The 265,374-nt window shown below is 37.7% G+C and overlaps 17 protein-coding genes, 1 long non-coding RNA gene, 3 other non-coding genes and 3 pseudogenes across 75 annotated transcripts; 11 read left to right on the forward strand and 13 right to left on the reverse strand.

Moving 5' to 3' along the window:
* Nucleotides 1–5,494: 5,494 nt before the first annotated feature.
* Nucleotides 5,495–6,286, reverse strand: LOC103710599 (CRIB domain-containing protein RIC4-like). Its single transcript, XM_008796406.6, has 2 exons — nucleotides 6,153–6,286; nucleotides 5,495–6,063 (listed from the first exon to the last, which is right to left on the reverse strand). Exons 1-2 carry the CDS (start codon nucleotides 6,280–6,282, stop codon nucleotides 5,708–5,710), a joined length of 486 nt encoding a protein of 161 aa, XP_008794628.4. The 5' UTR covers nucleotides 6,283–6,286; the 3' UTR covers nucleotides 5,495–5,707.
* Nucleotides 6,287–7,930: 1,644 nt separating this feature from the next.
* On the reverse strand, nucleotides 7,931–10,343 carry LOC120103701 (pentatricopeptide repeat-containing protein At5g04780, mitochondrial pseudogene; annotated as a pseudogene).
* Nucleotides 10,344–12,239: 1,896 nt separating this feature from the next.
* On the reverse strand, nucleotides 12,240–35,734 carry LOC103710598 (uncharacterized). 30 transcript variants are annotated; one of them, XM_088706452.2, is made up of 8 exons: nucleotides 35,250–35,734; nucleotides 34,528–34,731; nucleotides 20,003–20,074; nucleotides 19,634–19,906; nucleotides 19,288–19,525; nucleotides 17,353–17,726; nucleotides 17,169–17,246; nucleotides 12,240–14,698 (listed from the first exon to the last, which is right to left on the reverse strand). In XM_088706452.2, the coding sequence occupies exons 6-8, from the start codon at nucleotides 17,395–17,397 to the stop codon at nucleotides 13,121–13,123; spliced, it is 1,701 nt and encodes a 566-aa protein (XP_088562578.2). In that variant the 5' UTR covers nucleotides 17,398–17,726; nucleotides 19,288–19,525; nucleotides 19,634–19,906; nucleotides 20,003–20,074; nucleotides 34,528–34,731; nucleotides 35,250–35,734; the 3' UTR covers nucleotides 12,240–13,120. The 30 variants fall into 30 exon arrangements, 28 of the variants coding, with proteins under 28 accessions (XP_088562578.2, XP_026661833.4, XP_088562574.2 ...); XM_026806032.4 differs by having other exon boundaries at nucleotides 20,003–22,635; XM_088706448.2 differs by having other exon boundaries at nucleotides 20,003–22,650.
* Nucleotides 35,735–42,022: 6,288 nt separating this feature from the next.
* Nucleotides 42,023–48,628, reverse strand: LOC103710597 (inositol diphosphatase DSP3-like; annotated as a pseudogene). The gene is made up of 6 exons (XR_016397828.1): nucleotides 48,574–48,628; nucleotides 44,748–44,903; nucleotides 44,522–44,615; nucleotides 42,884–42,941; nucleotides 42,705–42,748; nucleotides 42,023–42,586 (listed from the first exon to the last, which is right to left on the reverse strand). The product of XR_016397828.1 is annotated as an inositol diphosphatase DSP3-like (transcript).
* Nucleotides 48,629–50,903: 2,275 nt separating this feature from the next.
* On the forward strand, nucleotides 50,904–52,776 carry LOC108511419 (uncharacterized). Its single transcript, XM_088706472.2, has one exon. The coding sequence runs from the start codon at nucleotides 51,589–51,591 to the stop codon at nucleotides 52,474–52,476; it is 888 nt and encodes a 295-aa protein (XP_088562598.2). The 5' UTR covers nucleotides 50,904–51,588; the 3' UTR covers nucleotides 52,477–52,776.
* A 19,472-nt stretch (nucleotides 52,777–72,248) lies between these two features.
* LOC103699123 (protein XRI1-like) lies at nucleotides 72,249–75,377 on the reverse strand. The gene is made up of 9 exons (XM_008781177.6): nucleotides 75,171–75,377; nucleotides 74,099–74,151; nucleotides 73,894–74,016; nucleotides 73,674–73,810; nucleotides 73,467–73,545; nucleotides 73,286–73,388; nucleotides 73,161–73,201; nucleotides 72,924–73,004; nucleotides 72,249–72,795 (listed from the first exon to the last, which is right to left on the reverse strand). Exons 1-9 carry the CDS (start codon nucleotides 75,191–75,193, stop codon nucleotides 72,515–72,517), a joined length of 921 nt encoding a protein of 306 aa, XP_008779399.3. The 5' UTR covers nucleotides 75,194–75,377; the 3' UTR covers nucleotides 72,249–72,514.
* A 3,408-nt stretch (nucleotides 75,378–78,785) lies between these two features.
* Nucleotides 78,786–83,506, reverse strand: LOC103710595 (small ubiquitin-related modifier 1-like). Its single transcript, XM_008796396.5, has 3 exons — nucleotides 83,275–83,506; nucleotides 79,184–79,333; nucleotides 78,786–79,078 (listed from the first exon to the last, which is right to left on the reverse strand). Exons 1-3 carry the CDS (start codon nucleotides 83,350–83,352, stop codon nucleotides 78,995–78,997), a joined length of 312 nt encoding a protein of 103 aa, XP_008794618.3. The 5' UTR covers nucleotides 83,353–83,506; the 3' UTR covers nucleotides 78,786–78,994.
* A 2,130-nt stretch (nucleotides 83,507–85,636) lies between these two features.
* Nucleotides 85,637–92,201, reverse strand: LOC103710629 (uncharacterized). Its single transcript, XM_026806028.4, has 9 exons — nucleotides 92,101–92,201; nucleotides 91,301–91,408; nucleotides 90,310–90,451; nucleotides 89,963–90,226; nucleotides 88,822–89,869; nucleotides 88,502–88,737; nucleotides 88,346–88,419; nucleotides 86,068–86,176; nucleotides 85,637–85,892 (listed from the first exon to the last, which is right to left on the reverse strand). The coding sequence occupies exons 2-9, from the start codon at nucleotides 91,345–91,347 to the stop codon at nucleotides 85,860–85,862; spliced, it is 1,953 nt and encodes a 650-aa protein (XP_026661829.4). The 5' UTR covers nucleotides 91,348–91,408; nucleotides 92,101–92,201; the 3' UTR covers nucleotides 85,637–85,859.
* A 4,613-nt stretch (nucleotides 92,202–96,814) lies between these two features.
* LOC103710594 (uncharacterized) lies at nucleotides 96,815–123,145 on the reverse strand. 9 transcript variants are annotated; one of them, XM_026806025.4, is made up of 11 exons: nucleotides 122,546–123,145; nucleotides 116,331–116,433; nucleotides 115,098–115,174; nucleotides 107,284–107,363; nucleotides 105,918–105,975; nucleotides 102,717–102,784; nucleotides 102,530–102,611; nucleotides 98,067–98,150; nucleotides 97,884–97,961; nucleotides 97,262–97,381; nucleotides 96,815–97,160 (listed from the first exon to the last, which is right to left on the reverse strand). In XM_026806025.4, exons 2-11 carry the CDS (start codon nucleotides 116,422–116,424, stop codon nucleotides 96,984–96,986), a joined length of 918 nt encoding a protein of 305 aa, XP_026661826.3. In that variant the 5' UTR covers nucleotides 116,425–116,433; nucleotides 122,546–123,145; the 3' UTR covers nucleotides 96,815–96,983. The 9 variants fall into 9 exon arrangements, with proteins under 9 accessions (XP_026661826.3, XP_026661825.3, XP_038984305.2 ...); XM_026806024.4 differs by having other exon boundaries at nucleotides 107,284–107,372; XM_039128377.3 differs by having other exon boundaries at nucleotides 107,284–107,372; nucleotides 116,331–116,426; nucleotides 122,546–123,142.
* A 2,175-nt stretch (nucleotides 123,146–125,320) lies between these two features.
* LOC103710593 (amino acid-ligase) lies at nucleotides 125,321–128,717 on the forward strand. 3 transcript variants are annotated; one of them, XM_088706478.2, is made up of 3 exons: nucleotides 125,321–125,766; nucleotides 127,998–128,228; nucleotides 128,311–128,717. In XM_088706478.2, exons 1-3 carry the CDS (start codon nucleotides 125,439–125,441, stop codon nucleotides 128,439–128,441), a joined length of 690 nt encoding a protein of 229 aa, XP_088562604.1. In that variant the 5' UTR covers nucleotides 125,321–125,438; the 3' UTR covers nucleotides 128,442–128,717. The 3 variants fall into 3 exon arrangements, with proteins under 3 accessions (XP_088562604.1, XP_088562606.1, XP_008794611.3); XM_088706480.2 differs by having other exon boundaries at nucleotides 125,322–125,766; nucleotides 128,353–128,717; XM_008796389.6 differs by having other exon boundaries at nucleotides 125,324–125,766; nucleotides 128,305–128,717.
* Nucleotides 128,718–132,136: 3,419 nt separating this feature from the next.
* On the forward strand, nucleotides 132,137–145,260 carry LOC103710592 (kinetochore protein). The gene is made up of 11 exons (XM_088706481.2): nucleotides 132,137–132,370; nucleotides 132,467–132,685; nucleotides 132,794–132,884; nucleotides 132,984–133,163; nucleotides 135,338–135,427; nucleotides 137,770–137,877; nucleotides 142,943–142,996; nucleotides 143,801–143,915; nucleotides 144,057–144,214; nucleotides 144,716–144,811; nucleotides 144,929–145,260. Exons 1-11 carry the CDS (start codon nucleotides 132,210–132,212, stop codon nucleotides 145,019–145,021), a joined length of 1,365 nt encoding a protein of 454 aa, XP_088562607.2. The 5' UTR covers nucleotides 132,137–132,209; the 3' UTR covers nucleotides 145,022–145,260.
* An 888-nt stretch (nucleotides 145,261–146,148) lies between these two features.
* LOC113462955 (U1 spliceosomal RNA) lies at nucleotides 146,149–146,309 on the forward strand. Its single transcript, XR_003386369.4, has one exon. It is a non-coding gene; the product is annotated as a U1 spliceosomal RNA (small nuclear RNA).
* A 2,748-nt stretch (nucleotides 146,310–149,057) lies between these two features.
* Nucleotides 149,058–149,217, forward strand: LOC113462956 (U1 spliceosomal RNA). The gene has a single exon (XR_003386370.3). It is a non-coding gene; the product is annotated as a U1 spliceosomal RNA (small nuclear RNA).
* A 2,269-nt stretch (nucleotides 149,218–151,486) lies between these two features.
* On the reverse strand, nucleotides 151,487–158,887 carry LOC103710591 (uncharacterized). 2 transcript variants are annotated; one of them, XM_008796383.6, is made up of 6 exons: nucleotides 158,612–158,887; nucleotides 155,357–155,424; nucleotides 154,979–155,232; nucleotides 152,975–153,049; nucleotides 152,831–152,893; nucleotides 151,487–151,766 (listed from the first exon to the last, which is right to left on the reverse strand). In XM_008796383.6, the coding sequence occupies exons 1-6, from the start codon at nucleotides 158,716–158,718 to the stop codon at nucleotides 151,722–151,724; spliced, it is 612 nt and encodes a 203-aa protein (XP_008794605.4). In that variant the 5' UTR covers nucleotides 158,719–158,887; the 3' UTR covers nucleotides 151,487–151,721. The 2 variants fall into 2 exon arrangements, with proteins under 2 accessions (XP_008794605.4, XP_008794603.4); XM_008796381.6 differs by having other exon boundaries at nucleotides 154,979–155,244.
* A 3,115-nt stretch (nucleotides 158,888–162,002) lies between these two features.
* LOC103710627 (uncharacterized) lies at nucleotides 162,003–170,030 on the forward strand. Of its 2 annotated transcripts, XM_026806016.4 has the most exons (9): nucleotides 162,003–162,439; nucleotides 162,537–162,629; nucleotides 162,966–163,070; nucleotides 163,292–163,444; nucleotides 164,003–164,101; nucleotides 164,179–164,307; nucleotides 165,253–165,432; nucleotides 169,410–169,526; nucleotides 169,724–170,030. In XM_026806016.4, exons 1-9 carry the CDS (start codon nucleotides 162,134–162,136, stop codon nucleotides 169,886–169,888), a joined length of 1,347 nt encoding a protein of 448 aa, XP_026661817.4. In that variant the 5' UTR covers nucleotides 162,003–162,133; the 3' UTR covers nucleotides 169,889–170,030. The 2 variants fall into 2 exon arrangements, with proteins under 2 accessions (XP_026661817.4, XP_017699158.4); XM_017843669.5 differs by lacking the exons at nucleotides 169,410–169,526; nucleotides 169,724–170,030 and adding an exon at nucleotides 168,558–168,793.
* Nucleotides 170,031–170,156: 126 nt separating this feature from the next.
* LOC113462952 (uncharacterized) lies at nucleotides 170,157–171,861 on the forward strand. Of its 3 annotated transcripts, none has more exons than XR_015971026.2 (4): nucleotides 170,157–170,294; nucleotides 171,051–171,123; nucleotides 171,364–171,399; nucleotides 171,503–171,861. It is a non-coding gene; the product is annotated as an uncharacterized LOC113462952 (long non-coding RNA). The 3 variants fall into 3 exon arrangements; XR_015971027.2 differs by lacking the exon at nucleotides 170,157–170,294 and adding an exon at nucleotides 170,720–170,854; XR_015971025.2 differs by lacking the exon at nucleotides 170,157–170,294 and adding an exon at nucleotides 170,730–170,854 and having other exon boundaries at nucleotides 171,042–171,123.
* Nucleotides 171,862–175,315: 3,454 nt separating this feature from the next.
* Nucleotides 175,316–175,388, reverse strand: TRNAA-AGC (transfer RNA alanine (anticodon AGC)). Its single transcript has one exon. It is a non-coding gene; the product is annotated as a tRNA-Ala (tRNA).
* A 41-nt stretch (nucleotides 175,389–175,429) lies between these two features.
* ARPC4 (binding protein) lies at nucleotides 175,430–191,657 on the forward strand. Of its 3 annotated transcripts, none has more exons than XM_008796377.6 (9): nucleotides 175,430–175,510; nucleotides 175,785–175,850; nucleotides 177,305–177,357; nucleotides 178,132–178,159; nucleotides 182,966–183,040; nucleotides 186,388–186,492; nucleotides 189,956–190,045; nucleotides 191,053–191,181; nucleotides 191,347–191,657. In XM_008796377.6, exons 1-8 carry the CDS (start codon nucleotides 175,508–175,510, stop codon nucleotides 191,140–191,142), a joined length of 510 nt encoding a protein of 169 aa, XP_008794599.1. In that variant the 5' UTR covers nucleotides 175,430–175,507; the 3' UTR covers nucleotides 191,143–191,181; nucleotides 191,347–191,657. The 3 variants fall into 3 exon arrangements, with proteins under 3 accessions (XP_008794599.1, XP_008794601.1, XP_008794600.1); XM_008796379.6 differs by lacking the exon at nucleotides 175,430–175,510 and adding an exon at nucleotides 175,518–175,644; XM_008796378.6 differs by lacking the exon at nucleotides 175,430–175,510 and adding an exon at nucleotides 175,563–175,701.
* Nucleotides 191,658–192,872: 1,215 nt separating this feature from the next.
* Nucleotides 192,873–201,496, reverse strand: LOC103710588 (putative sucrose-phosphate synthase 2). Its single transcript, XM_008796375.6, has 12 exons — nucleotides 200,559–201,496; nucleotides 199,154–199,386; nucleotides 197,652–197,715; nucleotides 196,866–197,564; nucleotides 196,260–196,391; nucleotides 196,041–196,172; nucleotides 195,423–195,599; nucleotides 195,282–195,335; nucleotides 195,134–195,196; nucleotides 194,006–195,004; nucleotides 193,773–193,900; nucleotides 192,873–193,327 (listed from the first exon to the last, which is right to left on the reverse strand). The coding sequence occupies exons 1-12, from the start codon at nucleotides 200,841–200,843 to the stop codon at nucleotides 193,039–193,041; spliced, it is 3,255 nt and encodes a 1,084-aa protein (XP_008794597.4). The 5' UTR covers nucleotides 200,844–201,496; the 3' UTR covers nucleotides 192,873–193,038.
* Nucleotides 201,497–205,775: 4,279 nt separating this feature from the next.
* LOC103710587 (uncharacterized) lies at nucleotides 205,776–216,419 on the reverse strand. The gene is made up of 2 exons (XM_008796374.6): nucleotides 215,287–216,419; nucleotides 205,776–207,000 (listed from the first exon to the last, which is right to left on the reverse strand). The coding sequence occupies exons 1-2, from the start codon at nucleotides 215,570–215,572 to the stop codon at nucleotides 206,630–206,632; spliced, it is 657 nt and encodes a 218-aa protein (XP_008794596.3). The 5' UTR covers nucleotides 215,573–216,419; the 3' UTR covers nucleotides 205,776–206,629.
* A 3,634-nt stretch (nucleotides 216,420–220,053) lies between these two features.
* LOC103710586 (putative calcium-binding protein CML41 pseudogene) lies at nucleotides 220,054–220,923 on the reverse strand (annotated as a pseudogene). The gene has a single exon (XR_015971029.2). The product of XR_015971029.2 is annotated as a putative calcium-binding protein CML41 pseudogene (transcript).
* Nucleotides 220,924–224,604: 3,681 nt separating this feature from the next.
* On the forward strand, nucleotides 224,605–226,528 carry LOC103710626 (putative calcium-binding protein CML41). The gene has a single exon (XM_008796442.5). The coding sequence runs from the start codon at nucleotides 224,982–224,984 to the stop codon at nucleotides 225,525–225,527; it is 546 nt and encodes a 181-aa protein (XP_008794664.2). The 5' UTR covers nucleotides 224,605–224,981; the 3' UTR covers nucleotides 225,528–226,528.
* Nucleotides 226,529–238,403: 11,875 nt separating this feature from the next.
* On the forward strand, nucleotides 238,404–246,772 carry LOC103710585 (RPM1-interacting protein 4). 8 transcript variants are annotated; one of them, XM_039128378.3, is made up of 6 exons: nucleotides 238,404–238,667; nucleotides 244,266–244,310; nucleotides 244,430–244,981; nucleotides 245,082–245,273; nucleotides 245,599–245,660; nucleotides 246,446–246,772. In XM_039128378.3, coding segments are annotated over exons 1-6 (858 nt in total). In that variant the 5' UTR covers nucleotides 238,404–238,661; the 3' UTR covers nucleotides 246,447–246,772. The 8 variants fall into 8 exon arrangements, with proteins under 8 accessions (XP_038984306.1, XP_038984308.1, XP_038984309.1 ...); XM_088706484.2 differs by lacking the exon at nucleotides 244,266–244,310 and adding an exon at nucleotides 240,627–240,688 and having other exon boundaries at nucleotides 238,664–238,749; XM_039128380.3 differs by lacking the exon at nucleotides 244,266–244,310 and having other exon boundaries at nucleotides 238,404–238,749.
* A 5,762-nt stretch (nucleotides 246,773–252,534) lies between these two features.
* On the forward strand, nucleotides 252,535–261,695 carry LOC103710584 (uncharacterized). The gene is made up of 5 exons (XM_008796367.6): nucleotides 252,535–252,844; nucleotides 253,325–253,674; nucleotides 254,071–254,149; nucleotides 256,807–256,937; nucleotides 261,287–261,695. The coding sequence occupies exons 2-5, from the start codon at nucleotides 253,363–253,365 to the stop codon at nucleotides 261,521–261,523; spliced, it is 759 nt and encodes a 252-aa protein (XP_008794589.4). The 5' UTR covers nucleotides 252,535–252,844; nucleotides 253,325–253,362; the 3' UTR covers nucleotides 261,524–261,695.
* Nucleotides 261,696–265,374: the final 3,679 nt, after the last annotated feature.

Here is a 265,374-nt window from a genome sequence, read left to right on the forward strand (position 1 = left end):
TATTTTTATAGAGCTACATATAATATTAAAGTGTAGTTGGGCCAATCTAATACAAGCTGGACTTACTTCATGCAAAAATATTTGATTAGCTTTTCAAATTTTAAATATTAAATATAAAAAATATTTTAAAATAGTTGAAATAAAGAACTCAAGTTTAATATTTAATTTGTTAATAAGATTATTGAAACAACCACTTCATACTCATCTGTTACATTGCAAGTAGAGTTGTGCTTTAATTAATATTTTCAGAAGGTTATATGCGGTGATGTGGACTAAAGTATGCTATTAAGGCACGCTTAGATTGATCTAATCTGAGCAAGCTTTCTTGATAAAAAAATATATGATTATTTTTTTATATTTTTAAATTATTAAATCTAAAACTTGGATTAAATAAGTAATTTTTATATAAATTTTGATTTATTAATAGCAGCAAAAATAATTATCCGTAAAATATGGCTGGAATAGCCATTTCATGCTCACCTATATTGCCACTCCGTTTGCATTAAAAATAGAGTTGTGCTGTAATTAATATTTTTAGATGGCTATATATATATATATAGTGGAGTGTAGTGTGCTATGTGGAAGTTGATGAGTAAAATATGGTTTTTCTTCAGTAGAGTCATATGGAATATCCATAAAATATAAATATAAACTTAAAATTAGATTAAAAAAATTATTAGCTTTTCATATTATAAATTATTAAATATAAACTATAAATAAGGAATCTATATAAAATATTTGATTTGTTAATTAAAAGCAGCAAAAATCATTAGTTACCAAAATGGCTATAGATATGATTATTTACAAAAGGTTGTCGAAACAGCTACTTCATGCCCACCTAATATCACTCTTTGTATCTATGTTTTTAGATGACTATATATTGTCAAATAGAGTGGAGCATGCCACGTGGAATTTGATGCATCAAGTATGGATTTTCTTTAATGATGTCATATAGAATATTCATAAAATATGAATTTGAACTTAGAATTAGATGCAAAGCCAAGGAAACTTATATCATTTTTTACTTTATTATTTCATATAAAGTAAATGTTGATGACATAAGCAATAAAGTTAGCATTAGTTACTAGAAGTTTTGAATTTAACTAAGATTTTCATAGAAAAAGAAAGCTGCAATTGTATATAGTACAAAAATTGAGATCATTAGACATATTTGAGAATTGAGTATATCTTGGTTGGTGATGGTAGGTGGGTAAACAAGAGGTCTGTATCCACTTTGATAAGAAAAGGTACAAGGTGAAAGGAGGAGAAGAGGGTTGCCATTGGATGGTGCAATCCCCATAATTGTGTCAAAAGAATGGTGAAAGGATTGGCCAAGTAAGAGTGCGCAAGTCTTCAAGGCACATGAAAGATTTACGATCCAATATGTATGAAGAGGAGTAACAATCTGAGTAGAAAAGAGATAAGGGAGAGTCCAAAGTCTTGTCCAAAATTCACCACTCAATATAGATCTCATTATTAGTTATTAGCTTATAGTTCTTATAAATTGCCAATAATTGTATAAAATAATAATTTAAAATTTTAATATCAAGATAAATTGCAAAAATAAATGGAAAGGAATGCGAGCTTCGAACGATGCTTGTAAAAATACTGCCCTAAAAACAAATTTCCTAAAATAAATGGTAGGCTCGAGTTCGAAATAAGCTGCTTTGATCAGTTAAAAGTGATCAAAATATTATGTAGATGAAGATAAACTCTACTTCAATTTCATATTATGTAGATGCATGCAAATGACTTGCAAAAAATAACTAAGTCTTGACCTAAAACCGTAGTGGAGGATTGGAATCAAACTTTTCGTCTTGCTTAAATATTTTATATATATATATATATATATATATATATATATATATATATTCTTTAAGACCATATATAACAAAGGAAGAAACATCATCATCAAAGTTTGGAGGAACTACCAACTTAGATTAAATAGGCTAGATACAAAGCTTTTCCCTACAAATGAGTAATTACAAGTTTATTGGATTCTAGTATAATTTTGTAAACCTCATATACAAGAAGAGATATACTAATTAGGTTTTTTTAAATATTGAGGACATACGACACTTCATGAAGGATTGAAATTTTTTAAATGTCATCTTCAAGTCCACTAAATCTTTTTCCAACACTTGTGTTGCTGAACTGTTTCTGAGCATTACACCTCGTCCACATAATTCATGAAAGGTGGAGAGCTAGGATATTTGCTCTAGAATCAAGCCACCAATCATGAGATGAAAAAATGAGGTTTATTAAGGGATTTGGAGCATCCGACCCAAAAAAAGTTCAGCACCATCTCCGAAAATGGTGACTTGAGGTTTAGTTGCACTTTTCTTTAGTGGCTTAGTCTTTTTATGATAGCAGTTCTTCACCTCATTGTTGGTTTGCGTGCATGCGAAGCAGAAAGATCTCTTTCTTTTTTGCCTTCTGACTCGGTCAAGTTTGGTAAGTTATTAGGAGATTTAGAGGAAGTTTTTGGAAGTTCTTCAATCTTTTTGAAGTTCTTCCCCTCGGGGTTTGATTTGGTTCTGATTGGATTCAATTAGGTTAATTTTGAGTTCAAAGACTGATTCGTGCTTAAGCTTAAGTCAATTCTCTTCTTCAATTCTAATAGAGTTACTAACCTCCATTAAGGTTAAGTAGCTTTTCTTATGACTTAGCTCTCATGAGGAGTTTGATCAAGATGGAGAAAGAGTGCCAGTCAAGGCTCGAACCTTATAATCTAAGAAAAAATACATATGGTTAATTCAACTTTTCGAAGGACATCTTGGAATTTATGGATCCAGATACTGATGGGTTTAGATTCCACCATGGCATAATTGTAAAACCTGGATATAGTAAACCGATCTAGACCAACATCAACCATTCCATACTCAGCTTCCAGGGAATCCCACAATTCTTTAGTTGTCTCAGTTGGAAGATGCACATCATGAAGGAAATTGAATAGAGCACTAAGGATCCTATGATGACAGTGAAAATTTATGGGTTGCATATAACTAGAAAGAGATAACCAAACTAGAATATAGTACTAGGTTTTACACTAATAAAATTTAACCCTTCCAATTGGACTCGAATTTCTTGTCCAACAAATAGGTGGTTTCACTATGTATACAATAGTGGATCTTCTGAAGGTGGGTTATAAAAGAAAAATGCAACCTAACTTGAAATGACAACACAACTATCTACTACTTCTACAATATGAAGCATCTGCTAGATTTTCTGTCGACTTAGTTCGTAGAGTTGATTTCGCATGACAAATTTAGGCAATAAACTACTTCCAGATTTGTTCACGGATTTCTGTAAGTCCTTCTGGACTTACATTTGTTTCAGCTAAACTGAAATGGTCCACTTAGCCACCTGAAAACTGAGACTTTATTGGGCCAAACAGCTGAGAAAGGACACCAATGCCATGCATGTTAGCCGGAGGCTAATGAGCTTTTAGTAGAACTCCTTGTGACAATAGCTTTCACAGGATGAACACCATATTGTGACAATTAGTTTTTAAATTTAGTTATGATCTCTATTTTATGTTTGATTAAATAGGTCAAGCATGTTATTATTGCGGTCATAATTGTTTTAAAATATGTTACATATTTTGATATTCTTGTAAATAAATTTTGAAAATTTGATCACTAAGTAGTTTGTGAAATTGTTTATATATATATATATATATATATTTCAGCACGGCTATGACCTGACCCTGCTATTGGAGATTATATATTGGTCCTGTCGACTTATAATATGAGAAACTAGTTTCGATACTGAACTACTACTGATTAGAATAGTGGTATTTGTTATGTGGCACTTTGTGCACTCTGTATCTATTGTCTGACCAATGCTATTGGCTATGCGGCCATAGTTTAGTGTTAGATCTACTATCAATTTATAAAAAATAAATTTTGAAAAAAAATACCTGTACTATTTGAGATTTAATTTCTTTTCAATCAATATAATGCTATTTGATTATTTATTTGTCTGGCATGCTTGGATCTCACTTTGATATATTATGTTGCTTACTTGGCTAGTGCAACTCATTATTTTTTCTTCTTCTACTTTCAAATTCTGAAACTTGAAGAAGTGCGCTAGATTGCTTGAAGATATTTGAGTCATCTGAACTTCTAGCTTCGTTTAATTTAGCTTAGTTCAAGTTCAATTTAATTTTGGACGTTTTATTTGATTTAAATGAGAATAATTGGTTGGAAGATTATAACTCTCGCTACTTTGAAATATTTGCTTGTAAGAATTCGAGTGGACCTTTATTAAATTGATTTTCAAGAATTGAAGGATTATTATTATTACTCTTTGATCAGTATCCTTATATACTTGTGTAGTCCACATTGCAGATATGCGGTATTTGTTATGCGCTAGAATCAGGGTGTGACAGTTCCTAGCAAATTTTCATCGAAAATTAAGAACTTAAGGTTCCTTTATTTTCCATAAAGATTTATCTAAATTTTCTGCTGATGCTGCATTAGCAGATGTTAGGTATATTTCTTATTTATAGTGAAACGTATGATGGGCTAGGCTTATTTTCCATAGCTTTAGCAAGAATTTGTTATCTTGTTTTTTCCCAAATCTGTGCTAGAAAAAAAAAAGATCCTTGAACTGCACAATAGTGCATAGCTCTCCATCAGAACAGGACCATGTCGGCCACTTAAGCTCAAGAAATAGACTTGACATGTTAAAAATTATTTACCATTAGAAATCTAGCTGAATCCACATCAGCCCTGCAAGCAAGAAGACATCTTTTCCCAAATGTATTTTTAAGCACTCAAGGGGAACAGCCATGATATGGATGAAGAGACGTCTTGACATTGGGAAAGCTATAAAAAAGAATGATGGTTTCCCAAAGACAACACCATGCAACAAAAGAACATCAACATTAAGCTGTCATGCAGCAAAGAATCATGCAAATGAGATTGGAAAGCACCTAATCAAAATAATTTAGCTCGAATATGGTGATTTTACGATCGGAACCTTTTAGCTATGGAAATCTTAAATTCTATTTGATGGGATCATAAACAAAGAGATTGAGTATTACTTCTAGCTTATAAGGAGAGCAATAAGAATTTTTGTACATACCATGGTAGCTAAGATACAAAACCGTTTACATCCATTACAGAACTTTGACACCTAGGCTGTACTACAGCAGAAATAATTCTCCTAATAAACTAGTGAGTTGTCCCATGACTTCATTTCCCTTGGCATCACAAGAGAGTGATGTAAGATGGTGCAAGGTTTGTCGAGGTTTGCCTGCCAAAAAATGTACACCAACAAGACTATTGGATTTCATTCTCTCAGGACAGGGGACAGAGATTTTAAATGTGCATAGAAACAAGGTTGGGTCCTCTCATTTTGTACTTATTTAGGCTAAAATCATTAACAATTGGAGAGGTTTTGGTGGGCTGTCAAATCACATGAACTTCAAAAAAGATGCTGCCCCTTCTAGGTGGCATGAAATATACCCCATTAGTCCAAGTGGTTATGACTTGTGGTCGCAAGACTTAATATTATTCTTATTGCACTCAGTGAACAAACCAAGCTCTCACATGTACACAAAAAGGACTAGGATATGCTAAAGATCCCCATATTAAAACAATCTATACAATTCACATGCACCTCTCATGACCATCACCGAAGGATAGCAAGCAACAGCAAGAACCAAAGAAAAGAACAGGGCAACTACACCTCACTGTGGTCAAGCCCCAAGAGGACCATGGGGTGGAGGGGCACCAGCCTGGACTGCCATGGCCAGCTCAAACTGCCTCAATGAGAGGGATGGCAGAGAGAGGAATTCTGGAGCTTTATCCCAGCTCTTCACGCTGCTGACATTGTCGAAACCATCCCATCCTACATGGGACACATGCTGCACGTCAGTTGGGAATCCAATCTCCATCTCCTCATCATCCTCTTTGTATATTTCAAACAGTTGAGACAAGCTCTTGAAGCTCTTGATCAGCTTCTGAAACCCCGCGGAGACGTTAGGGCGAGGAAGTGGGAGAAGCCCAGATGAGCCCTTCATCTTCCCATCGGATTGGCTTTCACCTTCTCCACCTTCCAGAAGAACAAACACATAAGGGAGCAGACCTGATAAAATACCTCTACTAGATATCTTAATAAGAACTAAGAAAGAAGAATGTTACTTGGTCTTGGCGGAGGTGGTTCTGATTGTGCTCTCTTCGGTTGGCTTATGCAAACTGCGATGCTCGATTGAGAAACGCAGCCCATGGAGAACGGAAGGACGACAAACCTCTCCATCCTTCGGTCTCTCATTGCCTCATGAATGGAACAGAGAAGATGGGCAAAGTGGGAGGTAGGAGGTAAAGAGAAAGAGAAGGGTGGTTATGGCATGAAAGAAATGAAGTGCAAGCAAATTTGTTATATTGGGTGGTGTTGACTTTGTTAGCAAGTCTGAATGATTTCAGGGACAGGAGTAACTCGAGTTTGGTGAGAGAAGGCAGAGGGGGAGGAGATATTATGGAGTGGGTGGGGTTAGTTGGTTTTGCTACCCACTTTTTGCTGATTGCAAGTCCAATTTGTAGGGCACTTTGAGGCCACCAACTACTTTTTGTGTGTTCTGAGAACCTTCTCCTATTACTCCCTCTTATCATCTGGGATCTTCTATTTCATCCCTCCCTTGAACACAAAGGCATCGTGTTGAGACCCATTTGTACTTTACTTTTCCCAGCTTACAACTACTAAATTAGGAACTTAAGATTGGTCTAAGAGTAAAGTGTAAGAAATTTAAGATATTAACACTAGACAGATCTCAATTAACAAGCACAGCAGGATTGCAGAGAGCTATAGAGCAGGAACCTAAAGATTTGTCAATTTCATACTGGGACAAATAGTGCTTTCTTGATAGACTAGATGGTGCTACTTTGAATAAAATCAAATATATTTTGCTCTTACAGTTTTATTGGCTTAAGATAAAACCATGCAGTCAAAAAGCTTCCAGAACAAGAATGGTTGGTTACATGACGAAATGATGGATGAGTAATAACACTTATACTGATGATAGCTATCTCACTAGAAAAACATATTGGCATCATGAAGAATTCTTCCTCACAAGTCTAGTGAAGGCATCTACGATTCCTGTTGCGGTCCTTTAAAGTACAGAACTGCTCCCAAGATCTTAGCTTGCTTCCATGGACTGCAATTCACCTTTACCACCACCTCACTACGTTTGACAAATTACTCCCATGGTTGACGGCAAGTGAAGCTTTTAAAATACGACTCTGAAGCACTAAGTTAAAGCCACTACTCAAGCCTTATAGGAATCTTAAACTTGAAGGAGAATGGGTGCCTGAATGAGCTTTGATTGAGACAGGAATAAGTAGAAGTGGAGGTTGTATAAAGACTTCAAATCATCACTGCTTCCCACTTACTTGGGCCATAGCCATAAACTGTATCTGATAATATGTCTCTAAATAGAGTGGGGTATTTGTCTCTGCTATGCTTCTGAATTCCTCCTAGGTCCAACTACTCTTTTATGACATTTTCCCTGAGGATATAATTTGTACAAAAAATATGTCTTACAGTACTATATAAAAGGTAACTATAATAACAATGTGGAAGAGTCAAGCAGAACATTGGAATGGGTAGTGCATCGAATTAGTATGACACTGTTTCAGACATACACACACTAGGTGAGATTTCCTTTTCTTCAAAGTGGGTAAAATGGGCTTTACTGTGACTCGGTTATTAAGCAAACTTTGATGGTGAAAGATTACTTGAAATCCAGAAAAAGATTTTGTGGAAAAAATAATAAACAAATTCCTCAGCAACTAGACAGAACAAAGAGAGACAGATGTCAAGAGCAATGCTGAAAAAGTTACTGAAAATATTTGCACTACCAAAATATAATCATAATTATTAAAGATAATACCAGCAATAAATTCGCAGCATTTTAGACAGTGACTCAAGGTGCAAAAACTGCATTCCCCAGAAACTTATACAATGAAAAGTTGAATTGCCCCACACAAATAATTTAGTATTTGCATTGGGTATTGCATGAAACTATGGTGGTTTTAAGAGCACATACCTTTCTTTTGGTCTAAAGAGGTCAGTCCACTACAAGATCAAAACTTCTAGTATCTTGATGGCAAGCTTTGCCAGGTATAACATAATCGAGCTCCATTCACCAGTAATCCCCACACGAGCATTTGCCATCCTTAAAATGATGAAATCGGTAAGTATCTCGAACAATGATCTCCCTGCCTGTGGCTTGACTAACATATTTGATAGCCTCATGACAGTCTACACAGATACGCAGATTCTTCATGACCCTTAAAGGCGATCCACCAGGAGTGCTAATGATCCCATAAGCAATAGCAAGCTTCTCACTATGGTAATTTAGAGCTGATTCTTTTTGTTCTTCTTCCACATCATGGAGAACCAAGTCTGTTCTACTTGAATACCCTAATTCCTTCAATCTCCCAATTAAGTACTCCAAGTAAGAATATATCTCATCTGTCTGGGGGTGTGACCTATCCCCCACAACAAATGTGTGAATCTTGTTCTTCAACTGAATCCAAGATTGACCTGGTTGTTTTCTGATCCCTCTCTCCTGCATCAAGTTCCTCAGTTTGAAAGCCTGTCCCCATTTCCTCTTCGCGGCATGGATATGTGATAGCAATATATAAGATCCAGGATCACATGGTTCAAATCGAACCTGTTGTTCAGAAGCCTGTATTGCCATTTCTATATTGTTGTGCACTCGACAAGCTGATAATAATGTCCTCCAGACAACAGTGTGATGGCTGATGTTGTTTTCATGAATGAAGTCTTTTGCCTTCTCAAGCAAACCAGCTCGACCAAGGAGATCAACCATACAAGTGTAGTGTTCGATATCTGGAACTATGCCATGATCTTCTTGCATCGATCTGAAATACTTATAGCCTTCTTCAACCAAACCAGCATGGCTACATGCTGACAAAACCCCCACAAAGGTTATCTCATTTGGCATTATCTTATCCTGCAGCATGCTTTCAAAAAGCTGAATGGCCTCCTTCCCCTGCCCATGCAAAGCATAAGAGCCTATTATAGAAGTCCACAGCACAACATTTTGACTATGAAAGCTGTTAAAAGTTTTACAGGCATCTTCCAAGCTACCACATTTAGCATACATGTCAGTGATAGCCGATGCCAGAAAGGTGTCAAATCCATGGCCTAGTTTTTCAACACAGGCATGCACCTGCCTGCCTTGCTCTAAGATTCCAGCATCAGAACAAGCTGCAGCGATGCTTGTGAGAGTGAATTGGTCCACCTTGACTCCTTCATGAAACATCCTACGGAAGAGCTCCAGTGCTTCTTCACCCCTACCATTTTGCACATACCCAGAAACCATAGAGCTCCATGCAATTGTTTTTGGCATTAGACCATCAATACACTGGGATGAACTATCGAAAATGATTGACGAAAATTCAATTTTGCCACACTTGCAGTACATATCTATGAGTGAATTCCTAACAAATGCATCATGCTCATACCCAAATCTTAGTATTTGGCCATGAAGCTGCCTTCCCAATTCCAGCAGAGCTAATTTACCAGCTAATACCAATGCCATAGAGACAGTGAACTGATTAAACTTAGGCCCAATCTCCACCATGTGGTAGAGAATTTGCAGGGCATTCATATCCAACCTGTTCTGCATTTGCCCGTTAATAATGGTGTTCCAACTCGAGACATCACAAAGGGGCGACATCTTAAAGATTTTCATCGATCCATCAATAGCTCCATTCTGTAAATGAGCACCAATCATAATATTCCATGAAATAGCGTCCCTCTCATTCATCATTTCAAAAACTCTCTCCGCATATTCAAAGGTACTACTTTTGGCATAGAAGTCAAGAATCGAATTCTGCAGCACGACATCCAGTCGAACCCCATTCCTTATAATCCATCCATGGATCGCCTTACCCATTTTAAGATTATTGGAGCCCCTGCAACACTTCAAAACACTAGCGAGAGTAAAGCGGTTAGGCAAAATCCCCTCAGTTAGCATGCGGATAAAAAGTCTCAACCCCGTTTCATACTCTTCATTCCTAGAGAATCCCGAGATCAGAATAGTCCATGCAAACACATCTCTTTCACGGATTTCCGCGAACAACTTGTGTGCAAGATCTAAACAGCTGCACTTGGCATAGAGATTGAGAAGACCGGGGCCCACCTGCCCATCTCGAGCTAAGCCTACCTTGATTGCTCTGGAATGGAGAAGTTCGACGTCGGAAAGGGTTGTTGTGGTTCCCGAGGAATCTTTTAGCAGACCGAGAAAAGCTCTCTGAGGGTTCTCCATGGGAGATGGAAGAGAGGGTAGAGGAGAATGGATGGGGTCGACAAGGGGAGGCGCATCTTGGTGGAGTGAGGTGAGGCTTTCGGTTGGAGAGCGAGAAATTGGCGTTGAAGAGAGGGCAGCGATTAAGGGGGAGCGCGGGAAATTCAAAATGTCGGTGACCGCTCGCTTCAACGGCGGCATACGGGGTTTCCCGGGCTAAATCAGCCCGTCCGGTCCACAGAGGGGGCTAAGCGTCAATATGGACTATATAACTCAAGGACAAGAAGTAGAATAAGAATAGAATACAGGGTTTCGTTAACAAATGATGTATTAAATGGAAGTTTTTTAATATTAAATAGAATAAGGGTGCCGGCCCTCGTTGTATTAGATGATGTGGAAACATTTTGTTGGTTTTAAAGAGAGTGAGCAATGGAAGTTTTTTTACAACAACTAATTTTTACTGATATAAATTAGCTTCAACTTTACTTTTTTTAATATTAATACTTATTCTAAGTTTGGATCAAGGTTGAACAAGCAAAATATATTTTAAATTTTTCGAGCCGGGCCCAAAAAAAATGACCTGGCTCAATCCAGCTTAGCTCGATAAAACTTGAATATGTTTATATTATATATCATATAATATAAACAATTTATTATTTAGAGTATATCATATATATTGATTATTGGATTAAAGGTTTAATTGGTAGCTTTCTATTTTTTCAATCAATTAAATGTGAATTCAAATATGGACCCAAGTTTTGAACCATGCGTCATTTTGTCAAGCTTCCATTCAAGTTTGAATCGAGCTTGATCCAAGATCTAATTAATTTCAACTTGATTTAAGATTATTAAGCCGATCAATTAGGCTTCTGTTTGGCTAGAATCGAAATTAAGCTCGAATTGAGCTTTAAATAGTGATAAATAAATTCAAGCTCGAAATTGATTTTATGCCAAGCTCGATAAGGCCCAAGCTTAATCAATCTCCACATAATTAACAAGCCCCTACTCTCTAGTCCTTGAAGGAATAAAAGACTTTTTGAAGTTTCTAATTTCAAACTTGTTGAAGTTCAACTCCTGCTGAAAACTCCATATTCAAATTAAATCTAAACTTGTTGAGGTAAAACTTGATGAATGTGTTCAAAATTCTAGGTTTTGAGCATACCAAGTAGCCTGTAGCAAGTCACAAAAAGATCTTCCACTTCTCAAATAATTATCTTTTATCTATAAAAGAAACCTCTTTAACAAGCCTAGCCTTCTGAAGAAGCCCTCTTTCTCTTAGATCCTTTCTCTTCTTGATACTTTCGTATATAATAATATATTTTGAACTTCTAAACACCTATTTTGCAAATAATAATTATTTCTACTTTCAGAGCAGACTTAGATAATATATGAACATTCGAGTTGTATTGAAAATGCAAGAGTCAGACCAAACTTAGAATTTAGATCATGTCCAATTTTTAGACCCGACTCGATCCACTTGTCTTCAAATACGAAATAGATCAGGACCAATTATATCACCCCCACTATTTTGAAAAATGTCGGTAGATATCAGCCAAAATATTTTTTTTACAATTATGACGCATCAATGTCTAAAATCTTTCTCTGTGCAATATTAGACATTTTGTCTATTGGGTGCCTGGCTTGCTAGTATCACTCCTACCAATGTTTTGGAAAACGAAAAATCTAAGGCACAATAAGAGATTAAAATGTTGACAAATAGAAAGAAAAAATAAAATATGAACTTAAACTCCGACCATATATTTATATATTTAATTATAGTCCAACCCCGAAGTTTGAATCTTATGTACATGTCAACCATCTCCTGAGATCTCCAAAACAATTAATAGCATTTAAGGAAACAATATCCGAAGTATTATAGTCCTTGTATAAAATATATACTTGCTCGCAAGAAAAGATATAATGTAAAAATAATGCAAAAAAGTTAGAAGCAGGCTGAAATGAAATATTTCTTCGCTAATATCTCTCATAGAAAAATTACATAAAATCCACAAAAGATAATCCTTTTATAGAAGCTAACCTATAGAAGGACATGGCTGAAAAAAACTGAATTACAAGACAATCTTAAAAGCCTGCTGCTGGGAGGGCTTAAATACAGAGATAGTTCATAATAGCTATGATAATTCAAGCTGTAGATCATCCCTAATAGATCTTATAAGACAAGATTTCATTGAAAGGATTCATTAGACCACTTAGATTTCAGGATATGCATTATCATCCACTGCAATGAAATATAAGTTGGGAAGTGAGACAACAAAAAACAATGGAGAGCACCACTTAAAGGCTCTCTCATAAAACTTCAGAAAAACCTTTGTAACTCTTTATAATAAATAACAACTTAAGGGGGACGTCCCAATCCTCCTTTTCTGTCAAAAAAAGAAAAAAAAACAATGGAGAGCACCATTTGTCATGTCAGAGAGAAATACAAATCCACAATTGTATTTTAATATTGAACCATATAAAAGAAAAGTCATAACCACCCCCCACTCCCCACAAAAAAAAAAAAAAACCATCAGAAGAAACTAAGAGACAAATTAGGAGTTTTACTGATTTGAACTTGGTTTTGTGAATTGAGCTCTACAACTCCATTATTGTCATTTTTTTGGCATCGAATGTCTTGACCATACATAGCAAGCTAACTGGATTTCTTTCCACCACTATATAATCTTTTAACTCATCTCAGTCCATTCTCTTCATTTTTTAGCTTTGTCCTAGATAGCTCTCCTCCATTCTGAACCTTATCCTGATCCCTCTTCAAGCTTAAATGAGAGGGTCAATCCCCAAAGAGAGAATCTTAACAAAAAATTACCTGTTCGGTTATACATTGCACACAAGCATGGAAGATAGTTGATGATCGGATGCTCCACTGATTGCAGCACCCATCCTTCTTATATCCAACAGATACTGTATAGCTTCCTCAGTTATAACTTCGCCAGGAACTAGTAGTGGAATACCAGGTGGGTATGGACAGACTAATTCTCCACATATCTGCCCAAGGCTTTCTCCAATATCGACCTTCCTCTTCTTCGCAAAAAATGCCTCCCGAGGACTCATTCTCATAGTTATACTAGAAAAAGGTTCACAGCCATCATCCTCCTTATTAAATTCTAACTCATTTTCCTTGGAGTATTTTGCTGATAAAAAGTTTATTCCCGATACAAGCCTTTGAACATCCTCCCTGCGAGTCCCCAAGTTGATGGCAAATGTTAATGACCGACTCCCTACCAGCTCAGGTATTACATGATGTCCTTCATATAATATCTCATCTGCCATATAGCCTGATATACCAAGCTGTGAAACACCAAGAGTGATGCGCAAAGGGTCGATAGAAGGAAAACCAGAAATAAAGTTTGTTAAATCCAACACCGCAACACCTGGAATTGCCCTGATCTGGTGGCGAGTTTCCAAGGACAAGTCCATGGCTTTGTTAAAAATAGTCTCTGAATTTTCACTTAGCTGAGCTCTTGCAGCATCCAATGATGCAAGAAGAAGATAGCTTGGGCTGGAGCTCTGTAGTGTTTGAAGACATCTACTTATCCTTTCCCTGTCTATAAGATTCCCTGACATGTGCAACATAGATGACTGGGTCAGAGAACACAGAACCTTGTGGGTAGATTGCACAGCTAGATCGACGCCTTGTTCAAGTGCAGTGCTTGGAAACTCGGCATGAAAGCCAAAATGAGCACCATGTGCTTCGTCAACTATAACAGGAATATTGCGAGCGTGACAGAGTTTTGTTATTTCACTCACATTGCTGCATATGCCATGGTAAGTTGGAGATGTGAGCAGAACTGCAGCTGCTGTTTTTCCATCTTCCTCCAACTCTTTCACCGCTCTATCGATCTGTGATAGTGTTATTCCACCAGCAATGTCCCAATGAGAATTATACCTTGGCATGATATACTTTGGTATCGCACCGGACAAAATCAAACCAGATGTTGCAGAAATATGAGAATTCCGAGGAAGAATAAGTATTTCTCCAGGGGAACAAGTAGCCATTATTGATGCTTGGATGCCACAGGTGGTGCCTCCAACAAGAAACCACGTCTCAGATGCCCCAAAAAGTTTTGCAGCTTGCATCTGGGCATCTAGAATTACACCCTTTGGAGAGAACAGATCATCAAGCTCAGGAAGCTCGGGTAGGTCATGTAAAAAAGTTTCCAGCCCAGTAACTTCCGACATCAAGGATGGGGCTGCTTTCCCTCTGTTATGTCCAGGGAAGTGAAAACATGCAACATCTTGTTTTGCAGTAGATTGTAGTGCTAGAACTAGAGGAGCAGTACTCCCTGGGGTCGCTGTTGGAGCATCGACAAGGAGATTACCAGCATTCGATGTTCTTTGGGCGCCCAATGAGGTTGCACATAGCTTGCTTGTTGAAGGCCTTGTGATGTTTTCCTGTGAGAAGTTTTGGAGCATGCACAGCATTACAGTTTTTTCCCCTCTTTATCTGAAGTTTTAGGTGAACGTCTGAAATATAGTGACATGCTTTCACTGAGAAAGCAAATATATGCATGCTGCATGAATAAATTGTGCTGAAAATTGAAATCTGAGATGTTGATTTTGGCACCCCTCCCCCCCAACAAAAAAAAAAGGAAGAAGAAAGAAGAAAAGGCACTGTAAGTTGTGTGATCATTAAGAATCATAAAACTGCCTTCATTAAGACCCAGAAGATAGATTTGCCTTCATTGTAATATTAGTGATAAAATAGGACATCCGTCTCTGCGATGCCTTGGCAGTTAATAAAAGCTTCTAGGCACTTCATGTGTACCACCAATTTTACAACGTTAACGTACACTTGCTGCTTCCAAAATAGTTTCTCATTAAATAATAGGCTACTAAGTTTAAAGACACAATGTAGATGTACAAAGATAGAAGCCATTCCAACTGAACTGCAATTCCTAGAACAACCACAACACCATGTTTATTCACATTTTAACTCGTGACCTCACACCTTCTTCAACACTATCCTAAGAACATGATTTACGCTGGAGACATACTGACCCTATTCACTCTAGCAAGATGATGTAGCTCTTTGACACTCTAGGCATTGAGATGGCTTACAGGCCTGGTGGTTATCTACGGCCCTGTTTAGGGAAGCTGTTAGTAGTAGAGCTTTTGGAAGTAGAGCTGTCTGAAGCAGAGCGTTTATAAAAAGCTGTTTGCTGTTTGGTAACTACATTTCTAAAATGTTGTGGCACTTTAACATGTGTTTGGTAAACAAACTGAGAAAGTACTTTTGTGTGACAAAATGACCCTAAAGAAAATTACCAGTATTATACAACAGAGCATAATAAAATATAATATGTATTAATACATAAATATATGATATAGTATAATATTAATGTAATGTAATATAATATTATTATAATATAGTACTATACATTATGTATTATAGAATAATAATTTAATATAATATTATATTATTTAACATAACATATCAATGTATTATGATATAATATAATATAATATTATATTTATAGTATAATACAATAATAAATATATAAAATATTATAATTATTAGTGTAAATTAATTTATTATCCTTCTAATAACCATTTATCTCTCTAATAAATTTTCTAGCTAGGTGATAAAATTGGTTAAATAATTACTAATATTATTTATTTATTTATTTATTTATTTAGATCAGATTATTTGCCACTCACTCATTATTTTTTTATTTATTTTATTTAGTTATTTATTTATTTATTATTTTATTTCATTGAAATATAGAGGGGTCGCCGGCCATGGGTGGTGGCCGGCATGGTGGCTGCCGCCATGGGCAACCACGAGCTCCCAAAACAAAAAAAAAAAGAAAAAAAAAGAAGAGGAAGAAGGAACAGTGACGGCGGCGTTAAGAGGAAGAAGAAGATAGAGAGGGAGAGTAAGGGGATGGGTGAGAGAGGAAGAGGTGGGATGAGGGTTTTGGGGAGAAAAAGTGAGATTTAAATGAGGTATTTTGGTCTAAAAAACAGCTTTCCGACAAAGCTGAAAACAGCGTTTTCGGAAAGCTCCAAATTGGAGCTTCTCCCCAAAAGCTGTTTTCAGCTTTCCGCAAAAGCTGAAACAGCTTTCCGAAAATTTTATCAAACACCATTTTTTATCTGAAAGTACTTTTGGAGGGCCAAAAAGTGATTTTTGGTACTCCAAAAGCTCCTCCAAATAGGGCCTAGTTTGTTGGTGGAAGTACATAACTATGTTGATATGTTCCACTTGCTCCATGGACATCTTAACTGCTTCTATTCTTGTTGAACTTCTTCTAAGAACCTGTGACTAGTTGACCCTATGTCATCACATTTGTCTCTTACCATATCCTGAACATATTGCCTATCATGTGCAGATGTTAAACAATTTCTTTCATTGGGGCGATATCTCACATGCTGCAGTCTTCTACTCTCCTTGTTCAAGCCGCCACCACTTTCACTCCCCATGCGCACCGATTAAAAATACTAATTAAGAGCAGAGCATCAAGGACCAACTGAAATGGAATGGACATGTAATGAAGTACAGAGAGATGCCCAAAACCATGTCCAAAGCTTAGGAAGAGCGGGGGAAAAGTCCTGAAAGAATGAAAGTTGTGAAATCTGGACATGATTGATTCGAGAACAAGGACAATTAGCTTACTTCCATTATGCTCTTTCTCGACCCACGTGCTATAAGAAACTCCTCCGATCAAACTTAATTATGTGTGTGTGTGTGTGTGTGCAGGCATTTCCACAAACACTTGATAGTGATTCGAGGGGGCTCGAGACATTTCACCGCAACAGGCACCAAAACACCCCAACAGCGGGAAACCATAACTTCCAACGATAAAAAGAGCGAAAATGAGAGAATACAAAGGAACGAAGAGATGAGGAGGAGGGGACTGACGAGGGAGATATGGGGCTTCCTCCTACGCGGCACCAAACGCTGTTCGCGACCAGGATTGCCGAAGGGAGGGCTCTGCAGCTGTGTAAAGGGGACAAGGCTTTCGCTTAGACTAAGGAAATACAAGAATATTACTTTCCGATCATAAGAGCAGAGAGAGAGAGAGAGAGAGAGAGAGAGAGCGTACCCAGGAAATGTCTTGTAGGAGGTGGGAAGAGGCTAAAGAAAGCATGGTTGATGGCTCGAAAAGACTGGGAACCAGAATAAGATGAAGGGGCGCGGAATGAGTTTATCAGTTATTTATCACGCAGCAATAAATGTACAGAGAACCAAACATGAAGAAGATAATGATTCACGTCCAACGTAGCCTTCATGCAAGCTTGTCAAGCCAAGGACATGCAGCCTTTGGCTGCTTATATGACATCAAACTAGCTCAAGCTCAGCTGAATCAGACTTCGACAATAAGCTAAACCTTGAGCTAGACAGAGCTTGAGCTCCACAATGGATTTGAGGAGATGAGGCATATAGTTCGATGAGCTATCTTCGAATTCTGCTTGATTGCTAAGAAAATTGAAAAAGGAGATCAGTTACATTTAATTTTTTTAATTTAATTTGTAGAAAAAGATTTGGATTTAGTGGAAGAAATTCCGGTTTGGAGATTTAAGGAGGAAAAAGATTCAAAATTAAGTGCAAATGAGTCCTGGACCTTTATTTTAAGACGAATTTATGCTCTGTCATTGCACAGGTCGGTAACGGTGCAGCATGGTGTCAGAACGGAGCTGAGTTTAGGTAGATTAAGTGTTACTTTGTAAACTATAATGAGCTAAGTTAAATCAGATCTTACAATAGGTGAGTCAAGGGTAATTACCCCAAAACTTTTGAAAGAAAATCTAGGATCAAAATATTCTCTAAGCATCCTAAAATTTTGATTCTCCAACAAAGAGCAATTTTGAAAAGTGAAAAAGAAAAATCTCTCATAGAAAAACTATATTTAAGAGATATGACAAACATTAAAAAAAAAAAAAAAGCTTTTTGAGTAACTTTCTATTGAAATTTTCTCCTTAATTTTTCTATTTTATATTTCTTTCAATTTCACAGCAACCATAGAGGGCTTAATACAAAAAAAGTTAGATTTATATTTAAGACCTGCTCAAATGTTCTCTCTCGTATATTCCTTGCGTGGTTGACAGTGGAAAGATGTCAACAACATGGTGAGAAGAATTATGCTAAATGAGAAAACTATGAACTATAAAAACTCAAAAAAAAACAGAATAAAGAAAATCACATTCCACAGGGAGTTGGTTATCCTATGTTTTCAAGATTGATATTCTAGAACTTCCTCTATTGCAATAATCTCTAATTTCTAGACCATTCTCAGCATCTATGATCCTTTGCGGTATTTATCCAAAGGATAATTTATTAGAGCAACCAATTGAACCTTAATTGATCAAAACTGATTAAAAATGTAAAGAACTAGTCAATCATGCCTCTTGTATATACAAGAGGCATCTCATCTTTATCATATCTAAACAACGAGCTTAATATGGTTAAATCGTCGACGATGCTAAATATCATGTCATTAACTTTTTTTTAAGAAAAAGCATTGTTTCTTTTTCCTCATTTACATGTAAAAGGTGTAAGATCCACACCTCTTTATGTCATTTTTCTTTTTTGCTAAGCTCTTTACGTCATATCTTTAACATGAATTCAATCACTTTGATCTTAGCCAAAATCTCAAGCTGTAATTAATTGCAGTGCTGTAAGACTTGGCAAAACTTAAAATACTTACCCAACCGATTTGCTCGAAACTTAAAAAAAAAAAAACACTTATAAATATTGACAAGAAAGAAAATAAAGGAAAAGGCACACATCAGGAGGTTGAGGGCATAAAACTGCAGCAAAATGTCTGGCACATGCGCTGCCTCTTCTTTATTGCCTTCCCCTTCTACATTGTTTGAAACTAAACTAAACCTGAGAGCTATTTCAAGGTTCAACACACCCCTAAAATAATTACTTCATGCAACAGTAATGTTTGATTTTAAAAAAATAATGAATAATGTTATCAGCTAGACATCATCACATCACTCATTTATCTCATAAAGAGTGAAGAACAGACAAATACCTCAAGACTCTTCAGTGTCAAAGGCAGACTTCTTATAATAGACTGAGCTCCCATGACCAACCAACACCGAGGAGCTCCTGTGGGCGCCATTACATGCCACAGTCACTTTCCAAGAAGAGCCCAACCCTCGTATATTAACGACATCCAAGCCATCCTGAGCCTAAGATTTGCAATTCTGATCCCAAGCTACCAGCTTAAGTGGTCTTCTACCAGTCTCCATATCTCTCCCAAAAAAAATCTGATATAATAGCATCAGTATGTCTGATTACCCACTCAAGGAGTAAGGAGGACAACAATAATGTGGAGGTGGTAGACAGCACTGGTTTTAGCAGAACAAAGAGCCCACCTGAGGATACAAACTGATGTTTTAACTTGCTAATAATCTGTCTCATTTAATCAACGGCTTCCAATCAGATCGCGTCAACTGCCAACCATGAAATGGAAACCCCAAGTTGTACTTCATCAAAGGGGAAGCCAAAGGACAGTTCCAATCAGATTGGTAACACCACCGGCGATGAGCTTCTCCCCCCGGCATCAGTTGAGCTTCATTTGCCTTGCTTAACATTCAGTGTAATATATCAACAGCTTCACCAACCTTGTGCCGAAGTTTCTCATGAACCTATTCACAGAGGGAAAAACAGGAAGGTTGCAGAAGCATGCTAGCATAAGATTGCACACGCACGCTCAGACAGACTAAAAGAAGAAAAAAAAGTACCCGATGTACTTGGTGCTTCCATAACATGCAGCATCCTAGTTCCTTGAGTTGTAGTAACTTGGCTTCTACAAACTAGAAATGTAAAAAATGTTCATCATGCATCATGTGTTACAAGAACCCTTGTACATCTCAACTCTAAACAACAAAATCATTTGCAAAACTGTTGTAGTAATAATATTTGGTTTGACATCAAAAAGTGGCACTGTTAAAAAGCAATCATGAATAATGCGCAGCAGTCCATAGGTAGCTGCTTTATCCTTATGGTCTTTCCTGATATCGTATCCATAAGGAAGAGACACCAATATATCAATAAAATGAATGCTGTGCTTTGTTCCAAAGATCATGGTTTCAAAAGTTTAAACAATTTATTAAACACTCTCAACTGTGGAGCACTCGACCAATTTATTCATTCAAATGAACCATTAAATGGTTAACTGAAAAAAATAAGTATACAAAATTTTAAAAGTAAGATGCTTTGCATTGACTAATGGTTACAAATAAAAAAAAATCTCTAGAACCCAATTAATTGACTAAGTTGGATTGTGTGTGTTTTTTACTGTGAAAACCATCATAAGTAGGAAGAGAACAAGATGAAGAGTAAGCAGCAGGAAAAGATGATTTAGAATAAAAGAATACAGGAAAAGTATAGAACAGAATGTAAGTTCAACTAACATTCAAGAATTAGAGAGAAAAAGATGAAGAAACCGATTTGAGCAGTTGGAAAGAGGAAGGAAGCCTTCTTTAACTGATAATAAAAACAAAGACAATAATTGCACCAAAGGTTAAAGGTCTTTCTTTCTTCTTTCAAAACTAGTGTACTTACATGCAGTATATTTTAGGTTGTGCATTGAGTTGAACAAAACAACATTAAACCCAAAGCAAATGAACACTGTAATTTACATGCAGCTATTTATAAAATTATGCGAGGTCTTGTAAATATTGCACATAAAATTTACATTTAATAAACATTGTTGCATTGCTTTGTAGGGGAAATAGTCTTTTTTCTATGGTTGAAAGCCTAACCCTTAACAAGGCTCTGAGCGCCACAAGTGGTGCTAGTGCTTGCCATACACTGGCACACAACCAATGGCACAGGCCAATGAGGCATTAACATGATATGTGCTAATCTGTGCAAATCAGCAAATCTGCACTATAATCCTCGTTATTAAAGAAATAAAGGATACATAGGCATGTATTCCAAACCATTAACTCCCTCTTACTCATTAATTTCCTTTTATCATATCTTTTTCCATCTTCTCTTTATGTTGTTCATTCAATCAATGACTCTTTAGATGTATATATGTATGTATCTATGTCTATGTGTGTCTTTAAATACATACATTATGCATCGATGTACATGAATGTATGTATATATACGTGTGTGTATAAGCATATGTATATATGTATATATAGCTTCCTATCTTGTCTTTTTTCCCACTTATCTCTATGTAAATAAAGTTTGTTTTTAGTTCCTTATGACTCAGTAGGTAGATGAAGACAAATCTGATATAATGAATAACATTTAAGTAAATGTCTATTTAGTTCAGACATTACATGTAAATAAGTAACTATGACTATTCAGTTCAATAAAAATAGTTAAAAATTCAACTTTCATCAAAATAAAGGTGCAATGTTTCAATTAAAGACCAAATTATAGATTTTTGGTGCTGGGTTAAAATGCAATTTTTTAAATGATAGAAAATGTTATTGAAAGCTTGAGGAGGGGGGGGGGGGATTGGTGGAAATGGAATGTTTGGTAGGAAGTAAAAAATCTTAAAAGAGGCCAAGACTCATTTACAATCAAAATATAAACTTAAGTATTTACTTGAATGTGAAAAACATGGAAAGAAGCCTCTTTTCTTGAGTAAGAATATGAAAGAAAGTTATCTTGAAACTAGTTTGATCAATCATTGACACCTAATACCCGATCGGTTCATTGTTAAACCCAAAATTTTTCAAAACCTACTCAACCCATGCAATCAAGCGATTCAACTATTTAAACCACTTGATCACACTATTCATGACTTGCACGGAACAATTAAATTAAATTAAATTAAAGGAAAAGATATCTCAAATCAATGAGTCTTGACTTCCAATCTTTCTTAATCAATCCCTCCCCTGCTCTCTTCTTTTCCTCTTATCTCGGTCATCAATGATGCCATCCAGCAAGAAGCCTCCACCTTAATGCTTTTGGTCACCAATACCATCCCAAGCCTTTGCCTTTTTCTCTTCTTGTTCTCCACCAACATTGTTATAAAGAACCAAATCGAGGGTAGGGGAGTAACACTATCAGCAATCGACCATTTCCTCCTCTTCCTCGCCTACTTTCTCACTCTGTTGAAGCTGTAGAGGCTACTTTCTCACTCTGTTGAAGCTGTAGAGGTTGGAGATGGGGGAAACCCTAAAATATGGAACCTTGAACCTTCAAACTATAGTAGCTTTATCTTAACAGCAATTTTCCAACAGTAAAGCTTAATTTGTTGTCGAAGCTCAAATTGAGTCGCTATGCTGACAATGGAAAAGCCACCTTGCTGAAGTGATGGAAGAAAGAGACCTAGGATTTGAGAAGAGGAATGGGCAGGTTGAGATAGAAAAGAAAATCTCTCAGATTGTCTCCTTCTCCAATCATTGACCTGCATGCAATCAAACTATGAACCAATGATTCAACTGTCAAAATGGGTTGGACTAGATAAGTGGTTCCGTAACACTAGTATTTATATCGCATGACGACAAGACCAATACAAGTCCCTCTTAAACAACATTTGAAAGAAGAAAACTATAATATGACAAGAATAACAATTTATATTTCATGATATTTCTCAGTGCATGCTAATCTTTTTAAAAGAGAGTTAGGAATAAGGCCACATAAGCACACAAAAGAAATAAGGCCACATAAGCACACAAAAGAGAGTTCATGCTTTTATTTTTCGAACAAGCTCGCCTTTACTTAAGTACAATAATTAGTTGTCATGGCTTCTTTATGTCGCATTGGTAAATATCATTATCGGTAAATAATTTTCTATTTTACTTTTTTTAATAAAAAAGATGATTAGAGGGCATTTCATTCTTGCTGGTCTCGTTGGTTATGAATTTTATCATGCTTCTGTTTTACATCAGGGTGTCTCTTGTATCTTACCCTAAAGAAATCTTGGTGTTACCAAGTTTTCCAACTTATATTAGATGAACATGAACTTATTGGTATGACATCATTGCCAGCCAACAAAAAAGAGGAGAACCTGAAATGCAGTAAGATGCTAAAATGAAATAAGTGTTTGACTATATTTCAGTTGGCAATTAAGGAAAGAACAGGAGGTTTAGGAGGCCTTTTGAGAAAAGGATTTACATCTATAGGTGACAAGAAGAAAGAGGAGTAGCAATAAAGATGAGAAAGGAAGGAAGGAGATTATGATATCTATAAAGTAACGACATGAAATATAATAATTTGTTAATCAAACATAAGTTAAAATAAATTCCAACAGAAAAAGCCTTTAACAATAAAAATGAGAGTCATTTGTGGTGGTGACAAGTCCAAGAGGGAGACCATGTAGTTCAGTGGCAAGACTTGAGTACTTTCTTCTATTTGGTCATAAAATAATAAAGATAGCTTACACAATACATTTCCTTATTTGATTTATGCCAATCTTTAATAAGGATATTGTTTACAATATAAAATTTAATTTCCTATTTGATGAGAAGTCATATAATTGGAGGTATGTAGAATTATGGAACAATAACAACAAAAGAACATGTATCAAATGACATGATGTCTAGTGGGTGGGTGTGCAGGAAGGGGCATGGTATTCCAAATTTTTGTAAGGGGCCAGAGCCAAATTGGTTGGTGTCATACACACATACATGTATATATGTATGTTATTATACATAAGAGACTATACTCATCTTGAAAGGAGAGGATAACCATTCCTCTCGATTCCAAAATCAACAATTGGGCATCTATATTGAAGATTCATTCCATTAATCATGACTTGTTACCACTAAACACCCATGTTAGAAACAAAAGAAAAAATACATGTTTTGTGCGAAAATAAACAGTTAAAAAGGTATGGGACCATGTTTCGCTATGATCACAGCATTAAGATCTATTGATTTGCAATCTACACATGTTTTAACATGATCAATATGCTTTCTTCTCAATCTAAATGCTTTATCTCACTAGTACAATGAAAGCTATCCATTTTTGCGTCAACATGATGCATAGATTAGAGACTATCAAAATATATGATTTTGGTTGTAAAATATTATTAATAATATAGATCATGATAAAATATTGTGAATCCTAAATTTGGGCACCCCATTATTGATTTAGAAATCGGGAGAAGTTGATATTATCTCCTATCGGGAGGAGCATAATCCATCTCTCTCTCTCTAATCTATTAATGTACTATAATGATTAGGGGGGAGGGGGGGCAAAGGTCCCTACCCCTAGATTCGCCTCTATGCAAAAGTCCACTTAGAAAACTTCCAGCATCTTAGACTTCAAAAGATTTTATATAATATGATACTATCAGCACAAATCTTAGGCTCAAAAGTTTTTATCCAATGGTTGTTGTCCATTATAATCAAGGACTCTCAATAAATTAATTTCAATGCATTGTTAAGATATCATATATCTCTAAAACACATTATACAATAGTCAACACACATATGTACCCAAATTTTCTATTATATGAAATCTATGAGGGTCTAAGATGTTGTTTTAACGCATAAAACCAAGGTTAACCAGCCCAAACCAGCCAGTACAAGGTATACTAGCTCATACTTGAGAGGAAGAGGGCTAGAACTGGATGTTAACATGGGTCTAGGCCCAAACATGTTCCAACTGATCCATATCTACTGCTACAAATCAGCACCCACCAACTCAACTAAATCGAAAGACTTTTTTTGTCACCAAATGTAGGCGCTGAGCATATAGGATTTAGGAGACAAGATGGAAAGTGCAACCGTTGGGGTGGTCTTTAGTGCATTAAACAACCACTTTTACCTCCTTGAATCTTGGGCTATCGGCCATGGAGGTAAAATCTCCTCACTCCCTTTTTTTGCCAAAAAGTGACTAGAAAATAAATGAAAATCATATTGTATTTGAATTTTACTATGATTTTCTGATATGTTGCAAACCAAACTATGGTCTGCACAAAGGCACAATTTTTTATTTTTCACTATTGTTTTCTAAAAAAAAAAGATTAAAATCATGCATTTTTTCTATTTTGCTTGATTTTATGATATGTTATAACCCTAACTATGATCCACGCAAGGGCATAATTTTTTTAATTTCACTATAGTTTTTTAGAATATAAATTTTGAGATTGAAAATCATACAATTTTTCTATCTTGCTTGATTTTAGGATATGTTGTAATCCTAACTATGATCTACACAAGGGCATATTTTTTTACTTTTCACTATAGTTCTTTAGAAATATAATTTTTTAGATAGAAGAATTAAAAAATGCGACAAAGAATATGTGCATGACATTCTCCTAGATTGACTACTTTTTTCACAGAGCCAATGGATGAAGATGTTGATCAATGTGTGCAGAACAAAAAACACCAACCTCGCAGGTTACCTGTGCCTAGCAATAGAAGATAGGCCAATCGAGGAGGCTAATGTTGTGGCTAGTTGAGCCACTCAGGGGAGCTAGAAGGACGGGCCAGTAAGGGTAAGACATCCTGTTAGACCATGAGCAAGAAGGGAAAGAAGGCTGTGAAGCCCTTAAAAAAAGTAGATTAAGGAACTTGTTTGATCAAGCAACAAGACTATTGATTCTTCTGGCAATGGCTTGCTTAGGTCATCTCATGATAATCATAGATTGGCAAGTGATGGGTTTGATGGCCAGGGTAAGGCTACAAGTGAATTTTACCAGTGAGCCCTTGTACGACCATGCCATGCAGGATGAGAACCATGAAAAGCACGAGGATGATATAGATGGAAGGAGGAAAAAATATCATATCGAAGGGACTTGAGAATTGTTCTAGAACAAGTGCTAAGCAAAGATCGTAGAAAATGCAAGGTAACACCATAGGAGAGCCAGGAGATCTCACCTATGAAATGCAGCTGGTGATACCAATGATGCACATGCCGAGTATGTCTCCTGGACATCTCAAGGTCTAATACATAGGCAGGACAATAGTTTCAGATCCATTGGTGCCTCCTACGGTCAAATATGCATTGTCTGAAATATACTGGCTAATATGATCCTCCACAATCATATGCTCCTACAATTATGCTGCCTCCTATTTTGTCAAGCTAGATTGATAGGCTAGTATCAAATAAAGTATCAGTACCATAGTTACTATCTAGGACACTAACAGCCAAATTATTAGCAATAGAGATAAGAACAATATCCATGTTGATACTAATCCAAGGGCCCCAATATGCACATGACCTGGATGTCTACAAGGCCCAAAGAAACTATACGAAACTGGCAATGAGTGAGTTCCATTTATTTGCTCTCCTAAGTGTTGTATTTCCAATTATTCTCCATATTTTTTTAATCATAGTTCATTTCATTTTTAATCTTCTTATTCTTCTACTTTTTTTGGAAAGAATATTCTTTTATTTTTCAATCTTATAACCTGTATCTCTAACCTGTAACCAAAAAAACTACCAAAAGTTAATCGATAAAAACTACCATAAGCCATGAAGGTATAGTGGAAAACTAAAAAAATTAAAATTATTTTAATATGGTATGTACCAGCCAACACAGTCCACCATATCATATGAAAGTACCCACCTGATACCAGACAAGGATACTCTTTAACTAAGGAAGAGTCAAGGATAAAAAACTTTTAATAAAGAAGAACTGAAAAACCCATGCCCGCACTAAAAAACGACTGCTATTGCCACTATGTTCATGCCCATTGAATCAAGTACATGGTATGTCAACACAGCATACAACAATTGTTATGTCAACCACACACCCTATATGTCAGTGGCACTTAAAACCTCATCATATGATTTAGGCCCTAGCTATCGGGACTCAAAATCTTATATCTACGATAATGTACCCTTTGGAATCTACAGCCACTTTCATGCACTTTCTTGCTAAAAGCATTTCTAAAATATCATTTCTTTGCATCCACTGCTGCACCTACTTCCGATTCTGACAACATAAATTTAGAGAAGATAATGGACACATTTTGAACCAGGACTTTCTTACAAAGATTTCAAAGCATATGCTACTGCCATTTTTTGTGGTAAGAGTTGCATATAAACAACTCTCATGTAAAAACAACCCTCTCTGTTTTTGATAAATTCAAAAAACCTCTTTTTCAGCCCTCGAATACCCCTCAATATGCATCGTCAAAGATTAGACCCTGAAAGGACTCCCCCATGATCGGCTGCTCGGTGAGCAACCTAACTGGCTGCCTTATTAGCCTCCCCATAAATATGTCAAACGTGAACATTTGGTCTAGCCAATGAAAGAAGCCATATGTCAAGTAGGCACACCAGAAAGGTCTGAACATTGACAAAGACATCCCTTCACTGTTGTTACGCCCCTCTTGAGCCATAATGGTGTCCCTGTAAGTGCTCAAAAGCATAGCTGATCCTCTCTTGGGCCACTTTAAGCTCTATAGCATGGACAATGGTGTTAGAAAGCCTAATTGCATAAGCCATGATTAGTTGGTCCTAGTGAACATGCAGGACCGATGCCACACGAAGTATTGGAAGAAACATTCGCCATCTGAGTACCAAACTTTAGACCGATATCATACCGGTACAGTATCGGTACACTCGATATAGGGTTCGATTTGGCATACTAAAATTGTCTTGGCTCGGTATTCGGTATAATATGCTGGATATAGAAGGATATGCCCAATACGGGCAAGACGCATCAATTCAATAAACCTTGATTGGAAGCTTTTTGGAAGCCAACAAAATCCAGCTTGGTCATATCTCAAGAAGAGTGAGCCCTAAGGAGTTTCGAGGCATGTGGACACAAGGAGTTATATGGAGATGAAAGTGGACCGGATAATATCCGCTCTGATCTATTTTTGTATTCGAATCTATGATATGGATAAAAATTTGAGAATTCAATTAATATCCGTATACGTATTCAAATCTGCTAAAGAAAAATAAATATAAATATGAATAGATAGCTATCTAATCTGTATCCGAATATCTGATTCTATTTGTAACCCTATTTAATTTTATATAGCACTTATGAACTTTTAAGAAAAATATATAACTACATTCACATGCTATTAACTTAATTTATCATCCATTTAGTAATAACTTTCAGTCTATGGTCATAAATGTTTAGTTATCCGACTTATATCCATATTTGTATCCATACTTCCAGTATCTGTATCCATTTAAAATAAATATAGATATAAATCTTTGCATTCGACTAATATCCATATCCTTATCAATATTCGTCAAATAAAACATGGATATGGATATACGGATATCCAATCTGAATTCGATTCAATTTCAGCCCTAGAGTTATAGGATCCTAGTGCCCTTGTGGGCTTGTTAAGGTGTACTTAGCTTCTAGCACAAAGCCATGTTGCTCCTAGACATGTAGCCACACCTTTATTGCCACCACCAAAGTAGGCCAGCATCTACTAAATACCTTGTCTTTCTAAGCCAACCTATAATGCAACCGATGTTGCTGAGCAGCGAAATGGTTAGCAATTCAATTAGCACATTTGACCCCACCATAAATAACCTCAAGAATATTCTTTTGTGAGGATAAGTAAAGATGGAATGTACATAGAGAATCTATCACTCAAAAGACCTATAACATGAATTAAAGAGTGCCTATAAAGTTGATCCAATGCAAAATCAAAGCATTAGTCAATATGCACCATACACTATGCTACATGTTATGCTTAAAGGTTACTAGCATGGCATAGATAACATATTGCTCAAAGTTTGCTTTGGCTCATATTGCTATGTTTGAGGGTTCCTTTTTTCTTGTTGGGTAGTGTGGTACACAATAGATTGTTCCTATGAGAAGATCCAATCAAGAATTTCATCACTATATTCCTTCCTTCTAAAATAGATTATTTCTATATGGCATCTCCTTGGGTAAATGGTATAGATACAATATAGAATAGAACTACATAAATCTAATGAAAGATTATAAGATATCAAAATGGCTGCATATTACGCTAAAAGGTTGCTAGCAAGATTTGTCATCTCGATATCGGACCTTGTACCAATACCACGCTGGTATAGTGTTAGTACGCCCAATACGGGTCGGTTCGGCGAACAAAGGCTCTCCCATACTGAGTCTCAATTTGGTACCGGCATGGTACGATACACCAGGTATAAGATAGTACATGCCAATATGGTGGACCATGGTTACTAGCATTGCATAGACAACATGTTGCTTAAAGTTTGTGTTGGCCCATACTGTGTATGAGAGTTGCTTTTTTCCATGTTGGGTAGTGTGGTTTTTCAATTTTTTATAGAGGGACATGGAAAGTCACTAAATTTGAAGAAACTATGCCATAAGACCAAGAAATCTTAGCACCCAGACTTATATTCCATTTATGTGGTGTATTATAAGAAATAGGCTTTTTTGGAACTTTTAACCACAAGGAGAAATGTTTCTAAAAAGGTATAAAATATCATAAAATAGCTCCTCCTCCCATCTGTCGAATATGGAGTCATCTCCATTGCTACAACCGCCTCTCACCCCCCACTCCCCCGCCACCCCCCTCAAAAAAAAAAAAAAAGCTCTTCCAAGAATTTCATCGATATTTGATCTCCACTCATTCCTGCCACCATATCTTCTTCACTCCCCTACCTCTACCCTCCACTCTTCTCTCTCCTAAACCACAATTTCCTCAACCTTTCACTACCTCTTTCTCCTTGTCCCACCTTTTGTGATACAAGAAAGGAAGGACTGATGTGTAGTAGGGGCTCTAAAGTCAACCTCATTTAAATGTAGGGGAAGAGGAAGAGAGAGAGGGGGGGAGATGTGAAAAGCTTGCTATCAGGGAAGAGAGAAGGTTGGAAGATATGTCTAAGATGTTCGGATTCTCCTTTATAAATTTTCCTATAAGTTTTATAATTAGTTAAACAATATCAATCAAAAGAGAAGATAAAATTTTTCGATTTGATTCTAATATTGCATCAAGTTGTTTCTTTGTTTTTTTAAATCCTTGGTGAGGCAACACATGACTGATGGAATCAAATTCAAGTTGATTCAAATAAACTGATGAAGATAAAAAAAAACAAGTCAAGTGGGCCTTTTAATGTTTCTCACATCGAATAAGTATGGTTATTATTTGCAGATTGTGCATACTTAGTTCATATATAGTTGGCATCCTATTTATCAGATAGTTGAATGAATCAACATCTAGAAATCAATATATATACATGGTTCATATGAGTCCAAAAACCTATATTAAACATATAGGTACGGGATATGCACAACCTACCCCCTCTCTATGTCTACCAATCATTTTGGTGGGACGTAACAATGATGTAGATAGAGAAGCTGAATACCATGAGAGGCAGCATATGACTTTCTCACAGTATCCACAAATACAGCGTGTGCTTTATCTGTAAGCATTTTTCACAGGACCACTTTAAGTTCAAGAAAGGATCAAATAAAGTAATATAAGACATCTTATGTATTGTTTTGTCTTACTGTATGCCAAAGTGCCAGCATACTAATGGCACAATATGAATACTGTTCCAGCTTGGCTGGCACAGGCATGACAAATGTGAGCCTTCTTTTGCGAAGCTTTTTAACGACTCTCTTATATAAAGATTATAATGTGCATAAATTTGATATTAAATTTTTCAACCATTTTTTCATTCCATTTATATGTAGTTTACATAGGTTATGTCAAATTTGTCATGTTGAAAATGACAAGGTGAAAAGGAGAAAATGTTGCACTGCGTGCTACGCCACCAAATTTGTCATGTTGAAAGTGACATGGTGAAAAGGAGAAAATTTTGGATAGCATTAAAGTAAAGGTCTAATCACACAGCATTGTGTGCTCCGCCACCCAAAAGAGAAGCACTCGTATGTGCTTACAGAATTTGGTGGGTAGATGCATTGCCAAACCTAAAAATCGTGAGCAATCCCATGTGTGCTAATAACCTTATCAAATTAAATGGTAGAATTATATGCAGTGGTCAATGAGCAAAAAGGCAACTTATATGGTGAAAGGTAAAAATCATTAACTTTTACACCAAGTGGATTTGAAGTGGACAAATAAGGGCATGATGATGCCATACGATGAATGGCTACAGAAAGTAGGCAGCCATAAAAGAGCTTCAGTATCATATTAATTAAAACCTTGAAGGAGAAACCAGATGCGGTGAAGATAAAATCTCTGTTGGGTTTTCAATTGAATTTAGGAATTGAATCTTTCAATTCAAGACAGAGACTATCATCGACTATCAAGTTCTTGTTTGGCCTTTGACCTGAATATGAAAAATCTTTGGGTTTCTATACTTACAAGCAATAAGATGTCTTTTCTACATTAGGCACACCCAAAATTCAACGGTTGTGTCCAGTTGGAAGTAGCATAAGCGAAATGGTCAAATGATCTGACCTCATTATTGCTAATTAATATGAGACTTCGAAAAGCAGATGAGACCAAACGAATAGCCGAGGTAGAAGACACAATAGGTGGAAAGGGATCGACAACAACAAAGAGTTAAAACAAAAACTACTCAACCATACAAATGGAACTTGCTAAAGCCTCCAAAGAAGCCATCATGAGCCCACCAAGTAAAAGAATGGATGACAATTTCAACTTCAAATAAGTCTCCTGTAATACTCTTCAGCTCATTAGTCATTGAATTATGCAATAAACCTATCTAGAGAAAATTATGCAATGTAAGGCATCGCACAAAGCCAGAAATTGAATTCTTCACCATGATCTCCTTTCTAATATGCTTACCAAGGTACTACATAGACCACTTCCAAATAGGTTCGATGAAAAGATTTGCCCTCATTTGCAAGCATGTAAATAAAGCTTAAAAAGATGTCAAGTCATAGACATAGGCAACACTTAAGCGATATCAAAGTAGAGGTTTGCTTAATTATGTCGACAAATTTGGCATCTCCTCCTATTCTCTTCCCCTTTCTTGTCCCTCCTCTTCCATTCTCTTCTATGCTATCGAAAAAATGCAACTTCCACTTTTCTAGAATGCATAACTAATTCCTATTTAAATAATCCTAGATGTTCTAGAGAGAGAATAATTGGATTGGATTATAATCCGTAGCTTTTAGGAAGGTGATATTTTGGTTCCTTTTATTCCTCATTGATCCAAAACTAGATTTATTCTAATCCCTCTTTTTAAGGATAATAGCATAGAAAAAAATGAGAGAGATCCCACTATTCTCTTCACAATTTCTTTATGATATAATTCAAAATTTTATATTTGTTTTTTAGAACATGCATTGCGTGGCCCTAGTTCCTAGTAACTCTACAAATAGCAGATATATAGTGATACCATCGTATGACATTTTATATTATTATTCCTTTGATTTACATAAAGTGATGCCCAAACAAATCTAGCACATTGTATATTGAGATATATCACACTAAACAATCTTACCAAATGCCTGTGCCTACTACAATCTATAATTCTAAGGGATATCTTTAATTACATTCACATAGATGCACCTATATAGTACATCTAATCAACTTCCTATGAAGACTATGTGGACTGCAACTATTTATAGTAAGGTTATCTGAATCATTACAGAGTGATAATAATTGGTATTTTCTATATAAGAGAGTATGTTTGGTTGAGAAAAATTGGGCTCTGGAATGGAAATGAGAATGAATGACTCTCACTCTAGCCGTTTGATTGGGAAGAGTCTTACTCTCATTTCCATACCATGAGAGAACACAAATGCCCTAATCCCCCAAAACCTAATCCCAACTTTTCCCCCAAAATTCAAATCCTATTCCTCCAGGTTTATTTTTAAAACATAATTTTCCAAAAATAGCCATTCTACTTAATTGATTTTTCAATAACTTACTTAAAAATATTCTAATTCCGACTTCGGCCGCGAACCAAATGCACCCGCAGATTCTCCTCTCATCAAAATTCACTAAAAGCATCTAGGAAGTGTTTGATGCTCAAATATTAGTCCAAGGAATACGATTGTGTTGTGTTGATCAAAGGATCTTGTTGTCCATAGTTGATCAGGTGTCAGTGCCTAATCAAGAAAATTAATGTTTATTGATCACTTTCACTTGTACAGATATTATAATCTGCTGATTTTGATCAACAATCTATATGATAGCTTTATGAATATCTATCATGAAGCCATCAGCACCATTATGGCTTGGTTCACTTTTTCTTTTTGCTTTTTTAATTTACCCACTTATGTAGATAAATTACACAGCAAAGCTGCTAAGGATCGTTATCTCCATTCCCCCCTTTAAATGTCAGCTTCGTCCACTTAAATCTCAAATATCTGATATCTCGTATCTAAGATTGTCCTCGTATCTAATCCATAAGAAGATATCATTATATCAATCGCATTACTGAAGGAATTAAAAATGAAATGTTGACAATAATCTGGATCAGCTAAAGTAATCGAGGGCTCAAGCCAAGACAGAAATATGAAATAAATCTTGGGCTGATTCCATTTGCAGTTTCAGGAAAAAAAATGTACCTTAAGCGACGCATAGCATCATTACAACAGAAGTATTAAAACATCATATCTGCAATATCATACACTTGGAGAAAATACGTAGAGGATAAGAAAAACATAGCAAGAAATGCACAGAAGGAGTACATTTATGAGATAAACTATCACATAGGCACCTGTCAATCTAATTGAAGCAGCACTAATAGCACATAACTATCAGAATCCCACAAGAGCATCATGCGATAAGTAAGCATCATTCATCAAAACAAAATGATAAACTGACAAATACCAAGAATAAAAATGGCATGCTGAAGTAAATACATACAGGAGATTGGCCCCTCAAGGGAAAAAAAAATATATATGGCACCTCCTAAAATGAGATCCACCATACAATAATAAGAGGAGGACCATAAGGCATTAGGAAGCATCGTTCATAGAAAACAAAATGATAAAATGACCCATACCAAGAATGAACATGTGGCATGCTCCAGCAAATATATTCGGGAACACATTCAGCAATTGGCCCCTCAATTAAAAAAAATGAAAGGACAACTCCTGAAATGAGATTCACCATACAATAATAAAAGCAGGACCGTAAGGCTGGGAAAGGGAGAAAAAAAACACAGGCGATCAGCACCCATTTTCTCCAGCAAATGCATACAAAATACTGTTCCACAATTTCAATGCTGATCAACCGATTCAGGATCTCCTACTATTTGATTGTTTCTTGAACAATTTCAGACACTTCTTTCAGTTTATGGGAACTAGAAAACATGACGCAATAATTCACCAGAATCAGAAAATTATCAAACAAGAATCAGTCACCCAGTAAAGCAACATCAGTTCAAATAAGGGGGAAACGTAGTAAGCACATAACACGGAGCATATATCCAGTTGTTGTGAGTTTCCAGCATAGAATGAGATGAATACCATCCAATAGACTGAAGCAACGTTGCCTGCTTAGCACCAACTATGAAGTCCAAGAACAAAAGGAAGCAGCTTTGCTGGGTGAAGCTGAGTGACAACGAGAAGGAGCACGCCAGTACACACTCATGGCCCCAAGCATGATTGCCGACCAGCGTGCTCTCTCTCGTTGTCAACCAAAGCCAGGCCGAAGCACAAATCCACCATCATCTGTCCCCACAAAACCAAAACCAAATCTATCATCCAACCAGAGAGCGACACCCTAACCAGTCGAATAATTAAGAAGCGCTTCAAATCCAACAACACCACCGACTGAAACATGAAAATATTAAAGAGTTGCCATAAATTCAGCAAAACCGAAGATCTCGCATCAAAACAAGAAATCTCACCCTCGAGGAAAGAGAAAAATGATTTAAAAAAAGGGAAAATCCGTTTAAGATGGAGAAAGACGGGTTAAAATCGGCAACGACTGAAACAACAGGTTCAAGAATCCATCATCAACGGAGATCTTGCAGCAAGAGCCGAACACTGCACCCATATCAAAGAAAATCAATTCATTCAATTCAAGAAAACCAACTAATTTCCAGAAAATTCCCCGCCAAACAAGAAAAGAAGCGAAGAAGGTCTAAAATCTTGATGCACCCCACCAGATCTCCAAATTACGAATATCAAACCCCACTCTCCGATCCAAGAACAAGCAAAAGATAGAAGAACAGCGAGATGGATACCTGGATCCCCGAGAGAGCGAGAGAGAGCGCCATACCGCGACCAACGAGAGCGCCGGCGAAGTTTCCAGAAGAAACTGGAAGGAGCCGAAGGGATAGAGACGGAGGGAGTCGCACCCATCCTCGTCCGCTTTAAAGAAGACGATGAGCGAAACGACGGCGAGGAGCGATTAATAACAAGAAATATATTCCGGATAATAATACGAGATTAGTTTTTATTTCTAAGGTTTATCTGGTGGAGGAAAAAGAGGAGGTAAAAAGAAAAAAAAAGGAAGGAAGGAAGGACTTGGGGTCAAGGGAGACGGGAACGTGTCAAGTTCGCCGGACGGCCGTGGTCCTCCAGGGCGCACCGGGCCGAAACGTGTCCCGTTTCGAAAGCGGAGGGAGAGCGGTCGATAGTACGGAATTGCCCATGGGAGGAAGGGAAATCACGGGTATGCCACATTTTGACGTGTGAACAGAAAAAAAGAATAGGATTGGCACCAGATAACGTGACGGTACGCTGTGCTCTTTGGTCATGTCATGAACTGCTTTATTTTATTTTATTTTTTTTATCTGATCGAGGGGGAAACAGGAGCAAAAGGATAAGATCAAATCTCGCTCTTGAAGGGCTGTTTTGTCTCTTACTTTTTTATTTTTTTATTTTTGTTACAATTTTTTAAAATCCGTTTAATTCATGAGAAGAATTTTTTTGATTGAAATATTTTTAAAGAAAATTGATATTAATAATTTTTACATATTTAGTTGATCATTAAATAAATGATATATTACGAAATGACTTAATTTTATTAAGAATCTATTTAAAAAAAATAAAATATTTGTTATTTTTCTAATAAAAAAAGATTTTATTTCATTCTATCTAAAAGTTTAAAGGTATTTTTGAAAAAAAAAATTATCACATAAATTTTTTCTATTAATTTTGAGCATCTATTTTGTTGTGCATATATATATATATATATATATATATATATATATATATATATATATATATTATTTTTATAAAAAAGCTATTTTTTTATTTTTTAAAGAAAATCAACCAAATATAAACTCTTTCTTTAATTATTCCAGTGAACCTGCTTTTTTGAAAACAAACGAGTTTTTAATCAATTCTTTATTCATCTATTTTAAAAAAAAAACTTGAAATTTATCTCTCTTTTTTTGGTAAAAAATAGGAGGGGAAGAGAAAACCTCACCCTCATAGCAGCCCCTACTAGGCCTCTTTTTCACTAGAGAATGTTCGATGCAGGCCGCAAGTTTCCGCATACCCTCTCCGATTCTTGGATTTCTCCACTGGCTCATTATCCATGTATGAGTACGTCACCCCAGCGCCATCTCGGTACCGGTAGACCAGATGGTGACTTCATCGAGCAAATCAGGCGGAGGACATCTGATCTCCATATTTAATCAATATTTGTGCGTTTCGAATCTGAATCACTCCGATGAAATTTTAGCTCTGTTCCAACTGTACTATCATTATCTCGAAGACTAAAAATAATCCTGTAATTCTCGGTGCCATAAAAACTGAATCCATCCATCGCTGAAGTTAAAGCCATATCCTTCTCTTTTTTGCTTCCGCTTCACTCCTGATAAAAAGGTATGATAGGCTCCACAATTGAGTCGGAGTCTTCTGACCGCATAGGGCTGTACAGTGCTAGTGGCTATCATATCAAACGAATTGGCACCCTAAAGAGATATTAATGAACCTCTTCTGTAGTACTACACTTAAATCTATGCATAGGGAAGGACCTTTTAAACTCACCATCACATCCTACCTCTAAAAGCAGTATTTACTGAAACTTTAGATGATTCCAATAATTAATAAGCTTAATGAAACAAATATCACAAATACATTATTGCTTTATTTAGATCATTAGATATATTCTAATTTGCTTGCATAAATTTGAGTAAGAGATAGCATCTTTCGCAACGATATTGTTCATTTACTATTATTTATATATATATATAATATATGAAAAAAAATTTTCAGTAAACTACATATCCGATTATGTGCTCTATAATTCAGAATTCTGATAGAGGTGAACTTGGGCCAGATCTAACCGCCACCGACAATTTTAATACAGAATAGTTATTCTATAATTGAAATCCACGTCATTCTATACCAAGTCTTTACCATTGCTCCAAGTAATGATCCTATATCAGTATTCTTTCAATGCAAGAAGAAACTAATTTGATTCGTATATAGTTTTAGTATCGAGTCAAATAGTAATCTATTAATACACATAATGTCAGAAAGGCAATATTACAAAAAGGTTTAAAATGCTAGACGATGAATCTCCTTTGAAAGTGATTCGGCTACAATTTTTGATTGGATTCAGCAAGATGTAGAGGAGGTGGGCAAGCACCACCTACTGCTCAAGAATATCCAGGTGCAAAGCATGTGTATTGTGAGGCCAACAAAGCAGCAGATTAGATAGTCTCGTATGTGCCTCAGCATTGTATAAAGATTTTCTGGCTAGATGAGAGAAAATTATTCGGTGCACTTCCGGACTTATTATCTTTTGATTTTTTTTGGATATATTCGTATCCGATTTGTACGAAACATTTATTACAGAAAAAAAAAAATCTTTGAATTTGCAAATGTGTATTATTATTATTATTATTATTATTTGGCTGGTTGTGGTTTAGACTAGATTTCTATGGAATAATAAGTCTTATCATTGCAATCATCAACCGACCAGAGACAAATTGCGGTGTTACAACTTAATGCCATCACGGGGGAAGGTACAGATGGCCAGCTAAGCTATACTTTATCCTCTGCACCGTTTAATTAGTGGCAGGCCACTTGATTCGGTAGCGTTTAAGAGATGTGCGGCTCTGATTTCATCCCAGTCGTTGTTTCCCGATTGCGCACGAATTTTGAGAATCGTACAAGATAATTGATTGACGTGCGATCAAATCAATGGGACGTTGGCGAAATTTCATCATGGCCGTCCCTTTCTTCGGCGTCCACGTGTATCGTTTATCAGGTCCCAAAACTGGGAGAGAAGTGGGCCAAAGGCGGTAGGCGAAAGCCACAGGGGTCTCGCCCAAGGATTTTTTTAGCGTGGCCGTGGTCTTTGGTCAGTCGCAGTAGGGGCCAGGATAATGAGAGAAATTATAGCCGCGCATGGTGATAACCACAGCCACTCATTTTAACCGTACACTGACGCATGATGAATGAAGCTCAGAAAATGAATGGCTGTGATTGATAGCATCTATGGCCATATGATGCATTGTAGATCAACTAATTAATTTAAAAATAATATAAAAAATAAATATAATAATAAAATAAATAATTTAACCATCGATCTGCTTAAAACAAGAAACTATGTGGAGTGTTATAAAAGGTACCATTGATCAAAGCAAAATCTAATAAACTTAGAGGGGAGCTGGACATGAGAGAAGGCAAATTCCTTCCATCTAGACATGGAGAAAGAGAGAGAGAGAGAGAGAGAGAGAGAGAGAGAAGTATATGTTTGGTAAACAACTGAAATCGGAATTGGAATTGAGATGGATTTAGAAAGAAAATCGAAATGATCATATTTCTTCACATGTTTGGTTTATAATTGAAATTGGAATCGGAATTAGGATGGAATTTGACAACTAAAAAAAAGTCAGGATAAGGTTCTAAGGGTTTGGGGTATTTCTGTTCTCCCTTGGAATCAGAATCTGAATCAGACTTTCTCAAACCAAAAGGTTGGAATGCGAGTTTTTTCATTTTAGAACCTAACTCCTTCAAACCAAATATGACCGCAATATAATTGGACTATGCATGGGTTTCTCATGGAGACAGGGTGTGGAATTAAAAAAAGGATAGTGGGTTCTTCCTTGCATAATCCAAGTAGAATTCGTTTACAACATCGACACCAATGCTAATGATTCAAGTATTGAATAGAAAGAAGGGAGAGTAGCCAGCAGCTACATTCTTGATAACTTTCTTTTATTATGTTGGTAGTTTTATCGTCCAGCTTCACCTTAAGCCTATTAGTAGCTGCCTAAAAAAGTTTTGGTGCTTTATCTATTTGCAAGTTGAAGCCCCCACACTTTCTTTAGACTTTAGGTTGCCTCAGCAAGACTTTAGGTGAATTTGTTGGCTTAGATTTTGGCATTCAAGTAAAACTTATCTTGAATATTTGGCATTCTTCTTCCATCATGGTCGCATTTACCATATTAATCAGAAAATACAAATATTATGTTTCGACTTTTTTTCTTAAGAGCACTAACGAGATAGCTTGGTCTTTTCTTCAATCAACCTTGTGGCATGATGAGTAAATTGTTTGAACCAAGACTGGTATTCTCAGAGGGAATGTAATTAATGGAGCTTTTCGAAGGTTTATCAACTTCCTATGGTAAAACTTTTATACACTCATTTCAATTGCAAAAGAGATCTCAACAAATTCTATCTGCAGTAATAATCCACAATATTTCTCCAATCATTACATAACCAAATAGATTCTCTCTTTTTTGGCATGAAAGAAACAAATTTTTTGGGCATCCAATATTAAATTACAAATTTTTTGGCATGAAAGAAGTTGTTAGTAGTTCTCAGATTTAAAAGCAAGAGAGCAACCACGAAACAACTCTCTCTATCTTCAACCATAATGATTAGTGAGCATCCTCTAGAAGAATCTATAACCCTTATCTCCTTCTTTGGCATGATGGTTGTAACTCTATTGTTCTTATTCTGAATTAGTGTAACTCTATTTCTATGTAGTAAAACCTTATGTAGTTTCTCTTCCTATAAGTTAATATTGATTATTGTTCTTAGTTTTCTTGTTACTCTTTTTCCTATAAAATTTTCTACTCAGTTGTTATTAGTTGTCAGATTTAAAAGCAAGAGAGCAACCACTAAACAACTCTCTCTATCTTCAATCTTCAACCATAATGATTAATCAACATCCTCTAGAAGAATCTATAACCCTTATCTCCTTCTCTTGCATGATGGTTGTAACCCTATTGTTTTTATTGTGAATGAGTGTAACTCTATTTCTATGTAGTCAAATCTTATGTAGCTTCTCTTCCTATAAGTTAATACTGATTATTGTTCTTAGTTTTTTTATTATTTTTTTCCTATGAAAAATTTTCTACTTAGTTGTTAGTAATTGTCACATTTAAAAGCAAAAGAACAACCATTAAACAGCTCTCTCTATCTTCAACCATAATGATTAATGAGCATCCTCTAGAAGAATCTATGACCCTTATCTCCTTCTCTGGCATGATGGTCGCAAGCCTATTGTTCTTAGGGTGAATCAGTGTAACTCTATTTCTGTGTAGTCAAATCTTATGTAGTTTCTCTTTTTATAAGTTAATATTGATTATTGTTCTTAGTTTTTTTGTTATTCGTTTTCCTATGAAAATTTTAAGTCCTCTTACTAAGAAAAGTTGAATCTTGTTCCCTAATCAACCAAATTCTATCCGCTCAATTTAGCACAACAATGACCTAATCAGCTACTAGTTTAGTTTCTCAGAAAATATTTTTGGCATGCTCAGTGGGACCTAGCCGGATACAATGCTAAAGAAAGGAACCTAAATAGTAAGCTATGATGAAACTTCCCTAGGGAATGGTTATACAGAATATGTTGACACCACAATCAATGACCTTGAAAATGAGAATCCTCTTGAGCAAAATGATCTCATTGTAGTTGATACTAATGGTGGGGAAGAAATTTCCAGTAATCAAAAGGAATTCCCATTGAATTCACAAGGCCAAGAAATGGTCGATCAGTCCCTACAAGATCAACATCATAAGTCAGCTAAAGGAATGGCACAAAAGAGATTGGCCAGATGATGGCTCCTGCTATGCAACTATTTCTCAAGGCTATTTTAGATAATGAGGAATTAAGCATCTAGGAGGGATATTCAGGCCAATGAAAATCAAGTAACTAGGGCAATTGAAAGAAGCATCAAAAGAATTGTCGGTGTATCAAAGCAACTCACACCTAAAATCAATAGAAATGATATTAAGAGGCCTGCTCAACCAGGACCTAGGAGGCAATGAGAAGAATATTTGAATTATGAGTTTCTTGAAGATGAATTCAATTTCCCAATATGACCAAAACTTGATCAAAAGAATGATGGACACTCTAATCTCATAAGAAATCAGCCAAGTATGGCTGCAAATCGAGGCTTCATAAATGATCCTCAGCTCGATAAGAAATGAGTAGGGATCGAGTTATTTAGTTATTAATTAAATTTATTGGCCAAACTCTTAAAAGATTTAATCGACCGATCTTTAATAAGTGGCCATGCTCTGATGAATATGACGAGATAAATGAATATCCTAAGAATTAAAAAATCATTGATTCCCCTAGATTTATTGGTGATGGAAAGCACTTAACTATCTAGCATGCTTGATTTCCCACAAAATGTGTACAAACCTTTTGTAGTCATGCCTTTGTTAAAGGCTCAACCTTTTGTTAAAGGCACGACCTGGAAAGGTGTTTACCCAGGAAACAGCAAGGCTATGGGCAGCTGGGATTAATCAAAAACATCCCAAAAACAAAAAGTAAATCATGTATATATATATATATATATATATATATATGCCCTAACAAACTCCTCTTTTGTACAAGAAATTATACCCTACACCGTGTGTACACCATGTCAATCACCTCATCTCCTCGTGAGACCCATTCATCGTACACTCATCTTGATGATTGGCCTACGGTTAGGGGACAAGCTTATTGGCGTGATGCACAGTGCGAAGAATAATTTGTCCTTCTCTCGAGGGCAAATGCTATTAAATAATGTAACATTTTTCTCAAACACAAAAGAAGTGAAAGAATTACTTTTCACAGCTTTGCAAACAACTAATATCTCACCAAGTCGACATGAATCAGTTTATCTAATCTTTACAACCAAAAATGACTCCTAACATATGCTGCATGCAGTATCGGAAATAGAAAAGACATGGCAGTACAATCTGAATACTTGCTTCTCCCTACCAAAACAAAATCTGGGAAGCAATTGAACAGAGATTTATGAGATGAACGGGCATCAGGTTTGATAGATGCCTCTGTCCTATAATATGTCCAGGTAACTATGGTGACCGGCTTGGGAACTACATCCATGGCGATGATGTATGATTGCCAAGCACAGATTGCTGTATGCTATGACATGTCTCGGTAACTAATGCGCCTGGCTTGGGAACCACAACCATGGTAACGATATATGATGCCAAGCACGCATTCCATCATGCATGAGACATCAAACATCTCGATGAACCTGAGATCCGACCCCCGAGCTTTTGCAGCAGCAAATCGCATATATTCCTCAAACACGTAGGACAAGCACCAATTCTGTAATTTTCTGAAACAGCCCACAAGGGAACCTGTCCGATGCTGTTTTCATGTATGTGAATGAAACACGAGTATTTTCAGAACATAGGAAGACAGAGAGTTAAAAAAAATGATATGCAGGTATTTAAAATAACAAGTTAATTTGACCAAAATTTCATACCTTTCCTCGTTTGCAGTGAATCAGAACTGGATGATTTCTTATATCTGAGACACCAGCAAATGGGAAAAAAAAAGGGAGTTAAGCAAATGGATTGCTCGGTGCCCAAAATCAAACTATAAAAGAATGGGAGAGAAAATTAATCTGAAACTTGAATTAAACGATGCCGCTTAATTAAGTACCAAGTAAGACTCTGAGAGCTTCCATGATGGTATCCTTATGTATGGTTACAAAAGGCTCCTGCAGATGTGGAGTTTCATAGCAAGAATCATAAAAAATGGCATTGAAGGCATATCCATGAGCATGGTAAATAAGCTCCTCAACTTCTCAAAATGCAGACATGAACACGGCATGAAATTGTACATACAAAGAAGATATAATATTAATAAGTTGACATGCCATTGTGAAATTTGGTTCTCAGTTGTGCTACGTATACCCATGCATGCTTCATGCAAATCACATATAAAAGTATCATATTGCCATGTAATACGAACAAATGAAACTCAAGTATTATAAATAATATTCACAAAATAACAGCAAACTTACCGCTATTAAACAGGATGTATATGTCATTGTAGGACTGAAATAAGATCCAGTATTCAAGTATATAACTAGGCCTGTGGCATTAATATAATACTAAAGATCTTGTTCGTAATTATCTTCTTGCATAATAAGTTTTGTGACATCGAATCCTTGATCAACAATCTTCAATCAGGAAGCATTGCGATCAGCTCTAAACGAGCAGCACCATGCAATCTCTCAACTCCCAAGTTTTGTGTCCTGTACTCAAAAACTCTATCTTGTACACCTTCAACACATCTTCATGCCTCTTCATAACCCTGTTTTCCCCCACTTTCTCCCAATCTTTATTTTCTTTCCATCTCTCAAAACTACTACAAGCACCATTTTACCTCTCTTTATCATCCTCATTGTTATCTTGTGCCCTGAATCTAGCGAATACATGTACCAGCTCATCCCAATCCCATATACCCCAGCAAATCACTCAATTGTTATATTATATGCTCACTCTCCTATTTCCCTTTGAAGGTCTTAAACAAACAACTAGTGGTACACTCAATGCATACCACCCTATGGCCTTGTCAAGCTTCCACCTCCCAACCTTCACAAGGCACATCTGAACCATGGCTCACATCATACTTCCATGTACCTCCCAACCTTTTAGACATCAGAGTAGCCTCATCAAGTCCCAATGCCATACAACCCAATTCCAACCACCTTATCCTCCCCTCCCAAAACCACAATTAATTATTGATTCTTTGTAAGCTAATAGAAGATGCCAAAACTATCAAGCTAGCTACATCACCTCTTCTAAGACTGAAAGAATCCAACTCCACTTTGCTCAGGCTCTCTTTATTACTACATGCCCATGAACTCTTGTCTGCCTCGCATCTTCATGTTGGCCTATGCCCAGAAATGACATTAACCTATAAAGGCGCCCCTTAATAAATATCATAAGACAACATGCTACAACAAAAGGATCCATGTCTATTCCTAATAATCTCTCTTTTTGATCTCATGCTATATCTCTTTCAAAAAAATATCAATGATGCATTCCATCTCTAACTGTGAAAAACAAGGATTCATCAAATGTCTCGTTGTCAGTGATCTTCTAAATTGTTGATGAGAAAAAAAAAAACACAAAAGGTATAAAAAAACAATCAAAATTAAGACAAGTGTCCTACAAGAACTTGACATAATCATCTCTACTCACATGAAAGGAAAATTTTCTCATTGCATGCACACGAAGATTAGTTGAAAAGAAGAGAAAATCTAAGAATAAACCAGGGAAAAGAGATTACCTTGCTCCCTTCTATCCCGAACTGGAAAAGCTGAATCCCCCGAGATTTTACAAACTCGGCATTAACCTCCGGATACGGCTCCGGGCACAGGTACCTGCCCAAAATTCCACAACCCAGCAATCAAAATCGCACCTTTCCCCAAAATCCCACCCACAAACCCCAATTCCGACTCAAGAACGCATCAAAAGGAAAAAAAGGAAAGAGACAAAAGGAAACGAATGCTCACACGATGGATCGCAGGTTCAAAGCATCCAAGAATCCAAGATTCTCCTGATTGGGGAATCCCGACCTGTAGATCCCCCGGTCCACCATCGAAAAATTCGTAGGCGGGAAAAGGAGGTCTCCGTCTCCTCCTCCTCCTCCTCCAATTCCCCCCAAACTCCTCGTTAGGGCACTTCCGATCATCGATTCCCCTCCCTCCTCCACCGATTCCAGGATCATCTCCTCGGTTTTCTCCAACGAATCAAGGGCTTTTAAATCTATCTCGATTTCTCCCTCTCGGCCGACTTCTTGGACGAAGAAATAGCTTTCTACGGTGTGGCCTTCGGTGCTGTTTCCGGCGGGGCCGGGAGAGGGCGGCTTGAATTCCGAATAAAGACGAGCGACGTTGAAGGACGGTGGTAACGAATTCGGGATCCAACGGGATTTTGTGACAGCTTCAGGATCCGTTGGATTCCTAACGCCCCTTTTAGATTTATACGTTCCTTAGATATCGTACGGAAAAAATATCTGAATATATTCTTAAAACAAATAAAAGTTGCTTAGATTGGTGATATTGATGGTATAATTTCAAAAATTCTAAAAAATTTAAACTGTATCTGTTGAAATTGGCGTGGCCGACGGTCACGTAATGAATAAATTACTTATATATCCCTAAATTCAATTTTTAGATTTTGTTTTTCTATAAGATTTATCTGATCCAAACTAAAATTATTTATGAATACTTAAGAAAATAGATCAGTTCTTGAGGTGGAATTTAGAACCGTCTGAGAGAATGTCTCCTATGCGAAGTAAGTTTTAGCCCCTTTTAGATTTCTACGTTCGTTGGTATCGTACGGAAAGATATCTGGATATATTTTTAAAACAAATAAAAGTTGCTTAGATTGATGATATAGATGGTATAAGTTCAAAAATTTTGGAGAATCCAAACTGTATCCGTTGGCATTGGCGTGGCCGACGGTCACGTGATGGGTAAATTACTTATATATCCCTAAATCCAATTTTTAGATTTCGTTTTTCTATAGGATTTAGTTGGTCCAAACTAAAATTATTCTAGAATACTTAAGAAAATAGATCAGTTTTGGAGGCGGAATTTAGGATTGTCTGATAGAGTATCTCCTATGCAAGATAAGTTCTAGCCCCTTTTAGATTTCTGCGTTCGTTGGTATCGTATGGAAAGATATCTGGATATATTTTTAAAACAAATAAAAGTTGCTTAGATTGATGATATAGATGGTATAAGTTCAAAAATCCTGGAAAATCCAAACTGTATCCGTTGGCATTGGCGTGGTCAATGGTCACATGATGGGTAAATTACTTATGTATCCCTAAATCCAATTTTTAGATTTCATTTTTCTATAGGATTTAGCTGGTCCAAACTAAAATTATTTCTGAATACTTAAGAAAATAGATCAGTTCTAGAGGCGGAATTTAGGGCTGTCTGAGAGAGTGTCTCCTATGCGACGTAAGTTCTAGAGGCTCGATGCATCACTTTGTAGAGAGACTCAGTAGAGGTGATTGGTGGATTCTACAAGAGGAGCTGGGGTGTTCGGCCATCTACTTCTAAAGGACGTCCAACGGCTGCTACAGGAGTGTAACGTCTTCCAGATTGTGCATATGTTTCGGAAGACGAACAGAGCTGCTAATTAGGTCGTTTCTTTTGTTATTTATCATTTTGAAGATATTTTCTGGATTCGCTTTATATCTGTTTCTCTATCTCTATGGAGTATTTTGTCCCTTAACTCAGTAGGCAGTACTCACGCGAGACTAGTGTCATCTTATGATTTTACTAATCCAATCTACGAATCTAATAGAATTTTTAGCCCAATTATCTAAAAAACTTTTAGAAGTACGTGCCAGTCGTGATGCATCTGATGTAAGATACAAAAGGATAGTTGTATTGGCATGTAATTAAAGTTTAATAAAAAGAAATTAACAGAAATGGAACATATGAAGGTATAGCATCAAAAAGTAAGGGGAGCCAATTGAAACATTACAAACCAGCAAGTCTGGGAGTTTCAAATTATTAATTATGTATAAAAGAATAGACAGCATTATAACACTAGTGTGTTATACGGTTCACTGTGAGTGGCTGAGGTGTCAGATATCTATAACCTATTGGCATAACTATAATTTAAGGACCTCAAATGGTACATAAGACTGTTGGAAAACTATTACCAAGAAATTATTATATTATTATTTTATAAAAAAATAACCTACTAAAATAAATTCAAAAGATTGAAAAAAAACTTACCCGAGGCATGTGATATACACGGTACAACAATCCGGCTTTAGCCCAATTCTCTTCTAACGGGCATGATTGCTGGGAAGCTTGACCCGACCAGCTCCTTCAAATATCCAGAAAAAAAAATTAAAAAAAAATTAAAGAGTAGAAGAATTCTTTCTATAGAAAAAACTCTTCGAGTACTAGTAAAAAAGAGAGGAAGATTGAATTGGATTAGGATTAATCTCGAATAAGCTCTATCCGAAGACCAAAGAGTCACAACTCTTCTGGACGTCTCAAAAAAATATTTTAAAATATTTAAAATAACTAAAGATTAGAAGATAAATATATATATATATATTTTAAAAATTAAAACTCTAACAAAGACACCATGCTCAATGGACAGCTTGAGATCCTGCATACTCAGGATCATTGCATGATGTTGGGGGAAAAACCCCAAGTCATGCCGCCATGGAGGCGCTCGACTAAAGTGCGCCGACCGGAAAGGCGCTCGGCCGAAGAGTGCCGACCAGCAGGGTGCTCGGCTAAAGAGCACCGACCAGAGAGAGCACCAAGAAGAGGCGCCCAACCGAAATGACCAAGTAGGGATGCTCGGACAGAGGCGCTCGACCGAAGAGTGCCGATCAGCAAGGTGCCCGGCTAGAGAACGCCGACCAGAGAAAGCGCTTGCCTAAAGAGCGCCGACCAGGAAACCAACTAAAGAGCGCAAAGACGCTCGCCCAAAGGGCGCCGAGCAGAAGTACTATGAAGCAACCCCGCCACAGGGCGCCCCATTGGGCGATCAGCTCGGCTCGGCACCCCTGCCGAGCCGATTGCCTTGGACCAAATGTTCGACTTCCGCCTAACCCTCTAAAGCCTGAGGGACCTGACAACTCCACTACAACCTGCCGCTATCTCCAAGCCATCAAGGCATAAGATCTCCGCAAGTATTCGGCACGACCTGCCATTAATGCATGAGACCCCCTCGAGTCTCCGATGCACTCAGTCATTTAATGAACATGGCTCAAGGCGATCTCCGGATCACTGAACCATCAAAGCGTATGGCTCTCCCTGACCGCCGGTTCATTCGGTAATAAATGCACTTACCATCCACGGACCCCAGGCCTACCACGGCCGGCGGTTCAACCACCCCAACAGGTCCGATCGACCGTGACAACTCCCTGGTTCCGGTCTGATTCGGCCTTATTTTCCACCACGCCATTAATGGGCCAAATCGTGCCCAATTATTACAAAACAGGACAAACCTCCTGTCACCTCCCAGGTAACAAAAATCCTCCTATAAAAGGAAACCTGGGGGGAAAAGGGAGGGAGGACCAAAAACAAGAGGAAAAACCCGGAGCTGGAGAGAACCCTCCTAGACCGGGTGGAAAGAAGTAAACAACACAGACAATTGAGGAAACTAATCCTCTTGATCTTATCCAAATATTCTCTCTGTCTTCTCCACATACTCTCTTCCCTGCTTTCTCCACACATCTGCCCCCTCTGACTTAAGCATCGGAGGGCCGGCGCCGGGGAGCCCGGCCACCGGTTTTCTTGCAGGACTTACGCCCCCCAGGAGGACGCCACCCGCCGGCACGCCATCAACCACCGCTCCTGCGGCGGAGCTCCACCCTACAGGAGGACGCCACCCGCCGGCACGCCATTGACCACCGCTCCTACGGCGGACTTGCGCCCCTCCAGGAGGACGCCACCAGCCGGCGCACGGTCATCCACTGTCCCTGCGGCGGAGCCCCTCCTTCCCCTGGCTTCGCGGCGGCCCCCGGGTCCAATTTCCAGTAACACATGATATATGGACAACCATGATTGGAAAGTTGAACCTCTAATTTTGATCTCAAATTGAGGGTCCATATGCCATTCTCAATAAGATTTCATCACAAAAATTCTTGTTGGTATTTGGAAAGACTTAGATCACATCATGAACGGCATGGTGAGTTGCAACAAAATCCAACTGCCCCCATGAATTATGTCCTCGTCGCTTTTTTTTCCTTTTAATAAATTAGATGATTTAAATTAAATAAAAAAAATATACTTGTAAAAATTAGAAAATAAAAATATTATAGAACTGAAAAAGAAGATCAGTCATAGATACCAGAAAGTAGATGTCGTACGATTCTCCCTATGTCCTTATCCTTTGAGTAATCCAATAGAACGGTATGGTTTGCCTTTGAATCCTGATCAGGATGCTTGTGGTGCCCATTGAATTACTTTAGTTGCATCAGCATAAGACCAATTAGACTAACAAAAACAATATTTTAGATACGTATTATTGACTCTGACTCCATGCAACCATGAAGGATGTCAGATGAACCAACCAAGCACCTTCCAAATGGATATTATATTGAGACACCGAAGACATATGAGAACTTGATGCAGACATCAACCTCAAGCTAGATTTTCCTGTATATCCAATACATGGTGTTTTTTTCCCGAGCTCTTTTCTGGATATCTAAAGTTGCCACTCTCTCTTTAGAGTCCCACTAGCATTTGAAGGTCAGTTAGGTGTCATAATCCCATAAAAAAAGGTGCTACATGGGTTTATTAGTCTGAACCAGTTCACCTCCCAATAATTTAAACTTTTGAGCTATGAGTCCCCGACAAATAGTATCAAAGCCAAGCCCATTGGGAGACAACTTCTATTAGTTATATGGGCCTCTCACTAGAAGATACCTAGATCATGGGGAAAATTGTTATAGTCCCATATTGACTGATGAAAGAGGTGCCACATAAGTTTATTAGCACGAACTGGTCTTTCCAATAGCTTAAGCTTGTGGGCTCTGAGGACATATTGCAGATCAAGGGTGAGGGCCAGTGACCTTTGTGATCTTTATAGGGCTAAGCCTATGTGGAGGATGAGCGGTGGCTAGATTTGGAAGCTTCGTGTTCACCTCGAGTTGCCTTATTCTTCTTGAAGATGGCATGGGGATGCCTACGAACCAAGAGCATACTGCATGGCAGAGGGCTGAGTCTTCCATATGCCTGCGACAGATGTCCGGAGGAGGAGACGGTTGCATTATTTTGCTGCCCCGAGGTCAAGCAGACCTAGATGCTGGTTGGAGGTGATTGGAGGTTCTGACAATCCACAACCTCCGTCACTACCTTTCTGAATTGCTTGGAAGGAACTATGAAGATTTCTGCTTTGGGACCATGGGGGCTGAGGGCTGCTTACCTTATCTACCATATTTGGCTGGACAAGAATGCTCGGATCTTCGAGAATAAGAGACAACACCGAGGCTGGTCGTCGATAGAGCCTTACTTCAGACAGCCGAGGTCTCTCAGTTGTCTTCCGTTGGAGATGCCATGATTGCAAAGGATATCTAGAACTCCCGTCCAGCTCTTGCAACGACCCAAACGATACTCATCGGATGGGAGCCCCAACCTTCGAGCTTTCTCAAGATTAATTTCGACGACAGCGTATCTGAGGACAGTAACAGAGTTGGAGTCAGATTTGTGATCAGAAGTTTGGACTCTAGATTGCTTGTGATTGGGGGTAGCTGCATTTTGAAGTCACTATTCCTAGTGCGGAGTTGAGGGTAGCCTAGGAGGGTCTTACCTATGCCAGACTCACCCTGAGAGCAGATCGAATTCAGATTGAAGGCGACTCCGCTATGGTAATTCAATAGATTCGAGGTCATTATAGGACGCTGTGTGGGCACCCACCGCTACAGGACATCCTCAAGCTGATAGGGATTGTAGTGCTTTTTAAGCTTTCCATGTCTACAGAAAAATGAATGGAGTGACGAACTAGATTGCCTCTTTCATTACTTGGCTTTCCGATGGCACTCTCTGGCACAGCTATAAAACCATACCTTCTCTTTTAAGTTCTCTTTTGCTTTCTGATCTTATAGGATGTTTTCATACTAGACATGCATAATCTCTCCGATTTATCAAAAAAAAAAAAAAAGAAGCTATTGTTGACCACATGAAAATAGAGAAATTATATTCTACACCACATGCACCACGTCGATCATCGTATGTTCTTCTTATAGGCTCCATTCATCATGGCTTGTTTCGATAATTAGCCCATAGAAAGAAGATACCATGATTGGTAGGATGCACACCACACCAAGTTGGTATACATGGTGTAGGGTATGATTTCTATGGGGAACGAAAGATGCACAACGTACACTTGGCCTCCACAAGAATAGGAAAATAAGCCAAGGAGGTTGAGTAATTTTAGAGTTCGACCGTTGGGCCGGGTGACTCAAATAGACGGCGAGGAGGGAGAGACGGAGTCGGACAACTCTCTCGCTCTCTCTCTTCTTCGCAGAAAAAGAAAAGAGGCGAAGGAGACGACGACAGAAGCGGAACGAATCGAACGCGAATTACCAAATCCCTCGAGATCCGATCCTTCTCTCGCAAGCTTTAATCCAATCACTTTTTTTCCTCCGGGCTTTTCTCGGGGAAAAAGGGCGAATTTTGGGCCTTTTCCTCGTCGCAGGTGGAAGGAATCCGATGTTGCCGTTAAAGACTCGATCGGCGCGGATGCGGGATTTCGAGTCCGAAGCTTATTCTTGATTTCGAATTCTTGGGTGGATTTTTGGCTTAGATTGCACCCCAAGAACGGTTGGGTTCTTGGGTTTTTCCAAGCGATATTTGAGCAGAAATGGAAGGAACGGAGCTCCGGCGGAGCATGACGCTCTCTGAGCAGCTTGCGGTCGAGGATTCGCCCAATCCTCCGACTGCGCCGACCGGCGTCGCCGAGAAGCGGGAGGCCTTCGCCGCCGAGAGCGGCCCGGGCAGCGTCAGCCACTGGAATTTGATGGACATCATCAAGGAGGAGCATGACGTCAACGGGGGCGCCGGTGCCGGCATCAACTGGAAGTCGTTGAAGGAGCGCCTCCGCCTCCACCGCACCGGCGCCGGCGCCGTCTGGCCCACCCCCTCCGGCCACCCCTGCCCCATCTCCGATCCCGAAGTCGTCGTCTCCGTCCGCCCCAACCCCGCGGCCGCCCTCGGCCGCTCCATCTCCCGCTCCGTCTCCATCCGGAACGCCGAGATCACCTTCCGGGGCTCTGCCTCCCGCCGCGGAGCCATTGTCTCCGATTACAATCCCCCCGCCGCCGCCGCCAGGGGGACTGCGGAGGAGTCGGACTCTCCGGCGAGTGGCGGAAGCAGAGGAGGTGAAGAAGAACTGGAGGGGTGCGAGGGATCCAACCGAAGCGGCGCCGGCGAGGCGGAGGCGGCGGCGGCGGAGCAACCGGTGACGATTTCTTTGATGGCGCTGCTGGAGCAAACGGACAGGTGGGGTGGGGAGGGGGAGGAGGCGTCGGCGGCAGAGGAGGAGGAGGTGGCGGAGGACGATGACGACGGGGAGGGGGATGTCGGCGGGATGTACTACGTGTGCTGCGTGTGCATGGTAAGGCACAAAGGCGCTGCCTTTATACCCTGCGGCCACACCTTCTGCCGGCTGTGCTCGCGGGAGCTGTGGGTGAGCCGCGGCAACTGCCCCCTCTGCAATGGCTTCATCTTTGAGATCCTCGACATCTTCTAGGCCTTTCTCCATTCCCCTTTGCCCCCTGCTACCATCCCAATTGGGTACTCTTCTTCTTCTTCATCATTCCCCATTGCCCCCTGCTATCATCCCAATTGGGTATCTTCTTATTTACTTAATTATTGAATTCAATCTTCTTTTCTCGTACAAGAAAATTATTTTGGGTGGTGGAGCTCTCTGTCTAATTTTATGGGTTCTTAAGGTTGGGCTTGGTGATATGATAGGATAATGGGCTGATGATAATAATGTAATTGTAATTTTATGATGTATAATCACTATAATGCATAAGAGTTTTTAGGATTTTTATTTTTTTTGGGTATTATGGTGCCTCACACAGCACGTGCACGAGTGCAGCCAACAAAATCAGAAAAAACATGGGTGGCCCGGAAAGATTAGGACATTGCTTGCTGAATGGGAAGACATTGTTGTTGCTGGTGAATTTGTGTGATTGATTTGAAGAAATTGTGGATGTGTATAGAGCTGTAGATAGTTTTAGTGATGATCCCTTGTATTATTATTTCTTATTCAAATAAGCTTATTTGGTGGTTTCAGAACCTAATTATTGTAGGATTACTTTTAGGATGCATATTATTTAATATAAGTTGAGAGCATATCTATGATATGCATTAGGATTTTATTGTTTGTCCCTGCCTGCTATTCCAGTTTAGGTTATCAACATGTGTATCTCTGACTTCTCTTTAACGAACCTCGTCAATTATTAGAATGTGCATAGGTTTTCCTCTTTTTATTAGCTTCTAAAATAAAGGATAGAGGTAATGCTGATTATAAAGTAATGGCTATGTTAATCAGGATTCATGAACTGAGTCCATGTCAGTTGGGACAAGGCTCAGTGGTTGTGGTTATAGCTATTATGTTGGAAGGTTATTATGTGGGTGTTGTTGGGAAAAAACCCAAGTCATGCCACCTCGGAGGCGCTCAACCGAAGAGCGCCAACCAAAGGGGCGCTCGACTAGAGAACACCGACCAGGGGGGTGCTCGACCAAAGAGCGCCGACCAGAGAGGCGCTCGACCAGAGAGCGCCAACCAGAGAGCGCCAACCAAGAGAGTGCCAACCAGAGACACTCAACCAAGAAGCGCCGACCAGGAAAACGCTCGACCCCACAACAGGATACTTCGCTAAACAACCGGCTCGGCTCGGCACCCGTGCCGAGCCCGTGCCTTAGCCAAATTTCCAGAATCTCCGCTTAATCCTCTAAAGGACCTGACAACTAAATACATGACTCCATCGCAATCTGTCGCCATTCCTAAGTCATCAAGGCACGTGATCTCCGCAGGCCTTCGGCACGCCCTATCATTAATGCGTGTGACCCCCTCAGGCCTCCGATGCACTCAATCATTAAATGAACACGGCTCAAGATGATCTCCGGATCACTGAACCATCAAAGCGTATGACTCTCCCTGACCACCGGTTCACTCAGCAATCAATGCACTTACCATCTACGAACCCCAGGCCCATCACGGCCGGCGGTTCAACCACCCCAACGGGTCCGATCAACCGTGACAGCTCCCTGACTCCGGTCTGATCCGGCTTTATTCTCCACGACGCCATTAATGAGCATGATCGTGCCCAATTATCACAAAAGGAGACAAATTCCCCTGTCACCTCCCAGGTAACATAATATCTTTCTATAAAAGGGAACCTGGGAGGAAAGGGAGGGAGAGACAAAAAAACGAATATAGAAACAAACATTCTCCTCCTTGACTCCTCCCACGTATTAGCCCCCTCTGACTTAAGCTTCGGAGGGCCGACGCCGGAAAGCCCGGCCACCGGCTTTCTTGCAGGATTCTCCAGGAGGACGCCACCAGTCGACGCGCCGCCACCCGCCGTCCCGACAGCGGAGCTCCTCCCCTCTCGTTTCGCGGCAGCCCCCGGGTCTAATTTTCAGCAACAGTTGGCGCTAGAGGAAGGGCCCGAGTTGCTGCCATGAAACTAAAAAGTAAAGGGGCTTCCAATGCCTCTCGACGTCCTCCACCTAGTCCTGGACACTCTGTCCAGAACTCGCCGCCTCCGGCCGAGTCAACTCCTCAAGTTCGGCCGGAGCAGTTTAATGCCCTGGTGCAACAAGTGCAGGCCTTGGCTACCGCTGTCCAAGGCTTGCAACCCAGGGGCATCCCGACGGTACCGCTCCCTCCGGCTCTAGTTCAACCGGAGCCTCCTACAAGCGGACTTCCCCTTCGAGGTCAGGACTCTCAAGTCCAGGCCTCCCTCTGGAGAGAACACCCAGTTAGAGGCCCTGGTGGCTGGCCACAACCCTCAGAGGCCGAGTCAGTTCCAGGGCAACTCGCACCGGAGCGGACCGCTGCAGCGATCCCCCAGAATGATGAACTCGACAAGAAGGTCGAGAAGCTGGAGCGCCAGATCCAGGCACTCCACGGAAGGAAACCGGGACGTGATGGTGACTTTGAGTTCACCACGAAGTCCCCCTTCTCCCAGCAGATTAATGACGAACCAGTCCCGCCGCGGTTCAAGATGCCCCAGGTGGAGCCTTACAACGGCAGGGCCGACCCCCTTGACCACCTGAAAAGTTATCGGGTCTTAATGGCCCTACAAGGAGCCTCGGAGGCCATAATGTGCAAAGCTTTTCCAGCAACGCTCCGAGGACCGGCCCGGCTTTGGTTTACCGGGCTGAAGCCGAGTACTGTTTCCTCCTTTGAGCAGCTCGGCAGGCAGTTTGCCAGTAATTTTGCCGCTAGCCAGCCCCAGCGGCGGACATCGGACTCCCTCCTTGACATCAAACAAAAGGAGGGAGAGTCCCTCAGGGAGTACTTGGATCGGTTTACCGCCGCAACATGGGAAGTCCGGGAGCTGGACCAGTCAATCGCCATGTCGGCACTGAAGACTGAAGCCCGGTCTTACAGGTTCCTCTTCTCTATCGAGAAGAATTTCCCTGCGGACCTCACTGAAATGCTTGTTCGGGCGCGGAAGTACGCCAAGGCTGAGGAAGCCGTGGCTGTTAGGCGGAGCGGGGCCGAGCAGACCCCCAAGAAACAGAAAAAACGCCGCGAGGAGCGTGGCCAGCCCAGAAGCCCGTCCCCGCGCCGAGCCAAAAATCCGCCCCGCCTGAAGAGTCCACCCCGACTACGGGGACTGCCTCAGCAGAGGTCATCACTCCGTCCGAGGTTTCCACCACGGGCCCATGCACCCGAAGGGAGGTATGAAAACTATACTCCCCTCACCGCTCCTCGGGCCGAAATCCTTATGGAGATTGAGGGTCAGGATTACATCCGGCTCCCACCTCCGAAACGAGATTCCGGAGCTCGGCGTGATCCTCGGAAGTACTGCCGTTTCCATCGGGATCACGGCCATGATACTGAGGACTGCTATCAGCTCCGGAACGAGATCGAAGTGCTCATCCGCCGAGGGGTGCTCGATCGATTCGTGCGAGGCCGGCGTGAAGAAAAGAAGCCAGCCGAGGGAGCCGCACAGCCTGAAGGTTCAAATGCCAACAGGCCCATCGCCGGCACCATCAACACCAGCCGAGGCGGGGCCTCGGTTGGAGAAGCTTCAGGGGAAGGAACCTCCTCGAAGCGCCTATGCGCCTCGGAAGCCATCTCCTTCTCAAATGATGATCTGGAGGGAGTCGAAACTCCCCACGATGATGCCGTTGTCATCTCCATGATTATAAATAGATTTGATGTAAAACGCATCTTAATCGATAATGGGAGCTCGGCGAATGTTTTGTATTTTGATGCCTACTGTAAAATGGGGATGACAGAGGAGCAACTACGGAGGATGAATACTCCGTTGGTCGGATTTACTGGGGATTCAGTCCCAGTAGAGGGCGAGGTCGACCTCCTGGTCACGGTCGGGCTCACCCCCCGTGAAAGTACCGTGAGGATGAGCTTCCTTGTGATACGCCTGCCCTCGGCCTACAATGCCATCCTCGGAAGACCAGGTCTCAACGCCCTCCGAGCAGTGGTCTCGACTCGCCACCTGCTCGTGCGATTCCCCACCAGCCAAGGAGTTGGCGAAGCTCGTGGGGACCAGACGGTAGCCAGACGATGCTACATGGCGACCCATGAGGCGAAGCGACCAGCTGAGGTGCCTATCCCAGCAACCAACCAGCCTTCAGCTAAAACTTTGGAGGCACGAGTCAGCCCTCAGAAGCGGGTAGAGCCTGGTGAGCTACTAATCCAAGTTTCTTTGCGCGAAAACTTTCCCGAGCTAACCGTGCAGGTCGGCTCTGGTCTCAATGAGTGCGAAAGGGATTGACTCGTCAACTTCTTGCGAGACAACATGGACGTCTTCGCATGGTCGCCCGCGGATATGCCGGGGATAGATCCAGAGATCATGGTCTACCGGCTCCAAGTAAAGCCAACCTGCAAGCCCGTGTGACAAAAGAAGCGAGGCGCCGCCCCTGAACGACAACGAGCAGCAGCCGAGGAGGTTGACAAACTCCTTGAGGCTGGCTTCATCCGGGAGATATCCTACCCGGAGTGGCTCGCCAACGTGGTCCTCGTCAAAAAAACCAGCGGGAAATGGCACATGTGCGTGGACTACACCGACTTGAATAAAGCCTGCCCAAAGGACAGCTTCCCACTCCCCAGCATCGACCAGCTCGTGGACTCCACCTCGGGGCACGAGCTGTTGGCGTTCATGGACGCCTTTTCCGGATACAACCAGATCCGCATGGCGCCAGAAGATGAAGAAAAGACGGCCTTCATCACCGACGGGGGTACCTACTGCTATAGAGTAATGCCATTCGGCTTAAAGAATGCCGGAGCAACTTATCAGAGGCTGGTCAGCCGGATCTTTAAAGACCAAATAGGCCGAAACATGGAGGTCTATGTTGATGACATGCTGGTGAAAAGCAAGGTGGCGCAAGACCATGTGACCGACCTTGATGAAGCATTCTCCACACTCCGAAGGTACCAAATGAAGCTCAATCCAGCTAAATGCGCGTTCGGAGTCACCTCGGGCAAATTCCTCGGCTTCATCATTACACAACGGGGAATCGAGGCCAACCCTGAAAAGATCCGAGCGCTCCAGAAAATGACGCCTCCGAGGACAGTCAAGGAGGTGCAACGGCTTACGGTCCGAGTTGCAGCTCTCGGGAGATTCATCTCCCGCTCAGCCGAGCGCTGCCTTCCATTCTTTGCGGCTCTTAAGAAGCCGAAAAATTTCCTATGGTCGGACGAGTGCCAGCAGTCTTTTGAAGAGCTCAAGCACCTTCTTGCTTCCCCTCCCCTGCTCACAAAGCCTCAACAGGGTGAACTCCTCTACCTGTATTTAGCTGTTTCCCCTGTAGCAGTAAGCTCGGTCCTGGTCCGAGAGGAGGGCAAACTCCAAAAACCAGTGTATTACACCAGCCGAGTCTTGAGGGATGCTGAGACCCGATACTCCAAGCTGGAGAAGACTGTTTATGCCTTGGTCATCTCAGCTCGAAGGCTCCGGCCTTATTTCCAAGCCCACACAATGGCCGTGCTGACCGACCAACCAGTAAAGCAGATCCTGCAGAGATCGGACCGCGCAGGCCGGATTACTAAATGGGCCATCGAGCTCGGAGAATTTGACCTCGAGTACCGACCCAGACCGGCGATGAAAGCGCAAGCACTCGCCGACTTCATAGTCGAGTGCACCATACCGGACGAGGTCGAGCCCGAACCCGAGCCTACGCCAACAGAGCAGACCCCGAGTTTGGCATGGACTTTACATGTCGATGGCTCTTCAAACTCGGGGGGTAGCGGAGCAGATCTCATCCTCACCAGCCCGGAGGGGGTGGTCGCTGAGCAAGCCCTACGCCTCGAGTTTCCTGCTTCCAACAACATGGCGGAATACGAAGCACTCGTCGCCGGGCTCAAACTAGCTAGAGAGCTAGGAGTGAAGGACCTGGAGGCCTTCAGTGATTCTCAGCTCGTCGTCAACCAAATCCTGGGTGACTTCGAAGCCAGAGACCTCACAATGCAGAAATATCTTCAGAAGGTACGGGATCTCGCCTCGACCTTGAATTCTTTCCACGTCCAACATGTTGCCAGGTCGGAGAATCTTAGGGCCGACCAGCTGTCAAAGCTGGCGTCCTCTCGCATGAGCGAGCTCCCCAAAACGACGGCACTGGAGTATCTCCAAAAACCCGGTACGGAGGAGCCCGAGCAGGCCCTTTGATTGAGTTCGAGCCAAGCTGGATGGACGAGCTCATCAGCTATCTGCAAGACGAAGTCCTCCCCAGTGATGAACGAGAGGCTCGCCGAATAAAGCGCTCCGCCACCTGGTACATATTGCATGAGGGAAAGCTTTATTGGAGATCTTTCACCTCTCCCCTCCTCAGATGTCTCTGCCCGACAGAGGCTGATTATGCAATGCGCGAAGTCCATGAAGGGATTTGCGGAAATCATCTGGGAGGACGAGCATTGGCCCATAAAATTTTGCGCCAAGGATACTATTGGCCGACACTCCAGAAGGATGCTGTGGACTTCGTTCGAAGATGCGACCGATGCCAGAGAAACGCCAATGTCCAACGCCGACCCTCGGCTCCCTTAACTTCTATCAGCTCCCTTTGGCCTTTTGCCCAGTGGGGAATTGACATTCTAGGGCCATTCCCTCTGGCTATCGGGCAAAGAAAATTCATGGTCGTCTCCATCGACTATTTTACAAAGTGGGTGGAAGCCGAGCCACTTGCCCGGATCACCGAGCAGAAGATGCGGGATTTTGTCTGGAAGTCAATAATTTGCAGATTCGGGCTCCCCCGCATCCTCATATCCGACAACGGCCGCCAGTTCGACAACCTCCATTTTAGAGAATTCTGCTCCGAGCTTGGCATCGACCACCGCTTCACCTCGGTCGCGCACCCTCAGACGAATGGAGAAACCGAGGTAACAAATCGTACTATTTTGCAGGGGTTCAAAGCCAGGCTCGACAAATCCAAAGGACAATGGGTCGAAGACCTATACAATGTCCTGTGGGCTTACCGGACTACATTCCGTGTCCCCACCGGCGAGACTCCCTTCAATCTAACGTACGGAACGGAAGCTGTCATCCCATTGGAGATCGGACTCCCTTCCCCAAGGGTAGAGCATCACGATGCCAGCTCCAACTCCTCACAGCTCATGAACAACCTTGACCTGATCGAGGAAACAAGAGAGGCCGCCCGAGTTCGCATGGCGAGGTACCAGCAAAAGACAGCTCAGTACTACAACGCCAGGGTCAAAGTCAAATCCTTCAAAGCAGGGGACCTTGTCCTCAGAAGAGCCGAGGCCTCCCGACCAACCGAGCAAGGGAAACTAGCTCCAAACTAGGAAGGACCTTACCGAGTCATGCGCATCCGTCGGCCCAGAACTTACAAGCTAGAGTCTCTAGATGGGACTCCCATTCCACGAAGCTGGAGTTCTGAAAATCTCCGCGTGTACTACCAATAGAACCCCGAGGGGTCTCCCACTATTTAACCATAAATTTCATTTTATGACGGCTTGTGCACTTGTTCGAACTCACCAATTCTCCTAAATTGTCTCATGGTGCCAGGCTCGTTCTCCTACCCTGACCACGGTCGGGATGCCCCGATATTTCGGGATGATGGAGTACCTACGTGGACTCCCTGAAAATGTTCGTGAATTCGTGATGCGTTCTCCATCGGCCAACGAGCTCGGCTCGTTCTCTATCGGCCAACGAGCTCGTCTCGTTCTCCATCGGCCAACGAGCTCGGCTCGTTCTCCTACCCCGACCACGGTCGGGATGCCCCGATATTTCGGGATGCGTTCTCCACCGACCAACGAGCTCGGCTCGTTCTCCATCGGCCAACGAGCTCGGCTCGTTCTCCTACCCCGACCACGGTCGGGATGCCCCGATATTTCGGAATGCGTTCTCCATCGGCCAACGAGCTCGGCTCGTTCTCCATCGGCCAACGAGCTCGGCTCGTTTTCCTACCTTGACCACGGTCGGGATGCCCCGATATTTCGGGATGATGGAGTACCTACGTGGACTCCCTGAAAATGTTCGTGAGTTCGTGATGCGGCCTCCACCGACCAACGAGCTCGGCTCGTTCTCCATCGGCCAACGAGTTCGGCTCGTTCTCCATCGGCCAACGAGCTCGGCTCGTTCTCCATCGGCCAGCGAGCTCGGCTCGTTCTCCTACCCTGACCACGGTCGGGATGCCTCGATATTTCGGGATGATGGAGTACCTACGTGAACTCCCTGAAGATGTTCGTGAGTTCGTGATGCGGCCTCTACCGACCAACGAGCTCGGCTCGTTCTCCATCGGCCAACGAGCTCGGCTCGTTCTCCATCGGCCAACGAGCTCGGCTCGTTTTCCATCGGCCAACGAGCTCGGCCCGTTCTCCTACCCCGACCACGGTCGGGATGCCCCGATATTTCGGGATGCGTTCTCCACCGACCAACGAGCTCGGCTCGTTCTCCATCGACCAAACGAGCTCGGCTCGCTCTCCATCGACTAACGAGCCCGCCTCGTTCTCCATCGATCACAGGGCTCGACTCAATCTCCTGTTCGTGATCAACGAAAAGTTCGTGATTGGCAGCAAACTGGATTCTTCCATCTTGCCGGCGTCCCCAAAGAACGGACTCCGAGCAGAAGAGCGTCTTCAGTCGCCAGGCGAAGTTCACTGCCTCGGCGTAAGAACGCTCACGGTACCAGGTACCCATTCAATTAATGTATTTGCATTATCTCATTTATTTTCATTCTTAGTTAATTAATTACCTGAATGAACCCCCGACCGGCGTCGAGGTACCTGGTCGGGCCAATCATCGCTCGGCCTCACCCCTCCTACATGCACTGTTCAATAGCAAGCTTAGTTTATATCGTCAGCTTGATGAATCCCCATCACGAGCTGACGGGCGTTCAACCCGTTTGTCGGAAAAAGTCCGATCATCCGCCTCGGCAACCCGAGGTCCGGGCTCAAAGTTCACTAAAAATTCCAAGTCTAGTGACCCAGTCCTAGGGCTCGGTCGAATTCTGAGCTAACCTCGAAAAGACCCCCCGAGCCCAAATGTATCCTAGACATAAGCGTCGCTATATTACTGGTCGAAGGACCGAGCAACGGCTGTGCCAAGCCTAAACGCAAGTCCAACTATGTGGCGGACGAAGTTGGGGCCGTAGAGCCCATGTCCTTGGAGCCTAAAGCGGATCCAAGCGGAGAAACCTAGGTCTACCCAAGATCAAAACAAGGCGGTCGCAAGATATAAACAAATATGTATATTCATTTCAAAAGGCCCGTAGGCTAAGTACAAAGCTCGGGCTCGGCCTTAACAAGAATGGAGGCCATCCCGATTTAAAAAAAAAAAAAACTAAAACTAAGGCTCAGGCTCGGCGACTTCAGGGATGGCCGGCTCCGCAATAAAGGCTTCTTCCTCGACAGCCTCGGTGGCACCATGAACAGCCTCGGAAGCCATCTCAGCGACCTCGGGGACAGCCTCGGGCGCCTCGGCCGGACCCTCCTGGTCGGCCCCCGGAGCTTCTGCCTTCGCCTCCGACCTTTCGACCCCTGCTCCTGGTTTGAGCAGGTTCAGGTCAAAATCCGAAAGGAGCCGCCGCAGTTGGTTGCGGAAGTCCTTGAAGCCTTGGAACAGCCCGTTCACGCCTTCCTCTTCCAGAAGGTCACGGAACTCATCCGACTCGCGGAAGAGTCTAACTGCGTCTTGGGCCTGCTCCCGAGCCTCCTGCTCCCGAGCCTCGTGGTACGCGGCCTTCCGCTCGAGGTTCTTTATTTCCTGCTCGAGCTCTAAGGTTCTGAGGCGGGCGTTCCCCACCTCCTGCTCGCGGGTGGCCAGCGCCAGCTCGGCCTCGGCCAGACGAGCCTCTGCGGCGCGCACTTCGGATCTGGCAAGCGTGTGCGCGCCCTTCTCCTCTTCGAGCTCGGCGTCAGAGCTCGAACCTCATCTTCGGCCGCTCCCCACCCTTGCTTGGAGCACCTGGCGCTCGGCCTCGGACGCCAGGCACCTTGCCTCGGCCTCCTCGTGCCCCCGCTGATACCTCCGGGCTCGCTCCCGGTAGTCCTGGACAATGTGCATCAGCGTCTCCGTCTCGCGCAGATGCTGTAAAAAAGAGGCGTAAGAAACGTAAGAAACTAAAAATAAAACTTGCACAAACTGCACAAATAAAAAGACCAACTTACCCGGACGGCAGAGCAAAGAGTAGAGTCCATGAAGGCGCCGTAGTTCATGAACCGAATTTTGGCCTGATCGGCCGGGAGCAGCGCGACCCGAAATACTTCGCGCGCTACTTGGGGATTATCAAGGGCCGAGTCGCCCTCGAAAACCGACCAGACGGGAGCGTAAGGCACCCGCTCCCGTGAGCCCGACGAGCCCGGAAGGTCGACCTCGGCTGGCCTCGGCGGAGCCGGCCCCCCTGCTCCCTGGCCGCTCCCCGGCTCGGAACCGGAGGACTAAGGTCGGACAGGCGGCCGATCTGACTGCCGCATAACCGAGGCGGGGCGCACAAGCGCCAGACCCGCCGAACTCCCTCCCTGATCGGCAGTTGGAGCTTCCTGCCGACCAGGGATCTGCGAAATTGGTGCCGGGCACGGGAGCGCTATCGTGGCTCCACCAGAGGCCGCGCCCGCCCTCCGACCAGCTTCGGAGTGTGTGGGGCGAGGAGCGCCCGTCTCGACCGCTGCGGTCGCCGAGACCTTCGCCTTTTTCTTCGGCTCGGTCGACTCCCCCGAGAGCTCGGCCGCCCTCTTTTGGAACCGGGCATACAAGACCTCGCTCTTAGTCACCATCTTCGCGATATCTGCAAGGACGAGCAGGATTAGAATTCAGAACAGTAACAAAATGAAAAATGACTCCTACTGTTACCCTTACCCTGAGGACGCGTCGAGCTCAGCCCAACATTCACTAGAGCGTCCTCACTTATGAGGCCGCTCAGTAGAATACCGTCCCCGAGGCTGCGGATGGTGTCGAGGATCCCCTGCTCGCGCGAAGAAAGCTTGGGGACCTTGTTGACGGACTTGAGTTGGGTCGGCCCCCACCTAGGGTCAAACCCCCATGTCCGTTCAGAGCCTAGAAAGAAGAACTTCTTCTTCCAGTCATGAATAGACGAAGGAGCGCCCTGGAAGAGTAGCCGACCCGTCCGAAGGGCAATGTAAAGCCACTCTCCGTCTTCCGGATTCGACTTTAATACAAAAAGTCGCCGGAAAACGTTGACAGAAGTCGGAATCCCGAACGCTAAACATAGCGACAGGAAACCGACCACTGTCCTCCAGCAAGCTGCGCCGGAACCAACTGGTATTCCGTCAGCAACTCGTTCACGAACCCGTGAAGAGGAAATCGTAGGCCGGCACAGAGTGCCTCCAAGTACACTCCGATCCGGCCTACCGGAGGATTGGTTACCCGATCCCCCCGCCTGGCGAGCTCCAAACGGAACCCTCGTCGAGGAAAAAACCATTCCTCGGCCATTTCGACCTCCAGTTCACCCATGGTGGACTCAACATCATTCGGACCAGGACCCATTAGGAAGAAAGAAGGTTTGAGAGGAAAAGGGACCTGTAAAGGATGCCGGAGATAAGAAACTTCGGACTGAAAAGTTGGACGAAGGAGACAATAAGAAAGTAACGGGAGGCCAGGTGAGGGTTTATATAGATCCCTCCAACGGCCCAGATCAGCGAGAAAAACGCTGCACCCCGTTCGGATCACGACGCGTGTCGGCCCAAAAGACGGAGCGACACATTTAATTCGGGCTGACGCTTCGAACACAGAAGCGCCCTGTCGGATCGTGCGGCCCCATCATGAGCCCACGACGCGAGGATGCTTCGAAAGAGGCGTCCCAGTAATGAGACATTTCGGAAAAGAAGAAACGCCGCCTATTAAAGGCACCTCGAAGCGCCCGATAATTCGAAACGCACGATAATTTAAAATTTCCATAATGACCCAACTAAAACTACTTCCCGCACTCAAGCTGGTAGCCAGCTGGAACTCGGAAGTCGGGGGGTAGTGTTGGGGAAAAACCCAAGTCATGCCATCTCGGAGGCGCTCAACCGAAGAGCGCCAACCAAATAGGCGCTCGACTAGAGAACACCGACCAGGGGGGTGCTCGGCCAAAGAGCGCCGACCAGAGAGGCGCTCGACCAGAGAGCGCCAACCAAGAGAGCGCCAACCAGAGACACTCAACCAAGAAGCGCCGACCAGGAAAACGCTCGACCCCACAACAGGATACTTCACTAAACAACCGGCTCGGCTCGGCACCCGTGCCGAGCCCGTGCCTTAGCCAAATTTCCAGAATCTCCGCTTAATCCTCTAAAGGACCTGACAACTAAATACATGACTCCACCGCAATCTGTCGCCATTCCTAAGTCATCAAGGCACGTGATCTCCGCAGGCCTTCGGCACGCCCTATCATTAATGCGTGTGACCCCCTCAGGCCTCCGATGCACTCAATCATTAAAGGAACACGGCTCAAGATAATCTTCGGATCACTGAACCATCAAAGCGTATGACTCTCCCTGACCACCGGTTCACTCAGCAATCAATGCACTTACCATCTACGAACCCCAGGCCCACCACGGCCGGCGGTTCAACCACCCCAACGGGTCCGATCAACCGTGACAGCTCCCTGACTCCGGTCTGATCCGGCTTTATTCTCCACGACGCCATTAATGAGCATGATCGTGCCCAATTATTACAAAAGGAGACAAATTCCCCTGTCACCTCCCAGGTAACATAATATCTTTCTATAAAAGGAAACCTGGGGGAAAAAGGAGGGAGAGACAAAAAAACGAATACAGAAACAAACATTCTCCTTCTTGACTCCTCCCACGTATTAGCCCCCTCTGACTTAAGCTTCGGAGGGCCGGCGCCGGGAAGCCCGTCCACCGGCTTTCTTGCAGGATTCTCCAGGAGGACGCCACCAGTCGACGCGCCGCCACCCGCCGTTCCGGCAGCGGAGCTCCTCCCCTCTCGTTTCGCGGCAGCCCCCGGGTCTAATTTTCAGCAACAGGTGTATTGGGCATTACTTCTTTAAGTGAATGGGTTAGGGTGGTTGATGCTGCTTAGAGAGGTGGCCAATTGTCTCAATCAACTGTTACAAGGCTAATTAAATTTTCCTAATGGCCATCCATAGATATATCCCTTGTTCTACTATATGGAGAAGGACAACTTACAGAACAGTTTGATAAGTTCTGTAAGTTACTATATATAAAATTAATTTTTAATATATATTAAAAAAAATTTTTACCTTGAACATCACCTGGTTATAATGATGTAACAACAATTTATAGTAGCAGGGGTTTGTACCAGCTTACAGATTTTCCATAAGAAATATAATTACTTATCAATTTTACAAGAACAATCAGATTCTTTTTCCTTGATGATTTTGTTCCCGAATCTATGTGCAAAATGGACGGTAATATTAATATTTTTTTATCAAATATTCAGATAGATGGATCAGGTATATATATGCATTAGACTTTTTTTAATTTATATATCACCCATCTCAGACCAAGAGACAAAATAATTCAGAAACCTCCAATGTGTAACATTTAAAAAAAAGAGAGAGAAAATCATTAAGTGGATAAAATAACTATCAACATTGGCGGAAACATCAATTTTTAGATTTATAAATGTGCATTGGAAGCTGGGACCTGTTTGCTGAAGCGAATTCAAGCATTTTCACTCAAAGAACTAATTCAAAATTATATCAGTGGCAAGACTTTAGGAGAGAAGATGAAAACTAAACCAATACCCCAGAATGAATGACAATTGCATCCATCAATCAGGAAATCAAATTTGGTAGATAAGCTCTTACCATGTCTAGTAACTACAATTTTTAGAGCCCAAACATGCTTTAGTTACCAATCAATCCAGAAAATTCTGCAAAAAAAAAAAAAAAGAACTCTCAAATGCTCCTAGATGCAATTAGTTCCAACCTCACTGTGTTTTTGCAAAGAAAAGAAACAAATTCCTACCCTAGCTGGAGGCAAATCACCACTGTACTGCAAATCTGATGGCTAACTCGAATTACCATTCCCAATCAAAGGCGCGTGACGTCAATTATTCAAAATGACCGATACAACAAAGTAGATTTAGAAATAGGACAAAATTAATAGAAGATTGGGTTAGGTATCCCCAACTATTTTACTCAAAAAAAGATGTAGAGAATTGGCAAATAAGTGGTTGACAAAGCCATGGAGGGCAAAATAAGATCTTGGCCATGTGACGAGTCACTCCATTGCCTTTGGCATGCTTTGACTATTCAGGCAATGGTAGAGTATGATTGGTGGTTAGATATTGCTAATGGCAAAGATTATGCAGCTCAAGCAAATGGGAAGAGGTTCCCCATGAAAAACCAAGAGTAAAATCAGACAACTATGAATTCCCAACAAAGAATTTAGGATTACAACATGAGCACATCAACCAGTAAGAATATCGCATCGATTCCATGTTTTCCTCGTAAAAAGCTAAAACAAAGAACAAATATAGAAGCCTTCAATGATGCATATACCTAGTTCTGATCACAAGTCATGTGCCTAATTGATAAAGGGTTCAAAGTTGTAGGAAGAATGGAAGTCCTGAAAGCAAGGACAGAAAAAGCTACAAGCCAGAAAATTAACAAAAATAAAAGAAGAGCTGAAAGGCCTGGAAGCAATGTATGCATGCATGCTGCACATGGATCAGTAAGAACATGAAAACAAGAAAGTGAAAACAGCCTGCAGAAACTATGAAGGAATGCAAGGACTTGCCACCTTTTTATCATTATCTCAACAGAAGAACCAAAATTTCAAATTACCTCAAAACCTTTAAACCAATTCAAATCATGTTGAAAAATGTTAAATGACATATATATTGTCACATAAGATCCATGATAATAAAAAGATTAAATCACTCAAGAAAACATGGCGAACCTGTACCAAAGCTCAGCCATCTTTAGTGATATCCTCTCATGATCAGCATCTGATGCCTGCAAATTTAAGTAGGCAGTTTCCTACTGCTCGAATACCGCAAAAACTTACATTTTTGCTCCTTAAAGACCAATTCCAGTCCACTTTCAGGAAGAAAATTAAAAACCAATTACAAAAATCTAATAGAAAAGTTAAAAAAAAAACATGGTTCTTGTGTTCATCATCACCTTCCAATTTCAAAATTGGATGTAAGCAAATTGTAGATCACGTGGGAGACCTATCATGCAGCACTGCCAAAGTTCCACAGTGGCAGGGGGGAAAGGGTTAGGAGACATGGACGCATGTTTTTCTTGGTAAGTGCATGAACTTTTGGCAGGACATGCATAAAGTATACGAAAAACTAAAGGGGCACGTCCTCAAACAGGAAAACCAAGGAAAAGAGTACACTGAGGATGCAAGGGCAATACATTGTGCAGTTGCAGCACATTGAGATCATAGCTTGCACATACCAAGCATATTATTCTCTTATCGAACAGAAGCAGGAGAAACGAACAATCAGGCATGACTGATGAGAATTAAGTTGAAAACAATATATTTACAAGAGATTGCCACCAGTGATCTAAAAGTTCTTGCTCCATATCTACATACATCCTATGCATCAAAAAACTCATTTTCACCGTCATTTTTGCTACTTTTAAGTGTTTGTGAACATATAGGTCATCCGAACATATTTTGTTGACTAAGAATAACAAAATTGGGGGAATGTAACATTAGGGGAAGGTGCACTGCAAACAGTTCACATAACAACACGACATGGTGGAGCACACAAGTAAGATTATCATTAAAATGTAACAATAGTATGATCATGCTTTTATCTCAAACTATGGTACACGAGGATGTGCACCACACTTTAATTTTACATGCAACTTAAAGAGAGAAGTCATGGAATCAAAATCAGGATATCTTCCATACTGCCTCATATTTGTATATCTACAACAAGTTTGTTGTTTCAAGCGCTCAACTACTACAAATGAAATAAGCCAGTAAGCTCTTTTCGGGAGCTTTTTTGCCGAGGTTATCGAAAGTGAAGTAGATAACTAAACAAAGGATGTGAAAGAGACCCCACCCAGTAAGATCAAGTGAGGTGCTATCCATGATACTGATGTTTAGTGTTTATGTTCGCGATGTTTGCGAGCGCGAACGCATACCGGAAAAAAATGGAAAATAGGGCCCTAGCCTCGTCGGCCCTCCAATTCTCAACCCCGACCTAAGTGTCTACCATAAGCCTGCAGTCAACAACTATACAATGTCCTCTGTCATTATTGACATAATATTCTAATAGATCACATTCATATGGTACTCGAAAGATAAAACCAATCAGATAATAGACGTTGTCAAAGAAATTTTGACAAACGATCGTACAGTTCAACTCATATATGTGTATCTTTCAAATGAGAAGGTATCAAGCTCCAATTGAAACAACATAGAAACAAAAAGGACCGGAGTTTAAGCATATGTGTTAATGAATAAATTGAATTAAATTGTGAGCATAAAACCAGAAGTACTGATTAGTAGACCAAAATCGCATGATTCACATCATCCGCAAAAGAAGCCAACTTGGTGTTCTTGTACAAGGAGTGGAGGTCACACGACATCCCAGGAACTTTTAAACAGATCAGAACTAATTATATAATTTAGACACCACTAGCAAGGGAAATTCTACTCACCAGCCATCACCAAGAACTGCACATGTAAAGTTCCTACCAAAGGCGTTGTTATTTTATTGAGGCATTTGTATATACTTGGTCTAGATTATCTAAGTGCTCTAACAATGATGGGCAGTTAGAAACCAAGAATAAACAAGCATAATAATTGGAAGAGGCATGGGGCAGCAATTGCACAGCATATATCAAAAACAAAGGAAGGGTAGCCATCACGATTGCAAGTACACCAAAAATAAAGCACACACGTATATTCAGCCTTCATAGGATAATGAGGTATACACACTAATACAAACATCATGTATTCGCCCTCTCTAGTAATATAACCCAAGTCCCTCTAGATAACCCAAACCTCAGTACTAGAACCACCCCCACCCACATAGCATGTTAGCTATCCTTATTGCCAAGACATTTAGCACCTATCCTAACCTAACCCAGAAACCTATAGCAATCTAACCTCACACAGAAATAAGCTAGGAAAAGTTGATCAAGCTGGGCAACCGATAAACATATTGGTGTCATAGTATCATAGCACACATAGCTGCTAATATCTCCTCACTCCCATAAAGTTGACAACACCACAGAACCCCATATCTCCAGCAAAATAGCAACTAGTATACTCAACTCAAATAAGCCTCAATCCTAAGCTAGTTGGGGTCGGCTAGATGAACCCTTTTCCTCCATTCCTTTCAGTTTAGGATCCTAATAACTAGTATAAAGCAAATAAAAGAGCCCACTTCCCTCTTCATATACATGCAGGCTCCAAATCACATCCTCCACTACTAATCACAAGATAGCTGCATGCAACCATTGATATTCTCATTTGAAAGCCTTCTGTAGATTTATCAGCTGATATTTCTAGTTAATATGCTAGCATTTAATACTAGCCTCAATGGAATTCTACTTGTATATTTTGTAATGCACAAGCAGCAGATCTTTGAGCTCACAAAGTAAAATCAGTCCCTTCTCATTTTACACATATTGTTCAAATGCCAAATATATATCAACACTCAGACACTTCACAGATTGCTTTAATCTCTCCATAACCACAAGCCTCAAAGCTAACACTTGAAATTCAAATCCAAAGGATTATTAAGGGGATATGTAATTGGAAATCATGAGTAAAAACTAAATCCAACTCTAAGCAATATCTGAGATCTCATCCTCATATATCTTTTCAACTACAAGGAAACCCCTTTGGCATCAACTCCAACCATACATCTTTCACGTCAACATGCGACATCAAAGCTCAAGATGAATAACACAAGAATTACAAGTAAGCAAGGTAGTCAAACAAGTTTCTTAAGAAAGTCAGTATACCAAATGATCAACTATTCAAGCATACAACTTTAACCCTCTGTTTGGTACAAAAGATAGGCTAGAGAAAGGATGAATGAGAGAGAGGATGGATAGGAACCCTCTTTTGTTTGACATAGAAGGAACAAAAGAGATGATGGATGATATTTGTATGATATTTTTACTAAACTATGGTACAAAAGTATTATCATTATCAATTTATAGGACTTATTTATACTAAAGAAGAAGAGAAATATACATAAACTTATAATCTTTATAAGTTATAATTATATAAAAAATAATATAAATATTTAATGAATAATTTTATAAATTAACTATATATGAATTAATTTATTTATATATCAATTATATAAATAACTAATTAATTTATAATTTAAGTTAAATAGTTGATTAATTTTATATAACAGCCAACTAAAAACTTGTGAGTATAAATAGAAATATAGAAGATAATCATAATTATTTACCTATAATTATGGAAATTATGTACTAAAATTAAAAGAATTAGTAATAAAATTTAATAGTATAGGATTAATAGTATAGGTAGAATAAAAATATCTATAAATAAAATGCATGAAAAAGTAAAGAAGTGTTAGGATTTTGTCAAAAAAAATAATGAGGGATAATTTTGTCAATGTAGAAATCCACTCCTCACATGCTCCATCCATCCTTCCTTACATCCTTCCAATTTGGGAGCATGCAAATTGGTGGGCCAGAATGGATGGGCAATCCCTCCTTTTCATCCATCCTTCCTAAATTTTTTAAACCAAACGGTGGATGGAAGCCATCCATCCTTCCAACCCCATCCCTCCACCCTTTCGTAACCCCAACCAAACACAAGGTAAGTAATTGTACATCAGAAACATGAATTTTCGCCACACGGAGGAGTTTTTCAGCTGCAATTGTTGTATAAGTTTTGTTCCTTTTATTAGAGAGCATAACATGAAAGTTATACTAAAGTTGATCAATTATTTGAGCTCAATTTGTTATTTTTGCAAAGTGCAGTTGTTTAAAGTACAACACGTCCATTTTCTTCATCTATCCCCAATGTAACAATCACAAACTTAATAAAGTTTAGTGTTTTCTTGGCATAGTGAAGAATGCTAGGGAAAATTAAGAGCGAACATAAATACAGCCATGGCATCAAATTGGACTAACAGACCTAATTCAGTAGGAAGACTTGATGCTACACTGAAATCACCATTTGAGTACCTCCCAGCCAGCCAATCAGCTGGGGTAATGACTTCTCTAAATGTATGCATCACCTAATACACTTTAGTTTTGACAATACATATCTACCTTGCATAGCGTGCCTTTAATTGTTTTCAATTTTCTTACTCCTCACTATCTCAGAACTTGTAAGTCTACCAGCTGAGTTTAGTTTCCCATTACATCTGAAGCACGGTTCACAACATTGGTACTGACACTGTACCGGTACATTACCGATTCGATACAATATAATAGGTACGGTATGGTATACACCAATACCGACATAGCTCCTGACTCCTTTTTCTCACTTTTCATGATGGTATCGTCTGAAACCAAGCGGTACGGCTAGGTATAGTACAATACACATCCCAATTTCGAGTCATACCAGACGGTATGGGGCAGTCTCACTCGGCTCAGACTAATACGGACCAATTCAACTTATATATCAAACCAAATCTTGATACCAATTGGTACCTTACCGGTACAATAGGGTATGGATGGTACAGATCAGTATGGCAGACTTTAATCTGAAGGATATTATGATAATAATAGTTCCAATTTCATACTTGTTTTACAACATAAATCAAATTATTATCCATTTATATAGTAAGCGACAGAAGTGCTGATACTGAAAGTCATAAAAGTCCTTCAATTCCCAATATATTAACTAGATGCGCTAGAGATCATCACTAGGGCAACAATAATGAAAAGTAAAAGAAAATTCAAGTGTTAACAAAATACAATTTTCTTCAACTAATGAAAGCATCACAAACCAAGAAATGCATATAACTAGAGTTCCTCTCAGCAATATGGAACTTAAGCCCAAAATAAATGGTTCAAGCAACAAGTCTGAGTGAATGATCCAGCACCAAACAAGGATCCAATAAAACATAGAAGTATTTAAACTACCTGGCCAAAACTTATCATGCAAGACCAACACAAAATTAAATGCGTGAGAGAGAGGCCCACAGAACACTTGGAGAAGGCTTATAAAGTCAACCTTTGGTTCTCATGATTGTAATGCTGCCTTTTCCCCCTTCAGTGCAAATTTTAGTTTTGACAACCACAGGCTTCCCAGAATAAGCTGAAGTAGGATAAGAAATGGTAGTTTCCTCATCCTTCTTATGCTTCAATCTTGATGGTGGTGGAGCTAGAATTCGCTGATTTATGTCATTCAAAGTTACATCACCTTGAACTCCACATGGTTTGATTAGGGAAAAAGGATAGGCAATTGAACTAGTTAACTTTGCCGGAGTTTTAATGTAAGATTTCCTACCTGATATAATGGAAGGGAAAAACACAAATTTATTAAGAGGGAAAATGAGGAAAATATTTAATTTGAGCAATAACCTACAGGTATAAAGTAGCACATGATGGAACAAATGGCTGTAATGCTAAACATACCCTTAAAAAGTACGGGAGGAGCGGGAGCTGGGGTCTCTTGCACCACATCATTTTCCATCTCAGGTAAAATGTTGTTAAACTCTAAACACATAAATCAGATGGTATAAGCATCAGCATCTAGTTCACAGTTTTCAAAGAAAACCACATTTTTACATTACAGGTTAATCTTTTTCAATTGATAGAGACAGAACAAAAGAGGAACTTAATAACAGGGAAACAAATAGAAGTTTTACTGACCAGAAACACTGACTTGGTCATTGGACGTCAAATAATTATTCCTACAAGAAACCATAGGTGGCATTAAGACTTATAAACTAGGTCAAAAGTTACCAGATAAAAGTAAAACTTTAAAAGGCACAGACTTTTCATCAGGGATACAGGGCATCTCGTTTTCATTCAAGCAATCTGCCAGCCACCCCTCTGATGATTGATCCAACCCTTCACAACTTATGGCACACATTTCCTCTGGCATAGACTTCAGAATCAGAATAACCATATAGATGATCTAGTTTGAGCCGCAAAGCATTATTGAGAGAGACCAACCTGAAAATCCCACAGCCCACTCCGAAGTCCACTTTAAACTTTCTGAAAGTCCATCTTCCGTTTCTGAGCACTCCATTACCTGAATAAATATAAGAACAAAGGCCATAAGAAAAAAGGGGGGGAAGGCATCTTAAACAAACAGATACTCACTTTTTCTCCACCTAATATCAAAATAGATAATTTACCTCATATCTATGGATAACCAACCTTAGATTTTAAGAAAGTAGCAGCACCTTCCTCATTGCCAATGTCAGCCTCATTAGTATCTGACGTGAACTGCAGCATGCGCCTCCTCTTGAGTTGCGAAGATTCCCCTGATTCCTCCAAACCTTTGTTGGTAATATCTGAATTCCACTCACCCAAGTTACACAGAGTTCAGTACAATCTCAATAACAACTAGCCAACATCTAAAAGAAGATAACTATACCTCCAATATCCGATACTTGGGAGCTAAAATCTGCACAATCCTTAATAGGAGTTTGTTGCTCCAGCATGTGCAAGAAAGCATCTTCATTTGGCTTTACTTCATCCCATAGAGAGTGAGAAAAATCTGCGGAATTTAGGATACTAGACAATAAGAACCAATGCTGCTAAAGGGCTTCTAAAGAAAAAAAACTTTAGAAGCAACATACTGTTTTGTGGATCTATTTGCAGACTATACTCTTCTCGCCATTCCCACATCTCACTGCAATCATTCCACATAGAAACAATAGCACCATAAATAACAAATACAATATTATAAACAACGGAAAACTACCAAACTAATGTGACCATAACTTTATACTTCAAGTACATACAATTCGGGCAGTTAAGAAAAGATGACCAATAAATTGATTCCTTTCGCACTTAAGATTGTAAGAAAATGAGAAAATATGCATAATCTAAAATGCAAGATAGTATTATGAAAGGAGTGAATTTTTACTTCAAGTGAATACAATGCAAGTTAATTGATAAAAATGTACAACAAAATGATTCCTTTCCACTCGGAAAGCCACGAAATCACAGGTTTGACAGAGTAGAATCTAACAATGTCCACAGAGAGAGATCGACAAGCAAAAAACAAAAGTTAGATCCGGAACAAAGAAAACTGGATATTTACCATGCTTTGCATTTGTAAAAAGTTAAGACTGTCCGCCGTATTTAATCATACATTAGGTAACTATTCGGCACTAAGATATATAAACGAGCAGGAAAGAACAGAACGCATCAGGTTCAAGTACGAAATTTCATAATACATATAAAAAAGAAGTTCCATTCATCAACATGGGCAGTAAATACTTGAACCCATTCCCCATCCCCATCGTGCAAAACTGTAGTATCCGGATCGAAACAAAGGGGGAAAAAAGAGAACAAAAATCCCAACTTTTTCCATGCATCAAAAACTCCAAAACCCACAATCGAAAACGAGAAAAAACTCAAAATTGAAAAACAAACAAGCAGACACACTCTACGGAACACAAACAAATGAAACTAAGATTTTTTATAAAAAAGGGGGGGAAAATTAGATATCTCAAAGGACTGCACCAAATGCATCAATAAAAACACGACCAAGACCAACGATAGAAACCCGATCAACATAATAACCATTCCGTTCCAAATCCAGTGCCAAAATTCCAACTCCCCTCGCGAAAAAACTCATCAAACACTAATTAAGATGAATAACGATATGAAAATACTTCAAAAATCAAACAAAAAGAAACCCACTTGTTGTTATCATCCACGTCCATTTCCTCCTCTTCGAATGGCTTCAAAAACCCAAAGACTTCAAACCGATTACCGAATAAAAGTTCAAAGAAAAAAAAAAAAAAAGGAAGGCAAGCAGGCTGGAGAGAGAGAGAGAGAGCTGGTAACTGCCTTTCTCTGCTCTCAGTCTTAACTCCCTTTCAAGTCGACAGCGACCGCAGAAAATATAAGGCGAGAGGAATTTATCAACGTTTGTATATAATTTAGAAAGAGGGAGACGCTAGCTATGACTAAGGCTGCAAATGGGTCGGGTCGACCCGTGACCCGACCCGACCCGACCCGCGTAGACCCGACCCGACCCGAATTTTAGGACCCGCGGGTCCGGGTCGGGTCCTAAAATTGGACCCGAATCATTTTCTGGGTCGGGTCTGGGTTTACCCAACGGACCCGACCCGACCCGAATGGACCCGAAAAGAGAGAGAGAGGAAAAGCAAAAGAAAGTCTTTTCTTTTTCTTTTTTTTTTTTTTTAGCGTGGGTTGTGGTACTGTTGGTCAGTGTGGGAGGATAGCAAGTTAGCAACAAGCATAGGTTCACAGAATCCAAAGGAACGTCGGCCCATCAGGATTCTCTCTCGATCTATTACACTGTTGAGACCTCTGGTGTCTCAGTAGCTGCCTTTTTTTTTTTCCTTCTGTTTTTTGGTTTTTGTTTCTTTTAACTTTTGAAGGGAGAAAGTGAGGGGACACTGCAACTGAATATGGGTCATGTGCTAGTTTTCTGTAATGGAATTGGATTTTGGAAGAAGGTCTGGGTTTTTTTTTGTCCTCGTGAGAGGGGAGCTGGGAGACACCGAGTTCCGTCCAATCAGTCATATAGATAAAAAATAGTGTGTCATGGGTCATCTGTTCTGACTAGAGCTCAATTGCAAAGTCTTTCAAGTCATGGGTCGCCCAGCACCTCATAATTATGATATGACCAAATTAGATTTGCCCAAATTTTTTCTCAAAAGCACAAAAAAATTGGACCCGATCGGACCCGGACCCGACCCGAATCAGACCCGGACCCGACCCGAACCCGACTCGGACCCGACCCGACCCAACCCGATCTTCAACCGGGTCGGGTCCGGGTCCAAAATTGGGACCCGAACAAAAAACCGGGTCGGATCGGGGTCACCTAGGACCCGACCCGACCCGACCCATTTGCACCCCTAGCTATGACAATACGGTGCCCACTAATCTACTAAATAAAGTTGCTGATTTATTAACTGCACCCAATTTGGCATCGACTTGGTAATAAGAAGTCTTGAGTTTCCATCAATTTACGTAATTGTCATCAGCTGCATCAGCATCCGTCGCTCCCTCTCGGACCTTAATTCAAATTCTGATCTTAGCGTTACGGATAATCAGACGGCTCAGACGTGACGACCAGCAGAAAATCTGACCCAGGCCCAGGGGACCACCACCGGGGGCTCCCATGTAAATTCGCACGAAAATTTGAACCAGGCCCTCCTTCTTTATGGTAGTCTTAATCTTATAGAAAAATGTCAATGAGTCTCGGATCGGACCTGGCCCCACTCTGCCTTAACATTTTTGCCGCTAAATTACTATTTAGGATTTTTTTTTTTTTTTTGCATGAAACCCCCCATCAATATCGAATTTTGTATTTACTTGATAAACCGCTAAATAGTGGTATTTTGTAAAGAACAATATTTTATGAGGATAGAAAAATAAATATAAACTTGAAGAAAATATACATGCAAATTTGAATATTTAAAAAAATATTCATTAAAATAAAAGTACTATTATTATTTTACTTGATATTTACTAAATTAGTTTCTTTATTATTTTAGACATCCGAAGCCGTAAATTCTCACGGGAAAATCCGACAATCTTGGCGTGAATCTAGATGCGTGGGATTACACTTCTCCTTTTCTGCTATAACTTGCAGCTGGAAGAATAATGTGAAGCTCCAGTTCCCAGCTCGAGTTTATCATCATCTTTCATCTCTGAGTTGACTGATAAGAACACTTCATCCAATCATTTCAGCTTCTGTAAACATATATTCCCTTTGATACACGCACTTCAGCAGTATTAGCATTTCACAGTGCTTTGATTGGCCTGGTGAATCAGTATCAGGAAATTTTGACAAATTGGATGCTTTGTTGTTTCTGGTATTATGTATGGATTTTAGCCAAGATGAGCATTTCTCAGGGAAAATAAATTCCATGAGCGTCCATGAGCCGGTGGGATGTATAACATTTCCCATGTAGCAAGGAGTATATTCCAATTGTTATCTGTAAATCATTTGAACCTGCAATTTTCCTAAGGTATAATTTACTATTACCTTTTTGTTTTATAAATGGTTTTGCTCCTATTATGTTTCTTAATGGAACCAGCGCAGCGTGGCTTTTTACATTTACTGCATGACCAATTCATGATTTTTGGATGCAAAGGTGTCACCTAAATTAGCATCGTAAGCATCTGGCTCTGCTCATAGAAGCTCTCTATAGACGACCTATGATTTGTATAAGATGGGCATTGATGTAAGTTGATGATTTGTGTTGAAAAGGTGCCAATTGTTTGGCACATCAATTTCGGAGGCAGAGTTCCGAGCTGCCTGAGCAGGTCTTTGACATGCACGGCAGGTGCTACAGGCCAGCTCGAACATTCTGGAGGACGATTCGGCCACGATTATCAGTTGGATTCAAAAAGAGCCGAGAGGTGAGAGCACGGACCACCCCACGAGTTGGTATTTTTTGACTTTATTGGATGTATTCGTATACGTATTATATGAAAAATCCGCTTAAGCAAAAACAAAAAAAAAAAGAAAAGAAGAAGAAGAAAGAAAGAAGGAAGAAAAAGGAACTCTCCTCATCAACACCAAGCAAACAACATTAATTACTGGAATCTAAGAATTATAACTGGAAGCCAGGATACAAAGATTATCACCTCAACAGATCACTACAGTGATGTTGCCCATCACTTCTAGATCAGCTCGGGTTAGAGGAAGTTGGCCATAATAGACAATAATTCTCGGTCAGCACCTAGAATTCTCATTTTATTTTCAACAATAATTCTTAATCAGCACGCCTTGAATTCTCATTTTATTTTCCTCAAGGTAGAGAAAAAGGAGGAACAATTTGTGGGAGGGCCTGTAGATGCTTCTCCAGGCTTGAGCTGCCTTCAAGTTACTAAACTACTTTAAAAGAGGGCCAAAAATCTGATATCAATTCATGCACCGTTTGACTTCCCACAACAAACCAAATGCATGTTGTTATGAGACTAATCAGCCCCAAGCAAACAGGGTAGAAAAATGACAAAATCAGACCCACCGCATTCAAGTAGAAGACATTCACATTACTAAACGGCCACAAAGTATATAAAACTTAATACATACAAGAAAGCCGGAACAAGTGATTGGAAATATCAGAACAACACATACAAACCTGAAGTTGGCCCCCCAACTCGGATGGTAGAATCATAGGATCAGTCCACAACTTATCCAGCTAATTCAACAGCATTAGTCTATCATATTATATAATTAAAGCATAATCTTTTTGGGATGGCTTGAGCTAATCAAATTCATCTCATATTAATGGAGGTTGAGTATTCCACCAGACATCTACACACCAAAAATGCTAATAGAAAGGATTATCTCTAGATATTCAACATCTCAACAAAGCAAATATATTCATGGACAACAGCAAGATAGTGCAATGGTTCAACATCTCAGGGCAAAAGTCTCCAAAAGATCTATTTCACATATTGAACTTGTTCATAGCTACTCCCACCTGAAGTCCGCTAGATGCTACTCTTTAAATATTTCAACTTAAGCAAAAACAGAACTAAAATGGTTTCCACACACTTAACAGACCACCCCCAGTTTGGTGCAGCATAGCATCAATCTCGTCCCCATCTTCCATCTCAAGCTGAGAAAGGAATCAAAGCAAAAGTTTTAGCAGACAAAGAAACTAATAGGATAACACAACTGAAAGAATTATCAGTATTCAGTATAAAGAAGATGGTTCAGTTACTTCTTCAGGGGTCTGCTCCCCACGAAGCCTCCGGCCATCAAACAGGAACGCAATAGAATTGAAATCAACTGACTGGCGGTCACAGTAGGCATTCATGAGCTTCCGCAGCTGAGTGCTGCGCTTGATCCTGAAAAACACCTCATTTCCATCCTATGGAACAAAGAGGTGGTAAGAAGAGAACCATAAGCAAATATTGGGCCACAAAATAAAATGCTTAAGGTTTGAAACCATTCAAACATAAGCTGAAAGCCTAAAATTCTTCGAAGTATGATGGATAATAGTCTGCATTTGATTTTAGCTTTACTGAGCAAGCCATGCTTTCATCGAAAATATTTGTCAATTCAGCTTTACAAAACTCATGTTCACCCTGATTACATGCTGTTTTCTCCTACATTCCACCATTCCAACAGTACGAGTTTTACAAACAAAACTCATGTTTTGCATGGGAAGGGTTTTGGTTCAGCTTTAGTGGTAAATTGCAACAATCAGATCTCATTATACAGTCGTCAGCCACCTATTGCCGTAATTAACAAATCTTGACCAAGACTTCAGTAAGGATGCTAAGCATGGACTTTTTACAATATTAAACTGAAACCACTTGCAACTGGCAAGTGAACCAGCACTCAGCATAATCTATAACCACATCCAATCTGAAACAGTGATTTTAAATACCTGACAACAATATGCAATACCAACTTTTAAAGAAAAACCATGAGTACCACTTAAAGACCTGAATGAAAAATAGGTGGAAGGTTGAGTTAAAAACAATACGGTGGAAAAAGGAGCTCAGACTGGAAAAAAAAATATACGGTCCAGTTTCTCTTAATGCTAGAGAACCCCCATTGGGAACAAGGCATACTCCAATTATTAATCCCAATCAATTTTAGCTAAACCTCATAGACCTTTGCCTTTTTAATTTTTTATGATATCAGAAAATCAAATCCCGAGCTTGTAAGTTGATCAATATGCTTCTTTCCAATCCTAAGTAGTTTCACTTCTTTGTTTGCTATCTCTTAAACAAGGTTCTAAAAGGCAACCATTGTATATAGGCGGTCAAGTATGCAATATGCAAGTGCCTATGTGGGTGCCCATGTGATTAGCATTTTAAGAATATTTTAAAAAATAAAGTTTGTAAAAACAAGTAATAAAAGTGAAAATCAGAAAAATAATCAAAATTAAGGGAAGAGAAAAGGAAAAATTGGGTACGACTTTCATACTTATTTGATAGCCTATTTTGATGGGGCATGATATGCAAACTTAGAATATATCAATATTTTCCTATGAATTGTGCTCAACATTCAGGATGCAAATGAAATGAACAAAATATGATTTATAAAATGAACAAGCAAAAAAAAAAAGCAACAAGAATATATGATTTATAACTAGGTTTACAGAATCTATTCAATGAAAAATATATATATTATTTAAGCTCATAGAGACACTCAAAAATCGAAAATGTTATTCAAGAAGTGACTTATCAAACAACAACCCATTGTCATCACATTACATATGCACCCAGAATGCATATGTGAGACACCTTGGCCTATGTAAATGCTTGATGGCTCAGTGTGTAGCCCATCCCTAATACGATGAGGTCACCAGGTTGCATCCACATATGCCAGCGCACATAAGGCCACCTCAAATGCATTTTAGACCACTCCTCACAAGCATGCTTTTGTTCCCTTTGAAAACAAGCCATGCATCTTACAAGACATCTACAACTAACAAATTTTATCGAGCCATTCCACCTCTTAGAGAACTTATTTCTCCACAACATTGACATGTTTAATCTTTGACCTCTAAATTTGCCTCTAAATTCCACAATAATTAAATTCCTTTGTAAAAAGATGAACTTTCCCCCTGGGTCTCGTTGCTCAATAAAGTAGCAACACCTATACAACTAAGGTACCTTTCACTCCAAAGTCACGAGAATGAACTTCTTTTTCAGAATTAGGACTCCACATTTACATAAAACGAATCAACCTATTTACAGTGGTTAGCTGGTTCTTAACATGACAATGAATGCTTCATCCTTTGCAAAAATTGCTAAAAAAATATGGTACAGAACTCATTCACAAAACATGCTCCAGTTATCAGTAATAACAAAATACAACACAAGCAATGTACAACTAAATGTTTCTTTACTCGACCTTGGAACATCAATCAATAGCAAGCAATCATTCACTGCTGTAAAACTCTGTTATAATTCTATAATCATTGCTTAACCTTGTCCTGATATTATCTCCTCTATATTGAGTTGCACACATATCCTAAAAATCCATTGTAAAATCCATTGCTCTCTCTTTTCCTCTCTTTCCTTCTCTTTTTCTTTTTTGGTAAAATCTTTCCTTCTCCTTCTCTTCCACCGACAACGGTATCTCAGTTTCGTTGCCAAAACCGTCCCGGTCTGCCGCTAGTACGGCTCGGGACGCCTCGAACCGAACAGTTCAGAACAGTTCCGCGGATCCTGGTTCACCACATGGTGCATACTGGACCATAACAAAACTACCATACTATACACGTACTGAATTGAGACTCCATATAAAGGGTGTACAGAGTCGTTGTACGCCGAACTGACCCGTACAAGGCATACCAACAATGTACCAGAATGATACCAATAGGGAATCCGGTACAAAGATGGTAAACTTTGTTCAACCCCTTCAATCATGTAACATGCCAAATAAAATGCTCGAACAACAAAATAACCTGCAGCAAATACCATACCTCTTCTGTTTTCCATTAATTCCTTCCAATCTTCTGAAATTTAGACCCCCCTCGCATTCACATCACCCACTGGAACTACAACTTAGCATTTCTAGATTAAAGTTTTAAAAAAGAAAATATATCCTAAAAATCGAAATTAATTCTACAGTTTAAACTATAAAAGAATGAAAGCAAAATAACAGCTGCAACAAAATAAAAATGCTACATACATTCATACATACGTACATACATGCATAAATTTTCATATATATACATACATAAAACTCTCAAAAAAGAAGGATAACTATTTTCGCCAAACACTTCCTTAACCGCACAGACAAGGAACTATCAGATCATCAAGCAAAAGAGAGACTGCAAAAGAGAGAGCTCTTGTTCCAGAAGCACCAATAAAGACCTCCACCAACTTGCATCTAGCATCAAAGGATTGCTCAAATTGGTGAACTAGCTGGATGTAGCTATATTACCTCCCTTTCTGGAAGGGGAAAATCAGGTGGAAGCCACTAACCGTAAAGATTCATGCTTTGCAGCTTCTCCTGAAAATTAACTTTGTTTGCAGGAAATACTATTACAACAAGGATCCTCTCGGACCAACAATATCTATATACCATGAGCTCCTCACTCCAAGCTATGTAAGATGCTCAATATCGGAGTTCTCAAAATGGGCACGCTGATCAAGCAGAAGGCGGCATAACCCAGAAAAGAGCAAAAGGAAAGGTGAAGTCTTGTGATTACTCACAATAATTTCCACCACAATAGTTTGAAAACTAGTTGGAGAAACGCAAATCGGGAAGGGTTAAAAGGTGCAGCATTAGCGACATGCAACAAGAATGAGCATGACAAGAAAAGCACAACAGTCCAGTTCCTAAAAACTCGATGAAAAACCTACCCTGATACCCTAATCCATTAAACTTTTCTAAAACTGAGCAGATCCATAAAAGATTAATCCATTCATATTTTATTACCGCTGAAATTGGCACCAAAATATGAATCAGTTCTCACAAACATTGGATAGCAAAATAGATTCTACATTAATTTTTAACTCCAAAATTGTCAATATCTAACTTTACAATCAAAAACCCCAAACTTCAGATCAACCACAAGCCATCTCACACCAATTTCTCACGAGAAGAAAAAACATCAAACAAAATAAAAAACTCCCATCAATCTCATAAAACATGCCCAACTCTGCAACCAAATTTTTAGATCTAGTTGCAAGCAATCACACCGACAGCAAGACAAAAAAATCCAATAAAAAATGTTGCACCAAATTAAGAATAAAATCCTAAACAATCCGATTACAAAGTCAAAAGATAATCCAAGAAAACCAAGTATTCGATTATCGCAGCAAGAGAAGCCGATTTCCGCACCTGGCCCTTGACCTTGAGATTGATGTGAGCAGCCTGATCCGCCGGCTTCTTGTCCTCTTCTTGACCAGCTCCCGACATTGGCTCCTCCTCTCGATCTCGACTGAAACACCCCCCGCTTCTCCTAAACTAGGGTTTCCAATGCTTCTCGCCCTTCAGAAGAAAAGAGAACAAAAAACAAACAAATCTCTAGCCGAGAGAGTGACCGGGGGAAGGAAGGGACGATTCGAACGAGAACTTTCGTCACTTACGGTCGCCATTTTAAAACGGTTCGTTTCAGAGTCAAATTTAATTGTTTTTACGAGTCCGCCGTCCGAATTCGGTAACTGAAAAAGATGGGCGGATTGGGAAATCGATGGGCGGCTAGAATTCGCTCGAATAAAGCGAGATTAGGAGGGCACCTGGAAGGGTCCGACCCTTTTCTTCGTGCGCATAAAATATCTTATGCGGGATCCGCATACGCCATTCTTCTCAAGACATCGGGCTGATGCCTAATAGGCGGTGCAAATGAATGGCTATTGTTAAGTTCGCATAGAGTGTTTGTACGGGCGTTTGTAAGCGGTACGGGATGGAGTACTTCTCATTTGATTTGAAGTACGCGGAAAAGGTAAATGGACCGTTTCGTTCGGGATCCCGAGATTCGTCCTTATCTCCGCGTCCTTAACGTGAACTTCACGTCAAATAGGCTCCCAAGATCACGTGTGATGGGGTGGGGGTTTCGGCTGGGTTTAGATTCGTTTTGGGTTTGAATCCAACCCGATCCCAAATGCGAGCCGGATCCAAATCAGATTGGATCCAAATTATCCATTTGGCTAAAAAGTATGCTCATCTGAATTTGACTGGAGTTTAATCTTTCAATTTTTCATACTGTAACTTCACATCTTTTTTGAGCAAATACTGTAGTTTTACATTAGTAACAATCTGACGATCAGAAATATATTTATGAGAAAAGCAAATTGATAACGCAACTGAAAATGACATTTCTATTTTCTAAGTTGTTTATAAACAAGTAATTAAGCTTGGGCTCGGTTTCAAGCTTGAGTTCGAGCTGGATCCAGGCTCTATTTCAGGCTCGTCCATACTTGGGCTTGAGCTGGACCTAGGTCGGGCCAACACTATACTCGAGCTCGGTCCGAAAAATATGTGAGATCTATATTCAAACCCAAATTTCGTCTAGAATCTTTTAGGCCTAGCTCGTAGCCCGACTCGAAGTCGTTCCGGCCTAATGGGCCTCGTGCCGGTCTAGGCTCAATTTTAGCCTTAGGTGGGCTTAAATGCACCCCAAAAAAAAAAAAAAAATATAGGAACACCTTCACAACTTTTTACCTATTTACACTGACACCCTCTCTATTTTAATTTTTTTAATTTGGTCCTTCGACTTGTCATGTTGACCCAATGTGATCATGCCGAGCTTAAATTTTTCAAGACTGAAATATCCTTGATGGGAGGTGCTAAGAAAACACCCCAAATCACATGAGTCAGGTGATTCTCTCAAAATAACTAGCTAGGTTTTCTTGTATCTAGAAAAAATCTCGAAGGGAGAGGAGGAAGAAGAGAATATTGCAATAGAAGGGGAGATTATCTTGGAAGGATATCACGAGCGGTAAATGGGGAGGGAGAGAGAGAGAGGTGGGGAGAGATGAAGAGAGAGTCACCATGAAAGCAACCCAAGCAAGCTCCGAATCCTATTTGTTCTACCATTATGGAAGAAGGGCGCTATTGAAAACATCCTGGACCAACGTAATACAAGATTAGGGCTTCCATAACCTAGAAAATTCCAATTAAGAAAAGTAAATCATACTAATTCTTGCTAAAATATATTTTCTTAAGTTCTTTTAATTGATTATATTAAGTTTCCCTCCTTTTTCCATTTCATTTACAAAATGAAATTTTGTTCTCCAAATTTTTTGCTAAAGGAAATGTAGCTACAAAATCTTGAGTACCTTAATATAGGCTTAAAAGAAAAGAGGTTGATGATTTGTTTAGGTGGCATAGAGATTTTTTTTAATGACCAACAAAGATTGCATATTAGTAAATGAAGTAAGTACATCTACTAAAGGTGGTATGTTATTAGTAACTACATTCCAAACGGTTAGATTTCATAAAAGAGTTTTCATTGTATATTTCATTTCGTATATTTATCTTTTATTAAATGCTTAGAAGTTTCCAATACAACCAAGTTAATGGAAAGACCAGCTTTGACTAGATCATTCAACTTAGGGCACATTATCATCCATATTATATGGCAAAGAATAACCCATGCATGGTTCCAATAAAATTTTTGATATTTTGAGAAATTAACTTAGTAACGTGGTTAAAAAAAATGAAGCATATTTCTTTTCTCCTAATGCATTGTATCTGCTTACCCTAACAAAATATCTACATTAGTATGCTTAGTGTGTATATCATTTAAACTACATTATAGTACAAGTAATTCAAGTGTGAACATTCATATCTAGTAGCTACTTATAAATGCACAAGCGTGCATACATTTTAAGCATTATACATGAAGCTGGTGTAGAAAATAGCCCAAGCTTCTACATATAATCCACAGCTGCCAAATTCAATGAGCCAATGCAGCAGATCATTCACTTGCAACGATCGCATTCTTGACAATCTTCCTGAAATTGAAGATAAACTTGTTTCAATCAGTCCAAACAATATATGACAAGTAGTTATATACTACAATTTATAAATGATAAAAAATTTTCATTCCAACTTAGATGTTAAAATTATAAATGTAGCAACTATGGCCTATTAATTTTAATTTGCATTTACATATTTATGAAAACTTACCTCATGTTGATGATCTCTTTGAAGTGTTTGTTGACATTGACATGTCTTAGGTGCCAAATGGGTATGACGAACTACATGTTGGATGAATGCTCGAAGGTGATTGTGTATGCTGGATTCCAAGAAAATAATCTCCAATGAAGAAAATAAACTTGGAGGTCGATAAATTTTCATAATCAATAATGATAAGTTTAATGTATTGAAAAAAAATTACTTTTTTATTATTTTGGGATTATGATGTAATAATGCATGAATTCTTGCAGGTTGGATCATCTGGCACTTGTGTTGGTTTAAGTAAATCTAGGATTTTCGGCCATATTTAGTTGTTAGAAATTGAAATCAGCAAAGGTTTTTTCTAATATATCCTATGATATCCATTCTTGATAATTGTTAGGAATGATTGATTTTGATTATTGTGTTTGAATAAGTTTATATATCCATGGCTGCAAATGATTTAGTTGACCCGTGATCCAACCTAATTTGACTAGCCCAATTTGTAATTGAAGACTGGTGGGTCGGGTAGGGGTCAAAACTAGACCAAATTTCAAAATCAGGTCAAGTATGGGTTTTGTATTTTCTAACCCCACTTGACTTAGCCCATCCATCATTCGAGTCTAATTTGGATCACTAAAAAAATAGACAGGACCCAACCTAGATCTAGTTCGGCCTGATATAGAAACCTAAACTATATAAAACCCCTTCTCCTTCATCCGAAATGTCTTTCCTAATTCAATGAATGAACCTTCACTTAAACTAATCCTTCTTTGTTTATCTCAACAATACCATTCCCTCACTTAATTTCACTTTATTATGTTTAAACAGTAATTATTTGTTTTGATGGATTCTTATTTATAATTTTCTCAAGTATGTCAATACATATTTTTAAAATTATAGTTTTTATACTTGTACTTTAAGAATGATCAGTTTCTTCCATGAAAGTAAACCCTTGTTGAATAAATATTTATGTTTAAGCTAGTTTTTCAATTTTATCTAAAATTTAGTAATTTTGTATTTAATTATTTTATTTGTAAAAGAATACTTAATTCTTGCCTTAGCTGCGGATCCGATTTGACCTAAACCTAGATATTTGGCTTGTATCTGGTTATACTTGACATAAACCTGACCCAAATGATCCACTAGATCTAAAATCTCTTCTCCGACCCCATCTCAACCTAACCCAATCAACCAATAAGTTGGATTGGGTCGAGTTAGGCTAGGGTCAAGCATAACTAGTTCAATCCAACCCATTTGTAGGCCAACAGGTAATCTTAAGGGTATGAAGCAAATCTTAGAATTTATAATATATTAATATCTGTTTTCCAATAAGATGTATATTAATATAATAATAATATTTCATACAATCAATATTATTAATAATATTATAATAACAATACAAATATTATAAATATAATTTCTATTAATAACATAATTATAATTTTAGATATCATATTAATATTATTATTATAGAAATAATCTAATATAATATAGGTAATATAGTATTGCACAACATAAAATAGTATAAATTGTATAGCTATAATTATAATGAGATACATAATAATTATCATAATATGTAATAGAATAATTAACTAATAAAATATATAATACAATATATTCATGTTATTAGTATATTAGTAATTATAGTATTATATATTATTAATAGTTTGAAGTAATACATAATTATTTTCAATAAAAAATGTCAATTACGATTTGTGTAATAATACAAATATATATAATATTATAGATAATATAGTAATATATTCTTAAAAACATATTTTTAATAATTAATATATATTTGTAAATATAATATGTAAGAATATTTTGTTATTACACAAGCAGCTATCCAGTGCTAAGAAAAATGATGCCCAAGCCCTCCCTCGTATAACAGTTTTATGCTTTCTTCTTGTAATTCATTACCCGTTAGAATTAATATTTACATGTCCAATTCTAAATGAGTTATCAAGTACGATAAATACACATTCCCAATTACCACTCCTCAGAACTAAAGAAGGTTTTCAAGCATACCAAGAACCATGGAATTAATTTTCTTTCCCAAACTATTATATATGGTCTTCCACTCTTACATTGATCCATAATGAGACTGGATCAATCTGACTTACATACTTGTTCAATCAATGATCGATTTTGATGATATGTGGTATTCACAAGCTTTGGTTTCAACTCATATATTGGGAACATTTGCTATATAATATGAATACAATTCTATGTTACATAAAATACCTTGAACAACAAGTCTATTTCAATGCAAATGAACTTATCATACCTTAGCCTGTGTCGGTTGCAAGCAATAAAGAATGTCGATAAACCTTTGATAATGCTACGAACAGCTCGAAAAACCTGTAAACAATGGCACCATCAATTTTCTGCATTGGAGAAAACCAAATTAAGCAATTGTAGTGCAAACGGTAGGTTAAAAAACCTGTGAGAAGAGATCATTCCAAAGACCCTCCAAAACTGAGACATCATACGACGCTTGATGTGTCTCCGACAAATATGTAAACTGAAAAATGCTACTAATGGTCTCCCAAACATCTTGAACTAAAGCATAACTATTGGATAGCAAAGAACCCATCAAGTTTGCCAACATAAGCGCACATTTTATCGGAGCAAGAACTAACTTCCAGATGGAACACACCAATGGATAAACTAATGTTGCTGAAATCATAAGAAAGAAAAGATAGTGACATCAAGATATTTAGATTGGTTATTATAACCACAATTGGGGCTTAAGAGAAGTACCTGTACTCCAAATATATGAATAGAAAAATTCGAATGGCCATAGCAAAACCTCAATGATGTCGATGACCAGACCGTACATGGATTCGATCATGAACCATATTCTTGAAGAAAATAGCTCTTTCATCTTGGCACATGCATTCCATAAAGATGAAAACGGTCCAATGAATGGTTGCGAGATCGTTGTGAATATTGCTTTGATTGCCCGCGACATCACCAACAACCATTTAAAACTCTTACGCAAGTTTTGGAGAAACAACATTGTTCCAAGATACTGTATCCTTGTAACCATATCCCACTCTTCTATCCAACTAAATAGTGGACCACAAAGGCGGGCTGCAGCTGCTTTCAAAAGTGGTACATTCTTATACAAATCATAGAAGCCAATCATGACTGTCACTAATGATATCAAGATGTAAAGAGTCCTTGCTAAGGGTCGCATCCATGGACGATAAAAATGGCAAAATAAAGGATATGATTGGAAGAATATAACCCAAGAAGGAAGTCCAGACTCGAGCAGAGTGAGAAGCCTAATGTCGGACATGATTATTTTCCTTAGTTTGAATGGCAAAAGACTGTCACTAGACTTAAATAAGATCAGTGTGTCTGCATATTGAGTGGGTGCAATAAATGGTTCCTCCTCCATTTCTATCCTCTTTAGTGATTTCTTTTCTTCCGACATGACTAGTGTATTAACAGAGTCATGATAAAAATCACATGTATCCTCATACTGGCTGTTTTCTTTATTGCAAGGTTGCATATTATTAACCGTGCCATTTGTCCCTGAGGGAGGTTCTTGTACATCTAGGAATTCATCTTCAAGGAGAACCTCTAAAGGAAATGCTTTTTGTTGCAACATATCTCTCGAAAAAGAGTGAGGATTCCAATGTTGAACATCTAAATCAGATAACTTCCTTAAATAAATCTTGAGTGATTGGGTTTCTGATATTCGACCTGAGAACCATAAAGATATACAGCTTGAGGCTTGTTCAGGACTAAAAAATTCCCATTTCGTCATGGATCTTACTTCTAGAGCTAGAGATGTATCAGCCTGAGAACAAGACAGAAGTCTTTTGAATAGAAAGGATCATTTAAGTAAAGAATGGAAAATATGGTACCACTCAAGATGTCATTCCATGGATACCTGAAGTTCATTTAGATAGTTGATGCCATGCACATCTTTCCATATCACTTCAAACACAAGAAACCCTTGAAGGGCTTTGCTTAAGTCCATCACTGGAAAAAGATACCTCTCTTGCCATTTTGCAGAATTGATGGAAGGAAGCCATCGATAGGACCTCTTGGATTTGTCATGGTTGGATTGATGACCACCATCCTTCACATATTTACTTCCCGTTTTTGAATCTTTCTGAAGTACCCTGGTGTTTGTAAAAGGAGAAATCCTATACTGCAAACAAAGGGACAACATGTCATTATTAGTTGAAGCACGAAGTTCGACATTTTAATAGAAGAAGGGTAAAAATCGTAGACCTTTGTCACCATTAGTTGCCATAGCTTTGTTGATCTGGACTGCTTGTTCATCAGCCATGGCCGGTTATCGACCAAAATTAGAAGTCTTTTACTTAAAGGAGCAAAATATAAGAAGGCCCGTGAAACATATGATTGTATATCCCTGGAAGTAAAATCCATGAAAAGGGAACAAGCATCTAGTGTGATGTACAAGGATGTTGATTAGACATAGATGCAAACCCGATAAAAGCTACACAAAGTAATTAGAGAAATACAAATGTTATAAAAATTATTACCAGGTAGACTTTTTTTATATGATTCCTAACTTGTGCAGGAGTATTTCAAAGTTGAAACATAAACATAAATGAATAGTTATAAAGAAAATGTCAGGCACTCAAAAAATACCACTATTCAGAGAATATAGCGATGCATAAGCAATAAAATATTCGCTATTAGATTTTCAAGAGTGCTTCCAAACTATAAACAATAACAATAACCTATTTAAATAAAGTGGCAGCCATGTAATGCAAGCTATTAGGACATCATGTCACATAAAACAATTATGTAAGCATAGAACATAATAAGCCTGCAGATATAAAGAAGCAATGGTTTCAAATTCTAATGGTCTTGAGATTTTACAAGCATATAAATAGAAGAGCATGAATCAAAATAAAATTACTATAACTTAACAAAAATGACTCTACTATGTTGGACTGATTTGTGATCAATTAATGAGAAACTTTAAGTAGCTAGAAGTGCGACAAAACACATAGGTGTTTTCTTATCAACAATATGTTGAGAATCTTCAAACATCAACAACATACATATCAAAGCTTCAGTTAAGAAACTTCTAGCATGAAGCAACTAAATAATTTACAATAGAAAATATAAAAAAAATTATTTCACTAAATTAAGATAATGAAACCTTCTATATACATAAAAAAGATAGAGGAAAGTGGATTGGGCCTCCCATATCTTTTATGAGAGAGAGAGAGAGAGAGAGAGAGCTCACCCAATTTGCAATCCTGTTAGAGCATAGATATCAGGCAGACTTTCCATTCACTTGTTAAAGGATTTACAAAACTTTACTCCCTTTCATGCTTGTTAATATCTTCTAGACCTTGAAAATGGTAAAACAAAATAAAAAAAATAAATGAAGGCAAAGATATTGTAGAACCTAGCAAAAGCACGTATTTAAGTTCTCATACACGCAAAAACACATTTGTTATATTATGTCCTTAATATAAACTAGATACCAGCTCCTAGTGTAAGAAGATATAAGAAGTTGCCACAATTAAAAAAAATAAAAATGAAAATGAAAATCTTGAAAACGAGGGTACATTAAAGGAATGTCATATAAAGATCAAAATGTTTCTTCTTTGAAAAAGAGCAAACGCATCCTTGAAAGTACAGATAGTATGAAAAGACTATGAAGATTCTTTAATAAAATTAATTTGGTGGACAAGCCAATATCTCTTATTTCAAACCAAAAGCATAGGGATATAAATAACCATAAACCATCAGAATAAACAAAGGAGAGATATGGTAAGCCCATATATGAAACGAAGGAAATGCCAAAAGGAACTTTTTAGTAATAAGAAAAGAAAAATCAGAAGAAAGTTGTGCCTTTGATCTCTTCCAATGGAATCCCAATGAAAGATGAAAAGGAGAGGGAGGAAGTCTTTGTTCGACTTGGATCAATTACCAAAAGAAATGGGGGCATTAAGGAGGTAAAGATGGCGACTTTGCTCAAGAGCAATATAAAGGAAGACAATCCATAAAGAGGTGGACGCAGAGAAATCTACGACAAACCTCTCTTTCCTTTCAACAGTGGAAGGTCAATGTTCCCCATTTTTCCCTTGCTCCATTTATGATCTGAACCGCCGATTTATCGGGGACTCTCCTTTTTCATGGAAAGTTGTTAGGCTTCTCCTGCGGAGAACTTGGATCTTTTTTTAGCAAGGATGCAACACTGCGAGGAAATGCATGGGTGGTCAAGATCATCCCTCTTGTTTTTCTCATTTATGTAAGGACTAAATTTAATCTATATGGACTTTTATTAGAAGAGAATATGTATGGCATCTCATAGGCAGAGGCATGACCAAAATACGCTGTATCGATCTGAATCGAGTAATATGAAACGTACCGTATCATATCAGTTCGGTATCGATACCTAATATGAGCGATATACCAACGCTCGATATGTTAAAAAAAATCTATATCGTACCGTATCAATACCTACTAGTGTGGTATCGGTATGAAGTCTGGTACCGAGACGGTAAACTTTGGGTGTGAAAACGTATGAACAAATCTCCAACAGTAATTGATTTTTTACAAAAAATAAAAAATGCTCAACATAGAGTACATAGGCTATGAAACTAACAAAGTGATAGTATTTCAGGATGAGTGATGATCCTTGGGAACTATGGATAAGGGCTCAAGTATTTCGTGCTATACCAATCGAGATAGAGATAACAAACTGAAAAATGATAGCCTTTATTTTCTTAGTTTAGACTTTGAATTATTTTGCTTAAATAAAAATAATGGCGGCTAATAAGATATAACAATCTAGAAGGTATTAGTAATAAAATAACGGTTTTCATTTGATAAAATCAATTTATATTAGGTATTGCTTTAACAAATATTAACTTTATATATTTATATGGATGGTGATGTAAAATTATAGTCCGTTCTGTCAATCAAAAAAGATCTAATTTAATATTATCAATTTTGAGTAAATTATAAATTTTTTTCTGAGATTAGGAATAAATTACACTGATGTCCAATAGCATGAAGAACCTACATTTATCATAGAGCACTGATCATGAGCCGGGCTTAGGCACAGAAAATATCAAATTTTAAATTAGCCCAACCCGAAGCCCGACTATAAATGAATAGTGTTTAGGCCCGAGACCTGGCTCATGTTCAGCTCTAATTTATTCTCTTGAGATTTATTTTTATCTATTACTTTAATCATAACTTAACTGAATATTAGTCAAACCATTAACTTTAAATAGGATCCAAATGCCACGTCGGAAAAATTTTTAAAATGACCAAAATAATTTTACATAACATAACAGCCATCCAAGAATATAAAAATATGTATGTATCCTCCTCCTCACTCAAGAAAAATTTTGACTTTTTATATATATGAGGTAAATGAATTTACTAACTGTTAGTTTAACCGGGTATAAGTATAGATTTTACAAACTATTTGGTGTAAGTTTAGTAAACGTAAACTTTGGGGAGGTTTTTGTAATTTAATCATTAATTTTCATATGATAACTTCTATAGTAGTATGATAGCTTGTTATGTACATGTATCACGAGGGTAGTGGGCTTTCCAAGCTATCCATAACCAACGCTAATCTGAACCATATTTTCATTCAGGTTTGGTGGCTTTGTCCTAGGTTGAGATTTGGTGTAAGAAATATATACTATAATTTTTTAATTGATTTTAATCAGGTCCAATATGGTTAGTTTTTGACTAAATGGGTTGGGTTAGCCTAGTTGGCATCCAGGTGATCATAAACTTAGACTAAGTTTTTGAATTTGAATTTGGGTAAGATCAAGTTGAATTTAAGACATTTCTTATGCTTATTAAATTTGGATCCACTTTACTCACTTGTTACCTTAATTTGCAATATTAACATTTATTATCCAAATTATGCATATCATTAATCGGTACAGTGCAAAATATTTATGCTAGATTATTTTTTGGGGATATATGATGGATGCTTCTAATTGTTAATATTGATGTTTATGTAATTAGGGATGTGGTGTCCTAAATTTGTCACTACTCATAATTGATGGTGATAAAGTGGGAGCTTTTCCACTTTGACTTTGATGCTATTTCAAAATACTGAGTTTTGGCACAAAATATGGGGACTTGTAGCTACAAAAGTTATTCTAATCCTTTGATTTATGCCACAAGATATAATTAAGATTTGATGTATGTTTCTTTTCGTATACCCTTTCATTAGGGTTTTTCAGTACCTTTTTTTTGTCTGGTTTTTGTGAGAGCTTTAATGAGGCTCTGTTACTGGCTCTTTATTTTCTTTGCATAATTTCTATTTATTTTTTAGTAGTCTTTCTTTTTGCAATTCCTCGCAACAAGATTTGGCTTTGTGTATTGATTTCATGTTTACGTTGTGGTCAAGATGATCGCATGTAATAATTAACTATAATGGATTAGGTACAAGTCTTATGCCCCATGCTTAGTAATCGAGTTGGATCAGTTATCCCTTTTACTTTGCCTGCTATTTTGACTAAAGGTTGGGAAAGATTGGTTGGTTCTGGCCACTATTAAAACAAAAATATATGGATCATTGGATCATATCCAACCCAATAATAGTAAAAGTATACATGCAAATATATGTCTAAAAGGGAAAATAAAATCAAAATGTATAATTAATCATTACTTTATTATAAATAACAAAATTACATTTGTAGATAATTTGAGAAATGAGTGTCTAAAGTTGTACTTCTGAAAATTAAAATGTTCAACACATAGTAGTTATATTGTATAAGGTTAAACCTACTCTTTTTGATTGTTAGATTAATGCTTATCGGACCGAGTGGTTGAAGTCGATTATAGTGTACGTGGAATCAACAAACTTAATTATTCAAATTACATTATTATCATAGTTAATCATAAGTTAATTGCAAAAATTCATCAAAATTATATTAGTATAACACTTGAGACATTCATGCTAGAATTATAATTAAATAAAAGTATCTAAGATATAACTATTACATTGCATAAGGTGAGGCCATTCTAATTTGAATCTTTGATTTTATATTAAATAATAAGAGTCTATTGCAGTTAAGAATGAACCAACAATCTTTCAGAAGGTAAAACTTTTGGTGGCAGTGTGAAATTCTAATAATCTCGGACTCATTAAAAATGTCCCTTAAAGTCTAAAAATGGGTGAAATTTAAAGTTGTAACTTAGTAATGATTTTCTTCCAATATTTATAATATTTGGGTCCTTTTTGAGACCAGTTTAGATGGATATGTTTTCTTTAATTATATTCAAAAGTTTTAATCTGTTCACATAATCTTTGTAAATCTCTGTGTGTGTGAGAGAGAGAGAAAGAGAGAGAGTTAAAGCCATGCGCTCTACCTGCTGAGCTAAGATGGCAAGTTGCCGTTCTCCTAATGCTAATTAACATGATTTCTTTGCCATGAAGAATTTAAAAGCACGTGTATAATATTAGGGGTGGCAAAATATGACCCGACCCGTGTTCGATCCGCCATAAACAGATTTGGGTTTGGCCTAAACAGGTTCGGGTCGTAAACAGGTCGACCCGTTTAACCTGTTTATTAATTGGGTCGGATACGGGTTTTAGATGTCTGACCCGTTTAAACCGTTTAACCCGTTTAACTGTTGGGCAGGTTAAACAGGTCTAAACATGTTAAACGGGTTAAACAGGTTAAACGGGTCTAAACAGGTCTAAACAGGTCGGGTTGGGCAGGTTAAACAGATTGGGTTGGACAGATTAAACAGGTCTAAACAGGTTAAATGGGTCAGGTTGGGCAAACAGGTTAAACAGGTCGGGTCGGATTGGGTAAACAGGTTACCTGTTTATTAAACAGATTAAACGGGTCGGGTCGGGTTACCTGCTTAATAAACAGGTCAGGTTCAGGTTTGTAATTCCTGACCCGTTTAATAAACAGGTCGGGTTCAGATTTATAGTTTTCTGACCCGACCTGTATTTGACCCGACCTGGTTATGCCTGACCCGACCCGATTGCCACCCCTATATAATATGCCTATGTAATATGGGCTCCCCTTCCCCCCTTTCAATTTGGTTTTAAATTAGAAGCAAAAGTAAGTAGAACTCTTTTATTTGACCTAGAAGAAGGCTTTCCATTAATTTAAAATTTTTATACAAATGCACAGAGGTTCATATTATTTTTGTATGTAATGTGTGTGTGAGCATGAGGATCTATTTTCCAAGTTTTCTAGAAACTAATCAATTCAAACTTCACGCCTTTTTTCCCTCATGGTTTATTTGAAGCAAGTGTAAAAGTATCATAATTAACACTTAAAACAACTACGGAAGAACCTTTTCAGACTAGCTGTAATGACAATATCTCAGGTAGAAATGTAGAAAATTAGCTAGTTGATTAAGTTTGCCTAAAAAATCTACTTAATTATTTATTTACAAGAAGAAGAATTGATTTACTTATTTCCATTTTGTTGAATGATAAATATTTAGAGGTTTCCGAATAATTTTGCCCCAGATCTAATGTCAGACATGTGGTAAATAAAGTTTGAGCTTGGCTCGAAATCAGCTAAGCTGATTCGAGCTTGATTCAATTACAAAAGAAGTTGATATTAACTTAGGCCTAGCTAACTGCAGCTCCACTCATTTCACACCCCTCACGAATTGTGGACTTGTTAGTCATTTTATTTCAAAGTTTCATTTTAAATTTTCATATCCCATTTTAGATTTTAAATATCCATAGTTTCAGATCCTATTTCCCATATCCTCAGAAACCCACTGAACAGGGTCAAAGACCTGCCACAAACTGTAGACATTAAAATCATAGCACTTTGTTCTCCTGAAATTATTTCTTCCTCAGCCAACAATCTGCCCACTCCTCATGCTAATGTTTCACAACTCACCAAGCTGAAACCATGTCTGATAAAAATGAGAAAACTATCAAAGTTATAGATGATGTGTTCCACTTAGAAAACACCAAAGAAGGGGTTGGTTATGGCAGAATTCAGCTCCAATCCAGCCGTCTTCAGGACTACCATGTCCACCTTGTCCCGAGGCAAATATAAGTACTCATCACCTTCAAGCTTCTCAAAACCGCATAGCTCAAGAAACTGAATGCCTCCTTTAAGGCTACCAACTCTATCCTGTTAAGAACAGATGGAAAAGAAACGTCAAGTTCATCTGATAACAAAAAGGAAAGAGCCAATTCGATGCCAACTGAACAGCTCATCATCTAGTCAATTACCTGAAAAGCTGGATTACCAAGACGGATCTTTCTGAATTTCTCTTCATCTGGATTTTTTGCAACATTTCCCACGTATATAAGAAGTGTTTGGAATGCTCTTTTCACTCTAGCATCCTCATCCTACCATATTAAATATAGTAGATGGTGAAAACTGTGACTCAGTTGCTGTGCTATTTGATAATAGCATATCTATAAACGAAATACTAGTGATATGCACAGTATACATAAAAGTCACTTATCTCATGCACTTTCTTTTGTTGTGAAAGGCCAACTCACCATTTCCACAAAAAAACATGTCCACATAGTAAATCATGCTACATTTGAAAGCAAGATGACCGAAAAAAATGGAACCGCCACTTTTTATTTCCAGTGGAAATCAATGTGGTATGCAAGTTTCAACAATAGTTGAATGAGAAGCCGGAATATAGTAATGCAGACAACAGTGTGAAAACAAGCTGAATGCTTCGAAATTGTAAATTAGATGCTAATTTAGAATAGCCCAATATAGACCTAATTACCTAAAGCAAGGTATGTCTATGGCATTTTGTGGTGTTTGGTACAACAAAATCAGCTATCGACTTCAACAATGCTGGTTCAAAATTCAGAAAACTGATAAGAGTACCTTGTGATTCTTCTTAAGAGATCGCAAACAATCTCTCATGCGCTGTGCCTTAGTAGCAGGCTTGACAGGTAGAGACCTCTGAATATTAAAAAATAAATTTGAAAATATTATTTGTATGTCTATACTATCATACTTCGCAAAGTATAACAGGCTTTAGTTTGTTCAGGACATATTAACGCATACATTCTTTTCCTGCAGAGGAGGTTTGGTAACTTTCACAGCTTTCGAGTCTACAGGTGGCAACCCAAGCATTCGCCTTCTTTCTGCCTGCATTTCAAATTATGGTGGTATTATGGGCAATCAAATTTTCATATTATTAAGTTCAAGAAGTATAAACAGTCCTTGAAATATACTTTTTAGTTGAAATAGCTCCACCATGTGAAAACCAAGGGATACAATCATCAAGCACACAACCTATGCCATCAAACACCTAAATCTAATTTCCGGTTGCATGTGAAACATTGGAAGAAGGTATCATGTTACCATAGTTTTTGTCCGATATGCTATTCCCTATTGACAATTCTGTTCTAATGTAAAGTTCTCTACAATTATATATTTGAAATCGTATTAACCATCAAACTTGCTGCTGTATAGAGGGTATTATATCAATGTATGATGCATGTGCATATATTATTTTAGTCATGTTTTTCATTCACATTTGCTTGAGAGGACAGTGGCTTACCGTAATTGGAAATATTGGACTACCACAACCCATTATATTGGACTATTGCACACTTACGACCTTCCAAGGCTTGTTTCTGATGTTACATAATATTAAAGCATCAAGATTATCCCCCCAGGCTTTGACATAATAGTTTCCGAGACTTTGATAGAAGATTATCTAATTAGTTGACTAACTCCACTATCAGGTGCAAATGTTGCATCAAGCTATATGTAGACTCATCCTATCAATATATTTCATAAGACCATCACATTAAGTTATCTTTGTTACAGTAATTTTTGGCCACCTTTCACAATTTCAAAATATGTTTACACACCTGAGACACAAATCTAAATTTCTAAAATTTTCAACAAAAAAATAGTTAAGATTTGTTTCGCTTAGTTTTTAGTTAAAAACTCCCTCAAAACATGAGATCTTGCTAAATATGATCTACAAGGTCTTGATTGGTTTAGGTCACCACAACTAGTAAATAGAAAATCATTGGGAAAAGAACTTTCTCTTGAATTTCTTCAAGACAAAAAAACCTAATACTTCGAAATATTCTCAAACTTACAGAAATTAGGTCTAGTTTTGAAGAGGTTTTTTTTCTGAGTCTGGATTCAGTTAATAAAATTTGGACCCATCTGTGAGCTCGAACAAAATTTTGATTACAGGATCTATTTGGGACCAGCTTGGCTGAACCAAAATGTTTTACTTCAGTCATCATGCCAAGTTGCCAACAACCTGATTGCCGATGGCTACAAGAAAAGTCATCGGCAACTGAGGTCATTGTGATGAAAGACAATCTCCATCTGATAAAATATGTGCAAACAATTGATGGGTTTGTAATCATGAATTAACTAAAGCAGGTCATAATCCTTTCTTTTGTATTGATTTAGAATGGAGGAACCATAGATCAGTCAAATGAACGTAAATTCTAACCCTATATAACATGCTAATGAAATAAAGAAAAGGATGATACCCTATGGAATATTCAAAAGAAGTGATGTTCATTTACAACTTTATACCAGTGGCATGATTTCATTGCTTGGAAATTCACACTGACCGCTCATAAAGATAATATTCTTCAAGATGAGTTGCTCAACATATGAAAACTACAAGGTTGTGTGCGAGGACTCAGATTAGCATGCACTAAAAGAATAGGAATAATTGCATTTTCACCCCCTCGAGTTGGAGCAATTCTCACACACAACCCCTCATCTATAAAAATTTTAAAAGGGGCCCTTGAAGTTTCCAAAGTTGTCCTCCGACTTGCCAACCATCCAATGTCATTAAACCGCCATTTCAAATGATCAAAATGCCCTCGCCCTCTTCAGACATCTTCCAAAGTCTTTTCCACTTCCCTCTCAATTTCGATCGTTCCGCTCCACTCCCGTCCTCACTTCCCGGTGATTACCCGAGGAAATGCTGCCTCTCCTCTGTCCTCTTCTTCTCTCTTCTGTCGTTTGTTTGTTAAGAGAGTAGAAGTAGATGAAGTGAGAGAAGAAAAAAAGAAAGAAGAGGAACAGAATAGTGAAGTAATCTGAGAGAAAGAAAAAAGAAAAAATTCAAGTACTTTTCTCATGGTAATGGTGGAATGATTTTGTTGGGCAAGCTCCCAAGATCCCCAACCTGAGAAAGCTGGGATTTTTCCAGTACTTGGTTCAATTTTCTTTCAAATTCTTGTGTAATGATTCCTCCTTTCCTTGTTTACTGTCTTCAATTTTCGCATTCATGTAGTGTCTTGAATGAGAGGTTGGGCTCCATTGGGAAGTAGAAAATGGGACCTTTATTGTGTTGCTCTGTATTTCACTGAATTGGAAATGATGTAGGAGAATTCTCGTTTAGAAAAGTTTCCTTTTTCCCTTATTTTGCCATAAAATGAGGTAGATAGGGCATGGCCAATGAAATCCATCTCTCTATGCCCCCTTTCCCTTATTTCTCCATTGCCCGTTTAGCTACTCCCCATCTCAATCAATTCAATCTATCAACTTTGCCCTATCTTTTATAACCTCATATATAGTCTCCTCACCACGCACGTGAACCTAGTTACGTGGCCTCTCATTCATCAATTTCTCCCACCCTTAAAACGATACAAATCCCACATCTCCGACAATGTCATGGCTCTCACCATTACTCTCCCAACCATACACCCCCTATACCCAATCCCTCACCCATATGGAGACTTGCAATAATATAAAACCTAAGAGCTAAGAGCTCTCTACTCCCACCTCTCTCCATCTCCTAGTCTATTCCTGTCATCATGTTAACTAAATAAAAAGCCAAGCTCTTGCTCACTATACTTCCCATCTTTACTCTCTTTCTACTACTACTAATACTTCCATCGAACAAGAACCCTCAGCCAATGGCTGCCACTAACACTATCTCCATGATCAATCCCACCTTCAAGTCACCACTCAGCATTACAATGACACGCTCTACCCCAACCTCTACATCTCGAGACTCACTAACACCCCCAATCACACATCGAAACCCCTCCCCGACGTAATCGTTGTCGTCGCCAACTAATTGGATATTGGAAAGCTGTCACTCAACAAAGCAAGGTTGGAGTTGGAATTCTGCCCATCAAAGTATGAGAACTATATCCCATGTTACCACAATATCTCATAGAGTTTGGATTTGGGAGATCAGGACACCCCTATAGATCATGAGCATCTAGGTGTTCAAGATTGCAAAGGAAGAGGCTCTTTGATTCTGCCCCCAAGGAATTATAAAATTTCTCTTAGGTGGCCAAGTGGGAAGATTTCATCCGAAAGGAGAATGTGAAGATCACTATGCAAGAATTCTCCCCCGCCCAAGTATGGCCTTCTCTCTCACTCCCTCTCTCCCCTTCTCTCCCTCTCCCACCTCTTATCTTTCTATAGATGCAGAGAAACCCTTGTTATTTAGCAAGGAATCACGTGACCTCATGTGATTCGTAGTATCCTTAGGTGGCCAAGTGGGAAGATTTCATCCGAAAGGAGAATGTGAAGATCACTATGCAAGAATTCTCCCCCGCCCAAGTATGGCCTTCTCTCTCACTCCCTCTCTCCCCTTCTCTCCCTCTCCCACCTCTTATCTTTCTATAGATGCAGAGAAACCCTTGTTATTTAGCAAGGAATCACGTGACCTCATGTGATTCGTAGTATCCTTGGCGCCATAACTCCACCCCAAAACAACTGATGTCAAGGGCCATTTCATCCCATAACAACTTTATGCTATCATGTGATAGTCATGTGGTACCGATCTATTAATGAAGATGAATGGCAGGACCACTTTGGAACACTTTGGAAACTTGAAGGGTTACTTTGAATATTTTTAAAGATGAGGGGACGTGAAGTAGTAAAACTGTAATTTTCTCACAAAAATAATAGTGAAGCTTTAATATGTTTATGATCATACTGATTGGATTATTTAGATGTCAAGACATTAAGAAAGAGCACTGCACAGCAGCATATTATCTTACTAACTCCAAACAGCATACTATTTTAAGGACCATGATATTGACATCTAGTGATATAAGCATTAAGAAAAAGCTCAAAATTGTCTAGAAACGGAAGTATCCAAGAGTGAAAATTTACACCAACATTATAATCTAAAGTTTCAAGTTCCGTCATAGAATTACTAAAACCTCCCTTCATTGGTAAAAATCACAATGATGCCTAATGATTTAGTAATCTTAGCATCAACCTGTTTGAGGCTTTTGAACTGAATGGATCATTACTGCTCATTGCTCACGCATCCAATTTACAGTTTTTATTTTTAATTTTCATTTAACTATAAATAGAAGTTTGCTTTAACTTGTATACTCTCATTTTTATTTATTTGCCTGGCACGTAAATACATATAGATTAAGTGATGGAATAGATTAAATTCAAATTCAATAGATCCTTGTCATCCAATCTTCTGCATGTGATATGACCCTACACTTTACCAAAGAACCAACAGCTGGAAGATTCTAACAAAAAGGAATGTCAACAAGTACCTTATCCTGCTCTAACCGCTGGCGAATTTTCTCTCTAGCCCTTTTCTCCTCCTCCTTTTCTGCATGACGCAATGCTAGCATTCTGCACACTTCTCAATCAAAGTAAAATATGAGGGCAGATAATAGCAACACTGGAAAGGTTAAAGCGGCTAAAATAAAAAAGAACAGTGATTAGATTGATATGAACCTTCTTCTTTCATTTTCCTGCAGAATTTGCTTTGCTTCCAGAAGCTCTTTACCCACTCGTATTCTTTCCTAAGAAGACAGGTCATATGATATACCTCATAGTGCATAATATGAACTGCTAGAATGCACCTCAGTTTGGAAATCAAATCAAAGGAGCATTGCAAAAGATGACCTTACCTATGAAAAAAACGTTCACCAGGTGAACAATATCTTGAATCCAACAACCACATAATTTCAAGGTGGAATGCATAAGTAAGATCAACTCTTTTCTTGAAGCCTAAGTCAATGGTGTATACTAAAAGAAGCCAAAGATTTCCCACTAAGGCATTAGTCTACATTAGAACTTTTTTTGGAATTATGATTTACATGTGTCTTTTAACTAAAATATTTAGAAGATCCAAATATTGAAAAATCTATTTAATCACATAACGATGTGTTTGCATGAATCTCTTAGAATTATACAACAATAAAGCTCATTATACAACTTATATACTTGGTTACTTTTGCTGAACTTCATTTAAACCCTCCATACACAATTTAAATAGATGCAGGGTGAGTATGATAACAGTCAAGCTCTAGGTCATATGATCCTCTTTGGATCATTGCATATGAACCTTGAATGCTTCTAATTTGTGCTGCTTGCATTTTGGTCTTTACCCACTATGAACATGTTCAATTAAAGAAAAGGAACACAAGTTAGGAAAACACAATTTCAACATGTTCCAACTTTTGAGTGCAGCTGTATCACATTCAACCCACTCCCCATCTATGAAGCAATACAAGTATAGGGAATTGATTTCTAAATTTAATTTGTGACAGTAAATCATTTTGAGAAGATAAGAAAATTTAATGCATGCAATAGAGTAGCAAGCCATTTTGTATTACCTGAAATAGTTGTGATCAAAGTCCTGTAGATGTTGTCCCAACTCCCAAGTTTAGGTAGACCATAGACTACCATATGATGATTCTATGCAAATTGATTTTAGCAATAAAATGTATGCAAATAAGTGGTTGATAGTTCTAATACCAGCAGACAATACGATACCATTCTGATAGCATAGCAGCACCAGAACAAACCACCGAACACCAAAACTGGCTTGGGCCAATCTATACTGGGTGTACTGATGCAAATTGGCTAGTGGAAGCCTATATCATGGATGGTTTGACCAGTACCTATATGGGTCAACTAGTCTGCTCCATTTCAAAAGAACAAGAGATAGAGCAGTCTCTTTTATTCTATCATGGCTGCTGCTGGTCCACTTTAGACCGAAAAAGAGAAGTGGGAGAGAGAAAGAGAAAATGAGAGGTTGGGAGAAGAGGAGAAGGGAAGGAGGCTAGATCCAGCCCTTCCACCTACTTCCCCACATTGACATCGGATTCCACTAAGATTTGGTGAGTTTTCATCCTCTCCTTTTTTTCGGCCACTAATTGGCAAAATAGAGAAAAATAGGAGAACTCATGCCTAATTTTTTTTCATTTACCATGAGATTCGAATATGTTATAGGGTAAGCATCGCCCACATCAACTGATCTTCATTTTTAACATATATTTTTATTTGTTACAAATTAAATTATATTTATAGTAAATTAATTATTAAAAATGGTATAAAATAATTTCAAGGAGAAATCTCCACTTCCTCAATTTTAATCTAGGGCTGAAAATGGATAGGATACTGCTATATCCATTTTTGTATCTATACTTTTCACCTAATAGGGATATAGTTATAGATATTTAATGGTTACCAGAATTAGGATCCATATTTGTTCTAAACAAATATGGATACGACTAAATATTAAGCATATCCATATTTTCTATTCTAATATAGATATAAGTCAAATATTACTTGGAGATAAATCAAATCTTTAGTGGAATTCAATGATGAAAACTAACATTAATTATATCATAAATGACAGGAATAGAATTTGCTATTCAAATCGAACATGACACATAGGTAACTATATCCATATTTGTATCAAGGGTCTAGCTCATGGTCCAACCGGATTTGTATTAAGATATTTAAAATTAAAAATTATTTAAAATAAAAATATAATATAAAAATATCAATATTTTTTGCATCAAATACCATTATTACTCTTTAATTATAGCATAAATAAAAATAACCATGGATTATCTATTCATAAAGAGCTTTAAGAAAAATTATATATGCATATAGGAGAGAATAGGAGTTATTAAAAATTTTAAATATTTTTTAACAATATACATTTGAAAACATCATAAATAAAAAATTAAGAATATTAAAAAAAAATTTAATCAAAGAGAAAGGGGTTTTTTCTTTTAATTTTAATAATGGTTAAAATATGAAATAACACAATATACATCACCTCATTATTTAATGACCTGAATACATGTGCATAAGTAAGATGAACTACTTATATAAAATAGGAAAACATGTTATAGCTGGGTGGTTGAGGGCTTGCCATTCAAACCAGAATTTCTATCCAAAACTGGTCCAATTGGGATACGAAAATGGATATGGTCGGATTTTATCCCACCCATCACCCTTTGTTTTTAGTCCGAATTTCATGCTTTTAGGCATGAATTCAAGGTTAATAGACCATTAATAATCTTCTCATTATATAATCCCTACCTAAATTTTCAAATTTCTCCAATATGCAATCTTCTTATTGCACTCCCTACCAATTCTTTTAAATTTCTCCTTTATGCAAAAAATAAAAAAGGGTGAGCCGAGCTCCCATTGTGTGATTCCTCATCTCCTCACCTCCACACAGTCCCTTTCCCTGGTTGTACCCATCTTCAAATTGTGGAGAACAAAAAAAAGAAATTTTTTTGAAAGGCCTGATTACTACCAGGTTTTGAAGATTGCATCAGGCCCAGTTCAGTATAATCTGGGTGATTTGGGACCCGTTCAGCCAAACAGGGGTGTATCAGCACTAGTAGCACTGGCTACCGGAGGTTAGGCTGAGATTGCAATCCCTTGCTTGTTATGTAAAATTTTCAATGATTATATATCAATAAGATTTCAACAATCCAGATTCGGACAAAGTTCCAAAAGAGAATTACTAGCAAACCTTGACATGGCAATTCCAGTTAATATTATCAGTTATTAATTCTAGAATGTAAATGATATGGCCTAACAAGAACCTATTTGAAAGTTCGAAACTGACACTGCAAGGAAAAAATAATTAAAAAGAAGAAAGGCATTGAGATAAGTTGATCAAACCTTCTCTCTTTCTCTTTCCAATCCTTTTTGTTTTCCATTCTTTCTACGAACACGTTCCCTACAAAAATAAAATCAACCATTAAATTCAAAATGAGTGCTCAAGGAAGTTATGCCAAGATAAGTACATGAAACCAAGGTCCGCTGTACCGGTACCGGTCAGCGTACCGGTGGCGGCCCGGCCCGGTATGAAACCGGTCCGAACCGGTGGCGTACCAGTCCGAACCGATGGCGTACCGGTCCGAACCGGTCCCGTACCGGTTCTTCAACAATAAACTACCGATACCGGATTCCACGCTGTTCCGGTACCGGTCCCAGGCCGGACCGGTACGTACCGGCCGGTATGAACCGGTACAGCAGACCATGCATAAAACAATGACAACTTGCAACAGAAGTGGCAAAACTAACTTAATGTCTTATCTAGGGACACACACAACTCATAAAAGTTTAATTTTCTGACCTAGACTACTTGAGAACAAGCAACAACTGACGTTTAAAGATGTTATTCCAAACCTAAAGAGAAGGTCTAAAGAGCTACCTTGCTTAGCCCATTAATCTTTATATTTATTTTTAGATAGATACTGAGTCATTCCTAAAAAGCCTAAAAAAAAGTTTGCACTTGGCATATTATCACTTGTAAATTTATTCGATATGTAAACCTTCATATCCTTCAACAAGCATCAACTTAGTCTAGATTGGTGTCCACCATCGCTAGGATGTCTATGGGTCATATAAGTGGAGAGGCAAGCACTGAGTTAACCAAAATAAAACATCAAACTAACCCAAATCAGAAACTGGTCAGTCTCAGGTAACACCACAACCAGATTTTGATTGCCTTGGGTATTTTTATAAGCAGTACAAAGGTGGTTACATATGGAAATGCCACAAGAGTGTTGAAATATTTGTTACCAAAGGTGAAGTATGAGTATAATAATTTCCACTTGACAAGATGAATTTATTATATAAGTAGGAATAGGAGATTACCAATGTAACATGCATTTTAAAATATATTTCAAAATTAATACATTAACTTTCCAGATAGAACAGACTGCTATTATAAGGGAATGGTATCCTAGGTTAAACCATCACATGAACTATGAATAGAAGGTTTATATAAAATGCTATATGTTTTTATTTATAAAAAGCATAGCCAGAGGAAGGCAATAAGAAATGAAGAAAACATAAGCAGTAATTAAATATTTTAACCAAATGAATTGATCGGTATGCCATTTGAATTTGACCGAGAACATGCTCATTCTCATTTGAAGTAAAGAAAAGATAAATATAAACATTTAGATATGATTGTGCTTTCTTAAACCATGGTGACATCAACTGATCTCATGACTTTACAAATATAGAAAGCACAAACCGCAGTTCTTGTGCTTTAATCTTCACTGTCTCTGGAGTTGGTGATGGTTTTCCACTTTCAACATTGATGTTCAGAGGCACCTGAAATTGCTTAAGAAAAGAAGATACTAAATATTTACAAATCATGAGAGGAAATTTTAGAGTGTATGTAGTTGTAGTATATAGTTACATTACCTGCAAAGTTTAATCAGATTCATCTTGATAAATTATAAGTTGCATTAATATGCAATAAAATGATCATTTAAAAGCACAAAGCATTCTAATCAAGGTCGGCGGAACCGTCCCAGACCAGGTGGATCTGGCCGTTCCAAGCCATACCGGTGGCTCACCGGTACGGTTCCGGCAATAGAAACGAAACCCGTTGCCGGAGCCAAAAAAGAGAAGGAAAGAGAGAACAAGCAGGGAAAAGAGGGAGAGGGAGAGGTCAGAATGCCGGTGGAGGCCGCGGTAGGCGAGGCCGCGGCCGGTTCTCCTGTTTCAAACGAAACAGAGGTCTAGCCGTGGCCTAAAAAATTTCGTAATTTGCCGACTTCACTTAAATTCGAAAAATTTTTTAAACAGCGGCCAAACCCTTGTTTCATTCGAAACAAGGGAACCGACTGTGGCCTCATCTGTCGCAGCCTCCGTTGGCTCTCCACCGGCCCTTTGCGGCCTCCGCCGGCCCTCCCTCCCTCTCTCCCCCTTCTCTTCTCTCTCTCTCTCTTTTTCTCTCTTCTACGGTACCGTGCCCTCTGTCAGTACAAGCATAGCACGGACCGTATCAACTCGTGCCGCCAAAAATCAGTACGGTGCCCGGTACCGGTTCCTCCGATCTGATTCTAATAACACTTAGAAGAAAGCATACGTCCTACAACATAAATTTAAAGCATTGCTAATTAATCTAAAGAACCATAATGATGTTATCCTTAATAAACTTCACTGTAGTGTTTCTTTCTCTCTCGAAAAAAAAGGCTCCACTGGCGTAGAAAATTTTAGAGGGACATTAAAGATTAAGGTAATATAGCCTGATAAGATTCAATTTGGTTTTGAAAAAAAATCATGGAAGAAATTAGATTAATTTTTTAAACTGGATAACTCAGTGAGTTTTTAAAAACAAGGTAAGACCTAATGATCAGCAAAATATTATAGTAACTATTCAATTGAATAGAGGATATGTACAATATTTCACAAATTATTATGGAACTACCCTATTTCTATCCCCTGTTTTCATGCTGATGCGAACCCTAGCCAAATTTGACAATCTTGGCTGTCAGAAATCCCTGCCAGACCAGCCTTGTTCCTTCTCTTTCTTCTCCCTAGAGATCCTCTCTCCCTTACACTCTTCCCATGCGGCAACCCCTCATTGTCCTCTATTTGAGCGCCGCCAGCACCTGGCCACCATCGACTACCCCTATTCTATCATAAGTCGCCCTCTCTCTCACGCACACATTCTCTCCTCTCAAGACCCTTGCTTTCCATCAATCATCCCCTTTCCCTTTCATCTTCTTCTCCTAATTCTCCAACTTTCTCCATCTAAATCCCTCCACCTTCTAAGGTAGCCTTCTATCCTTAGTCCCTAATTAGCACCCTCTGCTCCTCTGATTACTTTCATTATGTCTCTAATTTTGGTTGGCTTAATTTTGTATAATGAGACAACCATCCATACAACAAGGTCACCCTAGGGTGTTACACTCTAATTCCCTACTTGAGGTAAAACCCTAGCTACTCTCTCCATTAACTTTAGTACATAGCATGGATTAGCATTAGATTAGGGAAACCCAAGGGCTAGGGTTGATTTTGAACACTGAAAATTTTGAGATTAGAAAATTTGTGAAAATTAGTAAATGATTAATTAAATTAGTTATGCTTGCTAAGTGATTAATTGTATTTAATTTTTAGATGAGTGGTTGCAATTTCATGAGTAATTAATTTTTATAATTATGCTAAATATTAATATAATTGAATTGGATGCTCTATTTGATGGGGTTCCCCCTAATAAGATCTTTTCCCTTCGTCCCTATATGGTATATATGGGGGTCTCCACTTCATTTCTTCCAAATAGACGAGCATGATGAAGGTGAAATCATGAAAGAGAGGTCGATCCTCCCCATATATCCAGTTAGAGGTGGGCAACGGGCCGTGCCGGGCCGGCCCGGCCCAGGCCCCCCGGGCCCAAAAACTAAACGGGCCGTGCCTGGCACGGCCCGCTTCATAAGCCCGGCCCGGCCCCAGGCCCCTCTATTGGTGGGCCGGGCTGGGCACGGCACGCCACGGGCCGTGCCAGGCACGGCCCGTCTGGAGAGGGGGGAGGAAAATAGCCGTTTCCAACGGCTATTTTCATAAAAATGACCCTTTTACCCCTCCCAACAGTCCAATAACGGCTGAATTGAGGGGTATTTTGGGAAAAAAAATTTTGAGCTTCTATAAATAGCCCATTCCTCCCTCATTCTCACCACACCAAACCTCTCATTCTCTCCTTCTCTACTGCTATTATTTCTCTCTTCTAAAGTGCTCTTCTAGCAATTTAATTTTTAGTTTGTTCAAGTGCTACACAAGAGGAGGTTCCTGTTGAGAAGAGAAGGTCGCTTCTGTTGAGAGCACAAGAGGAAGCTCGGAATCTCGGCTCTGCCTCTGCCCTCCGACCCTCTACTCAATTCCTCCTTGCGGTTAGTTTTTATTTTTTGAATTAATCATAGATATGTCATCTTTTGAGGAAAGTCAGTTTGGCATTCCTGTTTCTGAGGGAGAAGAAACTAATCCCCAACCCCCTGTTCCTAGTTCCTCTAGAACTGGTGAACCGAGTGAAGGTCAAACCTCTTCTCGTAAGAGGACTAGTACTGTATGGAATGAATTTGATAGAGTTATGGTTGAGGGAGTCTGGAAAGCTAAATGTAAAAAATGTGCCAAACTTTATAATTGTAGTAGTAGTGGGGGAACAGGGCATTTAAAAAGACATCAAGAGAGTCATAGGATGCATGATTCTCATGCTCAAACTCAAAGTACCCTTAATATACAAGGGGGATTACTTGTAGGTAATTTTGCATATAATCATGAAAATCAAAGAAAAGCACTTGTAAAATGGATAGTTAAGGATGAATTACCTTTTAGTTTATGTGAATCTTTTAATTTTGAAGAATATGTTCAATTAAACCTACAACCTGCTTACAAAAGAACTAGTAGGCGTACATTTAGAAGAGTAGCTATGACCAATTTTTTAGCAATGAAACAAAATTTAATTGAAACACTTTCTACTTTAAATGTAAAAATTTCATTAACTTCTAATATTTGGTCAGCATCTGTAGGTAGTAATTGTTTTATTGCCATTACTGCTCATTATATTGATAATGATTGGCAATTAAATAAACGTATTCTTGCTTTTCGTGCTTTTGATTTTCCACATTCTGGGCAACAAATTTCAAATATAATTTATCAAACTGCATGTTCATATAATATTAATGATAAAATTATGTCTATTACTTTTGATAATGCATCTAATAATAATTCTGCTGCTGTATTATTAAAAGACTCATTGCATCCCATATTAGATGGAAATTTACTGCATATTAGATGTGCATGTCATATCTTAAATCTTTCTGTTCAAGCTGGCATGGGCATGATTCAAGATGTGATTTCAAAAATTAGAAATGCAGTTTCTTTTATTCATGCTTCTAGATCAAGACTTCAAGAATTTAAGAAATTATGCATAAATCATGGTAAACGTTTTAAAAAATTTAAACTTGATGTAATTACTCGTTGGAACTCCACATATAGCATGATACATGATGCATACCCATATAAAAATTTATTAAGTGCATATATTAATGATCGTGGATTAGGATTTACATTGACTGAAACTGATTGGAATAAAGGAAAAATTTTGGAAGATTTTTTGCTTAGTTTTTATAATGCTACCAATGTTCTTTCTGGTATTTATTACCCTACTTCATGTTCATTTTTACAACAAACATATATAATTAGTCAAAAATTTGCAGAACATAGATATGATGATGTTTTAATGCCTATTATTGACCTAATGGAATCTAAATGGAATGAGTATTGGGACAGGATATGTCCTATGCATAACTTAGCTGCTGTATTTGATCCTAGAGTTAAATTAAATGGCGTGCTAATTTTACTTGATGCATACTCTGAAAATATGAATCAAGATGCTGAATCTGCTAAAGATGAGGTAAAAAAACTTCTTTATGATATTTATGCTATATATGATGAAAAAATTTGTGGATCTCGAACACAAATACAAACCTCTATTTCTCCTTCTAGTAGTTCTCGTTCGTCATCTATTTTTTCATTCATTGCACAGAGAAGACACACACATGCTTCAAGTTCCTCTTCATCTTCTTCATCTTTAAGTAGTGAACTAGAATTTTATTTACGAAATGATCTTCATTCTGCATATGATGAAAATCAAATAGAGAATCTAGATGTATTATCTTGGTGGAAGAGTGTTAGAAATCAATATCCTGTTATGTCTGCAATTGCACGCGATATTTTAGCTGTGCCGATGTCCACGGTAGCATCGGAATCCGCTTTTAGTGCAGGTCGACGTGTTCTTGACGAAAAGAGAAGTAGGATGACGGGCGAAACGGTGGAGATGCTTCTCTGCTTCAAGGATTGGCTGGATGCTGAGGCAAGACTTCAAGATAAAGGTGGACATAATACAACATCCTCTGATGATGATGATACAAACACTACTGAAGACTGAAGAGTGAATACTGATTCACTGAATCACTGATGATTAGTAAGATTTCTTAATTTTTTATAATTGTACATTTTTATTGTATTCTGGAGGTCAGACCAAGGTCCAAACCTCGGCCCTTTCTTAGTTTCTTATTGTATTCTAGAGGTCAGACCAAGGTCCAAACCTCCCTTCATGTACCATTTTGATTTAAATTAATAAACTGGTAGGGGTCTATGCCAAACCCCCCACCATTAAGGTGGCTTTATATTCATAAATCATAAATTCTTAGTGTTCAATATTTATTAATTTATTAAAAAAATTTATGAAGCATTAATTTTTATCGGGCCGAGCCGGGCCCAGGCCCGGACCGTGCCAGGCCCGCGTGCCAGCCCGGCCCAGGCCCTTATGGGCCGTGCCGTGCTGGCCCGCGGGCCGTGCCGTGCTTGGCCCGCGGGCCTAGACCAGGCCGTGCCGGCCCAGGCCCGAAGCGGGCCGTGCCAGGCACGGCCCGCTGGCCAGGACCCTCTAGCCCAGCACGGCCCTCTCAAAGGGGCCGTGCCAGGCACGGCCCGCTTCGTGTCGTGCCGTGCCGGGCCGTGGGCGGCCCGGCCCAGTGCCCATCTCTATATCCAGTAGCCGGTATCGTACGCCATTAGAAGGGCGGTTGCATTTGAGATGGTCCAACCAATAGTCTCTTAGTCTCTCCTTCGTATCTTTTCCTTTATATTTTTAAAGTGATGGCATACGTACTACTCTGCTACGATCTAGGGTTACTGGAGAGGGACAGAACACTTAGAATGTACTGACACCTTTCTGAATTTTGGAATCGTTGTAGTTAGATTATATATGCTTATCAGTTAATGTTGGAATTTAGTTACTATATCTTTGGAATGATATCTACACTTCATACCTTCTCTAGTATCGTGAGATTTTGTACAAGTTTCAAGGCCTTGCATATTCCCTAGGGCCATGCCCTAGGGAATGTGTGGCCGTGTCATGTATCCAGCTCAAGTGGTGGGTCTAAGGTGTGACAATAGTGCTAGGAGAAGTGATGCTCAGGCATCAAGAAAGAAATGAATGCATCAGTGATACCTTGACATTATTAAGGGCATAGACAATGGAGCAACGACAAATGTCAAAAGTAGTTGTACCAAGACAAGTGAATTTCCCATCATCATGGGTTCCCACCAAAGTCTAAAATTATGCACACATCTTTCACATTAGTGATAAAAAAATTTACAACTAATACTTAGGTTGGGGCACCATGCAGTTTGTTATTTGCAAATATTATAGCTCGTATTGATGAGAAAAGGGCAGGGCTAAATGATATATTGAATTGTGGAATGTAACTTAGATGGAACTGGAATCAACAAAGATACATAAATTGAGCAGTTTTGTTATTTTGGATCTACTATACAAAAGAATGGAGAGATGTATGAATGATACATTTAATCAAAGGTGTTAATCCCAATAACGAGGGTTGTCCTGATTTGGGGCCAAGTTGGTATAGTAATAGAATGCCCCCCGTCCCAACGAGATTTCAATCCTTTGTTGATGTTATTGCCATGAATGGAAGCATCAAAATCAATGTTCTTAATCTACGCAGCCTTTTGGGCAGCTCTTCAAAACCCATGCTTGCACTCCTAGAATTATTAGTTGGATAGGAGAAATTCCAACCTAATAGTAGAAAACATCCACCAAGGGTAGTGTACCCACTTCAGAAACTCTTAGAAACTCAAAGCCGCATCCACTTCCTAAACTCTAATTCTACTACACATAGCTTCATATATCTCTTTATTATTTTGTTAATTAGATCCCAAATAATGAAATTGATCACTAAGTGGTATCTCTTGTACATTAATCATAATAGGGACCTCATCTTCATTTCTATTTTCACAGAGATTATATTCCATATAATATATCTTTGTTCTATTGATTCCTTAACCTCTAAAGCTTTCTTTTCTGAATTTATTTAGCACAGAATCTTTATTCTCACAAATCAACACTATTGTCTGCAAATATCACATATCATGGTACATCTTCCTGAATATTAGCAGGGAGTTCATCTACAGTTATTATAGAAAATAAATGATTGTGTTAAAGTTTGGTGCAATCCCATAATACTCAAACACATCTGTTGCACCAAAAATAATTCCTAAGACTTGCCGATGCTCCAGCATACATTCCTCAATGATTTCAATATGCTAATACTAAACATACATAATTAATTAAATGATATAGATATTTTTGAGCTATATCAGGCTGAATACAAGTGACCATAGCTTGCATTTGGCTTCTTTTTTCAAGCTTAAAATTGTGGCCTGTGTCATTAACTAATCAAGCAAGCCAACCAAACAAAATTAAAACTGAACATGAGCAGCTCCCAAACAGCTTGTTCGTTTGACAGCCCTACTGAGGCTGCATAATTGTATACCGTAAGTTCAATAACTAGAAAGCATTAAATTTTCTTCATTGGTTCTCCCCATTGATGCTATGATATTACAAGGGCAAGCAGGGGAAAGAAATTGGAGTCAGATGTCTCCATGTCTCATGGATATAGACCATAGGGAAGATTAGTTAGGAACCACAAGGCCAACATGTAGAGCCAGAGCAATGATCTTGTTCATCAGGTTACCCTTTTTACTTATATTCTCTTTCACTGTTATAGATCATTATGACCAGTTTTTCAACCTCGAAATTGCAACTAAATTAGAAATAATGCAAGAAGTGTAAACAAGAAGCAGATTATTCAAATTAACAATGCAATACAATATTTTCTTAGCATCTCATATACACCTATCTATAAATACATATATATATATATATATATATATATATATACAAACATTTGTCCCATGCATGCATGCACATGCATGTATGTATCAGCAGATAAAGCACAAAAATTTATGTGCTTTTAAAAAGGAATGATTTCAATGTAGTACCTTTAATTGAAAATTGAAACTTTTGCACTTAATTTCTATATTCCACTGCCACTACCAATCTAACATGGTGAACTCAATAGAATAAATTATTTTAGAATGCAAGAAGATGGATAGTGCAGATATGCAGCAGATAAAATAGTCCTGTCAAAAGATCAAGGAAATCTAAACATGATGCACTATGGTGAAGTACCATACCAGAGGCATCTGGTCAATATCTGTGTCATGTTCATGATTCACAACCCAGTCTATGGCTGCTTCAATACTACAATTACCTGAAAGAATAAAGCATTTGTTATGATGCATGAAAGTAATGGTGGATATGGTATTTTGAGTAACTCAAGAACTGACTCAAAGTATCATTTATGTAAATCGGTGTTGATAAGTGAGTGAGGGTAAACATAGTGAACAGTACTGGTCTTCTTCCTTCTGATTGTGTTTTTAAGGTACGAGATTAAGCATCTGCTCCTAGTTTTTCTCCACACATGACCCTTTTGGCTTCTATTTTTGCTTTGCCCATTTCATACAAATAAACTAGCACCTATGCCCTAAAAGGACTAATTAAAATATTTTGGCTCATCTCCAAAAGTCTACACTCTTTTGCCTCGACCTCTCTCACGGAACAATCCTTCATCCCTTTCCTGGTAAAATTCAACTCTCAGAATCCCTACGTCACTCAATCCTTAACCTCTCAGTTAAAATTAAATAAGTTCAGCCCCCTCCCCCAACCACCACCACTCACTATATCCCATCCACAACCAACCCTTAGAGATATCCACCATTCTCCTTAGCACCTAAAGATTTCTAGCAAAATAAAAGGAAAGTCAATGTTGAGTTTCTGAAAAACAGGAAGAGACAGTTGATGGATTAAAAGGTTTAAAAAAAGCTATTGATCCATGAACTACACTTGAAGTAAAACTCATACAAATTGAAGGTCCTTCAAATTTTATCTTACGATCATGTGAGGTAAGATAGAAAGAAGATAGTAAATCATATATGGGAATCTCAAATTTACCAAAAAAATATACATGGGAATCTCATATTCAATTTTTAGAGTCAAATTTCTCCCACATACATGAGGAGGCTAATGATAATTAATCCAATGTATAACAAATATAGGAAGGCTGACATTATGTATATGTATAGATATAATTCTTGAATCTGTTGCATAGAACAGATATATGGGGAAAAGATATGAAGCCTGTAGGACCAAATGTTTCAGCAGAAGAATGCATAACAATTATTAACACCTCATAATTTCATCTGCTCTTATTCTTCAACACAATTAAACTAGTGAAGAATTGGATGAAAATAGAACAAACCACGTAGTTAGTTATATCTTGTAAAAGAAGAGGGCAGATGTTCCCAATATCACATAAAAGACAAAATTAAATAGAAAGATCAGAGGGCAAATGTCATCAACAGTCAAACCAGAATAATGAAGTGCTCTTGTCGCACGTGCAGTTGGAAATCCCATTGATTCAAGTTCCCTAAGCATTTCTTGGTCAACTTCTGGGATTGCCATTCCTAAATACTGGGAAGAAAAGAAAATCAAAAAGAATGACCTCAATATATTGTGAAGACGTAGATAAACAACTACTCACAAGCAATGCATTACATCTCTCAAAAAAACCAAAATAGGCTTTCATTTTTGCAACTTAAAAATGATTTTAAAAAAAAAGATAATAACCTAAAAGACCTAGTAGTAAGATAAAAGACAGTAAAAGAACAGTAAAAGAAAACTTCACCTTAAAGTTTTTGAACGGCAGTCTAGTTGCACATGCTTATTGTCAATTTTCAGTTTGAAAGCCGCGCAATAATTTGTTTCAAATAAATATTCACAGTTTAATCTTGTCTAAAGTCAGCTGGCTCAGATTAAAAATGTTCCTTTAGCATGATACCCAACTAGTAGACAGAAAATACCTGAAGCCCTCAAAATGACTACTATAATAAACTCCCTGATGGAACCCCCTATTAATATTTTACAAACACCATCATTATCATTGTTCATTTGTATGCTTTTTCACATCATAACATGATCTACTTTGAATAGTTGAGAAGGCACAGGAAAAGGATTTAGCATATTGTTGCAACCAAATATCACCTAATAGCAGCCTATGAGGAATTGATGCCAAATATTTGTCAACAAAACTGAGGCAAGAAAAGGATCTAAAAATGAGGCGTAAGAACTAGGAAGAGCTTCCTTTTTTTCTTAATAAAGTTTAAACCTCGTGCAATTAAAAATTTCCTTCTCAGAAGTTCTAAAGAAAGAGAGAAGAAGAGTTTTGGAATACAAAACTGCATTCTCCTTAATAGCTCAAATCATAAGCCAAAGGCCAACATAAAACATTATCCCAATTCCCACCAGTATAATATAAACACAAAGATTAACCAAATAAAAAAAGAAGGGCAAGAGACTTCTTATTTTGATTCCTTTTGTCACAATTCCTTTTCAGATTGCCATAATGATATTAGTTTTTCCAATTCAAACTTTATAAAAAGCACTATGCAGTTGTAACCCCACCAATTCCCCTCCTAGAACGATTGTCTCTAATTTTCCTATCTTATTAACCACTCATGACTCCACCATATTTTTTTTTTCTATCTTCATCATCTAATTGAGGCCACTAAGTCCATCTAAGATTCATTTCAGTTAGATCATCTTCCTATTTTAACTACTTGGCAACCCTCAATATCCCTTGGTTATGTTGTAGCCATTCTCTCAAGCTATTCCATCTCATTGCTCTCATAGTCTTGCCCTCCCATTATGGATCTTCTACTCCTAGTTGGATCCCACTCACTTTGCCCCCAACCTCTTTCTCTTAGACTGTACTTGTTGCATACTTTCTTTTTTTCATTTGTTTTCCATCCATCTATTAACTAAACCCATCATTTAATCAAGTTGTAGTTCCTTGTTATGTCTAAAGGAAAAAATGAAAGAGATATGTTGTCTATATCTTAATGTGGAGCTTATTGTCATTTCTTCTCATGCAATAGCTTATAATTTATAAAAAAAAAGTTTTAACAAGAATTTCAAGGACCATCAACCAAGGTCTGCCGAACTAAAGGAAAAATGAAAGAGATATGTTGTCTATATCTTAATGTGGAGCTTATTGTTACTTCTTCTTATGCAATACCTTATAATTTATAAAAAAAAAGTTTTAACAAGAATTTCAAGTACCATCAACCAAGGTCCGCCGAACCGATATCGGGATCCGTACCGATCGGCGCCCAGTATAGTTTGGTACCGTACCGAACCGGTAGGGCGTGCTGGTTCACGGACCGGCACACCCTTTTTTTTTGAGTTCTCAAAAAAATTAATTGGTAATCACTCTTTCTGAACTTTTTCTATGAATTTAAGTCTAATTTGATATTTTTTTTGATGTTTTCTTGATGTCTTTTAATGTTTCTATGATTTCGGTTTAACCTAGATGATGCATCTTATTGCTTTAAAATGATATAAATCATAAAATGAACAATATAAAATATCTTCAAATCAAGTAGTGACGTAAAAATTAAAAAATAATACAATCAATTACATATATTTAAAATCCAACATACATGACGATATCTAAAATTTGGGTCGAGTGGCAATACCTTTCTTAGATATTCATATCTTATTCAGCATATCTAAAAAGGAGGAAAGAAGATAGGAGAGAGGAAGCATACCTTATTTAGTCTTGGATCTTTTTTTTGATAGCCTGAATCAGAAAAGCATTGGAGCCGCTTTCAAATTGCGTTGGAAAAGCCTTCTTAGGCCTTCCCAATGCCGCCTGATGCCTTTAAAAGGCATCAAGTGACAATGGCAATAATGCCATACCCAACCTGAATCGAAACTGGGTTGACACGGTGCGAATCGGCCGGTTTGCACCGAGTCAGCACCGAATCGACCAGTTCCGGCCAGAACCGAATAGGATTGCTGAACCGACCCAGTTTCACATTAGGTCGGCTCGATACTGCCTGAACCGGACAGTTCAGCCCGATTCAGCAGACCCTACCATCAACAATATATAGAATCATGGAGCCCATTTTTTTGTAAGCTTTCTTTGCTTCTCGAGATAACTTACCAGTTACCACTATAGACCTATGTGAAACATGGAGCTAAAAGAGCACATAGGACAACACAAATCCATCACATATGCATCATATGCAGGTGTCTACGATCATATCTTCAATTTTTCTTTGTAAATCCTTTGTATAGGTGTTGACTAAATTCCATTAACAAAATATATTTCTTCCTTCTAAGCCACTTGCAACCAATTTTTCTTTCATGGGTGCAATATTGAAAAGCTTCATAGTTATGAAAAAATGAAAGTATCTTATAAAAGTAAAAAATCCTTCAATGCTCAAGTTGAAATATTTATATTTTATATTATATTTCACATTGTCCATTCTTATTATTCTATTTTACTAAAGCAACATTTTGTGTACATGTATATATATAATGTTTATCTTATATTAATACACATATTAGTTCTTAAATAAGCTATTGAGCAAGATTTACATACTAGTTTCGGTACCCATACTAGTACCCAACCCGTACAATGTCTACATAGTTTATATAGTTCGGTTCTTTATATCAACACTCGGTATGGGGGTATATGGAGTATCAGTTCCGTACCGATACAAGTCAGTATTCCTAGTATGGTCCAGTATTGAAAAACCATGCTATTGATTAATTGATTGATTAACTATTCTATGAATCAAATTCATCTAAAGCAAAGTGTATAAATATGTAACTAATTTCCCTATGTTATGTTCATTGTATGTGCCCATTTATGAGTTTGTTTGGAAAAAATGAAGTTGCTGTAGTTGTAATTAAAGTCATTGTGGCTAATGAATGGTTAAAAAGGAATAGCAAATAGTTGCAAGTATAGAATAAACTCTAAATATAAGCAATAATCATACTATTGAAAAAGGTTATGACCCTCTTATATAGCATATGAATACATGCATGCATGGCCAACATAAAAAAATGAACGAATATCTCCAGTGACCCCTTTAAAACAATCCACATATCAATTAGTGAGAGCTTACTAGGATATAAGCGAAGCAAGCAGATGAAAGGGTTCTCATGAAAATGGATCTCAATATTTACTTCGCTTACAACATACTAGATTACCAAGAGAACAAATAGCATTCTTCACTTCTTTCTCTCATGTTGCCACTCCTTGCTGGTTCCATGCTCACCTTCCCTGGATCTTTCCAAATCTCCCCTTTATTGCCCTAAATCTTGTTAAATATCCTTAAGTTTTCCTTGGATGTCATTAAATCTCTTCTCCATCGTTTCCACTCTGCATCTCACTAAATCTCCTCCTCATTGATCCAAAACTCCTAGGATCTCTTCTTGATTATCTCCACTGCACTAAATATCATTTTCTTCCCACTACTCACTGAATTTCCTTGGAGCCTCACCAGATTTCCTCTCCATTGCTGAATTCCATACATCTTCTTTTCATCCTCTCCTTAACTCTATATCTTGATGGATCACCTCCCATCGCTGCTTACTAAACAGACCAACTTGGCCTCACCCAACCCAACTCAATTCAGCCTGGCATGACCTAGGTTTGGACCCAACTTCTAAGAATAGGTCTCTAGTTCAGATCTAGTCATCGGTCAGGCCTCAGTGGGTCTGCATAGGTTCAAGCCCGGCCTAAGTTTAGAATCAATATCTAAACCCTGGACCAGACCCAACCAATCTGAAGCCTAATATGCTCAATCCAATCTCGGCCTAGTCTTAAGTTCATGCCTGAAGCCGATCTGGCCAAAAATTGTCAAATTAGGGCATGGGATAGTCCTCGTCCATGCCCATTGTTCTTGAGAGAGGGAGAGAAGGGAGTGCGGTGCCAAAGGGGAGGAGGAGGAGGAGGTCGAGACAGCTTGTCTTTAATTAAAGCCGACTAGCCAAAATCGTTTGCCAAAACATGCACAAAATTGGGTTGGAAGTTAGGTTAGGTCAAGTTTCAGGCCATGGGTGCAATACCTTGAGTCGGGCCTAAACTGACCTCTAATTCAACCCAACCTACCCAAGTTGCACCCTTATATGGCACCTATGGTGGAAAGAAGAGAAGACAGATTTTTATCTTTGTGGCAATATGAAAAGTAGCATGACTTCAACTGCAACATTGGAGTAGGTAGACATCCAGCTTCTTACCCTTCTAAGAGTTGATAAAAGCCTCCAAAATGGGGCACAATATATTAGTAGAGTACCATTTGATATAACTGCCTTCCTATCAGCAAAAAGAAAGCTTTGAATCTCTATGTAAAGGAACAAAAGAAAGGTAGGCTGATGAAAAACTTGACAAGAAAGGTTATATAGTTAAAAGTAGGTAGTAGAATTGTCTGAAAAGGCAACAGTCCTTGGTGTACAAGAGGCTAACTATGGTACATATATAAGCAAATATAACAAGTTCTCTATCAATCAAGTCTAGGATGGTAGATTCTTTTTTTTATGTCCAAAGTTTTCATGAATTGCCCCCATAACCAACACACTTTAGGTTCAGCCTAACAAATTCTAGGATAAACTTCATCATGATATTATACAAAGTGATGTAAAATATGATCACCCAATATACAAAAACCTCAAAATTACAGTAGATGGAAATGATTGCTGGTTTTTTCTTATATGAGAAATAAAGTGGAAGTGTCATCAGGGTCCAAATCCTAAGCATCTCCACGTAGAGAGAGAGAGAGAGAGAGAGAGAGAGAGATGGCAACTAGTTGAGTGAAGGCTGGTTAGTAATTGTTGTTAATATTTCGCAACCATCTCTATAAAGGAAACTATTATTTATGAAATGTGACTCATCTACCCTAGATCTTTATGACTTAAGACTTTCCCAATTTATTCTAGAACATATCAGTTCTCAAAAAAAATATACATTTTGAAATAAATTTGAAAACTAGATAAGTCAGCAACAAAACTTGTTGGCTATTACCGGTCACTTTAGTGCATTCTAAATCAAAATCATAAGAAATTTACATAGTGCAATCTTTAGGTATATAAGAAATTAAGGGTTTTATGGTATCAGATAACTGGTCATATAAAGTTGAAAAAGCTGTACAGAAGTGAATAATTTAAGCTTTTGAATTTGGAGCTTCTTTACTTCCTCCATTAAGGGGCACAAGCCGGTGTCTGACGAATGAGCTTTACAACAATATACTTCTACTTTATGATCTGCCTTCCTAGTTACAGAGCTGTTTGTTTCATGTATCTGAAGGCAATTTACATGTCAAGTGCTTTCTGATTATATATTGTTGTTAATCAAACACATAGACACTGACAATGTTTTCTGATTATTCTTATTCCTTATGGTTATCATTCATACTTTCTCCCCAGATATTGGTAATTGCCATCTAGCTTAACATACCCATAAAAATACATTTATAAAACAATAGAAGAAGGGATAAAAAGACCGCGAGGAAGTATTTCTAGTACTAATGATGACCATCAAGATCAACAATTCATGCCAAAGTCACGAACAAAATATCTAAACCCTCAAATCATCAAAAAAAATAAGAACAAATAAATCGGAGTGAAGCCAAATCCATACATAACACAGCTAAGCCCGACACAGCTGACATCAAATCCCACCATTTAGAACCAACCAACTTGTTCCAAGTCACGAAAGAAGCATAGAATCGATCACCTTCAGACTGGCTACTAATCTTGGAGACGTCAGAAATGCTCTTACTACGACCAAACCGCAGCCTTTAGGGCATCTAATTAAATGAGCTTCACGGCCTCCAAAGCCTGATCGACAAAATTCGAATTCCGCAAACCTGTCTCTTTTGAAACCCAAGAAACAGCACAAATTTTACAAAACGTCCATAACTACATCAAAACATAAAACAGAGAATATAGGGGAGAAAAAAATGGGTTTTGGATCGATTTGCGTTCACTTTGATCGGCAGTGCTTGCTTTAGATGATGCAGATGATGTTGAGGACGGCGTTGGACTCGAGGAACTGACGTGGGAGGTGAGGTCTGCCCTCTCCCAGGCCTCAACCACGCTCCTTAAAAGGGCTCCAAAGTTCTCAAACCACGGCAAGAGCCCCGCCATTGAAGAAAAGGGGATCGAGAGAGAGGAGGGAAGGAGGGAAAGGGATCTACTCTTTTCTTCCCCCCTTTACCTTACCCTTCTATGCTCTCTTCGCTTGGAGCATTTATTCCTGCCGTTTGGCTTGGGTTTTTCTCGGATGGAGCCGGTGGCAGTTCAAAGTTCAAACAGAATTCTGGAGTTCCTTGGCAGGGTCAAAATTTGACGTTCGCCTTTTAACAAGCCCGGTGAAACAAAAAAAAAAAAAAAACCTGCAAATTATTTTCCCATCCCTCTAAAGACCCCACCTTAACAGAAGGTCCCGGTTAACCCAAAAAAAAAACTTCCGGTCCACCGCTTCATGGATCTTTAATTCTTGATCCCTAAGTTACTGTTTCCTTTAACTAGCTAGCATTCTGCTCAAGAATTTGGCTCAAAGATCAGCTTGCATAATTAAAAAAATGTTCTGAGTTAGGACTAGATTTAGCATTCTTGGATTCAGAAAAATATCTCAAAATATCAATATAAAAATTATTTATATATGATGCATAATATTTCTAATAATTATTTATAAATAATTATTATAAATTAATATAGATTATAAAGAATAGAGTATATTTCAACTATCGCATTAAAACATATATAGGAATAATGAAAGTCTTGAATGATCTTAGGCACTCACTAAATCTCTTAACTAAGTTGTTTGCAAGCAATTTGAGTTGAGCTCAAAATTAAATGGGCTAAATTGAGCTTTAATCTAGAAGGATCATCCATGTATTGTAGACTACCCTAGTCATGCCAGCCACTTTGAAAGATTCTGGATAGCATTTGGAGCAAAATCTAACACTCAATCATGAATTGTAAATTTGGAAGACTATAACTTTCTCATAAACTATCTATTTTAGCATGCTAGATGCTAAAACAAAGCTTTCGACAGGTACTACAAGGAGCAATGACTCCCAATGAATTTGTCATATGGAATGGATGTAGACTTCTGACAATATTTCGATCTTGAAATGGTCCACTCAAAGTGAAAACTTTCTTTTTAAATAAGACTTTGACTAGGTGGCTTTTCCAGTACTGAAGGAATTGGGTGACACAATAGAAAGTAAACTTAATGTGGAAGTTAGCATCTAGCTCTAGGAGAATGTTAGTTTTTCTCTATTTATTTTCAATAGTAACAGATATTTAGAACAAGTTGTAATATCTACTTAGTAGAAAAGGAATCAAATCTAAATTCTATGGATATGACCTTACTGATATAAATAAAGAATTTGTATAACATTTTTGTTCATCTTTAATAAAAATACAACACTCATAACACATTTTAAAAATTATTAATATTTACTATTATTCCACTCTAAAAGATATGAGTTGAATGGGCTGAAGATTTTTTTTTTTTCTTCTTGGTCAGGTTAAGCTCACTCAATTATAAAATGAAATATGCTAGATGCAGCCCATGTTCGGACGATTTCAACCGTGTACATTATTAGTATTATTATTTCCGAGTGTTACTTCTCTTAGTTACAACAAGATAAAATGAAAAAGAGTATGTGGTGGTCTTATAAACGTAAGATAGATGGCATAAATTAATTTTATTGTTGAAGTTTTTTGGCATGCATGGAGAACCAAGGACGAATTTTTCCTTTTACGCATGTTGATTAAAAAGTTGGTTCAAGATTCAGTCATGGTTGACCCAAGGTGGAAAGTCTACCATTACCATTTATGGGCTCGTTTGGTTCACAAAAAAAGAAGGGAAGTAAAGTGTGGTCAACAAAAAAGCAATTAGATGCCTCTTGTTTGGTTGGAATTTTCAAAAGAGGGCGATGAGAAAGTTATATTTCCATAGAAATATGATTCTCATATTTAATGAAAAAGTCTTTCCAATGAGAAACATGAAAAAAATTATTTTTCCATAAGTCGGAAATCACTCAAAAAATATTTTTTTCCAAAAAAGCGGTTCAGCATTAAAGAGGCATTAAGGATCTAATTTTTATTAAGGATATAATAAGAATTACCTATAACTTTTTCAGAAAAGTGGATAATCAACCAAACATAAGCATTCTAAAAATCTATCATTTTTTCATTGTCAATTAAATATGCCAAAAATACTTTTTCAAGCATTCTTTTTTTAGGAATGTGCTTTTCAAAAATTATATTTATATAAGAAAAAATGTTTTTCGCGAACCAAACGAGCCCTACCTATATAGTTTGCAACGGCAATACGCACGGGAGAATATTTTTAATTACTCGAGCATTGTTTTGTCAAATTAATGAATATCTAAAAATTTATTAAATCCACCAGCTTGTACCCAGACCGTCCACGTGGACCCCATGAGAGTAGGTCCCACAAATAGGACTATGGAGGACCCTCTTTCGAAACACGGTACGACTCCCGACACTTCCAGAACTCTTCGAGCTTCAGAAGGAGAACGAGAGAGCAGAAGACCCGGCCACGACGTTCTCTCTGTCTCTGGAAAGCTATACCTCTTCTCCGAATTCCGATGCCGCTCGGGAGCGGTGGCGCTGGAGAGAGACCCGCCAAGCTCTTCCTCTTCGCCGCCGCGAGCGGCGGCGGCGGCGTCGTTGGGAGGCTAGCGACGCTTTTCGTCTCCGCTGACCGAGGGGTGGACCTGGGAGCTGTTGGGCGGGCCCTGGGGCTGGACCCGTCGACGGTGAGGCTCAACGGCCACTTCCTCAGCCGCGGCCCCGACCTCGTCTCCTCCGTCACCTGGGGATCCCTACTCTCCTTCTTCGCCTCCCGTGGGTTCCCCTCCGGCCGCTCCGATCACGACGCCGTTGTCGTCCAAGGGAAGTCTGCTGCTACCCAAGGTCAGTTTTTTTCCATTTGGAGAGCCTAGGTTTTGTTTTTTTAAAATAATTTCGATTCATTGTTTTAATTGCTTTTTGTTAGTGAGAGCCAAGGATTTATTGCAAGGTGGTAACCTGTGAATTGCTAATGCATGATAGAGTCATAGAGCAGAGTTGGTATTGGTGTGAAGTAGTGGTCATTAAGAATTATCATCGACATCAAATAGATCGGGTACATAATAAGAGCAGTGGGATTTGTGGAATTGATAGTTAAATCTGGTCTGCTAATGGGACAAGATTTTGCTTTAAGGTTTTATTTTGTCTTAGTTGTTGAAGATAGGATCTTTAATGATGAAAATAATATTCATGAATTATTATTATGTGGATCAGGTGTAATCTAGAAGCATTGTAAGGGGACTTATCAGTGCGCAATTTGATGTGATTTCAATTTTGAACCTGGAGAAATTTAACTCTGTTTTGGTCTTTTTAAATTCTACCTTCCATCAGGTATACATGCAGCACCAATTTTGGAAGGTGGACAAGTTGATTCACAATGATTGTTTGTGTATGTCCTTTCCTATGTATTTTGGATAATCTGTGTCTCTTATTGTGACGATTGCATGTATTTAACTTCATATCAGATGTGTACTTAGGAATATCTTAGGTATTTATACAGGGTCAAAAAACCAAATAACACCTTCTGGATAGTTTTTTGGGTGAGGTTCCAGGTTGTCATAAATGGTGGCAGAGCGAACTCGGTCCATGGCTCGTGGGGACTTAGGGACACTGCAATACAAGCCCTTTTAGAGTTGACCATGAGATCGTGGTGCTAGTGATTGAACTTGATTGGTTTTATGACTGGTTTCAGACCTTTATGCTGGGGAGGATGTCGGGACTTAAATAGAGGGAGTATGCAAGAATCCATATTGGTGTGTGTTTAGTCTCATATCGGTTTCTGATTAATTCATGATAACGGTTTGATCTTTAGGTTTTCCCCAGCTCACTGAGATTTTAACAAACAAACTAAAGATAAGAAAAGGATGCAATAAACTATTAGATAATTGCATAAGAAAACTTTACACACCAAAAAGTACATGGAGGCATATCTATCTCAAAATTTGTACATCATTTACCTATGGTTTCTATAAGTTTTTGCTTGTAGAAATATTTAGGAGAGTAGGAAGGCTGGAGGTTTCTCATTGGAGATAGAGATAGAAGTGGGCCGATGACTTTTGGACTTCCTTTTCTTTGATTTTCTGATCTCAAGAAATAGATTTATTAGGACTCTTGATCTATTGGGACTTACTCATTTGTTTTTTTTCTTCTGTTCTCTTAATTGTGTTATGCTTCCATTGAAACTATTGTTAATTATACCCTTCAATTAGGAAAGTGCAGCTATAACGGGTGTCTAGTTTACAACCAAAAGTCCAGCCACAAAAGCTTCTCTCATTATGGGTAGCCATGTCTGTTGAAGTTTCACCTCTTTAAGGGAACTGAATTGAATTGGTACCTCATTTGGATTCCTTATGCAATTCTTATAAAGCTAGAAATTTGGTGACCAAGTGAAAAGATGTTGGTTTTGTAAAAGTAAATTGCAATATCAGTTCCTCTAATCAATCTTTTCAGCTTATTTATTGCTCAAGATGCTTTTCATTCGGTGAATAGACATGGCTACGAAACAAAAATATAATGGTGGAGTAGTGAGAGAGTAACAAGGACATCTCAATTTTGTGGGTTTCATAATGCCTTGTTTGTTAATGATGCTTGACACCTTATGTTACTTCTGCATGTTATCATAACATTAGAACATTATCTATGCCATATCAATTCTTGACACTTCTATATAGAATGCCAGTCAACTTAAGTTCATGTAAAGGTCTTCTGTACAATGGCAATTGACATCATTTTTTGTCTGTACTTTTGTCACTTCTAGCAAACTTTATCGAGCCTAATTTTTTTCAATTTTAGGACTACTTGTAATTATATAGTTTTCCAACAGGTTGCACAATTATTTATACACTGCATTCATTTAATCATAATCCAGAAAAGGTGCCAAATAAAGTATTTACATGACGCTTCATTAGGTATTATTAAGTCTAGCATGTCAAGTTCTTCTGGATACTGCTGTTATTTATCAATTTTACAACTAAGATTCTATAAGGTGACTCCATTATGCTGTTAGAAAGGTGCTGTGGTAGCGGGTGGAAAACATTCAGAATTGTACACATTCTTAAACATTCAAATTTTTGCAGGATTGCAAATTTCTGATTTGGAAGATGGGAATTACCTATCTTTCAAGAGGAAAGTCAGGTTAGAAAATGAATGCCCACTCAAAAAGACCAGGGTGACTGAAGGTAACTCATGTGTGCTAGAAGTTGGGGATGGGCAATTGAGCGATGATGATAGCCTTTGTATCAAGAGAAGATTAAAGTTGGAGGATAATAATTCATTCAAGAAGAGAAAGACCGCCGAATGCAACTCAGGTGACATATCTTTTAAGTAATGCTCGATTTCCAATAGACCTTTTTTTGCTCGCACTGATTGCCTTTTCATCTACAGTTTCAGTTAACGAGCAATCTAAACTCAAAACAGTTGTCCCAAAAACAGGATTCTTGTATGGCTGCATCAATGGACATGGAAAGCATTTGAGAGAAGAAGAAATGGTGCCTACAATTCCTTGTAAGAGACTATGCTGAGTGCAAGATCATGCTCCAGAAGCACTATTGTATATATTGTGCATGCACCGAATGTCAATGGATGACGCTTCACACAAGGTTGAGCAGAGCTGTGATGGTTGAGGGGCAGAAAGTTGTGTTTTCTTGTGTAGCATCTTCTTACGAACTGTGATATTAAATTTTCAGCTCATATATGTATCATTTGTTCTGAAGGTTATTCATGTTTGTAACCTTGCTTGTGAACTTGACCTCTTGTTGTTTGCATAATTTTGGGCTAGGTTTAGAATGTTGTTTTCAGAGCATTTCACTAAAATCTTAACATTTGGGACTCTGGGATGTCCACTCCATAACACAGTTTGGCAGACAGATCTCATAGGTCAAAACTATAAAACCACTTTGAGAGTTCAATGAGTTAATTTAGCTTTATCAGTATCGATGCAATGACTTACTTTGAAGCTGCTATTAGTCTGCTGTGAGATGGGCAACTTTTGGCAATGCTGTGGTTTCATTTTGTAGAACACAACTGGCTTGCTGAATCTCTAAACTTTTGGCAGTTGTTAATGGAAGATTGAGATCCATCTTTGCTTGGTCCTTTTATTTGAGGAAGTCTAAATCTTCTGTTAGCCTGTAAGTTGCTTCACCTGGTTGAATTAAAAAGATATAATAGCTTGCTTGTGCAATGTGATGTGTAATAGTTGGCTGTGAGCTTGTTTGATACTAATAAGATTGTAGCACACAAAGAGGCAATTTTGGGCACGCCTATTGGTGGTTGAGTTTCCAATAATCTGCTGCTGATGTTTACTTATTGCACCTGTTCAAGTAGGATCTTGTTTTCTTAGGTTTTCATTTTGGGACCTAATTAGTATATAGACTAAAAAATAAATGTATTTCCAGCTCTCTTGGAGTATGTCACCTACCAGTTCCTGCGACATTAGCGGCCGCAACCCTAAAAGCCAAATCAGCAAGAACAAGTTGATGTTTCACAAAATCATGTTCTGAAAATTCATGCATCATAGAAAGCATTTTGAGAATGTCAACACTATATACTCTTTGAAAATAAAAAGGATAAATCCTCAACAAAAGATATTAAGTAGTACACATCCTGTTAGCCTTTTATAAATTAGCACTCGGCGTGTGCAAATGTCCATGATTTTTTGGATTTAGCATATTAACAATTAAAACTACATCAGCAAATTACTATCTTGGTGGTTTAATAATTTTAGGGTTGAAAAATTCACTTTGTTCGTCAGATACATATTTTTAAGTATTTTCTCCTTTCAAGAAGAAAAACAAAAAGATTTGTCATACAAAATAAACAAATATGGTAGAGAAGAGCAAAGGGAGGCACCAAATAAATACTTGCTTTTTTCATAGCAAACTTGTTCATAAATATATATATAATTGAAAATCTTATGATCAATTTGTTCTTTTAGGCACAAAATAGAAAGAAAACAAGTAGTAACAAAGAACTTGCCAAGATATTAATCTCATTCTTTGTCCCATTCGGTAGTATTTTACCTAAGAGCATAAATTTATCCGTTCAAATGGTTGATTCGAAAGGCATCGCCATTCTTTCCTACACAAGACCCTTATACTGACTTTTTTAACCTCCTCCCTTCCAACGGTCAACATGAGCTATTACTATTATAATCATAATATGCTTATTTAATTATTATTATTATCATCATGATTCCTTTTATAATCTATATATGTAATTTTTATAACAATAATTCTAATTATATTATGATAAATATTATACAAATCTTATAAAAATCTCTAGTTATAATATTAATATTTTTAGAAGGGTGATTTTACCAAATCATTTATAGAGTTATCATCACGAATCAAATAATTATAATTATAATTACAATTTTTACAACAACCATTTAATTGTAGCATTTTCAATTATAACAAGTATTTTGGATTGCCCGCAAATACAAGCAAACTATTACAGGCAAACTAGCACAACTCTCTCTTGTTATTGATTTTTTTCCCACACAATTTGGTATATAATTTTATAATCTTGCTTTAAATTAAGTAGCATTAGATGCCCACAAGGTAGTAAGCCAGGAATAAAGAACGGATTTTTTTTTTTTTTTTTGCTATGGTAGGTGGATCATACCTGACGGATATGGATACACCCAATAAAATTAAAAAATAAAATATCTTGAAGTGCTAGGGGCAACTTCTCATCTCCAGCCTATAGAATACTACCGGAGTGAACATAACCGACTGGAGTTGAAGAAAGGATTTGCCATGAATTTATTTATTTATTTTGGCCTCCCCTTGCTAATGTTTTTTTTTTTTTTTTGGTCAAAACGGCAAATTATATAGCTCTAAAGTGAGGACATCCTGCTAGATCACGATAAAGTAAAGAGTACAGAGCTGAAGAAATATCTCCGATAGATGTCCAAAGGAACTCCCCGGAGTGTCGTGCGACGAAGGAGGCGACCTAGTCTGCTGCCCTGTTCGCCTCCCGAAATACGTGGGCTACCTAGAACCCACCGAACTCCTGAGCCAGTCTCTGAATCTCTCTAATGAGGGGATGGCCATCCTCATATCTGTCCACACCTCGGATCCAATCAACCACCACAGAGGAGTCCCCCTCAAGAAACACTCACTCGGCACCGAGGACTCTACTCGCAAAAGATAATCCCTCCCATGCAGCTGAAGCTCTGCCCCAACAACTGTAAGTCCCGTCGTGCGCTGATCCCCTGCTGCCACTATCCTGCCCCAGGAATCTCTGATCACAAATCCAACCCCTCCAAATACACCATCCACCAACATACTCCCGTCGAAATTCACTTTGAGATGACCAAGGGGTGGGGGCACCCAAGAAACAAGGGTGAACCTGGGCGCTGTGAAAGCGGGTGAAGTGCCCCAGATGTCCCTAGTCATCTCACCAGTAAATAACGTAGAGGCTGCAATGACCTCTCCAGACTGTGATATAGCTCTGTCAACCACCATCCTCGGTGACATCCTCCTACCCTCAAAAATGCCAGCATTCCTGTCCAACCAGATATGGTAAGCCAGATATGCTCTAAAAATACCTTCCTCCCAGAATCTGGGGCTCCGCATGGATGCTCTCAATAAACTCATCAAGGCCTGAGCCGACTCCACCGACTGGGGCAAGGGGACCGGAGATCTACTCCAAATCTCTCTCGCCCTCGGGCACTGCACAAGAACATGATCAATAGTCTCCTCTACTTCGTACACACCATGCAGCACTGCGTGACCCGCACTCCTCGCCGAACTAGTACACTTTTGGTAGGTAGGCATCCCCATGCCACCTTCCAGATGAACAGCGCCACACGAGGGTGGATCCGCATCCTCCAAATCCATCCGCCCTCTATCTGCCGTCTGGACTCCCTACTGAACAGGGGAAGAAGATTCCTAACTTGTACCCGCGTCCGTCCCGACGGCCTCCACACTAGCCTATCTGACTCCTCCCGAAAAGGAACCAGTAATTCCAGAATCAACTCTGCCAGCTGCTCTCCAAATGTCTTCCAAATCAACCCCTCCCTCCGCTGACCCCCAGCAGGGTCAAATAAATTATAGACTCTGTATTCATCCAATCTCGCCAAGTCCACCATGATCGGCAAATGACTGATCGGCTACTCAGTCATCCATCTGTCCACCAAAACATTGATCGACCGTCCATCCCCAATACGCCGTCCCCTTGCTAATGTTTGGTTGGGCACTAAAGCTGATATATAAATTTTCAGTTCTCGGCTTCTCGCTAGGCGGGAAAACAGAGAGAACTTCGCGTTCGCACGCAGCGAGACGGTGATGTCGACGTTCTCGTTCCCCGAGCGGCCGGCGGCGGAGATCGTCGCCGTCCTCGCCCAGACCGGTGTCGCCTCCCTCGAGCAGGAGGAACTCGCGAACCCCTCCGCCGACGTCGTCTGCGCCCTCTACTCCAACTTCCTCTCTTACGTAGATCCCATTGGGTCCGTAGCTCAAAACCTAACCCTAACGTAATTGCCCTCCTCCTCTGACCCATTCCCATGGTTTTCCTCTTCTTCTCCTCCTCTTCCTCCTCCCAGGTATGATCCCGACAACCAGATGGCCTTCAGCTCGCTGCAGTTACTGGAAAACCCGGAGCATCACGACGATGCCATCAAAATCTTCGATCTCTACCGCAAGGTCAAGGAAGTTCTCGTCTCCATCCGCTTCGGGAGCTTCAATCTCCGTGACCTCCTCAAGCCCGATCCCAGGCGGACCTCCCAGATCCTCAGCACCATCGTCAATTTCCTATACTACAGGCAAAATCCCCTCGAAATCCCATAAAAGAAGCATTCTTTGAATTCTAGGGTTTCTATCTTTGTTGAGGGTTCTCTAAAGTTTCGATTTTTCGTGTTGAACTGTCTCAGGGAAGACAAGCTGAGCATGCTGCGGCCAATTGCGGATCAGTTCCCAAGCTACGACGAAAAGCGAACAGAACTCGAGACTAGGATTGCTGAGGTTCTACCTTTTTCTTTTCCCCTTATTATTCTTGATCTCTCGGTTTCTTGTGTTGGTCGAGAGTCAAGGGGAGATGATTGAGTGGGAAGTATGTTGCAGCTGAACAAGGAGATTTTGGACCATGAGGCTGCATGCCAGATGGAGGAGCCCATGGTTCAGCAATTGGAAGTCGAGGTCAAAGAGTTGAGGCAGACCATACAGAACTATAACAAGCAGCAGATGTCGTTGAAGACACTGGCCAAAGGACTCAAGGAGAAGACTGATGCTATCAATGATAAGGTTTGATATGTCATTCTGGTGATATTAGCTAGCTTTGTTTTGCTAATTGGTTAAGCGGTCCCCATATCAGAGGGCTGATGGTTTTCAAAAATACGTACCTAAGATCTTATAGGTCGATGTTTTATTAAAATGTTATCTTGCATTGTTTGATTGAGTGGTTATGTAAAAAATTCTCTTGCATATACTTTGGTAACTGCAATCAGAGGATGGGCTTCATGTACATTTTTTATATCTTATGCAAAACCTACAACCACGAGCCATGATGCAAGCTTCTAAGCACATTTGTTTTAGCTTCTTCATTAGTCAATAGAATGACAATAAATCAAGCTGCCCTGCCTTTCATCCAACCATGGGCAAAATAGGTGCAAAGATCAAGCTATATCAGATGTAAGTGCATTATACATGGCCTTGGAAATCACTGAGTAGTCATAGTTTGAAAGTATTATTGCTGAATTTTTAGCTTTGCATGCACATCTGGAATTGTGCTAATACCAACAGAAAATGAACATCATGTGTTTTTGGAATTGAACCATAAAAGTAACAGGTTAAGATTGTGAACTCTATAATCATATTCAAGGAAATAAAAAAAAAGTAGAGAATCTGGCTATTTTCATCTTAATTTTACCATAAATTTAGCATCCTAACCATTTTTTTTTAACCTCTTCACAGAATAATTTACAATTCAAGATTTGGTTGTGTCAAAAGAGGGGCCCTGGCTTGCTAATGTTGGGGTGCTGGGGATCCAAGTGTGTATCCATGTTAACAAGGGTCTGGATGTTGCTCATGCATCTTTAAAGAAAGTATAAGTTTGCATGACTCAGGAGATAGACTGAACCCAGTGAAAAAAAGAGACTGTTGGACTTGCAAGGATATCTAAATGGCATTATTAAGATTATAGAAATTAGTGTACTACAAGGAATATTGACTTTAGAAATTTTAATCCAATTAATAATGATGAAATCGAAGAAAAGAAAGAAGTGAAAGGCTCTGGGCATGGATTAGTGGGCTTGCCATCAGTAGACTAATTGAGGACACCCGAAATGAATTAGGTCCAAAGTGATCACATCTTGACAAAATTTAAGCAGCTGACTAAAACAAAATGAGATACCTCCTAGGAATTGTCCAAAGGAGAGGGGCCATTTGGAGCAGATGCACTTGATCCCAGTGGTCATTTGAAAGAAGTACGAAAGAACAAAATCACAAACATAATATGGATGTCGAGAATAATATTTTCACATATGGAAGTTTTATTTATCTTTGTATGTTTAGGACTTAATAAGTTGTACTTGCCAGGAGAACTTCAAAATTCTTTGAAATTCACAACTTTCTACTGGCAACTAGCATTTGAATTACTGGATTTGTAATACAGATGTACAGTCCGGTTGGTGTTGCTGACGGGGACATGAAAATATTTCTTTTGTTGTGATGATTTAATCTGAAAATGGAATTGTCCTGTGATGATTTCTGTAACTCTATTATAGGTCTCTGAAACTTGTTGGGGCCTTATGTTGATGGTACCTGGGCTATGACAGCATGAAACTTGATAATTAGGTGTTGGACATGTACCAAATATATATCCTCAGTGGACACACCCACCCAATTAAGCATACAATCACCAAAAGGTTGCATGTTTATGCAGAATGCTAGCCTTATGAATACAAAAAAATGCACACTCATAAAAAGAAATATTGGATTACATCAACTACTACGACATAATAGACGTGTATTCTCTAATGTGTGAAAACCATATAGGCATACTTCGGTATATTTGTTCTGCTGCCTGTCAGAGTATACTGAAAAATTGCAGCTTCATTATACTCCATTTTTTTTTTTGCCAATTTTAGATGCCTAAACCTTCTAACAAGTTATTTATGTGCATTAATTATTTTTTACTTCATGGTGCAGACAACCTGGGAGTCAAGTTTTAGATGTCGTAGTTAATGTATCAACTTTTAGTTCATTCTATACATGAGTTTTCCCTCTTACCTCTTAGATCATTATGGCATATACTATATGGAGTGTGTTGACATCTCTTGCCAAATAGTTTTATGAGGTTTAATTGAAATATTTATGGCTCATAATTATGATATTCCAATGCAATTAACCGATGAGCTAATTACTTTTCCCTCATGAAATTATAGCATTAAGGTCTTACACAAATTAATTTCTTGCAGATCTCTCAAGCTGATTTTGAGTTAGTGAAAAATGTGCAAGAAAATTCCAAGCTGTTGTCTAAAATTGTTCAATCCCCAGACAAGCTACAGGTTCTATACTCTAGCACAATTACTTGGTCATATCATTGGCATGGATGCTATAAGGAGGGCTGAATTATATTCTTTGTGCATGAACTCTAGATGTAAAATTCCATTTATGAAGTTACATGATTAGATATAGTTTTAATGTATTATTTTGATGCCGTGGTAAGACAAACATGAAACTAAAATATAGTTTAGCAAGAAGTGACGTGAGCCTTCAAAGCTTTAATATTATTGATCACTTTTATGCATTTTCATCATGGTGAAACCTTATGTGCTGCTGAACTTATAACAGAACTCATAAATTATTATGGGATCTTCAGTGAAAACTTATATTGAGTTGCCAAAAATTTTTTTGTGAAAATCTAGCGAGTATACTTAAAAGGAGCTGATATCATGCATCTTGGTGTCAACAACAAAGCACAGGCCACAATTTTCTTATTTTAAGAAGTACTCAATCATCACATAACTCTTTCAAGTCTGCCTTTTACATCTGCTGCCATATTGCATGGTGTCTTCTGTTAACTTGGCTGACCGTTGGTAATAGGTAGCTCTAGATTCAATAGTTGGACAATATTCAATTCCATGAGCCAAAACCTTGCAATTTATGGCTCAATATTTGAACTATTGGCCTACTTAGTTTGCTTTCTATGTTGTTTGTATATTAGCTTATCTTACCATGACAAAAACTTTTCTGCTCCAAGAAATGGCGTTTTTTAGAAAATCCCATGTGAACTAAACAAGATAAAGGCTTTTATCTACAATTTTCTCTTTGATTTTCTTAGTGCAACCAAATGTAGAAATTGCCATGTTCCTTTTTCTTTTCTTTTGTCATTAGCGCTGTTTGGTTGTGCAGAAATCTCTGGAAAAGGAAAGGGACAAAGAAAAGGTTATCTGTTATCCTCAGGAAAGGAAAAGTCTATTTTTTCAGTCAACCCCATTTCCGCTCTTTAGTTTCAGACAATTTAATCCGCAAGAAGCTTCAGTTCTCCAAAAAACTTTAGTTTTCCAAGACCTTCTCCAAGCAACCATAGGGACTCTTAAAAGAAATCACTTTCTCAGCAACAAAATAGATCCTTTGTGATTTGTTTGCATTTTTGGTGAATTTGAATTTGTCCTTCTAGTCAAAAGAATCAATATGCCAAAATTGTGACTTTGTCTATAATGCTTGTATCTTTGCAGATTCTCCAATATGTAGTCGTGCTCTTATAGTACACACATAATTTAATTTTACAGAATTCAATGCCTTGCATCAAGGTGCTCTTTTCTGGTCTACATGTGGTCCCTGCATATGTTTCTTTTATGTAAAGTCTCCTGCCAAGCAAAGAAATTGTAACTCACTGTTCCATTCATAATACTGACAGTGGAGAAATCACTTCTTAAACTAATTACATAACTAATTAGACAAAATTCACTAATGTTCTTGATGCTATCCAGCTTAGGTCAAATTATCTACTCCCTTTTTATTCTTTACTTGACATCCGAACCATCGAGAGGGCCTCAAGAAGATCCATTTTAATCTCATGCCAACAGTCCATCCCTATCCTGTAGTGTTGCTAAATTTTTGGGTTAAACTATCAAACATGACTCTTGGAATTTAGATCTCCGAAGTCCTTTTCCCAATTATTTATGAATTAGAAACTTCCAACACTACCTCTTCTATATTTCCAGCATCATCTTCTGTCATCTTTAACATCTTGCCTTTTGTCCTCATCAGATGGTCTTTTTTCTTATCATCGAGCTACTTCTATCTTTCAAGATACAAATCTCTTTCTTGGATATGATCACGCTCACAGCTCATTGTTTTGACAAAGAAACTTCAATAACATTAGTCTCTTCAAAGTTCAAACATATCAAATTGACCAATCATTCCCTATCACATAGTCCTGCAAGTTACTCTTGCAAACTCAAGGATCTAACTCTAAATTCTGGCCCATATAATATTCTAATTCATACATCCATATTCAAGTAGTTTGTATGCAGATCTTCACATCATAAGCATGCTTTAAAAGATTTTGAAAGGCTTTAGGTTTTCTCAATGCATTTGTTTTTTGTGAAAAATGCTAATTATTTTTTTTTAAGACATTTAGTTTTCAGGAAGCAACTTCATAGAAGTTTTGGTGATACATTTTTTTTATTCTTTATGGCTGGTTGCGTCTGATTTCTTTCTTTCTTTTTTTGTTCCTCTGCTCTTTTTTGCATCTAACTCCATGTAAATCAGCTTTTAATTCCATTCACAATATTGATCAAACATGCAATATATGGATACTTGTTAGTAGCATCTGTGGTTAGTTTAGGTAGCAATGCAATCCACTAGTCCAGATAACTGTGGTTTTCTTTTTTATTTAAAGAGGGCTCTTGAAGAGAAAAAGGCAAATCGAGCTGAGGTGAAGAACTCTGAAAGGCTGGCAATGCAGAGTGTTCAAGAGAAAAATGTCACTTTGGAGGTGTATTCAAAGGTAGAGACTTGGTTTCCAATTTATATATTACTGCCTACTCTACAGGGTTGTGTTGATTATTTATTTCTCTAATCTATTTGTTACCAAATTTTGTGAATGGGGTTCATCTATCCCTGACATAGTAGCAATATCCACTTTTCTTGATGGCTAAAAGAGTAATATGATCATTTTCCCCTCTATGGATTGGTGCATGGACATAAATTTGGGAGCCAAACTTTAATGATTGTCATTCAGTCAGATTTTGTGCTTGGGAAATTTGTGATTTGACACACTGATATTGCCAAATATATTTAATGGATATCACTTTTTTTTTGGGACATAAACTATTGCCAAGACAGTGAAAGAATCAAACAAATTAAAGTACATTTGTGCACTTTGCATTTTGTAGGTGTTGATGTATTGCATTGACAATATAGCTTATAGAAACTCTATGCACAAGAAATTGGTTAAGCATCTACCTGCTAATGCCATATCATGTGTAATTTTAAAGAAATGTAAGCAGTAGTATGTCAAGTTTGAAGGCCGTTGATTTAATTCTTTGATTTATTTCACAACTTCCAAGAGTTGCATTTATGTTTGACTAATAAGATACATGAAAATGCCAAGGACCTTCCTTTTAATGGTAGCTTCTTTTCAGCGCAGTTACATTGTGCAGTTTCAGCAATTCAGCTTCATTGCATTTGTTTGGAAATAGCCAGCTATGTGCAGTTAGAATAATAGATAAAGCCAAATAACTTGACCAATATTTGAAGGGCTTTGGCAGCTTTAAGAAAAGGGGGATTAAGTTCAATGCTAGCTTGCTTTCCTAGGGGTTTCGTTTAGAGTGGAGAAAATAAACAGACACATGCACAAATCCATACACAAAAGCACAAAAATCGTATCCATACACATGTACAGGGCTTCACTCACCGCAATGGATATTGTGAGGAAGTATTAAAAGATCTTGCGCTGGCGTTGGATTTGGTCCTTGATATGAATGAATGACAGAAAATTTCTACGATCCACCCTATTGTTGGGGCTTGGCTTGTTTATCATTTTTATGTTTATAGCTTCACATGCTTCATGTTGAGAAGAATATGTTCATAGACATGGAAATGATGAAAATTAAATTGATAATGGAAAAAAAGGGGATTGGCTAGAGCTTGAGGTCCCCCAAGGATTTCACATATTTAGATTTAACTATTCTTCATTATTATATCTTGGCTAGCATGCTTATTAGCAAGTAAAAAATTTCCATATTAGACTAAGATCTAGCAACCAAGATACATCTTCTTCATATCAAATACATTAGTATGTAATAAGTAAATTTAAAAAATTCAAATATATGAGTAATAATTAAAATAATATATTACATATAGCCTACCTATTTAATTATAGTTTAAGCTTAACCAAACTGAACATGTGTGAGCTGGAGAAATCTCAAGCTTGGTCTGTTTGCTACTTGACCAAGTCTGTACCAAGCTGAATCACAGGTTGAACATTAGCCGTCCACAAGCTGCTTGCTTATTTGACAGCTTACTGTTGAGGGGAGTTGTTGGTTTTGCGCAAGCATTTTCTGTGGATATGTTTCTTGTATAAATATTACTCCAGGTTGGAAAAAATTTAAGCCAGTGGAACTTTGGTAAATACTGACATATTTTGCTTACCAACTCTTGTCACATTCTGATTTAAGGACTGGGGCGTAGAGCTTCTCTCGTTATTTGCCTCCAATAGCAGAGAATGGACATGATCCATTGCTTGACTAATTATATAGGAGAATGTTACAACTGGAAGTAGATAATTGATATTACAATATCGTGCATAATCATAATAATACAAAGATGATACAGATGAGATTTCATATTAAGTTTTTGGTAATACCACTTGATTGCTTGTTTGGATTTTTCATGGTAAAAGAAGTTTCTTCATTTCTCTTCTGTGTTCCTCATCAAATAACACCATAATGATATTTAGATTCATATAAACCAATATCTGATTTATTGGATAGAATGGATTAATTAGGTCACATACTTTACATGATATATGCAGTGGCTAACAAGGATTAAGCTTAAACACACATAAGAGGCCAAATTTCAGCATATTCATAACATCAGAACTGGCACTTCAATGCTCATGTATGCTGATGCTTGTGTTTTACCATGTTTAGTGTGTCGTTCTGGATCATAATGTAGTTTGATGACACAAAATTATGGTCACGCGAACCTACACATGCATGATTCATGAATCTCTGCATATGGAAACTTTTTTTTGCTATCTTGATACAAGTCTATCTAGCTATCTTCTGCAGGAAAAAATAATTCAAACATCTCATCTTGGACATGTAGTCACTATTCTTGGATTTTACATTGACCATCTTGTTCGGTAAAGATAAGTATTATTATGGTTCCCCCGTATGAATCATAGGATATGGTTATCACAAAAATCCATAAGTTGGTGTACAACAATCACAACCAACCACATGGTGTGAACAAATTCACAATATATTCCATATTCGTGTCACCTATCTGTTGTTACCACCGTTTCAAAACTTTACAACCCTCCAAGAACAAGTAAGTACTTTTGAAATCCTATAGATCGTTCATGTCATACTACGTTATAATGAGTACAGGGATCTAAGCTTTGGATATTATTTTCTTCTTTTGCTGGCATGATTTGAGCTTTACTAAATTGATAATCAGTAAGTTCTGTTCTCTCCTTGCAATAGGGTCTTTGCTTAAATTAGAATCACCTATCCATACTATAAAAAATACATATGCATCAATTTCTAATGATGAAAAATATATGCGAAAGCATTTGTTCAGCATTTCAGATAGTGTCGTTGGACAAATGATCCCTTAATTCCTTGTAAGCAAGACAACAGTACACTGCTCTGTCTCTATTCCGTGCATGCAACACATTTTCAGGTATTTGTACAAGAAATGTATGTCCTAATGTTCGGTGCAATGTTTAAGACATGGCTGGGTCGAGTTGGTTTGAGGTTGACCCACCTCATGACCTGTAAGACTACATGGGTTGGGTCAATCCCAAATCCGGATTTTCAAAAAACTTGAGTGACCCACTGACCCAGCTATTGACCCGCCCGACGTTGATTTGACCTGGAATTTGACCCATCTAGGTTAGCTATTGAGGATAAGGAATAGTGGCAAGGGCATGTTGAAGGCGGAGGAAGTGGGAGGCCTTGAAATAATAGCCACTGAGGTTGTTGTTGGGGCCGGAGGGGCACTCATGTAAGGATTGAAGATGAGGGCAACAGCATGGTCGGGCCTCGGATTGAGTAGTGAGGCAGGATTGCTGCCCACATGGTGCAGACAAAGAAGGAAAGGGTGGGGTATGGGGTGAAGCAGCAGAGGAGGCTATTGGATGAGGATTGGACAGTGATTGTGAGGAGTGAGGGAGGAAAGAGAGGGAGGGATTGGGAAGAGGGTTGAAGGGTCAGAGGAGGCTTTGGCGGAGAAGAGGCTGGAGATGGAACCATGGGTGCAGGATTAGGTGGGAGTGAAGAGGGGGAAGGAGTTGAGTGAGGATGAGGAGGTGGAGACAAAGTGGAAGCGAAGGAGAAAGGCAGCAAGGAGATGGACAAGAAGATGGGCATGGAGGACGTTAGTGAGGTGTGTTAATGAGCCTCAAGAGTTTGGCAATCTTGGCCTGGAGGCGGTCACAACTCCTCTGCCTCAGTTGGTGTTGGAGGTATAGGATGATGAGTGCTTGATGACAACAAAGAGGGAAGATCTTCTTGGCCATCGATTGCCGATGGATTCCATGTCTGATCTCATGTTGGGAGTTGGGGTTGAGTGGGGCGAGGAGTTTGGAGTTGAGGACAGAGAGGGAGAGAGAGAGAGAGAGGGATCATGGGCAGATATTTTGCTTCCTTTAAGTGAGAGACGGTGGATAAGAGAAGGCAAAATTAATGGGTCAACTCGTGGTTGACCAGAGATCGACCTATTGATCCTTGACTTAGACAACTAAACGGGTCAATGTTCAAGCCAGGTTTCAGCACAATGGTTCAGTGTCTTAAAATATGGTGCATAAGTCTGATATACATAGAGGGTTAGTGGTCCTTTGACTGTAGCGCATTCCCTGCATACAACTAGTATCTGTGGTTGGGCTTGTTATTAGGACCGAAAGGATGATTCGGTTAGCACCATTTGCATGCATATATGATTGAATTAGCTGTATGTAGTTCAATATACCGCCTACATATCATTGTACGACGGCAAATGTGGCCCGTTTAGGCTTTTAACATTTTGCGACCACATATGTGGCCATTCGTATGCTAGCCCATGTGAACGGGCAAGTCCAAGCTAATGGTTGCATTGTATATGGGTTTGAGGCATGCTGGTTACCATGTTATGATCTAATTTTTTCTGTTAAGAATTAAGTAGAAAATAGTAAGCACAAATTGCTAGATCTTATTGTTATTATTTATATAAAAACATTATTATTTGTTGTATTTAATATATTTTATTCCTTTTAAATAGTCGAAATACTAATTGTATATGTGCATGCATTCTGGTCTGTATAGTGCATGTGTGCCCTTGACTACTTGCATATCGTAGCTGTCTCTTAAAACACTGCTAAATTACTTTTGTATTTATCACTAAGAGGTAATCATTTACGATGTGTTATTGTCATCGACCATATAATAAGCAGATAATTTGTTTTTAACCTTGTGCGGAACATTTTTTCATCCATATGCATGTTTGCACGCAACTTCATGTCTCAAATGCTTGTCGATTAATTAGTTGTTCTTGGATGTCAAATCCCTTAAATGCTGAGTTTGATAATAAAGTTGACTAATATAATTTATATAATCAGGGTTGTATCCATATCGCCTTTTTCTTTCCTGTTCTCTTTTCTATGGAAAGCACCATTCTCTTTTCTTTGTACCTCTTTCTGTTAAAAGTTTCAAATGAATCATGAATATGTCAATAATATCTTTCAATGTGAACATGGATAAATAAACATTATTGCAAGAACATATAAATGTTAAACATGCACTGAAGCACATCTTCTGTTAATATCTAAGATCCACTTCGTGCTGACTAATTGCTCTCATCTTTTGTAGGCTTATGAAAAAATGTCCAAGCATTTCTCACAGGTGCAGACTATACAGGAACAAGTACGTTTAGCTCCAGATCTTAAACTGAATTCTGGACTGTTTATGAAATATTTACATTTTGTTTGAAGAATTTTCTTGCTTTATCCTGCCCAAAGATTTAGCCAAAACATTCAGCTCTCTCTCCCTACAAATTTATGGATCTTCTAGTTGTTGCTGGCCATTTATTAACTACCTCTTTATGGATCGAACATAATTGGAGCATACATGCTTACCTTTGATCTCTTGCTTGGTGTTTGAGAAGGTCTTTGATTTTAGTTAAAATTGTTGGCTGGCCATAGTGTTTTAAGAGACTGGCTGTAGCCTCTTATCTGCATGAAATTCTGGGTATGGCTAAACCAGGAGATTCTGATTGAATAAATGGTACCTGAAAAAAGAGTTGGGGTGTAGAGACTGGACAGTTTTTCATTTTTTCTGTATTGTTCTGTTGCAGAAATTCTACTCAAGCGATACTTCTGATGGTGATGTATCTAGTCCTGATTAGTATAATTTGGGACTCATTTAAGATGTGTTGTTAACTGACAGAAAAAAGGTGCCAAACTGCCAACTAATATAAAAGATAATATGGAACTTTCTGATTGTGGACGTTACCAGAATCCTCATTTTTTTTGGATTCTACTTTTTAGAGTGGCAGCCTAAGCAGAAGTTATTGTCAATTAATAAGAAAGAGTCCTTTCTTGTAGTGAAGACTTGTGTGCCAACCTAGTTCTTTTTTTGTAACATATGATCTAGTCATTCTTCTTGTTGTTGTTGTTGTTGTTTGGATAACGAGTAGTAGTCATTCTATTTCTTGTGACTGGTTTCCAGGTAAATTCAGCCAAAACTATTGAGAAGGAAGTTAAGGCACTGAAAGCTAAGCTGAGTGATGAAGGGGTTTCAAATATGTCTCTGGAAGCAAAAATAGTTGAACGACAAGGAAAAGGTTGTTTTGTGGGTTAAATCCATTACTCTATGTTCGCCCCTTTATTCTTAATTATTTACCCGATCCCTGTCCTCGGTTGTGGGACAAGGGAATGATATCTTCTTCAACTGTCTTATATTTGCAATAAAAACTATTTATCAGCAAAACAAGCTGAGGAGTTGGTCAAGGTAACAGAAAGAGAGAGGGATATGAGGCATGCAGAGGAGATTCAGAGACTTAACACTTTAAGGGCAGAAATGGAATGGAAGCTACAATGTCTGGAACCAAGGGAAAGAAAGGTGGAAGCAATGGTTGCGAAGGTAAATATTTCACAGGCTCTTACACTAAAATGAAATTTGAAATCAGTCGTGTAATCTCTCATTCCTGACTGATAAATGTGATATATGTTACATTCCTGACCAATAACTGTGATATATGTCGTGAGAAAGAATGTTATGCATTTGTTCTGTTGTGCATACCTATATGTCCAGCATCTCCATTTCCTGCCTGGACTGGTGGTGCTTTAAATGTGTTTTCAATTTCCCCCTTTCCCTAATTGGGTTCATTGAACTCTCCTTTTGGGTCTGTCGGATGCTTCCGCCAGAGCATCAATTTCTTTCTATTTGCAATCGTATAAATCACAATGAAATCTTGGTTACTTCCAAAACAGGTGGTTTTGTTTAACCAGAGCAGTGAACTGGCAAATACTGTTTCAGATTCTCATTCTTTTTGTTCATTTTATATGGAAATCATCATCTTTTAAGAGATTCACATATTATATGAACTCGGTCTAACTCTTTGCTCCTTTCTTATATCGAAAGGGTGATATCTTATGTTCAGAAGCCAGTTTAGTAAGAGAATCCGGAAAGACAAAACAACAAGAGCTTCATGCAAAACTTGAAGAAATTGTTCATGCAGTAAGTGTCAATGCGATAGATTTATCAGTGGATTGGTATGAATGGGTACGTTTGCGAGTCATATATGATATGTATGTGAAGATTACAACTGATTCTTTCTTTCTTTTTTTCATATAGTTTCATAACTACTCAAATACGATCGGTTCATTGATGCAAAGGGTTGAGGTGGGGGCAGAGAAGGAAGCCCTGGAGACTGAGATCACAGGTTGATGGCCAGAGGTGCTGTTTGTCCCATTGTTTGACCTCAGATCCTTCGGTGTTCTGTTCTTATTGCAGGATCTGTAGTCACCTGGCTCTGTGACTGAAAAGAGAATACGTTAACCAGAGATATGTAAATTTATTAGGGGTCATAGATGTGTGGTGTATTTTCTGTCAGATTAGATAATGAATGGCCCAGCTTCTTGTTTGAGATAATTTATTTGTACCTTAATTTCCTTCACCCTTGTTCATTTTCTGGCTTTTGAAGGACATTGCGCTTGTAGATGCTTGGCATTTATGGTTGTGCTCTCTTTTTTATTTTCAAGACCAGAGGTTAACTCCCTAATTGTGCTAGATGGATGTAGATGGATGTAGGTGATTGAACCGACCCCTCCGGTTAAAGCTCGGGCATAGACAATTCTAACTTCTAGATGCTAATATGCAACAACCAAGCTCTTGCTTGAATGGTATTGGCTCTTGTTCTTTGAGCAGAGGCTGGAGATTTGATTCGCCCTTGCTTCGACCTTGATTAGCAAAACTCTGGTTCCATGAGCTCTAGGCTCCAGCCTTCGCGGGGTGGGTTTGGTGGTATGGATGGTGGAATTAGGGCCTCTTCTTAGCTCAAAAAAAAGAGAGTTAATATGCAAATACGTACGGCTGGAGATTGGGCTGTCTCCTAGTCTTAAGAATAAAAAAAAAAATACAATTCCCTTAGGCATTTTGGCTTGTGCATCTTTTGAAATTTGACTCATGCATTTATCTTGTCCTTTGTTATCTTTTATTCTTTTATTATTCTCCCGGGTTGATGAATGAATGTGGTTCATGCCTCATATAGTAACAATATTGAAAATTTTTCAAAACAAACTAATTCAACTGTTCGTGCATTGTAATGCGTTTCGTGGGCATAATCATCTGGTTTTTCGTTCTAACCAAGAAAAAGAAAAATTAAAAAATAAATAAATAAAACTGGTTAGAGAAATACTAGGAAAACTAGAGGTCAAATGTCAAAGGAACGTTAAGGTCATAGCAGGTAAAAAGCTCCGAATCTCCAGAGGTGATTTTAGTCCCACATCGGGTACAGATAAAACAGGTGAGGGCCGGGAGCTCGATTAAAGGAGACGGCCGTGGTACGTGGAACCATACTTACCTGGACGGGGTCTATGGGTGAACAAGAAGGCCCATGGCCTAGGTCAGGGGCCCATATTGCACTTGGTGGGAGCCCTGGCTTACCATCTCCCCAAAGCGGGAGAGTGGACGTCATAATTTGTGGTAGAGGGGGTACGCGTTCGCGCGGCCCCTGCCCAAATCTTAGTCCTTAAAATTTGCTGTGGATGGTTTTCTTTGAAGTACAGGTAGATTGCCGGCTCTTAGTTCTCAAAATTTGTTATCAATGTTTAAGTATAGGTTGATTAAGGGTTTGAGGGTATTGATAAAATATTATGTTTATGTGATGCATCTTTCTCCTTATTTTGTCTTTGTTCACTTTACACTTATTTTTATAGTTAAATTTTACTTTACGCATATTTTTAAAATTAAATTTTAAATTCCACATATTTGTTAATCTTTAGAAATCCAATTCACTCTTTTTTTTTTTTTTTGGGTTGCGTGACTAGACAATAATTTTTCTTATTCTTACAAACTTAAGGGTAATGGAATTTATAGCTTATTTTGAACCATCGTGATAACATGACCTAGCATCCAGTCCATGTATATGATTGCAAGAAGCATGTGCAAGATCGAGGAGGTTACTTTCCCCCTCTTTATTTTGTTTCTTTTTAATGCAAGTTCGTATTAGCAATAGATTTTCAAAGTTGGGCCAAATATTATTTAAAAGTAGTTATATGGATTTTAATAATATTACATCCAAGGTAGCACCATGCAACCATACACCTGGGGGAAATAATGAAGCTTAAGATGTGGAAGCAAAGGAGCCAAAAGCAATAATAATAGCTAAATTTGGTGATGTGGCTTGAATTTGACATACCTATCATTGGCCAACATGTGGTATAGTAGGGACAATTTTCAATAGGATTCTCATTTCCGAGTTAATCTAGATAAGGAAAGCCCAAAGATAGTCTTCTACTTAGACTTTGACACTAAAGAGTTCAACTTCGAAAGGATAAGTACTCTTCAACTATAGAAAGAGCTCAAAATTCTAGATATGCAAGAAATATAAGTTATTCTACAACATGCTCTATATATTCATCGGAGGCTTGGCTAATTGGCCTTCAAACACGGTTGCTTTTCATCCCCCCTAGGGTCAAATACAAGGATAATGGGATGGATGGATGGTCTCATGGACCAACCCTAACATGTTGTCACAACCAGCAAAAATTAATCCAATTGACCCTCTCACATCCTGATCAATTTCAGCATCTCCAAAGCTGCTGTGCCTCTGATCTTAAAGGTTCTTTACAATACAATGGGCTTAGCAATATTTCTAAAGCCACAATCAATCATTATCTGGGTACCCAAAAAACCCCCAAAAACTTCACTCATAATTTATTCTAATCATGGTCTTCTTTGTTTTCTTCTCACTTGGATCATATGCCAAGCAACATGCACTTGTGGAGAGAAATAGTTACCTGCCGAAAGCTAACACAGAATGTCTAATAAGTTATAAATTAGAATTTATATCATTTGAACAATGATTCAAACGAACAACTTAGCCTTTTTTTCCTTCACAATGAGGCCAGATAGACCACAAGTCGAAAATAGGAAGATTTTATACCATTTCCAATGCTTCAGTTGGTATCTTCTATATTTAAAGAATGATCAAGAAGACAATGGCGACACTCAGGCCAAAGACACAGTACAACCCTAGCAATGGTATGGAACAAAATACAATGCAAGTTATAGAGTTAGTGTTGAGCCTAAGAGATGGGCACAAATGGCCCCAGCAACAACAGGCTTCATGGAAGGCAATGATTCTTGAAGCATTGGGACATGCCATGTTGGATATGAGTGGTTGAATGACCAGAGAAGCTGCCACAACCAGTAAGAATCAAGTGCAGATATATCCCTGTATCTCTGATACCACGAGATAAGATAAAAACAATATGAAATTTTGGAAATATTGCAGCAAAAAGTAGGCAAGAGTAATTGACTAATGGCAGCTCGCTGCATGTGTGGCCACAATTAAAAATCCTGTAAACCATTTAAATTCTCTTCAATGGCGACCGCTATAGCTCGACCCACAATTGCGCACGGTTAAGTAAACACTTTAGGTATGATTTCTCTATGCTCTTCTCGCTCTCTTTCAAATTTTGACACTTTTCTCAAAATTTTTGTCTGTCTTAAATATTGGAGGTTTCCTTAGCGGACAAACTTATATGTAAGCATACTTCTCCTTCTTGTTTTCAGGTCGAATAGTCAATGCCAGGCCACCTTCTTTACCTAAGCATGGTCAGTCAATGCCAGACTTGGAGCTCAGATTTTTGGCGGCAGCGACAAGAATGAAGGGAAAAAAGGAATAATTTATGCAGTGCGAATGGCATCAGTTAATGGGAGTGAGTGACGAAACTTCAGTAGATGCTGTAATGCCGTTGTTTTTTCTTTTTTGAAAACGGATATTTCATACAATACGGATACGAATACATCTAATAGAGTTAAAAAATAAAATGCCCCGAAGTGCTCCGGGCTGCTACTCTCCTCAGACCATAGGGTACCTTCTGAGTGACTCGTAACATATACCGCCACCCAATTGGCCGCTCCATTGGCCTCACGATATACACGCAGTAATGCCGTTGTTTGACACACTATTTGAACGGGAAAGAGGAGTAGAGGAGATTTACTTGATCGGAAGATGAGAGCTTGGGTACCGGTGATGGATTGCTGACCGTCGGATTATTAATCCCTCTGTTATCACGTGTCATGCAGGCTCCCACAGTCGATGGTTGCTATTACTTGCCCGGCATGACACTCGTCCGTCACGCGTAGCAACTTCGTAGCCAATGATTAGCGCTCACTTTAGTCCCACATCGGGTACAGGGAAAACAGGTGAGGGCCGGGAGCTGAATTAAAGGAGACGGCCGTGGAACGTTGAACCATACTTACCTGGACGAGGTCGGTGGGTGAACAAAAAGGCCCATGGCCTAGGTCAGGGGCCCACATTGCACTTGGTGGGAGCCCTGGCTTACCATCTCCCCAAGAGGGAGAGTGGACGTCATAATTTGTGGTAGAGGGGGTACGCGTCCGCGCGGCCCCTGCCCAATGCCTAAATTTGAAAGTGTTTCATATCTTGTATGAATTGATTGTGGTGTGTGGCTTACTCTATGGTAATGTCCCAAACTTTAGAGGGTTTAATAGAAGACTCTTCAATATTTCTCATCATGGTTGGTAGGATTGTGATGGTCAAGGTTATCGTTTAATCCAGTCTTTTATGCTCATACACAGCACGTTGACTTGGATGATCATTTTATTCAAGAGTTAAGAATGGTGAAATTATTCCAGAATATTTTTTTTGAACAACTTGCAGATCTCTTCAGGAAAGAGTTGCCTCTTACTGTACGTCAGTGTCTTTGCAGCAAGCTTCTCATGGAGGAAGCTAGTGAGACCTGAGGGGGTTGGAAGGTCTTGTATAATTACTTGAGATGAATTTTATACGTTAGTATGATATGAGGTGGTATGGATGAATAATGCCTAAGGTAGAATTTACTCTGGCTGGTGCTTGGGTTGGGTTGCCTTTTCGTAGGGCTTGAATTAAATGAAATACAGAATTAATATTAACATATATATATATATTTATATTTGTTTTGTTTGATAAATACAAATACTAGATATTAGTTAGATATAAAAATTTATATCCATATTCATTTTATGCAGATATGAATAACATCAAATACTAATGGTGTAGATATAAATGCGGATATAACTTAGATAATTAAAATTTATGAATGTAGAATTAAAGATATCACTAGGTGGAAGATAAATCAAGTTAGTAGCACGTTAATATGATTATTTATTTTTTAAAAAAATTATGAGTGTTAGATAAAATTAAATAATATTACAAATAGATTAAGATATTAGGAAATGAAAGGAGTAGTTGTCTATCCGTATCCATATCCGTTTTTCTTTGATCGATATGGATGCAGATATGAATATTATTCTGATGCTTAAATTTTCATCCATAACCAGATAGAATCGAACACGAAAATGGATTCAGATGGATAATATCTGATCCACTTTCACCCATACCTTGTAATCATTTAGAGGATTTGCATCTTTTCCCTTTAGAGCCCAAGCGTTGCATGGACAAAAATGAAAAAAAAAATGAAGGTTGCCCATATTCCAATTGTGTATATGTCCAAACTTTAGTAATTAGGAGACCAAGCATCACTTTGCCGATAATGATGAAAAGGTCAAGAGTCCTCTGCAGTCCTGTTGAACATATGATCATTACTTTATACATGAAATAAGAATTTTTGATGCTTTTGGTGGAATATATTGACTGCAGCAGGCAGGCACTTAAGTTGGCATGCCTTGTTGCACGTCTTTTCCTGGAGCCCGGTCCAATTGGCCATGTATCCATATATGAATTTAAACTTTTTGATGCTACATTTCGCTGGTAAATTTTACCTAATGTTTATTATTTGTCACTGAACATAAAATATTTGATTATCATAGAAACAAGAGAATATTTCAATTATATTAAATTTTCTTGAGCAACTCTCCCAAGAAGAAGTCCTTTCACGAGGTCTGTAAACCTGGAGCTGTCTCAGGAGGATGCTGTTAACAGAGGGCTTGAACCATCAGATCAAATTTCCATTGGTTCTGCTTATTATTGAATTTGGTATCCAAATGTTTTCAACTTTTGGTGATTTTTCTGCATCTTCCTGAAAATATTCACCTCCAGCTGCATTGCTCCCAAATACTGATTGCCTTTAACCATGCTCAGCTTCTATGCCATATCTGAATGTCTGATCTTGACCACAGAACTAAACTGCAATCATCCTTTCACATTGGTGTTGCTTGCAATCAGATGAAGGGGTTTTCCTTTTTAAACAAAGAACTATAGAAGAAAAATCTTAGCTACATGGAGGCTTGAGTAGATGAATTTTCAACTCGGGGTATGCTATTGCTTACGCAGGCACCTGTAGCTGAGCGATTACAGTACAAAGCAAGGGTATACACATATATAAAATTGATTTGAACGAGTTCGCAGTTGGCAATTAGAGCAAGCTTGTGCCACAACTCACATTTCAGAATGGTGTACATGCCAAAAAGCAAGATTTTTACAGAATCAGAATGTCGATCAGACATCATAACACAAGCACTGGGGGGAGATTCAAGGTTGAACCTGAAAGGTGGCACCTCCACCATACTTCTCAAACTTGAAAAGAATTAAGATACAGGCTCAAAATGCCATCAGCATCAACCACCCATCAGGAAAATGATATTGTATGTATCAGATTGTGTGATGTGTATTTGTGTGAGTATGTGCGTGTGTTTGGGAGGGAGAGAGGCTTGAAAATACAGTTGACATGAAAATCTTCACCAGAATGCACCTATAAGATTTAGAATACAAATGAGCTTTGCACAAAATCTCATCATCAGGTATTGATGTAGAGTTAAAGAACATAAGTGCACAGGTCAGTGTGCAACCGACTCCACTGATAAAGGATTTGATCACATTCAAACCCAGTAATCATCAAAAGCTACTGGCAAGAACAGAATAAATAATTGCCTCGAACGGTTTTTCACCACCACACTTCTAGGCTCTAGAATCCAAGGCCAAAAGTATTTTTTTCCTAGGACCCTGAAACCAACCAAATGATAGTTTAGACGTCAAAAGACTGCATATAGCCTATGAATGTGAAATGCTAAAATAGTTTGCATCATTATGGAAAGTGAAGTGCAGCCAAATAAAATCTCATCATTTACATGTCCAACCAAAAATCACCGATGAGAGAGAATTAGGGCCTATTTGGTTGCAAGGAATCTATGGAAAAGAAAGAACTTCTACATGGAAAAAGAAAAGTTTTCCTGGAACCTAGAAATGTGTTTCCAAAAACTTTAAGTTGAAACAAGCATTTGGAAAGCTAGATATTCAAAGACAATAAGTTCTCCAGGATTTTCCTTGCAACCAAGCAGTCCCTTGGACGATGATTATTGAAAAACTATAGAAAAGCAAATGGGGCAAGCAAGTAGATCTTACATAAGTTTCTAAACAGCCATACAAAATAATCTGATAATTGCAGTACTCTTGCTTGAATTACAGTAATAGCACACTATTAAATGAGAACAATAAGCATGATAACATTTATTAGGGGTACAAACTGTTCTGTAAAGAGTTTATCACTCAATTCATACTTATTTTGCCGTTTCTTTTCTGTCATCTGCAGAAATAATTCATCTAATAATGTATATCATGACAAAATATCTTCAGGAATTTGTAGATGTTTGGGGCAAAGATAGAGCAAAAGTTATAAGAGTGCCCAGGTCTACTGATCAATTTGTTCATCTGGAGGGCATCGTTTTATCATGTAATAGAACTTAAAAAAAATTAGACGACTGTGGGGAGAAAAAGTTCAAAAAGAAGAAAAAACAATAATAACAACAGCCATGACACATTGAATGCAAAGACTGATAATAGAAACTGAGAAAAGTAAGAGCCATTGTAGATTAATTACAAAAAGTCGAATACATGTGAAAACAAGGACAAGGCTTGATTCTAGTAGATGCCCTTAAATGTATTCAGAATCCTGATAAAGCAAATCGAAACCAAATTTGCTTCCAAAAACAGAAAGTCCAGATGCACTTCATGCCAAAAATCTGCTTACTTTAAAAAGTTTCAAAAAAAGTCAGGAATTTCTGGTTTACCATTGGAATTCCTAAAGCCTTTAGATCTGCATCAGTCATATGCATAAGAGCTGTCATATCAACCTGCGCATGGAGAATTTAATTTGGAAAACCAGAAAGCACAAGAGGTCAATGATGGAAACTAATAATGCCTTGTGTACTGACCTCCTCTGCCTGGAATGTTATTGAATACTTCTCTAGACCGAGAGATCGCAATAAACTGTCCACTGACAACTCAGACTGCACAGATCAACAAATATATGAGGAGTACAGAAAATCACAAAAGCATTAGATAAGACAGGGACACAATTCTAGAAGAATCAGCATCATCATGCAGAGAGCCAAATAAAAACTGAAAAAAACAAAGCTCCTTTCACTATTGTGGCCCAGGGTTGGATTTCAGCAACAGCAAACAACCGAAAAAAAAAAACTACGATAATGTATAAGCAACACACCAAACTTCTACATTAGATCAACAGTAATTCATTTAGTAATACATTTCTTGCTGGATCTTATTGCACAACTAAAATTATATCCTCAGCAAACAACATGGAAATCAGTAAACCAACAGATAAAGGACTGCAAAAATATTTTTTTTCTAAGTTTGACAGTTCAAAATTATGGTTATCTGTTTTGTTTTCAAAGGCCTGAGTAGTAACTTCATATTACAGATATGTGCATGACACACAGCTTATCTGAACCCTCATGAGCAAGGAAAGCTGCTCATAATTGGGATGTAACAAAAGAAGACACTTTTCTCCAGCAATCTCCTTGACCTCATCAAATGTAGAGGAGAGTTAACAAGGTGGCCTCGATCATTTACCTAGGATATGATGCTAACAAGATGCCATCCACTAGTAAAGGCACTACATAACTGAACTCTTAATTCATCAAAGAAGTCCACAATATGACCAACCTTTTTTATTCAGACATTTACCAATCTTGAAAACAGCAAAAGTCGACATGCCTTCAACCTGATTTACATGATCCTGAAGGCCATTACATCCAATAACCAACTAACAACCAACACTAAAACCTTTCGCCAACACAAATCTGAAGATAAATCCAGCTATAATACTACAATGAAGGGCATTCACCAAAACCTTCAAATTTTACATCCCCCATAATAAAAGCCAACTTAGCCCTCCTTATAACTATAAATGGCAAGAATGTTTGATCTAAATACATCCAACGAATTATCAACTTTTAAGTACGAGAAAGCTCAGTTTCATTTGAGAAAGTGTTCAGGGTTGTGCAAATGTAATATTTCATTATTATGTACAAAATTATATAGGAAAAATTCTTCACAAAAGATTAGACAAATTACTTGGGCATTAGCCTACTACAGTATGTTTCCTCATTTGACTTAATTCCCTTACAATGTATAACATTCACACAGAAACATGTCTTTCAAGTTTCATGGTATTAAGACTCTCATTCTGGGCCATCTATAGATATTTGAGAGCTTTTTCCTAGAAGAACTACTCAACCATAGCCAGTCTCCTTATTTGGCTTGGATCACCATCACCTTGTTTCTCTGTCGATACCATTGGCATGATTTGTCATCACAAAATTGCATGAATCAAGTGACTAATTGTTGGATAATGGATGTCCAATATTTTAAATTACAACCAAACAATTGGAGTTTGGCTCATCTCCTTTTGGCTAGTCCATCACCACAGATGCATATGGTCATCAAAATCCTACAGCAGTATATGCCCTCATTTGACTTAGCGACCTAGCAAGGTATAACATTCGCACAGAAACATCTGTCAAGTTTCATGGTACTAGGTATAAGACCGTGATCTGGGCCACATTGAGAGCCTTTCCCCTGGAGAACCACTCATCCATAGCCAATCTTTTCATTTGGATTGGACCATTGTTGCCTTGCTTCCGTGCCAATACCATTGACATGATTTGTCAACACACAATTGCATGAATCAAGTGACTAATTGTTGGATAATGGACACCAATATTTTAAATTGGAACCAAACAATTGGATTGGCTGTCTCCTTTTGGCAAGTCCACCACCACTGGTGCCAGCCATGTGGTCATTAAAATCCAGAAATAACTGATGCAGTTTAATTCATGTAATGCTAAGAGATGAATGCATAGCTGCAGTAATGAAGCAGAATATATTCACTATAAGGAAATCAAAAGAACTTCCACCTTTTGCTTAGACTGCTTCTTAGAAGAAGCTGGGGCAGGGACTTTTTTAGTGTCCAGTACAGTTGCTTCAGCAGGGTTGGTTTTTTGAGCAGGTTTAACAATTTCAGAGACTGGCTTAGGTTTGGGCAGATGAGTACTGGTTGGCAGTGGGTTCATTGTGCCAGATAGCTTTTCACGAAGATCTCGTACTCCAGATCTCTTCCCACCTTGATAAACTTGCTGCATGTCTTTTTTCTGAAGCTTCAATCGAAGATCTTTGGCACCAACTTTTGCATTCATTAAGAATTCCAAGATTCAATTTAAAATAAAATTTGCCAAGAAATTAAGACATACTAAACAGAAGTCAAATCTGTATTTGTTTATTCACTATGTTCATACTTGAAACTTGAGGTCCTTCATCATCCTTGTAAAGATCATGTTTCCATCTGTCATCAGTTTGGCGTTGCCTGCAGAGCAACCTCAAAGATCAGTTAAACAAAGACAAGTGATTCCAACGGTATTATATCTCCAGTGATATTTGCTGGAAACAAAATAGTATTCAATGCACTAGATATAACCAATATTTTTTGCTCTTCATGCCAAAATAATCTGATGCTAGGTGAATAGGTCATCTTTATAGCTCAAAATAAACATGCCAACCACAAGTGATCTTTACTTTTAACACTTTCTCGGCTTATTTTATGCAACCAGCTGTACGAAATACATGTCCACCTATGGTTTGGCCTTTAAAAAGTTGCAACTAGAGACTGGGTTAACCTTGTGACTGGTTAGTGGGTAGAATAAGATAGCCAACAACCTTCCTTTACGCTTTTGTATGAGCCAAATTTTCAGTTTTCTAATATGTCATTTCATCCATGCTTTTTTTGACCTTACTTTCCCACCTTGTCAGTATATGATTCTTACAAAAAGCCTCAGATGAAATAATAACATTTCAAATAAGCCCTTGTGTTTTATTATTTAATAAAATACACCTACAAACCCAGAAATTTCAACAATACTACTTTTGACATTTATAAATCTGGACTTTACACTAAAGAAAGAAAAAGAATTAATAGATCGAAAAATGCCTTTTTTTAATATTCACCTTCTAAATTTAAAATCTTTTTTTTTAACAATCTGATGTCAGTACCAGTATTGAAGTTTGAGTTTACAAATGACCTCATACTTTTTTGTTTTTTTTTCCCAAGATCCTCAGATGATATGCAAACTTGCTTATTGCACTGGTCTTCTAAATTGTTCTTCCAACATCTGAAGAATTAATCCTAAAACAATAGCTTTTACAGTTAATTTTTAACACGCAAAATCTTCTTCCACAATTTAGGTATCTGAGGGTACCAAGTTTGATAAGGATGTTTTCCCTCTTATTACAATGAGCTAAATCTTGACTTCGTGTTGTAAGATTACACATTTAAGACTATCACTAGGGCATCATCTATGAGATAATCAAAATAAAGCATCAAACAAATTGCTGAAAACTCCTGGCAACGAAGCACTATATAAATCTGCATCCATATGCATGAATCATGCTAAACAAGTTTTACCATTCAGATTTTCCTAACAAATCTCTAGCTTTTGTTGCTTAAAACCAAACAATCATCATCCTGAGCAATTAATAAGTTGGAGTTCTGGGCAAGACCAAAAGGAAAAGGTATCAATTTTAAAAGTGACAAGTCAGTTGCCTTTCTGAAGGTATCATTCATGACATGCACATCACATTAGTCATCTTTTACATGTTCATATTTTGAGATCATATTTTGAGCTTTGCACCACTTCTTTTACATGATTCATTAAGTTGTCGATCTGAACCTTAGATGTGGTCCAACAACGGGTTAGCACAAATAGTAATGTAAAAAATTGATAACAACATCAAAAAAATTGAAACCTTTATAGCCCATATATGAAACCTGAAATATGATATCAAAGCAACATAATAAGATTCCAAACTGGTAGACAAGCTCATATCCTGACAATAATGCAAATAAGACAAACGTAAAAATCTGAAGAGCTATTTCTGATCAAGTATAATAAAATTAGGTGCATGAATGATTAATAATGGTCAAAGATAATCAATCAGTCCTAATATGACCAATAACGGCTAACAAATGTTTATCCTTCAATGTTTGCTTAAGAAGCCCAAAAATGGACAAAATAGCCAACTGTCGTTAAACTGGGTCAGCCGTGTTAACCCATAATAAACAAAATTATTAATGAGGTTTAATCAGAAGAGGGCAAGCATAGGTCATATAATCTGGTTCTCATGTATAAATAGAAGCATAATGCTAGTATAGTCTCTTATTGCTCCCTTTCTTAAATAGAACTGTACAAGATGTTAGATTGTGGAGCACAAGAAGAATTACATATCATCCAAATGGAATTAAATATCATATATGTGGCTTTTTTGAGCTAGATTTCTGCATTGATAAAGCAACTAATGCCTTCGAAGTGGACGTATCCTCATCTTCAAGACTGTGGAACAGTAGATGAGTTTCACATCATCTGGGCAACTTTTTATGTGAATCAAACCCACCCAACTATATTGTTGCACTAGATGAGCTGCACTGTAGCTGGGCAACTTTTTTTAGGGCAAGATTTTTATGTTAGTAAATTATTTCTCAAAATGGACTTAATGCTTTTAAAGTGGCTATATACTCACCCTCCTAAGATAAGAGCTTTCCCACAAGATTTAGCTATACTAAAAAGGTTTTTTACTGCAGCTGCTTCGGCATGAAACCTAACAGAACAGTAACTGAGGGTTGAAATAATTTAAACCGCAAGCAAACTCTGAGTACCCAGTAAATATGCTTAACAACCCAGTAGGCCCTGCTGAACTGCAATGACATGAACCAAAGAAAACACGGCTTAATTGTTATTTCAACTGCAACAACCCCAGCAGGCTTCCCATTTGTGGTTAATCAAACATTCAGTCTTCATGCTCAAAAACTTTTGGCGGTTAGCGCCCCCCCCCCCCCCCCCCCCCCCCCCCAAACCAAAACCCCAAACCCCAAACTAATGCAAATACTCATTCTGCAACATAATAAACCAACGAAAAATCTAACCAAAACCCTAAATTTGTTGATCAACACCTGATACCAACTAAAAACCTGCTAATTGGAAACTTATTTACAAATTACAGGAAGCAGCAACCTGCTAGCAAAAAAAATTAAACTTATTTATCTAACAAACATAAGACCAATATTGAACAACTGCTTATCTAGAACAATGCATTTAGAAAGGACAAAAAAGCCTATTTGAACAAAACCTAGCTTCCTCGTCATAGATATCGGCAACCACATTGGTTTGCCTAACTGGCCGTAATGTAAAAGAGTCATCCAACAAGCCAAACCTTATTAAAACAAAACTGTAGCCTGACTAAGTATATAGCAGTGCACGGCTATGCGCAGTTTTTCTAAAACCTAACAGGCCAAAGCATCAACTTTCTTGAATTAAAAAAATAATTGAAGCACGGAAGAACCCATTTGTTACTGCCTAACAGAGCAACCGAACTAAAAAAACCCTAATTTTCCCAATCTCGACCAGAAATCAAGATACCTACGAGCCAATTAACATTGTTTACACCGATTTAGGAACAAGAACAGAAGCATTCCAACCGGATTGAGAGAAGGAAAATCGAACCTTTTCCCGGTGGCGTATCTGGTCCGGCCGACATCGTCGGCCAGGCCGCCATTGAGGCGCTCCTGGATCGATCTCTTCGTCCCGGAAGCCTCCCGATCCGCGTACATCTTGGCTTGCTCTCCCGGCGAAGCGCCGAGGGCCCGGAGACGCGATTGCAGAGCTAGGGTTCGAAGGAGCGCAACGGGCGAAGAGTGGCCGATCGAATGGAGCCTCGGAGGGGAGAGAAAAGGGATAAATGGAAATGATTTGAGCGTTTTGGGGTTTCGTTACGCCTCTTCCAGTCCGCTACCAATTAGTTAATATTTGTTAAGCGATGCTTTCATCTCACTGTCATCATTTGATGGTCACATAATAATTTTAGGACTAAAATAGCCTTGACTAAGAAGTGTCCCAGGCCTTTGTCCCTCGATTCATATCGATGATGCCTCGGCCCTGCGAAACAGTGTACGAATCTCGTCGAAGGGCTTCGCTGGCTTAACCCTCGGGTCTCCTTAGTTGCAACCTTGCCATGACAACGGTGCAGTCCAATGGCCCATCGACCTACTGGACGTCTGAGTTCTAGCTCGATGATATCATCGCAATGCTCTTCATTGATGCTCTGATAGGAAGCTAATCCAGCTTGTGAAGGCATGCTCGGACCTGATCCATTTGACCGGCCCGACTAGGCTTGGCCCAACCGCTGGCCTGTGAGTGCTACGTGCATGACCAGCAATAAAAGACCGCTAGTGAGAGTCTTCTTTTTCTCTGAACACTCTAGCTAGAATTGGAGTCCTAGGGTTGCTGGACTCGAGCAGAACCCTAGGGCTCCACCATAAAACGACCTCTCCTATCCTCTTTGATCCTCCACTAACGATCATCGTGCCTCTTTCTTTCTCTTTTCTCTCTTTGAAATCAACGCATCTATCACTGTGCCTGCTGGAAATTAGGACCGGAGAGCTTGCCAGAGCTAGGTAAGGCCTCGATCCTCCTCTCTTTGTATTCTCTTCTTTCCATGGCCTTGAATCACCGCTGTCGGCTAAGAAATTCGCTGAAATTGGTTGTGAACGAAGCCTTATGCCGTCCCCTATTTTTAGATCTTTCTTCCCCTTTTTTCAACTATTGGCACTGCCGCCTCCTGATGTCGGACCGAGTCCCTTGGCCTTCCTACAACCCTTTCGGCGCAACGATGGCTTTCAGTGATTGGCTAATGCCCAAAAAAATGGAAAAACTCCTATCCCCTATTTTTTCGAGCTTTCCCCTTTTTTTCCTCACTGGTTGGTTGCCGTCGTTGGCTACCCTTTGCCGCCCGCCATTACTGTATGTTGTCGCCACCTTCAGCCTTCCCTCTTCACTTTCTACGAAGGATGCAATGACTCTCTTTTTCTTATTTTCTTCTTCTTTCTCTTTCTCTTTCTAAACAGACCCTTGCACCCTAATAAAGGGTCCCATCTTTTTGTCCTATGGACCTAAGTTGATCCTAGCAAAGAGTCCTTGACCATTCTGGTACCCAGGCAGCCTGTTGAACCAATCACCCGGCTCTATTGTGTATCTTTAAAATCCATTATTAACGAATCCTGTCGAATGATTGTAGCCTTGATCGAGTCTGTGCTTTATGATTCATTGATCAAGCCGCTTAGACCTCTTCCATCTGGAATCGTTGGATGTCATCGTCCAACCAATCGTCCCTTATTTCTTGTTATTTAAAATTTTATTCAAGTCATTAAATACAAATTAATTTTGCTTTTAATGTTTTAAATAGATTTAGTATATTTGCCTAGTAAAGTTTCAAAGTATAAGGTAAAAGAGATAGGTAACGCTAATGCTCCTTACTAGTTTTGAATTACCAGTTGCTTAAAATTTTATAAAATATAAAATAAAATATTTGACATTGATGGTTCTATATTTTCTTGAATAAGGCTAAGCATATGATATCATGCAAATCATGTATTGTCATGCAAAGTATGGTTTTATTAATATTTCTATATTAATGACTTGTTTGTGAACTACAAACTTTATATTTATGAAATTTATATTTTTGTTATAAAAAGGTTATTTGCATAATTGTTTCACTATTAATAGTTTACTTATGGATTCTTAACTCTATCAAGCCATTTAATATTTTTCAACTTATTTATTTAATTATGATATAAGAACATATATTTTAAGAAAATATGATTTAAGAAATATGGCTATGGGCTCTCAAATAGTTATGTACGGCCCTTGCCGGCCAGTTATCCTATTTAGTATATAGCCTTTGCTAGCGGGTTACAATAGCTTGACATATGGCCTTGCCAACAGGTTATAGTAGTTGGCATAATATTAATTACAATCCTATCACGAGCATAAGGTGACCTTAGTATTTAGCACACAAATTAATGAATAAGAAAAGCAGGTGACGAACAAAAAGAAGGTTATGTACACAAATTATAGGATCTCCATATTTATAATTGGACTTACTTCTTATTAATAATATTTAAGTTTATTGATAGTCTGTTAAGATTATAGGCTATACTTATTAGTATATGATTCCGTAGTCAGTGGGAGTATAACTCATATGCAACTATTATATGAAACAGTTTTGTATACTTGTAATGATTTGAATCCATTACATTTAAGCAAGAATTTTCAAAATTTAATTATATTTCATGGCGGATGTCGAGGTCGATTAAGTTGTTATAAATAAGATATATTCTCTTAAAATAAGAATTAAAGTATTGATCTTCTTATTAAGGTGTTCGTATGCTTATAAAGTGAAATACCAATCATACAAGTACCTAATTGAGCAATATAAGAATACTTTATCTATAGCAATAAAAATATGTTTCATGCTCAAGAATAAAATATGGTTGATTTGAGAAAAGATCAAAGTTAAGACTACTAAAGTTATTTCAAGAGATTTTAGTATATATGCTCAAAACACTAATATTTGTTTTAAGGTTCATATTGTGATCTGTATGAAACAAGTCAACATTAAAGTATTTCTAGTTGATTGGTTGTAGAATATAGATTGAATTCTATATACTTGAGGTTGGTGCATAAGCATTGGATTATGGGTTATTAATGTTTAATATTCTAATCTGAATGAAAGTGAAACCATGGAGTCATGGACCCAGTCCTTTGACACTCTTAGTTGGATGCTCCTAAAACTTTCCACTTGATGGGAGGGAGGTCCCTCTGCTGGCTTATAACAATGATTAATAAAATTATTTAAACTTTCAATGGCAAGGTTTTCCAAGCTCCAAAAGGACCAAAACCCTCTCATTTCCACCACAACCATTTGATCCCAGGAGATCCACCACGTTGCAAAGCTGTTCCTTGGAAACAGCGGACAGTTCCATCAGCAAACAAATGCACGCCACGTAGCACAAGCGAATCCTTCTCTCCTCATAAATTCGTAAAATAAAGTTTTTAAATTGACCTTCCCCGGCCGACTGGATCTCGCGCTCTGAGCTTTGGGAGAAAGAAGCGAAAGAGATCTCTAGAGATCTCCGATGGCCGAAACGCGACGAAACGGCTGAGGGAATCGGGAAACAGGAAGCGGAGATGGCGCACAAGGGAATACCAGACTGGCTTAATAGCTCGATCTGGTCCTCGAATCCCACCTCGTATTCCGGCGATCGTTTCCGCGTGCCCTCCCCCAAGGCCTCGACCGAAACCCTAAAGCCCGAGGCCCCAATCCGAGCTCCGGTCCCTGAGGCCCCACCTACTCGCCGATCTCCGCAGCGGCCGCCGCGTCCGCAGCCGGCGGAGACCCAGAAGCCGGAGGCGGCGCCCCCGGCCGGCGACCCGAGCCCCTCCTCGCGATTCTCGCCGGAAGAGGTCTCCCGCCAGTCCCAGCTCCTGGACGAGGTCAGGGTCTTGGCTAATTTGATCTCTTTTTTGTCCGATTTTTCTGATTGCTTGCTTAAATTTGGAGTTGGTTGGTTAATATGTTGACAATGATCAGCTATCGAAGAAGGTTATAAATATTGAAGAAGTGCGGAGATTGGCTTCGCAAGGTATTCCGGATGGGGCTGGGATTCGTTCGATGGTTTGGAAGGTGTTTATTTGATATCCATTTTGTGCCCTATTTGTAGTTTTTTATGCCTGTAAACATGAATCTTACAGCTCACTTTGCTAATTTGTTACTGTATTTCACTGGAAACACAAATTTTCGTTGAATTTATTATTGTTATTTTCCTAGCTAATTTGTGATGAAAACTGTAATTATTGTTGCATTTCTTGTTTTATTTTAATAAGGTACAATGCTAAACTGTCATTTTTTTCGTTGAAATTTTGTTTTGAGATCAATTATAAGCTAATAAATTTTGGTTCTTTAGTTTGTTGCTCATTTTGCTGACATTGGAGTGATGTTGGTGTCTTGGTGGTGTGGCAGCTTCTCTTGTGTTATTTGCCGAATGATCATGGATTATGGGCACAAGAGTTGGAGAAGAAGCGGTCGCAGTATGAGGCTTTTAAAGATGAGTTTTTAGTGAATCCTGTGAGTTTGTCGATGACTTCATTTTTTATGAGAACGGCTGAGAATATTTTCCTTCGAGGAAAATTTATGAAATCTTATCATAGAAACTATTTGATTTTCAAATGTTAGGCATTTAAAACTGAAGGAATTAAAGAATCATGGTTATTAGTGTGTACATTTTTCAACTTGTATGTTATTGTTGGGCCATTCTGTGGTTTCTGAAAGTTTCTGTTGCTAGTCAGTCAGAAGTGACAAGGAGGTTGGAGGAATCTGCTGGCCCCAAATATGAAGAGTCGGAAGGTGGAAATAGTGGTTTGCTCTCGAGATCAGAGATAACTCATGGAGAGCACCCGCTGAGCCTTGGAAGAACTAGTGTCTGGAATCAATTTTTCCAGGTACTGCTTCGACATTAAGTAGAACACGTAGGTCATGTAAAAACTCTGTACAAATTTGTTTGGAGAACATCTCTGCACTACACCTTGTAAGATCTAACATAGGTTATAGTTGAGTGTTGTGTTCTTGTTGTCATCCATTCTGTGCTTGTCCGAGACACATAAATAAAGTTATGGAGTAGTTCGATTTAAATGCAAGATTTCCATATTTTATTACTGCACAAGTTTTATTTCACAATGAGACCCAGGTTATGACTGCTCTAAAGATATCTTCTATATGACCTTATTTTTTTTTGAAAAGCTTTCTATTTACATCAACCTGTGTTTGTGGACAGTGATAACCTGGATATATTGTCTTGATGCTTATCTCTGCATTTTGCTCCTATTTTCACATTAGGATGTTAACCACATACCCAATTTATGACTGGATAAAGTTAGGATATTCTAAAATTAAGCACTTCCAGCTGTTCTATCTTTTTCATAGTCTCTCTGTCTCTACCAAATGTGGGTTGTATATTGATGCTTTCACATACTCAAATGTGTAAACTGTATCCTTTGCAGGATACAGAGATTATAGAGCAGATTGATCGAGATGTAAGGCGTACTCATCCTGACATGCACTTTTTCTCTGGGGACTCATCTTTTGCAAAGTCTAATCAGGTGATTCTATTTCCTATATCAACCAATCATTTTAGTGCACTTCATTGAACTGATTATAGTGTTTTGCTCATTTTCAGGAAGCCTTAAGGCGCATACTTATCATCTTTGCAAAGTTAAATCCAGGAATAAGATATGTACAAGGGATGAATGAAGTTTTGGCACCTCTTTTGTATGTCTTTCGGAATGATCCAGATGAGAATAATGCTGTACGGTTTTGAATATTTTTCAACTGATTAGATTTTGTATCATATCTGTTTCACATTTTGGAATTGGATCTCTTATGCGTCATACCTAATTTCTGATGACTTTTAAAAAATGATTAGATTTTGTATCATATCTGTTTCACATTTTGGAATTAGATCTTTTATGCGTCATACCTAATTTCTGATGACTTTTAAAAAATTATTATTACATATTTATGAAGTTTTCAGCGATTCGTTGTATAGGTTTTTTTCTTTGTCGAATTAGATGACAATCTACTTATAATTTTATATTAAGATTTATTCTTGGAAGAAAAGATTACAATTTCTAGTTAAGAATCTGCAGGATCTTCGGATTTTTACTTAGAATCAAAATCCACCCAAAGAGGCTCCTAAATATTTTATTTTTGGTTTCTTTGACATTTGCTTCCATTTTGATGGAGGCATCTGTTTGTTGTAGAGGGTGGTAACCAGATAAGCTGTGGTGTCTCTTAAAATGTAAGGATCAGTCTGTGGAGTTAAGCTGCAAATTATTGAACAGATTAAAGTTGTCCGAATAATCTGAATTTATGAAATTGCTAATTATTATGTTCTTTCCTTGTGTAGTCTCTTCATATAAGATTTTATAATTCTTTGATCAATGCTGAAAATGTATTATTACCATTACTGACCCTAGACAATTTTATGTTGAACTATACAAAATTGATGACAAAAGAATTACTTGTAAACACTTATCCCTTTTCTTTCTTTATTTTTCCAAGCAGGATTGTATGGTTGTGGGTTGTAAAAAGAGTAGGATATGTTCTAAGGCCCCATTTGGTCTGTGAAATTTTACTCTGGAAACATCATTGTTGTTTTGTGCTTTATTCCTATCTCATGGCTCTAGAGCATTATCTGGGTGTTCTTTTTCCTTTTTTGAATTCTTTACCATTTTGCCATTTTGACTTGTAGGTCTGTGCTGAAGCAGATGCATTCTTTTGTTTTGTTGAGTTATTAAGCGAATTCAGGGACAATTTCTGCCAGAAACTTGACAATAGCGTTGTTGGAATTCGTGCTACAATTACTAAATTGTCAGAGCTTCTAAAGAAACATGATGGAGAGCTTTGGCGTCATTTGGAGATCACAACAAAAGTAAGAAATAAAGAAATTCTGAGAATTTTTTTCATTAACTAATTGAGTTCTATTGCTTATATTGGAACAACCTTGTTGAATTTTTTCTTTCTCAAATTATGTTATACTCTGATAGTTCTGTTGCCCATTCTCCTGTATCATGTAGCAATTTCTTTATGATATAATTATGGTAAATAGCACAACATGGCGCATGCGTGTTGTACACAAGCCTGATCAGATAAATTACTTTCTAAACCTGAATGCTGCAGAAGTTAATGTGATCATGTGGCTATCAATTCTTTATTAATTTTTCATACAGAATATGTTTAAGCATCAGGTCGTTTGTACTAGTTGTTATCTGGTTCTTCTTTAAGTTTTTCTTTTTTCCTGTCCATATTAGTTGATGAGGAAGCCCAGAAAATTTGATGGTTATGTGATATTTGAAAGTTATACAAATGATTAAGTTATGTACATAAAGAAATATCTGTTATCAACTTCCCTATAATAATTCCTGAAGCTGTAATAAAGTTAATCTGTTATTTAACAAGTAACGATTGCCACATGAGGCTATTCCAGTCATTTGGCCATCAAGGTCTTCATTTTGGCAAAAGTTCTCTCTGAAGCTGCCATTCTGCTGTGGAGCAAACAATAGTTGCTGGTACAGTGCCTATTCTCTGTTTTCTGTGTCCACATGATTGGTCAGCATTGTCGTTTCCCAATTCTTTTGACTGAAAATCATCTGAGTTAGAGGAGTTGTGAGGAGGGATAAAAAAAATATATATGGGCTTGGTTGAAGGATTTAACATTAGGATCTGGAAACAATCAAAATGAAATTATTGGGAGAATAATTGGTACACAGCATTCTGAAAAATCCATCAAAAACTTACTCGTTTAGGGGTGAAGGGAGGAAATGAAATATTTATTTTTCTTTGCTTTAACCTATATCTGCCCCACCTGTCCCTTCAAGTATCTTGTGTTTGTTCTTTTCCCATCATAAAGACAATGCACAAAGGGCTGGGTCATAAAACTAAACAGAAGACTGCATCTTTTCCTTCAAGTGGTCGCACTATATAAAGGGCAGAAGTTTTTTTGTTAGTTGGTGGCTTCTGAGAGGATGTTGAGCCTCAAGAAGTGATCGTTGTTAAAGGCACAAGCAAAAAAAGGATCTTACCTCATTTTGGCACTGGCCTATGAAGGACACAAAGATTCAACTATTATCATATGATTTGTACCTAGATCTAGATGAGAGTTTATTCGACAAGTGGAGAAAGGCTAAATTCAGTATATGAAAATGGAATCATGGATTTCAAATTCACATATTGTGATGATCTCTCTAAAGTAGCTCATTTCTAAAGTATAAAAATTCTTTACTTTTGTTTAGGATGAATAATTTGCAAAATCCTGTGATCATCTATCAGAATCTCTTAACATAAAGCTGATGATGGCTTTTTGCTTAATCTGGACATATGCAGGGTAACAAACTGGTCTTGATGTCAATCATCATTACCATTAAATTTTATTGCATAATACTTGCAGTGCTGTAGTCTCACCTCTATCATATAACCATCTTAACATGGGGGGGGGGGGGGGGGGGGGGCAGTTGCGCATTGGCTAAATCTTATCTTGATATTTGTAATTCTGAATTACTGAGGTGCAGTATGTGTCTAAAATAGCACTTTGATAGCATTTGTAATTAGGGTTGCATAGAATTTAAGCTGTAGATGAAACATGGCTCATCTAAATAACAGGTTTGTTCAAGCTTCTTCGTTTAGATAATGAGCTGCACTTATAAACATGGTTCGTAAATGATCCGAGCTTGAAGATTTGCTAGCTTACAGATATTACTGGAAGCCTTAAGATTTCTGGTTGAGAATCATCTTTTCTCTCATGATTCATGAGCCAAGATTGAAAATCTATGATTGAGATCCACCTGAGGTTGGTCCAAACTTGAATAGCATGTTCATATGAGGGAGCCAAGTCCAAACAGCCTGAAGATCAGCTCAGCTCCCCTAGCTGTAATATGCCTTCAGTTATGTTTATTGAAGCCATTAGGACCATGTTTGGTCATCAGTTATGTTAAAATTAAATTTCTTAAAATTGTTTTATACATTTTTAGGACAACTTCTTGTTGAGAAGCTTTAATTATGAATTTTAGCTGATAAAGTATTTCATAAAAAGAGAAAATCAGGTTTTCTGAGGGGCCTGTTGTTTCACTTTTTTCCCTTAGAACTCAGATCTCTCTCCACTTCTGTTCCATTTTTGCCCTTTTTTGTTCGGTTGTAACAACCATCAATTCAAGGTGGGAGCCAACAGAAAGCAGTCATCTCCTCTTCTCTCATTTCTCCTTCTCTGAAAATGTCATACTTTTTATGTGAAAAGTTTAGTTTTTCTAATGTATTTTGTGGATTTTGTTTAAATTACTACCAAGGTGGTTCTCTTTAATGTGCTGTATAAAGATCAAATATACATGGTCTAGCTAGGTGCGAATTTATATGCTTGTAGATATGCTAATTTCAGACCTTTTGGGTTGCAAAGGATGATTTTGGGGTATTCTGCTTTCATGCCACTAAATATTATTGTAGGTCTGCTGAAATTTAGATCATTTGTTGGGCCATAGATAATGATTTTTGGGTTGTTCAGTGGGGTTTATGAGATCTTTGCCTGGCTTGTCCTGCTACCATGCTTCACTTGATGTAATTTCCATTTTGTTTACTCATTGAAATTGTCTATATAGATCTGGATTCATGAAATTTCTCTTTCGAAAAAAGGGAAAAATGCACCATCTCTTATCTTGTATTTTTTTGCTTCCTTTCACAACAATCTTGTGTTGATTTTAAATGATTATTAAAGCCATTTGGATTGTTCTTACATAAATTTGTTGAAAATAAGCACACTTTAGTGATTAGGACCACAAAATTTACAATCAGAAATCTTCGACGAAACAACTTTTTACAATAACCATTTTACGGTAACCATTTTTAGAATTACCATTTTAGTGATTATAACCCCAACCATTTCTGTACAACTTAATTTTATGATGCGTTGCCAAACAAAATCTCAAGTACAGTTTTTTATTTTATCAAAATCTGTATTTATAGAATTAGGTTTTATTTTTGAGAAATAAAATTTAGGCTTCGTGAAAACAGCTTTTACCAGCAATGAACAGCACCCAAGGTACATCCCAGAGATTTATGATATTTGATGGATTTAAAGGATCAAACTGCAAGTTGAATGCGGAAAAGATCATTGTAAAGCCATAATGATCAATCCAAATTATAGAGAAGGTAGGTCCATGCAGCATGTCACTGGGGTAGTTAATGCTGAGTTATCTTTTGTTTGGATTTATGTGTTTGATATTGTATGGTATGATATCTATAACTGTCTGACATGAACCTGATTTTCAACAATTTAAAGCTTGAAGAGATCACATGCATAATAAGGTTGTATTTAGGAATTTGGCCTACTCATTTGTCTTTTGTTTTAGTCTGCTGCAATTGTAAGTATGCGTGTAGGAGGACTTTGACAACTGGTACCTTCCCTCAGGAAATGCAGTACCCATTTCTCACATTAATGGAGTAGGCTATTATCATAGTATAGACTTGCTACCTCTGTACATATTAGAATGCAGACTCAGCTGAGTGAGGCATTCCCCTATCTATTGTTCTGGCTTTTTTACTGTCTCTTGCTTAAAGATAGTTCTTCTTGTCTATCATTTCCTTTGTTTCTTGAGTGATAGTCTATTCTCATGCATAATGCCTTAAAAATTTATCATTTTGTGCATCTGTCCTGGAAACCATCTTGCATTAAGAGTTGATGCTGTTGAATCTGCTGCTAATTTACCTTTCTCAACAATTCCATGTTAAGATTCTAGGAAAGTGCTATAATATTTATTACTTCTTGAGCTGCTGCCCTCCACTTTGAATATGACTAGATCTCTACTTTGGTTGTTCCATTACTAGTCATCTTGCAAGCTAAGGACATATATATGGACCCTGCAGGTCAATCCCCAATTCTATGCATTTAGGTGGATTACTCTACTATTGACACAAGAATTCAATTTTGCTGATAGCCTTCACATCTGGGACACACTATTAAGCGATGCTGAAGGCCCTCAGGTAATAAGTGTCTTGGCATCAAGGACTTATTCTGTATAATTTGTATACCTGACCATATTAAGAACACACACACACACACACACACACACACTCTCTCTCTCTCTCTCTCCCCCCCCCCCCCCCCCCCCCTCTTGAGAGGGGGAAATTTACAAATTCACTTTTCAAAGATAATAGAAGAAAAATACTTATTGATGCAGGAAACATTACTTCGAATATGCTGTGCCATGCTGATCCTGGTTAGAAGACGTCTCTTGGCAGGAGACTTCACTTCCAATCTCAAACTATTGCAGAAATATCCATCTACAAACATCAGTCATCTCCTCTATGTTGCTAACAAGTTGCGTGGTCCATCGGCTGGTTAACTTCCATATGGGTGTCCTTTAAACATTCATGCGATTGTACACCTGTTGAACAATGTAAATGCTTGATCAAGTTTGGAGTAGCAGCAAACAGTTGTATTCTTTTAAGTGCATTTCAATGCAGGCTATCCTCTCCTTTTCATCATTCCTTTGTTACAGTGTGATGCGCTTTCACATATGAAAGAGAGAATCTAACTCAAGTTGTCAGCTGAGTTTTTGTTATATTTGAAATCCCTGCAGTTTGTCTACATCTGCTTGCCTTGGTCCATCTGATCAGGTTTCACCTTCAGCAAGAAGCACAACAAGATGGTTAAGATGCCTCACTGATGGTGGTAAAGTTTTTGGTGGTTGTACCAAGTCACCTGCGTTCAAATCCCCCATTCTTCATGGTTTTGGAGGGTTAGGCTAGGTATCTCTGGGAGGGCAACATCCTGTTGGGTGTTCGAAGCTTGTGTTTTCTCTTGTTATGTTTTATTTTTTCCTGAAGCATGCATCTCTCTGATAAAGATTTTTTTTTGAAGCACATGTGCTACAAACACTTGCACCCATCAGAAGACATGTCTATTAAATAAATGTAATGCAAGTTAGATTCAGTTGTGATGTTATTTTGTGTTGGCAATATATGGTTGGAGATCAAATAGAATCAGAAGTCATAAATTGTTGGATACTTGAGTATGAGTAAAAAGATTCCAGTTCAATGGCAACTAAGAATTGAAAGGCAATATAAGCCATTCTTTTCAACTAATTTATGGTATCTGGCTTGCCAATTGCTTTTATGTCATTGCAATTACATATAATTAGTATTTAGATACTGGAGACCTTACCTTTCTCTCCTGCTCTCCCTCCCTTACCCTTGACTAGCTCCAGCCAAATCCCTACCACCTCCAGCTACTGACTTCTTATGGACAGAGCAAACAAATGGCTAGGAACTTGTGAGAAGGAAAGTTGGCTTGGAGAAATATAAACCTGGTGTGGTCATTTTCCTACACACTTTTATGCTCATCCATGTTTTAATTTAATATAATAAACCTTGGATTAATTACTTTTTCCTTGTATTATTACTGACAAGTATAAATCAATTATTTATACACATAGAGCATCATTTAAAAGTCATAGTTTAATTATAGCTGAATCATGCTTCCTTATCAAATGTTAGCATCTACAGGATTCAGGATGAGAGCAGGTATAATGCTGGAAGAGTCGGCCACTCAAAAGGATGATGGTTACAAAAGTTCCAGGTAATTATTGCCAGAAATTCCTCTGTTGTCCAGCTGATTCAGATTTCTTTTTCTCATGCGAACATGCTAACTAGATTTTTGGCTTACCTATTTTTGACAATCTGGTGAGCAAATATGCCTTTTCTATATGATGGGATGAGAAGAATTTCTTTTGACAAACAGTACATCTTCTACTTATTTTGTTTGATGAATTATTGTGGTGTTGACTTGTCAATGTTCACTTTGGTTCTATTTTTGAAGAGTGCGACAGAGGAAGAGGCAAAAGGACAATACCAGGTGGCTGTTACATTTAAGCTTCAATATTCTTTTTTTTTCTCTTTTCTTCTCGCATCTTCTTTGAAACTGTTAAACAGTTACTTATCAGCCATGTTTGTTGCAGGATCAGAACTTTACTGCTTCAGAAAGGGAAGCTATGTGTGGGTCCAAACCTAGCACAAAAGGAAGCAACAGTATTAACAGGAATGGCTATCATGCACATGGAAATGGAAATGGCTTCAGGACTCCTACATGATGGCGAGTTTTTGTTAGTAGATGTAACTGCTGTCCTTTTCTGAGGATCGCCACGGCTAGTTGTTACTATTGGGTTGTTAGCCTTCTTGTATGTAAACGATGTTAAGTTGAACTGATTTCTCTGTATGTTGTATTGGTTAAGTTTGAAAATATGTTTCCTCGTGTTTCTCAAGAACAAGCTGCTAAGTTTAAACTAGATTAACTTATTGAAGAGAAAATTTTGAATAACATATTTGCCAAGATAATTCTTTTGTAGTATGAGGCATTTGTTAGCATCTGTCTCTCAAACTACTTCCTTGATATCATGAGAGACAAAATTTTGTGCTTGAGTTTCTCGATCATCTCATTCAAATCAGAATTGGCTTGACAAATATTTCTCATTGATTTGTGTTGATTTTTGCAATTGAAAGCTCGAGTTCATTGTGACCATCTAGTGTATTGCCTTGCAACTATAAGATTGGAGTCTGAAATGGCGGAGATGTTTTAACTGTATGGCAAATTAACCTGGACCTCAATCTTTGGCTCATATCCAGCCATTGGAAAAAAATCTAAATGGTAAGAGTTGACATTAGAATGAATGATGTAACATTAGTCCACTTTGGATTTCAGCATGATTAAAGCCTGATCCATGTTTGCATTAGAATAAAAGAGATGAAGCAGGGAAGAAAATCCAGCTAATGTATATGCCTTGCAACCTGAAAGTTGGAGCTGGAAATGATTGAGATGGTTTAATCGTATGGCAATTAAACCTCAATCTTTGGCTCATATTCAGCCATTGAGAAAAATCTAAATGGTAAGAGCTAATTTCAGAATGAATAAGGTCAGGTGAGTCCATTTTGGATTTCAACATGATTAAAGACTAATCCATGTATCAAGTCGAAAGAAACAAAGGAAAAAGCAAGGAGAAAAAATCAAGCTTGACCTGGTTCTATTCGAACTGGGTGTCAGATCAAGTAAGAAAAGCAGCCCAAAAGAGACGCAAAACTTTGAATGACAGCCAACAGCTTTCATGAATATAATGGCAGCCTTGCTTCCAAATCTTTACCTGAAATGCATGACACTGGATATATTAAAAATCATACATAATACGGATTTCACATCTAATCTGAGAAATTGGTTTGAGCCAAATGGTACACTATTTCAGTAAACTTTGTCACAAATTCTCTCTTCAGATTAATAACTATCATTTTTACATTATCAAGTCAAAAACTAGCATATCCAGGTTTTCGATTACACAGCATAATGGTAGTTACATAATTTTTGACTATATGCCAAAATTTGATAGTAATTAAAAAACCAAATTGGCTAGAATTCATCCTCTCAAAAATCTTTAAGGTCTTTAATCACATCCAAACTTTTTTGTAAATTGGATTGGAGCTGCCTATTTCCTGACTACTTATTTCTAGCAGACTTAGCACCTCCAAGGTGAGGCCTTGAACCTGCTTGTCAAGTCCAGCTCCCTTGCTCCAGCGCATGACCTAAGTTCCTTAACAAATGACATGGGGATCTAGGCAACTTCTATTAGCCTTCCTTACCGTCTCAGGCATTTCCTCGAATAATTACATTACTTGTCATTGGCTACTATGATCAGCGTGCAGGCCGGTGACATTATGAACATGAAATCAAGTTGGGAGGTTGGGATGAGGCCATGAGTTGGCCGTGTATCCTCCAATGAGAGGGAATGGACGGTGCTAGCGTCCCATGGTAGGCTCGTGTGACTTGTGAGTGTACGAGCATGTCACTAGTGTGGACAGTCAGAAAGAAGATAGGGTGAAAATTTGGTAGCATGGATCCTGATGTCTTGATCTTAAAGAACTTTCACTACTGTGCTATCGCTTTCCTGAAAGAAGAGGGGGCAGGCGTGCCGGATCTATATTTTTATGCTGCAACTATAGATGAACTCACTAGAAACTAGGTAACTAAAGTTAAAGTAGGAAAATTAAAGATAAACATGATGATGAATTAAAGATAAAGGTAAAGATAACAATAAGTTGTTTGAGTGGCAAAAAGGTTCTCTTCTATAGGTTATATTTCACTATTTATATACACGGCAAGCGGTACTCATTTTCCGTGTCGACAGCTATTCACATCAAGCCTATACTTCTCTAATAGTTCCAATAATTGGCCCCAATTGTTCTCCACTCTCTACGTTTTAGGAACCGCTAGATCTCGTGCCATCTGCTAGACCAATAAGGGGCTCCCATAAATCATCATACCTGGTTAGCCTTAAAGCTTGCCATAGCTAGCCTTCATTCGGCTTGCCCCTAATAGTTGTTTAACTTATCCTGATAGATGTTATTCTTACTTAGTCTATGAAGTGACAAATCTTGTGCTAAGCCATCTTCAATCTTATGCAGTCTATTTTTTTTAATTAGTGCTCAGACTGCGGCCTTTAAGTTATCTTTATAGTTTAGGATGTTTGGCTCAAGGCTCCTCATTATTATATTATCTTGGTCTTGCCATGTGGTTAAAATATGTACGTATCATTCGAGTGCCATCATTAGCTAAATGCTACATAAACACTATGCAATCATCGCCAATATTTTTATTGGAGTCCATCGAATTAGCCATCAAATTATGATCTCTTTGACTTGTTGTCATTAAGGTTATAATTAAAATCAAGGGACTAGCAAAGGAGAGGGATGATCGATGTTGGCATTTAGAGTGCAAGAAGGGGAAGAAAAGAACAATGGTGAGATAGAAAAGACAATACAACAAAGTGGATAAGGAGAGAGAGGTAGTGGAGTTTGCAGACCAATTCAGTGAATACCAACAGCTAATGATGGTCGAACCGAGCTGATCGGTTTGAGAAGGGTCTTTTATTGGCTTTAATAACTTCGACATGCATCATGCTATTGCTTTAATGATCAGGAATTTATAAAGAGCACCAAGCAAATCTTTTTGTAAAAAGAATTCCTTCTCTATTTATAAGTCAAGGGAAAAAAAAGATATCCTAGATGTCCAAAAGAAAATACGAGACAAAATAAATTAAGAAAAAAAAAAAATCTCTTTTGGAGATGCGGGGTTTCGATCCCCGTACCTCAGACTGCGGCCTTTAAGTTATCTTTATAGTTTAGGATGTTTGGCTCAAGGCTTCTCATTATTATATTATCTTGGTCTTGCCATGTGGTTAAAATATGTACGTATCATTCGAGTGCCATCATTAGCTAAATACTACATAAACACTATGCAATCATCGCCAATATTTTTATTGGAGTCCATCGAATTAGCCATCAAATTATGATCTCTTTGACTTGTTGTCATTAAGGTTATAATTAAAATCAAGGGACTAGCATAGGAGAGGGATGATCGATGTTGGCATTTAGAGTGCAAGAAGGGGAAGAAAAGAACAATGGTGAGATGGAAAAGACAATACAACAAAGTGGATAAGGAGAGAGAGGTAGTGGAGTTTGCAACAGACCAATTCAGTGAATACCAACAGCTAATGATGGTCGAACCGAGCTGATCGGTTTGAGAAGGGTCTTTTATTGGCTTTAATAACTTCGACATGCATCATGCTATTGCTTTAATGATCAGGAATTTATAAAGAGCACCAAGCAAATCTTTTTGTAAAAAGAATTCCTTCTCTATTTATAAGTCAAGGGAAAAAAAAAAAAAGGTATCCTTGATGTCCAAAAGAGAATACGAGACAAAATAAATTTTAAAAAAAAAATATCTCTTTTGGAGATGCGGGGTATCGATCCCCGTACCTCTCGCATGCTAAGCGAGCGCTCTACCATCTGAGCTACATCCCCTGGTTGCATGCAGGCACATTAGAATATTAATATATATATATCTGCTCAGGCTACTCGCCAGCCCTCAACCTGGAGGCACCGAGCGGTGTAACCGATCCGCCGCTACTGCAGCTCGGAGGATGGTAAGCCGAATCCGCTCACCTCTCTTCCTCCCCCGTCGAAACTCTCCCCTTCTCACCCAAATGGCTCTAATCTTCTCCCTTCTCACTTTAGCCTTCTTCTCCCCAGTCGATCGGAAGCGCCTTCTCTATATCCGGCATGCTTTGATCCAAATTCCCAGCTTCTTGATCTCTTTTCGTAGATAAAATTCTCAGTATACCAATTGTCGAATTGAAATTAGTAATCTCATTGCCCTTTTTGTTGATTTTTTAAACATTTTTGTAACGTAATTTGCAGGCGAACACGCTTCGATTGTATCTGACGTGCATCCGGAACACCCTGGAGGCTGCAATGTGCCTGCAGGTATTCCACTCCACATATTCTTCATTTCTTGATTAAAAAAATTACTTTTTTATGCTGAAAATAATGTGATCCCTTAGTTTGTAGAGGGAATTGTTGAATATAGCTTCACCTTAGTTTGTAGTCTTGTAGTTGGGACTTGCAAAGGTTCATGAATTCACAATTTTGGCAAAATTTGAAAAGAATATTTTCGGGAATTAAGTATTGTTGGCTTAAATGAGTTTAGGAGTCGAAGATAAAAGAATTATAAATGAGCATAGATGTGATTTATGGGGCATTTGGAGTTATAATCTATAACTGTTGTTTGCTTGGTGAAGGGATTGTACTTTCTTGGCACATCCTTGTGTATTTTTAATAAATTCAATATGTTGTCGAAGATAAGGAAATCAGGGATATAAAAATGGAACATTGATGACGATCACACAACGGATGCAGAAGGAGAGGGGTTTGACCTCGATGTTAATGTTAGGGGAGAAGCTGATTCCCTATGTGAGTCTAGAATGTAAAGTTTGAGAGTTTTGGTCATAGAGTGAGATAGGGGTTTGGATGGAGATAGGAGAGGGTGAGGCGGGTGAAAGTTGTACCAGAGATTTTCTGGTGCTTGGTGGGCATGCTGAGCTTTATGAGGTGATGATTCTTAATAAGTGCATAAATTATTGGTATAGATGATGGTCTTTTCTTGAATTACCTATCACAGGAACCAAGATGCTTTTTTTGGTTAACAAAATACGAAAATAAATGAAATAAGGGATGACAAGAAGGAGGGACAAAATAAAGGCACACAATGCAAAATTTAGTGGTATTTGTCAAAGGAGGGGATGGCACTGAGAAAGATGATCAGTGGAGAGGAGGGTAGATAAATGGATGATAAAAGGAAGGCTTATGGTTGAATTATGCTTAAGAAACCAAACTAAAAGATGAAAACAACCGTGTACGGGGACTAGTTGCTGAATGGGGTTAAAGCATTTGTGTCCAAAGAGGTTCTCTTGTTATTTGGAGGTTTTATTGACTTGTCAAATCAGGAGACAAGCTGAACGAATATTTTTTTAAGCGCGAGTTCTCACACTTGATAGCTCTTTGTCAAAATAGACAACTTCAGATTGTGCAGAAATATTCCATGGTTTTTTTTGGAAAGACAACATTCTGAAATATTTGCAAATATGTAGGATGATTGGAGTGCCCCCTTCATATAGGGAGACATTAGAAAATATCATGTTACTCTGTTTGCTAATGATAGAAAAAGCAGGAAGCATCAAGCATAGAAATTTAAAATGACTGCCGTATGTTTCTAACTTTTAAGTGTGCTCTGTGCGTGTTCCTATAGTCTATTTTGATGCCTAAACCTAATCAGAAAACTGATTCCATTACTAAAAAAGTTTGCGGAATAACTTCCTCTTGTTGTTTCATCCAATGCATATAATTATCATTAATTATGTATTTGGTTGGTTCTGTTATAGAATTTCCCTTGTCAAGAAGTTGAAAGACACAACAAGCCAGAGGTTGAACTAAAGTAAGTTTTGATTGCTCTGGAATTTTGTACGATTTTTTTTTCTTCTCTTTGCTTCTTTTGCCTCTAAATGGATGTATTTCTTTGATGAATTCATGTTTTTTACTCTACATTTCAAAAGACCAGATTGAATCTGCAGAAAATTAATGACAAGGGCAAAAAAGTGTTTTGTATTACCTAATGATGAAATTGTTGTTTTCATGGCTATACATTTTTGTTGTTGGTTAAGCTTGAACTTGGCTAGGAATTCAGCAGACAGGTTGGTTTTGGCTAAAATTTGGCACTATCGGGCTAAGATAAGTTTGAGAGATGGCCCTGAAACTCTGGCAAACTATGGTTCATACCTTTATATGTAAAGATCAATCCATTACTAATGGGACAAGGCTTGTTGGTTAAGATTTGCATCACTTTATATGTAACACATCATCTTGATCTTTGCTTGAATGTTCTGAAAGGTTTGCATTGTTTTTGAGCCGCATGGATTTATTCTGCATCTTATTTATAAGCCAAAAAAAGAGGAAATCATGCATGCAGCATTTTGATCAAATATTTGTTTGATGGAAGTCATGGGTCTAATACTTTATTTCCTCTTTTATCCTCCTCATTTATAAATTTTATTTTGAGATCATGCATCTTTTTCTAATCTTGATGATCTGCTTCTTGAACTAGGATTGAATGATTGATCATTCACATGCCATGGTAGTGAATGTGCTCTGGGACTTGTTTCATTTCTGAACTAAATTCTGAAGGGTCTGATCTTTCTTTTACTTTTTGCAGGACAAGCCCAGAACTTTTGTTGAATCCGGTAAGAATTTTGGTACATTATGAAAAAAAAAGACACATTATTTTAGAGCATTTGACATGGCTAGAATCATGGTGCACTGTCTCGGTACCGGACTCCGTACCGGTACCACACTAGTACAGTGTTGGTACGGTATGAAATTTTACACTCGGTACGCTATCCATACCGGATACCGATATTGAACCGGTACGGTATACTCTGTACTGCTCGGTTCGGGTTGGTACGCTGTACCATGGCCAGAATTCTTATATATGTGCTATTCTTTTTTAGTTGTTTAATAGAAAAAAAACTTCCTTGTTTCTAGAATGTTGTGAAATATTTTGCCTACCAATAATTCTTTTGGTATGGCACTTTATGTACTGTTTGTCAACTCTGACATAGACTATTTCATGATCTCATTATAGAATCCTGATCATTTCAGGTCAGTTATCAAAATCACAACTTGCACTGTTTTGTATTCCTCACCATCTTCCTGCTTTAACATGAAAACTTTGTGTGTTCTCCTTTACAAGTGCTAGTTGAATTTCTTTTTTTTGCTCTTCTCTTTCTTGCTTCATTCTTTGTAAAGAATGGACCTTTTTAGAATGGTCTAAGAAGGATGGCCAGTTCAATTATCTATATTATGTAGTGATCACAAAGGTTTTGATATTATATTATTCTGCTTAGACTGCATTTTTCAACTCTATGCCACTCATGAGGTCATATGCCAACCTTAGCTTAGCTGGTTGGTATCTCCCTTCTCTTGGGAAAGGTCTAGGGTTTGAACCCTAGTGGTGGCATGCCCAAAATATTCCTCAAAAGAAAAGTTTGGTCAGATGATTAGCTTATGTCCAATTTAGTTCTGTTGCTCATTGTTAGAATCAATCATATTTGATGAATCACCAAAAAGCATGGTGCTTCACAGAAGAGAGCAGATTCAAATTAAGTGTCAATTGTTTGATTGACATTATTTGTTAGATGTTCTGTTTTTTCTGACATGTCTTCAGAATTGCAGTTTTTGACTTTTAAAAATTCCTTGTTAACTTGAACTTATTTATCAGTGGTGGTTTTGCAAAGGTTGTGCATCTCACCAGGGGTTCAACAAGGTTAGAATTGCTGCTCGGGTTGCATACCCATCTTTGCACGTCTACGTAGGAGTATAATTATGTCATTTTGGTCACATAATGCTGTGGTATTTTCTTTAAAGTCAACATATACGAGGATATAGTGCGATGCAAGTTCAAGTCCTGTGCACTATGTTGTACTGTACCAACATGTGGTCCAGGCCAGCACGCTGTGGGCATGAGCACAGTGGCATTCACAGTATATAAGTAGCTTTTTTTCTTTTTGTATTTGGATTACTTCAAACTTCTTCATAATAGAGTCAAGAGCTGTTTCATTTAGCTTAGCAAAAGTAAAAGGTGGACATTTATTTTAATCCCTATGTGCTGATGAAGTCGCGGAATCACCTTTGGTTGTATGTAAATTAGAAAGTTCTGGGGATAATGTCATGATTAATAATTGTGGACAAGCGCTGCGTCACTGGCGTCACTATCTATTACCTCAAGAGTTCGTATTATATTCTGATCATGAAGCTTTGAGGTACTTGAATTCTCAGAAACGATTGAGTTCACGACACGGAAAGTGGGCTGAATTTCTTCAAGAATACACCTTCGTGTTATGTCATAAAGCAGGAATTGACAACAAGGCAGCTGATGCCCTAAGCCGACGTGTCGCACTACTTTTGTCAGTAAGCATCAAGGTTACTGGATTTGATCGTATGATTGCCGATTATGCAACTTGTCCAGACTTCGCTGAGATCTATGCTAGTGTGTTAGAAAGTCACACCAGGGACAATAGTGATTACCTTGTGGTTGATGCATTTCTGTTCCGAGGAAACAAGCTATGTATCCCTCAAACATCCCTTAGAGATTTTCTTGTTTGGGAACTTCATGCGGGAGGAATAGCTGGCCATTTTGGTAGAAATAAGACCATTGATATGGTCGAACAAAGATTTTATTGGCCTAGCTTAAAACGGGATGTTGCAAAAATTGTTAGTCAGTGTCGTACCTGTCATCTATCCAAACAGCGCAAACAAAACACTGGCTTATATACACCCCTTCCTGTCCCAGATCGTCCTTGGCAGGATATTAGTATGGATTTTGTGCTAGGATTGCCAAAGACTAGAAGTAAGCATGATTCCATTCTCGTGGTAGTGGATCGGTTCTCTAAGATGGCACATTTTCTACCCACTTCCAAGACTTCTGATGCCTCCAAAGTTGCGAGGATTATCTTTGATGAGGTCGTTAGGCTCCACGGGCTTCCAGCCTCGATAGTGACTGATAGAGATGTCAAATTTGTTAGTTATTTTTGGAAGACCCTATGGAACTTTATGGGTACTAAGCTTAAATATTCCACAGCCTATCACCCTCAGACAGACGGGCAAACTGAGGTGGTCAACCGCAGTCTAGGAACCCTTCTACGATGTTTAGTAGGTGACCACCCAGGTAATTGGGATCTTCTTCTATCCATAGCTGAATTCGCCTACAATAGCTCTGTAAACAGGACCACTGGCTTGAGCCCTTTTGAAATTGTCTTAGGTTATGTACCGCGAAAACCTGTTGATCTTATCCCAGTAGCCCCTAACAATAGAATCTCTGAGACCGCTGAATCCTTTGCGCAACACATGCAAAATTTACATAAAGAAATTAAGAAGAAAATTGAAATCAACAATGCGAGATATAAAACGGCCGTTGACTTACGTCGACGTTATCAAGAATTTCGAGCAGGTGATGATGTAATGATCAGAATCAGACCTGAACGGTTTCCACCAGGAGCCGTTAGGAAATTGCACGCCCGAAGTATGGGTCCATACAAAATTCTGAAACGGGTTGGATCTAATGCATATGTGGTGGATATTCCAAGTGATTTTGGGATTAATCCAGTTTTTAATGTAGAAGACTTAGTTGCCTACCGAGGTCCGACAACTATTCCTACTGACCCATTCAATGAGCCTGACACTGACCTCACATCCAACTTTGAGACCCTATTTCCTGCTCCTGCCTTGCCTCCTGTACCTATTTCTCCGCAGATCACAGACACAGTGGAACAGATTTTGGACGATCAGATTGTCAGTACACAGAATGGTGGATATCAGCGATATCTGGTCAGGTGGCATGGTCGACCTCCGTCAGATGATACTTGGATTAGCAGAGATGAGCTTCAGCGACTAGCTTCAGACCTGTTGGAGCATTACCAGACCTCCGTTTCGCCAGAGGCGAACTCCTCTCAGCTGAGGGGAGTTGGTGGGGACACAGACCACCGTTTCCAGCATGTGTATAGGCGTCGCCGGCGTGCATAGCACTTTGGCTGCCATAGTTTTATTTCTTATGTATTTTGGTTTATTTATTATGTATTTTCGTCCTTGTTAGTTGTTGACTTGTTATGACTGTATTTAGCTATGTTGTGGGGATCATGGGTAGTTATATGATGTTTTGTGGGAATCATGGGCAGTTACAAAGAGGGCTATATATGAGACCCTCATGTCTATTGTTGTGGTTAGAATATTTGGATTAAAGAATGGACTTTGTTCTGGCATCTGGTGGACTCCAGACTCCTCCCTCCTCCTTCCCCTTCTGAATTTCTTTTTTTTAATCAGCTGTCCCCCATCAGTTTTGGCTTACAAGTTTGAATATATGGATATCCCCTGTTCCCAACTACAGGTTTAGAATGTGTGGCAGTACACATCATATGTCTGACATATCTATTTATTTAATTTTAATTTCTAACACATCTTAATAATCGAGCCATATATATGTTGTGGGATTAAGTTATAGAAATTCATCATAAACTTAATGTTACCATATGAGAGCTTGCTGGTTGTTGGGGGCATCAATGTCATTTTACCCATGAAGTGCTTCCCATGCAAATGTGAAATGAGGACCACATATACTAAATAGATCTGGATGACCTTTTTCTATTTTGTTTGATACCTTCTTTCCCTCTCTTCTAGTTCTTTATTGTATTCTTTTTTCATGTCTTTCTTTATTATTTTTCCAATGAAGGTTTTGATTGAGATACATAATTGATGATTGTTTTAGGCCTTGAATCTGAATAATCTATCATCTGTAACACTGTTTGAGACACAGTATCACGGTAAATAGCTTTCATTATGAAACGTATGCAGCCTTTTGTGAGTTTTAAGGGAACATTGATGGCTGATGCCATTTAGTCTAGTCTATCTTGTGATGGATGTTATAGAGCTCACATAAATGTCATCGAATGGTTTAAGTTCGATATTATGCTCACAGCATTTAATGCAATATGACATTAGTCTATCATGTAGAGGAGATAATGAACCCATGAGATGGTGTTTGTCCATTTGGAACAGTATGATGGAGGATGATGATATATCAGATATTTTCTGAAGAACAGATCGCTAAAAGATGCCCTAAAATTGACTAAATCCTTTCTCTTTTTTCAACACTAGCTTATTCAATGTGCTCGAGATGCTGGTTTGCCCTCTTTAACTGTTCTTGGTTCCTTTTTCTTTATCACTACTAGTTTTAGGCAAAGCTTGTGTTTCTACTTAATGTTTTTTCGTTCTTCGATTTTCTTCATGTTCTTTATTTGCTAGATAATAAAAGCAAGGTTCTCCAAGAACCGAGTTGTATTGGTAAGAGAATGCAACATCTGCAGCAGTAATGGAATCTGATATCTCGGATCCTTGAACCTTTGAAAATCTAGTCCAAGCTATTCATGCTAGAGATAAAGATTCTAAAATGTGCAATCATTTATGAAGTACTCATTTTTTTGTGCTTTCTACTGCAGGTCTTGATATGTCGTAATGAGGCTGAAAAGTGTTTGATAGAGACATCCATCAATTCTATTCGTATAAGCATGAAGGTAATGAAGATAATGGGTATCCTGTGAGTCACTTTTACTTATTGATTTTCTATTTTGTGCTCTAAAGCAAAGATATTGCTTCAATTTTGCATGGACATTAATGCTGGTGTTTAAGTCAAAAACCATTATATGATTATTTGGATCTCAAAGGAAAATTGAGATAGATAGCTATGATCATTTACACCTATTTTTACATCAATCTTATGTAACGCAATTGCAATGACTAAATAGGTTTCAATTTTATTATTCAATATCACAATAAATGAGCTTACATTGCATAAAAGAATGTCTCTTTGCTATTCTTTGAAGAAGATAAGAGTGGAAATTTGTTGCAATTTTAAGGGGTGTAAGAGTGATTTGGCCAAGGCAAAGAGGAAAGAGATGAAAACAAAGAGAAGTACTACAAAAGATAGAAGGCAATGGAGAAACAAAAGGAAGATTAGGAGAAGAAATAGAAGGAAAGAAAGGGTGAGGGACAGGTGAAAGAATAATATATTGAGGATTATATGTGAAGTTTAGTCTCACATGGAATAATTAGTGAGAGGTCGATGACTTCACATAGATGATGGGGCCCAAAACTTAATAGCTTAAGCTTTTAAACTGTATTGGGTTCTGATTTGTATATCAAGGCCTTCCCTTGGTTGGACTTGGGATTCCCTGTTTCTCCCCAACTAGTGGTGTCAGCGCTGATGGTCGACAATCCCAGGCAATCTCTAGAACCTGTAAAGATACTCAAATTGGTAGCTTTTTGGAAGAACGGTAACATGCTAGCTGGTAAAGCTAAGTCGTGGTGGCCGTGGTGTGTCGAGTATGTGTGGCAAGTGGACCCATTGGAGTAAGGCACTGACTTTTAGCATAGGTTCAACCGTTCAAGCATGGTTCTTAGAAAAAAAGTGGACCCTAGAGAAATGACTGTGGAAAAAGTTGAGGAGTATGTATGAGGGAAAATTTATGCCAAATAAGATTTTTTGTCAAAGGCAGTTGTACATTTTGAGGATGCAGAGGGGAGCTTCATTGCAAGAGCTCTGTTGCCAAATAAGAACACATGTTAGCTCGTTAGCAACGGTTGAGGTCGTGATCAAAGGTGATGAGAAAGCAGCCATATTGCTTAGCTTGATGCCTGATTCATCGGATGATCTGACCATCAACTTCAGAGGTGAAATGGTTTTTAACATGGATTTTGTGGTGTTGGTATTGCTTACTGACAAGGCTCGATGGAAGAGTTGTAAGGTGGGTTCTTCAAGTACCATGTTGGTAGCAATAGGAAGATCACTAGAGATAGGATTTGGTAGTGCACAGTCAAGATCCAAGTCTAGAGATAAGGGCAGAGTGCAGTGTTATCGCTATAAGGAGTTTGACCCAGGCTCGTTTTGATTTGGGACTGACTCAGGTGGCTGAACCATCGGGATTCCTAACTGCTCTGATTCGATACGCTTTGAACTATCCAGTTCGGGATGGTTCGACAGGCCTTGGGTGGTACATTGGATTTATGGGGTCCACGTAATTGGTCATCCAACCAATAACCCTTCATTCTCAATTTTCTCCCTTAAATATGGAAGAGCCTTTTCTATTCTTTATCTTTGTTGAAAAAAAGATTTGAGGATGAATCGTATTCCTTCTATGACAATAAGTCACTGCGTCTATTTGAACTACAATGAAGGTGCTATTGCTGCTCTATAATTAGATTTTCAAAAGAAATAATATTTCTAACTCTTTTTTCTTTGTAATAACTCCTGCTTTTCTTGTATTTCATCCGACATTGGGATGATAATTTGTCCTAATCAACTAAACTCATAGCATAATTTCAGCAAATTTGAGAACTTTAGTTTTGGATTTGAACTAATAAATGTGATCATAAGATTGATCTGGACTATTGTTAGAATTAAACTTTTCTCTGTAGTTGATATTTGTATGTATGTGAGCTCACTTTTATGACTTTTTCTCTAAGAAATAGAAATTGTTGGTCCATGCATAAGCTAGGGGGCTCCCATTGCTTAATTGATAAACACATGCCTAATTGAAAAATCATGAGACATCTTAAAAATTCGTCAAACAACTAACTTGTGTCATGTGCCGAATCTTGGTTTATATAAATGCAAAAGTACGTTAAGTTACAATTAAATGAATGGAAAATAAGTACTATCCTTCACTTGCTAAACTCATTATTATAGAAGATGCCCAAATTAAGCCAAAAGGTCTTCTAATTTGTCATCATGTTTAGGTTACAAGCTTCTATGTTTGTTTCTCTCATCTTCCAGCTCACCTATCTTAGAAGAGACAAATAGTTGATAATACTGTCTTCATCTAGACATGATGAAAGATCAGTCCTTGTTTTGCAAAGTCGCGTAATCAATCATACTTCAAAATATTTTGGTTTGGTTAGAGAAAAAATAGATCCCATACAGATGCTCTATGCTACCAGCTCATCTATCAGTGATTTAGCAAAAAGGTCAAATACATATCCAAGAATTAGAAATTTATGTTTTTTTTTATACTGGTGCCTACTTTTACTCCAGTTCCATGCATTATATCTCAATAGTGAATGGGAATGAGAAGGAAACAGTAATATGTATGTTCATGTACTCTTGGAGGGTTCTATAGATGACTGACTGCACTTATCATAATCCACCATTAGATAGGGCTGCATATCATGCTGTTGCTTGCTTGCAGGCTTAGATTGTGTCAGTAATCCTTGTGTACCTCTCATTACTTTGTCAATGCTGCTCTGTTTGTTGTGTTAGCATAGGACTATACTCGTCTTGCTTGTTATCAGTCATCTTGAACAACTTGTCTGTTAGCATGCAAGCCCAAGTGCTTTATGTAACTAACCTTGAACTCTATGTGATGCACCTACCTGCGGACATGACTGATTGTGCTAATATATTCATGAACAGAACCTGTTAGGCTGTTACTATATGTCTTGTTGAGGCATGTGCACATACAGTAAAAGATCTAATTATCTGACCATATTCTGATTGTGATATGAATTGTCCTAAATTCTTCTTAAGATGCAAATTAGGGTCATATGGTTTTGACATAGGCTTACTGTTAAGGTAGTTAAATTGCCTTAAAATCTTTTCTATTGCAACAGATTTGTTTAAAGTTATTCCTTCGTATAGTCGAATTAATATCATTCCTAAGATTACATTTTCTTCTCCAAGGTTTGTCATTTCAAAACTGTTTGGCATGTTGAATTTTATATCATTTACTATACTTGGGTTGGTTCTGAAAAAAAAAAAAATCATCTATGCAGGCAGAAAATGACACATTTGTGTACAAGCACATAAGATTGCACACAATCTTGCAAACATACACTATATGTTCATGTGTCTCTGTTTCCTGTACAGGTAAAGCAGGCGGATGAGCTTGAGAACATACTTGCCAAGAAATTCCTTAGATTTTTATCAATGAGGGCAGAGGCATTCCAAGTTTTGAGAAGAAAGCCAGTGCAGGTATTCTTTTTATGTTAGTTCGCTTTAAGATAAAACTTGAATATGCTCAATTACATTAGTTGCATAATTGTTCTCTGTAAAAGATGTTTACTGCTCTTTATAGTAATGTTTTATGAGGTTTCCAGTGTTATCTATCATTTTAAAATCCAGTGTTGTATATATTTTGTTATAATGTGATTAATATGGATATGGACATTTGTGTATGATATGACAAGATGTCGAAATGACTTCGTTTTGATTAAGCAACATGGATAGTGTATATATGCTCTTGCATATGCATGAACATTTATGGTAATTGTAATCTATCATGTACATGACTTCATTTTTTTGAGTCAAACCTAGTTTGAGTTCAAGAAATAATTCTGTTATTCAGAGTATCAATATGATAATATCATAATAGATCTCTTGCAAAATCACCATTTTGAGAGCTAAGGTATGTTATCTTTCTATTCGTGAAGAATAAGAGACGTTATCTTTCTACCATAAAAAAAGAACATTTCATAATAACAATATAATCATAAATCAATCATGCTCATATGCATAAATTATGCAAATTATATAAATATAGTTCACAATGTATAAACAAAATCATAAATCGTGCTAATTTTACAAAGTCATAAATTATTTGCTATTTTGCTATATTATAATTTATAATAATTCTCTCAGACTAAATGCTAAGGTCACTTTATACCCGTGACAGGGCCGTAATCAATATCATGCCAACTACTATAACCCGCTGGTGAGGGCTGTATGCCAAGCTACTATAATCTGCTGGCAGTGGCTGTATGCCAGGCTACTGTAACCTGCTGGTGAGAGCCATATGCCAAGCTACTATAACCCCCTGGCGAGAACCGTACATAGCTATTCGAGAGCCCATAGTCATTTCTTATTCTTAAGTTATATTTCTTTAAATCATATTGTCTTAAATCATACATCAATAAATCACTAAAAGACTATCAAGAGTTTGTAGCCCATAATTAAACCTTTAATAGTAGAATAATCATGAAATTATTTTTTTCATAACAAAATACAAATTTCATAAATATGGAGTTCTTAGTTTATAAATAGTGCGTAACGGTGAAATAAGTATGGAACCATTATTTCATAATAAATCATGAGTTTCATAATATCGTATGCTTGATCCTTGATTTTAAGAAAACATGATATCATCAACATGTAATACTATTTTCGTATTTTCATAATACCAAAAAATAAGTAAAAATTTGAAAATTAATAAGGAGTGTTAGGGTTACTTACCTCTTTCGCCTTAGACCTTCAAACTTCACTAATCGAACCTGTTAAACTTATAAAAGTAAGATTAATTTCTATTCGATAACTTTAATAGTATTAAAATAACAAAAAAAGGTGGCGGTTGGTCGAACATGCGATAGCCCGGTTAGGTCAGGTCTAAGCAACTTGATTAATGAATCATGAGGCACAGACTTGATTAGGACCAAGGTCATTTGACAGGGTTTATCAATAGTGGGTCTCATGGGCACTTAAAAAGGTTGGAGTGATCGATCCAGTAGGCGACCCAGGCATCATGGCAGATTAGAGCCCTTTGCAGGAGTCAACTCGGGTTCATAGATTAGGTCGACAAGACCCTATACTGGGATCTATAGGTCTCCTAAAAAGAGAAAGAGGGATGGGCTCTCTTTCCTCCTCCCTTCTTCTCTTCTCTTCTTTCTTTCTTTCTTTCTTTCTTTCTTTCTTTCTTGGTAAAATAGAGGAGGAAGGGGGAGTGGCTGGTGGCTGTAATCATGGTGGTCCGGCAAGGTGGTAGCCGGCAGTAGTGACGGCTGGCGACGGTGGTGACGGTCGACGACGGTGCCTGGCTGGCGAAAAAATTTAAGAAAAAGGTCCAAAAAATAGAAAAATTGTACCTTTGATTTTTGGCCATTGGTCGCTTACCGGCGGCCATGGATCCATCATGGAAGAGAGTAGGGAGGCCGTGGAACTCAACCGGAGGTCCGGCACCAAGAGGCAGCAGCATTGGTGGCCGGAGGGGAAGAAAAACTTGACCAAAATGGGAGAAAAATAGGGTATTTTCGGGTCGTGGAAAGAAGGAAAGAAGAAGAGGCGGTATCGCTGGTCGATTTTCAGCCGAGTTTTTGGCTGGTAGCCGCGATTCTGGGTTGTGGAAAGAAGAAGGAAAGGGGAAGAAGATCAGAGTGTTACCTTTGCTCCAGAGGCGTCTGCAACCTCGATTTCCGACGAGCACAATGACGGGCAATCACGATTTCGAAGCGAGAGAAGAGAGAGATGCGATCACCGTCTTGGAGGGCCTTAAAGGGGAGTAGGATTAGATAGATGATGTCTCTGAGTTCTAGATGAACTCGGATGGCCTTCGATCCCGCCGAAATCAGAAGAGGAAGCGGAGTCTTCTTCTCCTTCTTCTGCGTCCAACAGGGCACGCTCAGCCCCTAATGGGCCCTGGTCTCTGTGGGCCGGCCCACAAGCCTAATTTATGTGTGGGCTGGTCAATGGACCAGGCCCTCACATTTATCACCATTAAGGTGATCTCCAAAATCATAAAATAAATCTGAAATGTACACTGTACGACCAAAATCCTTTTATTTTGGTGTTGGACCATCATTACATTCAATATTTTATACCATTCATGGGATCAACCCTGGACTTGGCGTGTTTGTATTATATCACAACTTTGTCTTGACATCATAACATTGCACAATTGTGGCCGACTATCTTACTCTCATTTGCAGTTTTGTTCTATAGACTTGTTAAAAGTGATGACTTTAAAGAGTGAGTTAAATTGCCCACAAATAATCTCAACAGGGTACTCTTTTTTTTGTGTTGTGGATAATTCACAAATAATCTTATGAGTTAATGAATTTAGGTTACTCATCTACAAAATAGAAATTCTTTAAATGAAGAGTAGCCCCTTATTACCATATAAGTTGCAGGCACTTTGAAACTACCTTGTGATTCATGGCCCATCTCTACCTTATTGCCATAGAAATACTCACAGCTGGGCCTAATTTAAGGAATCCGACCACTTTTATCAATGTATAGGAGATCTTTCTTCCTTCCACAATCATTAGATTGAATTTTTTCCTGGTCTGTTTGATCCCTAAATATATGAATGAGAACAAATTTATTTTGCAGTTTAAGCGAATATTGTTTAGTATTTCAGCATGCTTCATGTGTGAAACATATGCAATGTCTTAATTTTTCATCATTTATGCAAGTTTGAAACTTGAAAATTGGAAATCCTGTGAACACTTTACTAGGGCTTTCTTTTTGAGAACATTTCAAAGCTTCTAGATTATTTCTTCACCCTTGTTTACTGTCCAACAGCTCATCAGAAATATTTTCTAGATTTCATTTAAGTTCTCCAGCTGCATATACTATTCAGTATTGATTTTCATAGATCTTTGATCTTATAGTTTTCTCCCCAAATAAAAATATATAACATGAGTATTCTTTGGGTGTTCTTTTACAGGGTTATGATATTAGTTTTCTTATAACAAACTATCATTGCGAGGATATGCACAAGCATAAACTAATAGATTTCATTGTGCAATTTATGGAGGTAAAATTTCTTTTGCTCATCATTGAAGTTCATTCCGCTGCATTGGCCCTTATGTGGAATGTTGTCCATCAAGTTTGAGATGATTTTATGTGGGACCTGTTGCATTGGAGAACTTAATATTTTTTCCTTTTTTGTTTTTAAAAGAAACATGGTTTTGATGGTTAAGGCTACGTAAAACATAATAGTACTATTAGGCATTGAATTGTTAAATACATGGTTCTCTGATTTCATCAATTTTACTTTTTACCAAATAACTGCTTATGAAAATAATATAGTTGGATTTTAATTATTGTACTTCCTTCTTTTATCAAAATTTGGTTGGTCTATCCTCCTTTCCAATAAAAAAATAATATAGTTCCTTATTGAGCCGTTAGATTCATATACGCACAACATATCAGCCAATAATATTGTCTAACAGAAGTTTGATACCATCTACAAGCAATGCATGATTTAGTGTATGAACCCTTGTTTAAAAGTGAAACCTTGCATGTTTGAAATATTTAAACAAGAAATTTGAATCATCTGAAAGAATCTTTCTTCTTCAATCAAACTATGCGAGCATGTTTAAGTTGATGAATGTAATCTGAACGAATTTTGTATAATATTTACTACCACAAGATTACTTAAAAGTTTTCATAAATAATAAAATAAATAACTTAACAATGATACAAAAAAAGCAAGGGGCAATTCCAGTCATCTGGATTTTATGTTACTCATATGTTCTCTAGTTGCTAGGGCTGAAAATGCTTCATTAACAACTTCATTTATGTTGTTTGAGTCAGATGATACAGGAGATCACTTGCACAAGCAAGGTAGACATTCTTGTGTTAGCTAGATATGCCCTGTACTTTTCACATCCTATGCCATCAACAGTTGACAATACAGTCATGTTGTTTAGATTATATGTATATGATCATGGTGTTTCTAGTAAGCATGACCCTTCTCGTTTGATTCAGCATGTCTTTCTTGTTTTGATGTTGTTCTGACCTCTAATTTTGTTGATATAGGACATTGACAAGGAAATCAGTGAGTTGAAACTATCAGTAAACACACGAGGACGTCTGGTGGCAACAGAGTTTCTGAAGCAATTCATTTGAACTGATATTGGGAACCACAGATATGTTGTGGTTTACAAGGTACCTGGTTGATCAAATACATAATCTTGCTAAATGTCAGAAACAAGCCAAGGCTATCTTTTGCTAATTCAAGAGGATTATCTTATAGTTACATGACATTCCTTCTGCCTGCCCATTATTTCCCATACAGATGCCTCATGATCTAACATCGTTCTATTACTGCAGGTCTTCTTTTAAGGTGTGCCACTTTGTTAAGTGGTACAGGTTCATGTTCAGCATTAAATTTCTACTTGGATTTGGCTTGGTTACCGAAGTCTTAGAGCCGAGAAAACCGGAGAAAAAAAAATTATTTATAGTGTGTGGCATTTGGACGGGATTTGCATCTGGAATGGCATGTTAGTGTAGTACCATGTAAAACTGTGTTCAACAGCCATGGTTTCGTACGAGATAATGCAATTCTTCTAAAAGGTCTTTTCTTGTATCAATCAAATTTCAGGTTCCTGAATGAATTGCCTGTTTGCTCCTGCTTATTTTCATCCTCCCATCTGTTCTAAATTCAAATAAAAGCTTCAAGTTATGCTTTGCACTCATCTTAAGTTTTCATGTGGATAATCTAGCTGGGCATCTAAACATATCTTAGCTCCATGCTTTTTTCAATCTTTAGATCAAACCGAAGTCACGGTTCCTCTAATACCATTCTCCATCAATAATCTTCAGGTAACAAGCAAAACATTAAGCCATGTCATGATGAAGATGAAAATTTTGGGGAAAAAAAAAATCTAGTGACATGATATTCTCTATCTACTGCTAAACCACATAACAATGATAATACCAATGTACATGAAATAAAATAATATTCTTTAAATTTTAAATAATTATTATTAAATCAAAGTGGAGAAGCCACCATGAGATGCCTTGTTTTATTTAGGATCTCCCAGATGTCTTCATTATTGCAGCTTGGTTAGCTATGGGAGCTTGAAATGATGCGAAGGCACCATTCTTTCGGTAAGAACATGAAATGAACAAAGCGGAGGAGGGAATACTGAGGAAAAGAAGTACAAAATTTGGCTGGTAAAGGGTATGTTTAGAAGGATGATGAGCAAACTCTTCATGTTTAAAGGAGAGCATGCATCTTGATGGAGCCAGACAAGATCGCTTAGTAAGATTGGCAGCTAACCAGATGAAGACTAATGACTTTCTCAGGGATCTGGATTTTCCAAATAGAAGAAATATTAGCTTCCGACTTACCATAGAAGTTCAGAAATTTATAAAATGAGTCGAGCACGAAAACTCCAGAGAAGGACCATCTCCATTTAGTTCTATCAGGTTCAGAATTAGGTTGAATAAAATGCAAAATCTCAACTAAATTCTAAAAACTCAGCTAGCTGATCTTCCTTCTTATGCTTTTTAAAACTCAATTCTTCATTGAAAAATAACATGAAACAGATCACTTAGAGGTAGCTAACTCACTCCCATCTGTCCTTCCAAATCTTCATCATTCATATTCCATCAAATGGGATCCTGGTTATGAATCATGGCCAGAAGTTGAGAAGCCTGTTATAGATTGGTTACTTGCATTTAGCCAAGGAAAGTGCATGACATGAAACCTAGATGGCTAATCGCATAGTTTGGTTAGAACTCTTTTCATTGGTTAACACTAACAGGATGCTTATGAGCTTTCATCAATGAATATATAGAAGGGACAAATTTATATAGTTCGTAAATGCTTTTTGAAAACTAATGATCGCAAATACGATAAAGATCTAATTTTATAAAAGTCAATACCGCAAAATACCGCATCTCATTGTGTTTATGAGATCTGATCAAGTTCTTACAGATATGCATAACAAGAATACTCACTACATAAGGAGTATCTGTTCTCAATCATGGCAAAGTATATATATATACACCGATCAATTACAACCCCGAAGCAGCCTTTGATGCTTCTTTCAGTGCCTTCATGATCTCCTCTGAATAAATTCCATTGTTGGTATAGACAATAAGGGGACTCTCACCGGGAACAATGTCTTCCTTCTGGTAGCTCTCTGCTGTTCTGAGTAGCTCTTCTGAACCTTTCTCCACAACCCCCTTCATCATAACTGTCTTGTGAGATCCCGATATGAGCTCCTCGTGATCGGTATCACCTCTCTCTCCAACAATCACATACATGTTCACAACGTCCAAACCCCAGCGGACAAATAGGTACCTTAAATTGATAAATGAAAACATCTTAATTGTCTGAAACAAGTACTGAAAATTTCTTGATAGAGAAGCATTACTAATAGACAAGCTAGTGCTTCTGAATTGAAAATGGCATTAAGCTCTAAGAATGTAAATTTGATAGTAAACAAGAAGTTACATTTAAAACCAACAAACTTTAAATCTTGAGAAATTTTCATGACCAGCTTTCAACCTAACATCAGCACTGGGTTCACAGGTAGAACCTACCTTCTAGGTTAGGCAATTCAAATGGTACAACCAAGTAAAGCATGAAAGATTACCCAAGTCAAGTTTAAACAAAAAATGAAGTAAAAAAGGTGTCTATAGGGATTTGCAGCACCACTCGTAAACCAACAAGCTTAACAATCACTGAACACCACGATACATTAATATCTACCACAAAAGTGCAGCAGTTATCATTAGAACCATACCTGAGGGCTTGAGACCGAGATGCCAGGAGAGGAATAACTTGCAACCTTGTCAAGTTCCTGCAATACATGAGATGGCATCGCAGTCCTCGCATCCTGAGCTTCCGACGTAGATCATTGACTGGCTTTGCCTGAAGATATTCCATTCGCTTGAAAATATCAGGCACCAATTCTAGCACATAACAAACATATATTGGAGGAGTTAATGAACTTTTAGGATAAGAACTTCATGCTACCTTGGTTGAATCCTTTATGAAGAAAGAGACACAGTGAGGATTGCTTGACTTCACATCTTCCTCTATATTGCTTGAAGAATTCTGAGGTTTGCTATCACCTCGACCATCCTGAGAAGCCATTAGTTTTGCTAAAGTTGTCTTTACACCATCATAACCCCAACGGTACTCGATGTGGGTGGCATAGTCCGGATCTGCGCATAACTTGCCATTCGCATCTATGCATTGAGAAGTACCTGGGTAGTAGACCTCACTTCCACTGCTACAGATCAGAGCATCAAAATCAGTAGCAGGGATCTTCCCTGACTTCAATAACTCTAATGTCTCAGAAATGGGCATAGCGGTTGAGAGAGCAAATCCTGAGATCCTCGACATCTGAGAATCTGATCGAATAGCCCTGAAGACCTCTTGTATCACCTGCAACATCTTCTTATCAGGAGCTCCTTTGTTATCATAGGAGTCAAGAGCTATCATGAATAGTCTCCGACGCCTTCGAAGTAGAGGATACTTGTTAATTGTCTGTCCTGAAGCCTCGGTTTGTTTCTTAGCGCCGCCAGTAGCCTGTGGTTCAGGCACCTGTTTCTTGATCTTGCTCATAATTTTCTTCACTTGATCTTGTAACTCAGTGTCACCCTTTCCTTCAGCCACTTTCTCTAACTCAGCCTGGTTGTGCTCCAAGGAGCCATTAAGGGAGCTTTTCTCTCCATCTACAGATAGCCTGAGAGATGACTCTTGTACATCCTTGAGGGAGTCTCCAAGTGATTCCTCGACAACCATATCATCCGTTGGAGTGTCTGTCTGCCATTGTGGATGCCTCATCCTACATGCAGCTACTCTTGTAAGGTATGTCCTGCAGTGCTCGGGCCATGAAAAGAGATGAATATTCCGCCACCCATTTTTCCTGCATTCATGCCACAGGTTCTTGTCTGCAACTAGCTTTAGTAATGCATCAGCTATGGCTTTCTGGTCATGCGGGTCTACGAGCAAGCCATTGTTCAGTGCCTAAATCATAAAAACTATGATAAGTTTATGTTTATGATAGGAAGTCGATCACGCATTGTAGATCTCAATGTTAATAATCTTATACTGATAAAAGTTTTACATGTCAAAATGATTGGCTGCAAACTTTACCCGATTAATATCGACAGGACCTCCATTTTTGGTTGCCACCATTGGAAGCCCATGTGCAGCTGCCTACAAATTTTTCACATAAGTTAATTAGGGCTTCATCCTTTGGAATAGGTGGATCCATAAAGGTTCATCATATAACCAAACTAACCTCAATTAGAGTCAGTCCAAAAGGCTCAACCAGAGCAGGATTTATGAAGACTCCCTGCCAGTGAAAAAATTCTAGTTAGCTGAGTGATGTTATCAACTAATAGAGATCCAATTTAACAAAGTTTACGATAATTTTACAAACTTTTGTTTTTGCTGCAAGCCTGTATATCTCTGGAACATCTGACTGCTTATGATGCTTGGGGAAAGCAACAAGTCCATACAGATCATACTTATCAATCAGCTTCAAAACTGTTGTGAGGACACTAGCATTGCCACCAGACATCTCATCTATGTCATCCCTGTTTCCCATTATCAATGTCTGGATGCAGACAATAGTTTTCCATAAGTATCATATTTGTTAGAGAAATGCTTAATTAGAAATAAATAATGTTATAAAAAAGCTAAAGGTTTGGATCCAATCAGTTGTAGATAATTAATTTTATGTAAATTTCCATATATACATACTAATTTAATAATGAGAGGCATACATAGACACTGAGAGCATCAGCTAATATAAGTCGAATTATCATTAACTGAAACAACAATATGGTTCAGCTGATAATAAAACTTAAATTCATGAACAAAGATCATCAGACATGATCTGTATCTTGAAAAAAAATTCTCTATATTTAGTGGCACATCCATATAATTCAGTCAGACTAACATGACACGTAAAATACTAACATAGTCAACAATAAAACTATAATATATGAAGCAAATAATAAGATGTTAACAGCAATGGTCGAGAACGACTTCTCACAAGATTTGCAAGCTCTCTCAATGGACGGCATTCTCCAAAGGCTTTCACAAGGGTAGTGATATTCTTTTTTGGATCTGGTCTTGATAGAGCCAGGATCATTGGCTTGTGAGGATTTGTGAGGAAACGCATCACCTATGAGAAAAGCTCCTTGAAGTTAGAGGAACCACCAGATATATTGGAAGGTTAAGCTGGTTGGATATCATAAGAAAGTAATTTTACCTCAGACCATATAGGTGGGACTGCTCTAGGTGAAGTTCCCTCTGAACCAATAAGTTCTTTTAAATCTCCTTCAGCATCAGTTGTGTCTTCCTGAACTACAACACTACTGAAATCCATACCAGGAGGAATAACCTGCAACTTTCGGTTTATTAGTCGCATAATTTACATAAATCACTGAACTCACTCCTTGTTTATGTGCATAGGCAGCGACACAAGTATCTATTATATTATGTATACTTTGATCAGATTATCTGAATCCACTTTGATATCTACTTTTTCAGTTCCAATGGTTCATCTCATACATAAAAGACGAACTCTTACATGTCATAGCAGGCGCGAAGTTTATCTTATTCGTAACCTTTTATGAAAAATTAGTATCAAGTGTTTAATGGTACTCTTTGAACTTAATTGTTGGAAAAATGAAAAAGGCCTGCATGTAAGCTATATAGATTTGGGCAATGACCCCAAGCATCTTCCATTTGCCACTGACTTGACTACTACTTTGAATCGAGCGATGAATCTGGTTGTTAACTCTTAGCATGTCAAATGTGGTTTTGCTTCCCATGACACTGAAAAATTCAAGAGCACTGAACAATGCACACTTACCACCATCCTTGGCATATAGCGGCCATGGCAGTTGACCCCCCGTCTAGCTCGGGCTCTTAATACCCTCTCAAGCTTGACATCGAAACCATCATACAAACCCCACTGTTCATCGATTTCTTGTCTCGTGCTCGTGATGACAAGTTCTGCAGCATCTAAAGACAATTCCTCAGCTTCTATACGCCGCATTATCTTGTATGTCGCATTGATATCTTCCTTAGATTGGCGTCCTTGTTTAAGAAGCTGCTCCAATTTGTTCCTCCCGAGCGAGTGGCCTGTGAGAACCATCGGTACGTTCAATGCACCTGAAAGAAGGACAGCAACATCTCCTGCATCAGCATAGTGTCCATGAATCACGTAAGGCCATGCAGGCTGCCCTCCACCAATCTGTTCACCCAACACCCTTGACATATTGAGGATGTGAGCTAGAGCTCCATCTACGAACTCTTGGAGATGAGGCCAGAGCAACTCTTTCCGCAGATATTTATCCCTTGGACCGCAAGGTATTCGTATGATATAAGCTCCAGCACTCTCACCAACATCATTCCCATCTGCATCATATTGCCCTGAGCTTAACATCTCTGTTGGTTCTCCATAGCTCCAATCCACATCAGGGGATGTTATCTGACGAGTAAAGAGATCTACCCTGTACACCCCTGGCATCATAGAAAGTGCCCGAGCAAGTTCCACTACATATTTTACCTGCAACTCCATGCAAGAAATCCATATCATATCAACCCCCTCATGGAGTCATTGCATCAAATTTAGGTGAAATAAACAGAAACTCACCTGACCACCTGTATCTGAATCTCGGCCAAGTTCCATGTTTTCCCCACGGACCAGGCCATGCAAGCTGGAAAACAGAAGTGCAAGTAAGGTAGTAAAAAGTTCCCACGTTATTAAGTTTAATGACAATGTTCTGTGCACTGAAAAAAGCATGTTATAGGAGCCGATTCCACTAAGCTTCAAGTGATTAGTGTGGAAAGATTACTAATCGGTTATCAGAGATTGTGTAATTAGAATATGGACATCATCCACCAAATTAATGGCTGCTTTAGGTAGCTAGAAATTAACTTAAGCCAAATACAATTATAAAACTACCCGCATTTCAAAATCTAAAACTTATGACAATATATAGTAATCATAATGGAAATGGCTATTTGCTGCATGCTTCGAGTCTGGCATGTTAAGAAACACAATATGCCACTTCAATGGTTACTTTTACTTATTACAAAATTCACTCACAAATAGCATTAACCAAAAAGATTTTCCACTCAGACATCACCATTCCTTAAAATAAAATGATATCATTCTTCTGATGAGTTTTCAGGTGAAAGTAGAGTTGTAACAAACTTTAACTTTGTTGTTCATCTTAGAAGTCGTAAGAACTTGGTGAGTTATTTGAGTTAAGAGAACCTGTTGCACTAAGTTAATTTTTGGTTGTCAAGACTTATTCCTGTTAGATAAGCATTGAGAATACTAAAGTGTCACTATGAATCAATGGCTGCATACATATTCAAGAACGGCATCACTGTTTTAAACATACATGCCTTGAAATAAAAAAATTCCATCTAGAAGATATCTCATTATTTGATGGTTGTCTTATCACATTTCTACCAAAATAAAAGTGAATTTTGATCTCTATCATCGTTCAGTTCGCATTAATACTTGCAACAATATCTGAAACGAAAAACTCGGTTGACTATATAAGTGGTCATGGCTTCAAACAATGGAATGCATCCATCGGATTGGATCGCTGTGCATGCAAACTTCGAGATCCAGAAATTACAAGAATGCACTGCTTCTTTTAAGTGCAACAAGGAGGGTGACCACAAATCCTTTTTTCTTTTTTAAGCAAAAGATTGGACAAGGGCCAATTTGATTCACTAAGGAGACTAGAAACATCCTCATCTCAATTCAATTGATGAATCACAACGAATTCAATTCAATGCCCTTCTTTTTTTAAGTCTCATCTTGCATGATTCATATTTTATTGGCTAGTAGGATGCAATATGAGTGTAAGAAACATATACTGATGGTACAATTCAAAACTGTACTTTAAATCTATAAAGAAGTTAAATGATTCATATATACGAGCTTTGAGAAGAACAGAGCCATAAGATCAACATGAAATCTCAGCAATGGCCACTGAATCAACATCAGACATCTTTCAGTTTCTAGGGCCCCTTCATCATATATGTCAGAACAGGATTTTTTTTTTTTGGTTCTTTCTGTACTGTGTCATGTTGTGGGAGGGCAGAAAACAAGAGTTGTTTTCAAGAAAGACATACCTGATGAGCACAATGTATTGTTTCTTCCCCTTGTTATCATCAGACCAGACCTGGATGTCAGAGATATTTCTCTGTAACTTTTTCTTTGGTGTCTCACTCTGCACCATTTCTCCTACAGTGTCTCCCTTTTCTCCTTCAGAAAGATCTTCTGACATGTCCTCGGTGGCATCCCTCCGGCCCAGCTCCCGCTCCCACCTCCGGTTTGCCATCCTTTGAACATCTTCCCATTCCAACTGCTCATCAGTTAAGACACAAAATGAGTTCATCTTAGTAAAAGTTAAAATGTTTAAACTCCTTAATTAAGCAGCAAAGAGTCAAAATAACCGAAAGCCAGAGACTGTAAAGTTGTAAACATTCCTTTACATTCCTTGGCTTATAGATAGGAAGATATAATATGAAAATGGATGACTTCATTTGACACCAGCAATTATTAAATTAATTCTAATTTTCCAATCACTATCAGTTAACCAGCCAATGTCTTGTTCAGTTCTTTCCTAAATCAACTTTTTTTTAAATGCTTAAAAAGCTCTTTATAACATTTCATTTACAAAATTAAAGGTATAGATATTGGATGTCTTCCGATTTTCAGTTTCCTAAGTGTTCTTAAATCATACTAGCATGTCTCTATATGGGAACTAATAAAGAAACAAACTGCCAAATTTTATTTCAAGATATAAATAATTGCTGACATGGTAATCTATGCCACCTCTACTTGCTTTTACACTTCTTTCCTTCCCTAGCTAAAGAGACCAACAAAATTTATGCAAAACTTACTATGCTAAAAGGTTAAATTAATTGCATTAAGGAAGTCTGCACATCCACCAAGTAGAATTTAAACCATTCCACATAAGAGTTTCTGTGGGAAAAAAATCTATGAATTTCTTTGCAACATATATCAATTAAGGAGAAGAAGTAACACAAATGCAGAGAAAAAGGAGAGAAAATCAATAATACTCTTCACAAACTCATCAATATCAACGATGTTTATGTAAATTAGAAAACAAAAGGATTGCTATACCAAATTGAATAGTAAATCATAGGAAAAAAAGGAATAAAAATGATCGCTTTGCCCTCACAGTGGTCCATCTACATCCACAGACACCTGGAATCCAAACCAGTCTCCAAGTCTTCTTGAATTATAGCCTGCTCAACTTGCATTAAAACACATGCAAACATAAGAGATTTAAACTATTGCATCACTTTCAAATTGTCCAGTCTAGATCCAGAAAAACTCAGATCCAAGGCTGAACTACAAAACCTTTATTCCCCTCTTTCCCTTGCACCAAGTATTGCTCAATCTCATCATCAAAAAACAAAGCATTCAGGCAAAGCAAGGCATTAAATTTCAAAACGGCAGCATTTCAAAAAGAAACAGAGGAGAGGAGGAGGAGGAGGAGCCCCAGACCTGCTTCTTCTTGCGTGCGAGATGCCAGATTCGCCAGCACATGTTCTCGAGCCGCGAGCTCCGCTCCCGGCTGTTCCGGGTGGCGACCACCTTGATCCACGTCCGGTGGAGGTCGGTCTCATCGACCCCGGTCACCACCTCCTCCACGAAGTACGTGGTCGGATTGAAGTGGCCTGTGTCCCTCACGCTCACCGGCGACGACCCCCGCTGCTCGTCGGTGATCGCCGACGCCCCGCTGTCCAGTATCGCCTCCAAATACCCATTGATCCATTCATTCCCAGCCATCCGTATCCAATCCAAACAGCACAAACCACCACTCGATTAGCCGAAATGCTCTATAAACTCCTCATACGAATCAAAGGAGACTAAGATTATTATACCAAAAAGATCTTTTGCGCTAAATAATACTAAATATCCTTTTCTCCTTTACAGAGAAGAAAAGAGAAGTGGATGGATTCCTATCTGCAGAGGAATACGAAAGAAGTCTTCTTTGCTACCAAAAGGCTAGAATTATATATGAAGCACCAGAGCTTCTTTTTTCTTATAAGGAAACAGAGGAATGTGTGGCTTCCTATCGAAGAAGAAAAAAGATGAGGTCGACGTTAAAAAGTTGCGATCTTTTTACCAAAAGAACGAAAAAGGATTATAGATTTGATCTTTGCTGGAAGAACATCAAATATTGGAGGTTTTTTTTTGTTTTCTTTTCCTCCTCTCTCTCTCGCTATCAATCTATCTATCTCTATATCTATCTGGTCGAGGGAGGGAGAGGAAGAGAGGAGTTTGAGGTGGAGGGGGAGATGGAGAAGACACGTGTCAGATGGTGGAATCCTTGGTCACACGTGTCAAGGAGCGCATCATGGAGGCACACGAGTGGAAGGAGATTGCCCGCGACTCCCAAGAAATGGCCCGTTTGCCGGAGCGACCAGCGCTCCGTCCGTAAAACTGAACCCGAGAAAATAGAAATTTATATAATTATAAACATGATATTAGAATAATATCCTACAGTGAGAGGGACCGCTGAGTTACAATATTTTGCGTCCCTTTTTAAAAAATCTTATTCGTTTATTTGTATCTATTAAGGTAGGTCACAAGAGCTCATTCATTATACTCATGAAATTCGTGGGACGAGGTAAAATTTTAGAAGTAAAACCAAAGAAACATGGGGAGAATGTGCACAATGAAATCGTATTTTTGTTATTTGGTGCTCATTTTTTTTTTTTTGCAATGCCATATACATAATAGTGATTGAATGTTGCGTTTGCGATTTTCCAAATCATCATTGTGGAGACATTGTTGATTTTCACTAATTTTTTACTTTAATTTAGAAGTTTATATATATCATCTTCCAAATTTTGTATATTTATACGTAATATTTTTTAACATAATTAATTGCATATTAATGCTTGCATTTTTATAAACGAGTTGCATTTTCAACCATCCATGTACACAAAATAGTATATTTTTGTGGATCTAGCTATACAATATGCAGGTAAAAAGATGGTATTATCTTTTACCGTTTGGGCAAGAGGATGGGGATTCGATTTTGAATGATGTTGGCCCTCGCTTCGGCTCTAATTAGCAAAATCTTGATTCTTCGAGCTTTAGCTCGGTCTACTTGAGTGTTGAAGCTCTAGCCTTACGAGAAACAAGGAAGGAGAAACAAGAGATCAATTTTAGGATTAGGGTGGATAGAAACTGCAATAAGGTTAATAAGCTCTAACGTATTAAATTTCGTAACTGCCTTTCTCCACTTCAAAGAATCATATTTTGGTTGAAGTTTCGATTTTTTTCCCAAAACAAAAAGATTCAATGACTAGATATTTTTTCCAGAGTATGCTTATTGGACTATGAAATTTGTGAAACAAAACAAGGTTATTGCAGGTGCTTACTCACCAGTCCTTAGGAGGGAAAAGCCATCACATTCATCCTTGCCAGTCCTTAGCTAGTAAAGGTGCTCAAAGAAGGCTTACCAAGAAAAATAAAAAAGGTGTCACACAAATATTATTACTTATCTCAGTTTCAAAAACTTCCTCATTTACACAATACTAGATCCAATTATCATCCTGTGACTTCATCTATTTGTGTGATGCCTTTAGCTTCAAATCTCCATAGGGATGACAGCACATGCATGCACCATCCATGGAACTTGTACAAATATCATGTCTGCTGATAAGTAATCTTGCTAAGTTAAAAGAACAGACTAATGAAGCAAAAGAAAGTGCAAGTCATGTTATGTAGCATCAAGATCTACCCTTCAATTACCTACCCAATGTCGCAGAAGAGAATCCTTACGCCGAACAAAGATTTTCATCTCAGACAAATAATTAAGGCAGCAATGCAATGTTGCATATCATCTATGCAAACTTTAACATGATTTGAGCTCATAAAATTGCCACCCCAATGTTGCATTACTTGTGCTCTTTATTTGGTCAAGCATTCCATTTCTTCGAGCACTTCACACGTGCGCTTCACATGTAATGCCCTAGTGTGTCGACATGCATGTGGCTGATAGAAAGCTGGGCTTGCTAGCCTTACATCTGTGATTGTGACAAATAGAAGAAGCCACCACCCGAACATGGAATTGCACTGCAAAATGCCATGCAGCACTTAAGGCTATCATGTTTGATGGTCGTTATCTCCTGAAGGCAGCCATCAATTGTTGCACAGCACTCTACGATATAAATAGTATACTGCAGAAGATCCAGGGTCTCAGCTATACATCACTTTCTTTCAGAATCATAGACAAAATAAAAAATGAAACATTCCTCCTTTCTTCTTTTGCCCCCTGACTAGTTTTATGCTTATGTATGTGGTAGCAAAGCATCATCCCCACATCTTGTAACCAGCATCAACCAATCTATATCTTGTTAGAATCCCTTTGTCCACTCTATACCTTCAATGGAGGAGTGGCCAATGCCCCTTCCCCAGATTTCCGTTCCAGTAGAAGAGCCTCAAGATATCATTCGTGGGTCCCAGCCCTCTTGATGGAGACAAAACAAAGGGATGCACTTTGGGACAAAAACTGACATCACCATGGGGACTGTTTTGTGTTCTCTTTCTCTATCATTGGCTCATGGGAGGACACGCCACTTTGAAGTTTGAATTGCACTGGATATTTGACAATATTATCATCAGGACTGACAAATAAAACTTTGAAGCTACTGCTGCTTGCTTGGCCAAGGTTTAAAACAGTGGCAATGGCAACCTTTTAGTAACCTAGCATTATGCTAAACTAGTAGTTGAAACATGCATGCACTGAAGAGGAGGGATGAAACCTATTGAATCCCATCTTTTTATATTTGCTTCACATCGAGCAGTATTGATACTAGGACCTTGATAAATGAAGATATGGGATTATTGTAAATAATACTCTCTTGTGTCTATTGGAAAAACAAATATCATGCTCCAATGGATGTATAGTTCTCATACTCAACATTCTTTTAAATAAAATAATTGTTTTAAGTTTTTGATCTATAAGAATTGATACTATCAAATAATAATGTCACTTACTCCATTTCTTCTAGTTTTTGTTTTGATGGCCACTGATTATTTTATCTCCAAAATATCCTGTTTGGTGTTAACTTAGGCAATTATCAGTGCAACTGAAAATAACTATAATGGAAGAATCCATCGTATCCAGATATTAGCATTGTAAAAACCTGAGTTGATTCTAATTGTTTCGTAATTTACATCATACATGTGTTTAAAGCATTATTTAACTTTGCCAGTGATCAAATTAATGAATCAGTTCAGATCTGAGAAATGGCTAATTCATGGGTTAATTCAATTCAGGCCAAAAATAAATTGTAAAGCATATGTTGTGATCATATAATATGTAATGGATATGCAAAAATGTTCAGCTATTGGTCCATTCTAATGACTATTATATGAAGAGAGTATCGGTTTCATTATAAAGTTTACAAAAATTTTGTATTGCTCTTCCATTAATTTGTTGAACTATTTGTCTGAAAAACACACTAGCAATAGTGATTTTGTCCAATAATATCATTTTATCTTCCATTATAGCTGAAGGTTGTAAGAAAAGAAGGGGAGGACCTCAATAAAAATTGTGAGATAGGATAAGGAGAAGCTTGGAATAATCTTAGAGATGATACTAAGTAGGAGTACTTGGTGAATAAAGGTTGACGAAACCAACTTCAAATAGTTAGGAAAAGGCTAGATGGTTATCATATTTATTTTTCATTATAATTGCTAATGACTTTTACTAGAAGTATAATTTATTAAAAATACAATCAAAAGTTGAACCCTTTTTTAGGTAATAATGCCCAAAGAAAATTTCTTTAAATTCAAGTTGCGCGAAAAGTAACATCATACTTTTTTAGTAATATAATGAGTCACATTCATGAAGTTAACAATTCCATATATAAGAGAAACTATGAGATCCAGCAAATTAAGTTGAGATGTCCATAACTTTATTTTGTTGTTCTCAGGATATGATATGCCATGTGAGAGTTCAGTAAAATGAGGTTTTACATTAAGGAAACAAGGAATACAACAGAAATGGGGATAGCATTGTAAAATGAGAGCTGTGTTACTTCTTTTCCTGAAACAAGGAATACACCAGTATTTATAGCTACCAATGTTTAAATTCAAACTAAAAATTACTTATGGTTGGAGGTGTAGTTGAAAAACATTAGGTCAAAATTGGCATTTTATAAAAACATCGATGCTGATTGGTCACAACCATTCATAATTCTACAAACATAGAGTCAGAAATTCGAAAAATATATACATTGATGGTTTTTGGCCATTGAAAATTACTATTACCCATAAGTAAAACTACCACTAATTGTCATAAAAATTGTCAGAATGTTATTATTTTTATCCATAATTTCGGCTGTCAGTAAATAACTAGTGATGAATTTTATCTGCCTTTTGATTCATATGAGCAAATATGAGCATGATGTATACGAGCTTACAAGAAAAATTTTGAATTCCATGATTGCAAAATGGAGATGACCACCAGGGGATTAAAATAAGTAAACAAACTTACACCCAATACACAAACTACACCAGAAAGAAACACTAATAGTTTCAAAATTCAATCAACAGACATTTCCAACTACTTTTTTTTTTTTAATTTTTGAATGTTTTGTGCGTATTTAAATTCATCTACAACTTTTCAAGTTGGGCTAATTCTTTTACTTCAAATTCTATATCAAATTTGAAGAAGATGGATAATAAGCATTTGCTCAGTTTCCTTCTAATCTCTCGTATTAGATAAAACTGAATAATGTGTATGATTATGAAAAAACAAAAACAAACATTAAATTTGAAGAACTACCATACATTTATCTGGAAGTGCATCAAAATTTTGCTTTTCTTCCACACTTCCACATGGTTTGGACCAGATGGACTGTATGACCGGCAACAATGAAAGTAATAAAATCAGTGCATGATTTGGTCTGTGCTCCCGATTTTGTACCTTAGTATCGTTCGCTGCACATCATTTAATCTCCAAAATGCCAATATCCTGATGAGGTAACAACAGTAGACCTCTTGCAAGGAACTCATAGCTCCTATCCAGATGCTGACATTAGTAATTCCCATACCTTCAAGCACCTTTCTCAATGTCACAAGATTTCAAACAGTAGGAGCTTTGATACATGGCAGCTGAGGTCCAGGCTGAGGTGGTGCTGCAGCACAACTCTAAACATAGCATTTGAAGGAATTCAGTGAATGGACGAAGTCTTCGAGACAAAACCAAAACCAATACAACAGCAGGCAGCCACACCATATGAGTGATGCCAAGACCATCGAATTGAACGACCTTCAACCTCTCCAATAATAGAATCGATGTTATTACACCAATCTCTGGCAGCTTATCTTTTAAATTTCAGCGTAAGATCAACAAAAACAGAAAAAGGAGAAGAAAGACTACAGAGCAGTAAACAAAAATTTGACAATTACAGGCAACTTGATTTTTTGTTTTCCCATGACAGGATTAAACTGATTCAGCCTATTCTATCAACTAAAAACAACGTACCATTTGGCTTCTCTCAAATGATGAAATTTACTCAGAGTTCTGAGATCAGTTCACCCTCTGAGGCTCAACCTCTGAATGATAAAGCTTGCGTTTGAAGGATTTGGTTGTCCTCTAACAAGCGATCATACTCAAGAAGTAGCTCTTCAGACTGTTTCCGGAGGGAAGCAACATACGCTTCTGCAGTTATTGCACGTTGCTCCTGCTCCTCAAACTCAGACTTAAGCTTCTGCAACTTCTCAGTCAAGTTGGACACTTCCACCTGGAGCTTTTTTATCTCGTCAGAAGATTTCTCTTCCTTCTCTTTGAAACGGTGGTGTTCCATTTTAAGTTTCTCAACTTCTTCTCTGGACGTACCAACTGTTTTCCTCAAGTTGATCAGTTTCTGAAGGTAGTGGTGTAAACGATCAATTACTAGTGCAAGGAAAAGAGAGTAGCCTGCAAAACCAAGCCTGCTTTCAGGATGTGTCTATTTTAGTGCAGAAGTAGTAGATAACAGAGACTGATAAAGGAAAATGAGGGAAGGATTATAAGGGGAAAAAACAGAAACATTGGTAGTGGCTAAAAAGGTTTAGAAGTCAAGTCAGATGGTTTTAACCTGGGATCAAATTCCTATCCTGTTAAATAGATGAGCAGAAATAGTTCTTAAAATAAGGCATATGACAGTTCTCACTAGAATATATGATTCTTATTTTGTGACAGAAAATGTTATTGAAGCATATCTATTGAATGATAAAATAATCTAAGCTGCGGCGATGCTGGGAAAAGTTAATTCACTATCAGTGTTTGCAATCCATTAATACTTGCTACTAGGTTCCTTGCTTTGTGATATCTAAGGATGATACCAATAAGAAAAAAAGAGGTAAATGTTAAAGTGAGATAATGGGGGTGAACTGTGGTGGACAAAGGTCTTGGAAATAGTAGAAACACAAAACTTAGTACATGGAATCAAAAAGGCACCCCAGTCGAAGTTGTTGGCCAATGATTACTCCATTAATCACTTTAGCTACCTTTGATTTATGATATAAAAGAATGCATGGTAATGTTATGAATTTAACAAAACTAGTATGGGATGGAACTGTCAAGCAACAAGATGGATATGTGACACAGATAGCTGATATGACAGATCTTGGAAAAATAGGTTAAGATACAGATAGGCTACAATACTAAATAACATATGCATTCTTTACACATTTAAAAAAAAAAAAAACAAAACACATTATTGGTTATCCTAATAGCATAGTTCATACTCCATATAATAGCATTCAGCATCACAAATTCTAAGATTATTCATACTCCGGCATGTTGATCATGAAAAAGCTAGCAGTCATAAAAAAAAGAAGCAAAAAAAAAAAAAAAAAATCTTCCATCATCTCCAATCCAAAAAAGCACCCTGGCAACCTAAATTATCCAGCAGCATAAATGCATCCTGACATTACCAAGAGATTATCTATTGCTTAAGTATCTAGCCAGTTGTCTTATCTTTTACAAAATGGGATACTTAACAGAATGATTTGACATGTATCCAGGCCATATGCGATGCATATCAGCATCCAATATGATTGGAGTAACCATTCTTCCAGATTAAACAAGAGCATGAACAATTTTTTTTAAAAAAAATAAAAAATAAACATCAACATAAAAAGAATCGGCATCTCTTGTAACAGAATTTAAGTTGACTAGAGATGTCGCGTCTGTCTTCTTTAATAAAAAGAAAGCATCATAATTGGGCATTGGACAAGGACTTGAGCATACCATTACTATGACGAATGAAAATAGACCTAATAATGATAGAGTTGCATACTGAACAGGAGAAAATTCATGCAAAGAAAACTACCAAAACAATATTTGAAGATAACATTTGTCCTGTACATGCTAAAGGACATAACCTTAGAGCAATATTAGCTACTAATTTAGATTAAAAAACAAACAAAATCATCCAAAAGAAAATTAAATGAACTAAAAACACAGTATATGATAATCTTGCGTAAGAATATTGAAAGCTTGATAATCTTATCAAGGTTTTAACATTTCAAAACGAAAATTCAACTCAACAAGGAACCCCAAATAAGTAAAATAATATGTGGAAAAAGGGCTGATAGTCCAATCGAAGTGTATAGCATTGGTAGATATGAGAACAGAGTTTTAAAATTGAAATAATCATAATAATACAAGAACTCCTTGGACAAAGAAAACCCAATCCTAAGTATAATCTTACACTGAAATTCAGTTAATTGAATGATAATCTTAAAGAATATCGAAAGGTTGATAATTTTATCAAAGTTTTAACATTTCAAAAAGAAAATTCAACTAAGCAGGAAACCCCAAATGACTATAACAATATTTGGAAAAAGGGCTCAATGCCCAATTGAAGTGTATAGTATAAGTAGAAACAAGAACAGAGTTTTAAAATTGAAATAATCATAATAACAAAAGAACTCAAACAAAGAAACTCCAGCCCTAAGCATAATCTTAGACTGAAATACAGTTGATGGAACTCAACTTAATACAGAACAGACATCATTAATAACTATGAACCCATATTTACTATCAAAAAAAAAAATTATGAACCCACATTTGACTTCCATGGTAAAGGATAAAGAATAACACAACCATGTGTCTGCTGTCTGAAAACAAGAGTATTATTTCCAATTTGCTTGGTCCTGAAGGCTGACCATTGGGTTTATTCAGGAAGAGGGAGCAATGCATTAAAGCAAAATAGGCAGAAAAAAGAAGAAGAAGAAGAAAAGTTAGCAGAAATAACAAAGCAATCTCCAATACATGGTCAAAAAGAAGAGTGACCATTATCAGAAAGAAACAGAAGATTGAAAGAAGGCAACATGTTTTCATTTACTTATACATCATGTAAGCCTATATATAAAATTGAACTACCATGTTTGAAAGGAGAATTTTCAATCAGCAAACCATTAGTTAAATGGCCTCAGCCCTAGGTGTTTATCCGTCATCTTTAATCTCTTTAGAGTAGCTGATATTTGACTTACGCTAACTTTGTTTTCAAAAGTTAGTCAATTGAACCCAACAATCTCAAACAACAGCAAAAGAATTTTTGAGATTACACCCTTGTTGCGATTTCATTACGAAATTAAGTACTTTAACCCTGAAAAATTCCAAAATCTTTTCTGACTAAACTCTGACCCCAATATGTTTTGAGTCCACATCTCCTCAAAAAGATAGCCTAGAAGGCGCGAAAGAACCCAAACCTAAGAGGGTCCAATTTATATGTATACATTTACATAGTTGGAAAAACAAATATCCTTAGTTACACAATAAATAACAATGGGTTCTAGAATGACTACCAAGATGAGTTTAAGTGGAAATTATTGAACTTTTTGACTTTTTACAGTTTTATTATGTCTATGTTAAAAATTTAATGCTTATTTTGCATCCACTTTCGCAATTTCCTATAAGTTCTTGAAGTGCACATTTAAAAATGCGTTGGATCTATGGTAGCAGTAAATTTCAAAATCAGAGCAAAACAAATATTGGTGTGCAGATAGAAAATAGATATTATATTTCCTACTCTATATCAGTTTTATATGATACCTTTTCCAAAATAAAATGATCAAAGAGTAAATTTGGCTACTATAAAACTGAACCATACCACAACCATGAGCAGAATTAGTCATCCTGCATCTAGTATTCAAATCAATGTTTTGGACCCCTCAAACATAATTGGACGCCGCAAATGATAAATCTGATTTTCCATTTGGATATGCTACATTAGAATCAGATTTTAAAATCAAAGTTATATCAAAAGGAAATTTAGATCTTGACATCATGCAGAAGGTTGAGTTGACAAAAGTAACAGAGGAATACTCATCATGGTTCACTCTCAATCACATGTCAAAGAAGAAGAAGACAAATGTTGTTGTGGTTATTGATTCACAGCTATTAAGATAGATATTTTGTAAACCCAGATACCCTTCTAAGGATGTGGCACCTATTACTTAGAAATATCAAACATAATAAAAAAGAAAGAAAAATGATTGCAAAACTGCTCACAAGAGGACCCATTTTCTAGAAATTAACTGAGCCCTCAAAAAATTAATCATACAGATTTGGGTAATTAGAATGTAGACCAAAAATTGACCTAGAAACTCTTAAATCTTATGTTGTTATAATCCATCAAATAGAATTAATATCTTTCTTTGTCCCTTAACTTTCTCCCTTTTGCATAGCTAGTTAATCTATTTTAATCACATAAGCCTCATCATAGTTAACAACTTGCACTTGCATAAGACCAAGAAAAAATATCTTATAGTTGTCCACAGAGCCATTGAAGTATATCCTAGTCCCATAGACCCACAAGCAATTGATAGGCTCTTCCCATTAAGTGGGAACAAACATTGATTAAAGAGTCTAAACCTCTTTCTGTTATGTTAACATGCCCTTATAGTTGTTATCTATAAATGCCTCACAATAAGATCAGGGCTTCTGATGGGCATGAAAAGAACTAAATATGTTTCTTGCAGTAGTTAACCATAAAGCAACCAAAGGATTAGGTTGTTTGTGAATCATATGCTCAATATATTGAAGAAAGCAAACAGCAGGGAAAATGACATCATTTAGGTTCCGTCAGGCAGCCAAAAATGAGGATACATCACAGAGAGCATCAGCTAAAGGAAAGCCCTTGAATGTTCACATATAATTTAGGATAATGTCAAGGGTCTTCTGGAGCAACAAAAGTAAACCGAAATAATAAGAAATGACTGGGTTTCCAAGGGAGGAAGCTTGCTAAGAAGATACTTTAGATATAAGAAGTGAAATGGTAAGACTTTAAAAGGAGAGAAGAAAATTAGGAGAAGAGGGATGCACTAAAACAAGATATAGTAAGGTATTCATGGATTCAAAAACCACCAGCATAGGATGGTTGGATCAGGACCACACTGTTCTAACATGAAATTCGCACCAGTATGGTCTGTACTAATGGTACATACTGGCCTTGTTGGTACCAGTAGTTATTCAGCATAGGATGGTGCCATCGATACCATACAGTTTTAACATGAAATCGGCACCAATACAGCTATAGGGACAAAGATACCATCCGTACCAATACACCGGCCATGCTGGTTTGTACTAATGGTACCATAGTAGCCTTACCAATTAGTACCAATGGTTTTTCCTTCTTTTTGATGCTGTCAGTTTTGGTATGTCCTGATATCATAACGTTTCAATGGAAAAATCATATGGAGTTTGGTATCAGTATTTAGAACCTTAGAGGTATGTCCTCTAAAAAGTCGTCCCACCTAAAATTCCAAAGATATCAAAGAACTATAATAAAAGAGATAACTCTTATTCTTTAGTTTTTGCCTGGATCACACATACTTGCCAAGATGAAAATTCTTACAGGCACTTGATAGTTGTGGCCTTAAAGGTGCTTGGATGCTTGATAGAAGAATAAGGTCACTCACAAAATGAACACTTAAAAGACAAAAAAAAAGAAAAAGAGAGTTTATTTGAAAAGACAAATGAAGATATGAATGCCCTCCATCCAAGACTACTTGGATTTGGAAGCTTATATAGGAAATCTACAAGAAGTCTCATGTATGTGATTATGCTTACTGTTATAAGTACCATTACGTTCGCATGTCAGAGAACGTGATTAGGAGCTAAAAAGTTCTAACTAGGATTATGTTTACAGATTATACTCCTAGGATTATGTCTAAAAAGTTCTAACTACGCCTAGATATTAGAGAACATGACTAGGATTATGTCTATGGGTGGACTTTCTAACCAATAACTGTTCCCACCAAGCTGAGGCACCACCCTTCAAGTTGTAGGCAAAAAGTTCAACTTTCCTTGACTCAGAAATCTCTATATAATCAAAAACTTTTCAACTTCAACAACATAGTCAAGAATGTCTTCCATATTTAACCGGCCATTGAAAGCCAAAAGATCGACCTTCATGCAATAATCACAATCATGATGTCGTTCATGCCTAGCACCTTCTTGAAGGATAATTTGATCAACTTCTTTCTCATTAGAGTTGTCTATATCACGCCGGATTTGGAGTTTAAGAACTCACACCGGATCATATACCACCCTACCACAGGCGCCATCCTTGGCTGCAGGTTGCATGCTGTTCTGGAGTCAAGGTTGATTCAGTCTATCTGCCAAGTCTTTGATTGATTTTGAAGTGCTTCAATGGATGCTTGGAACATGTCCTGCATTATATACTGATTAGCTGAAACATTGTCCACATTGCTCATCGAAGCGTCACTGCTGCTGTCGTCGTTGGAAGCGATCAAGGAGAGAAAGAACTCTGCTACTCTGCTCTGGTATCACCTAATGCAGAACGGACACAGAGAGCAAGAGAAAACAAGGAGTGCACCTACTCCTTGATGAAGAAAACCCGCAAGTGGATCACCATCCTCTTAAACATTATTCCAGCTTCAAGTTCTCTGAGTTGAAGCTTGCAAATTCACCGATTTCTTGAAAGTTAAAAGAATAGGGCAGTGCAATTTTATTAATAAAAAAACTACCCTCTCATATAACCCAACAGCTCCTTTTATAGTTTATGAAATCCTCTTCACATAAGGACAAAATAGAGTTGTAGTTTATGAAATCCTCTCATACAACCCTTAACATATAGGCTTCTTAAATTGAAAAATAAGATGTTTATGGAAAATTATTGATTGTTACAATAGCAATTCTTCATACTTTGAGCTGTGAATTGTACACCATGTTTTACTAATTAACTGAAGAACTCTTTAGACTACCTACACTCTAGCATAGATTCAACAAAAGAAACCTTCTCACTAGTTGAAACAACTATATCCACCAAAAGACAAAAGAGGTTTTGGAATCCTGTTAAACCACTGCTATCCTACTTTGGCATGAGATTTCTTAAGAAATGCTTGCTGTCTCTGACGCTTATGTGGTGGCCCGTTTCCGAAACTGACTTAGTTTTTGTCCACCCTGTTGCTGCTCTGATTTTTTCTACATCAAAACCATACAATCCAAATTTTTCACAATATAATATGCCGTAATATTGATATATATATATATATATATATATGAAGATACTTATATATTGCATTACTGTATTTTTCTCTTATTTGTCTGATTGTTTTCATCCTTTTTTTCTAATTTTTTTGGCCAAAACTCCAAATCCAGAGCTGACACTATCAAAAATGCTAAAATGAAACCTGACATCCCTGTCCAAAATCAAAACCCATATTGAGTTCTTGAACCTTGTGAAAAATGGAGGTGAAATTTCAAAATAAAATCACAAAAGGCATTATTTTTGTGATGGATAAGATACATACTGTAAACCAAAAATATGTAATTGACAAATCTGATGTAATAACTAAATCAACCAAAGGCAAATAGGCAAGATCAAATGTATCAAGACAACTAAGAACGAACGTGCCGCAAGATTTTAATTCACTAGATGGTTTTTGACAACCTACAGGACATTGTCTGGGAAGTTCGAGCAAGATAAAGTACCCACTGAGACTTATCCCACCTATATAACGTTGACTTTATAGATCATAATCTGCAACATTAAAGTTCAAGAACATATATTCATCAGCTCTCAACCATAAATCAACCTTTTAAATTTGTTATGAGTTTCTAGCCAACATAATATTTGGCATCGAGGAGCTTATCAGAGAATATAGAAAGCTAGTTGTTGTTCATGCTCCTCAAGTAACCAAGTAGCAACTTCCACGGTATCAAACCTTGTAAGAATCTTCTTGAAGGGGAAGAAGTCAAGCTTTGACATAGGGAATTGCATTCTCTCAAAAAAGATATAGGGAATTGCATTCCCTCATAAAAGGCATCTTCTACGTGATACAAGTTATAAGCAAGAGAATCTAACTTGAAAACACATTGACCATGACAAGATAGAAAATGATTTATCACTATGATGATGTTTTGATACAAAAAATCATCCTGGTAATTCTAACCGTTGCTGCCCCTGCCATTATTCCGAAAAAAGTTGGAGGAAGGGGGGGATTTTTTCAAACAAAACCAAAAGTCAAGGACCTAAGAAATGAAGAAGAAGATTGCCAAACTAGGAGCAACCCTAAGTTGCCAACCAGTCTATGGTAATTCACAAATTCTCTCGCAATCATTTCATGCTGGAAAGGCCAATAAAGCAAGTATATTTAACAATGAAGAGCGGCAAAAGGCAAACTGAATTTACAATATAGTACTTGAAGCATTAACCAAGGCTTAAGGACTAATGGAATCACTCTTGGTCCAACACCATGTAGCTCGAGAAGCAAGTGTTATATAATTGCGACTTTGAAGAACACAAGAATCCACCAGGGACCCCTACAATGTATAATTTGGTCATGAATCATAGTCATCCAATATGCAATACAAGAATCCCCACAGAACAAATTCAAATCCAGTCCATATCTCTCAAAAGTTCTCATGTATTAAAAACTATAGATATTCTACACCCATATAAGTACAAAAGGAAAGGAACACGCCATCATATTGGTACCTGCAATTATATTTAGAAGTTCGCTTATATGTCCGCAACAATAAAAAAATGCTATCTTACTGTTGCAGTTGCAATCCTGTTTACATGACCATTAAGATATAGGCAAAGGGCATGTTTAATGCAAGCATAAATAGACTAGTAGAGAATATGATTCCACTGATAGAAGTAAAATTCCTCCAAATTCTCATCCATGAGAAAAGCATTAACTTTAGCTTAAAAACTTGATCTTGTCCTACTAATAGACATACCAATGAGTGAGGCCTCCAGAAGGTGAGTTCTCCACAGGACCTGATCCATCGGCGTGACGGTCCCAAGCTTCACGCCCCGGTTCTGGATCTTGAGGATCGTGGCGACACTGGATACCAGAATTACCGACAAGGTGCATGCCAGCGTCTTTACTGTCGCCGGGCCTTTCCCTGATTTCAGCTGGTCCAGCCCTTTCATCGCCATCTCCCTCAGCGGCCCAATTTTCACCATTAGAAACAATGCCACTGCCCCTTCTATGAAGAGCACCAGGTATAGTAGCTGAATCATCTCTTTCAGTTCCAGAGAACCCCACCCCGTACTCTTCCCTTACACGCCAAGAAGACTCTTTTCGAGACAAGGACTAAAGGGCATTCGATGAAGATGGAAGCATCCTATTCTAAGATTTCTGCAGCAGCTATGACCTTTTGTTGGCCGGGAGTTTTCATATGAGGGAAAAATCGGATTTTGACTGAAAAATCAAGGAAACATCTTCTCTCCAGATCAACCCCCCCAAAAAAATGAAAAATAGGTTTTTTTAGCCAAAATAATGAGCTAAGATTGGAGAAAAAAGAGCAAATTATTTCAGAACAGAACCATTTAGGTCTCCGAATGAGATTTCTCACTGGAGACAAAGTATGAGATTCTTACTTGAAACAGAGATCGAAAAAGTGATTAATCTCTATTGGACATTCCATTAGGATTCCCATTTATGACCAAATCGAAGGGAATGACTGCAAAGAAACCAATTTCAGATCCAACGACGGGTTAAACAGCACAGAAAAAGGGCAAATACGGATTAAACAAGCTATAAAAGGGGGGAAAAGAAGCATTGAGATACGGTTCCCATGCCCCGTTTACTCTATTCCTTGGTCCTAGTTTGAAGGCATAAAAAACCAAGGGCTTATTCCCTCCCCTGTCACAATCCGGTGAGCTCACCTTTCCTTCCTTTTTCACTTGCTCCATAATTGTGCCCCTATAAATAGGAATTAGGAAGGCAAGAGAGCAGTCGCTTAGCCTCACAAATGGTGACCACAACGGATGTTATTGGACAAAAGATTAACATGAAGGAAGCATAGACAACTTATTTAATTGTAAGAACAATAGAATAAAAAGATCCAATGACCCAATAAAAGTTGAATGATAAGAGGTCACGCACTCACACCTAATACTAGTAGATTTAGAAGAGTTAATGGGTGGTGGTTGGCGTTGCTAAAGGCAAGGCATGCTTGGAGACCTTTGGGGATGGAAGGTGGGTGTGATGATGCTTCCTGAAGGCGACATGTTCATAGTTAAATTGAAGGCTTTGGTCTTCACTTGAAAAGTTTCATGGATGGATGTTGTAGAAGAGAATTGCTAAGTAGATTTTGAGAGTGGATTCAATAGAAAAATCTACTTAGGAGCAAATGAAGCCTCCATCAAGTTCAAAGGTTTATGAAAAGGATTTTGCTTATTCAATAATTAGGGGATATTTATTTACCTGCAATTGGGTAGGTTGTAGTTGCATTGAAATGAAAGCAACGAAGGCAACTGTTTTGATTCCTACATGATAATTGCAGGCTGCTTTTGAACTATATAAAAAGGCCTAAATCTTGATTGGGGCTAGAGGTAAAATTGGTCAAATTTCCAATTATATAATATATTGCATTTTGATTCTCTCATCACTATCCAACTACTGAAATTTAATATTATATATTAGTTATTCTAATAAATATATTATCGATTATATAATAATTAGCTATTATATAATAATTATTAGTTACCATAATAGAACACATTATAAATATATGTTTATGATCATAATAGCACATTGGTTGGGGCTAGTGGTAAAATTGGTCAAAGTTCCAATTATAAAATATATTGCATTTTGATTCTCTCACCACTATCCAACTACTGAAATTTAATATTATATATTAGTTATTCTAATAAATATATTATCAATTATATAATAATTAGCTATTATATAATAATTATAAGTTACCATAATAGTACACATTATAAATATATGTTTATGATCATAATAGTACATTGGTATAATATCAAATTATATTTTAATGATATAATTAATATAATAATTAGTATAATAATAATTTAATAATATTATTTAAATCTACATATGCTTTAAGATGTTTAGACCATGATCCATAGAATGGATTTTGAATTTATATTCTCTATCATATATTTTACCATACTACTAGATTCTAGTTTTAGGCATTTTTGGAGTGTAATTATGTTTAATTATTTGGATCTTAAATTTGGAAGGCTGATCATTGATTTGAAAATTATTACCTTTTTTTTCGAGGAGTTAACATTAAATGTGTGGTCCAGCTCTAAAAATAAAAAGCATATTAAAGAAAGAAGGGCAAAAGGAAGGTAAAAGTAGCAAATCCACTATGACCAAGTTGTTGGCTAAGCCAACCACCATGGTATATCTGATGTAGGACAATGTGTGCAACCAAAAGAAATATGCCATACACTGTAATTGTAATAATTTCCTATAACTAGGGTTATAAAAGATTGCTGATCAATAAATAGGAGTTAGTTTGGGCTCTACATAGTCGATAATATGTTGTCTAATTTTAACTCAGTTACAAACAAGTTGGTTCTGATTGAGGATTTTGATGCAATTTATGCATGATTTGAGCCAACACATAGCAACACCTCCGACGATATATTTGAGCAAAATAAATAGTAATGGTAAAACAAGAAGCAAAAAATATGCTTATATTCCAATTTACGAGGGAGCAAACTTTGATCCATAAAGGAGAGTTTGAAGAGTATATATTTAACTAGGATTTGCTTTAGAAACCTGTGGCCTTTGTGTCATAACAAATTTATCGTATATAAAAAATATTGCACGAGGCTATATCATATTATGAAAAGTGCTAAGTGCTAACTAACACTTTCCGCTGGAAAAAAAACTAAAATGTCATTTGGCATTGCTTTTATTTTTTATATTTTTAGAAACAAAAAAATAAAAATTTTATTTCTGTTTTTTATAAATTTTTGAAACTATAAATATGTTAGTATGATCAATTATTTTAAAATATAAATATGATGGTGGCGGTGGAGGGGGTGGAGCAATGGAGTCGATGGCATTGGTGGTAGAGCAATAATGGTACAGCAAAAGTAGCGATAATAGATACAACAATGAGGTGGTAAGGGTACCGACAATATGACTATGGGGCTAGAATTGGGTCAAGCTGAGCTAGGCCACACGTCTACCCAAGCCTTACCTAAAAAAAATTTTAAGCTTCGATCCAGGCTTAGAGTCAAAATTTCTTTTCAAATCTAGGCCTGGACTAAAGCCTAATCGGGCTCGACCAAAATGAGCTTAGTTAGGTCAAAACACTAAGTTCGACCCCAGTTGACCTGAAATTCGTGGCCCATGCCTAATTACTTGGACCCGACCTAAAACACTCCATCCTTATAATGAATAAGGGTCGGGTTGGGTCCCAAGCTTGAGCTTTGAGCTAGGGCAAATATTAGCTCAAGCCCAATCTAAAATTTATTTGGATTTTGTTTTTAAGCTCAAGTTTGACCCGAACAAACCCGAACAATCTCAAGTCCGGAGTAAGGCCCGACCCATGTTCGACCCAAGCCCATGCAACCCTATGAAATAAAGGTGACCGCAGATGGTGATAGTGGGATAGTGGAGATGATATTGTTGGAGGGTGGCGGCAATAGTTGTGGTAGGGTGCTTGCAATATGATGGAGGTAGTGACGATAGCAACAATAATGTCCTGAAGGTTACAGAGGTGTAGTGACAACAGTGACAATGGTGGTGGAGATATGATGGACATAATGTTAATTGTGATGATAAAAACATGGGTTTTATATTTTTAAAATATTGAGAGAAATTCATTTCACATTTTTGAAAATGTTGAGAGTAAGAATCTTTTACTTTTATATTTTAAAAATAACAAAATAATATTTAAAATAGAAACTATAAAAATAATAGCATGAAACTTACTTCCATCTTAGTTTCTCAATTTTGTGTTTAAAGTAGAAAATAAGAAATAAAAATTATTCTAAATAGGCTATATTAATACAATCACCTTACCCCCTAAAAGAAAATACACACATAGTGAAAACACTGCAAGAAGATATCCTCGATTGTGAAAATGCTAAATTAACACTTTCTCCGAATTAAAAAGTAAAAAAGAATAAAAAAACAAATTAACACACACACACACACACACACAAATCACAAATGGTCCTAGAAGACCAAGGTTGGTGCTTATTGCCAAATTAACCACATATAGGCATGTAGCCTAGCATGCTCGAGTGGCAACCTTCCTATAGACATATTTTGGGGTTAACCATGATTAATTTCTCATGGTTTCTTGTAAGCATTAGTATCTGTTGCCATTACTTACTCTTGTATATATATTTACATGGAGTCCAACCTAATACTAAGCTGCCCTTATGCCTCATTAGACTGCAAAAAGAAGCCATCTACACCAATTATATAAACAATAAGTGAACACGAACGGTCGAATATGAACCAGTAGTGGGCAGAGAAAGAGTGCTTCCAATCAAACTGCTGCCCTCCTTTGTCCTCCCAGATGGCACCATGTTGCCATTGTATTTCCAGCGATGTAGCAGATAATAAAGAATTAAAGGCAAAAGAGATTGCAGCATCAAGCCTTTTAATTATATATAATTCAATTCAAGGACAATTCTTACCACTTACGCGACTTATTTTAACTCATGAAACATAAATATAGATTATAAGATTCTCTTTTCTTTTTTTTTTAAAGAAGATAAGATAAGATTCCGATCGATGTATGCTTCTATGACAGATTACAGAGCTAATAGAAATATGTTGCATATATATACTGATTGCAAGAATTTCCCACAACCAAGATTATACAGAGTTTGCACTCAATTACAGTAGTGAAAATTATTATTGCTTAGCTATATATACATGACTCGAGGCAGTATAATCTGCAGTGGAAAACTTATTATGAACACAGTCATCTACAAATCATGAAGTCATCATGCAGTGGAACTCATGGTAGTCGATCACACCATTCCCATCCAAATCATAAGCCCTTATCATGTTCGCACACTCCTCGTTAGATCTCACGTCCCCTAAACGGCCCAGAACCCCCTGCAGCCCCTTAGGTGTGATGCACCCCGACCCCTTCTCCACCTCAAACATCTCAAACGCTCTCCTCAAGTCCTCGTCCCCTCCGGCGCCACCCTCCTCCATCAGCCTCGCAAAATCCCCATAATCCATCAGGCCATCGCCGTCCGAGTCGACGTCGCCGACCACCCTCTCAGCCTCTTCCAACGCGACCTCCTCCCCGGCCGATGCAAGGAAGGACTTGAGCTCGTCGCTCGATATCTTGCCATCGCCGTTTGCATCGAAACGGTGGAACGCTTCACGATGGTCGTCGACGTCGGCCCGCCGGCTGGAAATGCTGGGGGGGGACATGGGAGGGGTTGGCAAGCTGGGCTTAGATCGGTGACGACGGTGGAGGGTTAGCTTGAAGGTGTTGTTGGAGAACCTTTTGGATGGTTTGGAGAGACTAGCACTCGTTGCCATGATTGATGAAAGAAGGGAAATGAGAGAGAGATGGAAGAGGTGAAGGGGTTTCAGTTTTTTTGTAGCTATAGAATGATAAAGCTTAGCAATTAGCATGGACATTTATAGAGAGATGGAAGTGGGATGAGTTGGGATGCAAGTTGGGCAGGTGGAAAGAAGGCGCGTGGGATTACGTGGGAATTTAAGGAAGGAAGCTGCATGGAAGCTTCCTTTCACCAGCGATTGAGTGGGAGAGACTTGCCACGAATCTAGCATTGCATTTATGCAGTGGGACCCGTTTTTTATTGGTCAAATGAAGGATTTTAGAGTCACGTCCGAAAGGAAATGGATAAAAAAAAAAAAATTCCGTTTGAAGCGGCGTGCTATCCCGAGTAATTGCTGCCTAATGTTCAGAATGAACACCAAACATAAAAAAAAATAAATAAATAAATAAAAGTCGAAATAATGTGTTTGACTCTTTTTCATAAAAAAAATTTCAAACCTCAATCCCTGAGCAAAAAAATTTATCTCCAAACTATAATTGCCCTATTCTAACCAAAAAATAAACTTAAATATGACAAGCTTTTAAGGCTGAATCTAACTAAAATAAATTGACACTAAAAGACAAATCTTTCTAATTAGAATTGGAATAGAATTGGAGTAAGGAACAAACGTAAACTAGGTATAGCATCCTAATATGGTAGAGATAGTTGCAAGGAGTGCACAAGTCATTTGTCAATCTGAATTTTTTTTTTGACTGAAAAACATTCTTGCTGACATATTTCTATTGGCAACGCAACCTGAATCTATTTTTTATTAATATTAAATTTATTAAATTTAAATTATGAAAAAATTAAGATTTTTGCTTAGCTTATCAAAATTTCTCACGCAATTGAGGGATTAGAATTTTCCACAACTTGCATTACAGAAAATCTGTTCTCCACTTTATAAGAATTGCATCACCTTAATTTCCTGTGGGATATGATAGCTGTTTTGAGTGAAAAGATCATCAAAAGTGATGATAATTGGGGAAATTTTGATAAGTTTTTCTAACTAAAGTTGTATATAGATCTTTTTTATGCAAGCAATAGTCATGGATGGTGTCATAAATATAGGATATAGGGACATAGTATTTATAAAGTTGAATGCCTTTTGGATGCAATAAAATAATTTCCTGTTCAAGGCCAATTTTGGTGCATATGGGACTCAAGATTTGTGTTTAATTAATGATGTTGTTCATCATAAGTCTTCATGCATGGGCCTGCACATAAATCTGAAAATTTACCATATAATGCTTTTTTTTTTTTTACAAATAATGCTTCTGCTATGCAACAAAGCTAGGCTTCACCTATATGTAGCAACTGCACACATGGACAATAGGATGGATGAAAAGTGCACAAGGAAGCCATTATTTCACACCATGTGCAGCCTTCACCTAACTAACAAGCAGAGTTTCAGGTTTGAGTATGGATGGTGTATCTCTAAGTATTCAGACTTCGACAATTTTAATTTTGTGGACCTCCCTCCTTTAAACTCAATAACACAAACTCAAAAATAAAATAATTTAAAATAAAAATAAAATAAAAGTTGGGGAAATGTTTGGGAGATGAACCATGAGCACATGCAAAGGCATTCAAAAATCCTCATGAATTATGATGCTATAGCAGCTGAAAAGAACAAAGCACCTATTCTTAAAGAACATGGAATGCCCTACTAAGTCGCATGATTATGAATTCCAACAATTACAAAGCAATTAAACCATAAGCCTTGACATGCAGGGCATAACTTATCTTTCTCAAGTCAAATAGGATACACATTTTGGGTTGATGCACATTCACCTATAACATATAGGCCCTCAAATTATGTTACCTATAAAAGGGCAAAGACCATAAATTGCACCCTTGAAAAGGCTTTGGATGATAAAAATGCAATTTTTAATGGAACCTAATAATTTTCTCATACATCTCAAATAGAGAACCTGTAGGTCATGGCCACAAGGGTTAACACATGGGACTAATTACTAGCCATCTGCTAGAAATAATCATTGAAGATGGTTTCGCAGCCTAACTATGTATTGATACCCCGCTAGTGGAGGTTATGCATCGATATATTGATTATCTATTAGTGGAGGTTATGCACTAGTATATCGATACCTCACTAGTGGGAGTTATGCATTGGTATATCGATATCTCATTAGTGGTGGTTATATACCAGTACGTCGATTTTCTGTCAGTGGGGGCTATATCTTGACATATTGATACTCTATTAGTAGGGATTATGTATTGGCACATTGATTGTTATTGAGCTCATGCTCGAGCTTAGCCATAGGGTATAAATATGATCATAGGTCCTGGCTATCGAGGTGAATTTGATATTTAAAAAAAAAATAATTTACGAATGAAATTAGAAATTTGAAATGACTGGATAGTATTTAAATATGGTTTTAAATTGATGAATTTTGCATACTTATTTTCAGTATATTATTATTTATTTTATTGCTTGATTTATCTAGCTAAAGTATTCATTGCTTACTAGGCTATTTAGCTCATTATTCTATATTCTACTATTTTTACAGATTCGAAGAATTAGCTTGATCCAGGATTTGTTATGAGAGAGCAACTAGAGACAGAATTTTATCATCTCATTTAGCTTAGGTTTTTATTAAAGTTGATGCAGGACTTTAGAATATTATTTATTTTTGTGTGATATTTATTTTGAGTTTGTAACTTAAATTAAAGTTTGAATATTAATTATTTAAATTTATTTCATTGTTTGTTTATAATTTCGTATTGAGATGTTTTGTATGCTTGTAGAGAGTTTTCTATGAGTATGCGGTCGTTGCCACAACCTCTGACTCACGATCTCGAGTTAGAGGAGTGATGTTATATCTTAGCCTGATAATATCTGTCCATGGTGCTAAGTGTAACCACTAGCTAGGATTTGGACACTAAACCTTCTCCAAGGGTAAGCCCTTTAGAGAGAGGAGCTAAATAGCTGCTCTAACAACTATTAACCTAATTCCACAATCATGAATACAACTACTTAGCCTGACCTTTTAAAAGCAAAAAAGAAAATCTTTTAAGCTTCGAATACCTAACATACATTTTATAGTCTCTTGTAATTGGAATGGAATTCAGCATCAAATAAATTTTTTGTTGCCCCAGCAATTTGTGACCTATAGATTTATTTTGCCAAGTATGTGTTGTTATACTACAACTATTATGAGCTACATATAGTTTAGAAAGCAACAATCATTTTTCCCTCTCAATCTCCAATTACTTTCCTCATGAGTCACGATAAACCAAATATTACTATATCTTTACTTTAAACAGTATACCTCATATAATTTTATAAAAATACAAGTTTAATTTAATGGAATAAGTAACAAAAAACAAGGCCAACACATGGAAATCCTGATAAAATGAACATGTTCACCCTAAATTTAGACATGCCCATGACACACATGCAATAATTTTATCTAGTTTATGCTAAAATATTCTCTCTCTCTCTCTCTCTCTCTCTCTCTCTCTCTCTCTCTTGCTTTGAGAAAGAAGTATTCTAAGTCATATTTCCTTACAGATATCTAAACAAATTTGTTAGACTCCAAATCATCCTATCCTTTTCAAGGTTAAGATATCCCAATAAAAGGTATCAGTTCCAACCACCCAACCTATCTAACCTACGTGACATGCGATGCTCCAAAACCACCTAACACCACAACTACCATGCAGTCCTTCCTCCTTTAAACTTTGTCCTCCCAAACCACCTAACAAAATTAGTAGCACCACAAAAAGAACAAATCCTCCCTCAACGAGCAGTCCTTAATTCCTCCCTTAAACTTTCTTACATCCCATTTAAAACTCAAACTCATGTCGCTCATCAGTAATAAACAATCCTATCCAACCCTAATGGGCTTTGTCCTTCTCAATCACAAAGCACCCAACCCACCTGAAATTCTTGGCAACTTCTCTCACCCATAAAAGCTGATATCTGCGAAAGCTCCCATGCAATTTCCTCCCCGTTCCACCGTTCCCACGTAACCCTCAAGCACCTTCTCTGCACCTCCCAATACTCCTATCCAAATTTAGCCTGCTTCCCATCTCTCTCTCTATATATGCAACTGACCTCCATTCACCTCATATACTTCAACACAAACTCCATTCACCAATGGCTGCTAGTGCTACCCATTCCAAACCATCCAAATGGCTCCCCAACAAGACCTTCAAGCTGAACCTCCACCGCCTTCGCCGCTCCAAGTCCGGCCTGCCGATGCCTCCGCCATCGCCTCATGTCGGTCGGCCGAAGGAGTTCCATGAAGCATTCCGACGCTTCGATGGTGATGGTGATGGTAAGATATCGACTGATGAGCTGAGGGCCTTCTTTGCATGGGCCGGGGAGGACATAAACCTCGAGGAGGCCGAGCAGGTGATCGCCGATTTCGACTCAGATGGAGATGGGCTAATGGACTATGATGATTTTGTTAGGCTGATGGAGAGGGATAATAATGGAGGGGATGAGGATTTGAGGAGGGCGTTTGAGATGTTTGAGTTGGAGAAGGGGTCAGGGTGCATCACACCTAAGGGACTGCAGAGGGTGTTGAGCCGTTTAGGGGATGTGAGGTCTACTGGGGAGTGTGAGGCCATGATAAAGGCTTATGATCTTGATGGAGATGGGGTGCTTGACTACCATGAGTTCCTTCGCATGATGTCTTGATGCTATTTGAGTTCACTGCGAGTGCGTTTTTATTGGTGTAACTGTACGTGCTCCATGTTTTTTTTAGCATGGGTGTTTTAGTGCCAATTTGCTTTAGTTTTAGTTTGGTTGTAGGTGCTGTGGACGTAGATATTTAATGTTCTCTAATGAAATATGAGAAGGAGAAAGCTTAGCTTTGGTTTTTCTTTTGAATCTTTTGAGTTCTATGGGGAATATCTGTGAATTTTTACTTACCTGAGCTTGCAACTCACCATGAAATATGAATGCGCGTGCCCGCCTGCATTTAATACCTTTTTGTGGGAGCTACCAATAATGCCTTTTGTATTCTCCAATATTTGTTATAAACATAGTCCAAAAAATATTTATGAGCATGGTATAATCTAAGGAAGAGGGTTGATATACATGCATGACTATCTATTCTACTATTTAATTAAAGCTCCTCAAATTTTACGCGTAGAAGGCTTTTGTTGTCTCCCTACCCTCTTGCAACTGATGCAAAGCAAATAATTTAGATGAAAAAACATGGAAAGGTTAATTAGATAGACTAATACTCTTATTTTAACTATATAACATGTGGCATCATGAGGTTACCAGTCTAATCCAACCATGCATAATTAGCAACCCAACAAGAGGACAAAAACATGAAATGTCCTTCAACCATTTGCAAAGAAAGGGCCTTCAAAATTAGAATCCACAAGGTTACACTAATCAGATGATAGCACAAGCAGTGGAACATGATGAACCATTGAAGTCACACCATTCACAATGTGAATTACTTGGAGTCTGAGACCTTGCATGGTTTAATTAGTTGCAGTGCTGCGGCACTGCTTGGGATATTATTAGAGCTACACTACTTTATACTCTGTTACATCTTAAATGCCATTCCATGGCTGCATTGTGTCTTAGTATTTTAGCATAAACCCAGCAGTGTGTGGGAGCTGAGACATATTCTCACCATGATTGCTTGCCTTAGAAAAGATTAAATCCTGTGAGCACCACCAACGGGCTTAGATACTTATTATTTAATTACTGGTACAAACCTTGGATTTCTCGAAGATTTGTTTAAGTTAAGACAGGTTTGGCCATAAAGTACTCTATGGTACGGGGGACGACCGTGGTTGCAGTTCTCGGTCTCCGAGGTCTCCTGGACCGACGCCATGGCTGCATTTTATTGTTTCCTGACATGAACGGTGAAACCGGGGTTTGAAGTAAGATTGGTTTTGTCACGCGCTGATGTGAAATTACGAGCTTGAAGATTGCAGCAACCACCATATATTTATAAAAAACTATTCTCAAAAATATAACACATGTCCCATCATGATATTAATAAGAAAAAAACAAAATTAAATGGTTAATTAAATAATTCAAAATTTAAATAGCTAAGATTTAAACTTAATTTATTATAAAATTTTAATTGATAGTTTTACATCAAATATAATTAAGATCTTAATTTAGTTAAGTTACTAAAATTCTACTTCTGTAAGATATCTTTGTTCCATCTTAGTTTTGAGCATCTATAAAAATAGTAAAATATAGAATAACCGGTAAGTAATAAATACTTTAGTTAGATGAATCAGATAATAAATAATAACAATATACTAAAAATAAGGAAAAGAAATGAGAAAGGGCGAGGAAAGAGAAGAAAGAGAAAGGGAGAGAATGGAGCTTCTCTTTCTACAACAAAGGAAGGAAACAGTCATGGGAGGGTGATTACCGGTCGAAGGGCCGAAAGTCTACCACTTTGGACAATGGCCAGCAGTGAGGAAATAAACTGAAAAAAGATCAGCTGAACAAGAAATGTGGTGGGTTTTCTAACTCCAGTTGCTCGTTGTCGGCTGGGGCTCCGATAGTTAGCACAACCGGCCCGAGAAGATCAGCCACAAACTTCGACAATGAGTGATGACAACAAGGATGGCCAGGAAAGAAAGAAGGTCGGAATCAAATTAAAACAGGGGAACCGAAACATAACCCCCAATTTTCGACCAAAATCCGATGATTTGCCGATCGAAAATCATGATGCAAGGGTTAAGTAGGGTGTGGAAGAGGATTAGCTAAAAGATTGAGGGGTTTTTACTTTATTTTCTGTGAGTTGTGGCCGCAATTTCGGTGGGCACGATGATAGACTTTCACAAAGAAGAAGAACATAAGGATTTTTTTGGTGGTGCTTTGGCGGCAGACGGTGGTGAAGCTCGAAGGGAGGTATGAGGCCATTAAATACAGTAGGAGGAGGTCCCGGAAATCTACCTCGGTGTCAGATTTCCTCCGATGAAGATAAGAGGAAGGAGACTCGGATTGAGAGTCTTCTTTCTCCATCACATGTGTCGAGCACATGTTGCTTATTTTGTCTGTTTCGAACCATTTTCTATATCTAGGCCGGTCAAATAGACCAGCCCAACTAAATGGGTTGGGCCATACAGATTTTTTTTTAGCATCAACAATATTTTTGTAACTCTTAATTTGTTGAGAAATAGGATGGCATGTATTATATAATATCTTTCTCTATTATTAATCAAAATAATTATTGTTTTAAGTAATTAAATAGTTTAATATTTATTTTAAGTCCATTTTATGTGATGAAAAATGCTATGATATCATAATTGTTATACGTGTCCTTATATGTTTATAAATGCACATGTGGATGGACTAACACTAAAATACATAGTATTTGGCTCTAGATATTATCAATGCATAATCAATAATAATTCTAGCCAAATTAAAATTCTGTTTTTTTTTAGAAAATTTCCTAATGAAAATTCATACAACTGGTCATGATTCTGTCAAATAAAAAATTACTTAATTTAGAGGCAATAATAGGGCCATGGAAGGGCCATGGCATCCCCTACATTCTAATGCTTTAGTTCCCATAAAATTTACATGCAATAATAGGGCCATGGATGATCCTATTGAAATCATGCAACCAATATTCAATTCGATAAGCTTCTCACTTAATAATACCATGTTGAAAAGCAATTATATCTCAACAAAAGTTATAAAGCAATGATTACCAAAGAATAAATGAAGCAATTATTATATCACCAAGTGCAATTTAATGTTTAGCTGGTATGAGATATTAGTGTCTGAGTATTTCTTGAAGCAGGGAAAATTGCTGTAAGTTATTGTAGACATAAAAAGGGCACTTGTTTAATGATGATCTTCTAGGGAGAGGAAGTTTTATTGAAAGAGCAGGGATTGCCATAACAAATTATGGGTTGATTAGACTGGGCTTCTTGATATTGCTTGGCCTTGTTGGATTCTTTTCCTTTTCTCTTTCTCCTTCATTTTATGTTTCTCCTTTTTATTCTTTTTTTCTGCCTCCTATTAGCAATTGTTTTGTTGCTTGCATTTCTATATGCTTGTATTTCTAGATGCAACTGCAACTAGAAATGCTGCATTGTAATAATAATTATTACATTTATATATACTTGGACTATGATTATATTATTGCACTATATATTATAATTATATATAATAATATTATAATTTTTTATTATTATAATCATAGTAATATTATTATCTTATGTGGATGATAGTTTTGGAGGCTATAACTAGAGCTTAGGTTTTATGACACATCAATTTTGGTTGCATCTCTTAAGATGCAATTCAGTTTGTATCTGAACCAGCTGCAGTCAACCAAACACCTGTATCTATCCATCTACAACTGAGATTCAATCAAATATATCCTATTTCATCTCTAATGAAATATGTGAAGGTCTCTTCCACTATTTTGCTAAAAAAAAAGAGAAACAAAGGGAAATGCAGTGCTTAATACATATACTTCAACAAGCCTCTGAACCAATCTGCTCCCACTAGATTAATTTTTTATACAATCCTACTAACTTTGTTGCCTAGAAAAAGATGCACCCTCTTTGGACAATAGCCAACCACAATGTTATGCTACCATGCTGCATGTTTTCCATGAAATGCAGATGTCTTTAAGCTCTAATATTGTGTCATTCAGTGAAATGAGTGTGCTAACACTAACATAATGGCATGATGAATATGAACCTAGAAATTATTTGCCATCTATCTTGTGTTTCTATCTAAGAAATTCTATGTATATTAGGTGTATTTATGAACATGTCTCATCACCTTGTCCATATCTTTTATAAATATGCAATAACAATCAAGCGTCACCAAATAAAACACACGTTCTTTTTTTTTTTTTTTTGGTAAAATGGAGGCTCACGTTAAATAAAATCAGACCTTTCACTAGGGATGAAGATCAATTGAGATAAATAATAAAATGACCAACACAATTTTCTCGTCCTACATCCACAAGCAGAGGTATCACTAGAGAACAATAACCTGCTAATCCCATCTAAAACCGACCTAAAATATAGGATTGGGTCTAAGTTCCAAAATCAAACCCAAAGTTTTGTTGGGTCGAGTTTGGGATTAGATAAATATATACCTGACAACCCGAAACCTGACTCGATTGTACACATACATACATGTTTGTGTATTTACGTGTCAATTTTTCTCTTTAATCATAAAAAAATTAAGTAGAGAGTAACAAGACCATAACCCATCCTATTCTATCAGATTTCTATCCATGTCATTTATAATATCCTTCATATAATATATTTATTTTTATTTAATATTTACACTACGCTTGATTGCAGTAGAATCTTTATAGTACTTTACATCATTTGATTGCATGGACATTTAGGCACAAACATAAAAGATGAATCAATACCCCCTTTTAGATACAATATTTTATATTTTTATATCATCATTTTCTTCCATTTCAAAGTTCATGAGATGGTATTTTGGGTGCACGATAATTTAAAAAGTAATCCAAAATATAGCAAAATAACTTATTAAATACCTGATTTTTCCATCTAAAATCCTACCAGTATTCAATTTTTTTTCCAGATATAATATTAGTTATAGGTAAGAGTTTTAGTTGGATTTAGGTTTGAGAATTTGCACAAAACTATGGCTAAAGGTTTCTTAAACCTGACCCACTGACACCCTTACACCCTTACTAGAAGATACAATTGTTCTTCTAAGGCTTGCTCAGCCAGTCCTACTGATACAGATCCTTGTGTATCTCTAGTGCATGCTTGTTCCAAAGATAATCATTTTCCAGGATCACTAGTGCCAATTTTTTTGAAAGCATTCCCTATATAATAATCCTTTACTTACCTCCTAACTTATCATTTTAACCTTAGATTTGTGAAGTTTTAAAAGGTACAGAAATCTTATCAATCTCGGAGGATGCCAGATTAACTTGCAGCCTCACAACAAAGTTGTACGATGCCCAAGAGCCAGCCTTTGTTCTCTTTCCCATGAATTGCCACTATGAGAGGACCCATGGCTTCTTGGTACGAGCATATTCTTGCGTCCTCGTGTTTCCAACGTCCATCGTACACCCAAGTATATTTGAAAACTTCCAGGTTAGACCCCAGTTGTCCTCTATTTTGTAGCTCACGACCGCCGGGATTCAAGGCGCGGCTCCCACTAAAGATGGATGGCCATGGGGGAAGCCCACCATGCAACTTCCTCTGAAACCTCCGCTAACGGCAGTCTTTTGCACTTTTCTCCTCGGAGACAATTTCTCATACACTTAAACTATATACCTCAGGGACCTCTAGTCCCTTGACCTTTTCAGCACAAATTCATTAGATACCTAAGTCATGGAGGGAAATAATAAGAAGGGGGATAAAAGAAAAAGGATCTAGGGTACATTTGGTTCGCGTCTGAAATTGGGGTCGGATTAGAATGGTTAAATTTTCTGACACATTTGATTCGTGATTGAAATCGGTATCGAAATGGAATTTGAATATCAAAAAGAGTCGGAATTGCGTTTTGGAGAATTGAAGTATTCCTATGTCCTCTAAAATCAGAATGGGAATGGAATTTCTTCTCATTTCTATTTTCATTTCAGAGCCCAACTTTCTCCAACCAAACATACCCTTAGTTTCTTTGTGATGTGATTCTATTCACTTGTTACATAAGTTTTGCTATTAGTTGCCAATTTATGTAGTGATATCTTCGAGAAAAATTAACGTAGTGATTTACCCGCATACAAAAGAGTGGGTGATAGCTTAATTTTTTCTCTTTTTTTTTTGAATGTGATAAACAGAATAGAGAATTTGTTTCAAGAAGAGATTCCAGACTTGATTATGTTTTGCTTGATACATTGTATGTGTCTTAGGAGCTACATGCTTGCCCTATTAATCTTTGACAACTCTAGAATCATACCCTGGTTGATCTGTGGCTCAAAAAATGAGATTGTGATGCTGGTAGGGGTTGGGTCTGGCCCGGACATTGTGTAACCTAGACCTGACCTGTTGAGAGAATTGGTCTGCATTTGAAGATTTATCCTACCCATTCAAGAATTTGGTCAAGTTCGATTGTGATCAAGAAGTGGAGACAAGTTCAATTGTCCATTTCAGGTTGGATTTAGTATGGATCAGGACCAGGTCTGGGTTCTCAAGTGGATACTGTTATTTGTAAAGCTTAACTCCCTCCATGCCCTCAAATTTATTTACTAATGGTGCAAACTCAAAGCATAAATATTAAGTTTTATAAGAATGTGAGGCATATAAGTATAAATTTATATGATATATTTGGTTAACTATCAGGTATGGGTTGGGTTAGGGTCCGGATCAGGTAAGATCCATGGAATCAAATTTAAAACCTAATTTTTATATGATCAGGTCAAGTTAGGTATAAGTCAATTAAATTTTAATAGATCTGACTCTAGACTTGGAAAATTATTATGTGTCTATCTTTGAACCCATAACTGAACTGTTGGCTTATGGGTTCAAATCTAGTCAAGGTATGCATAAAAAAAAAAAAAAAAAAATCTAGTCAAGGTAGAGCTTAGGTTAGGCATGGTTTTATGGGTGTTTCTGACAACACTAAATGTAGGTTGGTTTTAGAAAACTATGCTACAAAATGACACTAGACCACTATCAACATCGGTCGATGGCTCCAAATAAATGGGCAAGTTTTCTCCTTCATGCCAACATTGGCAATTCTTATACTTTCCTTAATGAAGAGTTGCGAGAGAAGATCTATATAGAACAGCCATAGGGATTTGTAGTTTCTACCAAGAGGGCACGGTTTGTAAACTTATCAAGTCCTTGTATGAATTAAAACAAGCCCTATACAATGGCACAAAAAATTTGATCAAATTGTATTGTCTATTGGTTTTATAGTACATGAAGCAGATAAGTATGATAAAAGATATAAAATTTAATGAAAATATGGGGCGATCCTATATTTGTAAGTAGATGGCATTTTAATTTTTTCGAAAAGTCTACATCTAATAAATAAAACTAAAAGTTTTCTTTTGTGCAACTTTGATATGGAGGATTTAGGTACAACTGATGTTATACTTAATATTAAATTAATTAAAAATGATGACAACATAGTTTTGAAATATGTTGAGAAATTGTTGAAAAAGGTTTAACTATTTTGATTGTAAACTTGTGCCTACTCCTTTTTGATCGCTGCAGTTCAGTACAAATAAAGGAGAAGGAATTAACCAATATAAATATGCTTAAATAAATGGATCTTTGAACTACCTAGCAAACTACAAGAGTCTCCATTATAAGGGACCTCAAAAGAACTATTAATTAAAGTCTCCATTATACAGGTTTCCCTACTGTTCTTGAGGGATTCAATGATGCCAATTAGATCTCAGACTCAGATGAAACCAAGGCTATGAGTGGATATATGTTCCCTTTGTGAAGAGCTGCTATCTCTTGGAAATCCACTTAGCTGAAACTCATGATTTGCTCCACCATTACTGAGTTAGGGGTTCTTGAGACTGCTAGCAGAGAGGTGGAATGGCTAAGAACCTTTTAACTGATGTACTTTATTAGCAAAACCAATTCAGGCAGTGTCTGTTAATTGGGACAGCCAAGCTAGTATAGCTAAGGTATAGAACAAGAAGGAGAATTCCAAAACTAACAGATTCATTAGACCTAGATTTAAGCTTGTTAAGGATCTCAAGAAGGCTGGTGCAATCATTATAAACTATATTAAGTCTGTCAAAAACCTAGGTGAACCATTTGCTAAGGGACTTGCAGGGAGGCTAGTCCACAATTCATCAAGGGGGATAGGTTTAATGCCCATTATTTAGTCATTTTTAGTGGCAACCCAACCTACCTAAGTGGAGATCTCATGAAATAGTCCTAGTGAGGAATAACAAGCTGCAAAGGTGACTAGTAGGAGAATTGAAACTGGAGAATCCTTATGTCCATCCTTATGATGTTAGTGCTCAACTGCAACAATCAGAGGAAGAGCTTATGCTCTTAATGAGTTCAAGGCCCAAAGGGTAAGGTGTGTTGTACAAAAGGCTCTAGAGAGCTCATCTATGGCTGTGAGGTCACAACCTAAAAGAATTAATGCTATTCTCTAGAGCACTCATGAAATCTAAGATTTTGATGCATGATTGCAATGTGCCACCCAAAAGAACCTAGATTTGCAACTTGTGCAGTTGGTTTGATAAAACCTGTAAACAAGGGTTCACAAGACCTAGGTCGCTTAATTAGAACCATAATTAGAACCCTGTGTGAGTTAAAATTTGCCAATACTTGATGAAGGTTCAATTTTGGAAGCCACCTTTCATCCAAAATATATTATAGTGTGTGTGCATGTGCATGCATGCGTGTGTGCGCGCGCGCGCGCGTGTGTGAGACGCATGAAGTGGTGCAGCCTGGTGAGAATGGCATGCCATTGCACATATAGGCGTATGCTCTCTCGATGTCACGGTCATCATATGATTTATTTAGCTCATCCTACTTTTTATGATTTTAAATATACTTACCTAATGATATTTAACCTGATTTTATCATAAAGTTTTTACTTCTATGATATTACCATATTTGCTTGATGACTTGACTAGCTCAATCTACTAGCTCTTTATTTTATTAAGAGCCGGTTCTTCCTTATTTGAGGGGGTCTAAATCAAAGAATACTTGTTGAGGCTTTGCTCTATAAATATAGGTGTCTCCATAGGATTTTTGTTGAAGCTCGTAGCCTTCCCTTCCATAAGCTCTCAATATTGTTTGATTCTAAGAGTCACCTATCATGGGCACAGTTCATGAAAAGATCCTTGTATTTTGGAAGAAAGTCATCAAACAACTTATACACCTTGTGGAACCCACCATATTGATGAGTTGTTAGGTGCTTGCATCATTTTGTTTTTATTTTTTTTTTTTGATTGAATAGATGGCTTGCATCCGAATATATCTAATCATATCAGAAAATAAAATATCACGAAACTGCGATGGTGACAATAATGTGGTCCTAATTAACTTTAACCAAAGTCTTATGCATGCATAACGGTGGAAGAAACCAACTTCTTAGATTCCAAATTACAGGTCCTTGTCAGAAGGCCCACCACCAAAGCCTTCAACAGATTAGCCCATAGGTCTCATTCATGCACTGTATTAAATTCTTTAGATGATGCACAAATCTTAGCTTCTACATCATCTACTACTAGGAAATGGTTTGCCTTATAGTATATATGATGCGAATGGGTGCCATACGGTATGAATGGACTCCCACAATGCCAATTGGCAAGATAAATTGGTTCCTTATCACTGCTCGCTCTTCAATCTAGAGTCGTTTTCATTATTTCTAGAGCTATAACCTATGGTTGATTATTGTGGCCTTCATTATACTTTTGAATATCCTATTATTTTATAGGATGAATAATTAATTTTAATTCTTGGATGTTTTCATTCTTAAAAACCTAGTCCTAATTAAAATAATTAGAGTATAGGGTAGATTTCTCTCCTTTCCTCTCAACTTTTTTTTATTATGTCCTTTCCAAATAATTGGGTTTACACTTGTCTGTGATTTAGTATTGAAATCTAACCTCCAGCCACTTGCCTTTTATCCAGAGTGGTCCAACTGAAATGTTGGTCAACTTTTACTCTATGATCACCATCTGATTCTAAATCGACAAGCTATACACACCAAGAGCTAGGGAGTTGTTCGGTGTTCCTTTCTCTTTTTTCCACCAATCCAAATTCCATTCATGCACACCTCTAAGAGCTTACAATCTGTGAAGACCCACATTCTATCAAATATATAATGCACACCAGAGTGTCCACCAACGCAGACCACACAAACTCACTCATATTATTTTTTATTATTTTTTATTTTTTTTTGATGTATCGGCGTCTCACTATATACGGCCATGAGTACGTCCAGAATAGTCACAGTACAAAATACTCTTAATGCTAATGGCACATGCTCCAATGCCCCCCATATGACGGCTCTAGAGTGATGTGTTGCAAAGGAAGCGACCCAGTCCGCCACACTGTTCGCCTCCCAAAAAGTTACTCATATTATTAACTTGTGGGACTCCTACCCTAATCTCTCCCCCACCCATATGCACACATGCATGTCCTATGGAAGCCCATAAAACACTCTATAATTAGTTGGTGGCTCTTAGCCGCCGCCACCACACCATCTACCACCATCCATCCTCAAAGGCAACTCATTCAAATGTGTATATTTACAGCATAAGTGGGTAAGGTATACTATGATAAAGGTTTAGTTCAATTGGCTAAATTCTTTTGTTTTTTTATTATGACTCCTAGAAAACTTTAGATTTAGAATTTACACCCTTTCCAACTAGTTCCCTTGATTATTCTTTCATAATGTGTTGAAGTAATCAAATTTCTATCACTCTTTTAAAAGCCAAATGTTGATCCAAATAATAGTCTATTCACAATAGCATTATTTGCACACAATTTCTTAATAAGAGTCTTTGTAGGGCTTGAAAGCAGCAAAATAGCGTGGTTGCTGCTCAGGTTAAGATTTTGCTCAAATTCTTAGATGCAAAACACAAACTAACTAATCCTTTTCATAAATCTATAGTAGCTGCTAACCAACTCATGTCATGTACAAATGATTATAGATGCAAGTTGGTTCTGCTAACTGAGGATAAAAGTTTATGTTAGCTATAAATGCCATTAGGCTTTGAATCAGAATATATGCTAATTATTTACACCACATCTTAACAACCTATGAGGTCATCCTAGGTGGATGCCACATAGATAAATCTAATAAATAGAATAACTTAGGTGGGTTGTTACGTGATATCCGACAAACCGAATGGAGTTCAACCATGATAGGCTGAATAATCATAGGAAAAATAAAGGGTATAGGCCAAGCAGGGCTAAGATATCAAGTCTAAAGCCAACCTATTTCAATAATGTATGGCTAGGCGATAGCCATATGTTAGTGGTTGCTGGAACGAGAAAAGGTGGGAGTCATGGGACAGAACTAGAGGAACAATTAAAGGCATATGGAAAACAAGTATAAACAGTTTGTGGCACTAGAAGTGGGCGGTTAATAGATGTATTATATAAATATGAGAATGTAATTATGAAGAAGAATCTTTTGGCCAATCAAACACCTATTTTTTATCTTTATTTTAATCTTTATTTTTACTTTCTCATTGCATTTATCTTTAATTCCTTGCTTTATTTATCTAGCTTTATCCTAGTTTATCCTTAGCTATTAGTATAGAACCGTAGCCCCCCGTATACTTGCACAATCCACTCAAGGATACGAACACAATTCTGCCTTGTGGAGAATCCTTCACCAACACTAACCAATCTCAAAATACATTGTAACTTTTAAATACAATGATCATGCATCTCAATATCCTCAAGGGACCCTGAAGCCAATTATTTGCATTCAAATTGCCGCATGCCTAGAGATTGGCAGTTGGAGATTTTCCATAGTGCTTTATCGCATATAATAAAAAAATGTTACGTAAAGTTCTCTAAACAAATTAGGTTGTTTTAATAAATATCTGAGTTTGAAAAGGAAAAAGAGAGCTTGTGGAAAATAAATTACTTCACTTTCATATTTGAGACAGAGACCATTGTGGCTGAACTTTTTTTTCCACTCAAACAAAGGAGGTCCCACTTACCAAGAAGGTAGTTAAAATATAGCTAGAGGGATGAAAAGACCCAGAGACAGATGGACCTCTTTTATTACCAGATATTTGGAATATGATTGGGAGCTGTATTTTTTTTCGGACCACTCATATCTATCACAAGGCAGACAGTGTTGTAGACTAGATTATATGGCAAAGCACTCGGATTAAGCTCTTTGGATAAACCATGGCACTATTTTTTTCCTCTTCATGATATCTTATTTTTTAATTTTAATATATGTGTTTATACTAGAATTATACGACTCTTCCAAATTATATATTAAAAAAACTTGGAGTTGCAGAAAAATTGACTGCCGGTTGAGCATCTCCCTCACTTGGGTTAAAAAAAAGGTTTACAACATGACTCTAGCATTCAAATAAGCTTCCAGTGTTTACACAACGAAAACCAGTGTATCCCAAATCGATTTCCTTAAGCTTGTTGTATTCCTCCATTGCATCTTTCTTGAGATAGCAACTACCCACTTCAGATAAGATGTATTGTAGACTATTACTGGTCATCCATGAATCCTTCCAACAACTAATTGATTGCTAATGTTATTGTCATGTACACATACAAAATCATTCTATTTTAGATTTTTTATTAGACCATTATGCCGCCATCCATGAATGAATACATAAATATTTTAACTATACCAGCCATGGACACATGCATGCACAGTATAAATCCATCCACATATAAAATATTGTTATTAGAGAATATTGATGTAATATTTTAACTACATTTAAAATAAAATGTGTTTATTAAAAAATTATAAATATGAGTATAATGTAAAAGAGATTCCAAAATTCTAAACAAAAGTAGGTTTTTTTTCTTAAAAAAGAAAAAACTGCGAGTGAAAATTTTTCCAGGTGCAGAGATAAATACAGACCTACATGCAGAGATAAATACAGAGTACGTATCGATGCATAAAGAAAGGTCAAACATGACCGGCGGCGTCGGTCGGTGCTTCTACTCCTAATCTTCTCCTCATCACCTTTCTCACCCTTTCTCGGTTTATTATTGTTCCTCTGATCCTCCTCGCCCTTCTCTTTATTCTCTCCAAGGGCATCTACGCCGCCGCCGCCTCCGAGACCAAAAAGCCCTAATCTTTTCGAGCAATTCCACCCCACGGGATCGGGAAGCGAGGGGCCAGAAGGCGCTTTTGTTACCCTTTTGAGGAATCTTTCCTCTTTTTGGAATCGGAGGCATCCACATGGCGGTGAGTTTATTGGCTTCTAATGGGTACCTCTATATGGGGGATTATTTCATTTCGTTGCTAAAATCTATGCGAAATGAGAAAGGTGCGATCTTTGAGCGTTTTTTTCTGAGAATTAATTGCTTGTTTTGCTATTCTAAGTAAGCTATGGTGCGCTTTTGTTGGTGTTTTCTTGTGGATTTTTTTAAGAACTTAGTTATTTGATGGATTTTGTATCGTATGGTGATAATTTCTCCAAGATTTTGTGGGATTTTAGTTCTTGGCGGCGTGAAGTGAAGGTTTTGATGTGGGTTTATGCTGTCTCGTTATTGGAAGGTGTGGAGGGTGGGAATTTTGAAGGGGCTGCCAGTTTCCTTTTGTTCTTCTCTCTCTATTATTTTATTTGTTTGTTTGTTTATTGTGATTTTCTCTAGAGGAGTTTATGGAGATTTCAGCTTGTGTTTTTATGAACGAAGATTTTCCTAGTTGAATTGGATACCAGTGATCTTTATTTGTCTTTCCTTATTGGCAGGGAAACAGATGAAGGAATAAGGATTAGTGTGTTCTTGGTTGGTTCGGGGTTTAATTTGGCAAAGGTGGTATTTTTGGATGGTGAGATAGTTATTATGATTTATGACTAGTTGGTTCCTGTTCACCTGGCTATATTAGCCTGTCGGTGCGTGGAACTGGTTTTAGCATTCACTTGTTGGGATGAGGATAGGGGGGGAAGTTGAAAATTTGGGGTTTGTGGGTTGATCTCAGGGCCATGTATTGATAAGTGGTCATAATCTCTTGATGCAAACATTTTGAATTTTGTTTTTGGAAGATGGACACGGGTGTGAGCGCATGGTTTTTCTCCTATTGACAATCTCTGCTTATTTTTGATCTTTCACCTTGTCTTGTTTCATTTTTAGCCTGCATTTAGTGATTTCTTGAATACAAAGTTTTGGTTTTCGCATATGAGGCATGGGGAATTTGGAGTTATAACATTTGTGGTACCCTGTTGTCCTTTTATCTGGATTTTTCCACCTTCTTTTTGGTCCGAAATGCTTTCTTGAAGAGAGGAAAGTCGAGATTATTGAGTTTGAGATGGTTCACTACTGAGAACTTTGGGAATTATGGATATTTGGAATGCTGCACTAACAATCTATCTTGTGTGAGATGAGGAACTTATATTCTGTGATGTAAACATACTTTTTGAAAACAAAAAAACAGGAAAGGTCATCTCAGCTGCAGTATGAAAAAGAATAATAGGAGAAAAGTTGGTTGCCCAAATGATGTTCCATGTGTAGATATGGCTTCCCCCCAGTATGACATTCAGGATAAATGAAGAATTTAGGATGTTTTGAAGATTAAGATGTGCCAGCAAATGAATCAACTGTTTTATTGTCTTATTAATTTATGCAATTTAATGTGCCAAGATCATACTCTACACTACAACCTTCTGGATATTGAGTTCTTATAGAGGGGTGTAGGAAATTGTAGCGTGCCAACTCTTGGTAGGAGCCCAACTTAAACCATGATTCACTTCGAAACCATTATTGTTGCATATCACTTTTTAATAATTTTGATATGTACCCTTAGTATACATCTTTGTTTCTTAATGCCAAGCAAATCATTAGGGTTCTCCAAGTTAATTAACACCATGCATAGATCCTCTCTCTTTGCTAGAACTCCTTTTATAAATTACCTGAGCAAGAAAATAACCTTCATTTTGGATTTGTCTATTTGCGTATTCAGATATGGTCTCTGTTACTGCTGTTATTTTTTTTTTAAAGATCTCTATCATTTTTTTTGAAAGATCTCTTTGCTACATAAGGTTCATATCATGTTAGTTAATGCAAGTTTGTACATCTCTTTACGAAAGTATTGGCTTTAGTGAGATTTTCTTCAGTTTTTGTGGCATCATCTTAGAGCTTGAATGTCAACAATTTTAGAAGTTAAATGGTTAGGAGTTTAATAATTCTGTCTGTGTCATATCAGATCAATCAATCAAAGCCACTTTGCTATGGTTACCCCTATATGAGAGTCACCTTTTTATTCAGGTTAGGCTGGCTAAACTTCTGCATTAAGGGGTTTCATTGGGTTTAAGCTTTTTCCTTTCTGAACAGCGTTTTAAAATATTGTGCATGATGCCACATATGCAGCAGCATATGTGGATGCTGTCCCTTGACTGCACCGCATGGTTACTGTATACAGTCATACTGCTTAAGGGCCGAAAAGTTGGTCTAATTAGGAATATGGAACTAATTATATGGCCTGCTCTTACAGAGGCATGCGCAGATGGAGCATTTTCAAACAGATAGTTAGGTCAGATTGGTTTCAATTATGTCGTAAATAATTATTACTAGCATTAGGTACTAAGTTATAAACACTAATTATTAGCTATTATTATTTTACTAATATTAGTATTATTTTTTAAAAAATATTACTATCATCATTTTTTTATTGTGTTTTATGTATTTTATTTATTTTTTTATATAGTTAAAAAAAAATACAAAACGCATCTGCTCTTGTGTATGCAGCCTGCATACTGTATATTCACTATGCGGTCCTTTAAACTCTTACATATTGCAACTGTTTTCCAAAAACCGTATTTTTGAGTGAAGTTTGTCATTCACGAATCATTCATGCGGTAATCTTTGTAACATCACCTCTAATAAGAAAAGGCCACTATCACTCTTAGACTAGATCAAAATTGAGTCATTGCCTTCTAAAGCTGGATGGAGATAGACCCACATTAATTGTGTCAGGATGCACTAGGATATGAACATAGTTGGCTTAGTGAGCCATCCATGGCAACAATCTTTCCTAGCTCTTTTGACCAAGTATTTATTGGTCTCAGACAAAAGGGAAGCTTACTACTCCAAGTGAACCCTTGGCTACAAATTTCTATTTATGTCCACTTGCTAAACATAATTCTCTCTATTATAAAAAACATTGTAAATCATATAAACCAAGTATCTAAAAAGATTTTTAAAAGAAACTGAAGCTGAAAAACAAATGTAAAAATTTGCTGATGAGATATTGTGGGCAATAAAGTAGTGGTTCCCTTTTTTCTTTTTTCTTTTTTCTTTTCTTCTGTTGTTGTTGATGGAGGGGAGATGAAGCTCACCAAGTTCATTCTTATCGACGTTCCTTGGCCCTTCGAGGAGTCTGATATAAATGTAAACTCTTACATCGCCCAACCCCCACTATACTTACTGTCTGTTTTTGCAGTCCTGTGACCATTAGTTTTTCCTTTGAAGCCATCCTAACCCATGCCTATCTCTCTTAAAACCCAGACTCTCGCATCTTTTAAATTCTTTTTTTTGCTTGCATATCTCCTTTTGTTTTCAATCATCATTTCAAAGGTTTTAAGTGTGGTCTGAAATTGATCCATTTCGGCCAAAACATGTCAGTTTTGACTAAGACCAATCTGGTTTGTCCAAAACAGTTCGGTTTCACCTAAAATCAATCCAAAATTAACTAACATTTTTGGTCGCAGTCATTTTTGGTTAGTTTCAGCAGGTCTCAACTGTTTTAGCAGATTTGGTTATTTTGGTTGACTACGGCCAGTTTTGGCAGTTTGGAGTGAAACAAACTGTTCTTTTTTCCCCTATACAAATTGATATGCTTATGTTTTATTTGATTGTCTTGTTTTTTGAATTTTTTCTACTTTTTTTTGCTAATTAAAAACATATTTGTTGATATGATTTTTCTCTCATTGCATAGATTTTTCTTTTTCAGAAACATAAAATATTAAAATAAAGTAATGAAATAAAATGGTTTCTTACATAGATGGGTTTTTTCTTGCTTATATTGGTGATTAAAATGACTTATACTTAGATTGACTTTTCTTTGTTAGACAGGTGATTAAGTAAAATAGAACGGAATATGGTTACTGAGTTCTTTCTTGCTTGAATAGGTTACTAAAATATTCACTATTGTGGTACTAAATAGGTATGTCTAATTATGTTTGTAGACTTGTCTTGTTAATTTATGCTTGACTGAGCGATCTTTGGTCTTTGTACTTAATAGATTAGTACATTATTCTGAGATACTTAATGACTTACGCTTAATATAGTTAAATTTGAACCTAAAACTACCCAGGCCTTTACGATTCTAGATAACAGAAAACACAATAACATGATGTGAAATAACTTGCCTTGCTTTCCTTGTTTCCTTTTTTTTTCTGTTTTTGAAATTTTTTTTCTGACTTTTTTGACCAAAATCTCAAAACTAGGAGTGAAATTATGGAAGCAGCGAAATTGCTGAAAGCAGAACTAGACCTGGGGAATCGAAACTGAAGCCAGAATTAAGTTTTAAAACTTTGATCTCATCCAAATCTTTGACTTGCCAAATGTACTATTTTTTTCTCTTGTTGGAATTTGGCAAGATACAAAGGGCAGCACTTCGTTTGGACATTTTATATTCCAATGATGACTCTTAAGTCATGCGAACTCACTTCTACAAGCCATAGGATAATAATATTATGTTAATTTTTAGATTTAGATGACAATATTGTATTAAGTTTTATTTAAATCTAATCATATTAGAAGACCTTGACCACCATTAGAAAATGAGATCCACCTAAATTCTCTCCCTCCTTCTCTCATGCATACGTATGCTTGCCCAAACTGAGATTGCATGATTGAAAAATCAGTTGTCATTTGATTGAATATGGTTGTCTATCTTACTATTATAATGGGAATTGTCCCATTTCAACTCCATCCTGGTTCTGAATCCACGTATGATACATGGTTCCATCATCTGTGTTTGTTTTCCTTCACCATTTCGGACTCTTTTCAAGTCACGTGCATTTCAAATGCACAATACTAGTTTAAAATAGAATGAACTTGTTTACAACAGACCAAGGTCTTTCTGGGAGGCTGGGAGTACCTTCATTAAGAAGGTAGTGTGGAGTGTTAAGAATTTTAAAGAAGCATTGTGCAAGGTGTCTGCCAGGATGTACGAAATGACCCAAATACTACCACTGAATATCTAGAAGTCCTTCAGCTAATAGTCAAGATAAATGATTGCCAGTATATGATATCAATATCGAAAATTTCCAATTAATTTAGTCCTTGCCCATTAGTTTTGGAAACTTTCATCCATATTACTTGAGGCCCTTACTTCTCCAACAGTACAACATTCTCGAGCCCATCTTCTCAAAGGCCTAGTGTATGACTCAGTTTGCCATCACTTTTTGATGTCTGGGGAAAGAGTGGATGGCGAAAACTAGCTGCCTATAGAGGAAACTTGACATATGAGAAATGAGAATGCGTATTGTCATTAAAGTAAAATGAGGTCAAAGATAAAGGAATTTTTAGAGATGTTTTCTTGGTTGAAGAAACCTAAGTTCAATTCCACCATTCTTTTGTATTTGGTCTACTTTAAAGGTTAATTGATAAAAATTCACTTAGAGAAATAAGAAGCTATTTTATGTCATTAAGGATTCTCTTTTTGTGGATGATATAGATGGATGATGTATACTTAACTAACTAGGCACTTGCTAATCTCAAAGTAATCGCATCATTTTATGCATCAGTAAATTGTCAATCTGAATATATTTGAAGTTCTCAACTCTGCTTTTCTGTTCTGCCTTAGATTGTCTATTCTCTTTGTTATCTTTTGTTTCAGTGCGAGTGGTACAAAATTGCAATATGGAAGTACCCAATGGCCATGGCAGGATGAAAACTTTAACCCATGTCTTGATGCCAAAGTTTTTTCTTCACAAGAACAAGGTGTCCATTATATTTCATTTCTCAGTGGGTGTAACAAGCTGCTGTTTGATTTGAATGCAGCAACATGCCCATGTTCCAAAATTTGGCAATTGGGAAGGTGATGGAGATGTCCCTTACACTAAATATTTCGACAATGCACGCAAGGGTAAAGCTGGAGGGAAATTAATCAATCCGAATGATCCTCAAGAAAACCCAGAAGCATTTTCTGAAGAGATTCCTCCAGTTCAGGCCCCACCATTTAGGACTGGATCTAATTCTGAGGCTCCTAAGCCCAAGGATGAGCAACGCACAAGCAGAGAAGATGATCGTCATCGACTCACTGACTCTCCTTTACGCCATGATGTCGTACCTCAGAAACCTGCCACAGGTTCGCCGTATCACCGTTATGGTGAACCACAGAGGAGGGCAGGCAGAACAAGTGGTGGATCAGATCACAGCCACAGTGTCGAACACTCTCCCCTTCACCCCCATTATCAGGTGAAAGCTGCAAACAGAGGTGGAGTGTCTTCTCCTTCCTGGGAAAAAAAGGGTTCATCAGAAGGTGGCCATGGGCATTCTTCCAACTCTGCAGGAAGATCAAGATTAAAGGCTGGTGGTCGAGGCGATGAAACAGTAAACTTATTTCTCCTTTCCAATTGTTAGTTTTGAAATAGCATAATTGTTCTCATGTGCTCACATAAAAGAAATATGATATTGTTTTCTTAATTGACAGCCTGAAAAAGGGTCAGCCGTTCCCAAGTTTGGTGACTGGGATGAAAATAATCCTTCCTCTGCTGATGGTTACACGCACATATTCAACAAAGTAAGGGAGGAAAAGCAGACTGGATCAGCAAAAGTTCCCATCATTTCTAATGATACAATATATCCCAATGATCACAAGCAAGACAGGAGATACGAGTCATCAGTGAGTGCTTTCTTCTATCCCTTGTGCACATAATAGCAAAAGCAGCAGTAAAATCTTACTAAGAAGAGTCTTTTGTGTTTCTTTGTGATGATTTTTCAAACTTTAATGCTTCTTCTTGGTTGGTTTTGCTATTATGCAAGGTTGTACTTGTGTCAATCCAAGGTTTGAGTAAAACAGATATGGTACAAATAGGGTTACCCAGCATTAAATTAGATTCGCAAGCAATGCACTAAAAATTCCTAATATGTGTAGAGCCCTGTTATGCTTACAAACAATCTTTTATGCGCGTGGCCTTAATGTGGACATGGCCACATGCGATTGGCAGGAAGCACAAAGGCATTGGCATGAAAAGGGTCTTTTGTTGCCAAGCACTGGCAGGTTGCCTTGGTAAGTGTGGCCACGTCTGCACGTAAACAGTGCATTTAAATGCCCCTTTGGTGGGCATAGACTTTTCCATATTTGTATTTAAGCATCATCCATGTTTGATATGAATATAACTTCCAACCATTTCAAACATAGAAATTGTCCAGTTGTTTTCGAATATTGGTACTTCTGAAGTTATTCGGTGGAAAGCCATTTGCCATGTGCAATTGACTTTTTTTTTTTTGGTTTTTGGGATCTCTATGTTCCAAAAGTTCTTGACTATCCATTAAATTTCTTTCCAATTATATTTCTGCCGATGCATGTTTGCTGATTGGTAATACATTGGTGCGAACCTAATCTTGAAACAGAAAAATTACTTGTTTATTATAAGCTATCTTATTTAGTTTATTATGAACCTTCTAATGGAAACATTACTTGTTTCGCTTCCACCATACCAAACAAAAGAGAGTCTACTTCAGCTGCTTCTTGTGGATATTTCACTTGTCTAAGTAGCATCAGAAGGCTTTAATAGAAAAACACATTGCATGTGGTAGATGCAGCGAGAAAGTATTTTCAATGCTTCTTTTCCATCTTCAAATCCCATTTCTAGCAACTAATGAAACTTTTAGCCATGTAATTTGCTGTTGAGCATTTTTGTGTCTCTTTGTTGGTAATTGACTCCTTTTCATGTGACCTCCTTGTAAGAAGAAATCCTTTAGGGCTTGATAGTCCTTTCCAGAATGATCTACTCCTTCTTTAATCACATATTTTTTTTATTTACTTATTTACTTATTTATTTATTGTTACAGAGCTGTTCATGCTTTGGCTGGTGCAAAAAGTAATCAGCGTTGGTGGAAAATTTTGTGGATCTCTGGATCTGTAAATATCTCGAAGAAGGCTATTTTGTATGATGGATCTCTCTGAAAATGCATTCTTCTCTCTGCTTGTGTGCCTTAATGATAATAATTATGAGTATGTTTATAAGAAAGCACACTTTAATTTTTCATTTCTTGTATTTCCTACCTTCTATTTGTGATGTAAAGGACCATGCTGCATATTCTTTTAGGGTGCTCTTATATGCAGTAACCTAAGGATTCCAAGTTACTTTAATACAGGATCATTCTGGTTGTATATAATGGTTAACTTGTTCATTGTTATGAAACTGAATGTTATTGGGTCAAGGATTCAAATTATTTTCGTGTAAGCTGCATTATACCAAGGTTCTTACATAGAGCAAGTTTCATTGTTTTAAAGTGAGTCATAACTTGAACTCATTTGTTTGATTCTTTAGATTTAAAGGAATTTAAAGGCTATAATTTGATGTCTTTTCTATTGTCCTTTTTAGACTGGTTATAGGAAGGGCATTGTTAAGCATGTAAAATTTAATTGTGCAACTTTTTTTCTCTTACCAAATCAGGGTTCAGTAGTTATGCATTGATTTGCTGAGTAAATAAGTAGGATGTACGATCGTGTAAAATATTTTATGTTATTTTCTCTTGGAATTGAATTTTCTGATTTCTCATAGAACTCCGCTTTCTTTCTCGGGCAAAAAAAGTTTTATGTGACCAGAGTTTTATTTCACAGTGCAGGTAAAATGCTCCTGTTTTCGAAGGATGCTCTCTTTATGTTAACTACAAAATGATTCTTTCTCCACTAATGTTATTGTCAAATGGTACACTGCCTATGGTTAAAAGAAAAAAAACAAATAGTCTTTTGCATCTTTGATTTGCAACCTAATCCTTTCAACCAAGTGGTTGGTTGTCCTCAAGGACTTGAAATAGGATGTCTTCAACAATGACCAACTTGTGGTTTTATATAATGCAACTTCATTGTACAAATTGTTTTTGTATGCTTGAATATAGTAAAAACATCAGGTGAGGTTGAAACTTGCTGGAAGAATCAAGTCATGCACTATAAAGTAGCTACCAAGTTGATATTTATATGAGTATGGTTGCCAAATCAAGAAAACACTTACAAGGCTTTACAAAATCACATCATCCTTTTTGAATGAGAGGAACAATTGACCCTTAAATCTATTCTTCTCCCCTATCAGTTTAGCTGCTGTCTCATCCTGTGTTTGCTAGTTCTTGCAAGAAATTTTATAATTTTATAAAGATATAAAAATTATTATTATTATTTTTGACTGAATTGAGTCGAGTTGGATTCATGCTTGGGTTTCTGGTTGTGGGTCTGGTTTCAACCTAATTATCTCTTTTCGTATTCGCCAGCTTTCTTTTGCTGCAATTGTTGGCTGTCTTTATTGAGTCATTAGTAATCCAGTAGTTTTGATTTTATTTCGTTAGTCATTATTGAATCTTAATATGCATATTAGCTCCTCTGCTGGTGTTCTAGGATGTTAGGTTGGTGATGGAGAAAATTGTTGTTAATTTGTAACTATATAATGAACCTTTAGTCATTGTACATCCATATGTATATATGTAGTTATAACCAATTATAACTATATATACATGCAGATTTGTAGTAAATTATGTTACACCAGTTAATTGCCATAATTACCCATAAAAAAGAAGGAACTGTTTAATTTTTTTTTAGTTATAATTTAGCTACTTGCTCCTATTTGTCCAATGTGCAACCAATCTGCAAAAGCATAAGAGCACCTTTATCTTGAATGTGATTTTGCTCACACAGTATGGTTTTCTTTCCAATTTATAGTTCATATTCAAGTTCTGTCTCAATCTTTCAATGGATTACTTCATATTTATTCCCTACTTGTTTGGTAAAGTGTAAGGACCATTCTCTTTTCATTTTGGCATCTACAATCCCTTGGTATATATGGAAAGCTAGAAATTCCAAGCTATTTATTTCTATTAGCTTGTCTCTTAAGGGATGAATAGAGCTATCATTCGTATTGATAGCCGCTGATGAATTCTTATAGAGATAGTTTCCCAATCTTCAATCGCCATGCTTAATAAGAATATATTGTTGAAACTCAATCTATAATCACTTCTCGGAGGCCCCTCATAGGGTTTCAATAAAATATAATGTTGATCAACAACCAACCTCAATGGATATAGTGCGAGAATAGCAGTGAAACTCTAATGGTGATCAAATCATAGACCTCTTTATTTTCTTTTCTCCATGCTCTGCTGAAGAAGCTGAAGCACAAGCATTCACTGATGAAAGACTCTGGAATAGGACTAGCTTCCCTACCGACATTTGTTTAATCCCGAGTACTGAAAGGGATATGGTCTGACTATAATTACTGGCCTCTGTTATGATTGTGTGGAAAGTGAAAACTACTATAAGGGTTAAGACCTTTTGGTGGAAATTGTTGTGGTATAGAATTCCATGCAGAGCTGAATTGCATAGGAGAGGACTCTATAATTGAAAAGGAGAAGAACCCCAGGTTTGTTGAAAGTGGAACTTAACCAAGTAATCTAGGAATTTCCAAGGTTCTTCAGAGAAAACCATATAGTATAAAGCAAAATAAATACTCTCACTTATTTGGCAATTACAGTCAGCATACATAGATATAGATAAAAGGAACCAACTTTCTTGTGATACCAATAAGCTATAAAGATTTTTTTTTGTCAATTGTTACTTTTTTTCTTTTCCAATCTTCTTCCTTTCTTTCATCTAACTCTCCCTCACCATAGCTCATGTCCTAATATCACCCAATCCCTAACCTTTCCTAGCTATCATTTGCCAGGGGCACCCATTATCACCTCTACAACGCACCTTCTACCACCTGCTCTTATACCTTTGAGGATCTCCTTACTCCATCCTTATGCCTTTCCATTGCTTGTTCCATGCCCTACTGCTTTCCATTAGCATGAAAACCTCCCTTGCCTCTATTAATTGCTCCACACTTCTTCCCTCCATGGTCATGCCTCACCATTGCGCCACAACCATAAAGCTCTCTTGGCCACTATATTTGCTAGTTCACCTAACTGCCTAAACTCCACCATTGGCATTGCCATCATCTACATATTTTCATCAATCCATCTCTCCTTCTACTTTTGCATAACCTTCTAGCTTTCATTGCTCTCAGCTGAATCACTATTAGCAAAGGGTGGACATGGGTTGGGGTTGCTTTGGTTTAGAGACTAACCTAGAACGAATTCAATCTTAATCGGTTTTCAATTTGGAATCAGAACTGAACCAATTAATGTTGAAACCAACCTGGCTTGACCAGATTAAATTGTATTGGATTGGGTTATTTTTAGGATTACCCAAATAATCAAAATATAATTAAGCAAATAAAGAATCTATTTCGTTGAGGAAAACATATTAGAAATAGAAACATAAAATCAAGAATAATGCACTAAAGGGCATCTAACAATTCATTTAGAAAAGAAAATTATGAATTTGGAAGACAATATATTTTGTACAAGGTGCAAAAATAATGAACTACTTTACACGGAAAAAAGTTCATTCAAAATCATGAGTGAATACTCAACGAGCATAAGTCTATAATACATACGTAAAATAAATATAATGGGATAATAACTTATTATTTAGCAATAATATGATAGCTCATCAAATATGAAAAAAAAGAAGAAGTCATGCATCGTATTTAGCGGCAACAACAATATATAAAACTCAAAACAATAACCAAATAACTTATATTATTTATTGTAAATTATTATAAAATACATTATATATGTATATATGTGAATCAATTTGGTTCAGATCTAATTTTTACCTAGACTCTTAATGTAATTTCAAGTTGATCCAATCATGTTTCTGAAAATCGGAACCAAAATTGATCTAATCCTATTTTGAACCCAACCAAATAAGAAGGTTTATTCTGTTCGATTCTTTGACTGACCTAAAGTCTATATCTGTTCTCACTACCGCTCTGACTGCTCTTTTGCTTCCACCACCAATATGCTATGCTAAAATTAGATAAAACTGATTGAAGTTAAGATTATAGTTTTGCTTCTTTCTAATGAAGAGTTGGAATTAAAGAGATCTTATTATAAAATATTATCAAATGCATTCTAACGATGTCATATCAACAATTGTAACTGAATAAATATTGAATTATTGTTGATGTGGGTTATCAATTCATTTGCCATTGGCTTGCAAAGTTTACTAACTCTTAATTTTTAGATAATGATAATAAGGTGAGCTTTAGAGTTATGGCTATACATAGGAATGCGCTACATTTTCTCTAGTTTGCTATTCTCTATGATGAGACTTTATTTTTGTGATGATTAAACATGTGAATAGGCTCCACCATGTTCTACAACATATATCTAGTGAAAAGGAACTCATTCACAATTCTATACTAGTATAGTAAATCTTAAGTCCTTATTCTGTTATCAATCAACTAACGCAAATCTATTAACAATAAATTTTCAATTATATATATCCATAAATATATAGTTATTGGTTATCAATTGTTTTAGATAATTGACAATAGTTTAGCTTTTCTAGATGTGAACTTCAACTAAATAATCAATTATAACTAAGTAATTATGGAATCTCTATGTTGCTTCATCGGCTAGCAGCAGTCTATAAGTTTAATTTTCTTTAGATCTCTAGATCCAAAAATCAGACAAGTATGATGCGTGGCTACGTACAGTAATGCCCTGTGTTACCTTCAATCCACCATCCACTTTCAGGTTGGTATTTTCACCTAGATGATTTATAGCATACAAAAAACTAAACGAAGGTATCGAATAGGTTCCATAGCTATCCCGCTTCTTGATACATGCACACTGCGAACTTCCTATTCTAAACCGAGCTGTAAGTGAGATTTTTGCCTATAGATCGCTAGCCTCCGATGGAGATTCACCTGATTTTGAAGGAAAGTACTGGCGGAGAGGGAGGGCTAAAGGTGGGGAAGGAAAGCTCATTTTAGCATGTAATTTAGCAACAATCTTATTTACGATTTTATACCATTATAGTCCCTTCAAAAAGAAAATAAATACTAATATGGCAATCTTAAGTGTTTTAAACTCATATGTGTAGAGTTATTAATAAACTCTATATGTCCATACTTATAAAATTCTCCGACGATAACCAATTATCGTAAAACAACTATCAAAACCGCTAATAGGAAAGTGGTTATTTGATTTTTAAGAATGTAGTTAATCTTCCCCGACAGAGTGGTCTATAAAGTTATTTTTTTTCTTTTTTTTATGTAAACTACAATAGGTTGTGCTTCCAAACGAATCTTTGGTACATGGCGACAAAGCAAAAATATTCTACACTGTCGTCAACCGATCAGACGCTTCAACATCTGTAACGATAATTCAGTATATCGACAAGCTTCTCCATCATTAGATCAATGATATTGTCCATTGAAGACCAATTATTATGAAACAGTTACCATAATCACCATGACGACAAGCTTCTCCATCATTAGACCAGTGGCACTATATATCTCGATATGCATATACTTACACATAGATTTTTTTGTCGATGACCAATTAGTCTGTCTGAATCACCAACACAAAAGTGTTTGTTTGATTTTTTTTTTTTACATAAATTGTAACAAGATAAGTTTCGAAATAAATCTTCCATATGTATATCGACAAGCTGCTCCATCATTAGATCAATGATATTGTCCATTGAAGACCAATAATTATGAAACAGTTACCATAATCACCATGACGACAAGCTTCTCCATCATTAGACCAGTGGCACTATATATCTCGATATGCATATACTTACACATAGATTTTTTTGTCGATGACCAATTAGTCTGTCTGAATCACCAACACAAAAGTGTTTGTTTGATTTTTTTTTTTACATAAATTGTAACAGGATAAGTTTCGAAATAAATCTTCCATATGTAACATCAAAACAAAAAGAAAAAAAAAAAGGAGAGAAAAATATTGTGCCAATCAACATTAAGATTCACATCATCATAGGGTCTATTGGCTTGGTGGTCCACAAAGTCTAACAATGGAGTGGAGCTGTTTGTATCATCTGCCAAATGTCCAACTCTGTATTGGATATGCCTGTTCACACATGCAACGCGCCCCAGACACGGCGCTCCGGTGCGCCACCAGTTTTGATTTAACGAAGCGGTCGGCGGGGAAAGGAAAGATGAGAACTCGCTCGTTCTCTCCCCCTCTCTCTCAATCTTCTCCCTAAGGACTCCTTCTCGATCCCAACCTTGCCTAAATTAAAACCACGGCCTCGGGGCCGAGAAAGGAAAGGGGGAGCCCTTCTTATACCGGGGGGGCCCCCACCGAGTCCCTCCCCAACCAATCCCTAATCCGGGTCGCGAGGTACGCGTTCGCCGGCGATCTTCTCCTTCCTCTTTTCCATCGGCGACTTCTGTTTTTTTTTTTTTTTTGAATTTTTATGATGTTTTCTTGGATTGATTAGGGTTTCGCTGATTGTGTTCTTTCGCCTCATCTCCTTTTATTATCTTGCAAAGATTGTGACGATTCGTAATAGTGATGTGATCGTTTTGTGAGCGTCTTTTGGGCTTAATCGTTCTTTTTCTTGAGAAGTTTCTGTTCTCGATGTACTCAGCTTGAAACCCGTATTTATAGGAATAAAAATATTTTCTTTTTTTTTTTTTTCTGGTTGTCGGAATCGAGATGCAGTAGTGGTTCTAGAGTCTTCCTCTTTTTTTGCAGCATAAAATTTCGTTATTTGGAGCTATTTTTCTTTTTATTTGGGTGTTTTCTCCTACTTTTATAGGGCAAGAAAGTGGAATTTAAGGGGTTTTTTTGTGATGATTTTTTTTTTTGCAATTTTAGGATTTCGCTGCAAAGTGAATACTGATTTGATACGTAGCATGAGCGCGTGGGTGCCGTGGAGGCGATCTTGGAGGCAGACAAGGGACGATACCGGTGCAAAGATGGTTCTGAATCTTGACCTCAATGTGCCACCAGCTGAGAGCTGGTTGCCTGAGGGGTCTTCCCGTTCTGCACATCCTTGTGTCTCGCAGGAAGCTACGGTTCCTGTCCATCCTCAGCGCTCTCCTCCCACCAGAGAGCAGCAACGGGTGGTGCCCATACCCGATCACGGGTTAATTAGTTCGCCCATTGATGTGGATGCACTTGAAGATGACGTTGAGATGCTTTATTCCTCAAGAGTATTTCCTCAAGTTTGTTCATCATTCCCAGCCTTTTTCCCCCTAAAAGTGGTTTATGGTCTCTTAGGCTTTGGTATCATTCGTCGTCAACTGTGCTTGAGTCCCTAGGCAGGCTGAAAGGCTTGCTTGTGTGAGGATGAGTTGTGAACTCAAGCCTTGTCTTTGGATTCAATGTGCGAAGGATTGTATGGTCACAAATCCTTAGATATGAGATGCATGCATATGCAGTATGATTAATATGTGTTATGCAATATGATAATCTGTATAATCAATAGCTTTTCTGAGTCGTATGTCTGTTCTAATTTCACTGTTATCAGCATTATCTCCTTGGGATTGAGTATCTGTTCTCACTCTCTCGAGCTTGATGCTTTATTTACATGATCGTGGTATGTCTTTTTACTTGTTTAGACATGGAACTGGGCCAGGAGGAACCAATCTGTGATGGTAGTTCTTGATGAAGATCTGGAATCAGGTCCATTACAATCAGGTGATCTTAAGATCTAAGATGAAATGAATCTCATGCTTCCGTTATATGAAGAACGTGTTTTTTAGATTCAGTTTTTATTGTGGATTTGGAGTATCCTGTTAGCAGACCAAATTCTTTAATAAGTTTAATACCTGCTATATTTAACTGTTGATAATGGTCGAGTGTCTTTCTTGTTGAGCCCCTATCTTGTTGGTTGGAAATGTTGTTTGTAGAATTGGATGCTTATGATATAGCTGATGCTCAGGTATCGTTTGGCATCACCTTTCTTTTATTTCCAAAGATAGGAAAATAGAACTTTTGTTTCTATTTTATTTCTATATTTTTAAAATGTAAAACTTATTTCATCTAGTCCGTTATTTTTAAGAACATAAATATGATGATGGTGGTCGAGGCGGTGGAAGTGGTGATGGAGATAAAGGAGGCGGTAGTGTTGGTGGTGGTGCCAGTGGCGATGGGGGAGCTAGTGATGTAGTAATACGGGGGTGGTGGCAGAGGCGAGAGTGACAATGTGGTGGTAGCACTGGTGATGGTGGTAGTGGTGTGGTAGAGGCTGTGATTGTGGTAGCAGTTTAGTGAAGATGGTGGGGAGTGGCTGCAGTAATAGTTGTGGTAGCGAGCGGTGATAGCTATGATGGTGATTGTGGAAACAATGGCGGTGCAGGTAATGGCATTGCTGGTTTAAACATCGATGGTGGCAGTGGCATCTTTGTGGATGGCAGCGGCAGCAGTGGCAGCAGTGTCGATAGTGGTGGTGATAAAAAGATATGATTTTATTATTTTTGAAAAGTGTGACAATCAGGCCCTTAATCTATTCCTTTTTGTCAAACTTGTACAGCATCAAATAAACCACTGCTTCCTATGAGACCCAAGGATATGAGTTATGGGAGGACTACGCTGACAAGAATGAAAATGATTTGTGAAAAAAAGAAAATAAAAATAATGGCACCAAACTTGTTTTTTTTGCTTTGATTTTTGTAATTCTGTTTTAAAAATAAAAATATAAAATAAAAATGATGCCAAACAGGCCCTTAGTCTATTCCTTTTTGTCAAACTTTTTGTTTCCTGTTTTACGTGTTTATTTCTTGCATGCAAAGTTATCCTTATCAAAAAGAGATTTATCTTTTTCCATTTTTAGTTCTATTTTTGGAATCTTTTTTTATTTAAAATTATAATGATCACCCATGCTAATATATACATGCATATAGATAGTGTGATGCACTTGTCAAAAGACTAGAATCATCATTTTGTGTTATACTGTTACTATGTCATGCACTATGCTGTATTTATCATCTGGAATTTCCATTATTTATGGACCCATGGAACACAGGGAACATGCATGATGGAGTCTGTGGTCAATATCTAGCCATACTGGCTACCGAATTCACCCAAACTCCATTGTCTTCTTGATTTTACATCAAGTTTTCCATCAGGAGCTCCATTGTCTCCTTAACCCTAGTTCCAATCACATATTGCCATTTGCTGGCTCATCATTGGGCCATCCTAGGCTCCACCATTACCTTGTTCATGGGGGTGGAATTCACATGTAGGGCCCTTGGTGGAGCTGTGCTATCATTGACGAAGATGTAATTAGGCATGTTATCTTCTCTTTATAGGACAGGTTGGGGACTGTGATACAAGTGTAGTTTGCTCAGGGTAAGAGTCGAACTCAGGAGGTGGAAATGCATCGCCGGAGTTTGCATGACATATAAATGTGTCGCATGATATTGAATGGGTCCTTTCATGCACTTGGACCTGGTAGTTTATCTTACTGTTGGTTTTTAATTATGGCTTCTATTTCCATATTGCATTTGACAAATAAGTTATTGCTCTGAAGGTGAATTAATAGGGTTATATTAGAATATTAATGTCAAACTTTAGTTGGATTGAGGAGTCATATGATATGTTATGAACAAATGCAGATATGTTAGCGCCGAGCATGCTTTTGGGGGCGATGGTGGCCTTTGAACATCAGGGACTTACCAAAATCAAGGACTTACCAAAAATGTCTTACACGTTAGCACATTCTTAGGTTTTTCAAGTTGGTTTAGCTCTATGTATGGCAACTTTTTGGACCCGTTTTTGGATTTTAAGAAATGACTTTTAAATAAGTTGGGCCCTTATTTATTATGCAGTAAATAAGTTGGAGGTGGCGACAGTAATCTAACGCTCTATCCTTCCAATTCAATCTAGAACAAATTGGCGTAACAAAGTAAAAGCATAGGTTAATTTACTAAGATGATACTGATGTTTTAGTAATAGAAGCAAGAGTTTGATAGTGAACAAGTACCTTTTTGATGGCTTCTGTCCTTTTGTTGCTTACAAGCATGGGCTTAATTTTATTTAATTATATTTTATTTCTGAATTTTTTAACTTTTTCCTCAAAAGCGTGGTTTAAAATAATCTGGCTGATTGATGTTATTTCTGGTCATACTCTGGGTTTTTCTGAATTTGTACAATTTTTGATATTTTATTTTAATTTCTCATTTCAAGTTCTCTGTTCTTCTTGTTATCTTTTGTATCTATAAAGGGATCACAATAACTATGAAAAAATTAAACGAATTAGTCATTTATATATATTATTTAAATACCTTATATGCTGTTTATTATATTTTCTGTTCTGTTTATGTGTCAACTCAATGCTCAATCGATTTTTGTAGGGGTCACTGTTATGGAACCAGTAACCACATTACCCCTCAACATTCACAACAAGCGTGAAAGGCTTCCGACAAATGGGACTATCATTAATTGTGATCTTTATCCTGACTTGGAACAGGAAAATGATGCCAAGGTAATTACTATTTGTTATCTTATTTCACATTGTTTTGTCTGTTCTTCATGTCTATCATATTTGTAATTTCAATATGTTTTGTAATTATTGTTTTCCATTTTTTCTATAATTTTATCCTCAAAACATTATAATATTGTTTTTTCTTTAAAAAACAAAAAGCTCTCTTTTTTCCCGTTGTGTGAAGCTTTTACTTGACAAGAACATTAATAAAAGGTATGACCATCTTCTAGTGTTATATGAAGGTTAGTTGAACAAAAATCTTTTTTGTGGCTTTTGGGTTGGTTGTACAGCTTGTTTTATTTAGCTTTAGCAATATTTTTACTATTTTCAGCATTGAGTTTGGTCTAGATAATGTGCCAAATTCTAAGGTACATATTTGTTAAGTTATAGAACTCTAATTAATTGAGGAATCTAAGATTGCAGATTATGATATGAAATCATCATATAAGGACATTAGCTGGCAAGAGGCAAGTATCTGTTGGCTTAAAAATATGGAAAATTGGAAGAAATAGTAATATAAGATTGGAATTTTTGATTTTTATGGTGGTAGCATGTTGTAAATTATTGAAACAAGAAAAAATATAGGCATATGCTATCTGAGAATGAATCACCTGACTTTATAGGATCAGCATGTAAACGTTCTAGGGAAATGAATGATGTATTGTTAAATCCATTTTTTTCACTCTTAGCTTTTTGACGTCTTAAAGCCCAGAAGAGAACCTTTTTAATTATCTCGTCCTAGTGAGGACATCCTTATTTGTCATCCTCTTTAACTAAACTCCAACTTTGCAATTGTGGTGTTGTTCCATAACGGCCTTCGATGGTATTCCATTTCCATCTGTGTTGTTAGGAAGTTTATAACCCTGTGGCTTTAAATAAGACTTCCCTTGCTTTTCCTCTGTGGTGGCAATCCCTGAAGACATGATGCACTGATCCCTCAGGATGCAATACCTGCAACTTGGAGGAAGATTCCTAGGGTTTGACAATGGTGAATTTTGCATCAAACCCAGAGCATTTTATTTTTTTTTCCCAATCTTTTGATGATTTTATCGCACTGCATTTTTGTTTTTGTACGTCTTCTAATGCTTTTCTTTAACCACCTCAATACCTTTAAAAGTCCTAAGTTTTCAAACCTAGCTGCTACAGCACCTTGCCTTGGGACCCTTCCCCCCTTTTTGGTCTTCTTTTCAATCTGGTAGTTCAACTCTTAATCTCAGATCTCCTGTAAATTTCAAGGGAACTGATGAAGTTTCTTCTGATAAAACTTATATTATAACATTCTAAGACCTAGAAACTTGGCACATCTGGTCCTACCAGCTTGTCGCTATTCATCTTGGAAACTAACTTTGTTAGTTATATCATTTAGGTTAAATATTAATCTTAACTTCTAGTGAACTGCATTTTCAGTCTTTGTCATCTTATAGACTTTATTTATTGTTGTTCCTGGTTCAATTTCTTCTCTCTAGCACTAATTCTCTGAAGCCAAAGGAATTTTAGTTGCAAACAAGAAATCAAAGGATGAGGCTTCAATGTTAGTAAAATGAATGGTTTGAGGGTAGGCTTACATGTCTATCTAGAACTCAATTCCGTCAAATTATATCACTTCAGCTTTCCAAGGAATTCTCTCTTAACTAAATGTTAACTTAGAACTAAGTTCAAAGTATCAACATTTCCCGTCAATTTTGAAGGTCATTCGGTATGCAGATTTTGGTGGATAAGGAAATAAATTGAGGGATACAAAAGGGTTGTTTTGCTCAGTACTTTATAGGTGCTTTCTTGGAGTTAGGTGCAAAGGTCTAGGGTATTATGGAATGAGGGTGGAGATAAGTGACTAATGGGAGAAATGATTAAAGGTTCGAAACATTGATAGAAAAAGTAATATGTTAGAGAGATTACCAGGATACCACGGTGGCCCAAGCATGAAAACTTACACTTTGGAGGATTAATGGGATTTTATCCAGTATTGTTGCAATGTGGTAATGGATCGCCTTAGCTTGATGGTAATGGAGAGGAATGCCCCCTCGTACAATCCTCATATCTTTTGCATGCATGCCAAGTTGGCATGCATAAGTGGAAAGTTGTCCGCTCGCCAAGCTCCTTGCTATAAGGCTAATTGTATCCATTTATCACGATCATGCTCGTCAAACCTTATGTCATCACCTATGAAATGATTTTTTGCATCCATATTTAAGAAGCAATAGAATATTTCATTTCATTGATCAAGATCAAAAGAAACATTTTCTTTCGGTTGTTAAATTACCGCAATCCAAGGAAGCTTACTATTTAAATTTTGATAAGCAAAATGTTATAAGCTGCAATTTTTCGAAGTATATTAGAGTCAGATGGGCAAACAGGGGGTTGCTTGGTGCCTAGGCATCGAGTTGGTGCCTAGAAGTTAAGAGAACCTAAAAATTTTAAAAAAATAAATATAACAATAAATTCAAAAATAGTTATACTATAAATAGTAAAACATAATATATCAACTATGATGTAGTAAGTTGATGGAGAGTGCCAAATTGGAAACAACAAATATTAATTCATAAATCATTCATGGCATCCATATTGAGACACATTGTCTTAAAGGACTGCAAGAAGCAGTACTGGAGCTGGCATTTAAAGGTCAAGGTGGTCTAAAGATTATAACTTATTAAAAAAGTAAAAAGGAGAAACCTGAAAACAGTTATAATCTAACAAATGAAACATAACATATCGAATAAGATGTTTCCACTCAGTGGTGGGTATCAACTTGCCAACGTTCAATAATACGTTATAAACCTCATACTAAAAAGTGATTCAAAACTTTAAACGTTAGGACCTAGAAGGGATTATCTGGGTGGCTTGGGCTGTTGTCTTTTGAATCAATGCTGAAATGTTGTGGGAAACATGAGGGCACTTTTGCTTCCTCTAGGAGGCCCCATCTTAGCAGGCATCTAAGTGGTGGTCGTCAATTTAAGACATTGATAAACTCTCTCCAAAATTCATCCTAAGCAGGCACCTAAGTAGTCTCTTATGAATCTTTTAGCCTGTGAACATCAATATCAAAATTCATCAAGTTACCTGATATTCCCTACAATGATAAAATGTCCAATGAAGTGGAGACTTGGCTATATGAGTAGAATTTGAGTCTTGTGGTGCAGTCTTTTTTTCCTGAAATCTGTTTTACAATTAAGGAAATGTGAGATGTTGCTCGTTGAGGTGCAAGAGTCAAAAGATTGGTTATGGTAGGCAAGCAGCAGTGGTCCTACTTTATGGAAACCTGTGCTTTTCATATTTAATTATTATTTAAAAAATAAATAAAATTCATTAGAAAAAACTATTATTTAGAATTCATTAGAATAAGGGTGAGATGAGGCAGAAACAGAGGAAGAGGAAGAGGGAACAGAGAAAAGGGGCCAAGGGAAGGATCTGCTAAGGGAGGCAGAGTTGGTGGGTGGGAGAAGAGAAATTTTTTCCCCTTATTTTTTTCTCTCTTTTTTTTTCCATGCTTGTGTGTGGTTGTGGGCGTAGTTGGGAGGGGGGGTTGATGTTTTGGTACAGTTAACCGCCACCTGAGTTTAAATCTTCTGTTTCCTGCGCCAACCTTTGTTCTCTTTCTTGGAAGCATGCTCCTCAATCCCCTCAGATTAAACTGAATTAGGCCCTGTCTTAACTGCATTCGCTGCCCAACCCACATATCTCTACATTAATAGCATTGCGCTTGGCTCGCTTCTGTGTGCCCTTTAGGCCTATCTGGATGCCTCAGTGACTACCATGCTGCCTGGCCTAATATTGGGGTCACTGGGCCTATGCGGCAGCCAGGGTGCCTCGCACACCTACAGCTGCATGAACAACTTTTTGTTTGCCATTTCAGTAACTTGTTATTTGAATTTTGGACATGGAGGAGACAGCTATTGTTTCTATAACTTCTCATCACATTTACTGTTTTTATGCTTCAAATCTGACAAGAGTGGGTGGGAGAGAATAATTTTTGCACTTAGTCTAGTTAAGCACAGGGATTTAATTAAATTATAATGTTATAGTCGGTCATTTTTCTGCTTTGCATATGCAATTACAGAAATCTATGGATCTCCTGATGTTGTTCATGCTAGGTTTTTCTTGCAATACCAAGTCTCTTTTTGTGCTTTTATCTAGTTGAGTACTGAAATTTTACATAGCTGTTTATGCTGTACGTGCTAAGTTTCTCTTGCAGTTCTTTGTCCTTTTGAAATCATGCATTTCCTTGGGAGATATAGTTTTAGTGCTTAACAAGCAGTTGTTTTTGCCTTCACACTACCCATATCAAGAGTGAATTTCTTTATAAACTCTTTTTGCCTTCTAGCTCTAATTCTAAATCTTTAAACACATCACAGAGGAGGGCTATCATGAAACCTGATCCGGAGCCAGAAAAGGTGGTACAGAAGGAACCCACCTTCACTTGCCCTATCTGCCTGAGCCCACTGGTTGAAGCATCAACAACTATTTGCGGTCATATTTTCTGTCAAAGCTGCATCAAGGCCTCCATTAAGGCCCAGAAGAAGTGCCCTACCTGTAGGAGGAAGCTTACTATGAATAACTTTCATAGGGTTTACCTTCCATCCACTGACTGAGATGACTGTGAGTGGGGTACCATTCATTTCCGTTAGGGGGCTCCCCTATTACTCTTTTAACTGGCCCTAGGGCAATTCTAAAGTCATTCTTCTGGATTTAGGCGACTTTTGACTGATAAATCTCAACAGTTAAAGTTAATATGCAATGTGATCACATATGGATTCAAATTTATCTTGCATCTAATTGTCTGTTTGTGCTGTCATGAATTGAGCAACCTAAATTCATGGCCTTCTTCTGCGGCATCTTGTAGAATGTGTTATGGTTACCTCCCTGGAGTTAAATTTTAATTGGACGAGCTTGCAGAACTACCATTACTTCCAGTACCTGATATCCTGAATTTTGCTTGTCCAGCACTCGATAGAATTTTCTGAACCCAAAGGCGAAAAAACCTATAGCTGGACATAGGACTATAGTTAATCTTTCAAATTATTTGTCTTCTAATCTCACAGCAGATCCCTTGCTGTTGATCTTGATTAGAATTATTTCTTCATATGAGGATGTTGTGACAACTTAACTGGTCCTGCATCTCAGGTAGGGATTTACCTTTCGTTCCTTGTTAAGTTTTTGGTGAGCTGGAGAGGCTATTGACCCTGACCCATATCTTATTACCTTTGACCGAATCTTTGTCCATGAAGTATGCTGTCCCTGTGCCGGAACATCTCATTCTTCCAATTACTTCAACTCCCCCATGTCTACCCCAGTAACTTCCATGGCGATCACCATCCTCGATTCCAAGCTTGACTCTTTGTATACCAAATATGTTCACTAGATCCCCAACAACTGCTCCATCCTCGAGGGTCGCTGCCCTTGTCATCTTTCTAGGTCTCCTTGACGCGCCCGCCGCCCCCTCTAACCTTGCCGCCTTCCTTGAGAAGGCTGTTTGCAGGGCCTTTATCTCCCTCGTCATCTCCTCAGGCAGATCTTTCAGTCCACCATGGATAAGAGAAGGTATCATGCATAATATTGATAAGTAAAATATCCTACTTTGGTTTCCAAGATCCTTGTTGATGTCTTCCCAACTATGTTATGTATACTTGTACTCTGTTCTTCTATTAGCTTGGCCACATGACAAGTACAGCTGAGACCACCATATAGTCTGGCAGCATCGTAGTGGTTCTTACAAACTCCTTCAGAGAACCCTACTGCTTGCTTCCATTGAAACTTTTTCCATTACGTGATTAATCTGACTCCTTCAGAGTACTAAATTCGGTACGGCCTCAAAACATGTCTTGTGTTCCGTAGAATTGCTCCAACTGCACCAGGTGAAGACCTTTGGTGCCCTCTATTTTGTGCACAGATGGCTCCCAAAAATTCTATTTCAATTGCTGCAGAGTCTGTCTTCTTCTTGTCTTCTCTCTCTTCTTCTTTCTTTCTTATAACAGTATTTGCCCAGATTAGCTTGACAGACAAAAGCCCACTGTCTTTGCAAACCAATGGCACTAATCCCTTCGATCTTGGAACTCTTATTGAAATTAAGCTGAAATCGCCCATGTTCAAATCCCCTGCTTTGCACCGTGATACCAAAGTAGAAATTCCTTCACAATGGAGGAGTTACCAGCTGCTGAGGCAATCTGCACCAATCATCGTCGGCGCCTAATCTGCCCCATGATCTATCTTTCAATGGGAAAGGATGATATCTTTCAGGCTCTGTGAGTAACATACCAAGCACTCGCTTAGAAACTTGCATGCATGCGTATAGAGTGGAACTTGTCCTTCCTTTGACATGTCTTTGGGCGATATAATGTGAACTCCTAAAATATGTAGGATTTCTTGGTCTGATATAATTTTCTTTCTCATGCGCGTTAGCGATGCTCGTGCAAAATGGTGATTGACATGACAAAAGATAAGATTTTCATGCAAATAAAAGAAAAAAAGAAGGCATGAGAAAGGTTTGACAGTGCAGTGCCCAACGTCTATGTTAAAAGCACATCATATTTTAATTAAATTTGGAGTGTTGCAAACTGTCGCATGTCATATTTTCTTTAAGTTGTCACCCTTTTCTAGACTCATATTTATACGCCAAGTGGTCAATTTGTACATCAATTTATTCATAAAAACAGTGTGGAATTAGTCATATTTTTCTATGTGGTATTAGTCATATTTGTCCGTTGCCACCTGTACCCAAGCCTTCTCATCATCATTGCAACACGAATTTTTGTTGTGGTCCCTTCAGAGTAGACTGGCTTCTGAGGGATAATATTCAGTAATTGTCCTTTCATTAGTTATAGTTAGTCAATTTTTTGATTCAAATATCAAATTCTAATTATAAATAATATCCAATTTTATGAAAGTGAAGTAAATGAAATGGTTGTGTTAATTTATCACAGATAATGATTGCCTTTATCATCCCATTAGAAGTTCATTAGGCAAATAAACAATATTATTTTTGCTAATTAATATCTTTATAATGGTCATTATTATTTTTAGCTTTTTTGTGTTTAATGGTGTTATCAAAACCATGCCATAACATGGAGGCAAAAGGGTGTAGTTTTCTACTGAATGGTTATTAATAGTTTTCTATTAGAATTTTACAAGAATTTTGCACTAAAATTTATTTTGAGTATAATATTATATCAAAGTGTAATAATATATATTACATATTATATATTACAATATTATAATATTTTAGGATAAATTTTTTACTTTTTGATATTTTTTATTTATATTTCATTCTTTAAATATTATTATACCACAATACTATAATACTAATATTCTTAAATACCATGCTAATCTTAATTAATAACATTTTAATATTATAGTAAAAAAATATGTTGTTTTATTATATTAATATGGTTTACATATGAAATCATAATATGCTATCAAATTTTTGTGGAATGATATTATGTTAAAATATTAATATTAAATAATTATTGTAATTGATATGCATATCAAATATAGTCATATTATAGTAGTATTGATATTATTATAGTGCTACTAATATCATTATTTCATATTATAATATATTGCAATATAATATGATAATTTGAGATAATCTTCTAAAATATTATGTTCTTAATATGATAATAATATAATGAAATGCTAATTATCTACTATGATAATATTACTAATTACTATAATATGTCATGATATATTAAGATATTAACTATCATGATATAATATAAAAATATTATATTATAAAAATACTATAGAATATTTAATTATTCTAGTACTAAAAGAATAATATTTTATGCTACTAGTACTACAACTACTACTATAATTGTAATATTAATTGCCATATAATGATATTTATATAATATAATTGATAATACAAGATTAATATTAATGGTACAATTTAAAAGGATGAAATTGGCATAGTCATAAAGCTATTCCAAGATGGACATGAAACAGCATGCATCCAAGAAATGAGTATAAAATGATTTGTCCAAACAGAGCCTATTCTAAAACTGTACTCATTTTGCAGGTGGTGTTTGGTTGGTACAATGTCTTATTGCAAGTCCCATTGTCCTAAAAGACACCACCTTATTAGATATCACAATCTTGGCATCTTATAGCGCCAATCATCTGAATAGATTTTTTATTTGTGTAAAAGACACATCATAAATAGGGCTGGCACACTAATGTACAGCACCAGGTTTAAAGTTTTCCCTCTTGTTTTCAGCAGTACTTGGTTTCCCGGTTTGTGAACTTTCCTGCCTTTTACTGTGACAGATCCTCTGAGAACTGACTCCTATTTCCCTGTCATGGCCTGCTTCATTCCAATGTTCAAAGTGACTTTATGGCTAACTAACTTCCTTGTCAGGGTATTCCCTGAACATTCCAAACCTCACAAAAGTTTTGATGTGGAGCACAAGACAAGAATCCCACAGTCAAAGAGATGTTGTCAGTATAT

The sequence above is a fragment of the Phoenix dactylifera genome, chromosome 11, assembly GCF_051530095.1.
Source record: "Phoenix dactylifera cultivar Ajwa chromosome 11, Ajwa_hap1_PhDact_Kaust_v1.1, whole genome shotgun sequence".
NCBI lineage: Eukaryota > Viridiplantae > Streptophyta > Magnoliopsida > Arecales > Arecaceae > Phoenix > Phoenix dactylifera.

Coding starts and splice junctions, on each gene's coding strand:
- LOC103710594 (XM_026806024.4), bottom strand. CDS start 116,424: ATGGCAATCCCAGAAGTTGACCAAGAAATGCTTAGGGAACTTGAATCA. Junction 98,151..102,529: donor AGCGGTTAGAGCAGGATAAG/GTACTTGTTGAC, acceptor TTTGAAATGCAG/GCAGAAAGAAGGCGAATGCT. Junction 97,962..98,066: donor CTCCTCTGCAGGAAAAGAAT/GTATGCGTTAAT, acceptor TTTAATATTCAG/AGGTCTCTACCTGTCAAGCC.
- LOC103710592 (XM_088706481.2), top strand. CDS start 132,210: ATGTCGACGTTCTCGTTCCCCGAGCGGCCGGCGGCGGAGATCGTCGCC. Junction 143,916..144,056: donor AGTTGAACGACAAGGAAAAG/GTTGTTTTGTGG, acceptor ACTATTTATCAG/CAAAACAAGCTGAGGAGTTG. Junction 144,812..144,928: donor TTGAAGAAATTGTTCATGCA/GTAAGTGTCAAT, acceptor TTTTTCATATAG/TTTCATAACTACTCAAATAC.
- LOC103710626 (XM_008796442.5), top strand. CDS start 224,982: ATGGCTGCTAGTGCTACCCATTCCAAACCATCCAAATGGCTCCCCAAC.
- LOC103710593 (XM_008796389.6), top strand. CDS start 125,439: ATGCCGCTCGGGAGCGGTGGCGCTGGAGAGAGACCCGCCAAGCTCTTC. Junction 125,767..127,997: donor GAAGTCTGCTGCTACCCAAG/GTCAGTTTTTTT, acceptor AAATTTTTGCAG/GATTGCAAATTTCTGATTTG. Junction 128,229..128,304: donor GACCGCCGAATGCAACTCAG/GTGACATATCTT, acceptor TTTCATCTACAG/TTTCAGTTAACGAGCAATCT.
- ARPC4 (XM_008796377.6), top strand. Junction 177,358..178,131: donor AAGCCAGAGGTTGAACTAAA/GTAAGTTTTGAT, acceptor TACTTTTTGCAG/GACAAGCCCAGAACTTTTGT. Junction 178,160..182,965: donor CAGAACTTTTGTTGAATCCG/GTAAGAATTTTG, acceptor TTTCTACTGCAG/GTCTTGATATGTCGTAATGA.
- LOC103710629 (XM_026806028.4), bottom strand. CDS start 91,347: ATGGAAAGTCTGCCTGATATCTATGCTCTAACAGGATTGCAAATTGG. Junction 90,452..91,300: donor CTAACAGGATTGCAAATTGG/GTGAGCTCTCTC, acceptor TTTTACTTCCAG/GGATATACAATCATATGTTT. Junction 88,420..88,501: donor GGAATGATCTCTTCTCACAG/GTTTTTTAACCT, acceptor CATTGTTTACAG/GTTTTTCGAGCTGTTCGTAG.
- LOC103710587 (XM_008796374.6), bottom strand. CDS start 215,572: ATGATTCAGCTACTATACCTGGTGCTCTTCATAGAAGGGGCAGTGGCA. Junction 207,001..215,286: donor TCTGGAGGCCTCACTCATTG/GTATGTCTATTA, acceptor TTGGTTTTGCAG/GCTACTCTCTTTTCCTTGCA.
- LOC108511419 (XM_088706472.2), top strand. CDS start 51,589: ATGGAAGGAACGGAGCTCCGGCGGAGCATGACGCTCTCTGAGCAGCTT.
- LOC103710584 (XM_008796367.6), top strand. CDS start 253,363: ATGAGCGCGTGGGTGCCGTGGAGGCGATCTTGGAGGCAGACAAGGGAC. Junction 254,150..256,806: donor ATCAGGTCCATTACAATCAG/GTGATCTTAAGA, acceptor CGATTTTTGTAG/GGGTCACTGTTATGGAACCA. Junction 256,938..261,286: donor AACAGGAAAATGATGCCAAG/GTAATTACTATT, acceptor AACACATCACAG/AGGAGGGCTATCATGAAACC.
- LOC103710591 (XM_008796381.6), bottom strand. CDS start 158,718: ATGTACGCGGATCGGGAGGCTTCCGGGACGAAGAGATCGATCCAGGAG. Junction 155,425..158,611: donor AGATACGCCACCGGGAAAAG/GTTCGATTTTCC, acceptor GTTGCTCTGCAG/GCAACGCCAAACTGATGACA. Junction 151,767..152,830: donor AGGCTTTAGGAATTCCAATG/GTAAACCAGAAA, acceptor GGTTGGTTTCAG/GGTCCTAGGAAAAAAATACT.
- LOC103710627 (XM_026806016.4), top strand. CDS start 162,134: ATGGCGCACAAGGGAATACCAGACTGGCTTAATAGCTCGATCTGGTCC. Junction 162,630..162,965: donor TTCGTTCGATGGTTTGGAAG/GTGTTTATTTGA, acceptor GTGGTGTGGCAG/CTTCTCTTGTGTTATTTGCC. Junction 164,308..165,252: donor ATCCAGATGAGAATAATGCT/GTACGGTTTTGA, acceptor TTTGACTTGTAG/GTCTGTGCTGAAGCAGATGC.
- LOC103699123 (XM_008781177.6), bottom strand. CDS start 75,193: ATGGACGTGGATGATAACAACAA. Junction 73,811..73,893: donor CCAAGTATCGGATATTGGAG/GTATAGTTATCT, acceptor AGTGGAATTCAG/ATATTACCAACAAAGGTTTG. Junction 72,796..72,923: donor TCCTCCCGTACTTTTTAAGG/GTATGTTTAGCA, acceptor CCATTATATCAG/GTAGGAAATCTTACATTAAA.
- LOC103710599 (XM_008796406.6), bottom strand. CDS start 6,282: ATGAGAGACCGAAGGATGGAGAGGTTTGTCGTCCTTCCGTTCTCCATG. Junction 6,064..6,152: donor ACCACCTCCGCCAAGACCAA/GTAACATTCTTC, acceptor TTCTTCTGGAAG/GTGGAGAAGGTGAAAGCCAA.
- LOC103710595 (XM_008796396.5), bottom strand. CDS start 83,352: ATGTCGGGAGCTGGTCAAGAAGAGGACAAGAAGCCGGCGGATCAGGCT. Junction 79,334..83,274: donor ATCTCAAGGTCAAGGGCCAG/GTGCGGAAATCG, acceptor TTTGTTCCATAG/GATGGAAATGAGGTGTTTTT. Junction 79,079..79,183: donor GGGAGCAGACCCCTGAAGAA/GTAACTGAACCA, acceptor TTCCTTTCTCAG/CTTGAGATGGAAGATGGGGA.
- LOC103710598 (XM_088706452.2), bottom strand. CDS start 17,397: ATGCTTTCTTTAGCCTCTTCCCACCTCCTACAAGACATTTCCTGG. Junction 17,247..17,352: donor TCCTACAAGACATTTCCTGG/GTACGCTCTCTC, acceptor CCCTTTACACAG/CTGCAGAGCCCTCCCTTCGG. Junction 14,699..17,168: donor GGAAGCCCCATATCTCCCTC/GTCAGTCCCCTC, acceptor AACTTCTCACAG/GAAAACATCACAAGGCCTTC.
- LOC103710588 (XM_008796375.6), bottom strand. CDS start 200,843: ATGGCTGGGAATGAATGGATCAATGGGTATTTGGAGGCGATACTGGAC. Junction 196,392..196,865: donor GCTATATGCCAAGGATGGTG/GTAAGTGTGCAT, acceptor CGAAAGTTGCAG/GTTATTCCTCCTGGTATGGA. Junction 193,901..194,005: donor TCATAAAGGATTCAACCAAG/GTAGCATGAAGT, acceptor GAATATCTTCAG/GCAAAGCCAGTCAATGATCT.
- LOC103710585 (XM_088706484.2), top strand. CDS start 238,701: ATGGGGGATTATTTCATTTCGTTGCTAAAATCTATGCGAAATGAGAAA. Junction 240,689..244,429: donor AGAGTCACCTTTTTATTCAG/GTTAGGCTGGCT, acceptor ATTTGAATGCAG/CAACATGCCCATGTTCCAAA. Junction 244,982..245,081: donor GTGGTCGAGGCGATGAAACA/GTAAACTTATTT, acceptor CTTAATTGACAG/CCTGAAAAAGGGTCAGCCGT.